Source organism: Neodiprion virginianus, chromosome 5 (assembly GCF_021901495.1).
Source record: "Neodiprion virginianus isolate iyNeoVirg1 chromosome 5, iyNeoVirg1.1, whole genome shotgun sequence".
NCBI lineage: Eukaryota > Metazoa > Arthropoda > Insecta > Hymenoptera > Diprionidae > Neodiprion > Neodiprion virginianus.
Genome location: NC_060881.1, coordinates 22,236,683 through 22,500,781, shown reverse-complemented (window position 1 = coordinate 22,500,781; position 264,099 = coordinate 22,236,683). Strand labels below are relative to the sequence as shown.

Genomic DNA, 264,099 nt, shown 5'->3' with positions numbered 1-264,099 from the left:
ACGCTTTGCCAATGCGCCCGGTAATATACAACACACTCACTAATTGAGTATTTGAATGAAATTTTTTTATTTCATATTCTTGTAGATTGGAAAAAAATATTTTGGACATATTTTTTATTTTTTCGATTGAATCAAAATTGCCATTAAAATATAACAGATTGAAAACTATAACATTGTGACGTCACCCATGTTAAGATATATCTATATTAAAATCAGTGAAATTCAATCAGCTATAACATGAAAAATTATCATTTTTAACGAAAAACAAAAAATACGTCCTCCTTATTTTGGCTTGCACTGCATTATGCACCCCTAAAAATGGAAAAAAAAATTTCATTCAAATACTTAATTATACATATGCACGCATACGAACATACGTACATACATACGCACATAATACAAAATATACCTATACCATATACCTATGATATTGCTTGACAATGCACGCAGCCCGTGCGCGCGTATGTCATTAATAATTCGTATAAATGTATACTGGTTCTTTTAGATATGATGACTGCATTTACAAATACGGGGATGGTACACTTTCTTTTTTTCGCGGGTTTCTTTTCAACTTTGCAAGCTGTTAATACGTATAATGATACTGTGTGTAGGTATATACGTTGCACGGATGCGTGAATTAGAAAGACGAAATAAGCAAGTACGCGTCACACGTTGTACGTATAACGTATACATACCTGTGCGTACATAATTGGCCAATATTGAATAATTCGAATTGCGATAAGCTGAAATTTCAGTCTCGCACGTATGCGATGTACCGTGTTATTGTGTCGTTTGAAATTTGCTCATTTATCACAGATGTATGGGGAAGTTTCAGCACGCGATCGGTTAGGTCAGAGCTTCATTTTTCATATCGCGGTATCGTAGTTGAGCTTCCATGACATATTTTAGCTTCTTATCGCGAAACAGCGAGAAGATGCTGATTACTAATAAAAGCAGAGTTTTCCTGAACTAGCTGGTAGTAGAATCGCTTGCTTGATTAATTTTATATAATATGCCCATAAAATCTGGTACGGGTATGTATACAAACATACAAACTCTAAAAAATGCAGATTATATTAAAAAACGAACGCGTACCGCACCAAGCTATAATATTATATCTATAGTATGAATATGAATATAAACTATAGAGAGAAAATGATGAAAGATAAGAAAAGAAAATATACGAGAGAACAAAATTATTATACCGAAAACTAACGACATTATTATAAATATACATATATAATACATATACTAACGAGAGCCTACTAGTAAGCTTTATACTACACATATATATAATATATTTATTTGTATAATAACATATACTATATATATAATATAATTACAATTATTCATTATAATATAAAATACACATAGATTGTAGCTAGAGGGCGATTTAAGAATACAATATTATAATTATTATTTATACAATTTTAAGCATATGGAAAGAAAGGGGAGAAGAACAAAGTGACCCAATCTTCCGTCACCCCGAGAGTTGTAAATGAATGGCCTGTCTGTAAATTCGTAATATACCTACTCCAATATTATTTATACCGCATACTTGGAATCTGGAGACCTCACACTGTTAGGTAAATAAGATGTCGACTGCAGGTGTACCTGAATTCAAATACAATTCGACACCTCCGCATATATTGTGGAATATGCACTGCATGTATGAACACATTGGAAATTAAAAACGCAACATTAATTGCACAGTTACGCACGTAAGGTTTTCGATCGCGTATAGTTATCACAAACTAATTGATCGTACAAATGATGTTGCGCTCGACTTCTAGGCAAAGATCCCGGTCTATAAATCAATAATTATGTATATTATAGGTATACGCTATTAATTACAAACAACAAAAAGAAAAATAGCAACATAAAATTAATATAACGAACGCAGTAAAGTGAAATAATATGGCTAATACTAATACTGACGACATCAACAAGTATGCTTGATATTAATATAACTATTATTTTTCGCATTATTATTGCAACTACTTCTATTTCTATTATTATCATTACTATTATTACTATTATTATTTCTCTTGTTTTGAGTATCATTATCATCAACATTATAGTTGTCATTATTATCATTAATATCATTGTTATTATTATTATTATTATTATGATCACTATCATTATTACTGTTATTATTGTTATCATTGTTATTGTTATTATTATTGCCAGTATCAAATCGGTAGAAGAAATTGTCATATAATTATATAATCCTATAAAAAGTTTCTTGCTGCCTTAAATACAACTACAAATATGATATTATACTTATAATAGAAGAATATTCGGTATAGTAGTGAATTCGGCCCTGTATAATGTACTTATAGGCATATAGTTATTATTATAGTACATAATGCAACATTCCGACCTAACACAACGTATGTACGATTATATTAGGTATATAGCATAGTAAAGAAGAAAAGATGAAGAATGTTAGAAAGAAATCACCCCTAAGCAGGGGCATAAACGAAAAGAAATCATTGTTACTTTGAAACTTTCTTTTTTATTACACCACATCTCTCTCTCTCTCTCTCGCGCGCTCTCTCTCACACACACATACACACTCTATGCAGATATACAGGCTGCGGCAAATTTAGAGTCCAATGCAAATCGTGCTTGTACAGATGCACGTATACGCAGCTTTTGGCAGATGCTTTTTACATTTGCTTTTTTTTTATAATATCGGACGCCTCTCGGTAAATTCAAATGCAGTTGTTTATTTTAAGGCGTCTAAAAGTACCGACATACCACAATATCACAGCTTACAGGTATGTCGTACGTCTAGACGGAAAGCGGCAAAGGGTTCGAACCTGGTGGATTATCCAAGTGGGGAGTATTATCGATTGTTAATTTTTTGCATCTTCATGCAACTCCCTTTCTACCCTCGATTTCGATTCGAATTATTATCACTTAGTCATTGCCATAACTTGCAGTGATTGTATTCCAATTGATTTTTTTAGATGAGGGTTATAATTTCTCTCACCATTGTTTGTAATACTCGGAAAATGAAATATCCAGCATATAAGACTATGATACAATTTCATCTGACAATTCAATTTTCAGATAATATAACTAATTGTAAGAAGTAAGATTACCGATTATTTGCTTGATAAGTTGGCTGTCGCAAAATTGCGCGTTTATATATGTATACATACACACAAATTTAATATAAGAAAATGATAATCAACATACGTACATAGTGTGTATAGCACCTATCATATCTACGTATGCAGGTGTTCCATTATAGAGCTATGAAAAACTGATTGTATATTTGAATATAGTAGATGTGACTTGTAAGATGATGGATCTGCATATAATGTACACCCATTACTATTATCGTTATTATTTATACGTCATTGCATTGCATAGCTGACACCTACTGCACAATACATTGAAGGATAGAAAATGAATGTAAAATATGAGCAACGATTCGTGGATTGCATCCACATCAGTGCAATCTCGGTTTGAGTCTCGTGACGAGATCAAAAATTCCAACATACATTGTACACGCATGACATTATACATACATACCTATAGACATTCGCTCGAGAAACAGTAGCCCACAGGCCTAATGAGTATACCTATACATATAATATACACATATGCATACTTATAACCGACGTGTGTATATAATGCATACCTTGTTACTTACAAAAGCGGAAAAAAGTGCGTACACAATGCCACGTTCCCGTAACTGTCCGGTACATGTATACATATGTATGAGCTCATACATACATAGATGTATGCACGCGTGTGTGGATATATGTATATAATACACGTATTGTACATGTTATACAATAAATAAAGTAATTTATTGCTTGTACATACAATTAGCCGGGTATAATGTTCAGAATCAGCTCTTTCAATTGGAATTACGCGTACCGTACGATCCTTTTTCATTCGAATTATCTGTAGCTTCATTATGTGTTACCTGGGGTTCGGTGTATGAGAATTTTACGTCGGATGGAAGGTGCGCCTAAACGGACATAAATCCCATGATACGCCTAACGCGCTTTTGAAAGGCAATTCAACACACGTGGTATCTTGTCAAATAACCTGAGAGTCCTTAGCGAAGGTGCCAACTCTACATACCTGTACCGGGTTGTTCCTTTGAAGAGCCACGTATTGAACCTCAATTATAGGCAAATCATGGTACAAGTACACTCTGAACTGAGCAGCTTCATTGGTCTTTTGCTCGCACGCGGCTGATATCGCCAGACTTATAGAGATATAATAGACTCCGCGGTGTGTGCACCGAGGTGAAGCCGTAATTAAAAAGAGAGAGTACAGCTGGAGCCAACCTCTCTGTTACACGATCGAAAAAGTGGGGAGCAGACTCGAAGCGGGGAAAGCAATAAGATAAGTGGTGAGGTATACTTGTATGAGTCTATGTGTTTCCCCCGCCAAGACACCGATTAAAGCGAGAGGTCCGGCTCCAGCTGTTGCTCTCTCTTTGTTATTGTGACTTCAGCTCGGTGGGCTTGGTGCAAAGCCCGCGCAGTCTATCTCCATAAGTCGATGGTTTGGACACCAGCCAATTGGACTTCGAAAATAATCAGGAGCTGTACTGGATACGAGATTTATTGGACGTAGCCCGATTGGACATCGAGAACTATTGGACACAGCTCGATTGAAAATCAACTCTTTGAACATTGAAATTTGAACTCAATGCGTAGCGTGTAGTCGTTCGATAGATATTGAGGTCACAGGTCGTGTTCTTACAAGGTGTCGAGAAGAAAAAGAAGTAGAAGAAACGGAAGATTTTTCATTTTATATCAACTTTGGCTGTTAATCAAATGGACGTGTTCTCTCGGTTACGTGAGTTTCGTTAGAAAATATTCAATCGTTCCAGAAATATTACATCCTGATTTCAGGCCTAAGTTGGGCCAGGTAAATAATGCTCCTCTAGCGCCGAGTATGTGTATACGTGCGGGTACTTCTCAGCGATTTGCTGCAGCGAATCATGGTGCTGTAGCAGACTGCTTATTTTATTGTTAAGTTTATGAAAATCTAAAAAATGGTTACCATTGAAATGAACAGGATCGGGTAGTATGTATGAAGTCTTTCCACGATGTATAGCATCCCCTTAATTGTTTAAACTCAAACATGGATGGGAATTTGTCCAAATAATTGGAGCGTGGTATTCATGCGATAAAATATTCCCCAATCATATTCTTGTCGAATTGAATGTAGAATGTGTTGTATAAAATGTTTGGGTCTTTGAGCCGTTATGTCTACCCCTCTGAAATTCCCTTTCCTTAGACTTCACGTGACCCGCAGACTCGCACAAAGCTATAATAATTTAGCGACAGCATGTTATAACCGGCATTTTCTTGTTGCCTAACAATCTGCCACTTGTGGGCATATATATACTAATTAATTCGTGCTTTGGACGCGTTGGAGAATTCTGTCAATCGCAACTGCGTATAAATTTGTCGTGAAGTTAAATTTGAAGCAAAAATTCGAATGCTACGATCATTGTCGGGATTGATGTTTATACTATAACAGTTAGATGCTTTACGAAAGAAACCGACTCTCTATGTTGTTGAAACCACCGTAATTTAATCTTTCAATATTCAAAGAGACTGTGATTTTCAAGTTGAGGCGCAATGCAAGAATCAGTGCCGCAAAATATTCTTCTGCATAATAAACTTCTGTGCGAAGAGTTTAATTTCGTACACGTGGAAAAAAGTAATCTGTTGGATTTGCGTGTACGACGGTAGTTATATGGACAGCATACTTTCTTGCAGTATAAGTTACAGCGAATTTGGTATATACTTTATATACATGCCTCGTGCGGGAGCGCTCAATTGCTTGTAGGCATAATATCTTTTTCCGAAATTCAATGGATTTGCTTCATCCTCGCGCCGTTCAAGTTGTCATAGTAATTACTGTTCATTTAGGCACGTGACACGGTTTCCCATTCGCTTCCGCCTTGTTTTATTGATTCGAGCGAGTTCGGTCAAAAGCCTTCCGCGACGTAATCTTATTGCAATATGGTCCTAGATTGCCCTTTGTTACAATACATATTCTCAGCATGTGCGTAAAAGTTTTTCTCTTAACAGGAATATTCATGCATGATATCTATAATATGCAATCTATTTTTTCAATGTTTGATTTAATTTTTGCAATCGTTTGCCTCATATCATTCTCCTCCTGCGACGAAAACAAATATGCTACTTGTATATATACTTAAATATATAACTTACGGAAATGCTGGCTTCACAAATCTTACACGTGAATCTGCAGTCGAATGTATGGCATGGAAATTTCTATAATGCGCGTAACAGACGCGAATAATGCGGATCATACTTCAAATTTAATCAAACTGAATTCGTCAAACAACCAGGGTACATCGGAGTCGGTTACAAATTACGCAAAGCGCGCGGAGTCTCACTGCAAGAAGCCGACCAAAATTCGACAAAATGGACTTTGACACATGATTCGGAATTCTGCCGGCCTAAAAGAACAATTCGTCAATCGACGGGTATTACGATTTCCAGAGAAAAACGAAAAAAAAGAAAATGTTGGGATTTTAGAACATGCCTCACGAAATCTTAGTCCAATGATCGAACAGCGACGCAGCCCTCTCAAGGAATTTTTTGACCCTGAAACCAAATTTCTGGAAGACCTTGATGAGACCTTAATTTTCTGCTAAAGGCTCGTCTCCGTACTACGGCATTGGCATTGGTACGTTAATCACAGGTAGGTATACTTCGTAAATTATGGAAAGTAAATGTCGTAGAAAGTGTTGAAATATAAAAAAGCATGTATTGCATTATACTACAGTATTGGTACAAATATTTACACACATATACTGTATGTATAAATATTTACATAAGACAATTATATATAATACATAAAGCACAATGCAGTATAAAAACTTAGATCTGATGAACGTAGTTGTATGCTAATAATTTAACTAATACCAAGGGTATTGCACAGGGTGTTTACTTACTTTTTTTCTAATCAATATCGCAAATGCTTGATATAAGGAGTGTTTGGAATGACGGGCGATGCAATACTCCAAAACATCATTCTTATGCTAATCGCTAAGATATAAAAAAATCATTGTTTTACGCGGAGTTATTTATTGAGTGCTGAATGCCAATGCTACAATGAGAGTGCCGCTTATGCGGGCACTAGGTAAAATAGCTGTGTCTGTCGCACTCGTGTTCAGCAACGAACAAAGACTCTGTAGGCTTACCTATCTACATACATTGTATAAAAAATATCATTACCCATAATCAAATGGCAATAATTCATATACAGGATTGTTTTGCTCAGACAACGCACTCAAGGAAAGATTTGCGCGGATGTCTATAATGCTAGAATCATTGCTAAAGTAAATTTTCTGACGCAGAACGTGTTCATCTACAACTTGATTAGGTTTGAAAGATAAAGTTTGCAGCAGCCGCTGTCTAACGGAATGCACAGCCACTTTGTATTATCGTTCCTTCGTTTAAGTTTTGAAGGCTCCCGCTTGAGCAGCTTTGCGTATAAAAGTTTTCAAGGTAGTTTCGTCGAGATTGGAGAAATTCTGAGTTTGTATCACAGCCGTCATGTGGTTAAGGGCGAACTTGAAGCAAAATTCTTCTAGTTCCTGTAAGAGACACATTCCTAATATTCTGTTATCGTAGTTTTTTAATACTAAAATCGAGCGAACGAAACTTTTGAACACACCTGCGCGTTGTACTCGATTGCTGTACTGTAAAGGAACGCCGCGTTTTCGACGGTAATACCTCGCTTGATCATCTGAACGCAGCGTCTTTTCAGCTGAGTCTCGCAGTACGCGTTTGCCAAGTCCAGAAGTTCTACGGAACGTATCAGCAATCACAGTTCAAAATATGGATCAACTTCAACGATTTTGCTATGAATATAATGGTAATGAAAGAAATTTGGCGAACCTAATGCGTTCTCAGCAGGTAGATCGACCTCGTCAGTGTACAAGTACCTCAGAAAAGATTTATAGACTGCATGTGAGAATTGATCCAGCTGAACAATGCTGAAAAGTACATTAACGAAAACTTAGTTAAGTGACGATAATTAGATGTCGAAAGTAACAGTAAATAGAAGACTAGAAAATGCCCTGCATACTTTTGACTGTCCTCAGCCCAGTGTTCCTGGAACATGGATCTGAAGTGTTGACATCGGATCTTCAGTACCGATTTGTGAACGTGAATTGCCTTTCCTTGAACTTGTATCACTAGATCACTCGTCGTCTATTAACGCGGAAATTTGTTATCATACATTGCGGAACTGCGCTAACAAATGACAATACTGACAAACAACGTACCGCGTCGTCAAAGGCTTGCCTTAGGCAGTCGAGTATCCCGGTTTCTTCCTCGGCATGGAGAAGAAGCGGCCGGTGCATGACACTTGGGTTGGCATAAAAGGCGAGGGCGTCGTGAGGATGAAGCAGCCGCGTTGGCGTCGGCCAGGTAACACTCTGGCCCCGACACTGCCCCCACATGTAGACGCATCCTCCTTGGCCAACTGCAACGCTTATGTGGTTGTAATGAACGGCTGCTATGTCTGATACTCTCCCCATCTCTACCATGGTCACCTTGAGATGGCAAAAAATGAGAAAATTATTTATCAGTCACAATGGGTGATATCGAGTTGAGTTTGTGCCTGCCTATTCATCTGCCTATTAACTTCACCTTGACGGGACTAGAGGCATTCGCCTTATTGCCGAGTCCTAATTGACCATAACTGTTACCGCCCCAGACGTACAGAGTTCCTTCGTCGCTCAGAGCAAGGGTGTGGGCGTAACCGCATGCGACTTTTTCTAGAATGATTAAATTCACAGTTTCAAATACCCCTGCAGAGAAAGCCCCCATCTAGAAATTTACCGATAACCACCGTGGCGAGGGCGGTGACTTTGATCGGATTCAACTGGTTTACGTAATTTCCTATTCCGAGTTGGCCGACCCCGTTGTAACCCCACCCGTACACCTCACCACCATCAGTCACGGCTATGCTTGACGTTTGGCCACAGACAATGGACACAACCTTCTTTCCGGTCAGACCCGAGTTGACCTTGCGTGGGGCTCCCTGGTGTGAACTTATTCCGCTACCAACTTGCCCGCAGTTGTTCTGACCCCAGGCATACACCTGCGACATGTTAATTCTGGCATCAATCAGTTTATCGTTACACGGTTTCTTACAATTTTTGCATCTACCATTCACTTTAGATATTCCCTCTTCCCTTATTACACTAATATATTATACCTCTCCTTCATTGGTCAGGGCCAAGGAGTGGTGGCTGCCGCAAGCAACGTCTACTACGATTTTTCCTCCAGGGTGCAGACTCACGATCGTTGGGGTAAGGCCTTGGTTGGAAGTTCCATTTCCCAATTCAAAGTAACCGTTGTGCCCCCAGGAATAAATCTGTTACAAACGTACCATCATGTAAGACAGATTTTATTCTGGTGCCAATTACCGTAAGATATTGGCCAGTGAACGGGTGTGTCTAATACGATTTTACCTCCCCAGCATTGGTGAGAGCCAACACGTGCGGACCGCTTCCGTAAGCGAAGGTCTTTACCCCTTTCTCACAAAGAGCTTCGACCTTCCTTGGATGCAGTGTGCTGTGGGAGTCGCCAGTACCCAGGCAGCCGGTCGTATTGCTACCAAGGGCGTATACCATGTCATCCCTCGTGACGATCAACGCCTCGTTCCCCAGATTACCTAAATAGGGATGTGAGTAAATTAAAATTGTCATAAGCTTGCCTCGTTTCGAAAATTCCCGCGTTTAACAGATGGCGCAATATATCGCAAGAGTGCAGCCTGGCAGTAGGCAACAAGCGTCACGATGAAGTTCTTTGTCTACTGTGATTCGTCACGGAAAAGTACGATGGTAGAAATGTTGCGAGAACGAATACAGCTGTACTATACTGTACTGTCGTTGTTTAAAGGTAAATCTCGCGTTCGAACCGTTCGAAGAGCGACTATTAGACGGTTACCATTTCATCAAAAGATGAGAAAATAAAAGCTATAGTAGCAATTGTTCTGGCTGTGTGGGTGCACGCATATCTGCCGCAGACGCGTATACAAAACGTACGAGATTTCACCCTTCAATTTTATACCTTACCGCGGGTTTCTTACTGTTTCTTACCGTATACGACAATCAGGTGTATCTTGGTTACGAATTCCGGTTCCAGTAAACTAAATATTGGCCAATTCTTTAGATCCAATCGTGACATCTTTGAAGATAGGCGACGGCCTACCTATCTAGCTTATTGGTATGAAACAGATAAACCCTCGACGACAACTCGCGGCTGACGTGTCAGACGATTGTTCTTTTAGATCGCATAGCTGTTTTGAGGTTACGGCGCAAACGTCACAGAGATGCTTGGGACTAAACTTTCACTCGTCACCCGTCGCCGGAAGAGTCCTGTGAATTTATTACAAAGTTTGAGGTATGATAAGAAGACCCTGGTTCTCATTCGGCACGAAAGAAAACTGCGGCTATTCGACATCCGCTCCGTTCGATCGTCTCGAGAAACGTCAAACGATCATGCGTGCGTACAGTACGTGCGTTTGTTCCATAGGGACTACGGTCGTTTATTGACGCGCAGCGACAAACAATAGGCAAGATCGGTCGCTAAAAATGTCCTTACGTACGTAGCAGTTGTACTAGCAGTGTACGTGCAAAGGCATGCAGAGTTCACCGCGCCCGCGAGGTCTTCGTCGGGCTGTTCTATTTGTCGCACTATCGGTTGGCCCATTGGTTCAAGGTGTCGAAGTCAGTTGCTTGTGCTTATATGTAACCCCGCCGAATCGCAGATTGCGACGGTGCGGGGAGTTTTGGTACAGAAAGATCTTATCCGTACCGAACAATTAAGCTGTTAAGTGAGTCGGTAAGTGTAGGGTACTGTCGCCATAGTTCATGACAACACCAATGGTTCGCTATCTTAAGCAATGTTCACTTTACGGTTGAGCACTAAGAGAAGCGGTAGCGCTGCGAGTGGCCTAGCCGGGAACTAGCGTCCATCTTCTTCCGGCGTCCATTTTCCGCGCGTTGTCCTGTTCTTGTCGGTACGTCGCGAGTATTTCAACAATTTCTGGAGAGACGTAAGTTACCCAAAAAAGCACCTATCACCTGACAGCTCGCACCCTCGGCGTCACGTCTGGACGAGACGCGGGTTCGAACAACTTTTATTTTAGTGAATTTCACGCCGAGCGTGAACGACGATCCTCGCGCATCCCATGGCGTCTCTTCCCTGGATTGCGTGACACCGGGAACGCGGGACTGATTCGCGCCTTAACTCTCGTCGGCGTCACTTCTTGCTGATTTACTCCCGTTATTAGCATTTTTTGTTGTTTGACAGAATCCCAAGCTTAATGGACGGCTCACCAACCGGCAGAGGAGGATTTCGCGGTCGTGGAGGACCCGGCGGACCGCCGATGAGGGGACGCGGCGGCTTTGGCGACAGAGGACGGTAAGATTCATTCACTATCTTAATTACTCCGTCAACCTCTATACATTTCTCCCTTTGCTCTATTTCATTTTATGCCATGTGCAAGCTTTATTATGGATTTTTCTGTCCAATATCAAACAGAGGTGGACCTCCTAGAGGTGGCATGATGCGAGGTGGCCGAGGGGGAGGTCCTGGCGGACCGGGAGGAATGCGAGGAGGACCCCCTGGAATGAGAGGCAGAGGCGGGCCACCTGGTCGAGGTGGACGTGGCGGACACTTTCCCCCAGGGTAAGATCATGATCATGGTTGTTCTTTTTAACAAGGTTTTTAAACTTGGAAACCTAATGATAATCAAGATCTTGAAAATCCAGAGTTTGCCATGCAGTATTGATATTCTTCTCAATGGTCGATTAATTGTAGCATTATTTTAATAATTGTTTCCTGAGCATTGATCTGCGTTGGAGCATATCTCTTTATTTTATTTTATTTCACCAAAAACTGGTTTAGACCCAAGTCATAATTGCAAACTTACGTCGTATTAAAAGATACAAATTTTAAACAGTTATAAAACAGATTTAAATACGCAATTCCAATTATAATTGATTATATGTATTGGTATATTGACATTTATCAATAATATGAAAAGTAATCAACTAATTTAACAGTCTTGGTTTAATTAATATTTAAATATTTACTTTTACAATTGATTTTCAATAATGTACTATCAGTTGTAAATTATCAATTTTTTATAGATTTTATTTTGTTATAAGACCCGTTCTTTAACTAGAAGACTGCTTTAATTTTACTTAAATTCAATGTTGTGGAAACTATTATTTTTTTTGTTTCTAAATCTTCTTGATGGTATGTAAAACTCGAATTGTCATAAGATCTTCACAGAATCAATCATGTTATTAAACGCCCTGTACAAATATAATGGCTTACTATAATTTCTTGCTAATTCTAGAGTATTCTGTGTTTTGTTGCATGTAGAGAATAGTCGGGTTTAAACAAATCCATTGACTCATTTATTTTATAAGACAAGTGTTGGACTTGATTTATCTTAAATACATTTTGTAATATAGGCGGGATGACCATATTTGACTTCCAAATACCAAAATGGATTTTACGTAACCAATATATACAATCATCTACGTTTCTGAATTTTTTAATTTATGACACTTGAGTCCCAAAAGATCTCAATTCTTCCTTACAGTACTTCTGACGTTTGTGACATTTTTTCAATTCAAGATTACTGAAATGTAATCGTTGGATCTTTAATTTCCTCTACTTTCTCAGTTTATTTATTTTTTTTTTTAGAAAATAAATAAGCATTTCATGACATTCTAGTTCACTTAATGAGTATGCTACTGTTTTACATTTCTTTGGATTGAAGGTCATTTCATTGTTTAGTCACCATTTCGCGATGACTCCAATATTTTCATGTAACTTGTTAACTTCATCAATATGTTTAATTCTTTTAAACTAATATATCGTCAACAAATAATAATGCATTAGAGTACCTAATGAGTTTGTTGACATTGTTGATGTATAATACGAACAATAAGACAGCTAGATTTGAACCTTTCTGAATCCCGGAAAGCATCAATATATTTTCTGACTGAAAATGGTTGATCTTGACAATCTGTTTTTTTATCAACTAAATATATTCCAAACTATTCTAATAAGTTCCAAATTATTCCATAATAGTTGCGTAGTTTCCAGATTAATCTTTCATGATCAATTGTGTTGGCAGCTTTTGAAATTTGACTTAAACTTTTTAACATATTCTTTGCATGCCAATGCACTAGTTACAACTGTATAAAAATACAACAAGTTCGTGATAACTGATCTTTTTACTATTGTTCCGTGTTCTCCTAATGAACTTGTTGAAATAAATTGATTCATTCATGTAAACAGCTTTATTAAACAGTTCGGGAAAAGTGTTACTTATTAATGTTAGTCTACAATTCATATCATATACATCATTACTTTTGTGCAAAGGCTTTATGCAACTTGTCTTCCAACTATTGGCATAAATTCCACTTGATGTCGACTCATTCAATATCCTTACATTATATTTTCTGCAGAGGTCCACCAGATGTGGGAATGGTAGCGGGTCCAGGAGGTGGCCCTCCTCCACCAGGCATGGCAGGTCCTCCAAGAGGAGGTCGAGGCGGCGGTGGAGTTGGCGGCTTCCGAGGTGGGAGAGGCAGAGGCGACTTTGGTAGAGGTGACATGCGCGGTGGTGGTGGAGGCTTCAGAGGACGTGGAGGCGGTATGGACCGAGGAGGTGGTAGGGGGGGTGGCCGTGGGTGAGTTTCTTGTCTATCGACAATGAATTTCAAGTCGACACTATGAATTAGCTTGCCAATATAAACTCCTCTTGTTTCACAGTGGTGGCGGTCCCCCAAGAGGTGGTCCGGGCGGCAGAGGTGGGTTTGGAGATCGAGGTGGTAGAGGAGGCATTGGCGGCAGAGGAGGTGCTATCAAGCGGGGTGGTGGTCCAATGGGAGCTGGTGGTCCGGCAAAGAGGCCCAGGTTCGATCAGGCACCCTCGCAGAATTCAAACGGTTATTCTGCCCCACCAAATAAGTGAGTAACCTTTGTTGCTGAGCTGAAACGCTGTGGTAACTTGTTGTTCGCTGGTTCAAACTTTGATGGGTTTTATTCTTCTCTTTTCCCATTTGCCTGGAACAAAACAGCCAGGGTTATGGCGGTGGTGGACCACCCGGCAATGGCTACTCTCAGCAGCAGCTACCGCCGCAACAACAACAGCAACAACCACAGCCAGGAGGTGGAGGATATGGTGGATACTCGGCACAGCAGGGACCCTATGCGCAGCCTTATTCTGGCTATGAGAGCTATCAGCAGGCACCTGATTACGCCCAACCTACCGTAAGTCTTTGCATGTTTCAATCGTCACGTTCCCTGCCATTGCGTTATTTCCGAAGGAGGGAGGGTTGCCAAAACTTGTACGATAACGCACAGTTATAGAATGTTCCGTGTTTCTACGAGTGCTGGAAGCAAAGTCTCTTTAGTTTAAAAAAAAATGACAAAATAACATGAGACTTAAGTGCATGTACATGCGTACGTTGATTTGTCTTTTCTGAAGGGATACGCAGCACCAGCGCCAACAGACGGAAGGTATGGCGGAGCACCCAACGTGCCACCTACAGCTGCCTACAACTCGGCCGACCCCTATAGCTATGGAAAAGCATCTGCACCGGGTAAGTAGAGCAATATGTGAGAGCAAAAAAGCCTTAACTGTATTACTTAATAATTTTTTCAACTGATCACATTTGACAATTTGCAATGGTGGCTCGATTCCTACCGTCCATGTCCCGACTTTCCTCCTATTTCTATCGTATTTGGTAATATTTATAACACGTACTGTGCGCGCATGGTCATATAAGAGTTGCCATATATTCGGCCGAAACATTTTTGGTATTGATTATTGTAAAAAATAATTTGGTACGTGAGAATGACAGAAATTAATAAAAAATAATAAATGGAGTGTATCACGCCCGGATACCACCGGATGTTGTTTTTCTGGCTCTCGGGCGTGTTTTAAATATCCTGGCTAAACTGGTTTCTTCTCACCCGCACAAGCCTCGATGATGGAAAATAATAAAGTCTCGTGACTGACAACGTCCGAGGGTTTGTCGCAGCAAAATCTTACCCATACATCGCCAAGACAAAGTTTTCTGTATTTGGTAGTTTCTCAGGATTCGAATAGAATATAACAAACTGTCGGATTGAGGGAAGTACAACAATTAAACATTGAATGAAATATAATACCAGGTGACCCGTACGCAGCCGGTTACCAGCAGGGGGCTGCAGCGGGTGCGGCAGCTGGGGGTGGCGGTTACGCCCCTGCCAACCCCTATGATGACCGATCCTCTAACGCCACCACCGCAACAACCGGGGGTGGCTACTCTACGCAGTCCTACGGTTAGTTATTTCGTATTCCCTACGGTTATTGACCTGATCTTCCCGTTTCCACCCGATAGCAATTCGCAATAGCTTCAAGATACGCCAGTCTTCACTCGCTGAGTGTGTCGTTCACTTTGTGAAACCGTCGCTTACATTAGGGGATTATTCGTATTTATTTGTGTTTTACGGTGTATCTCAATCTTGTAGATGTGTGCAATTCATTTTCGAGCCGAAACTTGTCAAGTGTTAAAATTTATTTGGCCAACCAATTGTCTTGCTTGGAATGCGTTGTAGCTCAACTACAACGGCATTGAACATATTCGCGATTGTAAACGTGTTTTCTTAGACGTAGCCCTTTGGTTGCGCAAATATATTTTGAACCCAGGGCTGGGTAAAATCCTCTAACGGATTTGAAATATATAAGTGAAATTAGTTTTTATCGTTATGTGTGAAATGTAAAATGTTTGATGGGTGCAAAAAACAATTCGACATTCAACGATGTTGTAAAATTCTCAATACTGAACAGCAAAGCAACAGAGGATTGGCATATGGCATTTTAAATCCACGTTCAGTGTAACATAGTATAACCATTTTAAAAGTTACCCAGCCCTGTTTTGAACCTTTGCAAGAGACGGATGGACGGACAGACTGACACGGAGGTAAACGCCGATGATTTGTACACTACAACATACTGAAGGTGAACGTTTCTTTCTGCTTACAGACTATCCGAGTCAAGATGGCGGGTATGGGAAACAGGACTATGGTAAGTAACGCTTGCAATTTAAAATATCACCCTAGATAGTAAGATTGACCATCATGATCATGTTTGTGTGTCAAACCGACACAGCGAGACTCGCGCGCGCACTCGCCAACGCGTTATCACCATTGCAAGTCGTACTCTACTCATATATAATACTATGAAATACAGTGAGTAAATGAAAAATAACATTGTGTGGCAAGGTGGCTCGATTTGTCAAACATAACTGCTCCTCGAAAATCATAAATAATTCAACACGGGGAAGCAGCCGTTAATCTTTGCAATGTCAGGCAGTTAATCTTCATTGATCACAGTACCTTTACACCGAATATTTATTATAACTGTAGTAGTCGATACAATGCAGCGTTGTACCAATACAAAGCCCAGAGATTGAAAGCGAGACGAAGAGAATATTTGCTTGTGGGGAGACAATTGTCGTTAAGTGATGACACAATTAAAACATGTAGTCGTGTACATGCTCGTCTATATCCCATACAGACTAATGTACTATATTATTATAATATCGCTACCTGTGAATAAGGTATAAAATTAACACGTTCGTGTGTAAGTTGAATTAAAAAATAATATTTAATAGAGAAATTTCAATGAAATTACCAAAGTGATTGAACGGAGGAGGTATGGTTGTTTGCAGGTGGCAGTGCTGGTTACCAAAACGCCCAGTCTCAGCGACGCTATTAATTATTACCAATTCAACTATTTAAAGTGTAAATGTTAGATATGAGTTTTTTTTTCCAAATTATCTGAACCGTCTGTTGTTCAAGCGTGCGACAAATTCTTGTTTTTTGTTTTTTTATCTGTTCTATTTTAACATAAAAAACAGAACGAAGGAATTGTCAATCATGATAGGTTTTATACAATCGAAACGTTTTTGCATTCCGACGCATCAGGACTATTGTGGGATTTGGCAAATGAGCAGTTCTTCTCCCCCCTGTCTCCTCGATATTTTATGCATGCAATGTGTATGATTATTTACTTGTGAGACATACCCTATGAAATCATATAGTATACGCATAGGTGGAACACAGGTGTATGTCGCACTCTTGAAAAACGACAGTGTTACTGGTGCAAGAAATAATTTTGTGCTAGGAATTCTCAACCAGGATTCACAGTAACCAGAAAAATAATACACAGAAAAAAAAACTAATGCAAAACCGACGATAAACTTTTACCATTGACTGGCGGAGAGAAATTGAAATAGAGAAAGGGTGACAGCGAGAAAATAGGAATAGATAATAGAACAGCACATAGAAATAACTGATACACAGAGACGGAGATATGTTCTCATTTTGTCGTCTATTCTGCTCATCATTTTAGGCTTAAGTAAGTTGTGTGGTAATTCTGACATGTGTTGTTGTAAACTATGCATTACATATATACTTTAATAGAATTACCTAAATTCCAAAATATTGAAGGAAGATTTAATTAGGCCGATTCAAGGAAAAAGCAAATGAATAAATTAACTGCGTTTGCGAGAAAATTATATAATTAAGGATCCGCGATGATGCAATGGGAGTTTTCCAGTGAAATCCCTGGCATCTTACATAGTAATTATTATCATAGTGAAAACATTAACAATCACACCAAGAAGAAGCAAAGAATACAAAAGGCAAAGAAAGACGATAAAGAAACAAAATCGCAAAATATCAACTGTATATTAATATCCGAACTCGACACATTATTATGTAAATTCAGTCGTTCAAATGTACCTTACATGATAATTTATTAATTAAAGAAAAGTATAATAATGATAATTGTGATAACTGACTACGTTATCGGTGAAATACATGCGTTTGTCAAGACATGTTTCTCTTTTCTTTTAGTTTGACTCGGTTTCTTAATCTTTTTCTTTTTATATGTATGTATACATTATACATATATACTGCTATATATTTAGTATGGCATTTCTTGGCGAGTAATCAAGAGGGATTTAAATAAGTATTTAAACTACTTGATGAGGGAGGGATAATTCCATATGCATAACGATTTAATATGACAGTTATATATACATATATTTTTTAAAAAATGTCATCAAAATAATGGTTATTCGGTTACACGATAACCATTAAAAAATAATCTTGTACAGAATGAAATGTCGTACATCATTGTTTTCTTCATTTTTATAATACGCATTTTTTACCTGAATTCTTTTTCATTAATGTATATATATACATATATGTATCAGTGTAGACACAATTATTATATATATTGATTACAATATATTACATTATATATATTGTAATCAACATAGCGAACGTCAACGTCAAAATATGAAGAAAACAAAAATTTAGTAATATCCTAAAAAAAAAAAAAGAACAAAAATGATGAAGGAAAATAACATACCATATTCTTTTATATTTATTGTTACCTTACCTGATTTTCTATACGTATACAATTTTTGCTGTTCGCAAAAATGATAACGCGAGGAGAGAGATTGAACAAAAAATAAAGGATACAAAAATAAATAACCAGCAACTGCCTTAGGATACCAGCACACAACCAATTAATGGGGGACTGCAAATTCCAATACTCTACATGTAGTCCTAATCAGCCATTGGCGACAAATAGGTAGAGCAAACAAACCAAACAAAAAACAAGAGACTAAGAAAGGCAAAAAAAGAAAAGAAAAAAAAAAGAAATGAAAATACACACCACAGAGATGAGAGATGACAAATCTCACAAGACGTAGGTATCTAAATGCAAGTATCACACCACTTCGAGTAGGAGAGAAGGGTGCGCAGGTAAAAACAAAACTTTTCTATACTCTAAATAAAAAAAATGTTTCACAATTTCTTTCAATTCGATTTCACCAGAATATTTCAAACTGAAGCTTCTCATTTTTATTCTTTAGTTGCCTTATTTTCCTTCTATTGAATTAAAAAAAGCATTCATATTATTATTTTTTTTTTAATACAAAATAGAATAAGAAAACTGATCTGGAGACGTAAATAGTAACGATCTTATCGCATACTTTTTTTAAATTCTTTTTGGGAATTAGGGTAGAAAACGGGGTGTCCTGCACTTGATCTTATTAATCAACTGGCGAAATTCGAAAACGTTAGGGGATGTGTCTATAGGCGGAGAAAATGTCAGGCAATTCTAGAAATCGCTGAACTGCAAAATTGCAAAATATACGACAAGGTTACGCTCTGCCGAAACTACAACGAAGCTTAATTCATGAATTTCAAGGCTCGAATTGCGATATAATCTAAAAAAAAAAATAATTAAGAAACCAACCATTATTTAATTCAACAAATTTGCATTGTTGCATTGTCTTACCTCGCCATTTTCAAATTATTTCACTGCGAAGGATAAGAAGACGATGCTTTTTTATTTTGAGGTCAGAAAGTGTGGAAGAATCAAGGTCTAACAAAAAAAATTTAAGCGGACACCCTGGCTAGAATTTTTTCTCACAATATGAACATGTTCAATCACATCGCGATTCTTTTTTTTCCAATCTTTTTATCATTTTATCATCTATGTGTATACCGTAGTACGAAAATTTCAAAATCTATCTTCAAATTGAAAAGAAAAAAATGTTTATATATACATATATATATATATATATATATATATATATATATATATATATATATATATATATTATATATATGATGACAAAAATTAAGTTTATTTCACAGGTGTGCATACAATAATCAACCACCTGAGAAACTGAAAGAGTGAAGGAAAGTTAAAATAATGAGGTCAAAAAAACCAAATACAGATTAATCCATTAAGAGGTCTGACACTGTGCCTTCATTGTCAGCAAAAGAAATCTGTGTATTACGTTGGTATAGTTAACGTTGTTTACTATCATTGGGACTTTTATTACAAGCAATAAACTGTGTACAAATTTTAAAGAAAGTTAGATTGCCAAAATGACCACCCGACTTTGAAGTCACTGGGTAATCGGTATGATTTTTTCGGCGAATTTGAAATCTGCAATTCTCATTGCAGGCTACACAGTAGGTCCCCTATTTCCCTAATCTACCCTATTTTTTCCCCTTTATGCACTCTAAAACTGAAGGTTTCCCCTAAATGTATCCTTAACTACAGTCAATTATCCCCTGAAACCCCCATATTTTTGCAAGCCAGTCGCTTTTTTTTCCCTCAAATAAACTAAAATAAACTGAAAATATCAATTTGATGCTTGAGAACAATGTTTATACTTCGAATTTAACATGGGGAGGAAAAAAAAGAACTTATGTTTCACAAAACCATAATTTTTATGGTTTGATTGAGTATCGTTATCTACTGGATACGTGTGCTAATCCCAAATTATTTTGTTCCCACATTTAGTTAGAAATATAAAAATTATTCTCAAGCATCAAATTGATGTTTTCAGTTGATTTTAGTTTGTGAAAAACTTCAAAAATATCTATGTAATTTACATTCAAAATTGTAATCATCCCCCCGGCACGTGTTAACATTATACTAAAATTTTTATATACATAGAAAATTTTTTTTTTTTCTATAACATGAAGATATTTTCGTCGTGCAATCGAAAATAAATTCAAAACGACCAAAATAACGGACACTCTAGCGTGTATCTAATTTTTCTCTATTTGGTCAGTACTATGAAAAAATATCGGCACCGTAATACCCCCTTATTTTCATAAAGTTTTTCCTTATTTCCTCTAAAATTACCTGTCTTGAACACTGTGAAGCCTGTTATCGTGGCCAATCATTGGAATAATCAGAACACATGACATATTATTTTTTTTCCTTCAAACGGAACTAAACAGTATAGTAAATACGGCCACGAGAATACCTTGAAAAGGCAGGATATTAGCTACACATATCAGTCTGTATATATCTTGACAGAAGAATATGAAAGCCGTAGAAAATGACCGAAAAATATTTTCACCACTTTTCGTGGCCATTCTGAATTATATTTTTCAACTTCCAATAAGCTGTTTCTCCTGTTGTTGTTGTTGTTCAGGGAAAATTATAACCCGGCAAACGAATTAATGCCTCGTAGAGATGCCCAAATAATTGCGTCGATTAGTATCTGTTCGACGCCAAAAATATAATACTTTTTACTATTCATTTATATCACGCAGACATGAATTTTAACAATTATTTGATTACTTTCGTATTTGGTTGGATGAAAAAGAAGGCAATACAAATGATGCTCGAGCTGCAACATCGGGAGCACTTACGGCGCACGATATTAAAATATGATGAGGGATTGAGGGCCGATTTGTTTTATTTGTAGAATTTCTCTACGCAGGCAAAAAAATAAATAAAGAAAGAAATCCTCAAACTAACGTGCAAAAATCGAAACAAGGCGAAAGTAAAGAAGTGTAATAATTGAGCACGACCAAGTGCGATTGAAAAGCAAAAGCAGAAAAGGGCCGAGGCTTATTTGCGAGACACACGTTGTATGTACTGGCATAAATTTCTGGCTGCGATCGATATACTTATAAGTCAAATGCCTCGAGTTTCTACCTTACCTCTTACCTCACTCACAATCAGCCAAAGCTCAGGTGAGTAAAAACAACCAAATAATATACCTATACATTTATTCACTTATCGTTCATTTAGTCGTTCGTTCGTATAATTACCTTTATTGCGTATAGTCGAAAAAAGGCCAATGGCGTCCATGTGTTTTCTTTGAACGCTAGCCTGTTACTATTACGACGTTTTTTTTTTTTTTTAAATTTTCTTTCTGTGGTTCTCTAATCGTATACACATCCTGTAATTTCACTGAAAGCCACGAGTCCGTACCTCGTGATTGATCAAAAGCACACGCGATGGTCTATGTCATTGTGTCGATTCGTCGTAGAAAAAGAATATATATAAAATGAATAAATGAAAAATATGCATAACCGCCATTTATGCTTATTGTGTATGCACGTTGTGCGTATACCAAGGGAAAAAGTAAAATTGAAAGTGAAAAAATATAGGCATAGGATACGATAATAAATATAGACGCAAAACTGTACAGGGAGTACAAGTATAGCCTAATCGATTGAATATGACGTGAAGAAAAAATATATTCTCGGAATCGCATGGCAGGTGTATAAACATACTTTATTTATTTTATCTTTGTCATTTTTTTTTCTTCGTTCCAAAAAAACCGCTTGTATCTTATACCTATCACACAGTGGACTAACTTATAGTAGCTTATTATGTACCTAAAAAAAGCTGCAGGAAAACTGCAGCGGGCAAGTATGTGTGTGAAGCAATGTACAGCGGATTCTCAATAACTTTTGAATTTTTAATGCTTTACTAGCCCCAGGAGTGGTAGTTTTTCAAATCCGAGCTTTTCCGTAAGCAAATTTCGGGGCATTGAGCTACGTAGCTCTAAGGGTCAGAAGTCGTGCAGGAAAAACTGCTCTACATGATATCACAAAAAGAAAACAAGACAAAGAAAAATAAAATCACAAACGGGGTGGCCAAACAAAGACGCGCGGTTTATTAGATATCCGCATTGATTATGTCGACACCTTAATATAGGCCAACGACCGCAGTACAAAATACCGTTTTTGTACCTTCCACACACGCTATGCCGTGACGTATCTCGTGTTGCCCCACCAAATTTCACGACCTTAACGCCTTTTCTTTATTTCTTTTTCTCTCTTTATCTCCCTCAATATAGGGTGGAACCAAAGAAGAGGATAACGATCACTAATCGGGTTCTTCCTCTGGTCGTAGACGAAGTCGAGCCACTCGTCGAGGGTGGTGAGGATCCCTGACAAACCGGCGAACGCCATACTTGACACAGGGTGACCGGGGCCTGACGCTAACCGGCCCAAAATTACCGGAAGCACCGCTCGTCGTTCCGTGAGTTTTTCCTCAGTCAGAAATGGTTTTATTTAACCAGGGTATGTCTGGGGTAGCTGTCAGACCAATTTGGGGAGCAAGGAATTGTCAGGAAATTAAGGGTTTTCTATGGTCTTTCGTAAGGATAAAGAGAAAGAAAACCAGTTCAAAGATCTGAGTACCCTCTCCGGTGTTTATGCCGGTTTAACACGTACGTCTGATTATTAGACCTTTTTTCATCGCAGTTCGGAGGAGTGCGGAATCGGTTTACATAGGCGAGGCTACTCGAAGCTCCTCGAAATGTACGTACCTTTTATCTATATATGTATACCATACCATAGTTTGTAAAGTATATTTACATACACCGGATACCGAACTAGCGCTTAACAATATTCCTTATGCAATGAATTTGCATCCCAGTGTAGCCTTGTATTACACATACATCCCCCGCCCCTCCCTCTCTCCGCCGTAACGCGATCTGGAGCGTCACGGATATATTATGTAATCTGTATTGTGACCGTAGGATACTCACCAACACAGGGTATCCAATATCGCCGTTGCTATTCATTTTTACCATTCGAACGGCGAATGCAGAATGAAAAGACTATGCGGCGATCTAATTTTATCTGAACAAGGAAGAGAACGGCTAAAAAGTGTCCAACTAAGGCAGAAAAGAACACAAGGAGAGTCACGACCCCCCCCACCGGGTGCTTCTCTTTTGTAAAGATCGTAGTCAGTGGATCCCCCCAACGGATTCTTTTGAGTTCGGTTTTCGCCGCAGTGCCGGTTGGAAGTTGCGCGCGCCTCTTCAGAGGGGACTTCCCCCAACCGCAAGCAACCAGATTTGTTTTGTCGATATAAACGTACCCGCCCGTGCGGGGATACTCACTCGCCTCTGCGTGTATTCGCCATTCATTTATGTCGTATTGCGGAAGGGGTCTGCCATCATCGTTCGAAATCGCGCCAGCACTCTAACCGAACCCCTCAGAGATCGAGGATCGCGCATCTCAGGCCCCAAAGACAGTACCGAGTCGGCCACATCTCCCTCCTTCTCTTTTTCTCACAATAAAAGTAGGTAGATTATTTGAGCCTAGTGTAACTGATCTAGCTCTCTCTCTGACTTCACCGCGTCCTTTCACGAGTATGTTTCTGTATTGCATACGGTTGATTCTTATTCGCCAGAAAGCCATGGTCTTAGACAAGAAAACCTGGGACTCTTCGGATGCCCTGCTCGCCAAGTTTGACGCCAATCACGACGGCCTCATAGACTATGACGAGTTCAGGAGCATGTGCGTCGAGCTATTCGGGCCCGACGAGGTTGAGCGACACGAGTACAGGGTCAGGGACATATTCGACATCCTTGACCTCGACGAAGACGGATACCTCAATCGCGAGGAATGGGAAAGGTACGTCGATCTCGCCGATTTAATGCGCTCTCAATTTATTTCAGATACGGCAAGCCAAGAAGAAAATTACGTTTTTCAGTCAAGGAAAGTGCCTCTCCTCGGCGAGTCATTGTCGGACGTCAATATTCAGTAGTCTATTTACAAATATTCGGAATCAGTCTGTATAGTATGCCAGGAATTCTCGACTAAAGAAACATAGCGTGCGAATTTTTATGTACACAAAGCTGCCCAGTATATTTTTAGATCAAGGAAATGAATTTCGGTTAAATTATCGTCACTCTGAAAAAGGCCGAGCAGAATCGATGTAAATCGTATACCGCGCAACAAGTACGAGGCAGCATTACCGACTAAGCAACATTTGTTGCGTAAGCCGGTTGCGACCGTTAAAATTCACCCTCAATGATCATTGAAAATAAAAATTTTTTATTCTCTGTCTTCCGCATTGATTCGTTTGAATATGTTGTCGATTTGTTTTATCATCGTGCACGTTGGTGCCCACTCACACAAAGGGATGATTTGTAGGTGTTACAACGAATGGACGTTGGTCGTGGTGAATCCTGTGAATGTTTTAATCGTGGTCGACGTGCAAAACGATTTCATCGATGGTTCGCTCGCGCTCCGACACTGCGGTAAGGGGCAAGACGGCATTGAAGTAATCGAGCCGATAAATCGATTGCTGGCTGAGGTAAAGTGGCACAAAGTTGTCTACTCCCTTGATTGGCACCCTGATACGCACATTGGGTTCTATGAAAACCTTGGCCTTCGCGAGCTCCACTCAGATTCTAAGGTAAAAATTGCACCTTAAAATTTACGCGAGATTTTCAAGTCATTACACGGCAGCTACCCAATCTTTGCATTGTCTCGTTGCAGATCTCCAAAGAGGAGGCCAAGCTCTTTGACACAGTCGTATTCCGCGATCCATACTTGGAACAGCGATTGTGGCCGAAGCATTGCGTAATTGACTCCTGGGGGGCCCAGCTGCACAAGGATCTGGTGATAGCGCCAGGATCAGGCAAGGTAGGAACGATCTAGGTGTTCAGTTACCTGGAATCCTTCGGAATTTCGTGAATACTTATGACATGTCATTGATATTCAAGAAACAACGAATAATCTGCAAGCGCGTATGCCGCAGAACATGTCGCATGTTGTACACTATACGCACGAAGCTTTCATTTGAGCTTATAAATGCAGACTGCACTTTAATTATATACGTAAAATGATCCACCCTCAGGTGCGAAAGGGCCAGCATCCGGACATGGAGGCATACTCAGTGTTCTCAGATAACAACTGTGCGGACTCGCGAGAGCTGCTGAACATCCTGGAGGAGGTCGGAGCGACGGACCTATACGTGTGTGGCCTCGCTTACGACGTCTGCGTGAAAGCGACTTGCCTCGACGGTCTTCGACTCGGTTACCGGCTGGCCGTCGTCGAGGACTGCTGCCGTGGCGTCAACCCCGTCGACGTCGAGGACACACGGCGCCTTATCGAGGATGGTGGCGGCCTGCTGACCGATTCGCAAGCTGTGCCGCGGTTCGTCACCGGAGATACCCGCAGTCTCGTGATGGCTCTGCAGCTTGCCAAGTCAATGGCAAAGAAACATGGCGCCGTGGTCTCTCGTGCAGAATAATTGCATCGGATGTAGCGTGGCGTCGCTCGTTGTCAACCCACCTCACCATTGCAGAGTTTGCCCTTCCCCCTCCCCGTGCTTGCTACTCACGTCTTACTTACCTGTAGCGTCACTCCGTAGTCTTCTCTGGTTTTTAAACAAATTTGAACTGCGTACCGCTTTGGATGAATTATCTCCTCACGTGAGTTCATTCATGTGCGTTAGGCAAGTATTTTTCTCTAGTCTCTCTATCGCCGCAACAAACATACGCCGCGACTGCAGTTATAGGGTTGCACAAAGTACGACTGCACGTGAATAACTGTGGCGTTTGATGAAATTTAATTTAATTTTTATTCCTCATCTTCGCAAATAATGCATAGGTATTACAACTTACTTACTTACTATTATGTAACGGTACACAAGTCTTTAATCAATCATAGCATTCGTACATATGTATGTATCTATTTATATATGTACAATAGAGCGTATCTCCGTGTGTTATATCACTATGCTACGGGCAAGGCAAAGTATGTACTATATAACGATAATAAATGCTAAAATAATAAATATAAATATCAACTTGCGGTAGTGACTGTACCCCAGGCTTGGGTCGGTTTTCAAGCGTCGTAAAAAAAGAAGTGAGTAAATCAAAACTTTAATCTACATTCTGACGGCGCATCGTCAATTCGCGCGCTGTCCTCTCGAGTTTGTTTGCGGACTCATCATCCGTAGAAAACTCGCAGACGTAGCTGTGCCTCGCCCCGCAATCATCGCCTTTGTACGAATATATCCTTGAGGTCGGGTTGTACTCGAGCTTAAGACACCTCCCGTCGCCGGTGACGTTTTGCTTAGTATCCTGGTGGACAGGTCGTGCGCTTCCAGCCCATATCCACAGGAGACCAGGATTTAATCCCCCTGTCCAGAAGCTCTTGCCCCGGACCTTTTTGACCGACTGCAGGTGGGCTATCAGGTCCTGGTTCTCCTCAACAGACTCCAACTCCGCTAGGTTGCCACCGAAACTTCTACACATGCTCGCCGACGACTTCCAGTCGAACTCGCGAACGCTGAAGTGGTAGCAGTTCTTGCCCACCCGCGTGTAGTTATTCGGGCACGGATCTGATAAAGGAGCATCGTGTCAAGTCGGCTTTTAATGACCGCGATAACGCGAACGATGCGTCAAACTTTCGTTGAGATAAGCCCGATTCGTATTCAAGGAAAAGTATTGGGCCATAGCTGAGGCAGCGGTGAGCAGAGGACAGTTATTTGAAATGAATTGACGGAATTTTACCTTTAGCCTGATTGTTTCCAGAAACCACATAATAGAGCAGCTCCTCTGCTCTTCTTAAGCGTTTTTCCATGTAATCCACCCTGTAGACGAGTTTTTCTATCGCTCCTATGGGAAATGATAATGAAATCTACGAACTGTCTAGATTATTAATTTTAGGAAAAAACAGCTGTTACGTCTGTGAATGTGGTTTGCTTCTGATATGATATTCATATAAGAACTGTGGGAGAGTCAGCGAGTAGGAACAATAGAGAGAGGTGGTACGCCGGACGTAACACAGCAATTGATGCTGTGCTGACTATTTAATTTGAGGCTGTAGTTTATGCTTCGTTTATACTTAATCTTACTTTTTAACTGATATAGGTTGCTGGTTATGAATTTCAGGGGCCAGATATGAAATACATATACTGTATGTAAACACAAAAATAATGCTATTATCTGCAGTATTTCAATGAAACCTACCCAGAAGGTACAGGTCCGTTTCGGAAACATCCCGCTTGTTCGGCGAGTTGCCAGATGGTGAGACAGTCAGGGCATTGTCGCCGATCTTCATGACCCTTGACATACGAGATGAAGCCCCATCACTAAGAACCCAGTCTTCCAGAATTTCGCTCCAGGGCCCTGGGGAGTCGGCTCTCCAAGGTGACGACATTGACACGTTTGAGGGTAGGTATATCGCTGTGTGAAGAACAAGTATTGGTGTTGTAAGTATTATTGTAAGTAAGTATATAAGTAAGTAAGTATTGGTGTGTCTATTGCGCTATAAAATCACTTCATCATCATCTTAAGCAGTAGCGATATCAATTCGTCACTTCTGAGGCATACGTACCACTCACACACGGCAATGTAATCCACACCGTCAGTAGAGGGGTCAGAACCCCAATCCACACCCCTAGCATCCTGTCGCGTTGATATTGGGATCCAAACGAAACTGTAAAAATTTGGATATTAAGCATAAGAAAAAAAATACAGACGATTATTCAAAATTCATACTGCTTATTGCGTTCGTTCCATATATGCGTACACGTATATACGTGCGTATACTTTGAAACTTTCTCCCGGAAATTCCAACACTCTGATACAGCCACAGTATACGACCTGCAACTCATGTCGTTGCGGACCTTATCTGAGATCGGTTCTTCGGAATTCAACGATTAACGTGGCAGGAACCTGAGCCTCAGTTTACAGGACGAATGCTCCAAGCAGATGAATATGCAAAAAGATTGTGAATAACGGACGCGAGATTACCTGTATACAATGTATTTTGTCGAGGTGCACTTGCTGAGAGATTCCTCTGATCTACACTTGATCCTTGAATTGTTTTCGCTCCCTGACTGTGACTACGGTTCCGGAGCGTCTGCAATCTGCCTCACCTGTGATGACGATCGGCCCGCTTTCTCCCCACCTGAATGTCTTTGCCGAGTGTTGTTCGGGGAACCGTCGATGCCTACGCTATACGCTGCTTTCTTTCCTTGGGTAGTATAAAATCTTTGCGGTGTTAAGAACGGACTTAAAACGTTGCACAACCATATCTCAACGTCATACGCGGATATGTACCGCAAATTTGTGCTGTTTTCGTACACGATTTGTGCAAGGCTGATGACCGGCTGACCCAATAACCCATTGACCCAGTTACACCTTGACTGGTTCTACGCGACACCGTATCGTAGACGTCTTACATTGTACCCAGGATATGGAAAATTGTTGACTCATTTTCACTTCGTTGAGTACATGTAGGTACAATTTATTCAGTATATAGTAATCATAAATATACAATATAAAGTCTTTAGTTTCATTATAATAATTCCGTATATGTGTCTTCGTCGAGGTGAGAGACTGCAATTAAGCTGTCGCATGGTGTTCAAAAGTACACGGTCAGATTAAGTTGCTCACTACCGTTGATACCGTTTCCAGGTTTTCTGACATCCGGCACAACGTCGACACTGTCTACAGCCTGAAAAAACACGGCCAAGAATCACCCGCACGCAAATCTCGTCGACTCCACGAATCCGTTCGTACGAATATCAATCTGCATTCGTAGACTCACCTTGTCGGCGTCGTTGATCCTATGCTTATTGTTGTTATTATTGTGACCGTCGTTGTCGGCCTCGTCAACGTCGTCGTCGTCCCAGGACAGTTTCTTCACCCTCCGGGACATGGAACCCGCGGGCCAGGCGGACACTGGAGCCTGCAGCGAATCCGGAGGATCGGCAGAGTAGTTCGAGGAGTCGTTGACCGAGCTCGCGTTGCCGCGGTGAAGACCGCTGCCTGCAAGGTTGTTTATGTTGTGCACGAGACTACCGAGGTTCGGAATGTGGCTGATGGCTGCCAGGTTTGGGGCCACAGGGGGCAAGACCATCGGAGCTACCTTGTGCCTTGCGCAGACCTGGGGCATCTGTCGCGCCGAGGTGACACCTGTAAAAATCGAGTTGGAAAATTGCACAAATGAAGGAATGCCGCGCTCAATGTCAGTGCGGACGTACTTTTAATTGTTGCTGTGTAGTTGCTGTCATTGTCGTCGCCGAAGACCGGGTTGTCCACGTCGTTTGTCCCTTTAGCAACACCGCGGCCTTCCGACGCGTCCCGTAACGCACTGGCAGCTAGCACCCGGGGCGTCGGACTCAGCGCCGAGGGAATTGGCGATTTGTCCCGATACCCCGAACCCGACGAGCTGACCGAATTGCTACTCTTCGGTCGTTTGCTAAAGAGAATAATGCTTAACTGGTATAGACTTTATCAGCCTCGTTATCCTGGTTCCTACTATATTGAAAAAAAAGGAACACGATGCGTGTGTGGAGGTATATATGTATACGTACTGCTTGTATATGTATAGTATGAGGACGAGTATTACGACGCCCAGAAGCCCCAAGACCGCGCCAAAAACAGCGACGAGAAGGACGCTACTTCCGAGCCAGGCAGGTGCGGCCCTTGCGGCAATTGGCAGGGAACCGGTGTTCGGAAGATGAACGATTACTGGCACCATGCTGGACCTGAATACGAGTTGATATTGAATAACCTACTGAACACTTCAGGTAATACGCCCATTCGGCAATCCTGTGATTGATAAATATCGGAAAATAACTCACCTCGGTGGCCGACCTGAGTCCGAGGCAATGGCGACCAGTCGAGCCGTTGTCCCATTGAAAGGGCCTGACGACCTCAGTATCAGTTCTCCGTTGTCCCGAATCTCGAAAGATCTGTAAAATGCATGAATTTATACGAATGCATCAAAATGTGTATGAATTAGTGTTAGCCCAATCTGTAATTGTATTTGAATTCCTATTAAGTGTAAACCGGTAAGGATTATATGTATAGTTGTACAAATTTTCGCATAGATGTTTTGACTTGCAGATATATTTAGTGGCAGCACAACTCAGTCTAGCCAGTGATATGGATTAGCATTACATAGGATAAGCTGTGGTCATCATCAAGCAAATTCCCATACCTATTCATTTCATTCGACCCCAATGGTAGTTTAGAAATCTCGCCGGCCGCGGACATGTCCCATATTACAAAGTCACAGGTAGGAAGCGAAGGTTTAATTTTCAGCAGTGCAGCTTTGTCTTTCACGTTGTGCAAAAATGGTCAAGATTTGTCATGGGAGACAAGTACATTTTTGTTGACGCTTAGACCTAGCATTTAAAAAAATATAACTCATACCTCGCGTCTGGCCCTCTCAGCGAAAGCGAGACCCTGTCCCCTCTGTCCCCGTCTGCTGCCTCAAGCCTTCCTGTAAGCAAGAATTAGTTCTCTATGCAGATATCGCTCCGCATAAAAATTCGGCGTACGGGAAATTTGTTTTGTACCGACCTATAATAGAACCTTGACGGAGACTCCTCGCATGAAGCTCGTACCTTGGATGACGGAACCTTGGCTCCCATTCGTTGACGTCCTCGACTGAGACGTTCACTCTCGCTGTATCGTTCTGAACAGTAGCAATTTGGAAAATTGATTATGGAGCTAAAGTTAAAATGAAGAGACAGAAATGGAAACCCAACGCCTTACGTGGTGCCCGTCCGTCACGTGAACCCGGAAGCTGTGCTGTATCCGACGCTCGTAGTCTAGGGTACCCTTCAGGATGAGCTCACCGGATCTTGTGATGGCGAACCTCTCGAGATCCTCGCCCGCCCCGACCAGCCAGAACCTCAAGTTCTACAGTTAGGTAAAGAATTACGGACATGCTACTTGTTTCACAACTTACATCTATGATCACATAACGACAAATCTTACCGGGTCTATTTTGTTAACGCCCGCTGTGAGGAGAATGCTTCCTGGCGGTGTGTTTTCCGGGATACAAGCCTGGTAGTCCTTCAGTACGAATCTCACCGGAAGTCGTCCACCTGTGCGATCATTTATTTATTGCACCGTTTGTATAAACGTGCCCGAACCACAGTTAGGTCATAGAATTTGAAAGTTGAGAAATATGTCCTGAAAAATGACTTCAAATTTGTTTATAAATGTCCAAAAATTTAATTTACTGCCTCCAAGATAAAAATGATTGTCTAATTTTTTCTTTCTTTTTGTTCTCCAATAGGTAACGTGTGAAGAGATCCGTTTACCGGCTGTGGGTCCGGCGCCGAGTCCTCCCTCCCGGGCGACGACGACAGTTGCCAGAGCGTATCGATCCGGATTGTCAACCTGGGTCGCCTGCGATTGCCATGAATGGAACAACATAGACATTATAAGGTGTGCGTGCGTTGGGTAATTTTCCCCGAACTCGATGATATACACAAGACATCGATAATCTATAATTTGCAAACTTGACAGAACATCGACTCGCCTTTATCACCAGCGTCGTGGGTGCGACGACCTCGTGGTCCCTCAGGCTTCTGGTGAGCACCACGTCCCCCGTCCCCGGGTTCAGTGAGAGGAACGAAACGGCTCCCCCTTGAAGCGTGTAGCGAACAGGCGAATTGATCCCGGTATCCTGGTCCACGGCCCGTATCGCCGCTGGTTCCACTCCCAACGTCGTCCCCTGCATCGCGCGAGGAGGTATACATTATTCTCTGATTCTTTTCTACTATATTTCTCATATAGAAAACGGTGAACTTATATACTACGAGTATTGTTCGGTTCTTGAATCCACTAATTCCAGGTGGTTTAGAATATTTCTACTTACGCTTTTTTCTCCGATTGGTACAGTGATCTTGTATTGGTCGTTTAGGAAGGCTGGATTTTGGTCATCGGCATCGATCACGTTCACCCGAAGGGCCGTATCCGTCGACTGCGGGGGGTTGCCTTGGTCCTATAGGAAGAAACACTCATAAGGATGTACCTTAGCATGTACTGATCCTGAGAGAGAGAAACATCATCTCGTGCAAACCTGGGCTCGAATTCCAACGGAAAAGTTGCTCAGTGTCTCGTAGTCCAGTGGCTTGCGCAATACCAGAGTGCCTTCCAGAGCGTTTACAAACACGAAGTAGTCCTATGCGGATAGACAGTTATATACGGTAGGTAAATAATCGAGCAATGACGAGTGTGTCGCGTAATAAATGACTGATCTCGACTACACTTCGACTAATATTATTGATTCTACTACTAAGGTCATGCACGTGCTCGGGGTACCTGCAGACGGAGTCTCTCACCGTCCACGAACACAGCTGGCTGTACATAACACTAAAAGTAACGAAATTTGTCGTCGATGCAATGTTCATCATCTGCGCTACCCAGGTAACACAAAACTGAAGTTTGTCTATCAGACGTCTTATGAGAGTCTTATAACGTGACTTTGACGCCTAAAGGAGGTCTTATATCCAAATTACGTCTTTGTGACGTTGGACGTCTTTTGGAGGCCGAAATTCGCGTCATAAGATTTCCATAAAACGTCTGATAGACAAATTTTAGTTTTTTATCAGCTATAGGTAACTGCAGCTTCGTTATAGTCATCAATTCGGTGAATCAAATCACCCATCATAATCATCTTCACTGATTACAAGTTTTACGAAGGGAATTCACAAATAATATATCGATAATTATCTCCATATTTTTGTCTGAATATCTAACTTACCGCGTGCGGTCCTGGCAGTACGGTATACTCGACCGTCGAGTATGGGCCTGGTTGATCCCCGTCGATCGCTCGAACACCTTGAAGCACTCTTGTGCCGACGACCGTCACCTTCAACAATGCGAAGAAGTGGCCGCTTCATTATCGTGATCTAACGGTTTTTACAACAGTAGGTCAAGAGTTGCCCATGCGAGAATTTGGGTGTATGTACAATCGCTGAGAATAAGTCTTGTGAATACGCATCAATTAACTCGCAGATCCTCCTTACCTCGGAAATGTTAAGGACGTAAGGCGCATTGACGAATTGTGGAGCATTGTCGTTCGCGTCCGTCACTCGTATATTTACCGGTATCACGAAACCCTGCGACATTGGACAAAATTGATGTTACACAATATATTCTTTATTAAAACTATTCTCGTTCTGCGAGATGAAAGTTAAACTTCAAATAATACAAACCGGATCGAGAGTTCGTCTCCTTTCACAAATAACGTTGACATAAACACTGGCCGGTCCCTGGACACCCTCCTTATCCAATGGCCTGGTGAGGGTGAGATTCTTTGACCCGGGATAAATTGCTACTGGGCTATCCTTCTCCTGCAACCGCAGCTCAATATCTCCCTTGGATCCCAGATCCCCAGGAATCACAGGATCCCCAATCACGCCGATCGCACCGACGACTCCGCCGACCTCCAGCTCTTCTCCGACGAAAAGGTGGGCCGCTGTTGCCCCGTTCTCGAGAAAACATCTTGTGTCGCGTATCACTGATCAACCATTAAAAAATATTTTTATACATCTAAGGATTAAGTCCTACGCTTTTAGATAATAATTTTTGCACATTGGTTCCGTTGGTTTCTTGATAGGGTTTTTGTATCGGGATCCGTCATTTTTTAATAAATTCAGTTTCGGCTTGCCCCTTGCGAATGGCATTCAACGTTGCTGTAATGAATATTGCGTTGCTTACACTTAGGCGTCTATTAACTACACTCAGATTGCCTTCTCTCAGGCGCTTAAGATTTAGTCTCAATGAAGTTGCATGATCATAGGCGGCTATCGTTTTTCGTTATAATACAAACTGCGACATTTTTACTTTAGTCTTGTTTCGTTCGTGTAGGTTTTCGATGGCAATTTTATTTTATTTGATTTCTGATTTCAATCCCATGTGTTTTCAGTTAGTTTTATTGGCTCATGTGAAAATAAAAATTAGAGAAATAAAAGAAATTTATTAATGATAAAAGCCCAAATAGAACAAACAAGAAAGTTGAACAATTTCCAGATAAACGATCGGGCTCGCTTCAATATTTTTCTAATTGTTTCAATCGTTGCGAAGATTTGCTGAAAGGTTTTTTTTGCGTTTACTGCTAGATAAATCAGCTGTAACCGTTGCGTCAAAGTTGAATATGCCTTCAGTTGATCCCTTATTTACACATTTCCTTCTTCCGTAACTCCGTCACGTTTTCCTCGCGTTTTGTCGACTACAGTACAAAACGTTCGATAGAAAAAAAACAGTCTTAAAAATTATTTGGGTTCACGAAACTATCTGACTGAATGATACACCAAAAATCTATATCCGTACGTTATTCGATCCCTTAAGTTAATACAAAAGTGAATAAAATATTGTCAACAAGAGATTAATAATTCTATAACGATACTCACAAAAAGTCTATTTTTATTACGACGGAACACACAGTGAAATTGAAAGAACTTTGGGAACGAAGGTGCGCCAAGTTAAGAGTAAAACATACGCGCAGGCTGCGTATTAGTAAGAATACACATATTGCGTGAAACGTATGATGAAGGCGTTGGATGATACGCGTGCGCTCATACCGCGTTTAAGAAGTAGGGTACAAGTTACAACAAGAGTAATACTTCGTACAATGGTATACTTGTGCGTGTCAAGAATGATATTTTACTTGGTGCGAGGCACACACGCACGCGCATTCGGCCATCTGCCCACACGATGTGCTATGTACTTGTATATCATAACAGCAAACACCTATACGTTTGAGCGCCTGTGTGTGCCTGATTGTGGATATTCTATATACATTCGCGGTTCCTTGGAGCGAACTTCCGGCTAAGGCAGGGCTAGCTGCCTGGCTGGGCCGTCTGCCAGCCGCATTCATACCTCGAGCTGATCGCTTCGCATTCGCCTGCTGGGGAGACGCATGTATACGACTACAGGTATAGAAATATCCCTCTATGGGTGTCTTATATACGCGGATTCTACGTAACTCGCAATGGCGCTAATTATTACCAGATTTATTGTACACATGCGAGCATTATTTCCTTATCGATATTTTTTCCGTTATTTTTTTACTCGTTTCGCTATTCCCATAATAGTTTAATCAGTCGCTAGTGTAAGAACGGACCGTCTGACCGTTACTAATTGCCAATTCTGGGAGGCGGAATTTCGACTAGGCTCTCTAGGTATCAACAAACTATAACTGGTTTTCATTAATATTTGCAAATATGAGAAAAGTTGCCGTCGAAATAAATGATCCCTCGTTCGAGAATTATCCAAATTATTAAATCAACTGAATTACTTGTTGATATTTGAATATTTTCGATAGCTAGTGAGGAAATTTGTGAAAAAGATTCGTTGCGAATCGTGGGAATCGGTGATTGTTCAAGATGTGCAAATAAACGATCCTGATTCGCGATGACGAATCCAACGTGTGTTACAACGATAGGTTGGGCTTGTAGGAAGGCGATTAGTAAGCACGTAAATGTATGAGGACTTACGTTGGGCAGCAGCAGGTTGATGCAGGATGAGGCGGTAGTAGATCAGCGAGATTATAATCTTTATCAGTATATCTACCTCCATATCGTATCAAAGTCTCCATCCACGAACACGAACATTTCTTCATTCATCTGTATGCGTGAGAACAGTCAAAAAAGAAGTATAGCATTAGATATATCAACAAGTCGAATAAAATTGCAAATCGTTGTATTATCACGAGCCCAATTTGTACCGCACCCTTCACTCTACGTGCACCATGAACACTAGGGTGGTCCTTATTTGGGGTGTTAACGAATTTCGACAAGTGCGCCCCCTAGACACGTTTGAAATAAATAAAAAAAAATGTGTGCAAAACCCCAGCGCTGTAGTCCCATGAGAACACGTGCCTGTAAGCTCGTTTTGTTTCCCATTTGGATAACATGGCATTTTTAGACCAATTCAGTCACTATTTTTTCCAGTCATCCCTAAGTATGTTAAAAATTATTTATCCACATAAATCTATTGTTAATAGGCATGACTACGCGCACATTCTTTTTATATTATATTATATTATACACAATCGAAACTGAATGACCATAGTTTGAATGCAACTCTAATCAACTCATATCAAATTTATAATGAAATACGATACATGTGAGGTTTTGTAAAAGAATGTGCGCGTAGTCATGCCTATTAACAATAGATTTATGTGGATAAATAATTTTTAACATACTTAGGGATGACTAGAAAAAATAGTGACTGAATTGGTCTAAAAATGCCATGTTATCTAAATGGGAAACAAAACGAGCTTACAGGCACGTGTTCTCATAGGACTACAGCGCTGGGGTTTTGCACACATTTTTTTTTATTTATTTCAAACGTGTCTAGGGGGCGCACTTGTCGGAATTCGTCAACACCCCAAATAAGGACCACCCTAATGAACACCTCGGATGATCCTACACATCCATCATCTATATGTAACATATCTGCAGAAATAAAATGTGCCGCTGCAGAAGGGAAAATAGAGCCGGTGTACTATTGTACACGCGTGGCTAGAAAGCATGCGGAGAGAAACTTTGTGCAGCGATACGTGGGCTTATATTCTATGAGCCTGTATATGGATGTTAAATATGTGGGTGATGATTGTATTCGCGATTGTCTCTCCGAATCTAGTTGCTGCTGCCGAGCGTTTCCTGATCGCGGCTACGATTTAATTTCCACTCTTAATTGTGACTGGTTTCGTAATTTCTCTTCCCCCTTACATGTTTCTTTTTCTCCACATCAGCCGGATCCACGGTTTAATTTTCGGTTTGAGTTCCTGCTGCGTATTTCCTACTATGACTAATGCTGGAACCGGAAGTTGCGACAGTGATTTCCCCACGACCAATACCGGAAAACTGACATATCGGTGCAGGTACCCGATATTCATCATACCGAACGTTTCTTTCGCCTCCTCAATCCTTATACTTCGTAAACGCATGTAATGACGGTGGTCGACGCACCGTGACGACGGCGAATCCTCGATACACGCTCCGAGGATTCTACCCACCGAGAACGGCACCGCGTGTCCTACATGACCAAGAGTCAAGGCAATTATCTCACATTCCGGTATTCCATGCTACGGGCAGCTTCGGTATTGTTGAAAATTGAAATGGTCAAGTACTTTATCCTCCGTTTCTTCGCCTTTAGATTGACAAATTGCGGTGATGAAACTTTCTGGGAATGTAGCGATATAACAAAGCCGAAAAACTGCTGCCTTTACGTACGGTGATCACTTTACACACGCTTATACTTTGGGTATACTCACCACGGTAAAAATTGTCATCTGGAATATCCATGAATTGCTGGTCAAATTATTCGTAAGATCCAATTTTCACTGCGAGTCCAGACTTCGTGAGTTGGGGTGCCGCGTCATTGCAAAATCGTTCGAGGAAGAACCACCATACCCATAGTTGGGCTACACCCTTGACACACGAAACTATAATACATAAAATAAAAAAACGAAAAAAACCTAGCTTTAGGTCGAGGAAGACTCGTGAATTTTACGCACAAAGAGGTGAAAAAATCACAGGGTCTTGCACGGCGGCGGCGTGTGTATTCTGTACAAAACAAGAGCCCGGAGAATAGTAAGCGGGCATCGAGGGGTACGGACAAGGTATACAGCCGAGAGGGCAGGAAGTGGGGCTACACGATCGCCGGGGACCGACGATGACGACAGGTGTTCCTGAAACGGGGGAACTCGCTACGTATAAACTGTAACGTCTAACCCTGCACCCGTATCCATCCACAAATTTACCGGCATAAGCAGCTACGACGACGCGTACATTTCTTTGTTCGTAACTGCAGCAGGTTAACTCGATTCGGGACTACGGTGTGATAGGTGTAATTTTTTTTTTTTTTTTCTTTCTTACTTTTTTAAGTTACTCCACGATACTCGTGAAGAACGATTGATTAAAATCGATCATTTAATTCGATCACAATGGCTTGCGTGCTGTTGTTACAGTATTTACCTTCACGGAGTCCGGATGCGCATCGGATCGCGGATCTTTTCTCACGGGTACCGGTAAAAAAGTTGTAGCGAAACGAATAGGAATCTTTTTTCACGGTTTAATGATCCAGAATGATCGTCATCGTCGCCTCGGTCAAACGATCATTTATCCTCCTCCACTTCGTAGCTGCGCGATGCTCATATCGCGTTAAGTTTTAGACGAAACGGGATTAACCCGGTTCCCATGACCCCGACTCCTTTTCCAGTTTAGTGTTAAATTCACCTGTTCGCATCTACCTTCGTCAGAGCTATACCTGACCGTTTATGTTTAATTCACACCGGTGACGATTAAAAATAGTTGCATCAAAACTGGGACAACGCTGCAGTTGTTCAACGGTCTAGTTCCTAATTGATTAAACGTGTGTATATGATACTTTCATCCCGACTTCAGATAAATTATCGTCACTCTCTTTCCGCAGGAAACACCTTCCGCGGTATACGCTTATAGGTTGGTATTATTTTGGAACAAGTGTGTAAGAGTTTGATCCCGGAAAAGAAAGTGAACGAGCGGTGTGCACCAGAGTATTTCAGCTGTAACCTCTTACATACGTATATCGTTTGAGAATTTCACCTCTTCGCAAAAGTGGCTTTCTTTCGTTTTCCTTTACTTCTTATCTTCTATTCGTATTAAAGTAAGCTTTGTTCCGTACGTGCGATCCTTCCAATTATCATTATTTACCGAGTCATTGTCTCGACTCCTGAATACCTTAGATTTGTGAGAAGTGTGTTGTTGGGGTGTATAACATATTATAGAGTCGAGCAAAAGAAAACTATGCGCGAATTCACCCTCTGCCTACATGCGAGTGCAAAGATAGCGTGACGACGAACGTTTCTAGGGCGAGAGGATGGATGAACCCATTCGGTGTTTGCGCACAGATATATCTATACCTAAATATATATACCGTTTGTACAATCATCGCGTCGATCGAATAACGAATGATGAAATAATTATTAGACGCGACACGTGAGACGACGCGTAAAGTAAAGTATGAGATAAATACGGGTGAGGCGTTTTTAAAAATTGCTTCAAGCCGTGAATTTTGGAAATTCTATATTCTCTTTATTATTTCAAGTTGAAATTTAATTCAGGATGTACCTCAATTGCCTATTTCGTCTCTCTCAAGTTTCTCAACTTGATGCGCATGGGTTACATGCCTGTAACGTTACCTAGGATATATGCATACGTAGATTTACGTAGACACCTGGCACCTAGATTCATTTCTGCTTACAAATCGAATGTATAGTAAACTATAAAATTATACATAACAAAGCCATGTCATAGGCGTAGGATCGATTTGCCGAAGTTCTGTTGTTTACAGAATTTTCATTACGTACAGCATTTACCAAAATAAACCATACATATATATTTACATCATTTAACACAGTGATTGCTAATTTACAACTAGAACATGGTTTAGTACAATGAAATTTACATTTAAAGAAACATCGTTACCGTTTATATGCGTGCATGCATAGGTATACTACATATATTATATTCACGACGATACGTATCTGCCTTTTGTCGCTGCGTCTACGCAATTATAATATCTATAAAACCGGGCTGCCGTTCCATTGAATCTGTGCGTCTTGCCACCTGCGGAGAAGATCGAAATTAAGATATACCTACGTCTTAATAAGATAAGATATCTGCATGAAAGATATAAATTTAAGACGTAGATATAGCATCTCATTATACAAACTTGGTGTGAATCAGCTTCTCCAAGGGAGTCGAGGCGACGTCGACCAGTTGATCGTCCCTGGCAGCGTTGTCCGCTGACGAGTCTTCGCTGGCTCTCGTGTCGACCGTCAGGGTGGCGTGGCTTCCACCGCATGTGTAATATTGAATCTCGAACCTAGAACGGGGATAGATCCGGGATTAACGCGTTGGTCTCACGACTTTCCCCCTTGCGCTGCAGATCGTATCTCACCTCCGCTCGGCGTGGTAATTTCTGAGAAGTTCACGGTTCATGTTGAAAAGTACGCCGTAGTGGCCCTGGCAAAGGGTCAGCCAGATCGGCAGGCTCGGAGTCTTGAGTCGGGAACCGGGCTGCCTGTCGGCGTCTGCACCGTCACCCTCGTGCACCAGGATACCGACCTCGCTCCTCGCCAGGACGCCCCATCTCGGCACGGCCTTGACAGAGGACGAAGGTGTGTGAGACACGCTGCGACGAACCTGGTTTTACGTAATCTGTCAATATCAAAGGGCTCCTCCTCACGTAGGTGTTCTCGTCACCGACGTAAAGCACCCCGTTGTGGAGGTGCGGCGAACACCTTCCGGTTAACAGCAGCGTCGCGACGCTCATCGGTCCCTCTTCCGGCGACCCGCCCAGCATCGAGGTTCTTTGGTCTTCGAAGTCGGTCCGCACTCTACGAGAATTTCGTCATTCAGAGGGTCGGTCGCTTTCCTTTCGTTAGATTTCTTTATATTACACGTATCTCCTTAGGGTCTTGTCATAGTCTCATTATAGTATATATTAATTTTGCATAACGCGCACTCTAGACGATACGTGTAATTTGTGTACAGGAACACGCATGCGACTACGTGTATACGTATCCTCACTTGGCAAGTCCTCGAGACAGCACGGCGCTGTAGAGGAGAATTATCGCTCCGGGTCCACCTTCGTCGTGAAACTAAATCGACACCAAAATATAATACGGGTACTCCTCTCAAGTGTTTCGCAAAGGAAATTACGAACGACTTACCAGGTAAAGGTACCTCTTGACAAATATCTGGAGGTCTTCAAGAGAATGGAATTCGTAGAGATGTAGCTGTACCGATTTTCACCATATATTATTAACAGAAAATAAGATTCGTTAGTCGCCATTACTCGAGATCACCGTGCTGTAGGTTTTTTTTTTTTCTTATTCTTTTGTATTCGAATCCGAAAATTCGAGAAGATAAAAAAATCCGACTACTGTACGCGTAAACACCATACCGTTTCGGTAATCCCGTCCTGAAAGTATTGCACGCTATGCTGAACGTAGGGCGTCTCCTGTGGCAGAACAACAACGGCCTTGGGCACAAACACGCCGGAGGACGCGCCGCCTGTAGAAGCGAGATTGACAGCAGTCGCGGCGTTGCTGGGCTTGGCGTCGCCGCCTCCACACCTCCATATAACTTCAGCGATCGACAAGCTCAGGACTTCGACTTGCCGCTCGTGGTTCGGCTTCAGTAGACTGCAACAGAAGCCAAATTTCTATACTATTATATCGGATTCATTCCCGGGCAATCATTAAATACTGTTGTTATACTGCGCTCACGCTTCCGGGGATGCTGGTCTCGCGAAACTGGTGACGATCTTGTTAGTCCTGAAGAGAAAGTGCTTCAGCATCACTGCCTGTACCGCTGTGACCAAACTCCGAGTCGAGTTCCTCGCCGCCCTCAAACCGAAGGCAAGACTTTGCCCCCCTGGCCTCAGGGTCAAACCTGTCCTAGTCCATTCGCTCCTTGGCGGACTGGCGCAGGAGCCGAAAACCAACTGCCGTAATGCCTGCATTGCAGAAAATCCCGAGAATAATCTGCTATACGTTAGTTGGGTGGGTGTTCGGTGTTACGTTGTACATCATACCCACCGTACACGTCTCCTCGCTTATCGGGGTTCCTCCGATCACCGGCACCTTAGCCAGGGTCTTGGTGCTTCTCGGATACAACACCCGCTCTGAAAATGAGGAAAAGAAGGCTCGTGAAGCAGCTAGTGAAACCGAGTAATTAAAAACTGGCGATAAAACCCAGACCTGCTAGCTGTAGCTCGTCGGGCTCGGACATCAGCTCGGCGCACCTCGCGGTGCGGGTGAATAGCAGCATGTTTCCAATACTAGCAAACGAGGTGAGTGTGTACCTGCAGGATATTCGTAGGTGCAGGCCGCATGCCTGAATAATCGTGAAAAAAATCCGAGCGCGTATTTGCTTCACTCCGTAAGAATCGTTCCGGCCGGATTAGAGATACCGCCGCGATTGTAATCGGAGTGGAGGATGGTCGTGGTTTTATACCAACCGAACATCATCGCGAGACGTCAAAAATTCCGCGGTATCCGATGCGCCTGCACACCGATGTCTTGGCTCCGTTTCCCTCCCCCTACTCCTGCTCATATATCTGCAGACAAAGTTGGTTTCTCGCAATGTCAATTCGCCAGGGTTTTCCGACATGACCCACTAACATCTTCCCGAACCATCGTTATGCGATACACTGTTGTAACCAATTATATAGCCATAGGCACGTGCAACGGGAGTTTCTTCAACGTGCAAAACATTCCCTCTCGCGTTCGAATTTCAACAAAACTTTCGCGCGCTGCGATAGCTTCATACCTAAAATATCCTAATCGGTTGACCGATCCACTGTTGCATGTGGGATTAAAGTCGATCCTCGCGAGTCCCGTGGCGTGTTAGCCGACGGTCATAAATCAGAATCTGATCGAACGATGCGGTAATGCATGTAGAACTGTTCGTTGGAACTTACCGCCTGCGCTCGATGAGATTGTTCGAAAATTCGACGGTAAACGATCTTATCGCGAAGACCCATCGCCGGGTACAAGCTATTTTTGGATCATATCGCAGCACACCTTATACGTTCGTGCAAATAGCATTGCCTATAGCTCGCCAAGGCCTTTTAAACACTTTTTTATACGACACAAGCGATCTCTGCTGAATTTCACGTAAGCTGAAACACGGCGATTTATCTACTCAGAATTACCGCGCAGCTCGTACTGCAGAGGCAACCAATTTATACCTAACAACCAGAAATTAGTGACAAGATAGCAAAATGGTTTATAACATATTCTCACGCTCGAATTATTTTCCATTCTTTATTACAGGAATAATCGGTTATTCCCTAGGGAGACGACACAGTCGCTTGTCGCGCAGCCAAGCGTCATAAACACCAGACGGCATTGTTTATCACCTCCCACCGACGGCACGTGCTGTTTAAATTATCATACGTACACCTGCTCAATTGCAAATTATATTTTGTTGCAAGAAAGGGCCGTATTCACGGTATAGCATTCGCGATTTGCACCTACCTCTGTCTCTGAGGTAAGTTGGCTTCTCCGTGTTGACGTCTCGATGCTGCATAAGACGCACCGGTGCGATTCTTTCGGGGATTCCCCGGCTTTCGATACGCTGTACTCGTTGACTCGTCGTCTGTCGATCTCCACTCATGCCTGTTCGACAGGACATGTAACTATAAAAATTGCCCAGGTATTGTGTAGGTATGTTCGGGTCTAATGGCTATAATTGTTCGATACATTGTCTATAGAGAGAAGGTGACTACGAAGTTACACTTGTGTACGTGATATTCGATTTAATGAGTGAAATCGGCAAAAAGAAGACTAATTCCTAAAGTTGTTGAAATAAACTCCCCGCAATTTAAAGTGTCTTCCTCTTCCTTGTACAACCGACCCCATTCCGTCAGGTATAACATACACCGACATACACACGATTTAATCCCGAAAAGTTGTGAAATTACAAATAGATAAAGTTATATGCATGAGTCAAACTATCACGCGAATCACTGAATATACGTATGTGTATGTATATAATGCTACATCCTACCGGATACGGGTTATTATTGTAAGTAGACGTGTATCGGTGAACGTAGTACGTGTAATAAATGGTCGGTGTGACTTTTGATTAAGAATTGAACCTGCTGCGGTGACTGCAGAGTCAGTGGAATTTTCACCTCAGCGTTTTTCTCTCCGTCCCGCAAGACAATAACGAAGTTTCAGGGGCTCCGTTACTCGGGACGTGCAGGTCGTCCGCACCGACGAGCAGGGCGCAGAATTGTTGACTGACAGGCAGCCGCTACGCTGGTTGTGCTCCTCGGATGGGGGTAGTGTAAGGCGGTAATTGTTACCACCTACCCTAAACACTCCGAAATTTTCAACCCGCCTCTCCTCGCACACCTCGACACCCTGTTGTCAGTGTGTGGATGTGTGAATAGGTGGGAACGAAGAAGCGTCGACCCTTCGTTCCATCAGTCGATTCCAATAAGTTTTCAGGCTCACAATCAATCCGCGTTGCAACTCTGATCGATAGGTATATCTAGCCTTATTCCACCGAACCGTATATCGCGAAAGATATTTATGAGAATGGCGATGTTGAGTGAACACGTTGATGAGAATTTGTTTCGCGTTTCGCATATTTTCTGCGAACGTTATTATTAAACTCCTTAACCGCCGCTTTCGAAATTCTCTTTGGATTTCACGGCACGCTCGCCCGGCTGAACTGCCCCTGAAACTTTTGATATACCTTACACCTATCCTACAGTCATATACTCTCATTGGCCGAGGAAGAAAGTTGTTCCAAGTTTGCGAGAGAACGTGCCGGGGGTTTCGCGCCGCTGGAGATCTATTTCGTGGTATTTCGCGGCACGCTATCGGGTTCATGCCTGTACTCTGTATACAACCGTGTTCGTTAATACGTCCCGGTAATAGAGAGGGAACTAGTGCCAGGTGCGAAATACAATAGTCGGGAATGGTCTCTGTGTGCACTACACGACATGTTGATGTATGTACATACGTGCGTATGTACACCGGCAAAAACTAACGTAAGCTAGTGTAAATAGATGCGTGTGATACTATGATGCATCGAACACACGGACCCGCCAGTCCACCTTAACCCGCTAAAGAAATGATCGATTACGTTGAGCGATCGTTAATTACGTGCCACGAAGTCGCCCCGAGATTGATTACCCCCACAAATAACTTTTACAGTTTTTCGGCATACGACCAAGATATATAAGGAGAAGGGGAGATATAAACTGGACAGGTTCCGTCGTATATAGCTACGGATATACAATCGATTCTTTGCGTATGAGGAGTATTATGTACATTTATTCGTTAAAAATATCTAGCATTGTAAACAACCATTAACAAATCCAGAGAACTGGCCTTATGGGTATTATAAAAAATTAAAAATTAGTTAAAAAAGGAAGATTCAAAGATTCCAATCGTATCAAGTATCATTAAACTTTCCGCCCTGTACGGCAACAGAAGCTAGGCTGATTCCTCCTCCTTCATCCTAACGAGAAGTTTATTCTTGGCAACATTCTCGCCAGCAGTGCAAAGGACCTCCTCGACAAGTCCGTCGCAGGCGGCCTTGATCGCGTGCTGAGGCGAAAAAAAATAATGCGTGTTATAAAGTTTCAAGAGCTCTCGAATAGAAAGAAAAGCAAATCGTGGCATACTCACCTCCATTTTCATGGCAACGATCACCAGGAGAGGATCGCCCTTTTTAACAATATCACCTCGCTGAACGAGAATCTTGTCGACGACACCGGGCATTGGGCTCATCGCAGAACCAACCGCTCGATGCTGACCGCTGATCGACGATACAGCGGTGACGAACTTCGGCGGCGGTATCGTCAGCTGCCACTTGCGCTCCTTTGAAACAAAATTCACGTGTTCATTTTCATCTTTTGCCAATGGGGCTTCACTGTAGATGTAGGGAACAATACTGAAAATTAAATATAGAATATTACGTACATTCGTAAATAAATAAAGCTCTCCATTGTTGTTAACGATCCTAGCGCGGGTTATTACGCCGTCGATTTCCGATAATAATTCGAGAACATTGTTCCTTCTTATCAACGAACCGCTCACGTTTCTCCAGGGGCCCGTGTCATTCGTTCTCATGTTAAAGACACCTGGTCGAAGGTACCTTGCGTTAACCACAAATTCCTTATCTTTGAAGAGAAATTGAAATTTACGCTCAAGCGCGTGGTTCAGTCTGAGGCCGACGTTTGTTGCGAACGGGGTAAAGATAGCGTCGTTCAAGGAGGACAAACTCTCTTCTAGGATCATGGCTAATGCTCCTTGGGTCAGTATCTCGTTGGTGATTTCGATTTTCGGAAAAAGAGTTGCGTGGTTCTCCTCTATAAAGCCGGTGTGAACATCACCGCTGGCGAATTTCGGATGGCTAGCGAGGTCCATGATGAATTGCACGTTTGTTTCCACGCCGACGATCTACAATAAACATCGCAATGTATTTTTAAACGTTTTTCCCCCGCTTAGGCGCGGACAAACATTACTCACATTGTATTCCGCGAGTTTCGCTCCGAGTTTCCCGATCGCCTCGCTCCTGTCCTTCCCCCAAACGACCAGTTTCGCTATCATCGGATCGTAGTGCACGGAAACCTGATCACCCTGCCGCACCCCCGTCTCGACTCGGACGTCAGCCGACATCTCCGGGGTCGTTAGATGTAACAGGGGACCGGCACCAGGTAGAAACCCGTTATTCGGATCCTGTAACGCAGGATTCACTAGTCATTCGCGAGGTATTGCGAAATACAACGATGAAAACCAACCTCGGCGTATATTCTCGCCTCGAAAGCGTGTCCCGCCAGCTTTATCTCTTCCTGAGTAAGCGGCAACTTCTCTCCGGCAGCCACTGTGAGCTGCCACTCGACGAGGTCAGTGCCGGTAATTGCTTCGGTAACGGGATGCTCAACCTGGAGCCGCGTGTTCATCTCCATGAAATGAAAACTGTGAGTGTAACGATCGAGAATAAATTCCACTGTCCCGGCTCCCACGTATTTAACGGCCTTTGCCGCCCGGACGGCGGCTGCACCTAGCTCAGACCGCAACTCGGGCGAAATTCCCGGCTGTAAGTTTTGAAAAATTGCAGAAAATAACGTTGATTATCAGGATCACGTGGTAATGTATAAATATACATTATACATGTAGCATTAACAAACCGCGGGGGCCTCCTCAATGATTTTTTGATGTCTCCTTTGAACCGAACAGTCTCTTTCGAACAGGTGGACAGCGTTTCCGTGCTGATCAGCGAATACCTGAACTTCGACGTGCCGGGGTTCGGAAACATATTTCTCTAACAACACGGCCGAGTCGCCGAACGATTTTGCCGATTCGGTTCGAGCCGCCTCCAATGCCGTGAAAAAATCCCCTTCTTCAAAAGCTATGCGCATTCCTTTGCCTCCACCTCCTCGCACCGCCTTAATCATCAGTGGAAAACCGACAAGTCTTGCCTCTGCCATCAACCTGTCGTTGGATTGATCCTCTCCGTGATAACCTGCGTAGAGAGAACATTTTTTTTTTTCTTATGACGAAAATAGGACCGCCGCAGGTAGCGGAGTTACGGACCTGGAACTACAGGTACGCCGGCCGCGGCCATAATGGCCTTGGAGGTGTTCTTTATCCCCATGTCCCTGATCGCGCTCGCCGGGGGCCCGATGAAGGTGATCCCCTCGCTCTGACAGAGCTCGGCGAATTCAGTATTCTCCGATAAAAATCCATAGCCGGGGTGTATCGCCTGGGACTTGGACTTCTTGGCAGCCTCAATTATACTATCCTGCTTCAGGTAACTTTCGGTCGAAGCCGCGGGTCCAATGTTGTAGGCCTCGTCAGCCAAACGGACGTGCATGGCCTCCTGGTCCGCGTCGCTGTATACCGCCACCGTTTTTACCCCAAGTTTACGAGCGGTTCTTGCAATTCGGCAAGCGATTTCGCCGCGATTTGCGATGAGGATCTGCGCGCGGGAAATAAAATCGCTCAGAATTAGCTGCGTTTTATAATTTCATCAGAGATTTGCTAAAATTTGATGTCTAAATTATGCATTGTACATATTATACGTATAGATATTGTGTGCATATACCTTCCCAAGCCTTTTTCCATTGTGTACGGTCGATAATGAAAATTCCCGATCGATCCACGAGGTTATATGCCAGGGCCTGTAAATATAGCACGATCAAGACACATGCATGTGTAGACGAATATATTTGACCTTATCTTATCGACAAACGGGTACTCCTTACGTTTTATGAACAGGCCAGACCGACCGCAGCAACAGGGTGTACATGACTTGGTGATAGCTGTAAATTCTCGTATTAAAAAATGCGTTTTTCCTTGGTCAATTTTCGGTGTAAGGTGGACGCAATTTTTACCAACCACTCGATCAAGACGATTTCTTATCAAACCATTTCTTTTTTGCTGACACGTACAAACGGTCTCGTAATAGCGTCGTCATGAATATTGAGATAAGATAATGAGTTGCGTCAACAAAGCCATGTATTCCGTAAGCTGTTTTTAACTTATGCAGCCACATCGTTCAGGGATGTATAGAGTGACTGTGAATCGTTTCAAGAGTTAATTCTTATCATCAAATTCTTCTGCTTAATGAAAGCTTACTTTTAATTATTTTAGTTTGTTGTGATATACCAAAGAAAATCCTGAAGCTTTTTCTCTTGAGCAACATTTACAGCTTGGTGATAAGACAAGCTCATAACCTGTTTGGTTCGTAGTCACAGACTTGTATGTCCGACTCCTCAGAACTATCAATCTCATAGATTTCATCCTTTTTGCTCTGAAAATCTAGTTCGAGAACTTCATCGTCATCCCCTGAGCACACATCAATCTCGGATTCGTCGTCCCGTTCGGCCACATTTGCTCTCTTCACTTTCACATAATGCTCTGTCTGACTACTGCTATACCTAACAAAACTATTTGACTCTAACGTTACATATGTATTCTCCCTAACATGAGAAAGTCCGATTCCTTCTTGATTGAGTATTGGCACAGGTAACGCGGGTAATGATATTTCCAGCGGATGTTCGGTTCCGGTAGGAGCTCGACTGTCTCTAGAGCTTAGAAAAAGTCTGAGAGACGTTAACAGCTGTGTTCGAAAGGCCATGAACGCTTCCAGCTTGTCATTGCATTCTGTGCACAATCTTCTGGGGAGTCCGTCAGTATGTGAAACCTGTGATCGATCGTCAGCCCATTTTAGAATCAAAAATTGAAGGCCAACCATACAGTTATTGGAAAAAGTTTCATGCAGACTTTTGGTGCTAGCACGTCGATTTTCTGACCCCAAAAAGTTAACCATAGGTACTGATTAGTTCTTCATATTTTTCACATGTTTCTATTAAAGCACTCTGGTGAATCGTTGCCTCAGTGTTATAGCAATTACTCACAGCCATCCCAGTGATTAGCTCGATGCCAGTCCTGATGTTGTTTCCCCTGAGACTTGACGATGCCTCTTCAGCGAATACATCGAATCCCGCGTTCTCAACAGCTAATTGTTTGGCACAGCCTCGGCACAATGGAGGTGACTGTTTGAAAAACATTCAAGTAAACGGATTAGCGATGCCGAAATTGGGACAAGCGTCCTAACATATGCTGTAAATTAAGCGTCAGTTTTTCGCCGCTCGATTGTATTCTTACCATTTCTAACCCCTAAGACTCAGATGAAGTTATCAGAGAATTCCAGAGCAATAAAAATCTCCGCCTCCGAGTACATGAACATTTATCAACTATCGTGACTGTGAAAGGTTTCGTGACGAGGCGACCGCAGTTCAGGCCAGTTCAGTGACATTGTCATTTGTATTTCCGAATTGTAAGTCTTAACCTCGCTTTTCTATTTTCCTTTCATTTTCTTTCCGCTTTGTGCTAAAATTGCAGAAATTGTTAAGGAAATTGAGGATTTGTGGCGGCATCAGTCGTTCCCTCGTCGTTTTATGTTTACTCATCGAGCTTATACGGTAAGGGCAATATGGGGCCTGAGTCTGATTTATATATCACGTACAACCGTGTATTTCACTCATGAGAAGATTTTCCGTCAAGTGAAAAACAAGTCAAAATCAGGGTCCAGTAACTCTACCTCTGTCGCCCTGCGCCCGTGATTGGTTGAGAAAGCACGCTAAGCCAATCACGGCGCAGAGCGAGAGAGACAGTATACCGGTATTTCCTTTACACGGTCACGCATGCGAAAATGGGGATGCTACCTCCATGTACAGATGGGTTTACCCAGAGTATCCGGTAGTCGCCTGTTGGAGAATGTTTTTTTAAGTTGATGTCCCAGATTACATGAACACCGTGTTGTTGTACGTGAATACAAACGCCGAGTCAGGCGTAGTTTATGGTGATTGTTGTCACAGGTGGGATGTATCGGACAAACGTAAGTTCGCGTGTCATCCGACCGGCCTCAACCTTGTTTATTCTCTGTAGAATTTAACCTAACTTAACCTAACGTAATCCTAATTTTCACATTGTTTGGATTTCGTTTCAGAATGGGCAGCCTCGTAGAGGCGATGTTGATAACGCATACCGCGATAGATCGGCCGGTTTCAAACAAGCTGGACCCACTCACACACCAATGACCGTTGCCGAACAGTTCAAGGAATCTTGGCTGACCGCCATTATTGGGTCAGTTCTATTCGCAGCTGGGATGTGCCTGCTATTTTGGAACGAGGTATTGCACTAGACTTTGACGGGCACATTGTTCGACGGCTGTACCAAACACCTTTGCAATTATGAAATCCCCATTGGCCTAGCTTGTTATAGGAACAGTCTGCTTTCAGAGAACATGCAATTCCCTGTTTACTCCTTGCTGCTTGTCCTTAGGGCCGTGCAGTTAGAACAGCACATTCGCTGAATGAGGCGCTGCGTAACATTGTGCCGCTGTCCAGTGTGAACCATGTGCTACCTGAGCATCAGCACAGACTTGTTCATTTTTCGGGACCACTGAGAGTGCTTGAACCGCTCACTGAACCTGATTATGGAATCGTTATGGCCAGCGTAAAGCTGAAGAGAAGGGTACAGATGTATCAATGGATCGAAATTGAAGAGGAACGTAGGTGAGGTAAATCTTGAATTGTACTTCATCTGTTTCGTTTCATACTGTTTTCTCACGGTTTGAAATTTTTACTTTACTACAATCTACAACTTCTCTCACCCAGTTAGAAATAAACTGATTCATTTCCATTGTGTCTGATTTCACCCTGTGCAGTTTTGGAGGTGTTACCGAAGATGAAAAGCACTACTATTATACGACAGAATGGAAGGACAAGCTTGTGGATTCAGATTCATTCGATATCAGAACTGGTCACCATAATCCCAAAATCATGCCTGTGCGGAGTCAGATACAAATTGCCAATGAGGTTAAGATTGGAGCCTTGACTCTTGGTGAAGAGTTAAAAAAGAAATTCAATCACTTTGTTGAGATTACTAGCGATGAGAGGCCGGAGCGTAGAGACATCAAATTGCACTCTGGCCTCTACTATCACAGTAATGACTTATGGAATCCTCAGGTTTGAAATCACTGCTTTCCGTTACTACAGCTCTTGCATTATTTCTACTTCTACTAATCCTTTCTAATTATCATCAATCAGGTCGGAGATATCAGAATACAATTTTCGTACGCTGGCAAGGGCGATGACATCTATTCAATTATCGGCATGCAGGTAGATGGAACTATCGTTCCCTATACGACCTCGCATGGCGAAGAAATCTTAATCCAAAGAAAGGACGTGATATCCGTGGATCAGATGTTTCACCTAGAACATGTGCACAACTATTGGCGCACCTGGGCTATAAGGTTGGACTGGCAAATTTGTTTGAAAATGATAAACGCTCTGGTACGATAATTACGACTTACTGAGTCATGATTTCATCACTTGCAGAGGTCTGGGTTGGCTAGTGCTGTTTCTCGCTGCTACATGTTTGGCAAACATAATACGCACGCTCGTCTTGAATTCTACATTTTTATGCGGCGTGATTGCTATTGAATCTGTAAACATATCTGTCTCCATGTCCATCAGTTTATTGGTCATTGGTTTTGCCTGGGTATGGTACAGACCCATTGTCGGCTTGTGTCTGGCGCTGGCTTCCGTCGTACCATTTCTCTATTCGACCATCTTCTCCGAAAATCGGGGTCAACAACGAGACAACTATCGAAGACTATGACTGCAAACGCACGCTGTCTATGTGTCAAAAACATTCCATCATTCGCTGTCTACCCTCTATGCGTTTAAAGATCTGCATGCTACACATGCATGCATGATACACCTGCGCAAATGTTTATGGTATTGAGTCTAGTCACATCATTCAACATTTTTATTTTCCAGGTAATAATTATTCCTTCTCGGAGTTGTTTATAATTTCTTTTGTTCATTACAAACTTGACTTATTTAGTAGGAAGTAAAAAATTTCAATTCTGAGTATGTGAGCTGTAAATACAATCTCGCCAATCTACATAACTTTTAATAAAGACATTTTGATTGAAAACTTAACATGTAGATTTAACAAATCGATACATTAGATCAATGGCTCAATTTGTGACATATTTTTTGATGACTAATATCCCCCTATTTTCCTTTGAATCCCATTTTTTCAGGCCGACCACATGCCATTTACAATAAACAGAGCCAATCTTGTGGAAGTTGGCGCGCCAGAAAAATTCAACAGTGCATGCATTCTGCAGTACCGGCATGGTCAACTGACACATCGATACGGGCATAGTTTGGGATAGAGGTAGAAATCTTGTTGCCGGCCGAGTCGGATTTGCGCGCGTGAAACACTGTAGATGGCAGGGCAATCTAGAAAAAGATTGGGTACAGTAATTCGCGCAAGGAACACTGGGTAGGGTAAAAGTAGTGCGGCAGTTATGGCCGCCGATTGGAGGTGGTAGGCGGCACTGCGGCAGCGAAGAGAGGACGAATCAGTAACAATAAACCCAAGGTACGTGCATCGTTGCTGGCGCTCGCTATAAGGTCCAGGGCTGCCCAGACAGCGCATGTATAGAGCCCTGGATAAAAAAGATGCGTCCGCGGTAGAGTCGGTGGTGATTCGCAAGTGAGTCGAAGTGTCATGCTCGCCCTTAGACGGGAGCGGCTATAGAAAGCGCAATCATTGCCGAACGACGCGCAGCTGAGGAAAGAAAATGAACGGCCCCGATCAGATTCAGGGGTTAAGTTGTCCGCCCGATTCGCGATACAGAGACGTCAGTGAGTGTATGTGAAGTGAGCAGTGCGTGTGACGATCTGACAGTTTCTCGACTTTCGCGACCTGTCGTGGAGTCAACGTAGTTGGCTGTGTTTTCGGATTTTTCCTAATCGCAGACGCGAAGAGTATCCGTTTCGGTGCCGCCGGCCTGGTAAAGCGTCGCGACGACGACATCGCACGCGCCAAATATGCCAGGGCTCATTGCGGTCGGCGAGTTCGTCGAGGAGACCAAGGAGGACTACAACTCCCCGACCACCTCCACCTTCGTCTCGCGTATGCCTCAGTGCAGGCAGACCATCACATCGCTGGAGGAAGTAAGTTCTCATCGTTTTTATCTGTTCTTCTAATTTTATTGTCGTCGTGATGTATGCCTTTATTCTCATACACACACCGAAATGCGCACATGATTATACCGATCTTAATTCGTCCTCTGCCGCTTCCTCTTGACATCCGTTACCAGTCCACTCGTTGGACGATCATTAATCATTCGTCGCTTTGCTTCGCTTGCTCGCGCAGTACATACATTAGCAAATATCTATCACGTAGGTACGGTCATCATTATTTCACACCGATGCATTTACCCGCCCCCACTGTCACTGCTGTATTCACGTACATATCCGTCATAGGTTATTCTCAACCCACGATATCGATATCCGTGCCCATAACATGTGCATGAGACAGTTGAGAATTAAGGCCGTACTTGCATGCATGTGTGTGCAGGGTAAGTAAAATGCACGGTTGTACGTAGCGGCAGGGGGGAGAGGAAGGGTAGATACGGCACGACCGCCAGATACACATCTAGCTATACGATGCAACGATATTCTACCTCTGAGACTTTTCTCAATTGTCTTTGATGTCTATCAAATAATGAAATAACAACACATGTAAACGGCGGAGTATGTTTGCAATATTTTTGGTTGCTGTTAAAGCAGGTATCGCGAGGCATGGTTGTACGGTGTGCGGAACCCAGCGACGTGTGATGATAACAACTAATCGCACGTGTGCTGATTTTAAAGCAGACACCGCGGTAATAGCCTTCTGCTATTTATTGTCAGTATTAAGAAGGGTGCTATGATGTCATCTTTGTTAGCAGAAATGCCGGGGCGGCTCCCTTCGATGTTAGATTCTCCGTCCTTGCGTTGAACGGTTAGCTCTTCTCCCTCTTTTCTATATGACTATCCCCCCCCCCCCCCCCCCCCCCCCCCCAAGCAGCGGCAGCAGCCCTTCGGGTCGAACGAGTTCTTCTGTCTCGCTGGGTATTCATACGTACGTATAGGCAGGCATAAGTAATTGGCGAAGAACGTGCCGAGGGCTAAACCTCCGGTGGAACCCCTCATCCATTTTCCCGTGCCTTTCTAACCACGAAAGAGATGATGTATCGTAGATTTTTTCCCTTTACTTTACATTTTTTTTTTTTTAACGTAAAAACCGCGCAAGTTTTCGCATGTTACAAAGGATTTCAAGCAGATTGCGTGTCTAAATGTTGCTCCAATTTCAGTGTTGCAAGATTAGAATCTCGAGAGAGCCTCATCTTACTTACTTAGTTAAATCAAAGTAACCGTTGCTCGTCAGAGCGGTGATTAGTAATCGCTCGTTAGCCGTCGATGCCGACGCACCTGCATCGCCTACGTGCCCGCTAGCCATGTACCTAAAACCACGAAATAGTTAATACAGAACAATATGTAGGCATTCTTAACTGGGTCATGCAGACGTGGCGGCTATGAGGTATATATATTTTAACCGTTTGCATTTTTCCTTTCGTATACCAAACCTTTCTTCGCTATAATACATGAAACTGGTTAGCAAAATTTGATACGTTAACCCTCTGAGTCACACATTATTATGCCAGGTCAATTTTTGTAACAAGATAGTAATCTACGATTTTCGGTGTCGCTGATCGCATCCGCCATACTAAATTTTCAAAATCTGATTTCAAATTTGTAATCAGCGACCCCAAAAACTTATAATTTATGTAAAACATGTTTTACGGAAATGAATTGTACCTTCAATTTTCATTATAGTGCTATAATTAAGTACTCTCGAATATTGAAAACCCGTTAGTATACTATCAGAAACTGCTTAAATTTTTCATTACTTAGCGATAATGTTTACAAATTTTTCCGTGTATTTGTTTATAATTAGATTACGGATATACGCGGCGTGCCGCGGCTGCGGTGAATAAAGCGGTAGAACGGATGTAAACCGCTGTGTCTGCTTCCCGCTGACAATCAGCTGTTACGTGCCCCCTTCCTCTCACCCTCCACTTACTTACTATCTGTACACACGTCGCTTGCACCCAACTCACACCCGACGGGACTTGTTTGACCTGCAGATGTTGATGCATAGCGACGAAGGTGATATAAGAACTATGATAACAGTGTCATGTATATGTATATACATATATATAAATATCTATATATATATATATATATATATATATATATACCGCGGGCGTAACTGCGGAATGTAAAAGTTACGCAAGGTCGCGGTCGGGAGGAATCGATAAGTTACACGCCTACCTGCGTGTCCGTTCTTCCGCTCGGTCGATCATTCGATAGAGTAATTTTGCCTATATTTACTAATAGTATATACCATTTAGACAATAGTGGAGCGCACACTTAAGCCTTCCCTCGTCAATTAGAATATAATATGAATTATTTCACTTGGTCATTCATTACCCACCCCTAATATACGAGTCGTTGCTGCACCCGGTCGTTTTCGCAATATGCAGTATGTTCGGTAGCTGCTGCAGTGTCTTGCGGCGTATTGTTGAAAAAAATTTTTTCTTGCAAACTTTTGTCAACGGTATAACAATATGTGGTATGCAAACATCAGGACAATCTTTGGTATTAAAGGATATATTAATAATTATAATAGTAATCTATTGAGAGCTCGATGATAACGATACATTTCGAAATTTTCTGTTTGAGCCTGTAATTTACGTATCAATGACATGCATACCTATACATGTACGTATATATACATGTTGTATTACATTCATCACAGGGTTATTTGCCTAGTTAGTAATTGCGTCAGCATATAATAATATAAGCTTCACGCCGCTTTCGCAGTCGAAAACCGCGATGGCTTAAACAGCCAAGGATTATTTAAACAATTATAACTGGTCGAATGGATTTGATTTTTCTCCCTATAAATCGAATATTGAATCGATATAATTAATTGATATTTGATGATGGCCTTACATTGAAAAATAAAATTACTTTAAACAATGTTTTAAGAAAAATGTGAATTAAATCATACGTAGCTTAGTTTACTCAGACGAATTAATTCGTTCTAAGGAATTTTTTCCGCTTAAAATATGTTGTTCTTAAGATTTAGCGAGCTTAATCCAATGAACATAAATATTACAATTTTAATGCAAGAGAATTTCAAATAATAATAACAACAATAATAATAATAGTATGTTAATGCTGAAGGTAAAGCTAAATTCTGTTTTATTTTTATTTTTATTTTTTTGCAATCTCAACGGTGATCATACTTTTCTCTAGATATATAATTAAAAAAAGTTGAAACAAGGATGTTAATGTTATGCGTTCACGCGGAATTCTGTCCCGCGTACCGGTGACCTTGAACCAACCCTGCATGTCCGCGATATGAGCTCACCGCCCATACCGAGGAAGTCTTCGCTTTCTTCCGACTTCCGGAATGCTAGGCCGACGATACGCGTTGGACGCGAATCTTTGTCTAAGGTTTTGATTAAGCTTCAACTAAAGCAATCTTTTTCATATCCATTACAGACATTGGACTTTGACAGAGATGGTCTGACGAAGCTGAAAAAGGCCATAAAGGCTATACACAATTCGGGAAATGGTAAGGATGCACAGATATGTAATAATATCGTAGCCACGAGATCGATTCTTTTCTTTTATTTTCTTGATTATATTTTTATGCGTGCAACAGTTATTTTTCATAGAACGTGTTGTGTATTTTCTACTTGCGGAGTTATGGGCCGTAAACAACGTTAGCTCTAACTAACAATTACCTGTAATCAGTTGATGTGAATATGTGATTGATGGTGGGTATAAAGCCTGCAGTTCACTGCCTGTGACTTACACCCGTGCAACGAAATTAAAATACCATAGCACCACCCGCACTGATTGTGCACACATGCGGGGGCTGCAGAGTTCCGGCTTCCAGGCTTCCGGTTGTTGAGCGGAAATTCGTTGACACGTGCGCGGTGCGCCAGCCGTCACACGTAGTCTTCGTACTCAGCGGTATGACTAGGTAATTGGTTGGCAAGAAGTTACAGAAGATTCACAATCAGTTTAAATAGTACATTATGTAACATGAAAATAATCGGCTTTTACTCCTGTGTTTACATATAGGACTTTATTCCCGTATTTTCCGTTTACATGTAAGTGTGATCTATCAGTCTGAAAACTATAATATTACTGAATGTTTATAGTAATACAGAGAGATGCAGTTTGAAATGGAAAAGAAGGAGAGAAAACCAGGAAGACTGAAAAATTATTAATGAGGTCATATTTTCTGCAAATGTGGGATAAAAGTACTACTTTTTCCCTGAGGTGAGGGAAAAAAGTAAAGAGGGAATAATATGTTACTTTCGTCCCGCTTTTCAGGTCAACAAAGTGAACATTATGGTCGAGTCGAAAATAATAGTATATTGTGTACCCAGGGCGTAAAGCGGGCTTTTTTAAATCTAGTGTGGAGATTTCAGTACGACTCGAAGGTGAGCATAAGCGGGCAAAAAAAAATGACAACGCCCGCTGCTCGGCGTAGCGGTCGTCATTAATTTAATTTTTTTTTTTTTTTTTTGCCTTCCGGTTTGAAAATGGTCACTTTAGTCCCGCTCAATGGGTCAATAGAACGCGAAAATTGTGCATGCGTTTCAAAAACAACATTTTCACCGAGTCTACCTCATAACTGCCTTAAGAGCTGCCTTTATGCAGGAAGGAAATGGAGAATCGTTGGGATATAGGCACTCCGATGCGGGGGATGCGGGAAATAGATTCAGGGCATGTACCGTGCCTCCTAGCATATGTATATGTTATGTATCCAGCTATGCATGTATATGTGTATGTGCGCCGAACTCGACAGACAGATCGATTTTCCCGGCGCCTGCAACACCGCCGCGGTACCGCTGCAACGATGGCAGGCAGGGAAAACTCTCCGTTGCTGCAGGCCGCAATGCCCTCTAAGATTCCTTATTTTCGAGCTCCGCAGCTTTAACCAGGGTGGCCACTTGTCATGAAATTTGGAAATTATGAAATAGTCAGGGAAATGTCAGGTGTTTTTGCGGGAAGTCAAGCAATCATTTGTTATATTTTTTTTTTCATACGCATACGTCCCACCATTTTTTTAAGCTTTTGATCAATTAAATCGAATACAAATTTTTTCACCAGCGGCGGAAGATTCTCTTCAAACTTTAAATATTCCTAAATACTACCTTACAAACGATTGTGGGCATCGGCTAGATGAGTCCGTGTGACCCATGTGACAGTTCGTACCTTCATACAAAAAAAAAATTTATATGGAAAATACGTATATTTTTACCAATTTGCTATAACGAATTTATTCGAATTGGTCAGGGAAAATTATAAAATTACTGTTTGGAAAAGCTCGATAAGTCATCGAATTTCGTAATAGAGATTTAGTAGCTATCCTGTTTAACCCTCCTCCTGAATTTCGTATAGGGTAATTTGGAGTGAGATAGTCCAATACAGTAAAGTACGTAAGAAACTGTACTGTCGGCCATCTCCTACCTATGGCCATCTCATCCAGAATTACTCTATATGAACAAATGACTGATCAAATGTTATCATTGTTATTATCAAGCTAAGCGATAGTTTACATCGACATTTTTTAAGCACATGTGCAGATATTGCTCTTGCTCTCGTTTATAACACGAACTGTGAACAATTCTTAATTTTGATATAACTAGTCAGAACCAGTGCTGCTACACGGCTGTATTTCAATATTCGGCAAACCTATAACAATACATCGTATAATTGCACGCGCTCGCTTCCCATTTTTTTTTTCAGCTCACGTAGACAACGAGGTGTACCTCGGTCGGGCACTGGAGAAACTTGGGGACGCGGCATTGAAGGAACAGGAACCGGATATCGGCGCTGCCTTTCTTAAGTTCGCTGTAGTCACCAAGGAACTCAGCGCGCTGATGAAGACCTTGGTACATATGTACAGATTACTGAAAAAAAATTGAAAAAACATTAAACAAATATATATATTTGCGGAAATGCAATCTTGCCAAATTTCTCCAAGTTCAAGTTTAGAAGTCATGACGGAAACATTATCTTGATTTTCATATCTCCGTAGATGCAGAATATAAACAATATCGTGATGTTCCCACTGGACTCGGTACTGAAGGGTGACCTCCGAGGTGTCAAGGGGGACTTGAAACGCCCATTTGAGAAAGCGTGGAAAGACTACGAGACGAAATATGCCAAGATTGAGAAAGAAAAGAAGCAGCATGCCAAAGAGGCCGGACTTATACGGACTGAAGTGACGCCGGCGGAAATCGCCGATGAAATGGAGAAGGAACGACGAATGTTTCAGCTCCAGATGTGCGAGGTTCGAACCTTTTACTCCGGTCGTCTTATTGTTAGACCTATTGTTAGTATATAGGAACACTTCGATTGATCATTCGTTGACGAACGTCGATATAACTTTCAACACGGTATCTTACAAATGTCCTTTGGCGCTTTCAGTACCTCATCAAAGTCAACGAGATAAAAACTAAGAAAGGGATCGAGCTGCTTCAGCACTTAGTAGAGTATTATCACGCTCAAACGAAGTAAGTAAAAGAAGACAGTCGCGGCATTTGCACACCACCGTTGTTACGATTTATTCGTGATACTTTACATTTACTTGCAGTTACTTTCAAGATGGCCTGAAGACAATAGAACATTTCGGTTCTTACGTAGCGGATCTCAGCGTTAAATTACAGAAGATCAGACAGACTCAAGATGAGGAACGGAAGCGATTAACCGAGCTCAGAAGTTTACTGCGAAATTCCGGCTGTGACAAAGAAGTAAGAAAGCTAACGATGCACGTACCTTTTATTGCCTATCATGAAATTTACTAATCCAATGACTTGTATTTGTATTGCAGATGAACGTGAACGCGAGTGTAGGCTATTCGCTGCACCAGCTCCAGGGTGACAAGCAGCACGGCGTTACGCGGTCAGGTCATTTGCTGAAAAAAAGCGAGGGAAAGATGCGTCGAGTATGGCAGAAACGTCGGTGTGCCGTGCAAGCAGAGGGTTTCCTCGACATATGTCACGCAGATGAAAACAAACCGCCAACTAGAGTCAACTTGCTAACGTGCCAAATAAAACTTGTTCCCGACGACAAGCGGGGATTTGATCTGATAAGCTGTGAGCTATTCTTCGTATTCCTTATATTATAGGCCACGGAACGTATCTAACATTGCGTCAACTCTGTGCAGACAACCGGACGTATCATTTCCAAGCTGAGGATGAGGCAGATCAGCGGGCCTGGATGTCGGTGTTGGTGAACTGCAAAGAACGAGCCCTGCTCAGAGCTTTTGACGCTAGCGGCAAAGCTGAGGCGGGCCAAGGAAACCCTAGCTTGGTTGAACTTCAACAGGCCGTTATTAGATGTGTCACTCGACTACCAGGGAACGACCATTGTTGCGATTGTTCCTCTCAGAACGGTAGTTAGAAGTGATCATTTCCTCCTCGATCATTGTCCAATGTCATAGCTTTGCCCAATTATATTGACATCGTATTCGTTACAGATGCTACGTGGTTGTCAACAAATTTCGGGATAATCGTCTGCATCGAATGTAGCGGTATTCACAGGGATCTCGGTGTTCATATATCGCGGATACAATCGTTGACTCTCGACAACATCGGGACGGCGCAGCTGTTGCTTGCACGTCACATGACGAACCAGTCGTTCAACGAAGTAATGGAAGCTACACTGCATCACAATCTGAAACCGACTCCAACCTCGACAATGTAAGTATTGCAGGTGACGTACTCTTCCCTAAATCCATGGATCTTGATACCATCTTTCTGCGTCCTATTGTAGGGAGGAGAGGTACGAATTCATACGCGCCAAGTATGTCGAGAAGAGATACGTTATGAGCACATGCGCCGACGAACGTGATCTTCTGTCGGACTTGGAACATGCCGTGAACAACAGGGACCTACAACAGTTACTCCAAGTATTTGCTGAAAATGTGGATCTATCGGCACCGCTCCCTACTTCGGTGCGTTGATTTGATTCATGCAGATATGACATATCAGGATTAGTAGGCATATATTTCTGCATTGCTATTGTATATTAATCTGTTTTTCGTTTCATCTGGATCCAGGATATCGGCGAGACGGCACTCCACCTGGCGATACTACGTGAAATGGGAAACAGCCTGCACCTAGTCGATTTTCTTGTTCAAAATATGCACGCTGGCAGCATCGACAGAACTACAACTGAGGGTGAATCGGCACTCCACTTATCCGCAAGACACGACAGAGCTGAGGCGATGAAGCTCCTTCTCAGGGCTGGAGCTGATCCGATGCTGAGGAACAAGCAAGAAAAGACACCGCTTGATATTGCACAGGAGATGGGGCATCACACGTGTAAAGAACTGGTAATGCATACCTTGTACTTTTACGAGAATTCAACGTTCGGAATATTACAATACAACATGATTCTAGATCGCGAAAAATCTGTCGAATGTGCGACAATGAAGTTGAAATAACGACCTTTTATTTCTATGTTTTAGCTTAGCCATGCTCTTCAGAGGCAAAAAACGTTGTTTGATAATGTGAACATCGACTGGAACTTGTCGCATGACGAGGGCTCAACCGATTTTTCTGACGACGATACGATCATCGAAGACAGAGTACGTTGAAACGCAGAGTATGACAACGCAATTCAAAACACAAAATTGAATTGATATTACTTTGAATCTAACACGTGGCTGATACTTTGCCATAGAACGGATGTTCGACACCAGAGAAAAAATCGCGTAGCAGGCCACCGTCTTACGCCGGGGGTGGAAGTGGCGGACCAGGAGACTCGCCCCAGACCTTGCGAAGTCGAAGCAGTACATGCGGAAGTCTTCAGGGTGGTTCCTCGCCGAGTTCGTCGAATAGACAACAAATGCCACCGCCACCACCACCGCAGAGTCGGAAACCCCTCGTAACTGGTGAGTCGCTCATATCCCTGATCAGACATCCGCCGTCCCACGCTATGTTTTTTTTTTTTTTGCTTTACGCACGTTAGTCGTCACATGAACGATTTCATATTTGAGTCGCCGCTGAACACGCGTGTAAATGTTTGTTTCCAAATTTCCATGATTCAGTTACGTCTTCTGCGATCGCATCTTCGGACATCGGGATTGTAGCGGCAGGCAACGTTCACGGGTCATTGAAGAAACGCGTCGCGCCTCCTCCGCCCGCGGCGTTGATTGGGACAGCCAGCTCGAATCTCTTACCTTCCCACTACGGCACCCTACCGTCTTCCGGAACTTCGACTTCCTCTCACAGTCGGACAACCAGTGAGCCGATTCTGGCCGGTCACACGCTCCATACTCTGCCGAGCTCGTTGAATGCCCTGAACACCCAACACCACCTGCATCACAAGCGGTCCCCCAGTGGCGACTCATCCTCCTCTACGGCACACGGTGCTTACATTTTTCTCGGTTATAGGCAATGCACCCTTACTCTCAAATTCATTTACTCACCCGTGCGAAAGTGTCTCGTTCACCGGGATTTTTTAAGATTTCGTCGCGTCCTCCTGATTTCTCAATTCGGGAGATTCGGTTGTCATTAGGCATTTAAGTATTTGACTTTTGATAAGACCCGTTATCGTACATTTTATGTCATCAAATCTCTACTTATACGCTAAATATTATTTTGTCGAGTTGTCGGTAATCTTTCCGTCCCGTTTATCGATGTGTGTATGTATGTCCTCAGGTGTAGAGAAGGTATCTACACTCCAGAGGCCGCGAAACCCACCACCGCCAGCACCAGGGCCAAATGCTCAGCATACGACGAGACTGAGCAATGGACGGAGCAGTGAGTCCCTCACATCCTTGTGTTCCGAACATGCGTTGGGTAACCCCGTGCCACCACCGAGAAAGGTATTTACCCGTATATTCGCTCGTATACGCTTGTATTGTATATTCATCAGAGTTGTGACTAATGCATTACTGTATTCGTGACACATTACACTGCGTAATGTGAAATGGATGAGTGCTTTTGTGCACATTACTTTTGTAATTTGTAATGGTTTTGAGTGATCCATTACAAATAAAAAAGTACTGTGTAATGGGTGCATCATACATTACAAATAAAAAAGTAATGTGTACTGGATGCATGATCCATTACAAATCAATAAAGGAATATGTAATGAATGAGTGCTCTATTACAAATTTAAAAAAGTAATGTGCAACTGATAAGTGATCCATTACAAATTACAAATGAAAAAAAAAAGTAATTTGTGATCTAGGATATTCAATAAATTTTTTTTTCTTTAAATTTGTTTTTCTATATTAACTTTTTCACCGCCTTACAATCTGTCAAGAGTTAAACTTTGGGAAATGCTGAAATACGTGTTTTATTTGTAGTGTAGAGTGAAGAAGTTGGTTTTCAAGTAATAGCTATCTCACATAGATAACTTTGTCAGCGCAATAAAACAATGAGAATGCAGTATGCCAGTTTGTTATTTTAGCCTTTTTCTTCTACGTGACGTATTGATCTCTAAACAGAAAAAAACGAATTTGCCCAGAAGAAACTTTTAGTGAGCGAAATAAAATAATGATGGAGCAATTATTCTATTTGTAATGGAGCACTCATCCATTACACATTACTTTTTTTATTTGTAATGGCGAACTTGACCAATACACGTTGTTCAAAGTAATGGGTAATGCATTACATTTACATAACTATTTTCACAACTCTGATATTCGTATGTCGACGCTTGGTGACTAAGGCATACGGGTATTGCGCTTATACATATTCATCCCGCTCGTTAATTGGCCGTGTGAAATTTTGCACTATCGAAGCATCATCACTCTGACTCGACTCTTGAGCCGATTCTGAAAAAAAACTCTACAAAATATATAGGAGACTTAATTGTGCTGTTGATGCAATCCAATTTTATGTTGTGTTTGTATATACGATCAGTGCATCAGATAAAAATCAATCATACTATTATTCACTTACCTATAAAATTGTGTAGACATAAATATGAATGATCAATTGAAGCCAGCAATTTTCGCACTCTAGATACATACCATACGCCTTGTTGATTTTGTTGTTGTTTTTGCTGCTGTTGTTGTTATTGATGTTGTCTCCGTGGTCGTTATCACTGTCGGTTGTAATGCTGTTGTTCATGTTGTTGACGGTTATTGATTGTACAGCGAAGGGAGCAGCGATCTGGAATAGAGAGGGGTACCGAGGAGTCTTCTTCTTCTTCTTCTTCATCTTTGCTCTCGAATATCACGATCAATCTCAATCCGGTAACATTAACAATAATCACATGCTATATATGAAATTTTATATGAGATTGCTTTGAGGTTTGAATGTACGCCGTGTGCTTGAATTATATTAATTCGTAACTATGATAACAAGAACAATAACAATGATCGCCTTATCTACGAGCTTTTTTTCCTCTCATAACTTGACTCGAAAAGGAATGACACTGGTAGTTTGACAATTCTTTGTTACTTGGCATGCCCCAGACATTACCAAGCCTGTCTTCAGTAGTTAAATTAGTCTTGTTCTGAAGTGTTTCGCGTGCTTCATGTTCAGCGTAACATAAAAGTGCGCTGCATCAACTCATACGCCATATCATCGGCCACTCATTATCGCTTTAGAATCTGATGCTTTTCACACTGGCAATAATATTCCTTCATAAACGCGGGCGGCGGCCTTACATCATTGCGCATGATTTGTCGATGGGGAATGGGAAATGTGTACAAAAAAAAAAATCACGAATGCCAATAATGCGGGTACATTAACGCTTCCTATTGGGACAGCCGTATCTGTTTTATTCCCTGCAGCCAACGTCGCCTGGGGGAGGATCCGGAACCGGTGGTTCGGTTTCCACTGGCGGGCTTCGGCGGTGTCGCGCCCTCTACGACTGCGAAGCGGACAACGAAGACGAGCTCTCATTTCGCGAGGGCGAAGTAATCGTTGTGACCAACGAGCACACCGACGACGACAACTGGATGGAGGGTGCTCTCGAACGGCAACCGGACAGACGAGGCATGTTCCCTATAAGCTTTGTCCACATGCTGCAGGAATAACATTCGGCGAGCCTCGGTTCCTTGGCTTCGATCGTCTCGGGTGATGACGTCACCTGTCACGAATCTGACATGGTTCGATTACACGGACGTAGCACTTGTTCCGGAAAAACTCGCTCATCATCGATGAGCCTCACGCGACATGGTGTAAGAAAATCCGAAGATGGCCAGACCATCCCCCGCAGGTCGAACATTCATTAGATACGAAACTTTCTTTCTCTCTCCACCCGTTTTGGCCACCGTGTTAGGGGTGCTTTAACGCATTTTATGCTCCAGAGAACCATCCAGAGATTGAGAGAAGGAAATGAGGGATAGGGGGACACAGAGAAAACTGTATCGTAAATTTCAAATGAAGAAGATGAGGGAAAGGGAGGAACGTTACTTAAGTATTAATCGTGTTCCTACTCGTGAACAATTAATTATAACGACAAACACTACCATGCATGACACTAAAAAAAAAAGTATTCTGTACATATGCAATATACATATATCGGTCACAAATCGTCACAATGTGAATATTATAATCGAGTTTATTTTTATGCCATACTAACTTTAATCAGTAACGTAAACGTCACACGATATTCAACCTGCGGCACGCGCATCATGGGTACGTCGACTCGTATTATTTGAAGAAATTGAATGTACGAAAATTAATTGAAGAGATTCAATTTATCTTTATGTACCTTCAGTAAGATGTTTAAATTCTCACAAATTTGTGCGTAGAATGAAAATATATTATAGTAGAAGTAGGTGTGTGACAGTGATGCGAGGAACGTACAGAAGAACGAATTACAACAATATATAGTAAGATTATTCGAAATTAGCAAGTTTACATTTCGATATCTCGAGACCAAAGAACAACTTATTAAATTAAATTAATGATCAAGAAAACCGAGCCAATGCGAAGCGATGTATCGTGTGTATTTGTATAATATTGTATCGTTTCGTGGTTACTTCTTCCGTCGACGCTCCTGATATTTTTACATTTCTCACGTCGCAACGGGTTTTCCTCTTTATTACTGTTATTTTTATTATTAATTACCGCAACGTGACGGGTATTCAGAATTAGATCGAAACGTAAACACTGGCCGTTCGGTCCGTATACACACAGCGGTACATCCATAGATCAGTATTGCAAGTCTTGTATAAATATATTTTAGTAATTGTAAGTATATAATAGATATGTACGATTCTACGTTCATTTGTTGTTACTTGAATGCTTGAGATTTAATGAGAATCGATTTTCGAGTCTGAACAATGAACATGAATCTCAAACATCCGAGTGCGAAAAACGGTGCACACTTCCTGTAAAGACCTGTGTTGTTACAAGTACTCATACATACTCTCGATGTGTGTGTAAATATAAATCGATGTTTTTATCAATCTATGGACACACACACACACACACACACACGATATGTATGTGCATAATGTATACATATAATATCTATTCGAAGTAATGAAGTAACGATATATACATAATATATATATCACGGAAGTATATTAGGATCATGAATGTTGTATTCTTTGTATTTTAATCACAACCGTATGTACAATATATCAGAAATTTGGATATATACATACATACATTACTGTATACATGTGCAGTACATAAATTTAGGTACTAACTTTAAGTAAATTATTAATTAGACAGATAGGGAATACGTAGTATGTATTGCGTTACTCAACCGAAAACACACTGATAGTAATACATGATTGTGTGAGAATAACAATCGGAGATTTTGTATAAAAGTCAAATGGCCCTCTAAAGCCTCATAAGTCATAGATAGCATAGCCACAGATATGCACGATACGCAATTTAGCGAACCGAGTGAATTCACCCGTGCAAATAGATTGCGTGCCAAGATTTTACGAATTGTCGTGCGACTTGCTCGGTCTCAAAATTTCGAATCGTTTTCAACTATCGGTGTTTGTAACGCTAAATCTAACTTAATAAGGAAAACTTGCGCATTTCTACAACTTAAATTCTTACGAAAGATCGTATCATTGCGGATTGAATTGTCGGTCGATTTGTGCAAACCTTTTTTCAGAAAAGACTTAAAAAAAAATAAACCCACGAACAAAAACCATTTGAAAAGTTGATATTATAATACAATAATGTAAAGCGTTATTCGTGTAAATAATATACATATGAATACATATAATAAATGCCGTTCGGACATCCAGTAGTATCCACGTGTATACATATATTTATACATACATACAGACATAATAGTATCATGATTAATTGCCAAAATGAGTCATGTTACAACTTATATGTCACTGTATGTCTAGAGCGTAGAAATATCTTACGCTACCGTCTTGCCGAATTATCTTTACAGCTTACAGAAAACTGCATTCGAGATACAAGACCAACGGCAATTTCAGTGTAAACCTTTTATTCTAGTTGTTAATTTTATAAAATTTCCTTGACAATGAAATTTTTAGTTCCTTCATGGAGTAGAATTTTCTAAGATGATTAAGAATCTCGAGCAGATCGACTTGGAACAGTCAAATCTTCGCCAATCTAGATCTGATGCATCATCACCCGGTGAAGCACCAATTATAATGTACAATACTATATGTATACTTATATTATTATTTACATACATGTTATAGCTGTTTATGTACACGGCTCAACAGAATCCGCGCAAGTAGGAAGATGCGATGATCAGTCCATCTCAGAGGATGGGAATTCAGCGGTCTGGTCTAGCTGGCGGAGGGTGACCATGGATAGGATGCTGCAAATGGTTTTCTGGTGTCTAGCGGGACTCAGGGAAGGGTTACTCGTCGTCTGATGCTTATTTTTCTCATCTTCTTCAGACTGGGGGAGTGTGGCTGTCGCTAGCGTACAATTTAGCAGTCCTTCTTGATCGGAAAGAATAAAACTCACTGTCATAAGTTTGCCAATCGTTCGAAACTACGCCGTAGTAATTACAAAAGAGAAGAAAAGGTTGGTAAAACGGTACTTTGTCTTACTATATACACACAGTTTATGTATAAGACACAATAATACCATGCTGTAGCTGTGAAATTAAGTGCACAATCCACGAGCAAATCGTGTTTAACCCACCTATTGTTTCTCCCCTCGTGCCTGGGAGTCCTGTCAAAAATATATCTACGTTATCGAATATCGACAGTGAGGGGTGCAAGGCTACCTACCATTTCCCCTGTACTTGTTGAGCTGCTGGTAGACCTGCTTCATACGCTCGATATTTATCCGCGAACTCTTCCCGTGGTCGACCATCGGCAGTGGATAGTCCTTCCCAATTATGCATTTGGCCGTCTGTTGAATGCCCTGCGGCGCGTTCCACGGCTCGTGTATGTACTTTGCTGGAAAGGTCTTCAAGGCTGGCACGTAGCGCCTGAAGAAGCGAAGAGCCAGGTTGATTATATGCTCGATCGCTTGCGGGTCGACGCTGTTCTCACCTTATGTAGTCGCCGTTGGGGTCGGCTTTACGGCCAAACCGGACAGGACAGTAGCAGTGGAAGAATTGCTGGAAAAACGAACTACAGGAGAGCCACATCCACATACCGGCGTTTACGGACCAGTCGGCATCCAGGAGAAGTTCGTCGAATACCTGGTGCAGGATCATGGGTTTGTTATAAAAAAAATCCATGTAACATTGAGATAAGACGACTATTGCCAATCGGCTGAATCTTAACAAATCTTATACGATATATGTATACCTTCATCCCCTCCTCCCAGGATAACCAGAGATCCCCCCTGGTCAGGAAACACGCGACTGCATGCCTCGTCAGATGATGAATCCAGCCTTCCTCTCGGAGCTGAGTCATAATTGCATCGATCCAGGGAAACCCTGTTTGACCCTGCCGTGGAGATTTATCTGTGTAGCCACTATACAGGCGACCAAATTTTGTCGTATAGCAAACTCACGTTCGCCCACTTGGCGAGCGCCTCGGCATTCTTGTCCCACGGTATCTGAACGCAAATCGGGTTACCCTGCATCCTGTCGAAGCTCGGATTCCGCGTGGCGGCGCAGTAAAAAAATTCCCGCCACAACAGCTGCCCGTGAAGCGACAACGGCGGCACGGCTTTTTTAATCTGCGAAATTGATCACCACCTCTCGTTATGTACCTTTTTAATCATCCACATTTGTGTTTACCTCAGAAACAGACACGCAAAACCTTTTTGTACAAGTCCGTGAGCTGGTAGAAAAAGAGTCTCGTGCTGAGACAGCCGAAACGGAGATAAGGAGAAAGGCCTGTCTGACTCGCGAGAAGCGATTGCGGGGTCATTTTGGGACGGCCGAAGCTTGCCACCCAATATCTACGTGCGAGGTGATACTCAAGCCTCACCAGGGCTTCAGTCTCGCCGCCGATCCAAACAGGAGGCAGCAAATTCTCGGTCTCGAAGCCTGAAAGAATCTGCGATGCAGGCGATCCCTTCTCATATTCCCATCGCAGAGGGCAGCGGTTATTTATCGGTAAACATTAGGGTGGTTCTTATTTTCGTCAGATCAGAATTTCTTTGTGCTTACCTACCAAAAGTAATCAAGATACATAGAAAAAAAATTGGCCGCAACCCAGAATTTGTCCGATTACTCTAACACGTCTCGCCAAACAGTCGAATTTTTACATGGAAAACGCATTTGAAATTTTTTAAAGAACTGTTGATTACTTTAAAACAGTGCATCATAAAAAAAATTTCTGTGCCTATTGTTCAAGAAATTTGTTGCTCTATAAAAGAGATGCTTTGAAAAATTTTCGTAAATCTAATATTTTTCACGTTATTAGCGAAAAAAAGACAGTTCTTCGCTGATAACGTGATAAATATTAGATGTACGACAATTTTTCCGAAATATCTTTTTTGTAGAGTATTCATACAAAATGGTCGCAGGAAATTTTTCCATAATACATAGTGTTAAAGTAAACAACAGTTGCTCTCGAAAAAAACTTCAAATGCACGCATTTGTCCATATAATAATTCCGCAACTTGGCGGGGCGTATTAGAGTTCTCGGACGAATTCGGCGTTGCGGCCAATTTTTTTTTTTTTTTTAATGTGATCAGTTTTGGGGGGTGAGCGCAAAAAAATTCCGACATAACCAAAATAAGAACTACCCTGATACACATACCTAGCTCCTCTAGAGTGGGCACACCGTACACGTCGTTGTGATTCACCATGATAGGCGTGTAAGCTCCAGTCGTGAATTCGGAAGTTACCAAAGCCTCGGGCGGTGGCGGTGGGTCCATTGCGGCTGCGACGTTCAAGAACTGGTGATAAGTCAGAGGCGCCTTTCCTCCGTTCTTCTCGATGATACTATAATGAGAAATTATTGAAAACACTGGACGCGCATAGAATTACTCGCGATTTGTCTAATGCCATGATACAATTATTCACCTGTCCAGTTTGTAGAGCGTGTGGGACACCCTCTGCACCACCGATATGCCCATTTCCTCGCAGAGCGTCGTTATGTTCTGGTTGAGAACCCGTCCGAACGGCTCGGGATCCTCTTCGAAGGTGAGATCCGTGGTGCCCCACTCTTTAAAGAGTTTTGGTAACACGTCGGCTGGTTGTCCGCGAATAACGAAAAGCCGCGAGTTTAGCTTCCACAAAGACCGGTCGAGGTCCTCCAGACACTGCAGCAGGAACCTGCGGCAGTCGCAACGTGTAAACCGAGATTCTTTAGCAAAGGTGTGCTCAATGCATCTCTCCAATACGGATAATATCATACCGCCACTTGTTAATGCCGACGTTGGTGCTGCCGGCGAACCACGGGTCGAGAACGAACACACACCGGAAGGTCGTGGCGCCTGTAAGTCCCTCCCTAAGGGCCGGATTGTCATGGAGTCTGAGCCCCTTCCGGAACCAGTGGACGATGTGCTTCTTGCCGTCCCTCCGGAACGGTTTCAGACCCCCGTGCTGAGCCTTCTCACCGTCGGTCATCTTCTCCACTAGGTCTCGGTGCGCGTAAGCCTTTGCGGTACTTCCTGTGTAACTGAGTACACTTATATATCTAGCCATAATTCGGGCGGACGCTTACAACGTTACGTGGAATTCCACGATTGTGCTTATTTTTTCCTTCGGTTGAACTGCACCTATGCAGGTTTATATATCTTTTGCGCAATACTGTAGCACATGGGTGCAAGGTGGACGGTAATTATTTATTTTCGATTCAATAAAACCTGCGATAGCATAATTATCAGTTATTTGAAGTTATTCTCAGATATGTGTGATAAATCCAGCGCGCAGAACAATATACCTATAATTGTATAATGGAATCTAATTAATTAATTGTAATGCCTTTATACATACCGAGACATCAGAATAAGTCTATGGTTCAGAGTCGTTACGTTGCGCATTCACGTAATGTCCCGGTATGTATAAAGACATTACAATTAATTAAGTAGATTCCATTACACAATTAAAGGTATATTGTTCTGCGCACTGGATTTATCGCTGATAACTGATAAATATGCTATCGCAGGTTCTATTAAGACGAAAATAAATAAATATATAAATATTTGTTATTTGGTAAATATATCCTTAGATCTCTATTATATACATAACAAATATCTAGAAATGAATACGACGCGCTAAAATTATAGCTCGATCGTCATGTTGACAGTAGCGCGATACAGATTAATTGTAAGGTTGAGAAAACGTGACCCTTCGGCGAAGGGGACCATGTATATTGAGCTGCTGATTCTACGTTACGTGTCTCCCTTATAATTTTGTACTGACCCTTCTCTGGGAGTATAATTATAGGTACAACACTTTTAGACGACAGGTAAATACGTCTTTCCATGGCTTCTTCAGTTATTAGCTATGGATTTTTGCAGTGAATTCATTCCGATCAATGTAAAGGTACAGTTTTTATCGTAGTTATAAATACTTTTGTAAGCGCCTTCTAATTTTGGAGTTGCTTGGTGCATTATTATCATAACATTTCCAGATTTGTGTGTAAAATTCACCAAAATCTGAAGTGATTTGATTATCAGTTTGAACGTACTGCAGTAACTCAAATATATTTCTTTGAAATATTAGTCAATTAAAAGTATGCTGATCAGTGAATGACGTTAATATTTTAAGTTTTATACAGTGTCGTAGAATCTGATGTTGCCGGACTTGGTACGGAATTCTTCCTAGATATACATCGCATCGAGCTTTCTCTGACAGAGCGCTTACAATTAGTTACTAGGTACGGTGTACCGCATACCTCGATATTGTCAAATTCTCAAATCTTTACACCCACCTACATGCGTTAAGAAGGCTGTGCCCTTAGTACGTATGCTTATAATATAGTCGTCGTTTCAGGGCATGGATCACGTGTTTTTAAATCAAAATAACATTTTTGCATTTTCTTTTTTATCACAATTCAATCACAAGTATTAGCTAGAAAGAGTTGGCCAAAAATTGTCCAATACCCAACTAATATGTACTTTGGTTGGAAAAAAAATTGATTGTAATTTTCTGAACCGTGGCGAATTTTTCCAGGTCGTAAATGTATCTCACACTCAGTTTTCAGAGACAGAAAATTTACAAAAAAATAGCTAAATAATTTTTTACTCACGACAAACGATTAATCCGTTACAATAGATCGTAAAATGATCCTGCGAGTAAGGTCACGATATTGTAGATGAGAAAAAGCAACGTCTCGCTTTTCAGTATTTTAGTTTCCTAGTTAACTGCGGCTCGTGAATTTTTTTTTTCTTTCTTTCATCAATCAGCTTCTGCACAGGAAAAAAATATATGTCGCAAATCGTCGGTCGACGTTACAGCTGGGATACCAGCAAATTACACGAACACTAAGAGTATGGAGATGTGTTGACGGGGTACTGACGCATTTCTCGGTCGCCGTGACTGAGCCAACTGAGCTTACCTGCAGAGCGACGTTGTTCACCTCCTGGGTTACGGGGGACGGCGGGCGCCGCGAACCACGCCGCATGCAACGTGACCGCAGAAATTATGCTGGGTGATTCGTTGACCGGGTCACGTGGTGGGAGCTCGGCACGTTGCTTTCGCCGTGGTCGGTCGACGCCGTCCTTTCGTTCCAACACATGTAATATTAAAGAACTGAGATCTACGGCAATTTATTGCAACACAATATAAAGCAGGCTCCGCACGGGCAAACAATGCTACTCAATTGTTGTATGCAATGCTATTTTTTTTTCCACAAGAATAATAACATCAGCGGAATTAACATCAGTCCAGATTGCATTATATGCGTTTTCCAAATTTGTTTGCTCGACCTACTGCAGTTAGATATTTTACCTGTATACGATTGCAAGCGTATATATACAGCGAGCTAAAATCTGCGCCAATCCTTGAAGAAAGTTGCAAAATAGACATACCGCGATATAGGTATACATTGTGCGACATGTTCCAAACTTGTACCATTTAGCAATTTGATCATGCAATTGTATGAAATAGGCTATACATTAGAGTGTTGACGAATTTTTTCCGTTTCACCCACCAAATCAACTTCAAAGAATTCAAATATAATTGCCTAATTTTTTCACATTCTTACCTCAACTCTAACACGTGCCACCAAGATGGTGGATTTCCTCATTTAAAATACACGTGTTTCGGACACATCTCAGCTGATATTTTATTGTGAAAGTAATAATGTTCAAATAAAATCCGTAACTGGAAGGTTTTAGCGGGCATTAGTGCTACTAACTGAGAAAAAATTCACGTCATCATCAAGCAATCTAGACGAAGTGCACACCCTCGAAATCTCATTTTTCTTTTTATTTAAAGGAAGTGCAATTTGTCTAGATTACCTGGTATGATGATGTGAATTTTTCCTCAGATAGTAGCACTAATGCCACTAAAACCTCACAGATACGGATTTCTTTGAACATGATTACTTTTACAATAAAATATATGCTAAAAATGTGTCCGAAACACGTGTATTTTAAATGGGGAAATCCACCCTCTTGGTGGCACGTGTTGGAATTGAGGTAAATATCTGAAAAAATTAGGTAATTGCTTTTGAATTATTTGAAGGTAACTTGGGGGGCGAGACCGAAAAAAATCGTAAACGCAGTAAATAAGCAACACTCTAGGGTTTCGTCTTTCTGCAGAAAACTGTACATTCCATAAAAAGTAACTTTATTATAAGTGAATTGATGAAATAAAAAGTTATGCGATATGTACCGACATTGTAAAATTGCATACATAGGTAATATAGAAAACCTGACCTTATACTTGAAACAGATCGAGAGATATAACAGTCCGCAAAGTATTCATGAGTATCTGGGCAAATTAAATCCACCTGTGTATAAGCAATTGACACTGCTTTCGTCATAAACCCTACAAAATGCAGGTCATAAGAAGTAGCAAAACAATGCCTACACACTGTAGGCGGATTCCCTCGCGTTAATACTGGGCTTCAGTGGACATGGACAAGAAGACCCTATGCAAGAGATACATGCATGTGTAAATACGAAGTAATTCAAGTCGGATCGAATAGCACGTCGAGTGATAAAAGAATAAAGACCAGGAGGATCAGAGGGTATAGCTTTCATAATTTCCTCCGTCAAAAATAATCAGGATCCGCTCGGAACGGCGGAACGAGGACCGCGGTAGCCGCCATCCCAGTTTTAAGCGTTCCTTCTGCTATCCCGAGCAGTTGAAAAAGTTGAGAGAAAAACTCGCGATGGAAAAATGGCGACGTATTTGAAACCAACGTCAAAATTGTTTGACCTTCCTTCGCGCGCGTCCGCGGAATTGAATCTTGCCGACTTGATGTGCCCCGTGTGCAGGGGAATCCTGATCGAGCCTGTGACCCTTCCTTGTGCCCACAGCCTCTGCCTGAGGTGCCTCAACGGTACGATACAGCACAACAGCCTAAGCTGTCCCCTCTGCAGAGTCAGAGTAGGTTCCTGGCTAAGGACGGCTACCAAGTCGGACACTCTCGTCAACGGCGAACTATGGACGCTGATCAAGACCAGGTTCTCCAAGGAAATACAAGCTAAACACGACGGCGTTGACACTGACCTCGATTCCGGTAGGTCCTGACTCCACAAACAAACATAACCTCTAAATGATATCTCGTTCAAAAATAAGTTGAGTCTTAATTTTCTCACCCTCGGCTAGTCTGCTTGCTCCACAGCTTCGCTCTTGGATCTCATGCATCTCTCCAGCTGTCCTATCTCGCTTCGAATTGTAATGCAAATAAGCAATCTTGTATCGCAACTGACAATAACGCCAACTCCCCCTCCCACTTCCATTTTGTAAACAAACCAGTTTAAAATGTCCATTATTTTTCCTTCATTAGGATTTGGAAGGACAAACAAAATTTTGAGCGCAGCTGGTGAGATTCGGCGGGAATACGAGGCGCAACTCGAACTTGCAGAAGAGGAAAGAAGGCGGCTACGAGAGGCGGAGCGAATTGCGAGCGAGGCGTTGATTCACAAGATACAGGCAGAGGAGCGGCAACATATCACACGGTTGGTCAAGGATCGCGCAGTCGCAAAAGATTTAGCGAAGAGACATACTGGAGACAAAGTCAAGGTGAGGGAGAAACATGCCGACGAGCGAGAAGCCGGATGCGACAGAGAGATGCAAATCTCCAAGTCGACTGCGACTGAGTTGACCAAGTTGACAGAGCGAGTAGAGTGGAATTCGAATATTGCTCTGATCTCTAAACTGCGCGCGGAAAGGTATGCTTCCGATGCAAAAGCAGGCATGTCCAATTCCCATAAATGCCCTACAGACAAGTTCCAGTCCCCAAAATGCGACCAGCTCACGAGCCCTACAAGTAAGTCAACCAAACACCAAGTCGCGACCAAGATCAGGTCACTGCCAGCCCAGAGCTATGCGTCCAAGCCCAGCTGCTCGACTTCGAAGATCTATGGCACTCAGAGCAAGGAGGAGCTCCATGTGCCCAGCGACGTCTTAAACAGGAAACCGAAAAGTCTCGGTGTTGAGGTTTGCTTGGCGACTGGCGGGGATGACCAGCGCATTGGAAGTGCAGAGAGTAGCTGCAGCCATGACAGCATAAACATAGAGATACACCATTTCAAACCCATTAAAGCAATGCCGAGGACACCACTAGGAGTAACGCCAGGTAATTTTTAATGCTGGATGTTAAATTATCATCACATGTTATTGAAAAAGAACTGGATAGTAAACAATGCAAGGCTTACAGTTGGAAATCGTTTTCAGATGGTTGCCCAATTGACCCAAAGCTGATCAGAGTTGTCGCCACATTGCAACAAGTACAAAACGCCATTCCCAAACCTCCAGTAGCAATGGAGTTGAAACGATTGTCGACATGGTCCTACAGCGCGTTCAAAGGTAATGTTTTATTCTGTGTCTACCCACATCATTTATACTGTGACACATTCCACCCGAACTATACAATAAATTTGATTTTTCAGGAAAAACGAAGAAAATGTTGAAACTAGAGCATCGTCCAACCACTAGCAATGTTGTGAAAGATGAACCGGAAAGCAGACCATCAACATCACACTGTCCGAACCAACCACAGCCAAATCCGAGCAAATTAGCAAAATCTCAGGTGTCAGAGACAGTCCGCAGGCTGGATTTGTCCACAGAAATTCCATACGATGGTAATAAAAACTATGCAAAAAACATAAACAGGATAATAAACGGTACTAAGGTGAGCAAGAAGTTGATCCTCGATGAGGACGTGGCACTTTCAATGGCACATCAAAAGTACGACAGCCCAGCAAAGTTCAAGCGGAGGAAACGTTGCTCGTCCAGCAATGACCGGGAGGAAACGAATACGGACCAAAAAACGAACAACTCCGGAGACGAGGCGTCAAGTTCAAATTCCTCCAGTAACAATTCTTGGTCTCTCCCGTTGGATGGCCCCAACGAAGCCGTCGAAAATATTGCCGAGAGGATAAAAAAACGGAAGATGTCCCGCGGTGTTAAGAGTAAACTGCAGAAAACGGAAGCGCCTGAGAAGCAGCGTTGCACGGCTACTGAAAAAAAGAGTGCGACCATACGAAAACCGCTCACAGAAACGACTAAGTCAGCTACGAAGCAAACGACCAACCCGAGACTTGGTGCCCAGCAGAAGAAAGGCAGGTGTACCAGATCCGAGGACGAGGACACCGATTTGCAGGTTGATTCGGAGTCTGTGGTTGAGACGGGTGCGATCTACGGTAGCAGAAAGTCTACAAGAACCTTGACCAGAAGCGGCGGGGAGTTGAAAGGCGAAAAAACTACGACGACGAAATCCCACCAAGAGTCTGAAATGCAATGTTCAGACCTAGAAGAAGAAGTGGAGGAGGAGGAGGATGAAGATGAAGAAGTACAAGAGCAGCGGCGGATAGAGAGGCTGCTCCTGCAGGAGAAAAAGGATTTTGAGCTCGCCCAGAGGCTGCAGGCAAAGTTCGACGAGATGGAGAGGATCTCCGGGCGTACTCGAGGTTCTCGGCGCAGTCGGTTCAACTCGAGGAACATCGAGCAGGTCCTCGCAGTTGACGGCGTCGGCATCAGAGACCGATTCAGCAAGCAGCTGCGCATCCAAGGGAAGGAGACTTCCATGCTGGAAAACGAAAAGCGCCGTGTGACTCGAAGACGGTGTGTCTAATGACGAAGATCACCGCGAGTGACGTTCATTGGCAACTTGAAAAGCGCATTGATTGGCAGGGGAGACGAGAGACCGCGGTACACATACTTCGTCTAATTCCTTGCCATACATACGCACATAGATGTATCGCCGGTGTACCGACAGCGGCGTGAATTGATTTTTATTGTGTTAAATAGATTATTACCGTACGCATGTTAGTTGACTATACAAGGTAAAAGATTGAAAATTTTATTGAAGGAAATCGTTCGGCTCACTGGTGGTGTCGCAAAAAAGAAAAAATGGATGTGCGTCATCCGGACAATAGTCGAACGGTAACTAATGAACCTGAACATTATAAGTTGCGGTGAATATTGCCATTCGGCAAGGAAGGTTATACTGTCTTAAGATTCCTGAAAAAAGCAGATGAATACATTTATGATGGCGTATATGTTGGGTTTTCGGATGAACTCCGAAATCTAACAATAAATTTCAACAAAAGTGCAACTTGTACATAAGAGTCCCCTCGACCCTGATGCAATCGCAGCTTGCATACATATTATATGAACACGACACATATGTCTCATTTTCTCTCTAAACACTATATTATTATAGACTTATAGCGTGATAGTTATATTATGCGTAGTGAATGTAATATAAACTGAACGTTGAATAACAAGTAGCACGATGGAGGTGTTGGGATTTTGAAGAGGAAACCGAAAGCCAATGAGAATTCAACGTTACTTTCATTTCAGGCTCAAACCGGTATCTGCGGATTTATCGTGATATACCACCCTTGGGACACCATAAATTCGCACGGTAGTTGTGTTTTACCCTTTTTCCCTAACGCAACGCCTATATAGGAGAAATATGATATATTTTTTAGTAAGAACAGTGTGTAATAATGAGGAGATTTAAGTTGTACATGGAATGGACTTAGAATCGGTCAATTTCTGCGATTATGCGTGTACGTATAATATACGATGTAGGATCATATTGTAATCATGTGGAAGTGGTGAGGTAACGGTTACTACCGTAAACAAACATTTTTTTAAATGAAAAAGGAAAAAAACAATAAATATACGGAATAGCTTCCAGGCAGCATTTTAGGTATGCAAATATAGCAGATAATTATATAGATAATCATCAGCCAATTGTCATCCTGTAAGGATGTGCAAAATAGAATTAATCGATGCAGCCCGTTATCTTCGTCGCTTTCTGCTGTATCGTCGAGGACACGCAAGCTGTATATCATGCAAAAGGTGATTCGTAGCCACGCGTTGTATCCGTCGCAGATTCATCCCCTGTGCAACGTACCATACTTTCGTACTACATACCTATGTGAAACAAAAAACGCAGGTAAATCTAACACGAGATGCTTTATTTTCCATCCTAATAAATTTAACTGCGGTTGACTTTAAAAAAATCATATCCTCTTTCTTTTCAAATTAATATTATTTCCGAGTATTACAAAGGTATATATATATATATACGCACACACACACATATATGTGTGTACGTGTGTCTATAGAGTGGCTCACCGGAAAAAAAAATGATATTCAATATGCATTCCTCATAAAACTGTTATTTATGATGAAAAAAATCTGCTGCAAATTTGAGCTCGATCGGATAACATTTAGAGGTCCTGCTTTCGAGGTTTCGTTTTTACATTGAAATAATACGTAAAAAAAATGCTTACCCGAATTCATTGTCGATTTCGTGTGAAAATATAGACGAAAATGAAAAATATCACGAGACCTTTTTCGTTATAGGTAACAGGATATTTTAGAAACAGAAAATGATAAAAACCTTTATTTATTCTGAATTCAATACAATTATTTTTGATTTTTCACTTTTGTCAGTTTTAAGTTACAGTAATTCTCGAAATATGCAAAATTGAATAACATATCTAGAGACTTTTTTTGTACTAAATATTATTGACTACAAATGTCTCTTGATATTTTTCATATTTGTCTATATTTTCACCCGAAATGGACGGTGAATTAAATTAAGCATTTTTTTCATGTTTTACTTAATACGCTGTAAAAATGAAAACTCGAAAGCTGGACATCGAAATCTTATCCGATCGAAGTCAAATTTTCAGGAGATTTTTTTTCCATCATAAACAACAGTTTTATGACGAATCCGCACTGAAAAAAATCTTTCTTTTATGAACCGCTTTAATATATATATACACACACACACATAATATCGATTCTATCTGTCTATGTAAATATTTTCATCGTCTCTTATAAATATTATCGTGCAAAGACATGTACATGTGTAATGTGCATTAATAAAGTTTATTTTTGTTTTAATGATACATGTGTAACGGGCAGATGCGCTCCAAGCTACTACAAACGTGGGCATTACACGATACGATAGATTCGACACTAGGCTGAAGTATTCGAGTCCTCACACGCTGTCTCCTTCGCGTCAAGACAGCAAATCGGTTCCGGGCTCTTTAGCCCGGTGAACTTCCACTCGTCTTTGCTGCCGCAGGATCTCGCGAAGACGGCAGGTGTCAGGCTGCTCACAAGAGCGCCAAACTTCTCGCAAATCATTGCCGGTGCCTTGTCCTTTGCACCTTGAGCCTGCGTTGCAAATACAATTTATTTCATCAAAACGGTATTTGTCATTTTACTCTTATTCATTTTCCATGGGAACTCAAGCGAAACGAACATTTTTCTAAGTTCCGACGTTATTTGTTTCACTCAAGTATAATGTTTACCAGAGCCACGCAGAGTTGGGAACAGATCTCAGCCCCCTCCTCGTCACAGCTCACGTTGTACTGCAGCGATTGCTCGATTATTGGCGTTTGACTGTTCATCGGAAAGACTGCACAGTTGCATCCACTTTGGGCCGCTTGCGCTTGGCTAAAAATAACATTTGACAAGTTTTCGAAAATTATACGTACATTTAGATACGTGTATGTATCTTGTAAAAAGTACATGGACACGGACTTACACAGCTGATACAACGATGTGAAATATAGTTACGACGAAGATGAGATACTTGGCCATTTTTTGTAACGTTGTAAGGACCTTAGGTTGATAACCAGCCGGTAATATGCGGCCCAAGCGGTCTGATGCAGTCTGGAATAGCGCGATGCCATGATTACCTTATATATCAGCGGTAGCTACCCGGATTAAATTCTGTATTACTGTTTATTTAATGTAACTTGATTCGAGAAAGTGATTCCAGTACATGATATAGCTCAAGTATCACAATGGTTGTTTGATTGTTTGGATTGAAAAACGAACTGTGAAGAGGTGATTCCAGTGCGTGGAATTATCTCGGTATCTTATATTATGTGTGTTACCGGTTTCTGACTGCGGGTGCAGCCTCGTATGCACAACGTTTGAACGAGTAATACGATCAGTTCAGTATTTGAATTCTCAATATCAATTCAGCACATTCAAAACTCTGCAGTCAATTCTTATTCTTCTGTTTATGCATTTTAAATCCCCAGCTGGCAAACTTGCGCCTTGCAAAAATCATTCCCTGATAAGAAAGATTAGAGTTGGTTGCGTGGTGCCCAGAATATTTTCCTGAGCGGTTCGCTTGGAAAATAAAGAAAAATTTGAGTCACAGTCTGTTGGTAGACAAAAACTTACCCAGAAATTGCTAGCAGGTCTTGAGGCTCCTTCAGCTCGATTTAGATCAGTGCCATGTCAACTACAACCCAGGTAGCGTTCTGTCACAAATTCACGTAATAGCCATCACCTGGACGCATGCATGACTCTGCCGGCAGACCACTATGTTTGTCTGTTTCCGCAGTTGTAGGAAGACTTGCATATGTGAGCTTTCGAAAGAAGCTTGCTGCAGATTTGCGACAAATGACATGTTACGCTCTACCGCATAAAAAAAAAAGTATCTCCGATCACTGAGCCACTTCACCATAAACGTTCTGATTAACATGCAATCAGCATTTTCCCACCATTTTTCTACAGCTGTTCACTATAGCGCTGTTTTCACATACATAAACGTGCATCAATCAAGCTTATGTACGAATCTCATTATAGTTTGTGCATTCGTGAGAAAGTAACAAGGAAGAACCGTTGAATCGCCACCTGTATGTAAGAAGTCGAAATATATTTTCTTCTTCCCGGTGGCTATTCCCCAATCGAGGATGTGCCAAAAAGTCGAAGTATATCCGTGAGCAGACTCGTCTGTCGTTCAGGCTTGCATGATCGGATGCTACAGGAAATACTACGTCGGAACCGCTATAACTGCTTGCAGAAGGCGTTTGTTCGGTTTTACATTTCCTGTGCTGAAATTGTGGTGAACGTCAAAGAATTGTTTTTGTCAATTTTGGAGTTGAATTTAACCGTCCAACACTGCTGCTCAGCTGACAGGACCCAGGTAACATTTCCCGTAGCATCAGAACGTGCATGACTGTAATCGGCAGTGCTGTACGACAGAATTGGGCATAATGGTTGCATGCTGCTGCAGGGTCGGTTAAACCGATCAAACGACAGGTATGCGTGGGTCCACTCGTTGATACACTTCGACTTTTCACATACAGACTTAAAAATTTCGATCAGCTCGATCATCCCCGTGAGGAGACGCGAAACCGCGTCCACCGCCAACCGCCTCCAACGATCACCGCGTTCACCGCCAACTACCTCCAACAACCACCGCCAACCACCCCCGAACATCTCCTACCACCTCCTACCACCTCCGTCCTCCTCATACACCTCGTCCTTGTCCTCCTTCTCGTGCTCCTTGGTCACCCCCAACCACTTCTGACCACCTCCGCCAACCACCTCCAATTGTCATCTCATGTGCCGTAGTCATATCAAACTAGGAAATGGTGCAAAGAACTTAACGGAGTCGTGAATTTTTTTCAATAGGTACAGGTAGGCGCCGCCAGTAACATGTTATAATGTTGGTGAATTGATTTAGTCGGAAGGTTTCAAAAATGTCCATCAACTGGCCGACATTCGTGTTTTTGTTTTTTGTCGATTATCTCGCTTCGCGTTGGTCGTCCAAAAAAAAGTTCCACGAGGCTAAAGATAGCAGCTAGAATTAGCAGCCAATTCTTTTTTTGGTACATCGATAGTAAAATGATGTGCGAATTAAAAATAATTCTAGTTTTTACATTTCAGACAAGAAATACACACTTTATCTTTCCTGCCGATTCCAGACTGAAGCGACTAGGCCCTTCGATGGTCAGCCGTTGCCTAAAGATATATTTTTCAGTTAACGGGTCAGCTAATAACGCTGCGGTTCTGCGACAGTTGGATGATAAAAATTTTTGCTCGTACCTTTCAAATGTGTTAAAATTCACTCGAAGTTTTAAGAAGCTTCGTTCTTTCTCTCCTTATCAAAAAACAAAAAATCGCCGACAATCACCTTTTTAGGTCTTTAAATCAGGACGCTGCGTTAAATACTATCCAACGTAGATACTTCACTTGCGAATAGCTAAAACAGCGTTTCGATTCTATGCCTACGAAAATTAAAGATTGAGAGAGAACCTGAAAAGTTGTTGGAATAATTATGAATATTGATGTTATTAAATACATCGAGCGCGTGTCGAGTAGAATCCCATTTCGAAATGAATAATTCTTCTGTTTTCATATTATAGACGTATTATTGTAGATAATCTAGTTTGTCGCCTGGAAAATTATAAAATTTATCGTATGCATCACGTATTAATCGTAAATGGATCATATATATTAATTAATATCGTACATGGACCGCATATACATACCTATATACTTTTTGGTCTCTGCATCATTATTACATCTGATCTATTATTATTTATGATCTATGTATACATTCTTCTCTCAGGTACCTATACTTTAATTAAATCACTGTTTTGCTACGAATTTTGGAAGAAATTTATTTTCGGTATTAATTTCTTGTATCGCCGACAAGTCGGTAACGCTGTAAGTCGGTAAGTACACACAGGCTAAGTATTGGCTTGGGCTTACCATTGCGAAGACTGTGTTACTTAGAAGGTTAATGCAGCCAGCATTACAAGTGCATGCCTAATATTAATATGAATTTAGCCGACAAACCATCAATGTAATATAATATAATTAATGAAATCATTCGCAGTTCGTCTGTAGATGATTGTAGTGCACTTATAATTGTTTGATAGTGAACCTATGTTTTTAAAAAAATAATAAAAAATTCTACACGTATCTAGCCGACAGTCATACATAAATTTGAATATTTTCAATAAATTCCATCACATATCGATAGAGAATTTTTCGTAGCGTAATAATTTATTGTTGGAATTGTTTGATAATCAACACCTTGTTCTGATTTATTAAAATTACAAAATTGCATTAAAGTTCGAGTTATGACGTCAACATTGGGCGACAGCCACCTTCTGCGTTTTTCATACATAATGGGGTGTGTGTTTTCCGTTATGCCCTCGCCGTACGTAGGCCGAAAGATTAGAATAAGTTTGGCTATATGATGGAAACACCATCATTGACCAATCAGAGTATTTTTGCTGCTGTAGCATCCTGCTGTTTGCTGCTCGTGAAAAAGCAGCTTTATAATCGGTCTCCCTTATTGTCGGCTAGTTCCGCGTTGTACTGTCGTTTTGACTGTGTTGCGCTAGTAGTCACTTTGCCTGGGTGTTCAACATAACCGTGCAAACGATATAAACAAACGGAATTTAAAATACGTTCGATTTTCAAATATGGATTAACAGTATGGTTATTTTAGTTCCCATTTCAGGAAAATCGACTGTGACCACCTTAATAGGTTAAAAACTTAAAAAAAAAAAACAAGACCGAAAACTACCAGCGCCACAACGGTGAAGGCACCTACTAGTGGGCAATAGGAGGGCGCGATATTGCCGGGAGTTGCCAGTCCTCCAATATACGTCGGTAGTTCTTACCGATATACGTCGGTTGGTTCTCACTATTCACGGGTTGTTTTGTTCATCATTTTATCGGCCTGTCTAGGCTGTGCGCATTCAGTGGTGTCGCGAGTCAATTGAACATGGCCGAAAACAATGGCAATAGTTACTGACTCGAATTTGTTGTATCCCTTGCACACTTGTCAGTACCGAAGCGGAAGCCTCTAATAAAACCTGAAAGCTAACTCGTTTGTCCGACTGCAAAGAGAGTAATCGTCGCTCCTGTGGGACATCCCCATCTCGGGCCTCCGCCCCCTCGATCCTTGTTATTGAGTTCTTCACCTCAAATACGCAGGTATGCACATACACCAGATACACTCACGCAAGCATTGCGGCGAGGTTCTCGATTTTCGAATCAATTAAAAAAAGCTGCCGGTTCACAGGGGTGGTCAATTCGCAACCGTCTTTGGCTCTCCTTCCTTTCCGTCAACCTTAAACTTTTTGCGTACCCTAACCGATATCTGTTGTACGCGTTTCTTTCGTCTTCGTCAGAATCATCCAGAATCCACTTTCCTTTGTGGCTCTGTATCAATTTTTTCTGGTTGCTGTTCACCTGGCTCAAGTTCCTACCCTCGCTGCATTGATAATCTAACCCCCCAGCTTCACTAATGCCAACAAAGTCTCCTGCTTTGCTTCCTGTGTTATACTCGGTTTGTTGTATTTCGCTTAACCATAATCCGACGAGATAGAGTGTAAATTATCAGAGTTTACTGTTTTTATTTCAGCGGATTCTTTCCGTACATTATGCACAGCGACTACCCATCGACAGGCACTATCCCCATGATGCGAAATTGAATAAAAAAAGGTCGTAACTGCTTGATCGAGCCAAGGTGAGAGATGTGGCTCTGATAAGCAAGGTCAAAATAGGTGCTGCGAGGAATGTGTATATGTTGTTAATTTCAATGAGTCCTGGACATTGCTCCAGATCCTTATGCTCGTTGTCCAACATTTCAGGTGGCTGATATTATGGCAACTGCTATTCAAAAGAATGGCATGAAACACCTGACGAACGGAGCACTAAATCACGTCGACAATGTCAGCAGTCTGGAAAGGGCAGGAATGCACCCGGACAGCAAGGATGTTATGCTCGCCGAGGAACAGGAACAGCCTGAGATACAGGGGGACATGGAAGTTCGCGAGACTGAGGCTGCTGAAATGGAGGCCCCCGAGATAGACATTGTGATAAACAACGTAGTGTGCAGTTTCAGCGTCAGATGCCACCTTAATCTGCGCAAGATCGCGCTTGAAGGATCAAACGTCGAGTACCGGAGAGAAAATGGGGTAGCTGCTCTTCTCGAAAATAATTTTACTATGATTATTCTTATTGATAGATCAAGACATTCTAAAAACTTTTGACCAACTTGTTACACAGATGATAACCATGAAACTGCGCCGGCCTTATACGACTGCATCAATATGGTCATCAGGCAAAGTGACATGCACAGGAGCAACAAGCGAGGACCAAGCAAAGATCGCAGCCCGACGTTTTGCCCGCTCCCTGCAGAAGCTTGACTTCAAAGTCCGCTTCAACAACTTCCGGGTAGTCAACGTGCTGGGGACTTGCTGTATGCCATTCGCCATAAAGATCACATCATTCTCTGTCCGGCACAAGGATATTGCGGAGTAAGTTTGACGATATTTGAGGCTCACAATCAGAAGCTTGTACAATCCCCGATTTTCTGTATATATAGTCCTAACATTTGCATACCTTCTTCAATCTTTCCGCAACAGTTACGAGCCGGAGATTCATCCTGGAGTTACATACAAACTGAAGGAGCCAAAGGCCACTCTCAAGATATTCTCAACGGGAAGCGTTACTGTGACTGGTTTGTACTTAAGTATAAACAATAGTAACAGTAAAATTGGTTGCGTTCAATTTAGGGATATCTCAACATATAGTATGTTCAAAAAAAGCTTGGACTATTGATAAAATTAGTTACGTGATGGGTAACTCTGCCTTTATCATTCTGAAAAACTTTTTACTTGCATCTCAGCAATCACCTTATTGCAGCTCCAAGCGTAGCGGCAGTACAGGCAGCGATCGAACACATCTTTCCACTAGTCTACGAGTTTCGCAAGGAACGAACCCCGGAGGACCAGCTCGCCCTGCAAATCAAGAAGCGGGGCCTGGCGGGAAACAAGCGGACCGGCAATTGCACCGGTGCCTTTCCGCCGGAGATAGTGCCGGTGCCGGATGATGACGCGATGGGCTCAGATGACGAAGGCGACGCCAGCGACGCAAGCTGGAACTGATCTGCCTTTGTCGCCTGAGAGTGCTAGCTCACGTTTCTCAGAGACAACACAAATACGATGTGCTATTTTAATGTGTGTCGGACAATCGCGCCAGAGCGGAGCAGTAGCCGTGGCAAAGTGGCAAGACCGTGGTGTGCATAATTTATGTTGTTTTGAGCCAATGCGTGACTGACGAAAAAGAGAAAGAGAGTGGTTGGTTTGGAAGGGAAAGAAAAGTAGAGAAATAGAGACAGAGAGGAGAGAAGAGAGTTGGGAATGCGCGTACGATATCGCGATGCTTGACTCATGGCTCCTGCAATTCTTAAGGGTAAAGGAGTGCAAGGTAAAAGCTCAGATGACTAGTCGAGTGTGTTGTATTCGAATTAAGTTCTTTCAATCAATTTACTCGATAATCATACGATCCAAGGGGCTGCATTGGTGCTTGCTGACTTAGCTGGCCATAAATGAAACTGTGGTGTTTCGTCTTACGACGCCCAGTCAATGCAAATGTCAAGAAAATTTGTGACGCTCCCCCGTGCGTATTATTATAGTTTTTATTTTTATTTTTTTTTTGTTTCCTGTAATAATCTACCGTGCCAAAGATGGATGTTCAAAATTGGAGGCAAAGTTATTGTTTTTGTGTAGAACATTACTTGTACAGCTGAAGATTTTGTTCATTATAAGAATAAGTTTTCTCATTATCCATACGTCCTCGCTTTTTTTCGTAATTACAAACAGTGATCAGTCGATTGCAATTGTTTAGCAAAAAGTATGGAAGCCTATAGTTTCTTTTGTAAAATTGTAATTCCAACTGGCACTCGCTACCTTTGCTTGTAACGATACATCGTTGCACCGGCTCACGGGCATAGAAAAACTACCAAAATTTAAATCTGGTGTCAGGTCCGCGTGGCCCGGCTCGATTCATACGCAGTTATCACTCAAATACAACTTGCAAACGTGCAAAAATTAATATAATATCGAGCCTTCGATAAGTATTACAAACTTCTTCAACGACCCATGATATTAGAAAGATTCGGTAGAAAGGTAGTAAGCGAAAAAGTCAGGAAGCGAGGGAGGATTCAGTGAGTCTTTCGCCAATTCCTGGCGAACCATACAGCGACGCAAATAGGTATTTTTGCATGTTTGCCTACACGAAACCCAACGATCTTCCAGATCCCGATATACGGTCAAAAATTTCAGGAGAAATGATTATTCAACTATCAAACAATTAAGGAAAATGCTATAATCCTTTATTGATTATGTGTGTAACAGAATCTCAACGTCGAGGTTTAGAAAAAAAAAGCGGAAACGGAAACACAATGCGACCTTATTACATTAATTCGAACGATTTAGCCCAGAGAAAATTCATTCTGAGTAAACCATTGTCTACATTTCATGAATACACAATTGTACCCTAATATTCGGTCTTTGGCCGTTAGTAAGGGTTAACCAGCCTCATAGGCGTCAACAGAGATTTCTCTAATGATATTTACGCAGTTAATAAATACACATAAATACTCGTGCGAAACTGTTTATTATTGTCGAGTCTGTCCCGCGAACTAGATCTTTTTCTCCTCTCTAATTCGTTATGAAATAATTTTTTTCAAATGAATCAATAGAGAGAGAATAGCGTTCGCAGTGAATATTCTTCCCTTTTAACGAATATTATATCCATCCGTGTATGTTCCGCAATATCGCCACCACTTCTCTTCCCTGTTAATTCGTGTACTTTTTAAAACTATATTTGTTTCATCTCTTTCGTTGAAATCGGCAGAAATTCAGGCCAGGATGACCTCCACCAATTCACTTTCATCCCGACCTGAAACACTAACCGTAAAACGCGAGAAAATTGTCAGAGTAGGGGGGAAGAAACGGTGCCGTAATCCAGGGCAATATCTCATATCCGACTATTTAAAAGGTATAAATATTAGTAGTTATACTGGGTGCGCCGAATTTCAAATGTACCCCGCGACGCGTATCACGATATTATAATGCTATAAGAAACATTTAAATGGGGTATCGCGTTATCATCCCCCCTCCGCCCATGTGTCATTGTAGCTAGTTGTAATTACTTGAATGAATATCATCCTCGCACACGCATATATATATATATATATATACATACACACATAGGTATATATGTATTTATACACACATATATATATATGTATTTGCGTGCGCGAGTGTATCATTATATGTATGTATGTATATGTACACAGTGAACGTCGAAAATAAAGCAATTTTGTTATATGTGCGAGCCTTAGCGGTGCATTAATTAGATTCCTGTGTATAAAATATGTACTATGTATAAAAAGTAGCATCGTAATAAAATCATTGACAATTGATCCGGGGAGGAACAAAAACACAATTATATCTGAAAATTGAATATTATTATCGATATACTGAAAATGGTATAGCATAAAGAGTAGATCTTAAATATAAATGTATAATGTAAAGAGAAGAGAAATGGCACCTGATGATTCTCTGAGCGTAACGTTATACATACATGCATACGATTATTGTACCTAGCAACTTATTATGTAGGTATGTGACGATTTTTAAGCGAGTTTTGAAATTAACCGAGCCGCCGTACGTAAAACTGCATTATCAGAAGCGTGGATTGAATAGTAATAATCGATGATTCGGTGAGATCTCTCTAATAAAAATAATATTAATAATAATTAAAACGACATAAATAATAGTTAAAAGGTAAAATAAAAGATGTACACAAGACTGTTGAGTGAGATGTAATGATAAATTAATAAAATGTAAACGGAGATAAAAAAAATTTTTTTGCGTAAAGACGAAAGACAAAAGTGAAAAAAAAATGAAGTATGCTATAATTAATTGATTACTCTTTATAGTCATTATCGTCATCGTCGTCGACATCGGCATCGTCATCGCGCGTTTAATTAGTGATATGGTATCAATAATGTTAAAAATACGTCTATCAAATACCCTATTTGCGTACAAAATTGAACAATAAAGACGCATAAGTATATATCTGTGTATTTATAATGTACCTATCATGTATACGGATGCATACGACTGTGACGGGACGCCTGGCTGGCGTACCGACACCTAGAGTTCGGCGCGTGCCCCCAAATATTATGCTTGGTGGTGACAAGCCCAAACCTCACTACCCACTCGATAACCCCACCACACACCGGTAATCCAACCAAATCGCATGATTTACCGTACCCCTTCCTCAGGGGACGCGACCAATCTCTATCCCCGAAAACGGCGAAACTAGACAGTAAGAGCATAAAAGACGAGCGCAAACGTGGATCTAGCTATCTATCATCTATTGAGCCACACGCCCAGGTAGATCTACGAACGATTCAACGCGAGGACCCATCCGTGGTTACATTCACGGAGCATCCCACGTATACGAGGAGCCGGATATCGACGGACCCACGATCAGGAGACGTGGAGTTGTCCTTCCAGGAATCCTCACACACCACTTCCCATCAAAGGAGGGCATTCAACGTATTAACATTTTTACTTGTTTTCAATAAAAAGTCCTTAGGTACTAGGGAGCCGTGTCTGAGTGAAGAACAGCATTGCGTCTGACCTCATAGCTCAGATACGGTGATCGTCTCACAATCCTCTGACCCATAGGTAGGGCACTTGAACTTGTAGAGAGTCTCGGTCATTGCGACTGAATGTCTTAATACAGGTGAAGGTATGTTTGCGTAGAATTCCCTTTCATTTGACTACCACGCCAACAATATTCAGTCTTGCCATACGCAAACTGAACTACTATCCAAGTCCTTCTGACTACTATGCTATCACACAAATAATATTCCGTCTTAGTACTAACTAAACGAATAATTATTAATATCGAAACCAACTGTCAGCGACGACTCCGCATTGTCGAACACCGTCCCTCTGACGACCAGGCTATCACGTAAACAATGTTCAGTCTAACCATAGGTAAACCGAACTATTATCTAAGTCCTTCCGACTACCTTGCTATCACGAAATAATATTCTGTCTTAGTTCTAACTAAACGAATCATTATCAATATCAAAACCGACTTGTCAACGACGATCCAGCATTGTCAAATACCGTCCTTCTGACCACCATGCTATCAAGCATATAATATTCAGTCTTGCCGTAGGCAAACCTAATTATTATTAAAGTAAATCAGGAAGAGCTATCCCTTCATAAGTTACCACAAATTTCTCAAAAATCACAAGAAAAATAAATTCAAAACTTCACATCCTGTCTCTTGTCCCGCCTCACGGGAACAAAACATTCACTCATCATTTCAATACTTCCTTTTCGGAAACAAATATCTCGCATCACGAGACATCTTCTCATAGCGATCGATCTGTGCGTGCTTCACACACACAAATCAAGTTTGACCCTCAACCGTTTACACGGCCTATGATGATGGGTTTATTCCACTCGCGCCTTTGCACATGAGGGTGAGGAAACAATTTCTGAGGCTATCTCGAAAACCATGTTGAAGCGGTCAAACTGTTCAAGCTTTTCCAGGAGTTGATCACACAATCGACAAGTAATCATTCTCCACCTTCCTTCCGAGTCCAGAGACCGAATCCTGCAGCTCTATCCAAGAGACAGGAAATTCTCAACATTAACACTTTGCCGTCCGCACGATTCGTAAATATTTATTCGCCTGGCGCCGGCAGCGCTTATTCGGATCACTTGACTTGTCGCCGGCCGTTCTTGACATTATCGGGAGATTATAAATTGTTAAGTTTTACTAATCTCGTCGTTAGTTCTCATTTTCAATGTCTTCCCAATCGGCCAAGTCGTCCGGAACGTCAGACAAATCGTCCGCGCATTCGTCGTAAATATTTGCATCGTCTCTTTCGTCTGCCATTATAAAAGGGCATAAGAACTCATACAAATAAAAAGTTTGATCACTTGTGTAACTTATTGTTACCGAAATAAAACACCAGCAGAAAGCTAAAGACACTAAAGTGTTGTCACCGACCTCGAGCGATACTGTGCGCACGACACCACTGTGGTGTCGCCGGCCGTTGGCCACCAAGATTATTAATATTATCGGTGCTATAATTGTATTATTATTATGAGTGATTCTATTCATTTAATTAATATTCAGTACGTAATAGAATTTTATTTACACGGATACACCATATCCACACGATGTTCGTGCTGACAACTGCATGTTTGTGTCGGATGAACCTAAGCGAATGAAATATCATACAGCTTATATTCTAATATTTAGTTTAGTACGCACGAGTCGAACGTATAGTTGAGTATATATACGGTTTCTGATTTGGTATGGAATATGCGACCCTGAGTCATAACGGGTAATTTTGTTTTCCTGTGTGACGACTTTGCTGGTGCTAATTCAGCATAATTTTCGTGATCCTATTCGAACGCATACCAACGAAAATAATTGTCAATTGACGAAGTAGAATCGTTTTACGAAAGAAGACCCATAAGCTTTTCCTCATGTAGAGCGATAAGCAACATCAACATGCCTCCGAGAGCGATTCCCGAAAGCTGGATAAGAATTCCTTGTGCCTTCGCGTCGGTTTTCACAAACGACATCATTTCTGGTACCTGAAATTGAATCGCAACATTATTACCATGTAAGACCAGAATTCCCTCCTAAACGTAATACGATGAGTCGATACGTACCAAATTGGCCAAAGCGATGTACATGAAGCTGCCAGCGGTCACAGCGTATATCCAATGGCTGGCGTTCCCAATTTCGCCGAGGCACACACCGACCGCGGCGCCGACGAAGCTGAGTGCTGAAGAGAGAAGGTTATACATCAGAGCCCGTCTCACGCTCATTCCGGTGTTTATCAGGACCGCGAAGTCACCTGTAAGAATTCGAAGAACGATAAGCATGTGAACTCTGCATGTGCCCTTGCGATACGCGATTTTCTGGAAGCGTTACCGAGTTCGTGGGGCAGTTCATGGCAAAAGACAGCGATTGTTGTCGCCAGCCCAGCGACCGGGTCGCTGGCGAAGGAGGCACCGATTGCGAGGCCGTCTGCCATGTTATGGAGGCCGTCGCCGACGAGAATGAGGAGGACCAGAGAGGACGATTTTCCCTCTGGGAGACCGTGGGAGTGGCCGTGCTGCGTCAGCATCGAGCCAGCCTCCTCCACACTTTTATTCGCAGCCGACGAGGCTCCTAGCTCAAAGGAGACGTCGTGTTCGTTGCCGGGAGCCTCCTTCTTCCGAAGCTGGAAACGTATCAGTATTATAGATAGGTATAACAGTTACTGAGTTCGATCAGGAAACCCAATGCCAATCAACTCACCTTAGGAGACCTAACGAGGAAGAGAGTGGCTTCCAGTGCATAAAAAAGTACAACGGCTAAGAAAGTTGCGCTACATCTGAGCGCAGCGGTCTCGTGATCCATATCCTCTGAAAGCAGAGCCTAGAAATTATTAATTGTCTACGTTACTCGTAGGTCAGCTGACTTCACAACGATTACACTCACATGCGGCAGAAGATGCAGCAGGGCGTCCCCGCTGAGCGTGCCGACAGCCAGGGCAACCAGGAAGTGAAGGAACGACGGACGCCGAGTCAGTTTCACCATGGTAACGGCCAAAAGTCCCACGGAGCTGATCACCCCAGTGGCCAAAGTCGCGTGAATCCAGGCTGCCAATTATCGAGATTAGAGAGAATCGAGGCGTTAATCACCACGTCGATTGACTACACTTTACTTCTTGACTGCAAGACCTCAAGAGACTTCGTGAAGTCAATTGACTTCATGTGACTTCACTAACTTTAAATAACTTGAAGTAACTTCAAGTGACTCGAGGTGACTCTATGTGGCTTCACATGACTTCAAGCGAGTTAATTGACTTCGAGTGAGGTCAAGTGACTTTGAGCAACGTGTACACCGGACTTCAAGAATGGTTAATCCCACAGAGAGAATATTGGTGTATCGAGAGCGCTACTTGGGAAGAATTAATCGAGAACTCACCCTCGGTCTGCGACACCCTTTTACTAAATCCTACTTTGATGCTCAACGTCGAATTGACTCTGACATCGCAAGCCCTGCGATCGAGCTGGTAAACGATCGCCGGACAGAGGTGCAAAAAGCGCGGCGGTTTAATCGCAACGGAATGATTTGGTCTCAGACCAAAAGTTTGGAGCAGGGCTTGAGGCGAGAGACACAGGCTGTCCTCATACTGCTCGACTTGTTCTCCGGATATTTCTGAAATCCGGAAAAGAAGAAAATCTAAAAATGTACGTTATTAGGAATCAACACCTTGTTATAGAAATGAGAATGTCGGTGACGTAGTCTCATGGAGCACTTGAGGCTATTTTGATGACATTTTATATTATCTGTAATAAGCTACACTTAAGTTGCCAACGTTATCGCTGAAAGCACAGCTGTGCAGATTATCTCCCCCGACTTAAGTCATCTATGGCCTTATAGGTAGGTAATCGTTTGATTATACTTCAGTGTAAAAACGTGAAGGTCTCGCCGAAGGTCTTAGATTGCACAGATATCGTGTTATGTATTCATAACAACCTTCAGCTAAATTCCTCTTTGCGAACTTTGTCGTGGATTGTCCGAAGTTTCTTTCGGATGTCGAGAAATCGTCAGCCTTGGCGAAGACTTCGTCGGCTTTGACAAAGTGTCCGTTATCCTGGTAACTTGCATCATCGTCCGCGTAAAACTCGGAAAACTCTTGGGCGCCGTGGCGATGGTCGTGGAGTTGGAGGGCATCGTGCATTTCTTGGAAAGAGCCGTTTATGCGGTGCGCCGAGACGTTGTGGTTCTTTTCAAATGACAACCGCCCGAGTCCAAGGTTCTCCAGCAGATGTTCAAAGCCCTGCAAGAATAATTGTACGCCGATGATCATGAAAAAAAGGAAAAGAAGAATCCTGGATTTATTCGAACTGGTGCCGAAAGTCAAAAAGTGATCGCGCGAATTAAGGCCCTACCTCAAAAGTGATGATGCCCTTGTCTCCGTATTTGTCAAAAATTTGCTGAAGGAAGAATCGGTGATCACGGTGTGCCTGATTGGGGATAATCTTGTCTCCGGAGCCGCACGTGTAGCAGACCGCGAAACTCATAACAACGAACCAACAACCACAAAATTCGTACCGTTTCGCCATCGTAATTATCTATGTGTGTGAATAATTGTCAAAGAACCTCTCGTGGCGACGTCCGATTTATATCTTTTTCACTTCAGTGGTGCAAATTATACAAAACGTCGGATCGGCACTACTTGATTGAATGGTATAAAAACCCTTCCCGTTCAAGCTTATATTAAGCCGCATCGTGGTATGCGCACACAGGTATACGGATGCGTAATGACCAGTTTTTGCTATGCGTATGTATCATCGTATCTACAATGAACGTATGTACATGCAGTACTCGGCGACGGAGTAGGGGATCAGTTGGACGTTAAACACTGCCATATGACACATATCGTACTTGGCCGTTATCAAAAAACTGTCAACGTATTCCAAGTGTGCTGCCACACTTACACCATGTTCCCGACGGGCTTCCAACCAAGCGGTGGACGCGGCTTCTGTGTTCTTCTGCTTGCCACCCTGTTCTTCGTGAACGATGATTATCCTCATATCTTTACTCTGAGGTTTTGTCTGGGCTCTTTTTGAAAGTTTAGACCAAAATCATGACGTGCTTTGCACACTGCAGCCTGCACTGTCTTCGCAATGATTAGCTCGAATTAAGCACTTCCGGTAGCGACGACGAGACACGGAGCGGTCCAACCGCCACGCTCGTCATCGACAATCGTGGACCAGACGTCGTTCTGTTTTGATCGAATCCTGTCTGGAAACTTTTCCGCGTCTGCTTAATCAAAGGATTTTATTATTCTATCTAAGCCAAAGACCATATGCGATTCCAGCCTGCGAAGAAGTTGCTGGACAAACAATATTATAATCTCGTTATTGATGTAGCTGTTATTGTTACTGTTTACAATATCAGACAGCGTTATATGAGGATTATTACAGTGGAGTAATACTTAACAAGCATTCAACTATGTGGCTACAAATAGAATTTGTGAATAGGGAGAAAGACGAGTTCGTCGGAACAGCTTCACGAGTGACAAGATATCAACCATTCGACTATTTACGTCGTATGATTATATGTCATGGAATGGAAAATAGGTACGCGTTCGAGGATAAGTTTGATAAGTCAGTACTTCTTGGACTTTACAATCAGGTAAAAATACAGAGGCCCTTAGAATCACTTATCGTTGAGTTATTATTGACACAGCAGCGATGGTGTATTTACTCCGTAAGATAAAGATAATCTGATCGCACTTTGATGAACGAAAACCTAGCGAGCCAGTTGGTTCAAGAATGCAGTAAATAATATTGAATGGAAAGTCATAGAATTGATCCATCTCATAGTTGAATTTAGCAATATTTCCAAACTCCTTCATGAAAAACTATTCAGCCGTTATACAATTTTAACAGCACAAGAAAATGTGCATAATTACAATATAGTTAAACAAAAGTATATTCGTGTCAATGAGAACAATGGTTTTATAAAGCTGAGATTTATTTCAGTGAATAATAACTATAAAATAATCTCTTATATAATAATTATATTTATAATTTTCCATCGGTATCATGGTTTCTTAATAACTCATTTTTTTCTTTCTCTGTCTCTTATTATTTACGATGTACTCGCACGTAAACGATCGGTTCCAACTTTCATTATACATCGTGTATAGAAGATATTTGTCCAAATCTAACAAGGAATCGGCATTGTTGCCTGAGCAGTACAATATTTCGAAGACTCAACTAGTTGTCTAAAATCTGCATGGGCAAACACGATCGATCCCAAACACCTGCAATACGTTATATTGCAATTGGTCACTCAATGTGTTCCTTAACATTTATGTACATTCCTTCAATATGTACAGAAGAATCTTAATAATGGTAGAATTTTTTTTTATTATTAATAATATTAAAAACGACACAGGAGCAAAAGAAACACAGAAGATTTTCTAGTATTACTCCATACCTTCGATCGTTTGGGGAGAAAAAAGAACCTCTATCGGAATCAATTGACTACGCCTGCGGTCAGTGGTGAAATTTTTCGAGTATACACTCATTAATTCTAACGGTGTAATAATAGCTACGATTTATGGTAGATAATAATAATAATAACAATAATAATAGTGTAGTAAATAAGTTTAAATAAATAGCAACGAGAACGAGATGTAGTTAGTCACACTTAATTCTCACAGTCGATTTTCTATTTTCTCTATATTTTATTTCCTTTTCATCGTTTTTCATTTTCTTGCATCAAGCTTTTCATCAAGACCTACTATAGTATGCATGTATATGCGATTGCCGATTAAATGAATTGAAACAAATCTGTATGCTCGTATCGCACGTATGTCACATTGTTGTATTTAGTAGACGCTTATCGTTTCCAAAGTCTTTCACCTCCGTGGCGCAATCGATAGAGCAATTGCCGACATTCAAGCTGTGCGTCTCTTTTACTCTACAAATCAGTTTGAATAAAAACTCATTGCTCATATCATTCAAAGTTAAGGAGAGCCGCTCGCCGCGCGCATATTCAATTTTAGTCTGATTATACCCCGAGGTCTATTAGACGGGTTGGACACGATTAAGAGATGCTGCGCGTGGTGAAATGTAAAATTTATAATTAATCTACACAAATGTATGTACTCGCAATGCGTACCGCTGTATTTTATAGCGATTGTCTTCCAAGTTAATCGTGAATTTAAATTGGGAAGTTGGTGGGATTTTTTTTCTGTATCATCAAAAGAACGATCGGACGATCACTGGCAATTGCATGAAAATTGTGCACGCATCTTCCGAATGCACGTATCGTTAACTACGCAATTAGTCATGATTAGGGAAATAGTGATTTTCTTTTTTTCTTTATTTTCTTCCAGGATAACGTATAAAATTAGTTATAAAAAAGCTACGCTTTGGGATCGCTATTCTAAAGCATCTTTCAATTCTTATTAGGTATTTTTCTCAAATTAGGTTGAAACGAAGTATGCTGAAACCCCGTAACACATCACTCACCCTTTGCCTTCGTATAATATGTGTAAACATACATCAATTCGCTCGTGGTGCCAAAATCAACACGACCTCCGACGAAATTCACTCCCAAGATCTCATCTGTCTTGAGAAAGAGGAGAAAAGGAGAGTGAGAAAGACAGAAAGAAATCTATAAGGAGCGTCGGATCCAGGGTTAAAATGTATCTACATACGGCACGACATATTTAGTAAAGTAAAAGTCAGACAAGTGCTCCAAAGTCAACATGCGCTAGCTGTTTCATTTAAATAGCATCAGCGTCTTAAGCCGGTCTAGCTTTTTCTCACCAGTGCAATATTACCGACATTATCTCATTAAATAACATTTATTGTACCTAAATTTAATAATATAAAATACCTAAATCACAATCTCGTGCCGCCACCTTATGCTTGCCGCGACGGTGGCCTCCAGTCTAACGGGCTCTCCTCGATCGTCAACGCTCGTTTATTTTCCCCTTGCACCGTCGCAAGACGACCGTCGTCACCGATGCGAACGAGTGTCATTTTCGACGTGATTGCGATAGTAGTTTTTCTACAAGACCGCGTTTCGACATCGCACAATCGATTAAGAGGGGGTACAAATTTGTAAAAACGCAAAGAGACAGAATAATGTTCAGTGTGAGATGAGAGTAACAAGAACAAATCAACGGGGAAATTCGTATGGCAGCAAAATATTCGTCATCCAATGATGTGTGTAACAACAAACGACCGATGCGTTTGCCTCAGGGTTGCGCAAATTCCTCATAACCCGGGGCAAACGCATTTCGGTATCCAGATAAAGTAAAATCTATCTACCTAAAGTTTGCCGTTTACTGCATAGAGCGCTTACGAACTAGGACTTCCATTCGTTGAACGGAGTCTTCGGGCGGTGCGAAACATGGAGGAGGAAGAAGAGGACAGGGAGTGGGGCTAGTTGACTGGCTGGCCGCTGAGTGCTTCATGGAGAGCCTGCTGCTGATCCGTCGTCAGGGCGCTTATGCAGGCCTGGAACATTGTCTCGTTGTTCTGAAAAAAATACGATGCGTCAATACAGGGTTCATTACCTGTCTACTGCCTGACAAATATTACGATAACAAAGAAATATCAACGAATATTTGCGCACCTGGATCTGTCTAACGATACTGAGAATCCTGGCCATTACGGGATTTTCGGCCGGCACCGCATCCTTAAAAAGCGCCTCAGCGAAGAAGCTGATTAGTCGAGGTAAATTTGAATTGTTCGGTCCGAGAACCACGGGGTGATTGCTTTCTATAAGGTCGCAGAGGTAGCCGTATACATGCGGCGCCTCGTCCTCATCTTCCACGACCGGCAACCACGACAACCTGGTAGTGACACAAAAAAAACGGACGACGTGACGCATCGCGAAACCCGGGACATCTGTTTATAAAACTTACCAATGAGGTAGCATATCGTCGACGTTGATCGCCTTGCTGTTATACTTCAGTATTTTCGTAACCGCCGAAATCGCGTTTTCCGTGGGATTGACGTTCTCCGGCGACCTGGACTCCGGGTCGTTGATAACCTCCATCAGCCTCGGCAAGGCCTCGGCACAGGCTTGAGCGAAAGCCTCACCACCGTACTGTCCGAGCACACCGCAACCGTAGGCGGCTGCCTGCCTCACCTCCGCGGACTTGTCGGAGACATATTGTATCATCGGCCGCAGAAAGTACTCTTGATACTTGGCACAGTCCGATCCGCCGAACTCTATCACGTCGTCGAAAACGCACAAGGCCCACTGATGATCCGGCCATGAACGTTCAGGCGCCAGAAGGTTCACAAAGTGACCACAAATTTGATCGAAGTATGGGAAAAACGAGGACTTGTGCGTTGTGAAGAGAGCGTGTAGTATGTCAGCGATTTTACTCAGTGTGTATATGTCTTCATTGTCCTCATCGGCCAGCTGCTCTTCTACCATCTATGAAATATAAACAAATTTCTCTTCACATATTTATTACTGCAGTACCTTGAATGGATGTGAATTCTTGAAAAAACTTATACCATAATTAATATGCAAAAAATAAGCAACGAAATCGAGACCTCGTAAACGTACCTCGTCGTAATCTTCATCTTTGCGTTTTTCCAGCCTCGCAACGGCCCTGTCAAAGTGCTCGTTCAATAATTTGTCAAGAATCCTGAGGAGTTCGGCCATTTGTTGCGTACCCAAACACCCGGCGCCCAGAGTCTCAATACACTTAGCTAAGGAGAATAACAACTCTAACAGAACCTCAGATTCTGGCTCCGTATCTATGGCCTTTAGCAACTCGGGGCAAATGTACGCCCACATACCTTCCAGGTATTGAGGTCCTGAAACAAGATGCGAAGTGAGTTGAAACAAACCTCAGCGATGAACGAATCGAGATTGACCGAGGTAACACACCTTTAATTTTGGCGCAGTCCAACAAGCACGGCAAGCTTTCCGCTGCCGCGGTTCTGACGCCGTCATGAAAGTAGAACTTGAGCATAGGGACCATTAGTCTGACGACTTCTTCGGCGTAATCGGCGAAACCATCTTTCAATTCGCGGGCGTAACAAACAAGCATTTCACAGGCCGAGGCCTTATCCTCTAGACCCGCGGTCTTTATGCCGAAATTCTGCTGCTCCCCAAGGGAAACGAATTGCCAGTCCAAGTCTCCCTCAACGCCCTCCATGTCTTCGTTGTCCAGGAGGGCTACCTCTGGCTTCATCGCAGCTGTACGGAGGACCGGACCCATCACCAGTGGCAAGTATTGTTCGAACTGTTTGCCTGGTGCAAGGAAGACACAAGTTCAGAAACTTCACCAGTAACACGATTTACGGTTTGAGAAAAATTTTGAGGCTTATAAACGAGCCATGATAAACTTACCAAGAATTTTACAAATCCGAGCCCATGCGGAAATGAGGTAACTAGTCTGAGGATCATCGTCTGGAAGTTCACCCTCTGAATGTGTCTTCAGCAGCATGTCCATTACTTCGCTAGCGTCGGTGATAAACTGGATGGTGAAAGTTTGAGATTTTTAAGCGAGGTCCAAGCAATGCAGTTTCCATTATCGAAATAAATTAAACCAATTGCTACCTTCTCTGGTCCAACCGCCAGGCCGATCAAGCTGACGCACTCAATGGTCTTTCCCCTGAGCATTTTATGCTCTTGTTGATTTGCATTCTGGATAATGTACTTCAGGCACGGCATGAGCCGGTCGTAGTAAGCCACAAACTGTTCCTCGCACGTGTCGGCAACCGAAGCGATCGTGGTCACAACCTACCAGGAAAAATCGTATCTCGGATCAGGGACAATCAACTAAACGTTGAACTAAGGTGTACAAAGCAGAAAGAAAACAAGGATTGCACTGTATCGTTTGATCGTGGCGGCAGAATTCTAAGGCATGAAAACGAACCGCTTACAGCAACCAAAAGAATTGATATCCTCTTCATAAGTGACCGATCAAATCTGAAGCGAACTCATCGGTGGATTGTAAAGAGGTACTTTTTCGGCCTCGCTCTCTGCTAACAGTCGACGAGATTAAGAAAATTGTGAAGAATCTCTTCCTTACCTGTTCTAAAACAAGCTTTGTGCCTTTTTCGACCAGTTCTTGGAACTTTGCCGTGAGTATAGATTCGAGCTTTGCCATGATAACATCAAGATAAGGAGTCATGATGTTCTTCGGACAGTCTTCACTGAAGTTGACTAGCGCCGCGCCGGCATGCGCTTGCACTCGAGGATTCTCATTATCATCTAGCACCATTAGCAAGCCAGGTATTATTTTGTCGTGAAACTTTTTTTCAACAATTGGTGCGAAATCAGTTGACATTTGCCCCACAGCGTTGCAAGCAGCGTAACGGACGCGCGGATGCTAAGAATAATGCGGAGAAGATAATTAATAGCACATTTACCCGATAGAAGAGATCGCAATTCCAAGTATTCCTGGTTATTACTTACAGGATCCTGGAGATATTGTATGACCCCATCCATGATCTGCGGCAGTATGGCCTCCATCTGCTTATGACAGCCTTCACCGACTGCCGATATGGCCATCAGAGCTGCATGTCTGAAAGACGGTATTAAGCGATTTGCAAATAAGAAATTTGTCATAGCTTGAATACTTAAAAATGACGAGTACAAGTTATTCGATTGAAATACAAGTTATTTTGTTTGTTTCGAAGTGCTGGCTATGACGGAAAGAATCATGGTCTGCGTATCGAAACTTCCCAAGAGGAGCTTCACATCCGTGTCGTCAAAACGACGAACTTGGATAAGATAACGTTCTCCTAGGTTTATCTGTCATGGGTGTAACGCTGCTATACACATTAATCGAACATAGCTGCTGACTCCACATGATGTGTGCATCGATTGCAAAGATAAAAAGATTGACAAAATCTCACCTATATTTCCAGTCTGTGTTACTAAGCATCGTTGGAATGTTCTGTACAATTTGCGGCAGCATCGTCTTGCCGCCAAGGCCACATGCCAGCCTGTCTAAAGCGCTCTCAGCAACGACGTTATTGCTGTCGTTGTCTTCTTCGATAATCTCATCAGAAAAGCTCCACTCCTCATCTTCCTCAAGGTCAGTCATCATCTTGAGAACGAGCGGCACCAGAGCGGCGATGTACTTTCCTCCAACTTTGCGCACCATGGCTGGCGCGGTTTCGGCCAGTGTAACCAAGACTTCAAGCGCTAGCTGGCGCCAGGAGTCTCCCATCTCTTCGTTGGAGAATATTTTCATGCACATCTCCATAATGTTTTCCAGCTGGGGTCGCAGGAACTTTGGTGTCGACTCTGCCAGGTCGATAAGAACCTTTATCAAAAATTCATCATCTTGCTTCTCGACTGACTGCGCCATGACCTGGACCACTGCTGGCAGCAGCTCTGAGAAATGTTTCTGGATGTTTGTCTCCTTCTCGTGAAGCATGATGAAGGCGCCGATCGCCCGGACTGCTTGAAATCTCACCTATATTTCCCCGTAGAGTATAAGCGATGTTAAAAAAGTTTGCTTCGGAATACATATACATGTACGAAAATAGAATGCAAGTAAGAAAAGCATTTGTAAATAATCAGTATTTGTATATGGATCATTTATTTGCTCCGTATCTGTCTGTAATTTAACACTCAACAAGTTACAGTCATCAGAAAGCAGATATAATTTTGGGAGAAATTGTGAACAGTGGATACAATTTTACATCCGCTAACGTATCTTCCTCCCGATATATATGCATTATATACATGCGACTCACTTCGTAATTCGTTGCATCCAGCACAGACTGCTGTAACATCTGCTTTATTAGATCCAAGTAATGTGCTTGCTGGTTTCCGAAAACACCAGGTACAGACCTAAGTAAAAAAAATAGTACATTCAAGTTATAGTCAGTTGTTTTAGTGCCAGAATACGTCTCAACTTAGAACAAAACAAATCTTACGTGAACATGCGGAGAGCGCTCTCTTTGAGGGCAGGGACTGGCCCATTGGCACACTGGAATAGGAACTGAAGAAATTCTGGCCACTGATTGTTTCCGTCATCATCGATAAGATTTCGTGCAACTTCGGCAGCAACTTCGCATACCTTACGTCTGATTGTATCAGCTTGTTCCGTTTGAACAGAGAGTAAGATTCTCTCCTTCAGCTGAATTTGAGCTTCTGGTGGAATCTGAACAAGAAATTTTTTGAGACTGTTGTAGCAGCGACATGATGTGTGGTCCAAAGTGATTTGAAATATTCGTGTGGTGGTGTATGTTTCGAAACTATGACTACGCAATGAGAAACACGCAGCCAACTCTCAGAAACGCCTTACGAGGGCCTCGTTATCCCAGCTGTCAAAACGACAGATGGGAGAAAGACTGGACTAGCAAGTTCATCTGCCATGGGTGTAACGCTGTCAAACTCATTAATGGAAAATGACTGCTGACTCCACATGGCAAGCTAAAACGAGGATGCAAACGCAACACTTATGCCCATGGATATTTTTATCAAACTTATTCTAGGCAAATGTCAAATGGTCAATGCAGAAAAAATTAGGCAACTAGTTTCTAGTCAACAAGACAAAGTTGGTCAGAGGCTTTGCTTTGCTGAATAGTTTGGATGATTGAAACCAAGTGATATTTCACTTACTTTGGGATAAAAATCCATGAACTCTGAAGAAAACAATCTTCGAAGTAGGACTGCAGCCATTGCGCGCATTTCCTCGGCAAGTGTAGCATTGCAGATCGAGCCGAGCAAGAATGTCACCTTATTCTCCACTGGCAGGCTGTTGTACGCTTCCTAAAAAAACAAGGAGTTATAGGGGTTACTTATAAACTGATCTGCGCTAAACAAATCATGTCTTGTCTTTAAACTATGCATCACGTCAAGTTGAAAATCAAAGATTGAAATGACTTCTATCTCTCACATATCGTTGTGCATACATATGGTTCCTGACAGACACATACCCATGCACCTTCTGCGGTTCCTGTACGCACATACGAATAGGGAGTAAGAGTTTTTTATCAAGCCATCACGCAACATATAGCATATATCAATAGGCAGTATCACCAAGATCGTGTGAGTCTGTCATGGGCGAGGGACACGGTCCGATCATGTGGACAGAAGGCGAATTCGGGAATTGCGATGAGTAGTGAGGTGGATGCGCGAGGCGCGCGAGTATCTCGCGACATGTACGTATGTATAGACTCAGGGTGCGTGACTGTGCCAAATCGCGCGAAGCGCGTGGCTCGGGCAATGAATTGCGCGTCGGTGATCTTGAATGCCGATGATGCGCTTATTGGGAAATTGGAATCGGGGCTTAAGGGATACGGCGGCATGGAGGACGGCATGCGGCGTGGCCATGGCCGTGAGTAGGAGCGGTTTGGCGGGCCGCGCGGCACGCACCACCATTTTGACCTTTAAGCGAAAACCGGGCCACCTGTCAGGCCTCGAAGGGTCATTAAATATAAGTAGACGCGGCGAGGGTGTTGCGAGACGTGCCCGAGGCGGCGGCGTTGGGACCAAAAAAGAGCGACGGGGACTTGCGAGACGACCGCATGTTAGCTTTTCTTTCGTGACAAACACGTTGCCGACGGGCTTGCAGCTGCGTTGTATCGCTTGTATTTCAAAAGCAACGACGTGTCCCGGTCGAACTGGGACGTCGGCTTCGCAAAGGGGAAATAATGGACGCCATTACGTACCTCGGCTTGCGTCCGGACATCGTTGTCGGTGCTTAGGAGTGTGTTTAAAAGCTGTTGGAACTGCTCGAGGTCTGCCGCCATTGTCACCGCCGAACGAATGAATCGCTGCGCAAGCACCTCCGAGCCGATCGTCATGCGGCGACACCGACTTGCCGCTAATACCACGTCGGAAAATTCCCCAGCTCATCGCGGAGAACTAACCGAGAACGCGATCTGTAACGCCACCTACCCGATCACCCTGGTATGGCCAGAATTCCTCCAGATGACACTTCGGGGATTCTAGTTGGATGGGCTATGAAGTTCAAAATTTAGGGTCTCTTGAAATTCACTGGGGGCCGTTTCCATACTCAGGGCAAAGACGATCGGATTGTGTTGGACGTTGAGTGAAGAATATAAAAACAGTTGCTATTATGGGCTTTGGTGTGACAAATGAAAATCGTCATGCGCTTGCGCTCCCTGAGATGTTCCGTTGACTGAAGAATATACAGTTGCCGTAATGGTATTTGGTGTTTAAGCCCAAGCCAGTACTTAGCCTGTGTGTACTTACCAACTTGTTGGCGATACAAGGAATTAATAATGAGAATAAATTTCTTCCAAAATTCGTAGCAAAACAGTGATTCAATTAAAGTATAGGTACTCGAGAGAAGAATGTATACATAGATCATAAATCATAATAGATCAGATGTAATAATGATGCAGAGACCGAAAAGTATGCTACAAGTATGTGCGGTCCATGTAAGATATTGATATGTATTACGATTAATACGTGATGCATACTATAAATTTTATAATTTTCCAGCAGACAAACTTTATTATCTACAATAATACGGCTATAATATGAAAATAGAGGAGTTATTAATTTCGAAATGGGTTTCTATACGACACACGCTCGATATATTCCATAACATCAATATTCATAATTATTCCAAAAACTTTTCATTTGCTCTCTCGATCTTGAATTTTCGTAGACGTAGAATAAAAACGCTGATTTAGCTAGTCGCGAGTGAAGTATCTACGTTGGGTAGAGAAGCAGAATTGTTTCAAAAAGTGTTCGTATGGAAAAAAATCGGAGTAACTGTAATACATCACGGATGCGCTAATTTTGATCGAGATGAAATGGATGCTCCGTATATGAGACAGTATTTAACGCAGTATCCTGATTTCAAGACCTAAAGAGGTGATTGTCGGCGATTTTTTTTTTTTTGACAGGGAGAGAAAGAACGATGTTTCTTTAAACTTCGAGTGTATTTTAACACACATGTGAAGGGTACGAGCAAAAATTTTTATCATCCAACTATCATAGAACGACAGCGTTATTAGCAGACCCGTTAACTGAAGAATATATGTCTTTAGTCAACGGCTGACCATCGAATGACCTAGCCGCTTGAATCGACAGGAAAGATAACGTGCGTATTTCTTGTCTGTAATGTGTAAACTAAAATCATGATAAATCTCGTCATATCATGCATCATACATCATACATCATACATGGTATTAAAGTTCAAAACCATAGTTTGGATGATCGGATTTTCAGAAAGTGACGTCTCCTAAAATTTTTTTTCTCTTGACGTCATCGATCTACAGTAATCAGCTAGTCGAATTCCTCAGTCTGGAAACAACCGCGCAGTAGAGCGGACGGATGAGAGTCGCGCTTCGCAAATTTCGAGTACCGGGTTCTCAACCTCTCGGATCCCGCGCTTCGGGTCCGCTTCCTCGTGCGCCTCGAGTTCCAGGACAAGTGCTCCGTAGTTTCTACGCTCCAGGTCCGCTACCTGGTGGAACGCGACTTTCAGGACAAGCGCTCCGTGGTTCCTGCGCTCCAGGTTCGCTACCTGGTGAAACTCGACTTCCAGGACAAGGTGGAGGAGAAGGATTTCTACACAGTGAGTATATTTTTATAATATTTAAAGGCAATTGTAATTATATTGTATCTAACATTATCTTAACTTCTCATGTATACAATAAATTATTTCAATTGATTTTTCGTGCAAGCCCAAATTCAGAAGCTATCAATGCGTTTGCCAAATTTCTAATTTTTCATAATTTTCCTACGATCTTCTTGGTGAAATCTGTCAAAGAAAAAATTATATTAATCCTTCAGCAGTATTCTTCATGTGTTCTAATACTGAAAATATTTTTTAGTATTCGAGATGGTATTATATAGCTATAAATGCGCTAATGAAATTTATTATATTGGATGAATTGATTGATTATACTAATCCTTACACAATATTTTCGATATGTTCTTATACTTAAAATATTTATGACTATTGAAGGTACAACCCAAGGTGGTTATCGGTGGTCGTTGGAGGTGGTCGGAGGAGGACGAGGAAGACTAGGAGAAGAAGGTGGCTGAGGATTTGTGCTCGGTGAGTAAAACACTTTTATAACATTTGATGGCAATTGTAATTATATTTCATCTAAAATATTTCAAACTTGTCATGTTTACATTAAATTATTTAAATTCATTTTCCGCGCAAGCACAAATTCGGTAGATATAAATGCGCTAATAAAATTTATTATATATTTGATTAGTTAATTAATTACATCATTCCTTACACAATATTTTTAATGTGTTCCTATACTGAGAATATTTATTACTATTCCAGGTATAACCCGAGGTGGTTGGCGGTGGTTGGCGGTGGTCGAGCTGGACGAGGTGGAGGACGAGGATTCGTGCTCGGTGAGTTTAACATTTTTACAATATTTGACGAAGTAGAATCAGCATCAGGAGTAGGATCAGGGGAAGATGTAGAAATAGGAGTAGAAGTAGGAGTAATGGTAGGAATAGGACTCGGAGTAGGAATATGAGTAGAAGTAGGAATAGTAGGAGTTGGAGTGGGATTAGGAGTAGGAGTAGTCGGAGTAGGAATAGGAGTAGTCGTCGTAGTAGGAGTAGGAGTAGGAGTAGGGGCAGAAGTAGGTAGGGCGGGGTGGGTCGTGTGCGGGGAGGGGAGGGGTGGGAAGGGGATATTATCATATCAAGTTATCAGTAATAAGCAATTGCGGGTAAAATATTAGCTTACTTTTGTGAGTATTTATGAATATAGCCTCTATGAATATTCATTGTTGGTGTATAAGGTCTGGAAACGTACCTACTTTCTGTAAGAGATGTTGAAGATTTTCAACATAATTATGTTTCAGTTCTGTGCCCCACCTAGTGATCCACTAGTACATATCCTCCGACGTGACATCGCTGTGCTACGTATAAAGAAGAAAAGATTTATTAAGATGCAAATCGCTCCTCTCTTCTTGTCATTGTACTTTCAGCCATTGTTGTGCTGTGTGTTTAAAATTTAGGACAGTATATAATATAGAATAACAGGTACAGCTACGAATATAGCACTACAATAAATCTTATAGAAATGAGCTCTCGTTGAGATTTCTCTGTATTTATAACTCGACGCGAGAAGGCAAAAATCAATGTAATGCCATCTGTAAGGTAATTGGACTCGTATTTGCACTACGAGAACTCGTTGGGCATTTTGCGGTGAAGTTTGAAAAATTGTTGTACAAGACATTAAATAACTATAAAAATGGATAAAAAATATTATCCCCAATTGTGAATGTAGCTAATACAGCTTTAACCGTATATTGATTATGTTAATGATCTATTGTTACAAGATCGGAATTAGATAAGCTCTCTAAATACTTTTGTCTAGTCTATTAATTTATATCATGTATATGTAAATGTATATTTCTTCAGTTTATACAATCACTGCACTAGGATTACCCTTGCCACGTTTTATGGTGCGCTTGTGTAATTTGTATATTATTAACCTTACGTTTTACTCTATTTGCGACAAGTTGTGAGTGTTTCTAATTTCTTGGCAATTATTTATGTACATGTATGTGTATATATGTATATGTATACATATGCATGTGTATATACATATATAGACATGTTTAAAACTAGATTTTTACAATAAACACAGAGGTTTTAGTATATTCACATACGGATTTCTGTGTATAGGTATACTTGAACTAAAATATCCTTATCTCTAATACGGAATTCTTCGTAATTCGCATTTGTTCTTGTAACCCAATGTCCTACATACGATAGCAAAAATCGAGATTCAACTTAACTGAGTCTCAAAGCCCTGTTGACATAAAAGCAGCTATTTGATAGAAATTATAGTTTATAGTTTACACAGCCTATTGCATGATATTTCATCATAAATACGTATGTTTCAATGTATTTAGGAATAATTTATCAAATGTACAGAGGTCATGTGCAAATAATAAATGAATTCTACCGCAGTTTGATGTATTCATTAGAGCTTTAACAATAAATTTAAGCTTTGTTACTTCTTTTATTTTATTATGGATAATCAAAAACATTTCCGACTATTCGTGCTGTGGAAGCATGGGGATTAAACCAAATGTAGCAAAAGACTAGAAACAGTGTATGTGGAGTACGGGTATTTTTCTAATAATGCAAACACGTGCCGCTAGCTTAGTTTTGACATATCTAGAATACCACGCCTTGCGAATTAGCTTTCCAGACAGAGATGAATGATGAATTTTAAGGACTGTATTATCGTTGTTGAATACTCTATGCCTCGTGGGAAACGAAAATCTGTAACGATAAAATTGGTGCACCGGATCATCGTCGACTTTAACTTTTGAAATGTCCTACCGTTTTCGAACACCTCCTACCTCCCCCTGCCACCTCCGACCATCAATGGCCACTTTCGACCACCCCCTATCACCTTCTGCCAGCGCCGACCACCTCCTACCATTTCCGAACACCTCCAACCATCCTATTTACCTATATTACTAGATTAGCTATGATATGAAAGGAGAAGAATTATTCATTCCGAAATGGGATTCTATTCGACACGCGCTCGATGTATCCCATAACACTAATATTCAAAATTATTCCAACAACTTTTCATTTGCTCTCTCGATCTTGAATTTTCATAGGCATAGAATCGAAACGCTGTTTTAGCTGGTCGCAAGTGAAGTATCTGCGTTGGGTGAAGTAGCAGAATTGTTTTTCGAAAAGTATTCGGATGGAAAAAAATTCAGAGTAACTGTAATACATCACGGATGCGCTAATTTTGAACGAGACGAAATGGATGCTCCGTATATGAGACAGTATTTAACGCTGCGTAGTGATTTAAAGACCTAACAAGGTGATAGGGAGAGAAAGAACGAAGCTTCTTAACACTTCGAGTGTATTTTAACACACATTTGAAAGATACGAGCAAAATTTTTCATCATCCAACTGTCGCAGAACGGCAGCGTTATTAGCTGACCCGTTCACTGAAGAATATATCTTCAGTCAACGGCTGACCATCGAAGGGCCTGGCCGCTTGAGTCTGGAATCGGCAGGAGAGATAAAGTGCGTATTTCTTGTCTGAAATGTGAAAACTAAAATAATTATACATCATATCATATCATCGTACATCACACATCATACATCATCATACAGAGTATTAAAGGTCGAAACCAAAGTTCCGATGTCGGATGTTCAGAAAGTGACGTCACCAACTTAGAATCAGCTAGCCGAATTCCTCAGTCTGGAAACAACCGCGCAGTAGAGCGGACGGATGAGAGTCGCGCTCCGCAAATTTCGAGTACCGGGTTCTCAACCTCTCGGATCCCGCGATTCGGGTCCGCTACGCGGTGAAACTCGACTTCCAGGACAAGCGCTCCGTGGTTCCTGGTTCATGTTTACTGTAAATTATTTCAATTCGTTTTTCGCGCAAGCCGAAATTCAGTAGCTGTCAGTCCGCTAATAAAATTTCTCGACTTCCAGGATAAGCGCTCCGTGGATCCTGGTTCATGTTTACAATAAATTATTTCAATTCGTTTTTCGCGCAAACCCATATTCAGTGGCTGTCAGTCCGCTAATAAAATTTCTCGACTTCCAGGACAAGCGCTCCGTGGTTCCTGGTTCATGTTTACAATAAATTATTCCAATTCGTTTTTCGCGCAAGCCGAAATTCAGTAGCTGTCAGTCCGCTAATAAAATTTCTCGACTTCCAGGATAAGCGCTCCGTGGTTCCTGGTTCATGTTGACAATAAATTATTTCAATTCGTTTTTCGCGCAAGCCGAAATTCAGTAGCTGTCAGTCCGCTAATAAAATTTCTCGACTTCCAGGATAAGCGCTCCGTGGTTCCTGGTTCATGTTTACAATAAATTATTTCAATTCGTTTTTCGCGCAAACCCATATTCAGTGGCTGTCAGTCCGCTAATAAAATTTCTCGACTTCCAGGACAAGCGCTCCGTGGTTCCTGGTTCATGTTTACAATAAATTATTCCAATTCGTTTTTCGCGCAAGCCGAAATTCAGTAGCTGTCAGTCCGCTAATAAAATTTCTCGACTTCCAGGATAAGCGCTCCGTGGTTCCTGGTTCATGTTTACAATAAATTATTTCAATTCGTTTTTCGCGCAAACCCATATTCAGTGGCTGTCAGTCCGCTAATAAAATTTCTCGACTTCCAGGACAAGCGCTCCGTGGTTCCTGGTTCATGTTTACAATAAATTATTTCAATTCGTTTTTCGCGCAAACCCATATTCAGTGGCTGTCAGTCCGCTAATAAAATTTCTCGACTTCCAGGACAAGCGCTCCGTGGTTCCTGGTTCATGTTTACAATAAATTATTTCAATTCGTTTTTCGCGCAAGCCGAAATTCAGTAGCTGTCAGTCCGCTAATAAAATTTCTCGACTTCCAGGATAAGCGCTCCGTGGTTCCTGGTTCATGTTTACAATAAATTATTTCAATTCGTTTTTCGCGCAAACCCATATTCAGTGGCTGTCAGTCCGCTAATAAAATTTCTCGACTTCCAGGACAAGCGCTCCGTGGTTCCTGGTTCATGTTTACAATAAATTATTTCAATTCGTTTTTCGCGCAAGCCGAAATTCAGTAGCTGTCAGTCCGCTAATAAAATTTCTCGACTTCCAGGATAAGCGCTCCGTGGTTCCTGGTTCATGTTTACAATAAATTATTTCAATTCGTTTTTCGCGCAAGCCGAAATTCAGTAGCTGTCAGTACGCTAATAAAATTTCTATAACTTTATAATCTTCTCATAATCTTTTTGGTAAAATACGTCGATGAAAAAATTGTATTAAACCTTACACATTATCTTTGATTTGTTCTCATGCTGAAAATATTTATTAGTATTCGAGGTATAACTCGAGGTGGTTGGCGGTGGTTGAAGGTGTTCGGAGTTGGACGAGGAGGAGGACGAGGAAGACAAGGAGATGAAGGTGGACGAGGATTTGTGCTCGGTGAGTAAAACACTTTTATAATATTTGATGGCAATTGTAATTATATTTGATCTAAAATATTTCAAACTAGTCATGTTTACATTAAATTATTTCAATTCATTTTTCGCGCAAGCACACATTCAGTAGCTATGAATAAGCTTATACAATTTATTCTACAATCAATTAATTGATTAATTATAGTAATCCTTACACAATATATTTGATGTGTTCTCATACTAAAAATATTTATTACTATTCCAGGTATAACCCGAGGTGGTTGGCGGTGGTTGGAGGTGGACGAGGTGGACCAGGAGGAGGACGAGGACCAGGAGGAGGACGAGGTGGACGTGGAGGAGGCGGGGTGGGTCGTGGGAGAGGAGGGGCGGGGGAGGGGGCGGGAAGGGGCAGTGGTGGGCGGGGAAGGGGGTGCGGCTGGAAGGGAAGGGACGGGGAAGGGGAGGTGGAAGGGCAGGGGGCGGGGGGGAGGGGGGGAGGGGGGTAGGGGGCGGGAGGGTGGGAGGGAGGGAGGGAAGGGTGGGCGGGGGGGTGGAGGACGGATGTCAGTGCGAACCCGTTGGAGTTAATAGAGCAGAACCGCCCCCCCACACGCCCACCATCCCTTCCCTCCCTCCCTCCCTCCCTCCCGCCCGCCCGTCCCTCCCTCCCTGCCTCCCTTCCCGGCCGCCCACCGCCGCCCCTCCCCCTTCACCCTTCGCCCTCGCCCTCCCCCTCCCCTTCCCCGTCCCTTCCCTTCCCACCTCACCCCCTCCCCCACCCACCTCTGCCCCTTCCCTCCCCCTCCCCCGCCCCTCCTCACCCACGACCCACCCCGCCTCCTCCTCGTCTACCTCGTCCTCCTCCTGGTCCTCGTCCTCCTGCTGGTCCACCTCGTCCACCTCCGACCACCTCCAACCACCGCCAATCACCTCGGGTTATACCTGGAATAGTAATAAATATTTTCAGTATAGGAACACATCAAAAATATTGTATAAGGATTGTTATAATTAAATAATTGTTTAATAATATAATGAATTGTATAAGCTTATTCATAGCTACTGAATGTGTGCTTGCGCGAAAAATGAATTGAAATAATTTAATGTAAACATGACTAGTTTGAAATATTTTAGATCAAATATAATTACAATTGCCATCAAATATTATAAAAGTGTTTTACTCACCGAGCACAAATCCTCGTCCACCTTCATCTCCTTGTCTTCCTCGTCCTCCTCCTCGTCCAACTCCGAACACCTTCAACCACCGCCAACCACCTCGAGTTATACCTCGAATACTAATAAATATTTTCAGCATGAGAACAAATCAAAGATAATGTGTAAGGTTTAATACAATTTTTTCATCGACGTATTTTACCAAAAAGATTATGAGAAGATTATAAAGTTATAGAAATTTTATTAGCGTACTGACAGCTACTGAATTTCGGCTTGCGCGAAAAACGAATTGAAATAATTTATTGTAAACATGAACCAGGAACCACGGAGCGCTTATCCTGGAAGTCGAGAAATTTTATTAGCGGACTGACAGCTACTGAATTTCGGCTTGCGCGAAAAACGAATTGAAATAATTTATTGTAAACATGAACCAGGAACCACGGAGCGCTTGTCCTGGAAGTCGAGAAATTTTATTAGCGGACTGACAGCCACTGAATATGGGTTTGCGCGAAAAACGAATTGAAATAATTTATTGTAAACATGAACCAGGAACCACGGAGCGCTTATCCTGGAAGTCGAGAAATTTTATTAGCGGACTGACAGCTACTGAATTTCGGCTTGCGCGAAAAACGAATTGAAATAATTTATTGTAAACATGAACCAGGAACCACGGAGCGCTTGTCCTGGAAGTCGAGAAATTTTATTAGCGGACTGACAGCCACTGAATATGGGTTTGCGCGAAAAACGAATTGAAATAATTTATTGTAAACATGAACCAGGAACCACGGAGCGCTTGTCCTGGAAGTCGAGAAATTTTATTAGCGGACTGACAGCCACTGAATATGGGTTTGCGCGAAAAACGAATTGAAATAATTTATTGTAAACATGAACCAGGAACCACGGAGCGCTTATCCTGGAAGTCGAGAAATTTTATTAGCGGACTGACAGCTACTGAATTTCGGCTTGCGCGAAAAACGAATTGGAATAATTTATTGTAAACATGAACCAGGAACCACGGAGCGCTTGTCCTGGAAGTCGAGAAATTTTATTAGCGGACTGACAGCCACTGAATATGGGTTTGCGCGAAAAACGAATTGAAATAATTTATTGTAAACATGAACCAGGAACCACGGAGCGCTTATCCTGGAAGTCGAGAAATTTTATTAGCGGGCTGACAGCTACTGAATTTCGGCTTGCGCGAAAAACGAATTGAAATAATTTATTGTCAACATGAACCAGGAACCACGGAGCGCTTATCCTGGAAGTCGAGAAATTTTATTAGCGGACTGACAGCTACTGAATTTCGGCTTGCGCGAAAAACGAATTGGAATAATTTATTGTAAACATGAACCAGGAACCACGGAGCGCTTGTCCTGGAAGTCGAGAAATTTTATTAGCGGACTGACAGCCACTGAATATGGGTTTGCGCGAAAAACGAATTGAAATAATTTATTGTAAACATGAACCAGGATCCACGGAGCGCTTATCCTGGAAGTCGAGAAATTTTATTAGCGGACTGACAGCTACTGAATTTCGGCTTGCGCGAAAAACGAATTGAAATAATTTACAGTAAACATGAACCAGGAACCACGGAGCGCTTGTCCTGGAAGTCGAGTTTCACCGCGTAGCGGACCCGAATCGCGGGATCCGAGAGGTTGAGAACCCGGTACTCGAAATTTGCGGAGCGCGACTCTCATCCGTCCGCTCTACTGCGCGGTTGTTTCCAGACTGAGGAATTCGGCTAGCTGATTCTAAGTTGGTGACGTCACTTTCTGAACATCCGACATCGGAACTTTGGTTTCGACCTTTAATACTCTGTATGATGATGTATGATGTGTGATGTACGATGATATGATATGATGTATAATTATTTTAGTTTTCACATTTCAGACAAGAAATACGCACTTTATCTCTCCTGCCGATTCCAGACTCAAGCGGCCAGGCCCTTCGATGGTCAGCCGTTGACTGAAGATATATTCTTCAGTGAACGGGTCAGCTAATAACGCTGCCGTTCTGCGACAGTTGGATGATGAAAAATTTTGCTCGTATCTTTCAAATGTGTGTTAAAATACACTCGAAGTGTTAAGAAGCTTCGTTCTTTCTCTCCCTATCACCTTGTTAGGTCTTTAAATCACTACGCAGCGTTAAATACTGTCTCATATACGGAGCATCCATTTCGTCTCGTTCAAAATTAGCGCATCCGTGATGTATTACAGTTACTCTGAATTTTTTTCCATCCGAATACTTTTCGAAAAACAATTCTGCTACTTCACCCAACGCAGATACTTCACTTGCGACCAGCTAAAACAGCGTTTCGATTCTATGCCTATGAAAATTCAAGATCGAGAGAGCAAATGAAAAGTTGTTGGAATAATTTTGAATATTAGTGTTATGGGATACATCGAGCGCGTGTCGAATAGAATCCCATTTCGGAATGAATAATTCTTCTCCTTTCATATCATAGCTAATCTAGTAATATAGGTAAATAGGATGGTTGGAGGTGTTCGGAAATGGTAGGAGGTGGTCGGCGCTGGCAGAAGGTGATAGGGGGTGGTCGAAAGTGGCCATTGATGGTCGGAGGTGGCAGGGGGAGGTAGGAGGTGTTCGAAAACGGTAGGACATTTCAAAAGTTAAAGTCGACGATGATCCGGTGCACCAATTTTATCGTTACAGATTTTCGTTTCCCACGAGGCATAGAGTATTCAACAACGATAATACAGTCCTTAAAATTCATCATTCATCTCTGTCTGGAAAGCTAATTCGCAAGGCGTGGTATTCTAGATATGTCAAAACTAAGCTAGCGGCACGTGTTTGCATTATTAGAAAAATACCCGTACTCCACATACACTGTTTCTAGTCTTTTGCTACATTTGGTTTAATCCCCATGCTTCCACAGCACGAATAGTCGGAAATGTTTTTGATTATCCATAATAAAATAAAAGAAGTAACAAAGCTTAAATTTATTGTTAAAGCTCTAATGAATACATCAAACTGCGGTAGAATTCATTTATTATTTGCACATGACCTCTGTACATTTGATAAATTATTCCTAAATACATTGAAACATACGTATTTATGATGAAATATCATGCAATAGGCTGTGTAAACTATAAACTATAATTTCTATCAAATAGCTGCTTTTATGTCAACAGGGCTTTGAGACTCAGTTAAGTTGAATCTCGATTTTTGCTATCGTATGTAGGACATTGGGTTACAAGAACAAATGCGAATTACGAAGAATTCCGTATTAGAGATAAGGATATTTTAGTTCAAGTATACCTATACACAGAAATCCGTATGTGAATATACTAAAACCTCTGTGTTTATTGTAAAAATCTAGTTTTAAACATGTCTATATATGTATATACACATGCATATGTATACATATACATATATACACATACATGTACATAAATAATTGCCAAGAAATTAGAAACACTCACAACTTGTCGCAAATAGAGTAAAACGTAAGGTTAATAATATACAAATTACACAAGCGCACCATAAAACGTGGCAAGGGTAATCCTAGTGCAGTGATTGTATAAACTGAAGAAATATACATTTACATATACATGATATAAATTAATAGACTAGACAAAAGTATTTAGAGAGCTTATCTAATTCCGATCTTGTAACAATAGATCATTAACATAATCAATATACGGTTAAAGCTGTATTAGCTACATTCACAATTGGGGATAATATTTTTTATCCATTTTTATAGTTATTTAATGTCTTGTACAACAATTTTTCAAACTTCACCGCAAAATGCCCAACGAGTTCTCGTAGTGCAAATACGAGTCCAATTACCTTACAGATGGCATTACATTGATTTTTGCCTTCTCGCGTCGAGTTATAAATACAGAGAAATCTCAACGAGAGCTCATTTCTATAAGATTTATTGTAGTGCTATATTCGTAGCTGTACCTGTTATTCTATATTATATACTGTCCTAAATTTTAAACACACAGCACAACAATGGCTGAAAGTACAATGACAAGAAGAGAGGAGCGATTTGCATCTTAATAAATCTTTTCTTCTTTATACGTAGCACAGCGATGTCACGTCGGAGGATATGTACTAGTGGATCACTAGGTGGGGCACAGAACTGAAACATAATTATGTTGAAAATCTTCAACATCTCTTACAGAAAGTAGGTACGTTTCCAGACCTTATACACCAACAATGAATATTCATAGAGGCTATATTCATAAATACTCACAAAAGTAAGCTAATATTTTACCCGCAATTGCTTATTACTGATAACTTGATATGATAATATCCCCTTCCCACCCCTCCCCTCCCCGCACACGACCCACCCCGCCCTACCTACTTCTGCCCCTACTCCTACTCCTACTCCTACTACGACGACTACTCCTATTCCTACTCCGACTACTCCTACTCCTAATCCCACTCCAACTCCTACTATTCCTACTTCTACTCATATTCCTACTCCGAGTCCTATTCCTACCATTACTCCTACTTCTACTCCTATTTCTACATCTTCCCCTGATCCTACTCCTGATGCTGATTCTACTTCGTCAAATATTGTAAAAATGTTAAACTCACCGAGCACGAATCCTCGTCCTCCACCTCGTCCAGCTCGACCACCGCCAACCACCGCCAACCACCTCGGGTTATACCTGGAATAGTAATAAATATTCTCAGTATAGGAACACATTAAAAATATTGTGTAAGGAATGATGTAATTAATTAACTAATCAAATATATAATAAATTTTATTAGCGCATTTATATCTACCGAATTTGTGCTTGCGCGGAAAATGAATTTAAATAATTTAATGTAAACATGACAAGTTTGAAATATTTTAGATGAAATATAATTACAATTGCCATCAAATGTTATAAAAGTGTTTTACTCACCGAGCACAAATCCTCAGCCACCTTCTTCTCCTAGTCTTCCTCGTCCTCCTCCGACCACCTCCAACGACCACCGATAACCACCTTGGGTTGTACCTTCAATAGTCATAAATATTTTAAGTATAAGAACATATCGAAAATATTGTGTAAGGATTAGTATAATCAATCAATTCATCCAATATAATAAATTTCATTAGCGCATTTATAGCTATATAATACCATCTCGAATACTAAAAAATATTTTCAGTATTAGAACACATGAAGAATACTGCTGAAGGATTAATATAATTTTTTCTTTGACAGATTTCACCAAGAAGATCGTAGGAAAATTATGAAAAATTAGAAATTTGGCAAACGCATTGATAGCTTCTGAATTTGGGCTTGCACGAAAAATCAATTGAAATAATTTATTGTATACATGAGAAGTTAAGATAATGTTAGATACAATATAATTACAATTGCCTTTAAATATTATAAAAATATACTCACTGTGTAGAAATCCTTCTCCTCCACCTTGTCCTGGAAGTCGAGTTTCACCAGGTAGCGGACCTGGAGCGCCGAAACTACGGAGCGCTCGTCCTAACAGTCGAGTTTAACCAGGTAGTGGACCTTGAGCTTAGAAACTACGGAGCGCTTGTCCTAGAAGTCGAGTTTCACCAGGTGACGGACCTAGAGCGCTGAAACTACGGAGCGCTTGTCTTAGAAGTCGAGTTTCGCCAGGTACTGGACCTGGAGCGCCGAAACTACGGAGCGCTTGTCCCCAAAGTTGCGTTCCACCAGGTAGCGGACCTGGAGCGTAGAAACTACGGAGCGCTAGTCCTGGAACTCGAGGTGCACCAGGAAGCGGACTCGGAGCGCAGGACCCAGAAGGTAAAGAACCCGGTACCCGAAATCTGCGGAGCGCGATTTTCATACGTCCGCTCTACTGCGTGGTTGTTTCCAGACTGAGGAATTCGACTAGCTGATCACTGTAGATCGATGACGTCAAGTGAAGAAAAATTTTGGGAGACGTCACTTTCTGAAAATCCGATCATCCAAACTATGGTTTTGAACTTTAATACCATGTATGATATATGATGTATGATGCATGATATGACGAGATGTATCATGATTTTAGTTCACACATTACACACAAGAAATATGCACGTTATCTTTCCTGCCGATTCAAGCGGCTAGGTCCTTCGATGGTCAGCCCTTGACTAAAGACATATATTCTTCATTTAACGGGTCTGCTAATAACGCTGCCGTTCTGCGACAGTTGGATGATACAAATTTGCTTGTACCTTTCAAATGTGTGTTAAAATACACTTGAAGTTTTGAGAAGCTTCATTCTTTTTCTCCTTACCAAAAAAAAAATCGCCCACGCAAACGCACGACGATTTTCGGTTGTCACACCAAAGCCCCTCAGGGCACAGCGTTAGGGTAACTGTCGTTATTTATTCATCAGTCAACGTAGGAGGTGTTTGGCGGTGGTTGAAGGTGATCGGCGGAGGTCGAGGAAGACGATAACGACGTGGCGGTCGATGGCCGGCGACGAGTAGGAGGACGGTGTCGAGGTGGACGAGGTGGACGAAAGTGGTCAGAGGTGGTTGGACGTGTTCGGGAATGGTAGGAGGTGGTAAGCGCTAGTCGAAGGTGGTAGGGGGCGCTAGAAGGTAGTCGGAGATCGCTGTCGGCCGCAGGGGATAGTAGGAGGTGTTCGGAATGGCAGGAGGAGGTAGGAGGTAGTAGGAGCTGGTTGGTGGTTGCAGGAGGTGGCAGGGGCGGTAGGTGCTAGTAGGAGGTGGCAGGGGGTGGTAGGAGGTGTTTGAAGGTGGCAGGCGGGGTTAGGCGGAGGTTGAAGAGGGCAGGAAGTGTTTGGCGGTAACTGGAGGTGATCGGCGGTCGACGAGGAAGACGTGGGTCGGGGGGTTGGGCGAGTACGAGCAGGCGGCGGGGGGCGGGGGGATCACGAAGGTGGGTGGAGGTGGTTGACGGCGGTTGGAGGTGCTCGGTGGTAGTTGGAGTGGTTGACGGTGGATGCGGCGGTCGTCGGAGGCGGTTGGCGGTGGACGCGGTTACGCGTCTCCTCACGGGGATCATCGAGCTGATGAACATTTCTAAGTCGCAGTCAACAGTCTTACGTACTCACTTTGTGCCGACTCAATCTCAAGCTTCCATACCGACACTACTTTAGTTGCTAGGAATGTCGGCGAGAGCCCGTTAGATAGAGTCGATAGAGCAAAACCCTTCTACGCTCCCAGGCCCACCCGGACTCACTTGGCCGCCAAAAACTGGTCACAAAAATTTACCTAGAGGTAACAGTCTTTATATTCTTCAACGTAGTGGAATACAATCGATTTAAATTTTAGGATCCAAACCACTCAGGCAGTCCATTAGGGTGTTGAACGTAACTTGATCTGTAGGATTTCATTTTGATATTTTATTACGCATAAGTTTTTCCAAAATGCAAGGTTGATACAGAAACGGTAAGGCGGACAATACAGGCGCGAATCAGAATTTTATTTTCAATTCTCCACGTGCAAGGCAATGCTCGGAGCCAAACAGATGAACGACATGTACAATAGTTTACTTGTTTTTTTTTCCACTTCGAATCAAACCATAGTGGTGAATGCTCGTATGACAACAAATATGTCGTATTGAAAAATCTTTAGTCGTCCTCGTCCTCTTTGGTGGCCTTGAGGCTTCCAAAAACTTTCGATGGAATGGCTTGTTTCTCTACCGGTACATCTAGAAAAACGAGACACCATCAAACTAGGGATATTCGTGTAAGAGGAGTTTCGTTCCTAGTGAACAAGAAGATGTAATACTATACCCTCTTCAATTTCTTTCTCCTCATCTTCACTGTCGTCGTCCATGTCAATGTCTATTTCATCTGGATTGTTCACTTGACGTTCGGACCTTCCAGCTCCTTCAGTTACTCCTCGTACAAATTTGATATTATCTTTGAATCCGGGTTGCACAGCAGCGTCTGGAAGGAGGAACGATAATTAGACATGAGTCATTTTACAAATTTTTCTTTAGGTTCGTACACTTAACCAGAAACTGACCTGTACTGGTTGAGGGTATCTTGTTGTCCAAAAGTCGCATAGCGTCACCGGTGCCAGCACTGTCATCGATAGAGAGATTTGTCGCACTGTTAAGCATCTGTGCTGACATCATGTTTACTTGGGTGTTGTACATTGCTTGCACGCTTCTCTTGATTCGCAGCATTTCCCGCATCGTGTCCTCATTGCCGTGGCGGACTTCAAACTCTTTCCAAACTTGCCAGAAATTAGACGTTACCTAAGGAACAAGAACCACTGCGTTACTTATTTGCTGCTCGTACAGAGCATTGAGAAAGATAACTAAAATAAAGTTAAGCAATTCGCTAACCCGGGGATCGCATATTTGACTGCAGTGAGCGTAAATCGCCCTCGCTCGATCGACTTCACCGAGCTTAGTTTCCATCTCTGCAAACCGGAGACACATCTCCCGCGTATTTTCTTCATTCAGAACTTCGATCGCCTTCTCATAGATCTGCCGCGTCTTCGGCACTCCGTATATATCAGCGGCTTTCTTTATGTATATGTTGAACATCTAAAAGGAATGAAAAATTGAAACAACTACGCCCAACAAACTTTTACCTATTCTTTCAAACACCGTTACCCACCTCAAATCTTTCTTCTGGTAAAACAGCGCTAGTCGCTCGCTCGTATACGGACATCGCGTGCCTTGCTAAGCCATGTTCCTCTTCCAGTTTCGCGTACAGCAAATAAAGGGCTTGATAAACAAAAAGAATTTAAATGTCGTTTAAAATCAAGACGGACAGGCTTTAGGTAAAATTTGGTATACCTATTCAATTTTAGAGCAAACTTACCCTTCGCATACTTTGGTGGGCAATGTTCCAAGCATTGTTCAAACAGATCGCGAGTTCTTTCCAATTTCGTTCCCTCGTATCTTTTCAGGAATTTTGTGAGGTACGTGTTCCATATGTCATATACATTTGGCCACTTAAACAGAGCAATACCCTTTTCGTAGGCCTGAAAGAAAAAAGCGTAAACGTCGAATATTCCGCGATATGTAGATACAAGGTGTATTGCTATATGCTGAGAGAAAAAGAAATATCCACCCTGAAGGCTTCCTCGAAATAGTTATTCTCCTCCAAAAATAGACCATAGTTTATGATGATCTGCGGCGTCGCAATTTTGAGATCTATGATCTTGTCATACACAGCCTTGCATGTCTGAAAGACGAAAATTCATCTGTAATCAGCAACTCAATGTTGACCAGTTTTATTGACAATCAATGGATATATTACATGGTGTACCTTGAATGTACCAAAGCTCTCCTCGAGATCAGCGTACATGGACCAGACTTTAAGTGACTTGTACAATCTCATTTGAACGGTCTCAGTCTCGTCGTGATACGCAACTTTGCGTGAGGGCATGGTGGTTGCCTTGTGCATAAGCTTCAAGGCCTCTTTGCAATTGCTAATTACAAGAAAATGGAACACCATAATTACAGTAAATTCCTAAAATGGAATTGCAACTATTTGTAATGATCAATACTTACTCGTGCCGGATCTCCATTTCGGCCCACTCGCACCAAACGGAAGCAAGATCATCAACCTTCGTGTATGCGACGTGCGTCGCTTTATCGAAAACAACTCTGGCATCTGCGATCTGTCCATTCTCTTCATAGAATTTGGCAAACGCAACCCACAATGTGTGCAACTTGCCAACTGCCTGTTGCGGCAACACCGTTTGAACAGCCTCTGTATACGTGTTGATTATCTGAGAAATTTCATCTGTTAGTGAGTTGATCAACCAAGCAGAGATGTTGACGTTTCTTCGACTTTGGTTACCTCATGAGGTTGCCCCTCATAGAGCATGACTCGTTTGTGCCATTCTTGAACGTTGTGCGGATTTTGCCTAAGCAACACACTGTTCAGCAGCAACAGTCTTCTCTCCATGAGGTGTTCAAATCTTGCTAATCGAAGTTCGAGTTCAATGTCATCTATAAAATCATAGAAATTGTAGACAATAGATAATCTCACTTGTGTCAATGAGCCAAGTATTTAAGACTCACCTTCTTCGGTTGGATTGGGATTTTTGGCAGCATCCTCCATCCTCTTGCTGAGGCTGAGTTCCTCAAACTGGGCATACGCATCAAACACTTGGGTAAAGTCCCTGACAGTGGAAACTGTCTGGATTGCTTCTTCGTAGATATCTCTGGCCTATGGAGAAAACAACCTTTTGGTCCAAGTACAAAGATCTCGTTCACTGTTTTGCGAATTGTAGAAGATACTTACGCGCTCAAAAAGGCCACTACGAACGTAATAATCAGCCAATGAATTCCACAGTGGACCCAACTGATCAGTATATCGCCTCAATCCACCTCTGATTATTGCATCAACGTTCAAGGATTTTATTTTGGTAGGATTCTTTGATATAAGGTCGCAGAGCTCGTTCCACAGCTGGTGGTTCGATTTACCATGCTTTGACACAAAGTCGTCCTGGTTTACGATTTGGGCTAATTTGAGCGCAGCTTCGTCCAGTCTTCCCGTCGATATCAAATACTCTATGTATTCCTCTGCATCTTCTGGAGCTAACTGCAACCATGTGACTTAATCCGTGTAGTCTTTGAGTACCATTTCATGTTAGTATGAAAATAAATCGATCGGGGAGTACTCACCTTCAGATATCTCCTGAAGACGCGTACAGCTGTTTCATATACATTGTGTTTCTTGAGGAAGCCAATGTAAAGTGGCCAGACACGATGATGCTGCGTGATGGGAAGAGCCCGAAGCGAGCGATCGAATACCTGACGGGTCCTCGTGATGTAACACTGATCGGTCATCAGGGTGCAATAGTCCATCCAGATTCGAGGCATTTTGTGCATGAATACAAGTGCTCGTTCAAAAGCATTGTTTACATCCTCGTAGAGCGGGTCTGTCACGCAGCGTCCCTTCAGCTGTTTTACCCTCTGACGCAAGTAGTTATACCACAGCTTGTAGCTATAAAATATTTTCATTTAGTTATCGTTCAAAGTATAGAGCAACTCTTTGCTCACCTTCCCGGCAGCTCTTTCAAGGCTCGTTCATAGACAATATTGAGGTTAACGCTCTTCGTGTTCTTCAAGTGATCAATGTAGCGTTGCCAGTGCTTAACAGAGTAAGGATTCCGCAGGATTTCCTCCTCGTAAGGCAGATCCTCCTCATTCTGCGAGAGATAACGAAGGTTGTTGATTTGTTTTTTGAGGTTAGGTTTAGTTACCGAAAATATTTAAAGGTTATACTCACGAAGATGTAACTATTCCCATCAGAATCCTCTCGCTGCATCATCTCTGCTCAAGTAATGACTAGACCCGGCTTTTATTCTCTTCAAATTAATAACAATGCGACATAACTGTAACACGTATAGCGTTGTATAGCACGACCTAACTTAGCAAGTAATACCGCGTCAAACAACCCGAAACTACCAAAATGATACAGACGCAGACGGAGCAGACGGGGAATCGTTGAGTTGTTTCCGAATCTATTGTGACCGTAAAGACACCAGAGGACGGCAGTCCCGTCGTCGAATGTCAACCGTAGGAATTAGGATTGAACAGTTTCACCTTCCAAATGATATCTCGCTTGCAATGAAAGCAGCGAAAACCAAGTTTCCGTGCTGTTTGTAAAATAATTCCAGTAGTAGAGGTAAACAAACACACTTTGAATACTTTCTCTTCCGTTTTATCATGGAATTACCAGCTACATCGTCTCTGCAATTAGATGCGGATTATACACGTACACTTCTACATGCACCCGACTATCGATTCCTCTCAGCTCCTCTTAAATTCATTTTTGTATATTATTTTAAGACTTTAATTCATCCATCACCAATAATTCACGCATTACTCAGTAAAAATGGCAATTAAACAAGTACAGACAGCAATTATGGAGTCAAAATCCGTCACCTTTGGTATTTTGATCGCTTAATTATTATACTCTTGCTGTGATATGCGTGTATACTTTACATGAACCATGCCTACTGTGAGGATGACTCATACAGTATAAACAAGGGTGCGTATTTCAAATTTATAGAATATGGATAAATGCTGCTTTCCTCTTCTGCAAGCCTCTTTATCGTATATCGAAGAAAACTGATGCATTCTGGCATTATGACACCAGTTTGCAAGAACGAATAGGTATAATAGAACAGCGAAGAGATGTTAAAAGCTCGTCAAAACCTTGAACGCGCGTCTATAACGCACTTATTTATAAACGCAGCTCTGCGTAACGCGCGCGCTGTATGATATTGTCTAGCGCGGGACGGCAATAATTATATGTATATCCGCGTGTAAGAACTTGCACAATTATTTAAACCACGATCTCGCCACCGCTGCCGCCGACATACGTTTATTCTGGTGGAGCATCCTTCCGCTGCTGCTGTTCATCTCGTTTTTTCTCGTCGCCGACTATCGAGACAAGGCTTCTAATCTGCTGATCGCGAACACGAAGATCAACCACGCTCAGGTAAGGTGCAACAATCGAGGTACGTCGGTTAGTTGCGTTCGAATTTGCACCTGCGTAACGCGAGGTCTCGCGCCGATTTGGGCACAGAATGATAATCATCAGCTTGTAAGCCGGAATAATCATGCCTCGCAACGGTGCTCTGTAATTTTTAATGTAATTGCTCGAACACAATTTGTTCAGTTACATAACTTGACCGGCCTCGGGATTTTTCAATGAATTAAGAACACGCGTGCGATCGTCGAACGTATAAATTCATGCGAAAGCGAATCATCTAACAGCCGGAATTGGACGGATGCCAGTAGATCGTATAATTCAAAAATAAAATTCTCCTAGCTGTGCGAGTTATCAGCTCTACTCTTATACCGCTCGTGGTTCAGAAACCCACGACTACTGACCCAGCTGTTGGTTTTTTAGGCGCCGAACCAGGAATCACACGTTAGCAAAAAATCGAGAAGGATGACTGTTACACTGTGGGTCGTCGGCGGTCCCGGATGCGGGAAGGGCACCCAGTGCGAGAAAATCGTTGCAAAGTACGGCTTCCTTCATCTCAGCAGCGGTGATCTTCTTCGGGACGAAGTCGCCAGTGGCAGTCCAAGGGGCGCCCAACTCCAAGAGCTCATGTCCCAAGGCCTCTTCGTACCATCCGTAAGTTGCGGGACATTTGGCCCGAATTCCTAAAGAGTTCTCTTTCGTCTTCTCGTCTGTCTTCGGACAACATCAAATCAAATTAGCGCGTTCTAGTTGCAATATGAAACGTTGCATATGAAGTCAAAAATATGTCTTTAAAAAAATGGTATTCAATGGTTTATTTTGTTAATCACCAATTATACAGGACGTCGTCCTCGGACTGATCAAAGAGAAGATAAACAAGGGAAAGGAGGACAAGGTCCCGGGGTTCCTGATCGACGGATACCCACGGGAACTTAGCCAAGGGCTTGAATTTGAGAAAGAAGTAAGAATTTTGCTTTCCATAATATTTTCCAGTTGACCAAACGCATCCGCGACGCATATACTCAATCCTCTAATTATTCCATCGTAGATCGGGCCGGTGGACCTAGTGCTCTTCTTCGACGTGGCGAACGAGACTTTGACAAAGAGGTTACTGGGTCGTGCGGCCTCGTCGGGAAGAGTCGACGATAATGAGGAGACAATCAAGAAACGCATAGCAGTATTCAACGAGAAGAACGGGCCGATCGTCGAGCATTACAAGGACAAGGTTGTCAAGGTACGTATGTACATATGTACAATGCATGTGATCATTGGAGTTTCATAGCTGCAATAAATTCTTACACCGATATTTAACTCTAATGATTTATCGTTACATTTTCTGCTAGATAAATGCCGAGGGCGCGGTCGAGGACATCTTCGCCGAAGCGAGCAAAGCCATCGATGCCGTGAACAAGGTTTAGAATCCGCAAAAGTTCCCTAATTTTCCCCTTCATCATCTCATAGACATAATATAGGATTTTATAGCAAATTATTTATTCACGTATCTTTCGTAATATCACGAAACTAGTTCACGCACAATTACACCCCAATGACGAATAAAGATATTGATTAGTTGAAAATTTCAATTGTTGTTCATTAAAATCCAAAAAAATCAATATTAATCATAGACGTCGGTTGCCCAATTTTCAAGGACAGTGGGCAGCGTCACTAAAGTTTGACATCCCGACCCGATGATAATGAACGCGAGTCTGTCATTATCAGGTGACATTGTCTACCGTCCAATGTCCACAGCCAGGATGTGCAGCCATTTAATTACGCATCCACATGACAATGACGAGTAAATTGAACACTGCATTGTCTGCGACCGTAGTTGCGTATCCGCAACCGCCAATGTCGTGAAAAATCAGCGTCAACTGTAAATATATCAAGGGTCGAGTATAACGAAACGATTCAGGCAAGTTTAGTTGCTACAATTTGAGTCAGACATGATGCTCTGGATGGTCCTGGTGCTCGTCGTCGCGAGCCGGGTGAGCTGGACTCCGGCGAATGCTCAGTGCTCGCAGATTTCATTTCGCAAAGACCCGGTTTACGCCTTAACGAAACGATGTACCCGGTCGACCGCAACACCGATATCGAGAAGTAATTTAGAGGACCTGAAAAGCTGCAAAGAATTTGCCGTTTCTAAAAAGGCTTTGGCGTTCAACTTTCGTCCGAAGAAATATGCCTCAAACATCACGATCAGCGGTCAGCTAATATAATAATTCTGCCTGAATTAAATTACACCGCGGCTGTTTAATTCGTACATCATTTATAATCATCAGATAATTGCATCGCTTTGGAATGCCCGATGGAACTGCATCCTCAATCGACCAGTTTTGTCAAGGATTCGAGATTCGAATACTATAGCGCGTACGGCGGCAACGTGGGTGAGAATAACATTGCAGATGAATAAAGGGCTTCATCAAGGCATTCTACGCCAATTCAATCAACGCTTACCTTGGTCAAAATTTCTACTGCTACAGATTTTTACAGAAATTGTAACATTTCGTATTATTTCGTACAAAACTGTAAGTATGCGTAGTTTATCGGAAAGAATTTTTAATTTTCTTTAAAAATTGTAGTAGCTTGTGGATTCTTTACTGAAAAAATACACATTTTCAGAAATTCTACAAGTTTTTATGAAAAACTGCATATTTACAATTTTGTACGAAAACAATTTGTTGTGCGAAATTGTCCAAAATGTCCCAATTTCCCTAAAAAATCGTAGAAAATCGTAGAAATCATTTTCACCAGGGTGACCCTTACCTAATTATCTAATAATATTCTCCAGATGAAATGAATTCTTAGCATTTCTTGCAATTTTGTACATTTCGAATAATTTTATTGAAACAAATTTTGGAAAAAAAAAAATAAGTTTGAAAAATAACATGTAGTCAATATATTAAGGACTTCATGTAGTCAAAACTAGCAGATAAAAAGTCTATAAGGAATTGTTGGGTATTTCCTTTATACGAAGAAATGCAATAAAAAATCAAATCGGTTAGGAAGCAGAGATTGCAGGTTGATTTGGCATGGAACGCCACATTTGCGCTTATGAAAACATGCTGCAGGGTTAAGTCCACCAATTTTCAAATACCCAATTCAGATTCGTCGTTATATATAATAACTTGAAAGAAATATCTACTCAAGCATCTCACAGGAAACTAAAGCGAAATCAAAATTAAGATCTTTACAAGTACCAGTAAAAATTGGTGTACTCACAACTATTGCTAGTTCCACCTGACAAATAAATTAAAATGAAAGACCAGAATAGTGCGATTCCGTGCCCCTCAACTGCCTCTATGTTGCAAACTGGGAATAGCATATGGACATGGAATAAAAGCAAGCTGCCTACCAACATTAGGAGTGTTCAGGCTCGCAGACACCCCATCAAACTACAGCACAGCTCGCGAGAAGTGCGCAGCTTGGGGTGGAAAATTGGCGCATGTGGTCAGTGCTGTTCGCACAGATCTCCTAGCTACGTTGATGACCGGGAACATCAGCAGAGCGTTTGTAGGACTCAGCAGTCAAGGCAAAGAGCGGCTCTGGAAGAACGAGTTTGGTATAATAATATTGCAATGATCGATATACTCGACTGGATATAACGTTGAAGAAATAAATAAAAAAAAAGTGTCGCTCAGTCTTGAAAAGAAATCTCTGCAGATGAGCTTCTGGACTGCTTCGATTTTCGGGGATGGGCACAGCGGGAGCCACACTCGAGACGAGGATGTGTTGCTCTGGGCAAGGACCGAGCGTGGAGAGTAGTATCGTGCTATGCCTCTTTGCCATCCCTCTGCGAAATACTGCCCTCAGCTTCACCGCAGAAATTGTCACCATCTATAGCCTGCGGCAGTCTCTCAGGTACAGGGAGTATGAGAAAGCAAGTCGGTCAGTCTGTAAGGAATGATACAGCCCACAAGTAATTATACTATATTAATTGGGTTTATTCAACAATGATATAATGTCATAAGTTAATTTTATATATTTATATTTTAAAGTTCAATAAATCGTAGTGCTTCTATGCTCACCTAAATCGATATTACTTTTCGCTATGTTTTACAATCTATCGATTTTTTTTTTTTTAGTTTCTTTAATTACAACAATTTCCAAGAGAAATTCGTTTCAATTCATATACTAATTACAATTTTTTTAAATTTAATATCTCTACTCTTTAATGCGGCTTGTTCCTTCAATATCTTTGTTGAACCAATAACAGATACTTTATTTCGACCATTTTTATTATATGCTTAGGTATAATGGATCTTCATGCGGAGTATTTCTGATCCGAGAAAAGATTTTCTTCTTCTAAATTCTCTATAGGTATAAGAAAAATAGGTAGATACATCTGATTAAGGACTTATGTATATATTTATATATGTGTATATATTATACACACACACACATATATATATATATATAGTATAATATATGATACATCTTCAAAATTCAAAATACTTTACAAATTTTCATATACATATAAATACATAGTGTATTTTCCCTCAGGATTCTGCGATCTTCAATGACTGTATCGTTTATTTTATTTTTTTGTTTTTCTATATACGCTCTGCACTCTCTTTTCACACAAACTTTCACATACACATAATACATATGGTTGAAACGCGCACTCTGAATTGTAACTATGTATATCTACAGAGCGTATGTTAAATATTATATTCTGCAAAGTCTGAATAAAAAATAAAAAATAGATCACATTGAACGAAACGAAAATGAAATTTTGTTGATTCTAAAGGATGTTCCGCCGTTCTTAATCAAATCTTAAATATTTAAACAAAAAGCAAGGCAGACGAGACGAACTAAAGACGCGAAAAACATGCAAATGAACTGCTACAAAAGGAGCCAATTATCTCTATATTATACATACACACGTTTTCCTAAAACAGAAAAATATTGGGGATCGCACAGTCTCACAGAAACTGCATGTACATATACGTACATATGTATACATATATACAAATATAAATACATATATAGTGTTAGCGATTTAGGTAGTGTACCGCTCCAAAGCGATCTGATTAAATACATATATTCGTTAATTTGCCGACACCCGATTGATTCGTTATTTATCCTTTCCAAACGACATCGTGGACATCAGATGATAATAAATAACAATAGCATCGAGAGACATGTAAAAACTCTTCAATGATCGATATACCTATTTATGTATAAATATTGTAACTAAGGTACCCTTTCTCACCCTGTATACTTGAACAAGGGAATAACCCTGCAAGATATAGGCATGTAATGGATGTTTGCCTATAAAAACGGTTATGTTTCAGGCTTTAAAGAGAACACATATTTGTGAATATACAGAATCGGCCCACGTTTTTGGATTTACTTCATTTTGTATCAGCGAACTCTTATTTTAAAGTTACCTTTGTAACAATATTTATATATATATATGATTTAGGTATAACATAGATTCGGGTGGTATAATAGCGAGACTGCAAACAAGAAAATGGATAAACTGTCTCGCTCTTTCGTTCTTATTTTCTCTCTTTTACTCTATTTCTACCGTGGTGTGTGCATGTGTGTAAAATAAATAATGACGTAAATGTAGACCAAGAGTGATCTATATGAACTGGAATATTCATTCAAAATTAATAACTACCAGAGGACAGATCGGCAAGGAATATAATAAGTTTTTGATTTTCCGATACCTTGATGTGCAACATCTGCGTGCAACATTTGCACCCGCTATGCAAGCCCTATCTGAAATCACCGGAACCGTCGAGTTGCAGTGTTGAGCACCACTAATTACATTTTATAATTAATGACATAGAAATTGCTGATTACAATTAGCGCATTTTTTGTGAGATCGGAGAAGATTTTAAGCTCGAATTTTTCATTTGCTTCATATTTTTAAAACTCATATTCTGTATACCGAAAGGTAGATTCGCTGTTTTTCGAAATTCTTAGTCCGTTTTATCTTTCCATTTTGAGTTACATTCATTTGGAAAGTTGAAAAAAGATATTTAAACAAAATTCATAACTGTAAAACAAATTGAGATAAAAATTTTGAAAAAATCATGAAAATTCTTTCGATAGATAGAATGTAATTCGAAATAAATGAAGCGAATTGAAAATTTGACCATAAGCTTTTATCCGATATCAAAAATCATATCCAAATTGTAAATCGTAAATGAAAAGAAAAAATAATTCTTCGTGCAATTGAAATTGGCAATTGCTTTTTAAATGTAATCAAAGTAAAAATGTAATTCGCAATTAAAATGACATAGCAGGATAAGCAGGGGTGTATTGGTTTACCACACATTTATGAAATATCAACAGAGTACGTTATTACTATTATAATTCTAATGTTCTGCAAATTTCAATTTTGATAAAAAAAATTTGGCGTTTTTTTTCTGTAACTTTCAGAAAAAAATTATTTGGAAGGTGAAATTTCCAGAACATAACGGTTACAATCGAAGGGTATTGTAAAAATATGGAACCAATCCAAGCTAAGGCAGTACACCCATGCTTATCCTACCAGGGTCTTCAATTATTTTAAAAAAGCTGCCGTCGAACAACTGTTCAGGTCACGGTACGGCGTTAAACGTAAATGGGAGACAAGTTCAATGTCAGTCGTGAGATCACGTTGTTGCGTATCGTTGCTCGCGTTGTACGGGAGCTCTGTATTATTTGAAGAACCAGGATCCGGCAGTCTTGGCAAACGACCATTGCTACACCTCGCAGCTGCTCGGCGACCCGTAAATCACCAGCTCCATAACGCGCCGACGATGCAGACGTCCGGGCCGGGCTACTGTTCGCGCTGCTGCAGTAAAATCTCCGACTGGAAAACAAAGAGTTTCTATCGGTTCTGCGAAGTCGAAAAGATCCCCTACCATTCAGTTGAGTACAGGTAAATTAAAAAAATTGCTCTCGTCACGACGTTCGGTATAATTTTATATCGTAGTGAATGCTCGTGGAACTTTTAACCGTTCATTTTCACTCTCCTCGCAATCCCACCGCCAGCTGTACCCCCAGAACGACATCAACCCCAATCCCTCTCCTACCTTTTGTCCATTTTTTGGAAAGATGCGGCAGGGCTGCTGTTGCTCGGCGGCAGGCTGTTGCAGGCCGTCCCGTCATCCTCGCGATGCGAAATATTAACAGAGGATGGAGTTGGGGTCGGTGTCGGGGTGTTTCTCAATGCCGGGTCACGCCGTTTCGTGGCCGGAGATGCTGGTGCGGATCCAACGCCGCCCGCCGGCCTGGGCCAGAGATTTCGAACCGCGCCATGGCTCGGCGATGAGTATTCCTTTCCATCCACTTCGGAGGCCGGTGACAACATCAAACTCGGTGACAAGAGAACGACCGGCACGTGGGCGAAATGTTCCGTTGGTATTCGCATCTACACTCGAAAAATTCATGGGTAGTAGTCTTTTTTTCTATTGTTTTCTAGTATACGATCATACAGACGGAGATAGTAATTTATGTGATTTTCACAAAAGCGAACCTTGATGTAACACTTTCCGCAAACGGTCCGTTCACAAAGCCGACAGCGCTGGCCCCACGGACCAAGGATGCCGAACCTGGTTTTCAAGCATAAGAAACAAACCCGCCTCTTCTCCACGTCTTCTTTGACCCGCCCCTCAACCGGAAGCGATTCGAGTTCCGCCTTGGTCAGAACGCTGCGTATGTGAACAATCTCTTCGAGAGTAAGCGAGAGACGTTCGTCAAGGAACATATTGCCGAGCGACGAGTTTCCTCCCCCCTTGCTTGACGACTTCTGGTGATAAAATTAAGATAGTTTCAAGTTTTTATCAGGCCTCAGAATGGTTGATCAAAGTATTTCTTTTTATTCGAGATAATTTCAAATCTCAGAGTTAGCAATTATTTAGTCTGACCAGCATCGATACCTCTTGTCCCAGTTCGTCCTGCGAGCTGCTTACACTGGAGGGCAACTCCGGCTCGATAAAACGATCTCGGTCTTTCGATCTCGGCGCACGGGGAAGAGTCGTATCCCTGAGATTCCGAGACTCATACAGCCGACTCTGTGGTCTCGAGTGTGGAAGCGATAGCGTCCCTAGTCCAGTGCTGGTCACGCTAGTCACTGTGTGCCGGCGATTAGAGATCCTCCTTGTCGGGCACTGGGTCGCTAGGTCGTAAGCTGCATGAGGAATAAGTGTAAACGTGATGAAATCGAAACCCTGCCATATGTTGAATTAACAAGTGTAAAAGAAATTAAAAGGAATTACACTCAGATACCTTGTCTAATTGGAAGTTGAACGAATTATAAGGAAAGATAGGTATTTTGGTGTATTTAGGAAAAATTATACATAATACGAGAAAATGTGAAATTAAATAAAAGTATATCGATAAGTGCAGACATACAACGAGGGTGTAAGAAAAAAATAAAAAAACAATTGCACGGTAAAATGCAATGCAACAATCTACAAAACGCCACACTACGTGTGACTCATGAGGCCATGCAAAAAAAAAACTTTTAACAATATGTAACTAAACTCAGTACACATAATTGTATGCGTAAATAGATAATATATATCTTTTTCAATTTACAAAAATTATTTACACTCTAGTTGCGTGTCGCAGAAACGATGATACTCGTTTCTTGTAAGTCTGAGCCCACCTGTCCGTCGCCACGGATTCGCCGACTCACCGGCCCTCTGTCGCTCCCCTTCAACCTCAGCTTCGTCGTTGTCGTCCTCGATCTCATTCCCATCGCCCCAGCAGTCATCGTCGTCGTCATCCTCACCGTCGAGCTGTTTGCCAAGTTTATTTTTATTCGTACTGCTTTGTTTCTCTAGTTTTCTCATGGGTAAATGTTTATGGAAAATCGGTGCATTCAATTCACCGCACCATGCAGCAGTGGAATAATTACGTTACCTTGACGTCGTCGGGTATGATCAAACGGCGCGGTGGATGGTGAGGCGGCCGAGATAGATCGTTCGATGCACGCCTAGAACTTTTCGGTGTTGTATCGAGTCCGGCGTTCGTTGTCTCGACATCATCTTTGGTTCCAGTACCTGAAGTGAAACGATAAAATCGATTACCAATAATAACTTCACCTTTTACAGAGTACCATACATGCAGGTATATGAACCAGCGTCCGCCTAAATTCACGCTCAAGTCCGTATCGAGTGCGTGGGCTTGGCAGGAAGTTAGGCAGAGGCTGGTGTACGGTACATGCCCCACAGCTAATTAAAAGCGTTCTAAATGGCGAAAAGATGGTGGATGAAGCGTAATAGTACCTATAAAAACACAGACGACGTACGATGAGGTATGAACGGATGATTACCTGGTACCTTAAAGCGCCTCCTACAACGCGACTTACAATTCCTATTCGCGTGAGGTTTGCGGTCCCAGCCAGCCGCGCCTTGTTGCTGATCGCCCTTATCGCCGGTTGCATTCGGTTTTAAATTTCGAGAAAACGAATCGCGCCTTGAGTTGGACGTGTCCTGACCCTCGTGAACGCGCCACTGCGCCGCGACGTCCTGAGCCGGCTCCTGTTCCTGCTCGGATTGAACGGGCGGAACCTCGCCGAGGACGATGCGACGCGACTCGCCGCCCACCGCGAGGAGCATTGTGCAGCAAGGAAAACCCTAGTCACTATCTTTGTTAAGACTTGATCCTGGATTCGAATTCTTGCGTATAAGTCTGATCCTGCATTCCAAGGATCATCACTGTGCATCAGACGCAGAGAACGGGAGTCGAAATCACGACGATGATTTCTTCCTCGAGGAATTAAGACGCTTCGAGTTCATCGCGACGTTGCAGAGACGTTGGTCCGAATCAGAACCCCGTAAAACGTGATTTACTCGATCCCGCATACATAGGTATATACGCGGTCAGGTGGATTATTGATCGCGTCGCACAGCTGGGTGTATATAAGTCGCTCTCGTCATCGCGCCGTCCATCTTCTCCGACGACGTCGACGAGATACCATATACCAATGATTACTCGAATAAAGAGACTATAGTTCTTTTATATTCATCCGAGATATCGCACTTCTTTCAACAACTTCACAGGATTTTTATCGACGCGTAATTTTGAAAAACAATTCATCGAATAAATGAAATCACTTTTAAACTGAATCAAACCTGCGGGCATAGAGGTGGTCAAAGATATGTACAAGGTTGGGACCTTGGGAATTCAATTACAAGTAAAACGGGGATATCACCAGATGGAACGCGTGCAGACTTTGCGCGGATTCATTGATTTTTAAAAACCCGGAGCCACATCCTTTGCAGCTTCACCTCTTGTCGGTGCTCGTCTTGAGAGAAATGTTTATAGGAATTGCTGCACGTTAGCGGGCGCAATGATACCGCGGACCTACGAATCTTTATCAACGCTGCACCATCGATGTGCTTGGACTATTCTGCACGGTAAGGTCACGGTATCAGCTCGAGCCGAGGGTGTAGATGACTCAACTGACGTTCACCCCAGACTAAACTCGCCCGGACGAAACTTTAAGCCCTTCGAAAATGCGCATGCTCATTGTTATTAGATACGTATATAGCATATCTGTAATGCGCTCTGCCGTCGATGACGCATCGCTCGACTTCCGTTAGGGTAGTCGTAGGTATAAGTATATACATGATAAATACAAAGAACGTTACATGCAAATACCCTTGTACTATCCCAATCAGTACGATGTGAATTTCCGATATATTCTCTAAGAGCTAAATGCAGTTGCATCTTGGACTGCACCTACCGGTATTTTTATCGACTCATCACCTCTACAATATATTTCACATCATTGAGACAAGTCGCTGTTTATGGAATTCTACTTGAAAAGAACAAATTTAACTGAACCAATTCTCTTTACAGCATATGCTGACAAACAAATTTCATAAAACGCACAGGACAATGGACTGGGATTCACATGAATTTTTCAACAGTATTATACCTCCGTGTATCAATCAACTGCATTCCACCTCCCCCCTGCCCGTGAGTAAAAATTATCTACGGAAGGAAATCTAGCGCGTGGGAAAAACAAACATCTATACGTATATCTTCTCACGGTTTATACGATAAAAGTTCCAGCTGAAGGGTTGCGACTTGTACTCCTTACTAAATACCATGGAAAAATCAATGATTCGTGTTGCTTTACCTATTATATTCTTCAACGCGTCATCGCGCTCCGTCGTCTCCATCTTCAATTGCATGTCAGATATACGTTGCGGTAGCGATGTCGTTTTTCACTTACAAAATGTTGGGTATAAAAATTAGCGAAACCGCGCGATCTCGTTACCAAACAACCCAGTTATCGGATATTGCACAACATTCGATTAAATTTGAAACTCATATACGGAATGGCTATTACAAGCAGGTGATGACGCAACTGGAGTTACGCGCGATTCGAATCCCGTTCGACTGCCATATTGAACATGATCCAAAGTTTTCGGCAGAGAAAGTCGATTCCCGTACGTACATACGGATTACAATTATAACACAGACTCCAACTATCAATATGTGCGCGGGTTGTCTTGTTCGCACACGTACGATGTACACGGGATAAAGTTTCAATCGACACGAGTGGACTAACCGCGTATTCCGGCGAGTAATGTCACAATTTTAACAGGTATATACGTATATACGAATCTGAGACCGAAAGCTCCGGGATATCGAACGGTGCAAAGTGTCCCCGACGACTGCGGCGACTGGCATGCGGGACGGATGGACCGCGCAAGAGGCCCTCCTCTGCTCACCTCTCCTTTCCTTTCACATCCCTTTCCCTCATCGATGTGCAGACTACGTGCATACATGGACAGGCGGAGTTGTACACACTCGTACAATTTACCGCTAATCTCTGCCACTACAATTATTACCTAACCGCTGTGTACTATAAAGGACAGCCGAAACCGAATCCGAATTTGTATTTCTTACCTGAAAGTACGAAATCCCGCGTTGGCGTCCTCTGTTCCGTTGCGTCGTCTCTCCCGAGCCTTTTCGGGCTGCAGGACGGCCGAAGTGGTTTAGGGGGTCGTTTTATACTCTCCATCAGCAGTTCATGCGGCGTCGATTGTCGCTTTAACGGCGGCAGCTTCCGCTCGGACGCCTGTGGAAATTATTCTTGTAATTATTTTATTTTTTTTATTTTTCTTTTCCACAGTATCTATGAAATCTGTCCGTATCTCTCTCAGTCCTGTCAAGTGTCCAGCTGATATAAAATACCCTGCACTAGATCTCCTCCTACGATTGTATAAACTTTAATCTTGCGGTCTTTTTATATCTTATCTCCACGCGTTGATAATGATATGCGAGCGTATGATAGCTCCGTTTGCGTGAAGTACGCGGAAGCCGCCAGGCAAAATATATACCTCTAATACTTATCACGTGCGGCAAGTAAAATAGATAAACACGTATTAGATGAAGTGGTGTCAGACGGAATTATAGATGCTGACACGCATACCTATACGATACAGTTCATTTCGTCAATTAGATGCCAGTGACTACATATTACATCATGTTTACCTATATTGATTACATAGACACACAGATTGTTACTTATATACCTGTAGGGTTGCAAACAAAGACATTCAAAGTTGCAATATAAACTTTTCAGCAAAAGTGATCAAGTACTACATTTTTTTCCATGATCGTACCTTTTTAAGGGGTGGTCTACTCCTAATGAAGTCGAGAATGACGGCGTGGGCGTCCTTCCTGAGGTGAGCAGGCGACGGTGATGGTGTTGTCCGCAGTCGATACCGGCGTGCCCTGATATCGTCCATCAAAATCTCGTAAGGTGTCAATTCGAACTCTATACCTCGACCGGTGACGCGAGTACGCTTTCCACCGGGATGTCCACCTCCGGTTCCTCCCTCACCTCCTGGGCCGATCGACCCTTCGACTTTCTTCAACTTCACGCCACGCCGCAGCTCTCCAATAACTTGGACCCAGAATCTGGCCTACGGCAATCAGCAGTTGTTCAAAGGATTAGATATGCATATTAAATGTGCAGTGCCGAGGGGTTCATCATCCTTGAGATCTGATATCCAATTCTATTAGATTTGTAAATACTCTGCGGTTATTCAAGATCATATAAATCTGGTTCACAAGAAAGGAAAAAAACGAAGGCAATAAATTAACCCATCGGCACATACCACATTGAATTCTATCACAGCCTCTGTACATCGGAAGATATGTATGCGTGCATGTGTATCTCGGAATACGTATTGAACGTGCCGCATGCAAGTAGATAAATGCTTTCTCAAAAGTCTAACACATCGTGTTTGGATACTGCATAGGTATGTATTGTACATGTATACAGTGTTGCTTCATATGAAATGCACGCACTGTCAGAACGTTTTCTCGAAACCACGTGAAAATCGCTACGTATATATACTGCATGGTGAAAAATGGTGAATTCATGAAACGAGCCATAGACAAGCTTTGTATTACCAGGGTTTAGCTTGTATGAATTCGTATCATATAGGGTTAGAACATTAACATTTACACGCATATGCACTACATCAAGATTAGATTAGGTAAGGGTAGGTATTTCATGGCTATCTTATACCTACGTACTTGCAGCGCCCGCCATATCCTGACGTTAGTCTATAATTATAGAGGAAGGGTATAGTCATTATTTTGTAATGCCAAAATATGCATACGCGCAACGACAGATACGAGATTTTAGGGGATACAATTTGAAAAAGTATGCAAGAAGCGATAATTTACCAGTATGCGTATTATACCAAACGTCGTTGGGCTGTCTTTACAATTCACCCCGCGTAATTGTCTAAAGAAAAAAAAGATCATCTGCATCAAGGACGGGCACTCACCCAGTCGTTGAAGTCGAGGGTGTCGAGATTCCGCTCCGTTGTATCACCGGTTACGGTCGACGTAGAATTATTGCCCTGTTTGTCGGCGGCGACCTTTTCCAGAAAATGAGACAACTCCAGAGCCTCTGCGACTAGAGCGCGGACGACCGCCTTGTAGTGAGTATCCGCCTGTTCCGACGTCCCCTGAAGATGCCTCGTGCATAGCTGCGAACAGAGCAATCGATGTAGTCAAAATTCGGTTCCATAAGTACGCGAGTATCCGTGATATCCGAACCTTTTTACTATAATCATGATTATGCGATTCAAGCGGGTATAATCGAGAATTTATGTAGTTACTTTCTTTTCACGAGAGGTTAAATCGAATGTATCCGCCATCTATAAAACGGGACCATGCGGTGACCTCCATTTTTTCGAAGCCTGAAACATTGTAGCTCCCATTCAATGAGCTCCAGTGAGTATAATACATCATGGTTCAATTGAGTTCAAGTAACACAGATACATTGATTCGATATCACGATATACGTTCGTAAAATGGGCAAAAAGATGTCTTTTCATTCTCAATGCCGCATCGTGAAATACCGGCATCGACAGCTGCGGTGCGGCGAGTTGAAAAACGGACCTGTATCACAGTGTTGATGGAGCATGGTGCAGGGGCGCGTGGTGTACAAACCCTCCGGATGTAGCCAGCGGGATGAACCCCGTGAGCATCGGGAGTCTGATGAATCGGGTCGTCCTCGCTCTCCCCAGAATCCCGTTCGATACCCTCGTCGTCGGTTTCCTGGAGCCGGTCCTCCGCCTCGGATTCATCCTCTGAAACGATCGTACGTATTGAAAGCTTGAAGCGGAATATATTTATGACTTTAAAGCTGCGCCAAATTGATATAATCCAAACAACGGATGGATAGGGCGATGGCGCCGGAACCGGATTCATTGGCGAGATACTAACTACTTCCGGCGGCACTCCATGTTACATGCAGGATTTTTTCACCGTGAAAAATTATTTGCCGCCTGAGGCCTCTCGGTGCCTACGAACCGCGACGCACGATAGACGGCACAATGTGCCTGCAGACCCTTCCTTGATTATAAATGTACACGATCAAAATCGCTGTACGTATAAAAACATTCACATAACTGATAGAATTTCTACGGACAGAATATTGTTATTGAAGAACACAATTCATATTCTGTAATGGTCTAATCCAGTTAATCCTTTGAGTCATAGTGGTAAGTAATCTTACCACCTATTTTATGTCGATTTTTTTTTCCAGTGGTGCTGATTACAAATCTGAAATAATATTTTCAAAATTCAGTATGGCGAATCCAATCAGCGACTCCGAAAACCCCTGCATACAGTTTTTTGGCCGCATTAGATCAAATTTATAATTTTGGTCCATCATATTGAATCCGCCATCTTGAATTTTCAAAATCTAATCTCAGATTCGTAATCGGTGACCGCAAAAACCATACAATACTATCTTGTAATGAGAGTTGACTCAGCACAACAATGCGTGACTCAAGGGTTAATTGTACAATACATTGACCGTTTCTAAATGATAATTAACGAAGAACAATATATGTATAGAATAGAATGACTCAATCAACAAAGAACAACATTCAATTCAATATTCCGAATAGCCTATAACGGACAACTGTAGTTGTAATAACAGAATTCTCAGGAATGTCAAACATAAGGCTAAACTTTTTTCCGCAGTGCATACGGCATATTAAGTTCTGCAATATCGTTATGCGTGTGAATTTTTATTTTCCCTCTTCCAATCCTCGTCTCGTGAAAATCTCATACAAGTGGCAGCGTTAAGCAAAGATATTTGAAAAATGAAAGTTTTCGCACACTGCAGAGCGTCTTCGTATTTCAATAACAACATTCTACTGCACATTCCTCATGCGAATCCCATAGAACAATTTCCCCGAAGGAGAGTTCCAGTGGTACGACAATTGTGCCAATTATAAGCTCATACCCATACACAAGTCACAAAGTGTAATTAAGGGGAAGCTATATAATTAGCCGATGCAGTAATAATGACGGTACTATGTCGCCCGCGAGTCTATCCTCGCGTTCAGCCTCTCTGCAGAATTAACTCTGCGACTCCGCTGCAAAGAAGTTCGCATAGCAGGATACTCAACAAGACCCGGGCCTGATAATTCTCACGCCCGTGGTTTGAGTTGCCAGGCTACGTTATTATGCTTTTCTAAAGCTAATACCTTATACCCACCCACCCGACGACTCGAGACAGGAGAAGACCCGGTATTCTTTTCCCACGAGTGAGCTGCTCAACACGTGGTTCGCAAGTCCTGCGCCCTCGGGTCGTAAATATTGACCCTGCCTCGAGTTTCCTACTAGTAATGGGGTAAAAATTTCAAGAATACCGTAGGAAGCTCAAGCTTTGGAAGAAACTACCAGATTCTCAAGAGTCCGCTAATTTGCAAAAAGGCAGAAAAGGACTTTCTACGGAAAATTCTCATCCCCCTAGGCTCACGTGTTTACTTTTGTTTTCCCCAAAGGTGGGAAGCTAGAGTACATGTGGCAATATGAGGAAAAATTGTCGGCACCGCATGCTCACCGGGTTGTGTCATCAGCGTTATTAGGGCTTCGAGATCTGGAGCTACGCGTCGTTCCTCCTCCTCGTCCAGACCAAAGTCTAGAGCGGCGAAAACTATCATACCCAGCGAGAACACCAACTAGAAAATAAAAAAAAAAGACATATAATATGAGAAATATCATTCATCATCGGCATATTATTAAATAACTTATTCCGGTATATAGTCATGTTTCATTTCTCTCTTTTTATACACTTTCAACAAGTACGATCATTCCGGTTTTCATGTTTTTTTTTCCTGCCTCTCGTGCGCGTGGGTGCAGGACTACAGGTATCCATATCCCGAACGAGGACCAAACAGGTGCGAGAATGAGACGAACGAGGGCCGAGAGGGGCGAGAGGAGCAAGAAGGGGGGCAGTTTTTGGGATTACAGGGTCAACCGGCGCGTGGAATATCGCCTACCGAACATTTATCAACGCTCTCGCGCCGGTGCTGCGTTATTTTTTAGCCGAAGAAGGTTCCGTTATTTATGCCGTTTGAAACGCGCCGCTCTGCAATCCCGAGATCAAGATTAAAGCTGTCCTGTACTTTGGTACATAAAACGAAATATATACAATGGGTTCTGTGAACAGGTGCAAGGACGTCCGAATCCTGTCGTAGAAGCGTAGTTAAAAAATATTTTTCCCATTGCAAGAAACATTACAAATTTTGTGATTGAGCAGATCAATGTGAAAAGAATTACCTGCACTGTGAATTGTATGTAATTATACATGACGAAAAATTATATAGTTCATCCGGCAGCTATTATCGGACTTTGATAAATATGTTACGGTAGATGGGAGTTAGTGAGAAGATCTTTGCACCCATAATAATAATTCTCCACCTCGTAGCTTGGTGAGTTTTAGGGCCGTGAGAACGCGGATAACGCTCGTGGGAGGAATATGGAAGGCAAACGAAGTCAAGAGGAAGAGAGAAGCAAAATATCTTTGCAGCGTGCAATTCAAAAAGGGGCAAAGTGTGCCACGAGCTGGAGATTCCGCAGAGCGAGTAGTACAATTTATGTACATACGTATATACGTAGGTTTGACACATGCAGAGAGATCAGCCACACCGACGGCATCGTCATCGTCGTCGTCGTAATCAACCAGGTCGGAGAATGACCAGCGTACAGCTATGTAAGAGCGAATGGGGGTCAGCGTGCCAAGAAGCAGCAGATCAGCGGGTTCGAGTATAACAACAAAAACAAGAGAAACAAAAAGAGGGGGAGTTGAGAAGAAGAAGAAGAAGAAGCGGAAGAAGAAGAAGGAGGAGAAGACGAAGAAGCGAACGCTCGGAGGCTTGAAACGGTGAATTGCTGGTCCTGTATAGCGGCAAGTCCTTACAATACGAATGCGAGCACTCAGGCTGCGTGGTGTCGGAGAAGATAGAGGATTATCGCTAGGCAGGTGAGTGATCAGCTTACCTTGTGTTCCGATGTGAACGCTTCCCTCGAATCTGTAACATAACGAAGAAAAATACAATCAATATAAATATTCGAGTGTTTACAACATTTTATGCGTATGACGAATAAAAAATTTCCCATGCACATTTCGTTGCACAGAATTATATTGTTTCACGGCTGAAGATCATTTTTCTCTGCAGTTTATTCGCAACGAACATGACCGTTTTATACTGTAAAGTATTAACAGGACGTGGAGACGATGTGTTTTGTCGATAGCGAAATTGAGTGGCAAGCTAATCTCCCAAAGCTGACGTAAATACTCGACATCGTAATATGGCTACGGTTGATGACTAAGCCGTTGTTTATTTTCATACGGTAGTCGTTGACGACTAGCCTCCAGCTCACTAAGTCATGAAAATGCATTGTTATCAATATCAATAGACACAGAAAGATATTTCATTGAAGTATACGACGTGTCAACCGTACAACGTCCAAGTTTCGGGTTAATTGGCTATAAGAATATTACGACGACCAATTTACAGGTATGAGAGTTCGTCATCGTTATAGACAGAGATATAATGAAGCCTGGACAGGGATGAGTTCAGTCCTTGCGATATGCTATGTTATTAACTTCTTATCGCGAAATTTTCTTTCTCTAATCGACCTTGCAAGGTTCCTCCTTATCACGAGTTTATCATCCAACGCCCATTGCTCTCGGGTTGGCTCTGCAGTCCTACGCGCGCGCCGCGCGATATAATCGGGTACATGTAACAAACACATACTTAAAGATACCTGTAGACACAATCTTTCTGTTACACAATGGTACTATACTACAGCAGATACAATGCACAAACGCTACGGCATGGCGGAAAAATTTTATAAGCACGCTGTTGACCACACGAGGTTGCTATGATTTCGTCTCCCAGTAATTGGGTCATTTCTTCTTCTTCTTTATTATAATTCTATTTGTCTATTCTCTCGTTGTATTTCTCGACTGCATCACTTGCCAGCGACAAAAAAAATCTACAAACTCCTACTCAACTCCTCAACTGGAAGGCCTACGATACGCCGAGAAGAGGTCATTTACGATCCTCTATACATCCTGTTACCGAAAACTGTCTCCTTGAATTATTGCTAAGGTATACAGGCCTGCCACATGGAGAAAATTTCCGGTGAGAGTAGGAGAGAAATTTTGTGAAATTTCATATGAATGCTCGTTTAAATGGTCATAAGTGAATAATCACTAGTCGATAGAAGCAATTGCAGTTAATGAAAATCTAGTGAACCTTACTTTTGTACCAATTATTAACATACTATGTACAATAAATCGTATGTACGGGCATACGTACAATGCTCATGCTCATAGGTATATGTATGTATGTAGAGCTTAGAGCATGTACAATAATATACAGTAATGTTCATTAATGCCTTGGGCTTCCGGCTAACTTGTTTTCGGTCCGATAAAAATGCAAGCTCGATTCTATACGAATCATGTGACAATGACTGGCGATGCAGCCGACGTTGAGTCGAGAGATTGAGAGTCATTGTCACATAATTCGTTTAGAATCGAGCCCGCCGTTTGTTTTTCGGACCGAAAACAAGCTAGCCGGAAGCCCAAGGCATTAATGAATGCCATGAACTATTTACTGTACATACGGTATATAAGTTATTTGTAAAAAATTATTGAAACCGATATTTGCCAAATTTCAAGGAACCTTTTCCAGACACGCCGTAAACTATCACCATAGCACTCTGGCGTATAAGGTTAGCCGGTAGGTACAAGAGTTGTGACACGATCCGGTGTGGGCGCCCGTATTGATCGATGAAGCGCGACCTTGCCTGCAGAAAATCCGTTCCCGCTCACCCGATTTAGCAGTGCCTCGCCTCGCTGCAGATTCGCTTCCTTCGATGTTCTCTGTATCTACTGATATGTATATAATGCTATATTGTATACTATGCGCGGCGTGGGCGAAGTGCGTTAACCGGATGTGCGACCTGACCCAACCCAGAGGAGGATCTCACCTACTATCCGACCGGAATCAAAACAACACCTCTTCTACCCGGCGCGCCGGGCAGGCGAGCGAGCAGGTGTCCCGGATAATTCTATTCGCGATTCCTGCACGATACAGGCGTACGGATTTCTTTCCATTACAGATGATACTACCAAAATACCGCATGTACCGTGTACTCTCTCAATAGAACTGCAACGGTACAAGAGGGTAAGAGCTTTTCCAGGAATCGAAGGTCCACCACCTTCGTGGTGTCGACTTCGCGCGAGCGTCGCGTCATGTCACGAAAAAGTCGAAAATTCTCTCATTAGGGCCAGCAGCCGGTCATGCACGCGCCGATACATTTAATTGTATACATCGGTTAGAACATCATTTAATTTTATTTTAACCTGGAAAAATACTTGTGTGTCAATATTTTACTAACATATCCCTTTTTTTTTATACATAATTATTCGTGTAAACGATTTACACGAAAGATCGTGTATTTAAATGGGAATGAGTTTGTTTATGTGGTAAAATAAATGACACAGCCATTGCATTTGCGGCTTCGCCCTATTGAGAGTTGTGCTTCAAAGATTAACTTGGGATGGGGAGCGTGGGACAGCAACCGAGTACGAAAGCGAGGAAAAGCGGCCCTATTGAGAGACACTGTCTTCTGGCAGACGGATACGTTAGAAAACTTGCAGAAATGAATTAAAAATTTTCAACTACACCAACTTTCGTTACATCCTTGATCAATTCCAAACACGCATCGCTGCACGCTGCGAAGGCAAATCAACAGTCGACACTTACCTGTATCGGCAGTATTCGGTGGGTTGCGCATGGTTGACTGATGCACGTCGCCGTCCCTGTGGAGGAGGACGTGGGAGAGTTCGGTGACGTGGTAGAGACGGTCGTCGTTCCGAGGTGAGGGATGAGGGTGGGAAAAAATCGCGTTCTTGAAGCACCTGGCGCACTGATAGCAGAGAGCCCAGGCCTGCTCCTCGCTGATCGGACCATTAAACGACAGAAGGATGTCGCGGAGGCTGAGACAATTGTCGGCGTTAAGCCTACACCGAGGCCTAGGTGGCTGATGAAGCTTCTTGCCGCTTCGGACGATCGTCGGACAGCAGCTGGCTGTGACCGGGGTGTTTTCGCAGGACCTGGTAGCTCGGTGGTCGCGCTCGTTTCGGGAGACGATGCGGGCGAGGGCTGACTCCTCCTCGTCGCCGCCCGCTGCGGCGGTCATCGCGACTTCCGCGAGGCGTTCACTGTTTCTCCAGTTTGCATTCTTGCCGCTGTTACCGCCCGAGTTAGAAATGGGGGACTCTGCGATCATGCCTAATTCGCCGGTTGTTGCGGTCCGGCCCGACAAGCCGATGCTTCTGCTGCCGCTGACGCTCTCGATGCTACCATTGATTTCCTCCCCCGCGCAACGACCACGCTCATTCACGTGAACCCGTTCCGCACTACGATTATTGTTGCTGTAATTGTTCTTATCTCCGGAGGCCGAATGGCTACGGCCCAACGCTTTGAACGATAATTGTTCGCTTTGATCGAACTCCGATTCAAACTCACCGCGAGCGCCGAACGTTGGACGATCACCGTCGTTCACTCCCCTCCTTGCGTTATCGTCAACGTTGTTGTTATCATCATTGTCATTCTCGTTCTCATCATTATTGTTCTGCTCGTTGTTGTTATCGTCACTGAAACTAGCACCAGCACTTCGCACCGCACACCACCGTACTCCTCGTTTAGCACTGTTATCGTTATCAGCGGCGATATTCCGCGCAGCCCGACAACTGCTGACGGGACCGACGTGCGCTGACGAAGTTTCGCTATTATCTCCAGTCGCCGTTTCTACAAACGCCTCTTTGCTTTTTTCGTCGTCGTTGTACTCCGCTATGGCCGTTACATCAAGTGCCATCACACGTCAGCTAACACAGTACGACGCGATCCGATGCCCGCGCGCAACTGACTATTGACGACGCCACCCCCCGCTTGCAGCGTAAATTTTAGAGACGATTGAGCCGCCATCTGGTAGTGGAGTAAGAAAAAATTTACAGTGCCTGTGGATAGGAACGCTGTGAAAAAGTCGATGTTGCCCACCGATATATTCAGTCAGTGATGTTGCCTGTGGCCAGGAGGGCCAGGAGCACGGTCTTGCGGGTATTAAGTAGATTCCATAAGATTTAAACGTGTTGGCCGAGAAAAAGCATATTACCCAGCTTCTCTCAAAACTGAGAATTAAGTTTGAAAAAGCTAAGAACTTTGTAGAGAAATCACATTGTTCTACTTTTCTCTACTGAGAAAGTTTTAATAAACTTCAAACTGAGTGAGCTTTGGTTGTACTTTTCAACCTTTTTTTTACTATATTCCTGTTTGAATATTATCTGCGTAGTAATAAAAGAAAAAAACTATTCGGTGACTAATCCTGTTACAAATTTAGTAATTTTTATAATTTCAATTATTCTAGCAGGATTTATTTCCGTAGTGTGTGGTTACATACATACGTCATATAATTCATATAATAATAATTCAGTCAAGTATGCGTGTTGATTGGTTTAGAGGATTGGATTGTAAATAATAATAATAATAATAGAATAACCCAACACTACATACCGAAATTACCAAGTTCAACAAGTCTAGGCTAGAGTTGGAAATATCGTGTCTGGTAATAACCCTGAAAAACTTCCTCACCTTATATTACCTATGTAAGAGGAAATGCATATGCCTGTATGTTTATTATAGTAAATTTTACGGCTGTGCGGGTAGCAGAATTCTTTTGGACGGGTCGGGAAAAATTTGTTCCGGGTTGAGTTCTCGGAAATCTCGGGATCCACGAAAACATCAGTAACGTCAAAATTTTCGAAATTCTCGGATCTTCCGACGAAAGGTGATATACTTTTTACTGAAAATATTGATGTCATTTAGATATAATATTTACCATTACTATTCAGTATTTGTCCAGCAAAACATTAGGTAAGTTAGGTTAGCTACGATTCGGGTTTCTCAAAAATTTTTCGTTTTCCAAAGATTTCGGAAAAAACCCAATCCGATACAAACCCGTTCCGAACCCGAATTATTTTCTCTGAGATTTCGGAAATCCGCACAACCCTAGTAAATATTATATTGATATATACATTTGTGTGATTGTAAAATGATAGCATTATTCTGGATCAAAATTATCATTCAACAGAGTAACTGGTCAATTAATATTTTGTACAAATTATAACTGTACAATGTATATCATTAACTTCATATAAATTAAGAAATTATACTGATTCTTTATACCGTGCACACATACGTTTAACGTAATAATCTCCTTAAAATGAATCATCGAGCCGGTCTCTTCTATAACAAAAATCATTTCGAATATAAGTGCCGAAAAAGAAGACATTTCAATCAAACAATCCATCCGTTCCTTATTTCCTAATCGACCACATAGGGTCTAGCTGACTCAGAGGATCCACGGGTTTAACTTCCTCGGATTTTTCACGGGTTTCGATAGATGTTGTCGACGACAAACTGTCAGACAAAGAGCCTTTGGAGCCACCTGAAACAGTAGAGTGAAAAAGGTTTAATAGGTGCGTACTGTGTAACTGAAAAAAGAATAATACCTGTAACAAAATCTTGCGAGGTGCGCAGCATGCCCGCTGCCAGGTTGTGAAGAAAGTCATCCGAAGGATGCCGCTGCTGTATCTTGCTTCTTCCCTTCCTTGATTTGTTTCCATCGAAGCACTCGAACGTTGACCGTGATGAGGACAAAATTCCGCCTGTGGGCAATTACAGATCAGGCGTCATGTTACCACGAAAAAAAAAAGTTTTCCTAGTGCAAAATAACACTAGAGAGCAGAGCACTTACGTTTCATGAGGGTGTCTTGAGCGTGGTACAAAATCGTACGATAAGCGAACAACAGAGAGTCCTGATCGACAAGGGACTTCCGAAATCTGACTAGGGTTGAAAACACAAGACCTGCATCGACAAGTCCGCGTCCAGCTCGCACGTTACACACAGAAGCTACGGCCAGCAAGAATAACCCACTTAGTGTACCGCCGTCGACGCAGTGTACCACGATCGGCCTACGAGATCGTCTCAAGGCCTGTTCCGAAAGCGTATCATTCGAAAAAGTAAGTAAAGGCCCAGGACTGCTTGGATAACCGCTGAAAAAGGGTAGATTTTGTTCTTTAGCGAATGCTTAACGCGGATACTAATGTGGCATCAATTATTATTGGCCATTGAAAAATACTAACTTAACTGGCCACATAGTGAACTGCATGTGCACCACAATCCGCGACGTTTTCTTCTCTGTGTCTTTCAAGGATATTATTCTTTGGACATAAGTCGTGTGGTCTATGCTGCTCTCCAATGACAATATGAAATTCCCAACGATCAAGTCTTCTCCCTTTGCCATTGGCCAGTAAATTTCGTTATTCAACTGCATGTAATAGAAGATCATTATTGTACATAAAATCTCACTCGGGTATAAAGACTAGAAAACATTATTAAATCAAGCCTGTATCGATTAATTGTGAACCTGCAAATTCGAGGCCAGGCAAGCGACAACTTCGCACTCTTGTTCCCAGATCATTGTCCAGAAGTTCATCACTGTGTCGGCGGTTGGAGCTTGCGCAATGATGAAAGCAACTGGTATGCACGGCGTTATGTCTTTGACGTGGGACGCGTTTATGTAAAAATCCTTAACGTCGAGTTGGACCCTCGATGAATCGTAAGGAACAGACCCCAGGGACCTGTTTTCTGCAGTGTGAGCAAGCGCAATAAGCGTGGACTGTTTTTGTTCCTCTCGTTCCTAAAAAACGATCACCGTTCTGAATATTACTCACATCAGCATAGAAAAATCGAAAATTGGCAATTTGAGAATGAAATAACCAGAGGAAATAGGGCTGCACACGCACCTGAAAGTCCCGAACTTCTTTCCATTTAATGTCCAGTGTCGTTGCACCGCTCAGCGTCTTCGTTAGCAAGCTATCCATAAACTTCTCATACTTTTCAACATCATAAGCAAACTTTTGCAATGCCTGTGGATCTCCGAGCGGGTCCTTTTTTGGTTGAACATCGTTGTACCAGGTGTCCCAAACGATCTGTAGATTTTCCATCTTTTCTTCGCTTTTCGTTTCAATCTCCAGTTCCGGTTTGGTAGGCACTTCATCACTGGCCTTCGGCAAAGGTTTCAACACCTTCTCACCATCGGTGCTGTTGCTTTTACCGTCTGGTTTACTCACGGGGTTCACTTCAGGAACCAGAGGGGCATGATTTATGCTAAATTCGAGGTCTGCCAACAAATCTATGTTGGACTTCGGCTTGTCCGAATGTATCTCCATTGTCTTCTCCTCCACCGACCGACTCGTTGTCGTGTTCGTCGCGTTATTCGTTGCTTGCATGTACGTCTGCGTACGTCCGTTCTGGTTTGTTGTGTCAGATCTACTACTTTCTGTGACAAAAAACATTACGATACTGAATAGCAAACCAGAAAAAAAAAATCAAAGGCACGGCCACGCTGTTTCTTTGTAATTTATGATTGATCCTTTGAGTTACACATTATTGTGCTGAGACAACTTTTATAACAATATGGTTTCTTAGGGTCTTTGGAAACTCTGATTACGAATGTGAAGTCAGATTTTGAAAATTCAGGATTCAAGAAGATCAAGATGGCAGATCCAATATGGCGGAAAATTTTTTTTAATTTTATCTGGGGTTTTTGGGGTTGCCGACTGTGAATCTGGAGTCAAATCGTCGGAATTCAAATTAACAATTCAATCAGCGACCCAAGAAACCCCTGACAGTTTTTTGTCTAGATTTAATCAAATTTGAAATTTTCGACTGGCATATTGGATTTGCCATCTTGAATTTTCAAAATCTGACTTCAAATTATGATTCAGTAACCTTAAACACATACAATTTTCATAGAATATTTATATGCTTATAGGGGTCATTTCTCGCAATTGAATTATTCCTTCAATTTTCACGATTTTTTACAATTATTTGTCCATAACAACACATTGCAATAATTACTCTTGGGTTTTGGAGACATGTTAGGATACTGTCGGAAATAGCAATAACCCACATTGAAGTATGTTGAAAAGTAAAATATTTTCAAAATACTCTAAATATTTAAAAAATTAATGGTGAATAGGTGGTAACAATAGTTACCAATATAACTCATAGGTCAACCCCCCCCCCTGGTAAATGTCAGTCTTTTCCATTTAACAAAACACACTACATTCATGAGATTATAAAGTTAGATCTATGAATTATGTACAGGGCATAACTACCTCTCAGAATATAATAATATATACAAAAAAGAACAATTACAATTGTAGAGGAATCTGAGCGTGCAGTAATAAAATATGACGTCAGCTCACCTTGTCCTTGATGGCTGTACGGTGGTGTGTAGTAGGCCTGATCGTAGTTCGGTGTTTGGTAGGATTGCTGATTGTACTGAGATGATGGTGTGTGATTGGTGCCATTATTATTGCTGGCGATGGTGTACTGCGTGTTGGCATCTTGAGGCGCATAATTGCTGGACGCCTGATTCTGCTGAAATATCGAGCCGCTGCTGGTTTCAACAATACTGCTTACCTCAGGCTGTGCAATCTGCGAATTTTGGTAGCCGGAGCTATACTGATAGCCTCCGGTCATTGGGTCATAAGTGTAGCCAGGATGACCTTTGTACGAATCTGTTTGCAGAGGTGCATTGTAAGTGTTCTCGTACCTCTGTGAGTAGCCCTGGTACTGCATCTGACCAGGAAACTGACTGCCCTGGAGAGACGAGTAAGGATAATTTTGAGGATAACAACTCTGTGCAGTGGAGTACGATTTGGCATGGCTCTGTATCATCTCGGAATGGTTACTGTAGCTGTCTGCTACATAGCTTTGTGGTATCGTCGAATTCTGTGTAGTTTGCGTTTGATATCCCGTTGCACCGTAAGCATTCTGATAGCCTTCATAGCTTGGCTGGCTATTGGAATAACTCTGAGTGACGTGTGTGTTTTGCCCCTGTACTATGTTACTCGGTTGAACCTGGGCTCCAGACTGTCCATGATGTGATTGCAGCTGTGATTGAATCTGCTGATGCTGGGATGACGTGGAGTTTGAATAGCCCTGTTGATTCTGGTGCACACCTGGCGGATATGGATTTGTGTATGTGCTGCTAGAGTATTGGGACTGCGAATACTGCGTTGGAATACCGATCGACGACTGCGCACTCTCGTGGCTCAGTGGGGGGAGATTGTGAGATTGAGAAGAGATCGGTTGAGATTGAGATTGAGAAACTGGTTGCTGCAGGCTTGGCATCACAGCTTGATATTGAGATGTCACTTGTTGATTAGTTGCATAGGACTGGTGACTGTGAGGTGGAATCTGAGCAGCTGGTGTCTGCGGCACTTGTAAATTCTGTTGAGACATTTGCTGCAAGCTGTGCTGCAGCTGGGTGTTCTGCGTTTCATACTGGAGTAACTGACCAGCAATCTGTTGGCTCTGGCTGAGCTGCGGCTGTGTCTTCGAGACCTGATTCGGATTTTGCTGATCCTCCCTAAGAGGCAGTCCGGCTTGTACCATATTCTGGTGATTATCACCGAGCGTTAATGTGCCTGGAGGATTTCCTTTAGCGGCATCAGTATTCTCAGCAATCGAGTGTGCAGGCTGACCACTCTGCGGCGGAGTCACTGAATTCTGTGGCAGGTAGCCCTGCTCGGAGTACGAGTATCCTGGATAACAGGTATAAGCGGCTGGATTGTAGTGCAACTGCTGCATGGCAGCAGATGGATATTGATTCTGATCATTTTGCGGATAGCGCGATTGTTCGTAGTTACTATACTGTCCGTTGAAGCTGGTGACCTCCGTCGTGTCGGTCGCGCCGTTAGCCTGGCGGTAGGTACTGGATGTGTTAGTAGTACCAGACTTTGGTAAGCTGGAGTTCAACCCGCCGACGGCGTATTCAGTGTAATGACCATAGCCATGGGCCAAGTCGCTGGATCCCCGCTGCGTAGTGTAGTAGTCAGTATAAGCCATAGGGTATTGATATCCCCTTGTAGGATCAGCAGAGTCCGAGACGCCGGCCGATGTCGCGTCGCTTCCTTCCTGTCCTACAGGCGCTGGCCGAACAGCCGGAAGCGGCTGCGGCGAGCCCGACTGAATTGTATGCTGCGGACCGTAATACGGATTCTGATAGGTCGGCGCTGTTACTGCCGCTGCCGTGGGGATCGTGCCCTTCTGCCTGGAGGCGAGATAGTCCTTCAGCTTGAGGCCCCCACTGGTCGGCGCCGGTTCTTCTGAAGCGGCAAACTCGACCACTTTTGTGCTGGTCTTGTTATTACGCGCGAGTATCTGCTCACGCTCCTCCTCCTGTACTTTGCACGTGCTCTTGACCCGTTGCAGCAGCTTCGAGACGTTCGTCTCGAGTTTTCGATAAAATTCCAGCCCCTTGGACGACTTGGCCAGCAAATCTTCGTATGCGTCATAGGACGAGATCAACGAGTTTACCATCGCGTCACGTCGCTTCAGAACCTCCTCAACGGCCTTGCGGGAGTCCGCGCTTCGTGCATAGACATCCGTCAGGGCTGTTAGGATGTTGTCTTGGGCAGCGAGGTTTTGCTCTATCAGGCCGATCTGTCGATCAAATTTTGTGTATTGAATCTGACCCAAAATGATTCTAAATGGGTTTGTTAACTGACGGACGGCTGCACTTACCAGTCTATTGTGCTTGCTTATCTGCTCCGCGAACAAACGATCCAGCGATCCTGGCTCTGTGCTGGCGGTGACCAAAAGTCGAGTCAAGTCGTCTTGAGCTATCGAGTCTCTGAGTTGCGTGTGCAGTTCACTCCGTTGGCGTCGCATTTCATCCACTTTACCCAGTATTCGTTTCAGTTCTCTGGCAATTGAGTCACTCTCCTTTTTTACTGCTTCATTTCCTGTATGAAAAGAAAAAAATTTTTTGTAAGCCGTGGACACAACTCACTTGAAGTACAAGTAACTATTTGCTGAAATTACATTTCCCAATGGTAAACTCGTGAAGGCCTTACCGCTAGATTGAGTCTTCGGGGAAGGAACGTGAGCCATCAGATCAGCCAGCGGTTGGGCGAGAATTCGCAGATTATTGACATGTAAAGTCATCGCCCGGTGCAGTGCTTGGTTGCTTTCTGAAGCCTTTGCATGAGCCTCTTGATACTTGTTGGCCTCACGGGTCAAATCCGTTGCTACTATGGATGGGGGTCTCTTTCCAAGCACCACCTGATACTCTGTTTCTCTGCAATGGTAAGAGTACAGTAAAATTAACCTAAGTTTTTAGAAAAGCGAAATAGTTTGACCAGTGTTACATCATTAAGTCGATAGAAATAATTGTATCAATCAACTGTTACATACCGAGTTTTTTCATGAGTTAACAGCTCGTCTATGTCCTTCAGCATGGCTTCGACATCATGGTAAGTATCAGCGAGTTTCCCCATCGCATCAACCAAATCCTGAATGGCAGCTGGTTTTGCATTTAAGGCAGCGCAACGTTCAGCCAATTCCTCGGGCAACGCCAAAGTGTTGGAGTCTTTGTTGTCAGGGTCCCAAAGGCTCAAGTTTTCTAGTCGTAGGGATGCTAGATATGTGACTAGCTGCTGATCTCGTTCTTCTATCTTAGCTCCAACTAATCGCAACACCTTTGCTTTCTCCTCCGAGTACAATGAGCTTGCCTCGTGCACCTTCATTGGTACTAATCTGGGAATCAAAACAATTGCTGGAGTTTATTGAAGTGAACTAGATTGTTGTCAATCTGAAAATATTGTAAAGCATACCTGGCAAATATGTCTGGACCAGAGACCTCAGAGTCGCTAACACTGAAGGGAATTCCTCTGACAAGAGAGGCACCCTTTATCGAAGGCAGGGCATCCCTTTCCGGCACCTCCTCGTGGTAAATAAATTCGTTCTCGTTCTTTGCTGCTTTTCGCTTACCCTCAATGACATCGTTGGTGAATGTCAGTGCATCCTCCACAGCCTCTTTGTCCTCATTGGTCGTCATTATGCCTCCTCCCTTTGTGCTTGTGTAGAGAACACGAGCCTCGTTTAGTGTTGTCAGTGCCGCATTATAGAATGCCACCCTCTCTCCCATCTTCTGCTGCTCCTCTGCTGACTGGCCTTGATACAGTTGAGATACTGCCAGATAGTAGAGTTTTTTAAAACGGACATACCGCTTCCAGCTCTAAGATGTAATAAAGCTTTATTAATATTATTGCTGTTCAGGACAACAACTTGACTTAAACTTCAGCGCAACAAAATTTACGATTTAATTTCAAGAAGTATCAGTTGGAACACAAAGCTCCAATTACTTGTACCTTGTATATTTTGCTGCCGACCGTATCGGCAACAGAGCCGTCGTCATTTCCTCCTTGCTCGAGAGTGTTCAAGGCCAAGTTGTAGTAGTCAACTATTTGAGTGGCTACCTTGGCTGTGAAATTGGAAAGAACAAGCACATATTAATCGGTACGGGTGATTGCAAATTGTCAGGTGAAACGAGTGAAATAAGACAGAAGTGTCATACCAACAATAGTTGCTTTACGATTGTCTAGCATGCTTTTTTCTAATATACACTCCTGGGCTTGACCAAGGCACAGCTGATGCATAAAGGTCATGAGATCGGGGGCCAAGTCGACACCAGGTGGCTGAGGATAAGTGTTCTTCAAGTGGTCGAAGGCCCAAGCAGCGCATTGAAAATGGGCACAGGCCATTTTCATGCCCTCTGCGGTAGTCCGTTCGGTCTGGGCCCCAAGCTGAGTGTGCACCGCCCCAACATTATACAAAATGGATATTATCTCAAATCTGATGTTGGCCAGCGAGTAGACCATGTTGGCGTATGTGTCTTTCCTAAAGTTTTCAAATTGTTTTGGTCAGTTAAAAGATTATTGAAGTATGGCTGTGCCTGGAATTGCATTCTAGGAGTGCTTTTACCATGTGAAAGTGACAGCAGCTGCCCCGTCGTGGCCCATGGGAAAGCGACTTTGTAGGAAGTGCACCTGGCAGTAGTACTTCTTGAGCAAGTTGCAACCGGTAACATCAATCGGAGGCCGCACAGCAGTCGCCCTAAGGGATTCGAGTTGATGGATCTCATTGTTGTAAGACTCTGGATCCTCGTTGTAAAAATCACGTATGTACTGGGGGAACAAAGAAAGCAGTAATCGATGTTAGACGAAGTTTACATACGCCTAAATCGTGTAATGAGCATATTATTCTTTGACCTATGGATTGGGAAATAAACATACAAAAAGTAAGCGATAAACGCTGAAAAATGAGGGTAACGACAGTCGAATTAAAATTGAACGCAGGAGCGACGGTTATGCGATGCATTTACGACGTATCGTATAAAACATAAGTACCTGCTTCAGTTTCGGTCCAAATGAACTCGGTTCGGGACTGACTTTCAGTTCGAAGGATATCATCGGCAGCCTAGGAACCGCCTCCATTTTGGCGAGTCCTTAACTCGTACCGTGGCCTCGACGGAACACTACCGTTTACTCACGCGATATCGAAGTTGTCAACTGTCAAATTATGCGTGTTTTCTCTTTCGTGGCAGCCTTATCAGTGTGAAATATACGCATAACGACAGGTGGAGATCTGTCAGAAATACAACGGTAACGGGCGAAACTAACACCCTCAGCGCTTGTGGCGAAATCGTGAAGCACCCTGCAGATGGTAGACACAATAGCGATTCCAAAATTACAGAGATGGCGCTTCACGGTTGTAAAAATGAATGAAAAAAATGACCAAGAAGAACGGCCTAACCGCTCGTGCTAATGTTTCAATCGTGGTTTCAATCATCAAGAATCTCTGTACAAAAAGCTTTACCTGTTGAAAAACTATTCCATACTACTGCAATTCTGAATATATAAATAATTTGCTATTACGTTTCACATCATTTGCATCTGGAAAATCGCTTATCGCATGTGACATTCGTGAAATCAGCATTTCAACAAACCGGGATATTTGTCATTTTCGTGAAGCTCGTCACGTGGCTTCCCATGATGCACCGGGGCGCGTGTATCGTATCGTGACGTGTCGTCGTTCGGTCAGATTCTCCGAGTTTACGTGGAAGAGTGTGTTAGCGGCGTCCGTTCCCGTCACTCGTTGTTAGCTATCTGTCCGCGGTACAGTTCGTCTGTAATCGTCGTTAAAGAATCCATCTGCGCTCATCCACTGGGTTTTGCTAAGAAGAACCTTTGACTTTACATCAACTTCGTTACAGTCAAAATCAAACAAAATGGTAAGTCCATTTTACCATCATAAGATCTAACTTTAACCTCGTTCTCATCGTATGATGCTCCTTAGCTCGCGGTAACGGTACATATTGCTAGAAATTTATTCAATCGAACGCAGTTTTCCTTCCTGTCTTTACCATATATGGCACAGAATTTACCCAATGATGGTGTACTTTCAATTCTCATGAATCTACACACATATGGTCCATCTTTCAGTTTTCACATATTCACCAATTTCATAGTTCGCTTAAGGCTAAGAAGTGGTTCTGATTACCCAAATAGCAGTGAAAAGGTGAAAACTACGGCATGTAACAGGTTTCCTACCGTGCAGTTTGAACATACCTCTGTATACTCAAAATTGTACCTGTTCACAGCCTGCAGCTCCAAGTTCCACATCTGTTGGGGCAGGAGGACGATCCCCTAGCAAAGTAGTTGCTCCAAGAGCCAGTGGTGGAGGCACAGTTAGACAGCGAAAAACAGCTCCGGCTACCTCAGCCAGAAATCGCAACACCGGCACGAGCTCTGGTGGCATGTGGAGGTTTTACACCGATGATTCTCCTGGCATTAAAGTGTAAGCTCTGCAGACTTGAATTTGATTCAATCAGGGTTGTTATAGACTTGGGAAAAATTGGGAAATTAGAGGATCTAGTTGATATTTCTTCAAATGGTAACTAGTAATGTGATGACTTCATTCCTGGATATTAGTCTATGGTAAATTCTATTAACGCTATGATTTTCAGAGCATTCTACCTACATATCACAGCAATACGAATGACAAAGGATTTTGTCTCATAGTATTGTACAAAGACTTCTCAAAAGATACAAATACCATCATATTTTAGTGTGAAAAATACAAAAAAATGAAGAAATTTCGACATTGATTCAACTGTCACCTTGATCTGAATGATTGCATAGTCATGTACCTGTGCTAATTATTCGTTATTTTATTTTCTCGTTTACAGTGGACCTGTACCAGTCTTAGTGATGTCTCTTCTGTTCATCGCATCTGTTTTTATGCTCCATATTTGGGGAAAATACACTCGCTCCTAATTATCCTAAATAACGACGTGCAAATTAAAAATTAAACTGAGATAAGACATGAACTATGCCCTGCGTGATTTGTGCATAATGAGTAATCGTTACCTATATCATAATGTACGGAGCAAGGAAGAACACTTTTTCAAAAAAAAATTCAAATTCAATCACACACGTACAGAATCTAAACAAAAAGAACTGTGCCGTCCAATGGACAACGTCAAATGTACGAATGCATTATAAACTTCCATTATCAAACGTCACTAAAGCGATATATTTATTACACAAGTAGCGCACAACGGCGATCCCTTGTCATTGGCTTGCTGTGTGAAATGAAAATTAAAAAAAATTATTGTATTAGGCTCTCAAACACATTTACGATATTATAGAGAGAGAAGTTATATACTGTCTCAAATGTCATTCCAATGATTTTACACGAAAATTTCAGCTTCCCAATTCAACATACCATGTAAAATATTATGCAAATAATGAAATATGCGTCTAAATTATGAGTATGAAGATCGCCTCATGTATGGAAACTTAAGAATAATTCAACAAACTAATCGTTCGTAACTGGCGAGAATTTCTCGTTTCACTTGTACCGATTGATAATGATGATTAATTTATTTTATACGTAAAATGAAAACGGTGGTAATAAATATCAAATATATTGTTGCAGACTCGGAATATTCTTAATTCACATTCCGAACTTCAGTCACTACTTTTATCCCAAATCAATGCTCATGTATTCATTACTTTCATTCTTTTTCATTAGAAAACTAAATCGCAGCACAGGAACTGAAATATTAGAAGCTCTCTAAACCCGTGTAAAATCGTTTATATGTACACTATTTACAGTATTATCATACAAAAATATATAATATATGTGTGTGTATATATATATATACTATTACGTGTAATGTGTATGTTATGTATAACGCTCTTATGTACAGTATTTATCGTACATAGCCATATAATAACTACCATGATTTTCATACGCTAAGTTCGACCAGTTCTTTTTTTTCTTTAAATTCATCTAAAAAAATGGTATATCAATGATTTTGCACCTTCTGATCGTCGAGTATTTCGGTCAATAAACGCCCCGGTATTTTGGTTCTGCCGCAGGCGTAATTCAATTCGATTTTGTCAAGACGCTAATTAAGAAATAAAAGAATCCTAGAACAAGATTCAGAGTGTCTCGAAACGACAAGAGAAAAGAAAAGATAATAGCACAGAACTATCTTGCGCCGCGGCATCTGAACGCTACTGTGTTGTGTACAACTTCGTTAAAAAATAACGATACAAACAATGATCAGTTCATCTTCATATCCGACGGTTCAGATTCTTTGTGTATGGTGATTATCATCTTCTCCTCACTCGACGATTGACTGTCAGATGATCCTTCCTGTGTCGATGTTGCTGCCTCCTAAATAATATAATTCATTGCATTAAAACACTGAATCACTTATGTTTTAGGAAATATTCTTTGGCATTTGTGAACTTTGGCTTTTATGACTACACCCTGTCTTATCAATTGTTAAAAAACGCGGCCAAGTTGAACATCAACGTACCTGAGAAGCTGGAAGATCACTGTGAATTGCTATTATACTAACAGGCCAAGATTTTTCCTGGGGTGCCTCCGCTTCTAGATCTCTCTCAGGATCATCGACGTCAGCATCCTAAAACAACAATGAGCAATACGGTTATTGTCATATAATGTTTTCTGATAAAATAGTTGTCGACGATAGCATAAAAAAAACTGACGACTGACCCCACTGCGAAGTTTCGTGTGAGTCTTAATGTGTTTAGTGAGATGATCGGAGCGCATGAATTTCTTTGTACACTCTGGGCATTGAAACCGCTTCTCTCCCGTGTGTGTCCTCCGATGTCGTTGCAGTTCGTCCGATCTTGTGAACTTTTTACCGCAAAATACCCAACTACAGACAAACGGCCGTTCTCCAGTGTGCCACCTCAGGTGCGCTCGAAGATGACTTGTTTTTCCGTAAACCTTGTTGCAGCCTGGAATATGGCATACATGCTGCCTCTTCCGTGTCATATCCCTGTTTCTGTAACAATGATAATTTATTGACAACAAAGCTTTACAACGAGTGAATAAAAAAAGTCTCCTGATATGCATATTGATTGCCCACCTGTCGCCATCGCCACAATTTGGACAGGTACAGGCAACTCGGCGACGATGCTGTTTGTTTGGATCAGTCTCAGGTGCCGACGCAGTGGTGCTTGCCTGATATTGCTGCACTGGTGGGGCAGGAGTGCTGGGTGTAGGCGCGGACTGAATCGTTTGCACGATCTGCCACTTGGATGGTTCGTTTCCCTCAATATGAACAGTTGGTGCAGCGGTAACAATTTGCGTTCCGGTTGGATTTGAAGGTAACGATTGCATGGAGGCCTGTTGCAGGGCACTGGCTGGGATGACCTGGACATTTCCCAATCCAGGAATATTTTGTACGGGAAATGACTGCAGAAATCCATTTGATGCATTCATCCCAGCTGCTGGCTGGAGCTGCATTATGTTACTACCGACACCCCTCATCATTCCACCTTGCGAAGTAAGGTTTGTCAAGGCAGAGGCTGGTATCAGTGTTAATTGTTGTCCTTGGGCGCCTGTAGAGTTGTCAATTTTTTATACATGTAAAATTTAATTCACAAGTAATTAACGCCGAGTGGAAACGACAGAAAAAAAAAAAGCGACCAAACTGCAAACAATACCTGTGAGGGTGATAGGTTGCATTGCAGACTGAGTAGTTTGCGGTGCTTGAATATGAATGACTTGACTGTTGGCTAAATGGCTCGGATCGATACTCGATACTTTGAGGTCTCCTTCGACACTTTCTGGTTGCCTAGTCAGTGTTGACAATGTCTGAACGTCAATCTTCTGCCCATCCTTCGTTGTCAACATGTTGCCGTTCATGGTTCTCCCAAGAGATCCTATTCCAACCACCTGCAGCACATAATCATAAATAATATCTAGACAAGCTTCTTTTAGCTGCAATTTGTCTCTTTTAAACAGATGGATTTATCCAACCAGTTTTACCTGAACATTGCTTGGTGTGCTGACTGAAGTGCTCCATGTAGAAACAGTTGGGGCTGGTGTTGAAACTTGTTGCACACGTTGCACTTGATGTTGCTGTGGTTGCTGTTGCTGTTGCTGTTGCTGCTGCTGTTGTTGTTGTTGTTGTTGTTGTTGTTGCTGCTGCTGCTGTTGTTGGTGTTGCTGCTGCTGCTGAATAACTTGCTGTACAACCTGCTGTACTTGTTGCTGCTGCACATGCTGAGCTTGTGCGACTTGTTGTTGCTGAACCGTCTGGACAACCTGCTGCTGCGTTTGCTGCTGAGCAACTTGCTGCACAACTTGCTGCTGCGCCACCTGCTGAGCTACTTGTTGAGCAACTTGCTGACCCTGTATGCAATAGTTACCTCATTGTCTAACAATTTCATAGGGGTTTTTGGCGGTATAATCAAAGTAATATAAACTTTGAATTTTATTGCTGGCAGATCTTACCTGTAAACCTTGCAGCTGTGACAAATTTGCAATTTGTACTTGTTGTATTTGTCCATTGGGAGTAATAATTTGGGCCATTTGTGGGATTTGCTGTAAGATGATCGGATTGTATTTCAGTAAAGAATTATGTCCCACCGATAATGGTGCATTTTAACTCGATGACTAATTAATGCAATAAGGATGCTTTGGATATATAAAACGGCAACAAACCTGAGTAATTTGCGGTATCATTTGAGTAGTGGGCATGTTGAATACATTGGACAGAGCTTGTACCGGAAAATGTACAGTCTGATAGACAGTTTGTCCATTGCTAACGGTGACTGGAACCTGAACAGGTACGGTTTGCTGGACTTGTTGCATTGGAAACTGTAGAGGTCGGACCTGCACACTCTGCCCTGAAACATCCAGGCTAGCCTTGGAATCTGTCCGTTTGCCATTGTGGACGAGAAAGGCGACAGTTAGTCAGTGAAAGCAAAGCAATGAAGCAAGTTTCACCAAAGTTCAGCCAGCTAGATGTTAGAAGCAGCGATCGACGCAGCTGAGTTTACAAGTATTAGTAACAGCTCTCCAAGATGTGCAATTGAAAATGTAGTCAGACATGCAGGGCAAAACTGTGACAAGAAGCGAGAGTCAGCATAGGTAGGATGAGAAATATACCTGTTGGCAACTGGACAGTTTGTCCACCGATGTTTTGTAGGATGGAAGTGGGGAAAACATTGGGTGTTCTGATCAGGCTGACGGGATGCGGAGTTATCAGAGTCTGCCCGCCGGCTAGCTGCACCTGCTGCCCACCTGTCGTCGCAAATTGCATTGTCGGCTGAGACTGGTGGTGAGTAGTCGCGGCCGACATTGCTGACGATGGAATGAACAGGGCCTCTTGGCCGTCAATGTTCACCGTTTGCATCTGTGGAATCATGTTGTAACTCAACTGTTGCTGTTGCTGTTGCTGCTGTTGGTGTGGCTGCGACTGATGCTGCAACGTTCCTTGAGTCTGGCCACCGACGAGTTGAGTATTCTAGAATATATTTCAGATACTTTATAACGTTCATAAGCCCGTTCATAATAAATATAATATCTTGTTGAGAAACTAATACTTATGCAATTATACAAACACACTTGTAAGAACTGCTGCGGCAGAGCTTGTACAGAGATGGTTTGCGCCCTTTGTTGATTTTGGTCTTGTTGAGCATGTTGCAAAGGCACAAAGTTTTGCAATTGTTGCAAGGTAATGACTTGTGGTTGTGGTTGTTGTTGTTGTTGTTGCGCATCATGCTGCTGCTGTTGTTGTTGTTGCTGTGCAACTTGCTGCTGTTGGAGCTGCTGTAAAACATTTGCGTTTAGAAATCGGATCTGGGGCTGTGCATTTTGCTGCTGCTGCTGCTCCTGCTGCTGCTGCTGCTGCTGCTGCTGCTGCTGCTGCTGCTGTTGTTGTTGTTGTTGTTGTTGTTGTTGTTGTTGCTGTTGTTGTTGTTGTTGTTGCTGCTGCTGCTGCTGTTCCACAGCTTCTTGTTGTTGCAACGGGTCGTGTTCCTCGTCGACCTCCTCCTGATAAAAATACGATTCTGTTAGCAGCGTAAAAAATTAACGCCCGACGTGTATACAATTTGTACCAAATGCATTAATATTCAGTAACTGACAACGGGTTTTGTGAAACGGCAAGGACGCATGGTTAGCTCACATTCGCGGTTTACCTACCGTCGTATCTGAGATGACATCCCTGTTCGGGTCCACTAGGGAAAATTGGCCCATGGCCCGCGATAATAAAGTTACAATCGTTTCGAGCGCGATTGTAGTTGTAGCTGATTAAAAAATCCCGACAATACGAGGACCGCGATCAACGGTCGACCCGAGCCGAAGACCGAATGCCGTTGACAGAGGTGCAACACGGTCGGTGCTAGGAAGACTCGCGGGCAGCTGAAACGCAACGCTTGGCACGCTGGACGCCGCCGTCGTCCAGCGCCGCGAGAGAGAAGGCATGAGAAAGAAAGAAGGAAAGAAAGGAAGAGAGAGAGAGAGAGAGAGAGAGAGAGGCGTCCCTCCGCCTCTTTTGCGACCCTCCCTCGAGCCCAGAGAAGTAACACCGCTCACTGAGGCCCCACGCCCGAACTTAAGCGGTACTTGTAACGCGAATCGAGGTTCGAAACTTTATCACGTTTACAATTAGATGGGACCTGAAATGTTCTCCGCAAGACAAAAAAATGTTTCATAATCCACAGTCGAACAAACGAGGTCTTAGCAGTCGTAAGACGGGGCTCTGTAAGAACCCGACGAAATCACCGCGCGGTACGTAACTGTGGTGATCGTCCCCCTCCCCGTCCCGGGGCGGCGAATGACGCGGAGAGGCGACGCTGGCAAAGACGGCGGGTACAAAAAGGAACGGCGGACGGGCGCGAGGCCGGATAAACGCCTCTCATCCGCGTAACCGACTCTCACGCACACACCTACTCGCGGTATCAGGAAGGCCTCGCGCGGCCAGCCTCCACCCACTTTTCCCCGCGGACTCCACCTAGATCGCGGACCGACACGTGCTCTTTCGTATCCCCGCGCGCTCCTGTTTATACCAATAATAATACACAAACGATACGAGAAAGCTACTCGCTGCCTGCTGTTTCTGGCTTACCTTTGGCTGAATCTTGACTGTGGCCATATTACGCGGCGGAGGGGGATGAAGGAGCGAGGACGAACGAGACAACGCTTTTCGAGGACGAGACGACTCGCTGCACGGCGCTCGTACCAACTCAAGCAAAGAACCGTTGCATCGTTTCGAGCGTACGGCGTGCTCCTCGTTAAAGCTGCACTGTACTCCTCCGAACACAGAGCACAACACTTGCGATGTATTCCTCCGCCGATCGATATGTTAATAACAAATAGAAGAACGCTGCGAACAGTTTTACATTCGTCCAACAAAAGTATTGGTGCACACGACCTTTACTTGTCTTCTCGACGCATCATTTACATTCACAGGATCATCTCATAGCACGAGCGGGAAACCACTTACAGTCATTCGGGCGTCGCGACGAGTCAACCGAACAAAGAAGCAAGGTCTCTCGCGCGACTGTCTCGCTTGAAAACGGGAAAATCCACGGCTACCTGGATCACGATAATCGAAGCGACTTAAAACCCAAACAAGATTCAACGCTATCGGTGACAACGCGCAATTGTATCATGTATTTTCATCGGTGGGTAGCCGTGGAAAAGTTACCCCATACGCATAACAGTAACAAAACACTCTCGACACTTTCACGGCTCCGTTATACCGCGAATGCGGGACCCTCCTTTTGGGCGATAATAGTACAGAGTTACACCTATTTGTATTTACGGAGCCACGAGGAGTTGTTGTCCCGTGTTTGTATCGGTGACAAAAACGTGTTCGTGCTCGTACTCGTCTAGATTCGCGTCGTGTATGGAACTATTTGCTTCACGAGTGGGGCGGTACGGCGCGGCCCGCGGAGGCATCGCCAAGTGTGTTCTGCGAACGTGGCGCGGCTCTGGCGGCGAAACTTGACGTCCTGATTGGCGGCTCTAAGGGCGGCCCTCATGGGCGGCCCCTACCAACCGCTCCCTAGGCAACCCAGCACGCACTCCTTGCGCCGCGGTCATCCCCTCAATTCGGCTTCGCGAATGGTGGCTAACCTCCGCGCATCTGTTTCATCGGACGCCGGGTATGCGGGCGGAAACCCTGCTCCAAGGGGCAGGATACCTCTTCTATCCTTTGCCGTCTACGGCATTACGCGCGTTTTTCTCCCTCTGTGCCGTTAATGTCTTCGAGAGCACTAAAATTTCTCCGATAGATCGCGCCGGAAATGGTACGCCGCACGTTATCAATGTGGAGCAACAAGTGGTAGAAGTCAGGGGGCTTGGTCCACGATATTTCAGGTATCTTGTACTGTTCTTTTTTAGGTTGATAATTTGATATTTCCACCGGTTTCGAGCCAGCTGACTGGTCCGATAGAGCCTTAGAGCATAGAGGCATATCATAGAGGTTTGACAGGCTAACTGAGGTAGAGAAAATCTAAAATATTCGAAAAAGTTGTGAATATGTACTGACATAGGTATGTATATACACACAGGTATAGGTATATCATACATGCTTGATCGAACTCTAGTGTAGCGAATCTTCCTAGATATATTAGTTTCTCTTACATTTTTTGTCACGTAAGTAGCAACTGCTGGCAACTTCGTTGATGGTTATTTGTTTATAACAAAGTGTCGGTAACTGCTTATCTACAATGAAATATTGTTAACGCTTCCGGTAATCACTTTTTTTTTTTATTAAATTTTAATACTGTACCAACCGCGGTCCGCTTACGTCGTCAAGAAATGTGAGAATTCTCCCTAAAATTAAGGAGAATTGGAAGCTTCCGGGAAATATACATATATATATATATATATATATATATATATATATATATATATATATATAAGAGGTTTTTTAGCATGAATTTTAAAAATTGTTAGATTCACGTTCCGCTCGCCAACCTTACGGTGTTTACTGACTTTTTTTGTTATTTTTCTGTACGACAATTACGGAGAGCTAAAGGCGACAACTTGAGAGAATATGAGATTCTATCGAATGTCAGAATTGCTGATAAGTTAGGGTATTGCAGATGTTGGGGCAGCTCATTCTAAAATGTGGATTTTATTTCTACATGCCAATTATATAAGTAATATTGTACCACTTGATTCAAGGTCTTTTTGCCAGTTAAAAATAGTAAGAAATTTAGGAGGATTTTCATTGCGGGTTAGAAGAATCTAGGAGGATTTCAAAGTTACCCCAGGAGACTTGTGCGACAGCCATTTAGCATCACTGTTGGTGATTTAAAATCATTTCAAATATACAAAACTGCGGTTTTCAATAGAGTAGATTTAGTATTGCAATTATAGATTACGTACTGATTAAACAGGCCAAATCACCATAACCGGTGTATGCGATACTAGTATGTACAGTTCTATAAATAGTAGTACATACTTGCTTATATACTTTTGTACAGATAGTGATCGGTTTATAATAAATTATGCAAAGTTGATTGTTTGGTTAGATGTATCGTTAGATCGGGTTTAGGGATTTGGGGTTACTCAGTGATAAAGAAAATTACAAGTTTTGAAATAAATTAAATATTTTTATAGCTTTGATCTCTGATAAGCAAATTTTTACAGTTTATCAACTCATCTTATTCCCTTTTTTCATTCCTCAAATAATATTCAGCTCACTAGGAGAGGTGAAGTACGTACTACAAGGCAAAGTCCCGAATAATGGATGTGCTTGAGTATTGTATACAACCTATAGGGATGTGAAGGGGTAGGAAAGCATAAAATGGTAGAGATCGTAGGATGTACTTATAATAGGTACAATAAATAACAATTAGAAAAAGATCTCGACACAGTCTTGCCAAGGTTCCCCTTCTATAAGCCACCACCAGATCGCTCAACGCTTATTTTTTTCTTAAGTATGTCTTTCTCGTGCTGAGCTTCTTCCATTTCTGCCATCCTTGCGAATCGAGAGTAAGCTACGTGACCAGACTTGATTGCCGACATCATCTGTGTGAAACATGATTATCCAGTTATTCACAATATTGTTACATGCAATGCACCATGTAAATCAATATACTATCATGGGATACTCATGCACAAAGTAATGCAAACACCTAGTTGCTAGTCACTAGATATTAGTGGGTGGGAATTAAATTGGTTGAAAGTGCAACTTTGCAGGCATACATTAATAGAGATAAATTGTATTAGGTATAATGCGATTGAAAATGGGGGCTGTTAAAAAAAAATTGGGGTACAAATTCTTAATGAGTCGGATATTGCCGAGCGAAAGAATTAAACAGTTGTAATCATGACAAAGAGCAGCGGCGAAGGCGTCAAGTCAATTAAATTCGTAGCAATTCATACATTGACTTATACAGGATGAAAAACGAAAAAGCAAACAAAACAGAGCTGTGTAAAATCGACGCGATATGCTCATACACGCGAATTTTTCATGAGTGAAAGACAGACCTGTAGATATTCATCCAGTTCGACTTGACCGTTCATGTTAGTGTCGATTTCACGTAAGATTTCATGAAGTTCCTCACCAGGTACTTCCTTGTCGCCAAACAGCTGCAAAGAAATATTTGGCTCGTTAATGGCGAAAATCTATTTGATTACCTGCAGATAGTCCTGGAGTTCCATTTGCCCATTGTACGTCATATCGATTTCATTAAGCAGAGTATGAAGCTCTTCTGCCGACAGCATTATACCAAGACCCTGGATTTTAAGATGAAATCAACTTTAGGCTTTCAGGCGTACGTCGTAAACCAGGAGATGACCATCGCTTTTCAATTTTTGTGTAGACAGAATCTCAAGAATGATCAACCCCTAGTTTATAAATGAAGGAACAGGAATACAGCACGACATTTTGTGTAGCGCTATTCCACTCAGTGACATTTCCCCTACCTTCAACCCGCGCCGAATGTCGTTAATGGAGACATATCCTTTACGGTCCTTGTCAATGATCTGGAACCGTTTGATATACAGCTGAATCTCGTCCTTGGTAAGATTGATGGGAATCTTGTCTCGGGATGCACGATTCACCATCTGACCCATCTCGTTGGCGAGAAACTCGCTGGCCTCGCGATGCTGCCGTTGTTTCTCCTCTGCCGACCAGTTCAGCTCCTCTGCCATAATGTCAATGATGCCCGGCAGAGCTTCTTGCGCAGCCTGCACGTTCAAGAAGGCGAGCCTGAGTCTTCGCGCAATCATGTCAATTGCCGTCCTCGCGTACTCGCGCACTCCATATCGAATCTGTGATATAAAGGACATTGTGATGTAAATATACGCGTATGCGTACGAAGGTATGCATCACTTGCACAAACCTCAGCGTCGATATATGGGAACTCTGGATGTACTTTCTTGCCGATAATTGGCCACCGCTTTCCAGTTAGAGCCGCCATCTTTGCTACTGCAAACGCTCGGTCACCGTAGCTCTGCGCTAAATGCTGGGCTACTTCACATTCCAAACCAAAATCCTGCACAAGTCTGATGTACATCGTCGGTGTAAAGCCATGGGCACCCTCCAACTGCATGCCATCAGTCTGGCAACCACTTGCAGGTTTCAAATTGCACGCTGAGAAATGTTACAATACTGATAAGTAATGCTTACAATGCACAATTGACGAAACCATTCTTAATATCTGGCTATTGATGAACAAAATGATATGAGATAAGCCAATAAACCTTTAACAGCCGCGTCAACTGCTTCCATAGCCATGGCGCGATATGTAGTCCACTTTCCACCGGCAATGGTTACGAGATTCGTAGAACTGACATGGACAATGTGATTTCTTGCGAGGGATTGAGTGTTGGGCTTGTTCGGGTCTGAAACAAGGGGCCGGATACCGCTCCATGCGGAGAGCACGTCACCTCGTCGCACTTCAACGTCCGGATTTAAATAATTTTTCACTTCCTGAAGGATGAACATGATTTCATCCTCTGTGGGTCGCGGGTTGTGGGTGACTTCGCAGGGCAGGTCAGTCGTGCCAGCGATTGTCTGTTTCTGCCATGGCAGGAAGAAGATGACGCGACCATCGCTGGTGGCTGGATCCAGGAGACCCATCTGATCGGGACTGCAGTGAATCAGAAATTATAAATTGTAATCTAATTGAACTGTCCAAAACTGATGTTAATAAGTTTCATTGAAAGATTTGCACTGTCAATTTAGATATGTGATTATACCTGTAATAGCCCGGAAGAACAATGTGAACTCCCGATGAAGGACAGCAGATCTCTTTCACAGTCTGATCATCCATTTTTCGTATGTGATCTGTAAATGGGCCGGTTGCATTTATTATCGCTTTAGCCTTGACGTCCCATTCTTCACCCGTCAACTCATCTTTAAGACGTGCGCCGACTAGAACTCTTTTCCCATCCTGCATAAACGATCAATTTAAATATGTAATACACATGTGATGTCACACGAAGTGAGTCACTTGTGACGAATGTATCTTTGTCTACTAACAATGTCAAGTCCTTTGAGTAGATTTACAACGCTGACGTGGTTAGCAACTGTAGCTCCATGCCTCGCCGCAGTCAATGCAATTGCCAGGTTCATTCTAGCATCATCTTGCTGACCTGTTGAGGTAAAGCATTTCGCATTATCAACGTTATTCGAAAAACTTTAATGACACTGACAATGCAAAACTGCAACAAACCATCGTAGTAGACGATAGCTCCTGTCAACTTGTCCCCCTTCAACATGGGGAATAACTCCAGGGCATTGGACTTGCTCAGATAATACGAGGACTTGACAGTTTTGCTACCCGCCACGACGTCATACATCTTAATACCGAACCAGTAGTAAGGTATCTGCCACCACCTGCGCCATGAATCACAGATATGTTCATCTTTATGCATAATTGACATTTATAATGCGTAAAGTGAAATGAAAGGTATACGTGTAGACAGGCAGCATGATAGGTAGAGGGTGGGCAAGATGAGGGGCGCTGTGGAGCATGGAAGCACGTTCGTGTAGAGCCTCCTTGACCATCCTATACTGTTCAAAGTCCAGTTGCATGATGGCCTTCTGCAGATAGCGAACGCCTCCATGTATCAATTTGGTGCTCCTGGATGACGTGCCAGAGGCAAAGTCATCCCCCTCAATGAGAGCAGTTTTCAAACCTGTGCATTCATCAATTATAAACAATAAGGCATTGTTTATTCGACGCAGGTCTCCTTCAACCACGACGCATGCACATTCTCACCTCGGGTTGCAGCGTCTAAGGCACATCCTGCTCCAGTCGCACCTCCTCCGATTATGAGAACGTCGTAATTCTCTGACTTTAGAGACTTGATCTGAGACTCTCTTGTCGGTAAGGGTCGTTTCGGAGGCCTCGACACCTGTTGCTCAGCGAACACCTGTAAAAGAAATTTCATTTAAAAAATGCTCTATATCACAGACTAACTGCTAGGATCTAATACTTGCTTAGTAGCATTATAATACCATGTCTATAGGTGTGAGCTTATAAATAGCAATGCAAACTGCAATTACATCATACCGGCAAACACTGGTATTTAATTCTTATAGGGTCTGTGCAGTTAGTGTTATGCATAGGTATCTATGGGGCATTCCACGTCAACTCAGTCAACGGTTGACCATGACATTTTTTAATTTTACCAAGGATTTTTCTTAAGTTAGTACGACGCCTGAAAAGCTTCAAAAATATTTTCAAATTTTTTCCATCACTCGTCTTTACCCTATGATTTTTTGAACTCATCATCAACAACCAAATTGATTTTTATGAAACAAGAAAAAAATATTTGGTTCCCGAAATGAAACAATTTCACCGCAAGATTCAGAGTGGGACCGCGTTTCTTTCTATTTCTTTTATCATTAATTATATATTTTGTTTTTTTAATTTTTCTATTTTCATACCTGTCAAAAATTTAATATAAAATTGTGAGAAAAAAAATTATAAATGTATTTTAGAACCAGAGAAGCAATAAAAAAAATCAGTAATATAGTACATATTTAACAGGTGTGAAAATAGAAAAAACCATTAAAAAAATAGAAAAAATGATTTAAAAGATAGATAAAAATCGAGTCCCACTGTGAATCTTGCACGAAACTGTTTCATTTTGGAAACCGAATGTTTTTTTTCTTATTTCATAAAAATAAATTTGGGTATTTTTGAGGTGTGTTTAAAAAATTATAGGGTAAAGACGAGTGATAGAAAAAAATTGAAGTTTTTTCCCCAACTTCTCAGGGATCTTACTAACGTAGGAAAAATCTGTGGTGAAATTAAAAAATGTCATGGTCAACCGTTTACTGAATTGTCGTGGAATGCCTCCTATATATCTACTTCACATTACACCTGCACTTATTACATACAGAGGCCAGGTAGCAGAAACCCAGAGCGTTGCTAAATGATCCCAGTAGTTCCAATGAAATAGACTATAGAAATTATAGCGTTTGGCGAAAAACTATCCACAAGACTTATCGTAACAAGTTGATCAATAATATATATTCATTGCAGCATATTTCAATACGCATTGTGCATTTCAGTAAGTAAGACAGTCCACTGTGTGAGATTTCGTGACATCGTCCAACAATAAATCCAACACAGGTGATTAGGTGATTATAGCTCAGGGTCTAAACGATTTGCTAATAGCGAATCGCACGTAACGGCCGTCAAGGGTTTCACGGCATAAAATTTAAACGCTTTGCCGTGGGCGATAATCATTGAAATTGGAAAGGACGCGTAAATATGCAAAGCAATTTTGGGATAGAATTAAAATGTGCCGAAGCTGATAAATCACGAGCTTTGTACATATATAACTAACCGTGTTCGAGTCCGTGAGGAAATAATGAGAGGTGATAACACCGGCACCGACGGCACTCGCTCCGGCTGCGAGGATGAGTTTCCGCGTAGCCATTAGGTAGGATGACTCGTAACGTCGATGTTCGCTATTCAACTAATCCGCCCGTCACCTGAAACAAAAAAATCGTTTAGATCCTCGAAGTCACGTCAACTGAGCCGTCTCCTGGACGCGGATCATCTCAGTGATCCGAGAGTGCGTTATCATTGGCCGCAGAAGTTGGCTTGGCCGAGCACGTGGGATTTCGCAACTCACGCGCGCCGACACAAGCATGGCGGGTATGGCATCCAAGGTTTAACCCTTTGAGTCACACATTATTGCTCGGAGTCAACTTTCGTAACGAGATAGGATTCTATGGTTTCTGGGGTCGCTGATTGCGAATCTGAAATCAGATTTTGAAAACCCACAACGGGGGACCCAATATGGTGGATGAAAATTAAAAATTTAATAAAATCGTGTCAAAACACTCTATGCAGGGGTTTTCGGGGTCGCTGATTCGATTCGCCATACTGCATTTTAAAAATCTAATTTCAGATTCGTAATCAGCGACCCCAAAAACTTATAATGTATGTAGAACATATATATATATATACGTATATATATATATGAATATAGGGGTAACATTCTCGATAATTAATTATTTTTGCAATCAATTTGTTTGTAAAAATAATATCGCTTAACATTATATCGCAGTAATTATTCTCGACTATTAAAAAACTATAAATATACTATAAGAAATAGCAAAAAACCGCAAATATGTTTTCAAAGTTTTCTAAGTATACAAAAAATGGATGTAAAATATATGGTAGGAGTACTTACCACTATGACTCAAAGGGTTAATAGGAAACTGCGCGACGTGCACGTGCCTGCCTCTTATACGTATGCATGATAGGCATATATGTATGATACGCATCGTGGGTGTACACACATTTAGCGCACAGTTTAGCGCTAAAAATGCTTTCCCTGGCGCGTACGTGTACGTGCGACATGTAAAGGCATGCTTACCATGCGTACAGTTCGTTTTTAATTTCATGCTGGTTTGAACGGGTTTAGCCTTGGGGATTAGGAGCGTGTGAGTTCGTGCATCTGTGTTTGAGATACGCTGGATCCGACACTCACTTACGAAGATTATCAGTTACGAAATTGTATTACGTACGCACGTGAATACGTCGGGAGATTTTTTTATTTTGTCTGTATCCAACGCACTAGACGTCTTATCGTCTTATCGCATGACTCAAGATCAGCCAGTCTAGCGTTTTATTGAGGAAGAAGGATCAATAAGTTTAATCCACTTGCGTGAAGGAGACTTACGTGAGTTTGGATCAGGTGTCGAGTGACTGTTTGCACAGCTATACGACACGATCGCCCAATAATCTATTTCTTTGCATTTACTAATTGTATAGTTTATATTCTTGGGCACAGTTTCGACGACGAAAATGAAACCCAATTTATGTTTCTCATATCCACGATACTGCCTTCTAGTTATGATAAATTTCCGTAACTTTCCGAAAAACAGTCCACCAAGAAAATATCAACTCCCTGCGGATATCCGCATTGTTGATTACAAACTTGCATAATAATTATCAACGTGATATGTTTTCTTTGTGATGAGCTCATTTGGTATGAATCTTATTCCGAAAAACAATCCAGCGAACAAAGAGATTTTACTGCCTCGTTAACGAGACAATTTAACTTCTTCGTAATCTTGAATTAACAATACGTAATTCATCTCGAAGAGGGCGGAAGAATCGAAAAAAAATACTCGCAATTAGTACGTAACACGATGGCTAATATTCTTCAATTGTACCCCCCTGCAAGCTGTGTATTTATTTTGCGCGGTACTATTTATACGAAAATAGTGCACGGGGCGAGCTTGCGATTGTGCCAACAGTTTAAATGTCATATCGGATGATTAAACGCGGCGGACACAATGTGACTATAGGTACGCATGCAACACGAATACCATTGCCACATACCGCCGGCCCTGTGAATTGTGCAAAAAAATGTAACTCAACATAATGTGACGAATCGCTAAACTGCTACGAGAGTAAGAATAATCGATGGGGGACCTGATTCGAGGGATCCGCAGTTCGTCGGTGCGTTGCCCAATTCGCCGCAAATAACAACAGCGAACGTGTGTGTGCAGGTCGTGCAATTTGCGAAACACCCGACACTCCGACAAAACTGCTCATTCCGAAGCTCAGGCCGAACATATAGCATTATACGTACATGATGAATGCGTCGGCTCAGGGACAGTTGTATGGCGTTTCGTGTACCACACCCCGGAAGAACTGGCAATCCTAGGCCATTAACGAACTTATTTATATCCCTGGCGAGGAGGAAGTATTTCAGAACGAACGTCTCTTCTCACCTCCGTGTTCCCGGGGGCTGTGGAAACGACGCCGTGATACAATACACCGGGAAGAATATGCGGGTACGAATCACTGCTTGTGTCGAAATGGGAAATCGTGGTATAATACCGCGTTATGATGCTACATAGGAATCAATTGCCGCTGGACGAATGGATGAGGGTCGCTGTATCGAAGAAACCGCGTGCGCTACCTTTTTCCTAGTGGGGATTCCGCGGTTTTCTATCTTACGCAGCGGCACGATTACGTATTCCCGGAACGTACAGGACGCGAATGCATGCCTGCACGTGACTTCTTTTGACCTTGTCAGAGGAATTGGCAATGAATTTTCATAAATCGAATGGTGGCTGTGTAGTGGAGAGGGATGCAATGGTACTCACGAATGTGCAGGGGTGCGAAATCATCCAGCCCTCGTTGTTCACCGCTCTTCAAAGAAGTCGAAACACGGACTGGTAGCGGCACATTATTTTTCGCACACAGATGAAACGAACGCCTCGTCCACGTCCGGTGAATTTCTACATGTACTGACAAGCCCGCGACGGAGGTTCAATCCCTGGAAGTCCTGGCGCCACCAATACCGGCGGCAAACTAACGACGCGCCGATCGCTGCCGACGCCGCGCACGATCTGTCACAATTCCCCCTGCGCGCAGAATCCGGTCTCGCTTGAGAGGAATTTTTAATTGTACATGTAATGATCAGCATTTGTACCGCGATGAACCTGAAAACTTGATTCTGACTGTACCATTTTTTGAAGCACAGGTTCGATTTTTTGTGACAGAAACGTAATACGAAAGCATTCATATTTCTTGTATTTTTTCTGTTCTGTCGTCATACGTGAATCTGATAAAATGTATGAATTTCTTGTGCCAAATCAGGGTTCATCCATTATAATGTTTATAGGTAAAATTGACTGTATTTAAATCCATTTATTGATACAACGTTTTTTTCATTATCATATACAATAGTTTGAAGATACATACTCAGACACACCTTACTTATACAACCAGTCAAAAAAAAAATTTTCGCATATATTATATACGCACATTCACACTCAATTTCTACAGTCGCGTTCGTAACAAATTAGGTATAGGCAGTCGCTGTGTTACCCACGACAATATACCTGTGTATATTATTTTATAGTTTTTGCAAGAGCCAAATTCTACAAGGAATTATTCAGAGAGGAAGTGGACATGAAACGGGACAAGGGTAGGGCGGAAGTATAACTCGTAAAATGTACGCAAGTATAATTCGTTAATGCATCTGGAATAATTTAAATTCTTTATAATAATTAAATCTATATTGTTTACCGTTGGCGAGTTTTTTCTTTCTCAAATTAGTTACAGATTTTATACGATCAATTCATTTTATTTCGACTCAGAGTTCTTAATATCAGAGTCGATAGATTCTGGAAAAAATAAAAATAAATAAATGAAGTATATCTTAATGTTTTGATTTCATTATTATAGATCTTATGTTACACTCTACAAACGTCCGTTACCGTTAACCACTCATCACTGTCACATGTGACAAAACAAAAGAAAATAGCAAAACCGAATCAAAACAAATAAAACGAAGAGTACGGAGAAAGTATTCATGCAGACTTTGAACACAAATCGATTTTAAAAGACTTGGAATGTGCAGAGGAAATTTGTATTGCACAAAGCAGTTGTGTTCGATTAGTTGATACGAGACTAGTTGACAGTCATGTGACAACGATGAGCAATTATAGAACTTCTTTGGGGCATAACAATTCCCCAGAAATACCCAGTTTGGTTCATGAAGTACACGTCGTGCGTTCTCTACGCAGTTACCCTTGCCGACGGCCGTATGTGTACATAGTATATATATTTGAAACAACTCGGTATCGAATGTAAAAAATTTCGTTTATTCTTTTTAAATCTCTATGATAAGGGGGAAGGATAATATAATAACAACGATTGCCAAGGAAATATCCGAATAATTAAATACGCGCAGGCTTGATACTAATACGAGATTGTAAATACCGTGCCTAATATGTTGGGGTGGCCACTTACGCAATTGTACAAACTTGGGGATGCTTGGGGCAGTGTTCAAGCCACGTAAGTGTAGACTTTCCTGTAACAAATAGTGAATGTAGGGATGAACCGAAGTTTTGTTTGAGTCATGTGGGAAATATAAGAACGGTAAAAATAAAAAGAACTGTGTTATTCACCTGTCTTCCGTGCGGGCCAGATAATCACGTTCTATCAGCCCTTCGATGCGTTTCTTGATGATGACAGGTGAGGGCAGGAATCGTACTCGAAGCTGCTCCGTGACTTCCGTCACGAGAATGTTGTGCTAATTAGATTGAAACAAAGTATGAGATAACGAATACGATCGAGATTCATACATTTTATGAAGCGATCGACAGACGAATACGTACTGTCATGCGTTTGCGTGCCTTCATAATTCGCACGATCGCCGCTTCTATTTCGTGCTTTCGATCTTCGTCAACCTTGTTCCTCGTCTCTCTTCTCTCAGGCTCGGACTCTCCTTTCGCCGCAACCGTCTGGATTTTTACTCTAGAAGTTGGACAGACCCGATATGAGGCAGAAACGATCAAAGATATAATTTCAATCTCAAAACTTACCGATGAAGCTTACTGGTGAAACTATCATTGACACTGAAGCAGTGTGTTGGCTCAATCTCTTTGGTTTTGGGATGCTTGAGGAGAACTCGCTGAGTCGCCTTCCCCATTGCCAGAGATTGTAATGCTCGGACTAAATCTCGCTCAGGGATGTCAGTTTCATTCTGAATTTCCTGCGATATTAATAAACGCTGGCATCAGTAGAGATCATTTATCTTTTTACCAACTAAAATCATGGGAATGTAACAAACCTCGTAAGTGAGTCGATCTCTGTTGTTGAAGAGCATGAGTACGCACATCTGGTACGTCGATACTTGGATAATATGTTTGCGCGGATTTCCACAGCTGCTTCCCCGCTGACTTAAAAGACTGCCACTTCCGTTGCCCAATGTGGTAGATGACGAGGGAGCGTCCACGCTTCCGCCATTACTGTCTTCCTTCCGAGGCCCATGGAAAACCGCATTAAGGTCAGCCGAACCTGTGCACACGGTCAACAATGAACCATTAATTTGCCAATTCAGCTTGAACTCGATTCAACAAAGATGACTAGTAATTACCCAATTGTGGTTGTAACGTCAGTTGACGACCGCTATGCTTGGCCAAGTAGAAACATCGAAAAGCATCAAAAGCTTCTCTTGGCGCCGAGGGCACACTGCAATTCGGTGTTGCTGACTGTGTTGGCCAAAATCCTGTTGTCAGAACCCTCACGCTCAGATCAACGCCGTGTAGACTTGTCTGTGGAATTTGATAAACAATTATCCAAAAATAATTATGCCTGAGCAGTTCCACGTCAGTTTGATCATTTCAGATTTGATGTGAGAATGAAGGATTTTTTTCAACACGTTTGTAACTTACGCCAGACGTCAATACGTGTTCCTTGAACTCTTCCATTATAGTATTGCTGACAGTCATATCCTTGAACATTCCTTCCAGCTTTGATGTAAACTGGCAACCGCATTCAGTCTAAAAAATTGCACAGTTATGAGTTATTATATAGGTACGTATATACAGTGTCAGAGTCTGCGGTAACTGTTTTGAATCGAGATTTTGACCTGCCCTGAAGTCCTGCAGTAGTTGACGAAAGGTTTCTACATTCTTACGTCTTTTATAAGTAAAGTGCTAGCTTTATTAAACCATGCAGAACTCCAAGGCATGTGTCTTTGCCACTCCCTCTGCCAAATTGTCTATCACACCAATTGCAATATAGTGTTTAATCGGCTAAGAAAATCAGAGCTTCGTAAAGCATGCCCGAGACACGCGCCGTGTCTGAATTTGATCCAATACTTTGACGAATAATACTCGCATACGAGCCTGAACCGAAGGATGATTAAATTGTTGGAAGGTTTGACGGTTGGTTGCTCAGCTCGAAGCATGGTTTTCAGCATGGTTTACAAAGCGGACACTTACTTGATCCTACAATGGGATCGGGACACAGGGTGGACGGACATACTCTAGTCTAGTTTCTCTTTGTGCACTAGCCCTTCGACCTTTGAAGGAAGAACGACTCCTGGGAATCTTTGGGTGGCTCAGCGTTCAGCTTTTTCATTGCGATCAAGATGTCCACGTCCACGTTGAACGCGCCCTGTGTCTGCCAGAACTATGCCATTTAAAATTTTCACACTATCCAATGGGACAATTTACTCTAGCCTCAGTTTGCCAAAGTATGCCGAATGAAACTAGGTGTCAGCGCATCTACGAGCGCGTTTGTAAGATGCAATTATGGATCATGTACCTTTAGCTTTGAGATCATATTCTTTTCACTGTCATCGGAGACGGACTTATTCAGAAGCAACCGCTTGGCTAAATGCTGTTTATAGTATCGCTCAAAGACATCCTTCTCTTGCAGGAACCTGAAGAGAACCATTGTCTTGTCAAGTACGCCTTCGATCTCCTGCTCTGTCATCTGTAGAAAGTAACATTTCAGTTAAAACCTGCACGAAAGGATCTTCATGCCGAGCCGCATTTAACTTACCCCCTTTACACCTTTTTTTAATTTGTCATCGATAAAGAGAGAAAGATACTCAGGGCTCTTTGAATTTAGATTGAGAAAGTGTTCAAAATCCGACGCGATCATTTGCTTGAACAGTTTATCATTGTTAAATGAGTGGTGCAGGAAATGGTCGAAACGATCTTTCAAGTCCAGCAGATTTTGCACAAAGTGTATTGCGTTTGTGGTTGGCTCATGCTCTTCTTGGACCAAGGCGCGTCCTTGCTCTCTGAGGAATTGCGACACACAATCTGATACAGTGCGCAATCCGTCTGTTACTCTCGCGAATAATTTGTACATGCAACCAAGGTCTTCAGTTTTCTGGTTCTTCAACATATGCACCACACCACTGTTCTCCATCTGCAACAGCATTCATTTGAATTATTTCAAAGTTTACAAGACTTTAGAGCAATTCTGTAACACGTAACAAAGATTTGATATACATGAAGTTTACTGCTAAATTTTGTCCTCACCTCAACGATGGTTCTCATGTGTATTTTAATCAACTCTTCTTCCACCACTTTGACTATCCTTGGCTCTGTGGATTCGTCCAGATAGTGCTTCGCCCGTTCTGACTCTTCAAGAATTCTAGCTTCAACTTTCTTTATGTAGACTGAGGCGCTGTTCTCGCCAAGGAACTTTTGCGACTCCATCTGTTGAATATTCGTTAAACACGATTGATTGAAAATTAACAGGACAATTGATATGGTTTTGTGAAAATAAAAGTAAAACTTGCCCTGTAAAATTCAGCGCTCTGTTGTAAGAAAGGCCTCTCGAAATCCTCTTCGTAAACTTGGCGACAGTTTATACCGAGCAGCATTAGCATTTGACATGCATTCTTTATCGCGATTCGATCAACGACCTCCCCCCTTCTCTCTCTCGCTACCATGCCCAGGAGCGTTTCGCGTAGATGATCCCTTACGCAGCCATACCTGACTACCTGAAATGAATAACGATTCGTCAAAAAGGATTTGTACAGATGTAGCGAAAGCAATGGTTTCAATCGATGTGTTACCTGATCCCTGAATATGATTAGGCCCAAGTTGTAGACGTTGTCGACATCATGCTGTTGCACATAAACCCTATCCATGTACATTAGTATATCCCTGATCATAACCATAGAGGTCTGATGATCGTTCCAAGCCTGATTCAGTGTCTGGAGAAAATTGTTGTGAAGGGAGCGTAGCACGTCTTCCCGAACTTTCGACTCCAGGTGCTGCGTAACAACTTCTTTCAACCCGGTGTACAAACGCTCGCCATGCTTGTGAAGGACCATGGTGTATGCATTTCGGTACAGCTCCTCAAAACTCAGGCCGGAGTTGTTTTTCTTTTGTATTTCTTGTATGGCGTTCTTCAACAGTGCCCAAATGCTCTCCACATATTTCTCGTCCATGGTCATCTAAAAACAGAGCATCTAGGTGTGAGAATAAAAAATCAACACTGATTTGGCAAACTAATAGGCAGTGTCCCTCACAAGGGTGTCGACGATCACAAGGGAGCTCGGATTCCCTGATCGAAACAGCCCTGAGATAGTAGCTATTTCACTGAGTGCTCCACACATAATTTGTGAAGTTGGTTTTTCTAACTGACCACGTTCCATGGTTGGATTTTTATCCAATCCTTCTCTGTGTGGTGACCGCTCAATCACTTTCTTTAACCTATTGTTTTATGTGTCGATCGGCATAGTCGCCATATCAAGAACGCTCAAAATTAACCTTGACTTCTCAATATAGCATCAGCAAAGACGTGATTACTGCTGTCACTAACTTGGAGTTTCTACATCCAGGCCTAGTCCTTTGAACAGGCAATCTATCAGCCTATTGATAGTTTCAGTGATTTGTAAGACTTTAGACTTGAAAATTTGGCGAAAGTAGCGTTTGTCGGGGTGAGAAATTTCGTTTTTGGATTTGTAGGGAAAAAAAAGTGAAAGGCATACTCCTTTCCATTGTCTTTACGACTGCTAAGGCAACTGTCTTGAATTTGGGGGGGGGGGGGGGGGGGGGGGTGAGAATGGGAAAAAAAACACATTAGGTTCGTTCACCAAACCAGTGCACCTTTCGTAGGCTGCTGTGGTTTGGCTATCTTGATACAATATACAAAGGGGCCGAAAGTGAAAGCTGATCAAATATATTATATTGTTATATGGTTTTAGTCGATGTGAGCTAGGTTAAAGGGGTCGGGAAAGAGGAGGTGGGGAGGATGACGGGTGGACATATTTCCATTTAAATGACAGTGCGTGAAATCCGACGGACCCGAGCGTCGAGCCTCGAGGATCGTGACAATATGAAAACTGCCCGAGTCGAAAGGCGAGGCGAGGCGAGGCGAGGAGCAGCGAGTTTTTCCTCCTTTGAATCAAATGGGCATGCATATTCGTCGATGAGGGAAATAAGATACGTGAGAAATCTTCTTACCGGAAACGCGCGTATCCGCATTTTTTCTCTCTTGTGGGTCGCACCGCTCTTCATCATTTTCAGTAGTAAAAAATCTCCTCAAGGGTCTTCGTTCAGCTTGACACTTCGGTATTATTACTACCAACACTATAAAATCGAGTCAGCGAAAATCTCGATCTCCGTACGCACATTTACAAAGCTTTAACGGTGTCATTCACGCATCGAGGCCAGGGGCGGGCGCAGGGGCGACGTGTATTTCGCAATGGTGGGTTCGAGGAATAATATCGACGCTCGCTCGACGGTGAGAAACAACGGGGAACGAGCGACCAGTCAATGTCGGTTATTTGCAGGAAAACAAGGCATCTGAAATTACCCGTTATCGCGGGACTGTGTGGTGGGTAGTGGTAGATATAAAATGGAGTCGCGCCACCAAAACACAGAATTTATTTTATAGGGTTATTTAAACGCGTCTGCCTCACGTCGTCGGTCTTTAACAAGCACGTCTCTTCCTCGTTAGTTCTCTTTGTGCTTTTCTTTCCTTTTTACCTCCGCCTTAATTAATCTCACTTCAATGGAATGACGCACATATTCCCACAGATCGAGGCATACCGAATTTTAACCGTGTATCAGACGATCTATTTTCCTAATTATTCCGCGACGATGACGACGGGCTGCCGGAGGAGGAGGAGAAGGCGATGAAGCGAGCACGGAGCGCGAATAACTAATCGAGCGTTGTGGGCTGCGTTCGATTCACGCGGTACTATAAATACACATTTTTATCACGATGTAATGGAACGTAACATAAAACTGTAACAAAATACGCGATTACCACGCATAATTGTATACACAAAATATCGCACTTGTCGAATAATCCTATTCCGTTGAATAATTAGGCTGCATTTCATTACCGACTACCGGAACTACATCTCTCCAACCCCCATGGTAAAGAAGTTCCCGTACAGCTGACTAGGAGCCCTTTGTTCCGATAGTTAGATGGCAAAGAGGTTTTTTTGAACGTAACCTAACCTAAAACTATAATAAAATACGCGTTTACCACGCTAGATGCATACCACGGTATATCGCACTCGATGAATTATCCAATTCCATTAAACGATAAAGCTGCATTTCGTCACTGACTGCCGATACTACAGCTCTATAGCATCCATGGTGAGGAAATTCCAATACAGCTGTCTAGAAGCCTTCTGTTCGGATAGTTAGATGGCTAGGAGGGTTTTTGATACTGCAATACCTCTCGCTCTCGGTGACGCAATTTCTTAGGAATTATCATGATGCACTACACTGGTCTCGTAATACAATGACTTTGTCCCTTCAAAACTATTCGTCCAAAGCCGATAGTTCGGAAGTAAATGCTTCATAATTTTTTTCAGTGCTTAAACGAACGCTGTATTTTCGGCGCATTTACGGCTCACTCATCGATCACCAATTTGTTGAAATCAATCTTTCATTACAATGAACTAGCAAGTAACCGATTACCGATAATTTAAATATAGCTGGAAAAGAACTGCGTTTTATGCCAACATTCAAGTTGTGGAGTTACGTAAAGTATACGCAATTCAAGTATCCAACTTGATCTTTGACCATGGCTACTCAGGAAGTCTTGAAGTTATATAATTTGAATACAGTGTAGCTGTAGAGCGAGGTTTCATATCAGTCCACAGCTATCTCGAACGAATACGAGACTATAGATAATCCAACAATATTCGCACATGCAGGTTTTTACAGTTCCTGTAAATGAGGCAATCAAATGGTAAAATCATTGTAAAACATATTTATAAAACCTTTTGTTTATACATTGAAAACCAGACGAAAATCATTCATTTGACTTATAGGTTTACAAAAATATTTCACAGGCTAAAGGTTCCTGTAATAACAATGGCATTTTCATACTTAAGAATACTTGAGTGTTGTGCTATTAACGCATGTATTGTCTAAAAAAAAAAAAAAAAAACAACTATTTTCCTCATCCAATAAACACCCCTCGAAGGTTTAAACTGAAAAAATTGGCAATACATTCTGGAATAAATGAAGCAGCAGCCCTTTCCTGGCCTCAAAGCTTCGACCTCCGGATATCGGGAAACATGTATGTTTGCAGTCACGCCTTGGCCAGCTCCTTCTTTAAATTGTCAGCGAGCTTGTCCATAAACTCGAACGTCTCAAGATAGTCTGACCTTTTGACATTGTTCATGCCCTTGATGCAGATTGCCAAATCTTTGGTCATACTTCCAGCCTCGATCGTATCAATGCAGACTTTCTCCAGAGTCTCTGCGAATTTCTTCAACTGGTTGTTGTTGTCCAGCTTAGCACGGTGTAGTAGGCCCCTTGTCCAAGCAAAGATTGAGGCAATCGGATTGGTCGATGTCTCTTTACCCAGTTGATATTGGCGGTAATGCCGAGTGACTGTTCCATGCGCAGCCTCAGCCTCCACCGTCTTGCCATCAGGGCAGAGAAGCACAGAGGTCATCAGGCCTAGAGAGCCATAACCTTGAGCAACGGAATCTGACTGAACGTCTCCGTCGTAGTTCTTGCAGGCCCAGACAAAGCCACCCTCGGATTTCATAGCGTAGGCAACCATGTCGTCAATGAGCCGATGCTCGTACCAGATATTCTTTGCTTCGAACTTGGAACGGTACTCAGCCTCGTAAATCTCCTGGAAAATGTCCTTAAATCTGCCATCATATTTTTTCAGGATGGTGTTTTTGGTCGAAAGATAGAGCGGGTAGGTCCGAGCCAAAGCATACTGGAAAGAGCTGTGGGCAAAGTCACGGATGCTCTCGTCGGTGTTGAACTGGGCCTGAGCGATGCCAGCCCCCTTGAACTGGTAGACAGTGTGCTGGATTTTGTCGCCTGACTCACCTGTCCAGGTAATTTCCAGTTTACCGGCACCTGGTACCACAAAGTCTGTGGCCTTGTACTGGTCAGCATGGGCGTGACGGCCGATAATAATGGGTTGATTCCAACCAGTCACCAGCCGCGGAATATTCTTGCAGATTATAGCTTCCCTGAAGACAGTGCCGCCCAGTATATTCCTGATAGTGCCGTTGGGGCTCTTCCACATCTGTTTCAACTTGAACTCCTTGACTCGATTTTCGTCCGGAGTTATCGTCGCACACTTTATGCCCACGTTATATTTCTTTACAGCCTCCGCGCAGTCCACCGTCACCTGGTCATTAGTTGCGTCCCGGTTCTCCATACCCAGATCATAAACGTGCAACTCAATATCCAGGAACGGGAGTATCAATTTGTTCTTGATAGAGTCCCAGATGATACGAGTCATCTCATCTCCAAGAATGTCAACGACGGGTCCAGCCTGTTGGAAAAATGCTGTTTCTTTAAGTATTTTCATAAGAAACTGCTGAACATCTTATTTACAACAATTTCATTGTACAATCTAACCATGAACGGAAATTCCGAGAAATAATCAAACTATCAATCAATTGATTATTACGGCTTATATCGCGTGAGATAATGATCGCTGTGATATCCACATTGTAGTAGGAATCTTATCATTCGAAACTTATCAGCTTTCACTCGACCTCGAGCTTGTTTTCTATTTAAGTGAAACAATCGACATTCCACGGCAAACGATCGGTCGACTAAATGTGGGGGGGAGGAGAGGGGATCGACCTCTGCACAGTGCACCATAATGTGCACTATCATCCAAGGTGGTTTGGAACGGGGTTCTAATCATGCAATAAATACGGAATACTTCGGAACACGAACGCTGCGAACAATAAAGTTCCCCGAAAGGTGAATCGCAAGTGTCTCATGATTTGAAGTGCCTACTCTCAGTCGCGGCATTAGTATAGAAACTGGTTAAAACGGATACGCGACGATCGCGACCGGCCGAATGAGGCTCGAATGTTTTTTAAACTGCAGGAAGATGAATCGGCTAACAGGGCGACGCCTCGGGGGAGTGTGATGGATCAGGGTGAGATATGTACATTCATAGATACCTTGATCTTAGCCATAGCGATTGACGTGGAGCTGAAGTTTTTCGATGTCTGTGTCGTCCACGTAAGGTTTCGTCTGCGCGATGCGTCGAATGAGGAGTTTCGGTCGAGCAGAGCGACGGACGACGTACTGCAGCGAAGTAATCGAGCCGCACTGTCCACGGCGGCACTCGGTCCTAACAGGCGAGTCAAGGAACGGAACATGGCGCCTGTTATTGTTATTATTACCGGATTATACGACTAGGGGATAGGATGAGTACGTGTACGGAACGGGTTGCGTACCGCGTATCGAACGATCCTAGAGTTGCACCGTCACTGGTCCCGTCGACCGGGTTCCCGAGATGTGTTATCTCTCGCGGAAAGTTGTGTACCCCAGGGACCTTTGGACGCGCTCCCCGGGTCCGAAGAGTACAATAAACCAACGGTTTATTGTCATTGACGGGTCAATTGATGCCACCCCTACATAAAATTGATAGCGAATTCTAGACGTTAACAGTATTGCTGACACGCGCCATTCTTTTAACGGGAGTCGGTTACGCAATCGATTGCCGCCTAGAGCGGCCAGCCGTCGAGTCAATCGGCCGAAGCCTGAGAGGCAATGTAACAGCGGCGGCATCCGCCATAAAATATCGGACTAATAACAGCTGCCCTCTAGACTATCTACATAATTACGGTTCGCAATATTTTTTCATTTTGCCCCGAAATATCCGAAATATGTACTGCACATGCATTAAAGGTAGTGTGTGGTGTTATTTAAAAGGCGGGCTGAATTAGCAATTTCTATGAGGGTCATGCGTGATAATAACGTCTTGTTAATGCCTCAGAATAAATGAGATATTTATTTTCGAAGTCAAAACAAGGATGAAACTACGACATTTGCTACACTGATATGTAATGATATTTATGTCTCATTTGTAAACCACTGACCTCTACTTGTATGCTAGAGATCAGTGATGTAAACTCAGTGGTTTACTACAGAAAATTATACCGCGACTTCACAGAGTTCGGCCATTTTCAGCACTCATTAGCTAGAGGAGCTAGAGAGTAAATTTGAGACCAAACAATAGGAGAGTGGATTACAGCGCCACGGTGAACAAACGATAAATGATATCTCCAGATTTCCAAGTTTTGTCAGTTGGCTACATTGAAGTCTGAGCAGGCAGAAAACAAGAGCAGAAAAATACATCGCGCTGCATCGCGCTGGCTACCGCGTTGTATTTTAGACTATCGCCACACGTCAAACCACAGGTTTTGTGTGTTGACAGGTGACACTTCCTCGCAAGGACAATTTTGATACCCGGCTCCCCAGTGCTTACGTTAAATTTTACCATTCTGCAATATACAAACATCCGCTAGATTATTTGAAGATGTTGTCGATGGAGAGAATACCTGAGCAAATCGGTTATTTGGTATTAAAAGAGGACGGGGCGGTACTCACGGTATGACAACGCGATACAAGTCGAGAGCTTCATCGTTGTTTACTTTTGTTTTTTTTTCAATGCTGTCATTTCAGTCGGGTGGAGAGCTGGAAAACGACGAGAGAATTGCAAACATTATCATGAGCCTGATCACTCTGACCGACACGATCGATCCCAAGGCGTTTGCGTCCGATGAAACATTCAACAAAATATCCATAACCTACGAAGATCACTGCTACGTCATATGCCTGTCAAACAAGAAGGTTCACATTGTTAAGAAGAAGATAACCGCGTTGACCTCATCTCAAGAACAGCAGCAGCAGCACCTGCCAGTGATTGCCTGATGAGTCAAATATTGCTTATCGAAGTAATTACAAGGAACATATGTTAAGTTGAAATATAAAAATGAGACATGTAATAAAGCAAAGATCGCAAATGTGAACGGTAGCAAGTTTCCTAGCTTTTTTGCTAGTGGTTCTGTTCATTGCACCTAATCGACTAATTATAGATGTAGTTGGACACCGAGGGTGATTCTTCGGTTTTTAGGCAGTCTGCGCCATCTATGAGCTTAGCGAAACGTCTATGACTGAACAAAGATGCTGAAATCTGCGCGAATATTTTTTAATTGTCACGAATATGCATATGTACGCATGCATAAATGTGTGTAGTTATAATCGGTAATAATACGCGTGGGAAATATAACCCGTTAAACAATGATCGGTAGTATTGTTTTGATGTAAACAAATGGCCACCATCAAGGTAACCGAACAAAAGGTGATTTTATGTGGCGAATACGGGGTCGGGAAAAGTTCGATATTTAGGCGATTCGCGAACAATACCTTCGTCTCAAACAATGATAGAAAATCGACCTTGGGACTTGACAATATCAACAAACAGTACACCATTGACGAAAAAACGATTCGCGTAAGTAGCACATTTGCCTGTTATGTTCAGTTATTTTCACGCGTGCAAGTGCAGCTTTAAATTTGTTGTGTCGGACAAGTATACTCATTTGCACCTGTCAATTTTGGCTAATTTTCTACAACGTTGAGGGTGGTCCTGACTTTTCAGCTGCAGTTATGGGACACAGGAGGAATGGAGAGGGTTGCCTCTATAACATCCAGCTACTACAAATTTGCAGAGGCGGCAATATTGGTCTTTTCGCTTGACAATCCGACCTCCTTTCACCTCCTCTCACAGCACCTTCTTGACATTGTAACTTACGCGGAAAACGCTAAGATATTCCTTTGCGGGAACAAGAGCGACTTGGAAAGCGTTGATCCTCAGGTCACAGATGTGGAAATGGAACAATTCTGGTGAGAGAAATAATCTAATCACATCGTAATTATATGTTAAGAATTAAAGCAATAAGTTCATTGACAGTCGTAACTTTTGTTTCCCAGTGAACAGTGTCACAATTTGATATCGGCGACGTACAAAACATCGTGTAAAACGGGGCATGGGGTTGATGAAATGTTTGAAGATATTGCACGCCATTTGGTCGAGGCAAACAGATCGCGTATGGAACTGCACGATATGGACAAGGACCACTTCAAAATCACAAGTTCCGACGAAATCGACGAGCCATCCTGCTTGTGCTAATTTTGATTCAGCTTTTAATGCCCAGAACACGTTTCTCTAGTCAACTCAAGAGGAAACGGATTTCAATTTAAAAATGCATGATTTATGTCATGACAAACGCTGGCTGAGCATATATTAATATTATAATAATTTATTGACGGAGGATGAATGATGTGTGGCGATTTGATAAATTTTCAAAATAAAAATTTATTCATTTATCATAAACTCTTATACTACTATGCAGCGAATGCAATGCTGAAATCTGGAAACTTGAAATCTCACTAAGCTAGTCATAATTTACTATGTATCACTTAACAAATAATCCGTGTACAAAGCCCTTTTTGAGTAGGAACTGTTCAGTGCTGCGTCCATTTGATTGACTTGATATCGATACCCTCTTGTACCATTTCCCACAGTGGACTGGCAGGAGGAAGAGAAAACAGAATTATATCAATTTTACAAGCAAACAAAACTTTTGCTAGAGTTTCAATTTTGACATCGAGCGCATAAAACACATACCTCATCTCTCTGAGTCGAATAACGTGGCGTATGATGTTATGCGCTGTGTAATCGACTTCTTCACGAGTTGTGAAACGACCAATTCCAAACCTGAAATGCACAGTAATTTGCCATTGTCAGCATTTATATGTCAGATATCCTAGTTTGCAAAAATTGTACATTCACGCCTACCTTATACTGGAATGTGCCAGGTCTTCGGCAGCTCCAATGGCACGTAAGACGTAGCTTGGCTCTAGACTGGCGCTCGTGCAAGCTGAGCCGCTGCTCAACGCCACATCTTTCAAAGCCATCAGCAATGACTCTCCCTCGACAAAAGCAAAAGAGAGATTCACACAGCCAGGATACCAGGCAACTTCATCACCATTACGCACCACATTCGTTAAACTGCACATTATTTTTTGTATCAAATGCTGGGAAAGATCTTCTATATACTTGTGGTCATACTGTAAACGTGGAGAAGAACACAAGTGTTAATCCAGATCATTTTCAGTTAAAATTGAAGATAATACTTAACACCAGATACTATCAAACTGACGTAAAAATGTGATTTCTTTTGAAATCAGAGACTGATGAAATTCCTGGAAATTTTCTGAAATTTCCTTGTAAAATAATAATCTCATGAGATTTTCAGGTTTTCCCAATTTTCTGTAATGTTGGACACTTTACAGTGAAGCATATGGAAAGTTGAGAAAGTGTTGTACTAACCGCCATTTCCTTTTGTGCGAGCTCGCAAGCAGCCCCCAGCCCAACCACCAGAGGTGCTGGCACCGTTCCACTTCTCATGCCTCTTTCCTGACCCCCGCCACTTTGAAGGGCTTCGACACGAACCCTTGGCCTACGCCTGACGTAGAGTGCTCCTATGCCTGAAACATTAGTTGAGATGCATGGATATTTTGAAAAATTTCTCGACCTCTTTATGCACTACCTTTTGGCCCGTACAACTTATGACCACTGATCGACATGAGATCTATGTTCATCGCGTTCACGTCGATCGGAATTTTTCCTACAGCTTGCGCAGCATCTGTGTGAAAGAAAACTTTCTTCCTTCTGCAATATCAACAAATATGATAATCTGTTCACTGCTCAATACTTAACGCTTTTATCTTTGTCTTGTTCTGAAACTTGAAATATATTTTACAGTATAACAACCTGCATAGAGCTCCAATCTCTGCAATTGGCTGTTGGACACCAATCTCGTTGTTCACAGTCATTATCGAAACAAGTGATGTGTCAGGCCTCAGAGCAGCTTCAAGTTGGTCAATGTCGATTAATCCATTGGGTTTGACAGGCAGGTATGTGACATCGAATCCTTCAGCTTGCAAAGCTCTGCAGGAGTCCAAAACGCACTTGTGTTCCTATGTAAAAAGAACAAGTTGAGAGACCTCAATACTTCTCATCAAATGCCCGTGGCTTCATACTTCATTATGCTTTACAAATATTTCCATTCTGGTCTCCAATTAATTTTATTTCAAGCATGCAATATATTTGAAACGGAATGTAATCACAAAATTAGAAACAAACTACGTAAGCCAACATCAATGATTAGTTCACAGTGAAAACATTATCAAATGGAGCATCAACTTCAACTAGTTTACATCGTATCCAATTATCCTTTTCAACTCACAGTTTGTGTCGTTACAACATGCTTTTTCTTTTCCTTGTAAAATCTAGCCACACCCTTGACAGATATATTATTGCACTCCGTGGCCCCAGACGTGAATATAATTTCCTTTGGATCAGCTCCTATCAGATCAGCAACTTGCTGCAAGAGAAATTGAAAGAGGATAGAATATGAAGCACTTAGAGAAAACGAGATCCTTACTAACTTTCCGACCACGCTCAACAGCTGCCTCTGTTTCCCATCCATACATGTGAGTCCTGGAATGCGGATTGCCGTAGTATGTTGTCATGTACGGCATCATCTGGTCCAGCACACGTGGGTCCTGAAATGAGCATCGACGTATCAGTTGACACCCAGATGTACTAATACTGATTAAAACAAGTTAGCGAAGTTTAGCAATTGAAATTTTTCCAAACAAACCGTTATTAAAACAAAATACGTTTATACAATCACAAGTGTGAGATTAAGAATAATTTTAGTTCCGTTCGAGAGGTGGATAATTACCAATGGTGTAGTGGCCTGGGCATCCAGATACAAGGGCCGACCCTCCGCTGGACCCTTTTTGTACTCATCACTGATGGGAGCTGGAAAAAAACGATTTTTAACAAGTAGTTAGGCGCAATTGCATAATTTGTAGTAAAATCTTTCGTTTACTAGTTCAGCGTACATTCGAATTCTTTGACAGCCGCGTAGTGTCGCTTGGGCGACGAAATCACTTCGTTGACGTGGTGATCACGCGCAAGAGGCACGAGTCGTTTCCACAAACGAAACATTCTTCCGTTTAATCGGCCTTCTTCAGTCGTGCGACATTTACTCAATCAGTTGGCCGGTCGCGCGCTCAAAAAAAGAAGGAATTTGGGTTAGGAATCTCGATGCGAAGGCAGAGGAAACTGTGCGGATCTAATCAAGATCTTGAATCTCGAGAGTCGAGAGCTAGGCGTACGCAGGATCACCGATCAATTGGTGCCGCGACGAAAAGAGATTAGTTGGAATCAAGTGAAGTGAAGTGCGGTTAACCTAAAAGAGCGTCAGTAACCCTGATAGAACAGCTCCTGCTCGTAACTGCGGTTCTGTTTGCCTCTCACCAATCGGAAACTCGTCGCCTCGGCCTCGATCAGCCGTCAATGGGGCGAAAAATTCCCTGCAGGATGTTTGTTAAGATTGTCATTTGCTAATTGCACTTTACACGTACGAATTTGTGATAAAAATTTGATGCGACGCAGAGACGTTTAGAGTTAACAGGTACAGTGCGTTGTTTGGATAGATTCAACTATGCGCGCATGAGCTGTGCCAAAGTGACCAATATGCATCCAATATGTGAAATCATCTTTCAGTATTCTTCTTTTCCTCTGATGGTTACCATTTTTGAGTAGTCATTGTTAAGAGTGCCCTGGTCGATTTTGATGTTGACTTATATATTTGCAAATATCGAAGTCCACGTATCTCAAACGCAAAAACGAGCTCAACATCCCGATTCTATACGCGATTCTGTACAAAAACACTTTTATACATTTGCATTTAACGCAGAAATAAAGAATTGGCATAGATTCTACGAAATCACTATAGTAAATAAAATTTGTAGAATTCATACCCTTTAAAATGACCGTTGACATAAAACGTTCATAAAAAATTTTTTAATCTGATCAACGCTGATTAGGGTCACCGTTTTTAAAACGTCAATAGTCTCCAGTCAACGACAGTCTTCAATGAGTCAACGAAATGACACAGCCTTTACAAATCAGTTAAAATAATTTGCCAAGTAAAACTCTTGTTCGAAACATTCATTTACCTTCGTCTCATTTACGTGTTATGTTACTCTTCTGGATTTGTTTTGAAAATGCCGCGTCAATTTCTCATCTGTACTGCTCTGTGACAGCCGTGGTAGCAGACTGAACTAAAAGTACGCGTGCTTTTTGTTTGTGTCAACAGTACCGACCCTGTGCCGACGCCCGCAAGAGTGTAATCCTGATTTTCCCGAATTTTCCTCGCACTGTATTATCACAAATCTTAACGATTTCTACAACAATGCTATTCGTAACTGTGTAAAATCACCCTTAGGTCGTACTGTATTGCGATTCTTGCCCAAAGTTGAACTTAAAATTAGGTTTGCTTATATTGTTGCCGATACATAACCTAAAATTCGACTCATCCTCTCACAAATTTTAGCGATTTTAGCTCCATGGTTCGTGGATCACTTCTCGTGTTCTCTTAGATTTCAGCCTCATGATGATGGATGCCGCGATTGAAACAGAGGAGGTGATAGAAAAACCACCGGTTAGCGTGCCAGTCGTCAGAGTTCCCGTCAAGCACACCAACCTCGGCATCAGAAGTCACGCAATGTAAGCTAATTATCGGTCGACCCGTAACTCATCACTTCCGTGCCAAATATCAGATATCACATGTTCCATTCTGCAGGGACATGAGCACAATGGTTGAACTGACGTCGTTCAGTTCCCTTGGGAAAATTCAGCCGTTTCTTGTCACTCTTTCCACAACTGCAGCGCTCATCGTCGACCTGCATTGCCATCTCAAGGACAAGGAGGTGTGTGGTTATCTTGGGGGGCATTGGGACATTAATGCTCACAGTGAGGTTCAGTTCCTAATACATATTTGTAGACAACATTGAAAATAGCGGGTTTTTATTAAGGATCTTGATGCCCATAGATTTGACAATAAACTACGCGTTTCCATGCCGATGTAATGGGAAAGACAAAACTGCAGCTGCAGCAACTGAGGCTGAAATTGCACGAGCCATGGAATGGAAGCATCTCACTTTGGTAGGATGGTATCATTCCCATCCTAGGACGCACGCGTCGCCGTCGCTCCGCGATGTCGATTCTCAACTAGACTATCAGATAAAGATGAAAGGACTGAGTGACAATAGTTACACACCATGTGTCGGGCTTATCTGCTGTGAGTTTCGTTGTTTGCGTTTTGGTCATCCCAACAGTCTTAAATTTTTGGCTCACTTTTCGCAGCTCCGTATAACACAGATAATAACTGCTACGAGTCAAACTTCAACTTCTTTTGGTCGCTCCCTCCACCGGAAAATCGGCCTCACGAGTACCCGAGACCAATGCTGCTCAGCTACACCCTGTCCCAGGAACAATTCCTTTCTCAGGAAGCTATTGATGAAATTGTAAGATGTTCAGCACTGAATTTCAATGCCGTAGTTCGCGACTGTGCAGCAGTTCAGGTATCTACTATAATGGCTGGTTTTTAATTTTTCAGAAAAAATGTGTCGAGTATTACAAAAATGACGGCTGTGTCGACTTCAAAGGAATCTTTAACGGTTCTGTGACGTATTTGGAAAAATTGAAGGCAAGTATGCGACGCGTGCAAAAATTTTGTGTATTGAGAATTATGAAAAGTAAATCAGTGCTAGATAACATTTTTGTATCATTCTTTTTCGTAGAGCTCATTGGAGTCAAAACTACCGAGGAACCAGTCAAACGGATCGTACTGGGACGCCATCAGAGAAATCGTTGCACCTGGAATGGAGGATCCGCCAACGACAACGCAAGCATCGAGCATAGCGGGAAATTCGGATATATTTTCGAATGTCAAGTTCCCGTTGGTGCCTGACCCCATGGGCCGTTCTGGCATCAATCCTAACAATCTTTTCCTCACTCCCGTAAACTTTAAACTAGACTCTAGCGTCTCCATACTGAAGCCGTTCAACGTGCCGTCGACTTCGAAGGACAAAAACGACACCCTTGAAGCCACCAAAGGGCAGAAATTCGACTTACCGATGCCGGATATGAATCTCAATGCGAAACACAAGTTGCCGGCTGAATTCACATCCGGTGAACTGACCGTTTCCGTAAAGAATTCCAAACCAGACTACGATTTCTCAACCGCGGACTTTTCCAAGGTTAGCAATCTCCTGTCGAGCGATTCCAGCTCCCACGGTGCCGGCAAGAACAGGATTCCTGAATTCCCACTCGCCGATATATCGCAGCTGAGCAAATTCTCGGACCTTTCGAAGCTGGCCAACTTTTCGACCAGCGATTTGGCCAAACTGTCGGGTTTCTCAATAAACGACATTGCCAAGACGTCCCCAGCCTACGCCTGCAACCTAGCCAACCTGTTCAACCCCCTCGGTGGTAAGGCCCAGGACGTGACAGTGATCGACGTTAACAAGACTACCGAATTTCCCATATCCGAATTCATCTCTTCCGACATCTCGTTTAAGCCCTCTGACGTCGTCAAGGGTCTTGTCGCAATGTCGACCGTCGATACAAAACTCACTGTCAGTGAATTGCCCGTCGGTGAACAGAAGAAGAACCCCGACTCCGGGGACTCGTCGAAGTCAACCAGAAACGATTACTCTATGGACGAAGTTTCCATCGCGAATGTAAAGTCCGATTTTGGTACTATGCTGGACATGACGGTGCACGGCATGAAGCAGCAATCTGGCGGCAATGACTGCCCAGACTCTTTGAATTTGAGCATAGATCATCAGTCGGGAAAGTGATGGAAGGGTGAGGGGAGGGAGCGAGGATCGTAGATCGATCACGTCGAGGCTCGTTTCACGTTGTAAATCGGTATTGCTACTTACTTTAACGAATACGGTATAAGATATAGGTCTTACAGGTTTCACCATGACTAATTGAACTGAAACTCAAATCGTAAGCTGTAGTAATTTATTGGACCCTGCATACACAACAAAGCGATGTAATCTCTCAAATTTCCCCATTATTCTGGGTGGGAATATTATCGTATGTACTCCCACGGTCACTGCATCTGTAGCTCCTGGGAGGGGCAACTGAAGATACATGGCAATTTAGGTGAGAAATTCTGTGCAAAATTAAACGTGTAACTTCGTTGCCTATCTCGGGGACGACAGGTACCGTGACCGTGATTGTACCTAGGTAAACATAACACGATTGTTGCGGATGGGATGCTTCCGGCGATTTTAACGGACGTAGTTATTCTGAAACATTACTTTTTAGAACCATGACTTTATTACCGTGAATAAAAACCATTTTTATATCTAAAACTATCTTTTCGATGGGTGTCATCTTTGCTTTTGATATTATAGATTTTTTGTTTTGTGTACCCGTATTCCCTGCCGCCTTGTGATTCTCTACCCGCATCGCACTCCGTCATGTCTGTTGCCTAATCTTAGGCACTTTTGCAAAGATCCTTGAAGGGATGAAAATGATCTACACTAGATCATATAATTTTGCAATTTGGATTTGGAATATTACTGAAAAGCGCTTTAATGTTTATACCTGATATATAATATAGTCTCGTTAATCAAAGAGACTATACATGTTCCAGACATTCTAGATATGATTGCAGTATTGCAGGTAACTTAGAATAATATGTTACCAATAGTTAACCCTTAAGCTCGGACAGAGCGAGCGTCGCACGTTGGGTGACTATAGTCACCGCTTGAGCCGAAAGGGTTAATTAGCTGGTGAAAATTGCAATTTTCAGGATCACCTTGCGAGTGGCAAATATACGTGAATTGAAATTGCAGAAACTCCCGCGGGATCGCTATTGCATCCCCCTTTCTGAAGATCCGTTACGAAAAGGCTGCAGCCATATGGTAGGAATGCGGTGCTCTCGCGGATCTATATATCGCAATCGGAGAGTGTAGGTATAATATCTACGTATTATATATACATATACATACACATGTGATACAAACTTTCCGAAGTATGTGACATTTGCTTTGCGACAGGGCCACGGCATCCCCGCTCCCTTCTCTTCCCTTCTCTCACTATCCATAAGTCGGTCTGCTCTTTCTGATATAACAGATCTTTCGAATGACGTCGCGTCCAATCGGATACCGAGCTCACCTTCGTGAAAGTATACGGTGGCCCTGCCGCCCGGGATCTATGGCCAGTCTCTGGCCAGTGGCCCCCAGCACACAAACCTTTAATCCTCGCGCGTTCTTCGTCCGTGATTTGCCTTCATACTGCTTTCACCGCGGTAATGCGATACGTATATGCGGAGAAAATACAATTCCATGCAATTTTAATTACCACCCCATCATCGTGCCCCTTCCCATTGTTCATGTATAGCTGATGAACCTGAGGAAGGGTGACAAAGTGTTATCAGTGCAAAACAAGAAGCTACCCAGTCATATCCGGTATATCGGAATGTCCGACGTTCGAGTTTAACCACTCTGCTGGATCACTTGCAGATAACATCGCGGAGCGAAAGGTGCGTGCGAAAAATCATTTTCGTATTCCTCGATACGACTTAAGTCGAAAATCGTCTAAAGACTTCCGATGTAGAGAACTTCGCGACTCTGCAGATGAGGTTAATTAATGATAACATTTTTTTTAACCAAACGATGTCTTAGCAAGGAATTTTGAGCCGAAAAATATCGAATCTAAAAAGCCCAAAATGATATGTATAATGTTTCATAATTTATGTTTTCGAGAACACGTTATAGATCCGCAGATTTGCGGAGAATGTTAATACGTAGCTCACGTTACCTTGGGCTCACCGGATAGCGGTAGTTTTTAACGCTGACAGACGAATTGACTGTACAAATTTAAAATCTAAAGACATTTTGAGGCCTCGAAGTCTCAGCGGAAATAGTTTAGTTAAAATTAGGCTATTGGGCAACGAATTTTGATCGACTTTTCACTTCGTCGCATGTTGTCTGGGTTGTTTACCTAATCAAGACAGCTGGAAATTCCACTCGACGGTTGTCTTCCCGCGTACGTCTAGGTATGGAATCATGCTCTGGTCTACTTTCTAACACACCAGGTGACTTCTTAAGGCAGCGAGCCGATCAAACAGCGGATGTAGCGTGCAGTGTTTGTTTGCCGTAGCTTATTATTATTTCTGCGCATAGGTATTAATACTTATTTATAACACACATTTGGTCAAACAGGAGCGGTTCGGTTCCGTTGTGACGCAGCTGCGAAATCCGTGTGATTCAGAAAATCACGATGAGGTTTATTAAGTGCGTGTAAAGAATTTCCAGTGATTTCATCCGCTGCAATGGACCGGAAACGACTGTCAGAAACTTACGCCAGTCGGCAGGTTACTACATCTCCCGATACCTATTTCTCGAAATCAGATGTACCGACCAATGATCATTGCGGGCATGTGTACATATCCGTCACTCTTCTGCGCCCCCGATTCAGTGCTCTTTCTCTATTTTACGATCTGCACCAGATAAATTCCGTACAGGTTGAAATGATATTTATGATATACTTATCGAATGTGTATTGAATTATTATTCGTATTTATAGCGGGCTGTGTAAGAAATGATCGATTGAAATCAAACTGTCCACCTTTCCTGATTCATAACCAGCTTGGACGCGCATAACTGTACAATTCCTATTCACCGGGGGACCAGGCGCGTGGGCGATGTATGTATGTAAGTACGTACGTGTCATACTGCGAGTGTGCCGGAGGTGAACGTGAAACGTGGGATTGTTTATTATTCACCTTGCAACTTTTCGTCGTTTTATTATTCAAGCACATATAACGCATGCTTTTTAAATCCTCACTCGTACAATACGGGCATTTCTGTACAATTTTTGAAAAATATACTGTAACATGCGAGGACATATGATTATAACTATAATTCGTGCTATCCGCCGCGCTCTGATTGCGTAATAATAAACCGTTTGCAGCTACCAACGTCATTCGATCACCTTCTTCACGCAATCGCCGACGATTTACTAGAAAGTCGGACAAGACGTGCCAGGCTCAACCGGTGGGGAATAATTGATGACTATCCCGGCTTTTTCGATGCCGAAGAATTCCCAATGATTCAGTTACCGAAACCGATCTTCTGACTCCTGTTCTACTCCAACTAATTGTACGCGATCTAATTCACTAGTAAAGGGTCCAGGCGAAGCTGGCTGCCTACCAGTAGGCGGATGGCGGTTAATTTAGGGGTGAGAAGTGGCGTCGGTCGATCGGTTGTTGAATGATGGCATTATTCGATGCTAGTCTCTTATTCGCTGGTATACCTACAATTCATTCAAAAAAACCTTAGTAGATCGGTGGGCTTGAGAACTGCACGCATTCTCGAATGTATAGTATAACAAATAGCTACAGATACATGAGTGTGATAACTAATTCTCAGCCGTTTAGCAGCCGCAGAATCGATCCAGTGATCGAGTTTTGAGATGGTGAAAGTCAGTCTTTGTTATACCTACTGCAGAGCGAGTAGCCGTCGGGCGACCGCAAGCTCGAGCTAGGGTATAATACGTGTAGCCATCTACCCATTTCGCACGTATAGTCGTTGCGAGAAAAACGTGGCGGTTAAACAACGAGAGGGTCACTCGAAATTGTACTGATCCTATCAAAATTGAATTGAATTGTAATGTGAAATGACCGGATTGCAGGGCGTTACGGTCGGCTCGTCCATTGCCAGCGCCTGAAGCAGAAAAAAAAAACTGTCAACATGGCTAGTTTTATCAAACGACGCACACTTTGAAATTTCAATGTACTTAATTGTTTTTCTACACAATCAGCTTGTACCTACTCATTTAATTGACTGACGATGCCCGACTGTCATAGCCTCCCATCATGACGTATCATATAGCTTTTATTTCCATGTTTCGGGTTACCGATTTCTTTTTATATACCTCTTTTGGCCTCCACTGCCTGGAGGTTCTTATAGCGTCCGGGTTATTTTCAAGTATATACAGCTCGTATAGGGAAAACCTGTAGCAGTAAAATACGAGGCGACAAAGGTGTTAAGCTGTATATAGATCCCACGTCAAACTTTCTGTTACCCCATCATACAAATTAGTCAAAAATATCATATCCTAAACATTCCGAGCGCTATTAATTCTTAGACAGTGAGAGGTAGTGGGGGGTATTTGAGGGAAAGTTTCTTCCGTTCTGCACATTATATACAGCACGGCTGATAATAGTTGGCGTTCTACTTATTTCTAGTGCTCGGTATAACACCGAGACGCTGTGGTTATACGTATTATACCTTCCCTTCGCCCGTTCGATGTGCGTGGACGTGATCGCCGATGGTATTATACATGATACTGCACTGTATACCTATATACGATGTACGAAAGTAGGAGTGTGGCCCAAGGCTGTAAGTTATAGATCGCTGAAATGCGGCAACGTAACTTTTCATATTATTCTTACATCGTCCTGTGCAATCGGTGCAGATAATATTGTTTCACTCTTTACTATACACGCATTTCATATAGGTATGTTACATAGGCACCTCCTTGCAACATTTTGCGCTGATATCTGCAACGTTGCGGAATACCTATCTTACTATTATTGCGGTCGCGCAGGTTTGGTCAGTTGAATTATTTTTCTCCGTAATTTCACTAATTCTACACGAACTCAAGCATTTCTCAAGTTTACCAAGCAAACCGCCGATCCATTACGAACCCGGGCTGTGTATGCTGGCTGACTCACAGTTTCACCCGCGGTGAAATTATTCTTAAAGCCTTATTATTACATGCCATTCATACTTGCCTCTCAGCGAACGCGGTTAAAGAATTCGCAGCGCTGAGTCAATCTCCCGGATGCTCACATTAATAATGGTGCGAAAATTCTTCACGTATGACTTTTAATTGATTGTTGTATGGTTGTAGTATAATTTTTCGTCTCGTTGTAATCATCAAGGGCATGAAAATCTCTCGATCAAGTCTAAAGTAGACCGTGTTTAACAGGCAATAGGTCGTAAGCGTCGTTGAACGGCAGGAGATTTTAATGACGCGAACGGTTGCATAAGCGATGTCGCATGTGTAGCATATATCTTATTCCGATTGAGACGGCATAACCGATTGAGGTCTATTGCCGTATTTTAAATACTCGATATTAAAGCGAAATAAATGCTTGGTAAAATGCAGGATATACGTTAATTATCATTACAGGTATTGACAAATCGTCAAATAACGAAGCGAAGCCCACAGCGATGGACTTCCGTGAAAACATTCGTACATATAGATATAGCGCATGTTCTATGTATGTACAGTATTGCAAGACGTAAAGGAGACAGGCGTCAAAGCGCGGAGGACAAAGGCGTCAGGGCAAGGACTTCGTATCGTGCACATCGTGGGTGTAAAAAAAAAAAAAAAAGAAAGCAACAGCAAACAACCAAGAAGATGACGGTGTATATATGTATAAATTTTTACACCGGTAAACCAGCTAGAACCTGTTTGTGCGGTTCGCGCGGTTTTCGTCCCGGTATTATGTCTATAGTGATACTCAGCGAAAGTGCACTGCAGCAGCTTGCAGGAGGAAGGAATACGTATAACTGCACAGATTTCTTGGTTACAGCCGGTCGCGCTTTATCGGCTATTCGGTTATAAATAGACACTGCGGAGGCAGAGCCGTCGCGTTGAATTCATGCAGGCTGAGGGTGTCGCCGCATGCAGAGGAGCACCGAGAAATCCTCCTCCTGTGGATGTTCAAGGTCGGGCTGTCGCGTCAGTCACGAACTCCGCCGCAAGCAACGCTGATCCAGGTTCCCTGGCTCCAAAATGTCATTCCTCAGCGAAAAATTGACTCACGCAGCCCAGGGTCCAGGGCGGGTCTGGCAACCGGCAAGGCTACGCCCGACGTCCTTGCCGCTCGCGTTATCCGGCTGCGTGTCGCTCCTTTCACTTTCCACGTGGCGGACCCGAACTCACTGCTATCGACTTCGTGAAAGAGACGGCCTTTTGGCTCGATCACGCCGCCGACCGAGACGGCGAGATTCCTCCAAGAATATTTATACGTCAACTAGAAACAAGTTCTGGGCACGCGAAATGCCCGGATCTTTGTCCTGCCCTTCGACGATGCGATATACATGCTGCAGCTGTATAGTGGACAATGTTATTCAACTGAGACTTTTTTTTACCGGTCTTTGTCTCCCAGTGCCGGCGATCTCGCGCGCGTTTTAAACAGAAGTCAGAAATCACTTTGTGGATCGGATCAGTCGCGGGGTGCACACGCAAGAATCTTAATAAATTGCTTAGGGTTAGCAATATTTTGCTCGTCATTTGCGATAATATATCCGGATGTCTTGACGGCGACATGCAAATGACAGGTATTGAACTTTTGTCTCCGGTTTGAAATGCGCTTGGCACAAAAAGTCGAAAGATCGCTGATCTGAATTATGATGATGATTGTCTTTCTCTAGCTTTTCAGTGAAACTGCTTCACCATGATGAAGAACCAGAATGGCGGTGTTCCGGAGGCGGGAAATGTCGGCCCGGACGAATTTTCAGATGACGAGAGCAGCCCGTTGACTGGACAGGAATACGCTGGAAGGTGATGATTGACTTGTAGATTGATCAGTAATGCAGTCTAGGGACTGATAAATAAGCGCAGGAAATTATGGAAGGCGCAAAGCGTCATAACTTGTCGATGTACCTGTATACTAATTTTTGTACCCGCTTCAGCCAAAGAACGGCAGTGCCGGAGACGAAAGGATGGGATGTGTTTCGGAATCCTCCGATAAAAATAGACTCTGGTTCGATGGCGAACCAGAAGTGCCTGGATGTAACGCTGCAAATCACTAAGGTCCTGGCGTACCTAATTGTCTTCGTCATCGTGCTCGGAAGCGGCGTCATCGCCAAGGGAACAATCCTCCTCATGACTTCCCAGCTCAGGGCTAACAGGACTATTTTTTACTGCAATCGGATGCTCGGTAAGTCAGTCAGATCGCTTATTTTATCCCCTGTTTGCTTATTGAAATATTATCCGAAAATTTTGTGAGCCATTTTTCCGACAAATTTTATAAGCTTATGCTTGGTATTTATTTCGAAGTATAAAACAAATTGACAAAGACCTTGTGCGTTTTCTTCAGGCAGGGACAAAACGTTCGTAGTTACGTTGCCGGAGGAAGAGAGAATAGCCTGGGTATGGTGCATAATAATCGCTTTCGCGGTACCTGAGATCGGCACGCTACTAAGGAGCATAAGAATCTGCTTCTTCAAGTCGTGGAAGAAGCCAACAGTCGGTCAGTTCATGCTCGTCTTCGTTATGGAAACGTTCCACGTCGTCGGTCTCGCGCTGATGTTCATGAGCGTTTTACCCGACCTCGACGTCGTCCAGGGTGCCATGCTGACTAACTGCGTTTGCTTCGTTCCCGGGCTCCTTGGTATATTTGAATTCAGAATATCATCTCTTTTATAAAATATTACAAACTGCCGAAAATTCTTACTACGTGACATCATCGCAGGGCTGCTTTCTCGGAACAAAAAACGTGACGAATCCAGGCGATTCGTCCTCGTTCTCGTCGACCTCGCTGCCCTTGCCGCTCAGGCGACAGCATTCGTTGTCTGGCCGCTTATTGATAGCTCGAAGCCTGGCTTGTGGCTAATCCCAGTCGCCTTGATCCTCGTATCCTGCGGTTGGTGGGAAAACTACGTCTCTGTTCAGAGTCATTTAGGTAAGAGTGGATGTGATAAGCAGCACCCAACAATCGGAAAAGAATAGAAACGGATTGAGAATTTCAGTACGATCTATTCCAATTTCTTGATCCAAACGGATGTTTCGTATTCTTCGAAAAGAATTAATTCGGATAGAAAGAATTGAATCCGATTGATAATTGCCATCCCTTATTCTAAATAAATAATTGAAACGAACAAGCTATTAGAGGTGGCATTCTCGCGAATATGACGGGATAGGAAAGAACAGATAAAATCGAATGGAAACGAATAAACAGATTAAAACGAACAGTGTCTCATTGGAATAACTCATGCTTAATTCGGAAACTTGAAGAAATGGGATTCATAATTCTGCTAATCGTTCCGTTTCTATTCTTTTCCGATTGTTGGGGACCCAGCTCACAGCTATAGTGCCAATATCCAGTAAACGCTGTATAATTTTCGCACAGGTATAATAAAAACTCTGGGAAGAGTCAAGGAGGAGATGAGACTGACGAGGTACTTCACTTACATATTCGTCTCTGTGTGGAAGATTATCGCTTTCTTCGTAAGCTCGGTCGTAATACTGCACAATAAAGGCTACACCGTGGGCCACCTGTTCACGATGTTCGGCAGCGCGTTCGGCGACCACAAAATAACCGTGACCGAGGTTTCGACGACCGCAGCCGGCGCAACACCCGATCTTTTGGAAATCCTGCCGAACGGAGAGACGGAGACGATAACCGCGGACTTCAGCACGCCTATATATGTCCTGCTGATCCAAGTATTCGGGTCGTACTTCGCCTACGTTTTCGGTAAGTCGTCGCCGTGGAATTAGGCACGATAAACTCTTGCCGATAACGCTGTCGATTTTCCAGGCAAGTTCGCCTGCAAGATCCTGATCCAGGGATTCAGCTACGCGTTTCCAGTGAATCTCACGATTCCCGTGACAATCTCGCTGCTCATCGCTGCCTGCGGCCTCAGGAACGGGGATCCCTGCTTCTTCCACGATACGATTCCCGACTATCTGTTCTACGAATCTCCGCCGCTGTCTTTCCTCGGCGACTTCATCTCCAAGCAGTACGCTTGGGTTTGGCTGCTTGGGCTCCTTTCCCAGACCTGGTTCACGCTTCACATATGGACGCCGAAGTGCGAGCGTCTTGCTTCGACAGAGAAGCTCTTCGTGGCGCCGATGTACAACGCGCTGCTGATCGACCAGTCGATGGGATTGAACAGGAAGCGAGATGATCAGCCCGAAGTCACTGTGGAGGTCAGCAGTAATTTATTAATCATTCCTAGTCGTATTCAAGTCGCTGTCTCGCTTAATAATGTACGATTATTCGATAATTGCGTGCAGGACTTGGCTGAGATTGAAAAGGAGAAGGGCGATGGGGACTACGAAACGATATACGAACAGACCGATGGGTCCGCGACTCCGCCGTCGACCGTAAAGAACAGCGATCTTGTTACGAGGATCTTCGCTTGCGCGACAATGTGGCACGAGAATAAAGAGGAGATGATTGAGTTCTTGAAGAGCATCCTCAGACTCGATGAGGACCAGTGTGCGCGCAGGGTCGCCCAAAAGTATCTGAAAGTCGTTGACCCCGACTACTACGAGTTCGAGAGTAAGTACAAGACTTAATATAAATTACTTTATACAACTCACACATCCGTCGCAGGTGATTAGATATGCTCGACTAACAGTTTTTCCATTGATTTAATACTGACTCATACCTCTTCAGCCCACATATTCTTCGACGACGCCTTCGAAATATCAGATCACGATGACAACGAGTCTCAGGTGAACCGTTTCGTCAAACTTCTCGTCGACACGCTGGACGAGGCGGCTTCCGACATTCATCAGACTCGTATGCACGTCAGAGCGCCGAAAAAATTCCCAACTCCTTACGGTGGTCGTCTCGTGTGGACACTGCCTGGAAAGACCAAGATGATTGCTCACCTCAAGGACAAGAGCAAGATCCGTCACAGAAAACGTTGGAGCCAGGTAACAGTTGTCCTCATTACGGTAGGAACAGTTTTCCAACTCTCTGTCTCCGCTTCGTTATATATTCAATTTCATTACGGTGGTGTTTCATTATTGCAGGTGATGTACATGTACTATCTCCTCGGTCACCGACTAATGGAGCTGCCGATTAGCGTGGACCGGAAGGAAGTAATAGCCGAAAACACGTTCCTCCTCACCCTGGATGGTGATATCGACTTCCAGCCGGCCGCCGTCAAGCTTCTAATCGATTTGATGAAGAAAAACAAGAATCTCGGCGCTGCTTGCGGGCGTATTCATCCCGTTGGTTCCGGTAAGCTTGGATTGTGAAGAATTAGCTGTCGTCGTCTTACACGATCTCTAAATGCGAGCAATTCTCAACCTCGTTTACAGGCCCCATGGTGTGGTACCAGATGTTTGAGTACGCTATTGGACATTGGCTTCAAAAGGCGACGGAGCACATGATCGGCTGCGTACTTTGTAGCCCAGGGTGTTTCTCGCTTTTCAGAGGCAAGGCGCTCATGGATGACAACGTCATGAAAAAATACACCACCAGGTCGGACGAAGCCAGGCACTATGTCCAATATGATCAGGGAGAGGATCGGTGGCTTTGCACTCTGTTGCTGCAGCGAGGCTACAGAGTCAGTGAACATCTACCCTAATAGTTTATCGAGCTCTGCCACCAGAATGTAGAATTAAAGCGACGGATACTTGCAGGTCGAGTACTCGGCTGCCAGCGACGCCTACACTCACGCCCCTGAGGGTTTTAACGAGTTCTACAATCAACGACGTCGGTGGGTGCCTTCAACAATGGCGAACATCATGGATTTGCTGATGGACTACAAGCGAACGATCAAAGTAAACGACAACATATCTCTGCCGTACATATCTTACCAGATCCTCCTGATGGGTGAGTCTTAGTTATATTAACTTTGCCTCATACTTTACGCTTTGTTTCATTCGAACATCTGAACGCTGACGTTCCGTTCTATTAACAGGAGGTACGATCCTCGGACCCGGTACCATATTCCTTATGTTGGTGGGAGCCTTCGTCGCTGCCTTTCAGATCGACAACTGGACCAGTTTTTACTACAATATCATTCCAATTTTGCTCTTCATGGTCATCTGTTTCACTTGTAAATCTAACGTACAAGTGAGTAATTCTCGAAAGGTTTTTACGGTTCACCAACGAACGCGAATTTCTGTAAACTACGTCCGTTGGCCTTTTCAGCTTCTCTGTGCCCAGATGCTATCGACGGGTTACGCGATGATCATGATGGCCGTAATAGTTGGTACCGCTCTCCAGCTGGGCGAGGACGGAGTCGGCTCACCCTCCGCGATATTCTTGATAGCAATGTCAAGCTCGTTCTTTATAGCCGCCTGCCTTCATCCTCAAGAGTTCTGGTGCATCGTACCGGGGATAATATACCTCCTGTCGATACCCTCGATGTACCTGCTTCTGATCCTCTACTCTATCATCAACCTGAATGTCGTTTCTTGGGGAACGAGAGAAGTCCAGGTTAAGAAGACAAAAAAGGTTTGTGCCGCTCGCTATCTGCATCGCGGAAATGTGTTTTCTAAAGGATTGAACTTACGCGGTGAAATTCGTTTTTCATTAATCAGGAGATGGATCAAGAGAAAAAGGAAGCTGAAGAAGCGAAAAGCAAGGCGAAGCAGAAGTCGCTACTCGGTTTCCTCCAGAACGGCGGCGGCAGCAACAACGACGATCAAGGATCGATAGAAATCTCATTGGCTGGGTTATTCAGGTGCATGCTGTGCACCCACGGCCAACCCTCGGACGAGAAGCAGCAGCTGGTCGCCATCGCAGAGTCCTTGGAACAGCTGGGGAAACGCTTGGAAACTATAGAGAAGTAATTAAAGTTCGTTCATCATCTCACCGATCAAAGGTTGCAGCCTTAGATGTAGAACTAAACCAGCCGATCCTCGATCCGTCAGGGCCGTCGATCCTCAGGGTCACGTTTCGGGCAGAAGACGTGCGTCCTCCGTCGGATCGCGGTTCGTCGATCCAATGAACCCGATCGAAGAGAACCCGGTTGACGAGGGCGAGAGGGACAGTGACACGGAGACAACGGTCAGCCAGAACACGGAGGGGAATCGCGAGCGCACTTTTCTTGCGAGTCCTTACTGGCTCGAGGACGAGGGACTGAAGAAAGGCGAGGTCGATTTTCTCTCGCCCCAGGAGGAGCAGTTCTGGAAAGACCTGCTCGAGAAATATCTCTTTCCAATCGACGAAGACAAAGCGGAGAAGGTATAAGAGACGACGTAAACAGGTTTTGCAATTCCTCGCTGGCGTCGGGGAATGTTTTTCAATATCTGATGCTGCTTGAACACCAGCTCCCATTATATTATTCATTCATAAGCTTTCGTTTTACCAAATATCAAGGTCTTGCCGTGTATAAATTATAATGATTTCTTTGATGATTGTGACACGTCAGGCACGCATAGCTAGCGACTTAAAGGACCTCCGCGACCAGAGTGTCTTCGCGTTCTTTATGATGAACGCCCTTTTCGTGCTGATCGTATTCTTGATGCAACTGAACAAAGACGAGCTCCACATTAAATGGCCCTTTGGCATCAAGACCAATATTTCCTACGACGAGAGCTCTCAGGAGGTAAAGATCGCTCTGCGGGACCCAAAGACTCGCGTTCGTGACGCTGCACCAATGTTTAATTGTACAAAATCGAATTTTTATCCGTGACCGACGATTGAACGGTAAAGCTGATGCGAACAAAGTTGGGCCCTCGCAGAGTTTTTATTCATTACTATCTTAACGACTTGTCTTTTTTATATCCACAGGCAAGGATCGCCGCAGACTTGATTGAACTACGGAACAAAAGCGTGTTCGCATTTTTCATGTTCAATGCGCTCTTCATTCTGATCGTATTTTTACTACAATTGAACAAAGACCAGCTGCACATTGTATGGCCTCTAGGGGTCAAGACAAACATCACCTACATAGTGGAAACCTCAGAGGTACCGGTACTCCGGGTGCCTCTCAGCCCGGGACTAACTTCCGGTGTATTCCGGTGTAACTCCGTTCTCGGGTCGTCTTAACGATTATATTCATTCTGGTTACATTGGTGTTTGTTTGTTTCTTCAATTTTTTTTTTATTGGTAAATACAGCACCTACACAGGTTTATCCGAGAACGAGTTACACAAGCATGGCTGCTATGTGGTGTTGATTGCACTTGCTGATGCATATTACATACATGTGTGTGTCCTACATCCATACTTATCGTCAACCCCACCAATTATCGGCAGGTTATTTACAACTCGGGATTTCGAATTTTCGATAATTTGCATCACTTACGCGAAAAACAATTCGGCAGAATCATTTTGGACAGTAGAGGTCTAAATTTTGCCAGTCCACCAGATCTAAAATTGATGTGAATTGTAGACGAATCAAAATCTTGATCCCCGAATCTTCTGGAATGAAAATTGGTGGAGTTATCGTTATACATAGGTATATATTAATCAAGTCTGCCTGTCAATAACATCACGATATACCTTTATTTTTCTCTGAGTACAGTTCACTTGGTTAATAATTAATCAACGAACACTTCCTCACTTAATTAATTCTCGTTATTATCACAGCACAAAACGGACGTTATTTAAAAATTTACACCGATTACCGAATAAAAAACCTTTTCAGGATTATTATGTACCCATAACATCGGCGTGCGCACTGTGATCTAAAAACTAATCCTGCACCTGGGGTCCCGACAACAAGGATCTGTTGTGGCTAACTCAATCCACGTTTTTTGCATGTACGATACTGCATAATATGCCTATATTTTACAGGATATATTGCGATAACACCGTTTTCTGACTTACACACAAAGAAATGAACTCGGAAATTTTGGTTTCACATCTCCGGCTCTATTCTGAAAATAATAACAGGCTTCAATCCCACGTTTCTCATAGCCACCGTATCTGATCGAAAACCAGAATTTCTGCGTGTATTCCATTTCTGCAAAATAAATTTCTCAGTGTACCTACATGCACCTTTGGCTCTGGGTTTTATGTACAGACGTCTTCGTCATCGAATTACCAAGAACTGATGCGAACTGTTTACCACTTTATAGGTACACATCACCAAGGAGTACCTACAGCTCGAGCCGATCGGTCTCGTCTTCGTCTTCTTTTTTGCCTTGATTCTGGTCATCCAGTTCACTGCCATGCTGTTCCATCGCTTCGGGACCTTCGCGCATATTCTCGCTAGCACGACACTGGACTTGTTATACTGTTCCAAAAAGGTAAGTCGCGAAGAAGTGGTTGAGAGTGGAGATGAGCGAGTACTTATTACCACAATTTACGAACAGACAAAGGACCTCTCCGAGGAAGCGTTACTGAGCAAACACGCGGTCGAAATAGTTCGGGATCTCCAAAGGTTGGACGGCATGGAGGGTGACTATGACGAGAGTACCGGCAGTGGACCGGGGAGGAGAAAAACGATTCGTAATCTGGAGAAGAGTCGGCGAAAGACGCAGGCGATAAATACTCTGGACGTCGCATTCAGGCAGCGGTTCTTTAGCATGGCTGAGGGCGCCGGTGGGTTCAATTTTGCGTTCGCTAAATGCGGCGTCGTTCGAAATATTCGTTAATGTGGAAAATTGCACGATTCGTTTCACAGGATTGCCACGGAACATGTCGACGAGGAGGTCGACCAAAGCGTTCAAGGCGTTCGAGGGGCGTCGGAACAGCATTATGGCTGAGAGAAAGAAGTCCCAAATGCAGACGCTTGGCGCTAATAACATTTACGGGGCGGCCGGAAATCCGCTCGGAATTCAGCCGAGGCCCGCAAGGAGCAGTCAAATTTCCGTCAAGGAAGTGTTCGAGACGCATCCGGGCGTCATCAACCACGCCTACGAGTCTGAGGAAAGTCCAAGGAACAGTCTGAGAATGCAGCCGAGGATCACTTGGAGGGATCCCAACTCAAAGGTGTAGAGATCATATGGGAAAAACGATTTTAGGGAAAAAAATACTTGTAGTGCAATATTATTATAATTTTCTTGTTTTTCTAACGCTGCGTGTATGCAAATTATTTGATAGAGAAGTGGCTGACCATGAAATGAAAATAATACGCTTAACAATCTTACCGTATTTATATGAAGTGAGATGTTGTACACGGTACAAACGTTTTCAAATGGCTCGATACTACATGTTTGGGAGAATTTTTCTTCAATCACACCTTGCCGACCGAATTATGGTCAATTATACGTCTCATGCGCACATGCAGGTACGACTACCATGAACGAATGTAGACTAATTAATTACGACAATACTGCAGGCCATTGCAGCCTATTGAGATACCGAATATCGTTAGCTTCTTCATTATACAAGTCCTGCGTAACTATGAGTGTATATCTTATGTCGATGAGAGGGAATAGGTGTATTTTTGTATGTGATATTTTAGAGATTTGATATATCAGTTATCCGATAGTCAATATAGTATATTATACGATTTCATAGACGTTTAGGCGAAGTGATGAACAATATTCGCCTGAGTTTGGCGACCCTGTTGGGAATAAATCGTCACAGTGCTTGAAAACCTGCATATTCTCATAGAATTATTAAACTCATCTTAGTAAATAAGCATAGAAGATATACTTATGTATACGTACTATTATAACAACGATATTGTTATGATGAGCATTATTGTTACTATTGTTATTAATTATTATTACTATTATCATTATTATTATCGATATTTGCCATTTCATTATGTACATTTATGATATGTAATAAATAAGTCTAGTAAAGTAGAAAAAAAGTTAAAATTACATCGATTAGTTTGAAAATACGCCTCAAGCAAATTACTTTCGAGATTCCATGATGAATATTTTAATAATTAAGGATACTCGTGTGGCTTAAAATTCTGTAAATAAGCTGGATCGATGGAAACTTCAAGTACAGAAGCGAGTTACGTCATAACTAAGTAAAAATATATAAATTAGTCATAATTATTAGATTCCTTCAAATTGATTTGATGAACTGCAGAACTCTCGATAAGGTTGGATGCATAGCTAGTAGATAACGAAGCCCAATTTTATGTTTACGTAATCGGTTAAACTTGGTTGAACAATCTATAGCACCTACAAACAAACTGGATGCTGCGTAGAAATAATCTTAAAATAACCATGATCTTGGTCTAAAACATTTTTCTACATGTTGAAGTTGTCAATATCTACAACAGGTAGTAAAATTTCCAAAAAACTCTGGAGCAAAAACCTTGTGCCAAGTATATTAAAGTAGAAGCTAACAAGAAAAATTTACTTTGCCGCTGAAAAACTGCCAAAATGATGATGCACCTTCAAATATGTACCAGCAACAATACCCTTACCTAAAAAAAGAATTGAAATAAAAATCCTTACTGCCAAGTACATAACTTCTCCGAAAAGTCAATCAATAAAAAATGTAGAATTGAGGATGAAATGAAAAGTTCGGAGTTGTACTCGTGGTCTTGTTGCTGGTACTTATTTGAACGTGTGTTGTCATTTTGGTGGGTCGATACTGCAAATTAAATTTTTGTCGGTGATTTCCACTTTAATGTACTTGGCACAAGGCTCATTTACTGTAGGTTCTTTTTAGGGTTAATACGATATACGTATAAATAAAAACTCCGTTCCATTATTAAGTAGTCGATAATGTAGGTGGGATTTTTATTGCCGATGGTTTCGCATTTGCCGATTCACTCTACTGGCAAGTGCTGTATAATCTTTATGTCAAACGCGCGGAGGCTGATTCTAACAATACGAGCTTCATTTCCACTCTGCGGAGAGAAACATTCTTACCGCGCTAACGCTTTGACGGTGACGAAAGGGTTGTCAACCTATAAATAGAGTCGGACCGCTCCGAGAAATATGCCGCTCCTCCTCCACCACCTCCGACTGACTTCCTTCCGTCACTATAGGAAAAAATTATCTAAAATGGCGCTGTCGTGTTCGCACTGAAGTGCTCAGAGTGCCGAGAGTGCTGATCGCTGATCACTGGTGCTGATCAGGCCAGGCCAGTCAGGTTGATCGATAGAACCGAGGCGAGTTCGAGGGGCGAGCGAAGGCCTGAAATGGCAATATCTCGCGATCGCTCGGCGGTATCGTGCTTCAATTCTACTACGAAAGAAGATATCATTGTCGGAATATAGTAGATGAGCCATTGGACGGGCGAGAAAAATTCTATACATCGCGTTCGCTGTTCGTCGTAATCGATGTGGTTATTTGTCATTCGAAGCAGGCCCTGAGCTCTTTCGTATGACAGTATTTGGTATTATTATCGGGGGTCGGTAAGCAGGTATGCAACTGTACGTAACTCACACTTTTCCTAATACATAGATACCTATTATGTGCGGCAATAATCGGGGAATGATCGCGAGTATAATATTCAGATTGTAACGATCCTCTTATACATCCTCGAGGTATTTATAAAATGTAACATAACAATTTCGCCTGTTTCTTCTATTTATCTCCTAGTAATGAAAAATGATTTGACGTTTTCCTCCTCATCAGGCGAGGTCATTTTTGAAAACAATTGATTATACTGTTGTATCATCTCAGATATGATTTTCAGAGGGACATCCAGAGATCGGTGAACAATGTCCAAGATTGATAATCCAAAGCTGGTCGTGGCGCTGTTCACGTTCAAGGGAAAGAACAACGACGAGGTTGGTAATATTCTTAGACCTTGAATGGAAAGCAAGGCCAACGTTCTGTTGGACTAACCGCTGTTTACCACAGTTGTGCTTCAGGAAGGGAGATGTCATCACCATTACTCAGATGGACGACGGCGGATGGTGGGAGGGCACGCTCAGTGACAAGACTGGATGGTTTCCCTCCAACTACGTCAAGGAGCAGAAAAATTCAGGTACATTTCTCCAAAAATTACATAAAGTCAGGCTTATGGTTAAGCAGGGAACAGTCACTTCTTTAAATCAAATACAATGGTTATAACTTACAGACAGCAGCCATTCATCAGTAAAATCCTCACCTGAAAAAACTACTCAAGAGTTGGCCATCCAGCAGAGAGCTAACCGAAGCGTGGTCTTGAAGGACATTATCGATTCAGAAAGAGCGAACGTCGCGGAGCTTCAGGGACTAGTTAACAACTTTCTAAAACCCTTAGACACAACCGGCATGTAAGTACAATTGCAAAGGATTGAATTTGATAGGATGAACATACGTCTGTCTATGCATCATATACAGACTGACGAGGGAAGAGTACAAACAGCTGGTTGGGAACATACTCGACGTCCTGGAAATCCATCAACACCTTCTCACCAGTTTGGAGGCTGCCTGTGCTCAGGGTTCGGATGCTAGAGCAGGAAACCTCTTCTTGGCTTTGGCGCCGAGGCTCAAGTCCATTCACATTGCCTACTGCGCTTCCCATCCTCGAGCCGTTTGCATATTGGACAGATTCAGGTCAGCCGTTTTGGGATTTTTCACCCTGAAGTCGAGCACATTCTGCTTTTACATACTTTCAATTTTTCTTTCAATTCTCTCCATTTCTAGAGATGAGCTGAACGAGTTTATGGAACACTGCGGAGCCGTTACTCCTGGTATCCTTGTGCTAACGACTGGGTTAAGTAAGCCTTTTCGTAGATTGGAAAAATATTCGGCCATGCTGCAAGAGTTGGAGAGGCATATGGAAAAGAATCACCCTGACAGAGGAGACACTCAGCGTAGCGTATGCGTCTATAGGGAAATAGCGGTGAGAGCTCAAGTCGTTGACTCATTTATATCGAAAAGGAAAAATAAAGGAAAAGCGGAGAGTTACCCGAAGGCTCGTGTAATTGATCAACGCATTCTCACTGATCATATTTTTACGCTTAGGAAAGGTGCAGCGCAATAAGAAAACAGAAGGAATTAGCTTTGACGGTCTTGGCGGGGGGAATAAAAGGCTGGGAGGGAGAAGACCTCCACACTCTAGGTGACATAATTTACGTCGGTCCTGTAACCCTTGCTACCGGAGTCGATCGCAGGGATCGATACTTTGTGCTTTTTTCCACAACGCTGCTTGTCTTGAGCACGAGCCAGAGAATGAGCTCCTTTGTTTACGAGGTAAAGTTTGCGTCCCTTAAAGACTATATATCTTGATTTGTTCTAGCTAACCTACAATTATTGACCATTTCCTTTTTCAGGGCAAGCTTCCGTTGACTGGAATTGCAGTGACGAAAATCGATGACACGGAGGATATGAAGAACGGTTTTGAAATATCGGGTGAGTTGTTATCTCGGTGTTACCGGCAAAAAGATTTTGCGTCATCTCTATCCTGACTCGGCTACTTGAATCAATTCCAGGACCAATGATCGAAAGTATACTCGCAGTCTGCCCTAGTCGAGAAGAGCGCCAGCAATGGATCGAATATCTGACCCAAGAGCAGCGTGTGAATACAGCAAAATCACCGTCGACGATGCAGCACGTGAGTTATTCGTCCCTTCCATTCGTTCGCCTATCGAAATATTTTGCGAAGCTTGTGCGGAGGAGGATCATCTACCCGGATCTGTTGAAAAAATTGCTTTACTTTCAATACATATTCAAACCTGATTTAAGCGATGTTAAAATGCGAAAGTGCACTGTTACTTACACGATATACCCATCGCGATATGACAGCTGCTCGCAATCCGACGATGGATCGACAGATGAGAATTCCTCAAACACCAGACACAAGTCACGCCACAAATCAAGCTTAAAACTCGATGTGACGTACAAATTGTGGGAAAACGACGAGTCCAGTATTAGCTGCACGGAGAGCTCTTCCTCGTTCATCTGCCATGACTTGAATTTGTCCGTCCCAGATCAGTTGAGGCTTGAGACGAGCAGGAGTATGCCAAATGCAATTATGAACCATGCGGCTTCGGAAGTCGACTCAGAATCTGTTCGCTCAGCGATCGAAGCACCCAATGCCAGGAGCAACCCACCTCTCTGTTCGAACCTGGCAGTTTCCACCTGCGACTGCTGGAATTCAACCATGAGGAATTGGAAGAGGACAGAGTTGTTCCAGCGAGATGTGGAGCAAGTTGCCTCTTCCTGCTTGGGGAGGGGAATCGAGAGCCCGGCGATTGTCTGCGGCAAGGAAACCGAGAGCCAGCTTCCACAGTTTCACAACACGACCCCGCGCTCCTCGGATTCTGGAATGGCAGACAGCTACCATCTCAATTCTTCCGATCTCAACTCGTCCTACAAGTCGTACCGACATAGCAGGGAAAAAGGCGAGATTGATGCGACACGGATGTCTCACAGCGAGAGCGAGAATGATGAAAACAAGTTCGAGCACCAGTGCATCTGCTCGTCGCCGTTCGGCTCGACTCCAAGGGAGAGCCTTCGTGATGCGGCCTCGTCATCTGAAAAAATAAACGATGACGCAGCTACTGAACCTGAGCTCAAATTAACTTTCGATAATCTTTCCGTGGCTTGGCCAATCGTCGACGTTGATCCCATCGTCGGACATGACAAAAGTTCAACCGTCACCTCCGAGCTTGTTATCAGGGGTGCGAATCCGAAACATTTGAGCGAACCGATTCCCCGCAGACATGAGAATGTCGGAAAGAAATCCCGGAGGGGTGCCCATGTTCAGAGGCGGCATAATAATAATGGCGAGGAACAACAACCGCCAGAACAAATTTATACCTCCGGATTGTACGCACATTGGTGGCTCAAAAAAAAAATCCCAATGTCCGGAAACGCAGAACAAGGCAAGCTTCCATAGCATGGCTGTTTTTACACCATTATATCACATATAACATTATTGGCCAGTTTCACTACTAATTTATTGTTTCACAGGTGTATATTATTACATATCGCTTATTTCACAGCCATGTTGTGTGAAGTATGCTTTTGCTTTGTATTGTTTAATAACTAACACACGGTATTTAACGATTTCATCACATTAGACTCAATTTCGTAGACCAAATCCTGATTCTCACTTCGAGCCGTGGGGAGCAATGCTTACCAAATCCGATCGAATCACCCCATGTCGATAATGATACATAGAATACGGCATCGCGTGTATTGCTTATACTAAACCTAGTCTATCAGCAGTTTTTCATCCATGCAGTAACTTGATTTTCGAATATCTTTGTCCAATGGTCGATGAAAAATGCAACAGACCATGCCAGGTTCACATTTGAGACCTGATATAACGGCCTAAGCCACAGATTATTTGTTGCAGTCTGTGGTGTTTGCTTGACAATTCGATTTTCGTGAAACAGGTGAGTCCACTTCTGAATGGAAAACAACCACGGATGGGGGTGGAGGGCTGTCTTCCTCCAGGAATTAGATCGCCCTGGTCAATCGCCTCGCTGCGACCAGCCCCCCCTCTGTACTCCTGCAAAAGTTTTGGCAAGACGGACCTATTGGACGCCGGCGGTTCAATGCGAATCGGTAGTAAGTCCCAACTAATGTTTACAAATATACTGTAACTGGAGACGTAAGCATAGAGCAAACTCAATTAGTTCTCCTCGTCTTCTTCCACAGATGAGCGGATGTTCGAGGAGGATGCCATCATATTGAGAGTTATAGAAGGCTACTGTGCGACTGTTAATACTCGACTCACGGTGCACTCTGGTAAGTATTTCAAGCCTAACGCCTAATAATAAACTGTTACTTCCACTCGATGAAATGTAGATCATATTGATTTTTATTTTTTTAATAAATAAAACAAAAGAAGGAATAAAACTAGTGCGGCTTTCATTAAGGGTGGTATATGCATGCGCACTACTGGTGAAGTCTATTCGTTGGATGGTGAAGATTGGTATTATGGGAATGAATACATCTGAATACCACAACCCTTAATTACAGGTCAATATTTCAAGTCATTGCTATTTTTTTGGCCAATGTTTGGTGCATATTCTATGCAAATTTGTGCAATGGAATCGTCACACTCAGGGGGTCAAATATTTATCGTCATTTCAACTTGCATGGTAGTTATTTTCATTGTTCGTAATCAGCACACATCACGCTACGTTACCCACCCTTGATGCAACCTCTTTCCGTTCTCAATATCGAACAAGTAGTATTTGGTAGAATCTGCAAGTTTCAAACACACCTGGTTTACCCAACTCTTTGATAATCGATCGCAAGCGGTGGTTCTCTCCTATCTATACGTTCGCATGATGGGACACGCCGGTATCCCCGCAGGTGTGGCAGGCTGTTAATAATGGTCATAATATAAATTTCAGCCATGCTAGAATGCGAAGCAGTCCATAAAGCTTGCGATAAAATGTCGATAATGCATAATAGAGTTGGAAATTGGGATGGAAGTGAAAACAGGTATGTAATCCTGCGATTTGTTTGTTTCTTGCTATTAATAAAGACAAAAAAAAACAACTCCAACAACAACAACAACAACAACAAAGGCTCATTGTCGTCATACTGTGTGGATAAGTCATCAAACGCCCTGAATAGAACGTATCGTTTTGACTAGGATTCTTATAATTAATCTTAATCCAAATCTGTATTCGGGAACCATCTCTTTCGATCGACGCTTGTGTGTTAAAAACTCGTTAATCGATTATGCTCACCCTAGTTGGCATGTCTAATAGGAGGTCGTTTTATCCGCTCATTAATTTTCATTACCAAAGCTTTCTAATTGTCAGTCAAAAATTGTGATATTCTGTCGACAATAGAACAACCCGCCATCGTTTGAGCATATTTTCTATTGTTTTCATTTTCAGGAGTCTATCGGAGACGGTTAATACTCTGAAGGAACAGATAATCGACTTGCAGTCGCAAATGGTGCTTCTAACGAGACAGCTGGATGATGAAAGGAAGTCACGCCTCTCCTTAGCTGCTACGGTTAAACGCAGTATTGCTGTTATGGATGCTTCTGTGTCCTGAAACGTAATTTTACTCAAACTTTTTTTCTGAGGGGTTGGAGTTCGAAAAATTCGAAAATCGTGTGTATTGTAAGATCGGATTTTTGTAATTTTGTGAGAATAGCGTCCATGTTCTTGAAGTGCATAATACCAAATTGGAGTAATCGTTTACAGAATACTTGTGACAATCTTCAATCTCGTCAAATCGGGAAAAGAGGTATAGAGGGTAATGGTTGCAGAAAGGTAAAAGAGATCAGAGAGATGTGGGATTAATTGGTAGTAGAAACGTATCAGTAAATCCAGCATTTGCAAATACCGCGATCATAATTCCCCATCAATCGATTGACTAAACAATTAACAGAAATCCTCGATTGATCTATGAACAATCTTATTTCCACTAAAGCAATATTAGATAGTGAGTACTATGCGTGAGTTACTGAAGACTTGTCACCTCAGTTGACAGAGTTCTATCCTTGTGTGCAAAGTTCTACCTGCAAATGAAGCATATCATTATCAGGTCGACGAGTTGTCCCGCGGATCAGTTAGCATCTGGGTACCAGCTTCTCTTCATTGTTTGTTTCTTCCGGACAGAACAATATCCATGTGTACTTACGATTGGATCAGTGCATGGAATATGCTGCCTGTAGATATAACTGCATTTTTTCAGCGTACATTGTCGAGTATGTTATGTTATTGTTATTTTACACATAGAATTAGCAGAGGTATACACGTACCGTTATAATATGTTAGAGCCCCTCGTTCAGGTTGTCCCCTAGTGAGAAATTCTAACTTCAGATTGATGTACAAATAACTAACTCTTATATCCTACAAGATAAAAATAGACGGAAGGAGAGTAAGTAATGAGGAAGCGAACAAAAATTATTTTGTAATAATAAAATATAGTGTAAATAAAATAGCTCTTAAAACGATTGATTATAAAGAAATGTTTGGTTGCATGTGTTGTGCTTGTATCATTAATATGTAATGTAGACATCGCAGGGGTAGAAATTCATCAGATACACTTATATGAAGAATGCATACATTATTTATTAGAACAATGGAAAAAACGTAGGTTAGTGTTTTTAAATATTCCCCGAGTCGATACACAAGATTTATGGATTTGAGGCAGACTGTGATAAGGGCTGTAAGGAAATACTGGACAGCATTTGAGGCTGCGAAGATCTGGCAACTGTTCGGCCGTGCAGGTGTTTGTTCTTTATTCGTTCAAGCTCGTTGACTCTGCTTCGTGCATGTTCCAGCCTGTGCCATGCCATTTGTAAAACCTTCTGACTGGCATATCCCGACCCTTCATGTGGTTGACCTGCAATTTTACAATACATGAGAGTAGCAGTGGTTGAGTATGTTCCATTTGATTGGTTATACTATTGTATTTTAGAATCTCAATCTTACCTGTCGACACCTGAGTCAAGTAGTGTATTTGTTCACTCAGTTTTGATTCCACATGTCCCAGAGTCTTGAGGAATTGGTGGGTTTGACTTTCAGCCTGTTTCAGGCTCGACTTCTCCTTACTCAACTCGACGAATGCTTGACCTGGGGTAACGAATAGACTTTACAAATTTGGACAAAACGAAGCAATATTAATGAAATGCACAATTGTGCTTAACAAAGGGATAATCGGTTCATAGCGCGAATTGACGTGTGGATGAAATTACAATGACAGACTGGAGGTTATGTTCGGCGTTGTAAATATTGCCGATCGACTTGCCTGCACTTTGTAAACATATAATTATGTCCTTTTCAATTGATTCCAATATTTGGATTCTCTCCATTGGCGGTGTCATCGTGACAAACGAATTGCGGTCAATTTCTATACTGATTATTATTTCACGCAATAAGTATTCGTGCAGATTCGAGATTTCTGGCAACAAAGTACGATCTTAGATCATATACTACTGGAGGTAGCTACCAATGCCGACAACCTCGCAAAAACTGTGTCCTAGTGATGAGAGAGCGAGATATATATCCCGACCGTTGACTGAAGAATATAAAGTCAGTTGCCCTAATGGGCTTTGGTGTGACAACCGAAAATCGTCGTGCGCCTGCGTGCCCCCGAAATGTTCTAACAGTAGAGTTGAGAACTTATTGCAGAACATCAGTGAGTTACCGATTTCGACATGATGCTGGCTGCATTCACCTTCCGAGTAACACAGCTGCACAATGATAAGCCCTAGCCAGTATTTGGCCTGTGTGTACTTACCGACTTGTCGGCGATACAAGAAATTATTATTGAGAATAAATTTCTTCCGAAATTCGTAGCAAAACGGTGATTTAATTGAAGTATAGGTACCCGAGAGATGAATGTATACATAGATTATAAATAATAATAGATCAGATATAATAGTGATGCAGAGACCAAAAAGTATATAGATATGTATATGCGGTCCATGTACGATATTGATATATATGATCCATTCACGATTAATACGTGATGCATACTACAAATTTTATAATTTTCCAGGCGACAAACTAGATTTTCTACATTAATACGGCTATAATATGAAAATAGAAGAATTATTCATTTTGAAATGGGATTCTATTCGACACGCGCTCGATGTATTCCATAACAATAATATTCATAATTATTCCAACAACTTTTCATTTGCTCTTTCGATCTTGAATTTTCGTTGACATAGAATCGAAACACTGATTTAGCTAGTCGCAAGTGAGGTATCTACGTTGGTTAGAGAAGCAGAATTGTTTTTCAAAAAGTGTTCGTATGGAAAAAAATTCAGAGTAACTGTAATACATCACGGTTGCGCTAATTTTGATCGAGATCAAATAGATACTCCGTATATGAGACAGTATTTAATGCAGTATCCTGATTTAAAGACCTAAAAAGGTGATTGTCGGCGATTTTTTTTTTTTTGATAGGGAGAGATATAACGAAGCTTTTTGAAACTTCGAGTGTATTTTAACACACATTTGACAGGTACAACCAAAAATTTTTATCAATCAACTGTCGCAGAACGGCAGCGTTATTAGTTGACCCGTTAACTGAAGAATATATCTTTAGTCAACGGCTGACCATCGAAGGGCCCAGCCGCTCTAGTCTGGAATCGGCAGGAAAGATAATAAAGTGCGTATTTCTTGTCTGAAATGTAAAAACTAAAATCATTATATATCATATCATATCATACATCATACATCATACATATAGTATTAAAGTTCGAAACCAAAGTTTGGATGTCGGATGTTCAGAAAGTGATGTCACCCAAAATTTTTTTTCTCTTGACGTCATCGATCTATATACACGAAAATCAGCTAGTCGAATTCCTCAGTCTGGAAACAACCGCGCAGTAGAGCGGACGTATGAAAATCGCGCTCCGCAGATTTCGAGTACCGGGTTCTCTAACTCCTGGATCCTGCACTCCGAGTCCGCTTCCTGGTGCAACTCGAGTTCCAGGACAAGCGCTCCGTAGTTTCTCCGCTGCAGGTCCGCCACCTGGTGAAACTCGACTTCCAGGACAAACGCTCCGTAGTTACTGCGCTCCAGGTCCGCTAGCTGGTGAAACTCGACTTCCAGAACAAGCGCTCCGTAGTTTCTGCGCTCCAGGTCCGCTACCTGGTGAAACTTGACTTCCAGGATAAGCACTCCGTAGTTTCTGCGCTCAAGGTCCACTAGCTGGTGAAACTCGACTTCCAGAACAAGCGCTCCGTAGTTCTGGCTATCCAGGTCCTTGACCTGGTGACTTTTGACCTTCCGGACTAATTTTCAAGTTTACAAATTCGGTTATTGGAAGTGTCATGTTTTGTACTATCAAACCAATATGCATGCTTCAGATAACATTTTGAATCCGAAAAAAAACCGAACGACCAGGATCAACAAATTGCAATTGGTGAGTGGTTGGCATTGTATACGTAGGAATACATGACAATAACGTCGATCAATTACAGCTAAAATTGCTGTGCGTCGTGTTTAAAATCTGAGAGCACTTAGCTGATTGTACTATGGTATTTTTTGACGAAATTTATTGTCATAAAATCACAATTCGTTATACTTACATGCATGTGTAAACGTGATTTGTAGCACTATATAGAAAAATTCTTACTGGCAGATTCGATTTGCGTCACATGCGCAAAGACAGTGTTCAGTCTGTATACGGTGAAGCAAATACCAGAATTTTTTGGGGAGTCATCGTGCCCTAGTCTCTCCTACAACTATGGCATCTGGTAAAACATTGACAACGAGTAAGCGAGTGCACGAGCACAAAAACCAGTTACACTAGGCATCCGACCCCGAGCGAGTTTTAGCGAGCGAGTGTTTTAAAACTATAAGTTATTATTAATTTGCGTACCATTCTATTATCGATGTACCAAAATAACCCAAAAAAAACCGTAATATCATATTAATCGTCGAGCTCAAATTTAAAAAGTAACGATATTTACTAAGAAAATTCTGAACGAAAATGAATGTGATTTAACGTTTTTTCTGAGTTTTTTAGTTCATTGATGACAAAAATATATGTCAATTCAAAATAATTTTAGATTTTCCATTTCAGCTAAAAATTACGCACTCCATCTTTCATGCCAATTCGAGATTCCAGCGGCGAGGCGCTTCAATGGTCAGCTAATAACTTCGCCATTTTCCGAAAATTGATGATTAGTAAGTTTTTCTTGTACTGACCAAATCTGAGTTAAAATACACTCGAAATTTGAAAACGCTTCGTTAGTTATCTCCCATTAAAAAAAAAATAACCGACAATCAACGTTTCGCTTAAAAATTAAAGTATGATTGATTTAAAAAAAAAAAAATATGTGTACTTTTCCCGATCTTTTATATGGTAGCATTTCAAGAACCCGGTTCCCACTTTGAACCGACATGAAAGATATTTTTTCTCCATTATCTGATTTTATTGTTGACCTTTTTTCGGTGTTACTTAAATATTTAGCTATATAATTATTGATTGCTTTCAGTTTTTAACCATTTGTATACGATAATAGTACAAAATAAATCATTATAATCAAATATTTTCATGGAAATCAACAAAACGTTATGTTACTATTTGTGCCCAGTGAGTATAACATTCTTATGATATACATTATTTCGATACATTTTTCGCATTAGCCCAAATTCAGTAGCTGTCAATGCGCTATTAAAATTTCTATAATTTTTTATAATCTTCTCATAATCTTGGTAAAATGTGTCAATGAAAAAATTATATTCATCCTTACACAATATTTTTGATTTGTTCTAATACTGAGAATATTTATTAGTATTCGAGGTATAACCCGAGGTGGTTAGCGGTGGTCGTTGGAGGTGGTTGGCGGTGGTTGGAGTTGGTTGAAGGTGGACGAGGAGGAGGACGAGGATTTGTGCTCGGTGAGTTTAACATTTTTGTAATATTCAATGGCAATTGTAATTGTATTATACCTGAAATTTTTTAAACTTGTCATGTTTACAATAAATTATTTCGATTCATTTTTCGCAAGCTTAAATTCAGTAGCTATCAATGCGCTAATAAAATTTCTATATGATTTTTTATAATTTTCTCATAATCTTGTTGGTAAAATGTGTGAATGAAAAAATGATATTAATCCTTACACAATATTTTTGATGTGTTATAATACTGAAAATATTTATTGGGATTCGAGGTATAACCCGTGGTGGTTAGTGGTGGTCGTTGGAGGTGGTTGGCGATGATTGAAGATGGTTGGAGAAGGAGTAGAAGGCGGTGGAAGAGGTCGATAACGACGAGGCGGAGGACTAGGTAAACGAAAACGACGGACGTGGTCGAAGGGAGTAGGAGGTGGTAGGGGGTGGTAGGCAGGAGTAGGAGTTGTAGGAGTAGTAGGAGTAGGAGTAGGAGTTGTAGGAGTTGGAGTAGGAGTGTAGTAACAGTAGTAGGGGCAGGTGTAGAAGTGGGGTGGTACAGTGGCCTACCCTACCCTACCCTACCCTATCCTACTCCTGATCCTACTCCTATTCCTACTCTCACTCTTGAACCTACTCCTGATCCTACTCCTACTCCTGATCCCACTCCTATTCCTACTCCTAATTCTGAATATTAATGTTATGTAATATATAGACTGCGTGTCGAATTGAATCCCATATCAAAACGAACAATTTTTTTATTGTCACAGTATGGCCGATTATAGTAGATAATCTAGTATGTTTCCTATAAAATTATAAAATTTATAGTTTGCATCACGTATTAACCATAAATAAATCATATATATCAATGTCGTACATGAACCGCATAAACGTTTATACTTTTGGTCTCTGCATCATTATTACATCTGATCTATTTTTATTCAAGATCTATGTACACATTCTTCTCTCGGGTACCTGTACTCTGATTAAATCACTGTTTTGCTACGAATTTTGAATGATATTTATTCTCATGATTAATTTCTTGTATCGCCAACATGTCAGTAAGTACCCTCAGGCCAAGTACAGGCATGGGCTCACCATTGCGAAAACTGTGTTACTCAGAAGGTGAATGCAGCCGGCATCATGTCGGAATCGGAAACTCTCTGATGTTCTGCAATCGATTTTCAACTCTACCATTGGAACATCTCACGTAGCAAATTTTCGGTTGTCACATCAAAGCCCATGAGGGCAACTATCTTTATGTTCTTCATCCAATGGTAAGACTAACCCCTTTGTATTTTTGGCGAAAATTTTCGCGATTTTGAAAAGCGCTGGAATAAATTCTTTCATGCACTACTCCGACGTAATTTTGCGAGAGAAATCGATTGGGCCCAGTCCCAATATGCTGCGATCAACGCATCAAAAGTTACAGCCAAAAAACGAGAACCTGTGATTTCGACATTTTTCAGCAGGTGCTTTTTCGCTCGCCATTTCTCTCCTGTTGATCCTACGCTCTTTTTGCTGCGTTTTCTGAGTTCCTGAGGGTCCAATCGGTCAGGTAAGGGTCATTCAAATCGAATTTGAGACCAAAAATTTTCGGCTCCAAAAATGAAGAAAAAGTAAGGCTAACCCTAACTCCACGTTGCGAAATCCAGATGAACTTGTGCTGCCCCTTCCGCATTCTGAGGCTTTTCGTCACTCCCTGACAGTCAAAGGCGCTCCACACTGGAACTCCCTACCTACCGAACTCAGGGCCGTCTCGACGCTTACGGTTTTTAAACGCGATCAATATCAGTATCTCTTCCGGACGGAAGAGACACGCTCCTGATGGCGACGCGTCATCTAGTCTTCTCCACCTCGTGTTTCCCACACTTCTATAATGCTGCTTTCTTAGCTTTATTCTGCTTTCTTGTTTATGCTTTGCTTTTTCGCTTTTTTCTGACATTGTCTCCGCCGTCTTTCTCTGTTCTATTCTCCGTTCTAATTTTTATCCCTAGATCTTAAATAGTAATATAGAACTAGGCTAAGGTTTAGTAATTAAGGCTCTGTTTATTTTTAATTTTGTAAGAATGTTTTCCAATATTGTTATGGAAAAGATGAAAATAAACCATTAAACCATTAAACCCCTTTGTATTTTTGGCGATAATTTTTGCGATTTTGAAAAGCGCTAGAATAAATTCTTTCATGCACTATTCCGACGTAATTTTGCGAGAGAAATCGATTGGGCCCAGTCCCAATAAGCTGCGATCAACGCATCAAAAGTTACAGCCAAAAAACGAGAACCTGTGATTTCGACATTTTTCAGCAGGTGCTTTTTCGCTCGCCATTTCTCTCCTGTTGATCCTACGCTCTTTTCGCTGCGTTTTCTGAGTTCCTGAGGGTCCAATCAGTCAGGTATGGGTCGTTCAAATCGAATTTGAGACCAAAAATTTTCAGCTCTAAAAATGAAGAAAAAGTAAGGCTAACCCCTTTGTATTTTTGGCGAAAATTTTCGCGATTTTGAAAAGCGCTGAAATAAATTCTTTCATGCACTATTCCGACGTAATTTTGCGAGAGAAATCGATTGGGCCCAGTCCCAATAAGCTGCGATCAACGCATCAAAAGTTACAGCCAAAAAACGAGAACCTGTGATTTCGACATTTTTCAGCAGGTGCTTTTTCGCTCGCCATTTCTCACCTGTTGATCCTACGCTCTTTTCGCTGCGTTTTCTGAGTTCCTGACGGTCCAATCTGTCAGGTCAGGGTCGTTCAAATCAAATTTGAGACCAAAAATTTTCGGCTCCAAAAATGAAGAAAAAGTAAGGCTAACCCCTTTGTATTTTTGGCGAAAATTTTCGCGATTTTGAAAAGCGCTGAAATAAATTCTTTCATGCACTATTCCGACGTAATTTTGCGAGAGAAATCGATTGGGCCCAGTCCCAATAAGCTGCGATCAACGCATCAAAAGTTACAGCCAAAAAACGAGAACCTGTGTTTTCGACATTTTTTCAGCAGGTGCTTTTTCGCTCGCCATTTCTCACCTGTTGATCCTACGCTCTTTTCGCTGCGTTTTCTGAGTTCCTGACGGTTCAATCTGTCAGGTCAGGGTCGTTCAAATCAAATTTGAGACCAAAAATTTTCGGCTCCAAAAATGAAGAAAAAGTAAGGCTAACCCCTTTGTATTTTTGGCGAAAATTTTCGCGATTTTGAAAAGCGCTGAAATAAATTCTTTCATGCACTATTCCGACGTAATTTTGCGAGAGAAATCGATTGGGCCCAGTCCCAATAAGCTGCGATCAACGCATCAAAAGTTACAGCCAAAAAACGAGAACCTGTGTTTTCGACATTTTTTCAGCAGGTGCTTTTTCGCTCGCCATTTCTCACCTGTTGATCCTACGCTCTTTTCGCTGCGTTTTCTGAGTTCCTGACGGTCCAATCTGTCAGGTCAGGGTCGTTCAAATCAAATTTGAGACCAAAAATTTTCGGCTCCAAAAATGAAGAAAAAGTAAGGCTAACCCCTTTGTATTTTTGGCGAAAATTTTCGCGATTTTGAAAAGCGCTAGAATAAATTCTTTCATGCACTATTCCGACGTAATTTTGCGAGAGAAATCGATTGGGCCCAGTCCCAATAAGCTGCGATCAACGCATCAAAAGTTACAGCCAAAAAACGAGAACCTGTGATTTCGACATTTTTCAGCAGGTGCTTTTTCGCTCGCCATTTCTCTCCTGTTGATCCTACGCTCTTTTCGCTGCGTTTTCTGAGTTCCTGAGGGTCCAATCAGTCAGGTATGGGTCGTTCAAATCGAATTTGAGACCAAAAATTTTCGGCTCCAAAAATGAAGAAAAAGTAAGGCTAACCCTAACTCCACGTTGCGAAATCCAGATGAACTTGTGCTGCCCCTTCCGCATTCTGAGGCTTTTCGTCACTCCCTGACAGTCAAAGGCGCTCCACACTGGAACTCCCTACCTACCGAACTCAGGGCCGTCTCGACGCTTACGGTTTTTAAACGCGATCAATATCAGTATCTCTTCCGGACGGAAGAGACACGCTCCTGATGGCGACGCGTCATCTAGTCTTCTCCACCTCGTGTTTCCCACACTTCTATAATGCTGCTTTCTTAGCTTTATTCTGCTTTCTTGTTTATGCTTTGCTTTTTCGCTTTTTTCTGACATTGTCTCCGCCGTCTTTCTCTGTTCTATTCTCCGTTCTAATTTTTATCCCTAGATCTTAAATAGTAATATAGAACTAGGCTAAGGTTTAGTAATTAAGGCTCTGTTTATTTTTAATTTTGTAAGAATGTTTTCCAATATTGTTATGGAAAAGATGAAAATAAACCATTAAACCATTAAACCCCTTTGTATTTTTGGCGATAATTTTTGCGATTTTGAAAAGCGCTAGAATAAATTCTTTCATGCACTATTCCGACGTAATTTTGCGAGAGAAATCGATTGGGCCCAGTCCCAATAAGCTGCGATCAACGCATCAAAAGTTACAGCCAAAAAACGAGAACCTGTGATTTCGACATTTTTCAGCAGGTGCTTTTTCGCTCGCCATTTCTCTCCTGTTGATCCTACGCTCTTTTCGCTGCGTTTTCTGAGTTCCTGAGGGTCCAATCAGTCAGGTATGGGTCGTTCAAATCAAATTTGAGACCAAAAATTTTCGGCTCCAAAAATGAAGAAAAAGTAAGGCTAACCCCTTTGTATTTTTGGCGAAAATTTTCGCGATTTTGAAAAGCGCTAGAATAAATTCTTTCATGCACTATTCCGACGTAATTTTGCGAGAGAAATCGATTGGGCCCAGTCCCAATAAGCTGCGATCAACGCATCAAAAGTTACAGCCAAAAAACGAGAACCTGTGATTTCGACATTTTTCAGCAGGTGCTTTTTCGCTCGCCATTTCTCTCCTGTTGATCCTACGCTCTTTTCGCTGCGTTTTCTGAGTTCCTGAGGGTCCAATCAGTCAGGTATGGGTCGTTCAAATCGAATTTGAGACCAAAAATTTTCGGCTCCAAAAATGAAGAAAAAGTAAGGCTAACCCTAACTCCACGTTGCGAAATCCAGATGAACTTGTGCTGCCCCTTCCGCATTCTGAGGCTTTTCGTCACTCCCTGACAGTCAAAGGCGCTCCACACTGGAACTCCCTACCTACCGAACTCAGGGCCGTCTCGACGCTTACGGTTTTTAAACGCGATCAATATCAGTATCTCTTCCGGACGGAAGAGACACGCTCCTGATGGCGACGCGTCATCTAGTCTTCTCCACCTCGTGTTTCCCACACTTCTATAATGCTGCTTTCTTAGCTTTATTCTGCTTTCTTGTTTATGCTTTGCTTTTTCGCTTTTTTCTGACATTGTCTCCGCCGTCTTTCTCTGTTCTATTCTCCGTTCTAATTTTTATCCCTAGATCTTAAATAGTAATATAGAACTAGGCTAAGGTTTAGTAATTAAGGCTCTGTTTATTTTTAATTTTGTAAGAATGTTTTCCAATATTGTTATGGAAAAGATGAAAATAAACCATTAAACCATTAAACCCCTTTGTATTTTTGGCGATAATTTTTGCGATTTTGAAAAGCGCTAGAATAAATTCTTTCATGCACTATTCCGACGTAATTTTGCGAGAGAAATCGATTGGGCCCAGTCCCAATAAGCTGCGATCAACGCATCAAAAGTTACAGCCAAAAAACGAGAACCTGTGATTTCGACATTTTTCAGCAGGTGCTTTTTCGCTCGCCATTTCTCTCCTGTTGATCCTACGCTCTTTTCGCTGCGTTTTCTGAGTTCCTGAGGGTCCAATCAGTCAGGTATGGGTCGTTCAAATCAAATTTGAGACCAAAAATTTTCGGCTCCAAAAATGAAGAAAAAGTAAGGCTAACCCCTTTGTATTTTTGGCGAAAATTTTCGCGATTTTGAAAAGCGCTGAAATAAATTCTTTCATGCGCTATTCCGACGTAATTTTGCGAGAGAAATCGATTGGGCCCAGTCCCAATAAGCTGCGATCAACGCATCAAAAGTTACAGCCAAAAAACGAGAACCTGTGATTTCGACATTTTTCAGGAGGTGCTTTTTCGCTCGCCATTTCTCACCTGTTGATCCTACGCTCTTTTCGCTGCGTTTTCTGAGTTCCTGACGGTCCAATCGGTCAGGTAAGGGTCATTCAAATCGAATTTGAGACCAAAAATTTTCGGCTCCAAAAATGAAGAAAAAGTAAGGCTAACCCTAACTCCACGTTGCGAAATCCAGATGAACTTGTGCTGCCCCTTCCGCATTCTGAGGCTTTTCGTCACTCCCTGACAGTCAAAGGCGCTCCACACTGGAACTCCCTACCTACCGAACTCAGGGCCGTCTCGACGCTTACGGTTTTTAAACGCGATCAATATCAGTATCTCTTCCGGACGGAAGAGACACGCTCCTGATGGCGACGCGTCATCTAGTCTTCTCCACCTCGTGTTTCCCACACTTCTATAATGCTGCTTTCTTAGCTTTATTCTGCTTTCTTGTTTATGCTTTGCTTTTTCGCTTTTTTCTGACATTGTCTCCGCCGTCTTTCTCTGTTCTATTCTCCGTTCTAATTTTTATCCCTAGATCTTAAATAGTAATATAGAACTAGGCTAAGGTTTAGTAATTAAGGCTCTGTTTATTTTTAATTTTGTAAGAATGTTTTCCAATATTGTTATGGAAAAGATGAAAATAAACCATTAAACCATTAAACCCCTTTGTATTTTTGGCGATAATTTTTGCGATTTTGAAAAGCGCTAGAATAAATTCTTTCATGCACTATTCCAACGTAATTTTGCGAGAGAAATTGATTGGGCCCAGTCCCAATAAGCTGCGATCAACGCATCAAAAGTTACAGCCAAAAAACGAGAACCTGTGATTTCGACATTTTTCAGCAGGTGCTTTTTCGCTCGCCATTTCTCTCCTGTTGATTCTACGCTCTTTTCGCTGCGTTTTCTGAGTTCCTGACGGTCCAATCAGTCAGGTATGGGTCGTTCAAATCGAATTTGAGACCAAAAATTTTCAGCTCCAAAAATGAAGAAAAAGTAAGGCTAACCCCTTTGTATTTTTGGCGAAAATTTTCGCGATTTTGAAAAGCGCTGAAATAAATTCTTTCAGGCACTATTCCGACGTAATTTTGCGAGAGAAATCGATTGGGTCCAGTCCCAATACGCTGCGAGCAACGGGTCGAAAGTTACAGGCGAAAAAACCAGAGCCCGTGTTTTTCACATTTTTCAGCTGGTGATCTTTTCGTCGTCATTTCTCGGCTGTCGGTCCCACGCTCTTTTCGCCACGTTTTCTGAGTTCCTGGGGGTCCCATTAGTCAGGACAGGGTCACTTAAATCGAATATGAGACCGAAAAATTTTTTGGTCGAAAAATGAAAAAAAAGTAAGTCAGGAAAGGGTTTCACTCCACTTCTACTTCTACTCCTACTACTTCTACTTCTACTCCTACTCTAACTTCTACAACTCCTACTCCCACTTCTACTACTCCTACTACTCCTTCTCCAACACCTACAACTCCAACTCCGACTTCTACTACTCCTACTACTCCTACCCTAACTCCTACAACTCCTACTCCTACTCCTACTCCTGCCTACCACCCCCTACCATCTCCTACTACCTTCGACCACGTCCGTCGTCCTCATTTACCTGGTCCTCCTCCTCGTCGTTGTTCTCGTCCTTATCGTCCTCTTACTCCGCCTTCTCCTTCTCCCACCACCTTCAATCACCGCCAACCACTTACAACAACCACCGATAACCACCTCCGGTTATACCTTGAATAGTCATAAATATTTTCAGTATAAGAAGACATCAAACATATTGTGTAAGGATTAATATAATCAATTAATTAATTATTAATATAATGAATTACATTAGCGCATTTATAGCTACTGAATTTCTGCTTGCGCGAAAAATGAATTGAAATAATTCATTGTAAACATGACACGTTTAAACAATTCTGGAATAAATATAATCGCAATCGCCATTAAATATTAGAAAAATGTTTTACTCACCGTGCAGAAATCCTCGTAATCCTCGTCCACCTTGTTCTCCGAGAGTCACGATTCACCAGGCAGCGGACCTGGAGCGCAGGAACCACGGAGCGCTTGTCCTGGAAGTCGAGTTTCACCAGGTAGCGGACCTGGAGCGCAGAAACTAAGGAGCGTTTGTCCTGGAAGTCGAGTTCAACCAGGTAGTGGACCTTGAGCTTAGAAACTACGGAGCGCTTGTCCTAGAAGTCGAGTTTCACCAGGTGACGGACCTAGAGCGCTGAAACTACGGAGCGCTTGTCTTAGAAGTCGAGTTTCGCCAGGTACTGGACCTGGAGCGCCGAAACTACGGAGCGCTTGTCCTAGAGGTCGAGTTTCACCAGGTAGCGGACCTGGAGCGCCGAAACTACGGAGCACTTGTCCCCAAAGTTGCGTTCCACCAGGTAGCGGACCTGGAGCGTAGAAACTACAGAGCGCTAGTCCTGGGACTCGAGGTGCACCAGGAAGCGGACTCGGAGCGCAGGACCCAGAAGGTAAAGAACCCGGTACCCGAAATCTGCGGAGCGCGATTTTCATACGTTCGCTCTACTGCGTGGTTGTTTCCAGACTGAGGAATTCGGGTAGTTGATTACTGTAGATCGATGACTTCAAGAGAAAAAAAATTTTGGGTAACGTCACTTTCTGAAAATCCGATCATCCAAACTATGGTTCTGAACGATAATACTGTGTATGATGTATGATGTATGATGCATGATATGACAAGATGTATCATTATCTCGAAATCGGTAATTCTCTGATGTTCTGCAATAAGTTTCCAACTCTGACGTTGAAACATCTCAGGGGGGGCAAGCACACGACGATTTTCGGTTGTCACACCGAAGACGATAATGGCAACTGCCTTTATATTCTTCAGTCAACGGTTTGTACATGCCCAAGCTGAAGACCACCGCTGCGATGTGAACTTCCTGCAAACGCCGCAACGAGCCGCCAACATCAGCAATGAAGAGTTTGCGCGTCTTCGTTGAGGGAAAGTTTAAATCCCATAATTTACGAATCGCGTACATTAGCGGCCAGGATTCATCACACCTGAAAAAAATTAATATTTTCAACAATTATGGATAGAGAAAGAAATCTGATGTACTAATGTACGTCACAATGATACAGAATTTCAAAGCAGCCCATTTATACATGAATTTTTCATCTTTCCAGACCACGATAAGCAGAACGTCAGAATTGCTGTTTATAGAAGTTTGATTTCGATCAATACCCTGCACGCAATAGTTCTTCCTTATTTACGTAGGTTACTTAGGTAACGATTTCGTTTGAAATTTGTGGCTAGAAGTGGAAGCCGTCAAACTAGTCATCGAAGGTATATAGGCAGTGTAAAATGCAGTCTACCAAAAGCTGTCACGAATTCGTTACGCCGTGTCAACGGAAAACTTACGAATATCATCGAGCTAGAGTAAGTTTGAGGATTTCAAATCTCTATCAACTTCATATGATGGGTGAATTTCGTATTTTTTGTTTTTCGCATTAAGAGATATTTTCTAAACCTCTTCGAGTACTTTATTTACTTTTTTTAATCCGTCGCATTATTGCAGGTAAAAAGTGCGACATCTGTGGTTGACGTCGTTCCGCCGAAAGTAAGACCTCACATTAAGTTTGATGCCAAGAAGAGGCAGCTGGAGGCTGAAAGACAAGCGAGAATAGTCAGGGATAATTTCATCCTGCTCAAGAAGCTCCAGTCAATAATGCACGGTAATAACAAAAGTAAAATACACATGAAATAAATGAACAAATGCCTGACAGCCCTGAAGCTAGAAGTATCTCTGCACTATATGCGAAACAATCAACGCTTTGAAAAATATCAGAAATGTCGTCGGAAGCCTCTAACTATTCGCAGTCGGTCGAAGAACCCGAGGATCATCCGACGTTCGGAGGTGAAAGCGGGCACTGGGTTAGTTCCCGAGAGGATGGCGAAGAGGAGTGTTGTCTGACCTTCGACGAGGCTGCGAGGGGTCTCTGCATGCTGGGGAAGAACGACTCCGGGCTCAAGTATTCGTACTTGATGCTTAACGTCTCGGAGAAGGGGCTGACCGATATCAGCATCATTCCGACCTTCAGGAACGTCATTTTTGTCAACGTTTCCGGCAATCGGCTGACGCGCGCCGCGCTTCAGGTCTTCAGTTCGATGACCTACCTCCTGATGATCCAGGCTGACCGAAACAGGATCACGTTGCCCGACTTGGAGCCGATGGTCTACCTGCAGGTGCTCACCCTGAACGACAACGAGATATCAGAGACTAGTGGGATCGGGCACCGGCTGCTGGAATGCCTGGAGCTGAACCGCAATAGGATAAGGAGATTGTCCCTGAGCCCATACGTCCTTGAGAATCTCAGGGTGCTCGAGCTCCGCGGAAACCTGCTGACCACCACCAACGGGATTTTCTTCCCCAGTTTGGTCGCGCTCTACGTCGCGGAAAACAGAATCGAGCAGTTCGAGGGCCTCGTGACGCTCGTCAATTTGAAGACGCTCCACGCTCGCGGTAACCGGATATCCGTGCTCGACGGCTTCGCGACCTCCTGCGTCAAGTTGAGCTACGTTAATTTGAGGGAGAACAGAATAGTGAGGCTTGCGGAGTTCGGCAAACTCCGATGCTTGCAGAGTCTGAAGACGATTGTTGTATCCCAGAATCCGGTGGTGAATGCGCTACCTGATGATGAAGATGAGGACGACGCGGCCGGATACAGGGTTAAATTGATCGCAATGATTCCAAATCTGTTGAGGATCGATAAAGGAGTTGTGAGTGACGATGAACGCAAGGATGCCGAAGCTTTGCGCCGACGTATCGTCCAGGATGGATCTGGTTTCTCCGAAATTGACGAGGACTCGACTTCAGCGAAAATTAGTAATGGAGGAAGTGTAATGGATGCTTAATGCAACATATGTTGAACTTGTGCAATGTACGTATAAATATGCATGACTTTGATGAAGTTTACTCAATTGTGACACCGATATAGATATGTATTTAATGAATTCGTTGAAATGTACGCAAAATGTTCAGTCTGAGTGTTGTTTTTAAAAAAAGAACTCCACTATGTCATATCTCAGCGAATTGGGACTAATTGTAATTGATCGATTTTCTCTTCGAAAAATACAAAAATGTAATAGATATTTATTAATTTTAAGTTTTTTTTAAGTAACAGCCATCAATTAGCCAAAATTCTAAAGAAGGATTGGGATTTGGTTGGGTCAAAAACCTTGGTTCGCCTCAGAATCATATTTAAGGATTCTTTTTCCTCCTAATTGGAAACTCAAGGACGCGCAGATAAATATCTAAAACATCGTATATTCTACAATTAAGAGAATATAATCATAGAGAATATAGTCATAGAGAATACATAGAAATCTTTGGATTTTCAGCTCTACCTTTTGATCCACTGTTCACAGTGAGTTTTGGTTACGCGCAATCGATTCCTCTCGCACGATTACGTCGATATAGTGCATCAAGGAATTAATTTAGATATTCTTCAAAGTCGGCCAAATAGTGACTGAAAAAATCGAAAGAGGTTAGCCTTGCATTCTTGCAATTTTCAGAGCTCGGAAACTTTTCGTCCCAGGATCGATTTGCAGGACCCTTTTCCCACTAATTGGACCCTCAGGAATGCGGAAAAAAACATTAAAAAAGACCGCAGCGTGACCATCTAAACCGTGGTGGTCTTGAATATTTGCTATTTCGGAGAACCCGTTCATCGATCAGTGTAGAGAAACCCATCAAACCTAACCATACGATTTTTTCGATTCAGGATATTATGTCATGTATTATAATTTGGTGGGGTATAATTACGTGCAGTATAATTATGTGCTGGTATATAAGAAAATATTTGACCCGTTGTTTTGTGAGTGGGGTTTGTTTTCGAGAGCACGTCAATGCATTGTACGGTTGTTCAGAGAGGTTTTCCCTTGTGATCGCTGCACATTTTGCTCAAGTATTTTGCAATCCTTTCCCTTTTTCATCTTCTTATTCACATTCTATATTCTTTAGACAACGCATTCTCACTCCAATCTGTGAAGCATAAGACCAGTGTAAGACAATTCAAATCGAATTCTATGTCCGACTTACCTCACCGTACGGCAGATAGCAGCACTATCCGTGTCCACTGGATCCGTAATCCGCGGTTAAGGCTGGAACCTACACGCATATGTATATACATATAAAGCATTATGCATCAGTGATATCCATATACAACAAGTGCATCCCTAAGCAGCTCCTGGCTCCCTAGCTCAGTAGTGTTCGACGATTCGTTGTACCTAGTTGTGTGAACTGCTGGAGTTCCTTTCATCCGCGATAGTCAGAAAGGGTTGACTGAGATGCTGAGAAAACACGCTATTCTCGTAGCCGCAGTCTTACGTGAGTACCATGAGAAAAAATCTTCACTCCCTTTGTTCTACAGAAAAGAAATTTGATGCATAACGAGAATTTTTTGTAAATTTTCCCAGTACTGATCGGCGATACCGACGCCGCGTTTCCGTTTCGCAGCGGTGGGCGGAGTTCGGGCAGCGTCAGGCAGTACCGCAGCAAAGGAAATTACTACGGCGATTTGGGGTCCGCTGGTGGCGACGCCACTGCTCGTTCTGCGGAGCACGGAAAACGCGATATCGACCTGGCCAAGGGCAGCAAGGGCCTTTCGGCCTGGGGCATCATAGCCATTGTGCTGGGCGTGATCCTTGTCGGCACCGGCGGCTATTACGCCTTCGTCTTCTATCCCTACATCTGCAAGAGGGAACGCAGCTACGATATGATAGAGTTGACCAACGTTCTCTGACTATGCGTCCCTTAGTTTTACAATCTTACTTCAATTGCGTGCCTTCCATTTTTATTCTAAGGACAATCCTGCAATGGGTTTTTCAAAATGCACCGACAATTGCTTCTTTTTTTATTCTCTTTGTACATAATCGGAAGTATTGTAGCTAATTTTTTTGTGAGATACCGTCGGCTTTGTTCCGAAAATTTAGGTACAATTTGAGAATCATTCAAGACTGAACAAGGATCAGTTACTTCCAATATCACGCGCGTAGTATCTTTTTCTATCTGTTGCTGAATATTAAGGCCATATTTTTGTACTTATATGTATACATGCTGTACACTCACCCCAATAATGAGCACATATATATGATTAGTTCATTAGTTTTATTTTATCTTTGCTCAAAGTAGGCCTGAAAGAATTGGAAAATAAACATTAGCAAAGAAAGTAAAAATAAAAATGTGATAATTATAAGAACTTAGCAAGTAATGAGTAGCATGCTCTCTTGGAAAGGAGATAAGATCGTCATTGGTGTTTTTCTTAAACAAAAAAAAACTCAAGCTTCTTAATTTCAAGTATGGGGTTCACAGAAGAAAATAAACAATGATCTCTCTTCTTTCCATTGTACATGTATATTAGATCATAATATGAACTTTAATCTTATTGCTAAAACCAGCTCAATTCTCGTACTGCCAAAATGCCGACTGAAGCTTTCAAGTAGCTCAGTAATATGCATTTTATATCTCATATACTAGATATACTCTAATGATTGCTTTTTAACGTATAAGGAATATGCATAGAAACTAATATTAGCTTATTTACTCTTTTTTGTACTATATACACCTATACATGTATATTGAATAAATTCATTAATATTTTCATCAATAGTCCGTTTTATCGTTAACCTTTCCTACCTATTACCTTAGAAGATATAAATTTTTTTTAAGAATAAGCATATACCGGATTAAACGTTTCAATGTGAAATTTATTTGTTATACAAAACGAAATAATAATTGTTATACAAACATATTCGAATACAATCAATTATTTCCAACAAATTACATATGTACTCGTATAAGTGTGATATTTATCACTAGTTATCTTATGTATACATACAATTCTAGACTGGGAAAGAGGAATAGTAAATCAAGATAACCGAAAGCAAATTTCGCGGCAGAAATTTACCCTCGGATCTTCACCCCAATGGCACTAAACTTTGCGCATGGAGCGGAAGACTCTGTGTATTAGGAAGGTTCCGAGGAGAATACATGTTTTCTCAACGAGTATGCAAGTAAATTACTTGGTCCCGAGCGCATACAGCGAATAGGCCAATTAATACATAAACTTATTGAAAGAAACCGGTAAAGAAAAGAGAAGGAAACAGAAGAACAAAAAACGAAGATGGAATGACTGCAAGCATGCAATCCATCGTGATTTGGCTAGACGCTTAGGGTCAGTGCAATTATTTTCCCTGTCTTTCATCGTGTGTAGTTGAATCCTACAATATCCATAAAAGAGATGAGTCTTACTTTGATGATGAATGATTCACACTTATTTAAAAATTATTCTAAGATTCAGTGGGTTTCGACACAAGTAGCTGCGCCGTCTCTTTCTTCGAACACGTTTTAAAAATTTTTTTTTTCCAAGGACACGATATATCAATCAACTGACAGCGGATCGTGGGATTCATCGCAGTGAAATTTTTTTTTAGAAATCCGATGTGAAACGACAGTATCGTCGCCACCTGAGTTTCGACGCGAATTTAATTTGTCAAAGTCTCACTGTTGCTTACATAACAACAGCCAAGGCGAAACTCCGTGAATTAGAGCGTTGTCTCTTTCTTCCTATTTTAATAATAAGATAAAAATGACCAGGCAGGATTAAAGCTCGTCTTTGTCGTCCAGGTCGACGTCGCTCAGGTCAATGTCTTCTTCCTGGGGTGGCTCGCCATCTTTTCCGTCCCAGGGCTCGGTCTCGTAGATCGGAGGGAGCTGGGCTCCCTTTAGGGGCGCCGTTCCCCCTCGTCCGTAGCTCAAGTCCCGCAGGAACTCGCTGATACCGTCCTGGGAGAAGCTGCCCCTCAGCAAAGAATACTTCATCTTCTTAACGTTGACCACTGCCATAGCTGGGTAGCCGAAACCTCCGATCTCCAGGGCCTCTTCGATGTTTGGCTGAGCACCGGCTTCCGCCCAAACCCATCTGAAACCCGAATAAAATTCGTATGTAAACAAAGTTTGCACGATTTTTATCCGTTGCGGCCACGATGGTTTCAAAGAAGATTCGCTCTAGGCGCGTATTAAAAAATAATAAGATCAGAAACCCACCCCCACATCTTTTTCTTGTACTTCTCGCCGAGCGCCTTGAGGATCTTCAAGTATCCGTTTCTGCAGTCTGCCTGGCAGTCGAGAATGTGCGGCAACACTGAAACGACGCAGAGCGGTTTGCTCTCACAGGCATCCTTGAGGCTTCTCTCACCGAGTATCTGGACAACCTCAGGGGCCGGAATATTCTCAGCGAGTTTGTCAAGCGCCCAGTTAACGATGTCGCTACCGGTGCGTCCGCCGTCGTAGTCCGCGACTGAGTCTGAATCCTTCTTACCCGGAGCGAAGAACTTGATTGTCGGATAACCTTGGACTCCGTACTCGCTCGCCTGAAATTGACGGAGAGGTTTACACGATAAATACGAGATTCAAATTTATCAGAGATGTTTCAATGAAATACTGATGCCTGGATAAAGTCCCAAATTACCTTAAGCGTATGCACGGTAGCATCAAGTGCCCCAAGCTTTACTTTACCCTTCAGTTCTGTCGCTGCAGACGCCCAGTGTGGCGCCAGATTCTTACAGTGACCACACCACGGGGCGTAGAATTCAACGAGCCACATATCCTCTGAACCTAGTACCAGTTTGTCGAAGTTTGAGTCAGTCAGCTCAATCACATCCTTAACGTCCCCAGACTAAAAGTGACGATTTTGCGTTTATGATAGCAAAAGTTACAACGTGGGAATGAAACTATAATTGCAGCGAGAATTTAATTGTTACCTTTGTTTTTAATACTCAGTATTCAACTCCGGAATGGATTTAAAAAATAAGTAAACATTTGGGAAAAATTGGATTTAATTTAACAAACCTTAGAGCCTGAGCTGCTCTTCTTCCCTCCGAGAGCAGCGTACGACTTTTGTTTAGCAGCGTTTAATCCAGCGTCAACGATTGCCTGGGCAGATCTCGCACCGTCGTAATCGTCAGGTTTGTTTTTATCCGCACCAAAAATCTTTATTGTAGGAAATCCTCTCACTCCGTACTTTCCTGCAAGGGATTTGTGCTCGTCTGCATTAACGCCGCCGACTTTCACGACACCCTGTGCATTGAGAGATATTTTAACAACCAATATTCTGATTGTCTGCCATATGTGATTGAAGGCGACTTTTGGATGTAGGATTATAAACCGAGAGTCATACCTTAAGCGCTGTTGCCGCTTTCCCATATTCGGGTACCAGTTGCTGACAGTGGCCACACCAAGGAGCGTAAAACTCGACGATCCAGACATTGTCGCTCTGCAGTACAAGACGATCAAAGTTGCTGGGTGTAAGGTCGACGACATCCGAACTGGTCGGGTACAGAGCATTTGCCCCAACGATGAGCAGAACTAGACCTGCTATAGACAGCGTAGATACAACAGGAAAAAAAATCACCAGGGAATTAGAAGAATTTGCTCTTTGTTTCCGAGTATGTTTCGAACTCTAGACGGAAGTTCTCTCGGTTAGAATGACAAATGGTCGTCGGGTGAAAATGCAGAAAAAACCAACGAGTGACCGGCTTCGAGGCAATCATGGTTTTTTAGATCCGGTATTCGGTTAAATAGAGCGTTGAGAATTGTTTATATTTACCTATCAAGACCTCCATTGTCTCTTTCGTCGGATGTACTGACAGCTAGAGTATTTGATTAAATAATCACAATGCGTCTGTCAGAAGAACCTTCGTCGAATTCACAGTTCGTCTATTTCAGAGAGTATCGGGAACCCGTATCAACGACAGATCGCATGCCGCCTCCGCGGTTCTCCGTGATTTTTCGTGGACTGCGCTCATTGGTCCACGAGTACCTAGAAAAAACAAAAAAAACAGTGCAATTTACACTAGTGGGCAACGACAATATCAGCATCTGTCGGGAGACTTGCCAACTAATTGTAACCTCAAATGGTTCTAGAAAACTCGGCAAGATGCCTTTAGGCAGCTTTTCTTTTTCGTCAATTTTCTGACACAACACTAAAGTATATAAGCATGTAAAAATTACTCCCAATTGTGCCCCAAATTCGACCCACGCTGCAACAGCATGCAACAATCATGCCTAATTTTGCCGTAAAGTGCTGCGGAACTCGGTCTTACATGATCGGATGCTACAGGAAAATGCTACCTAGTAGACTCAATTATAACTTATATATATATATAATATGATATGTATATAATATAATATATATATGATATGATATAATATGATGGACTGCCGTTTTTACTAACAGTATTTCAAAATTGAAAGCATATGATACGTGTATGATTACCAGGTCAAGACACGCGTGGGCAAAAAATTAGTCAGAATGCGCCAAAAGTTTTGTACGACAATGGATGCTTTCCATTTACAGCACAACATGACACAATATAAACATTTCTGGTCTATTCCTTTGCCCGGATTGGCCGCTTAAAATAGAAATTTGTACACTGTGTCACACTGTCCTCTAAATGGAAAGCACCTGGTGTGGTTCTGATTCCTGACCTGTCACGATGATTAACCTCAAAATATATACGTGCTGCTATTTATTTCGTGAACGTCAAGACACTAAGGGCGCAACTCGTAAATAATTAACGTCAAAAAATTGAGCAAGATTGGTCAAAATTGGTTAATGCGGTAATGTAAGTAAACCCCAGTGGAAAACGCTGTAAGATACTTTTGGGCGAACGCGCATAGAAATTTTTGTCCGGGTTATAGTGAGAAAAACTGGAACACGCGTGTCTTGACCTGGTATAATCTAGGGACCTAGGCCGATACATCCCGAACTACAAGATCTTTCATCACTTTCACGATCCATTTTTCGACGATCCCGCCATATGCGTTCGAATTCGGCAATGCCACGGAGTAGTAGACTCTGTGGGCAATGCACAACTCAGATCTGAGTCCATGTTGCCTAGAGTCTGATATTTTTACCGATCCCAACAACCGAAAAAGAATGGAAATGGAACGATTAGCAGAATTATGAATCCCATTTCTTCAAGTTTCCGAATTAAGCATGAGTTATTCCAATGAGACACTGTTCGTTTTAATCTGTTTATTCGTTTCTATTCGATTTTATCTGCTCTTTCCTATCCCGTCATATTCGCGACAATGCCACCTCTAATAGCTTGTTCGTTTCAATTATTTATTTAGAATAAGGGATGGCAATTATCAATCCGATTCAATTCTTTCTATCCGAATTAATTCTTTTCAAAGAATACGAAACATCCGTTTGGATCAAGAAATCGGAATAGATCGTACTGAAATTCTTAATCCGTTTCTGTTCTTTTCCGATCTAATTGGGTATTTGCATGATTTTTATATTTCTTGACTTTTGATGTTTTTCGATTCTATAAATTTTTTTAGAATTTTTGAAAAAAAAATATTTTGTTTTTGTTTATAAATATTTAAATAATTTAATAAATAAAAGTGGTCCTAAATCACATAAAAGTCACGTGACATAAAACGGAATGTGATTGGTTTGACGTCATTGTGCTGCTACTGGCGCGTTTATTTGAATCCACAAAGAGTAATGTACAATATTTTCTAGCGCTAAAAAAATTTTAAGTAAATTTTTTAAACTTTAAGTTTGATACATTGTATAATTAATGTCAGACTTCGGTGAAAATAATTGAAATAGAAATCAATTTTTGTGTGGTATTTTTTTTTTTGAACTCACACGGATAATTGTGTGGAGGTTATGATCACGTCAATGTATTATACTAAGAATGTTAAGCAAGCATTAGTTTGAGTATTTTTACAAGTTGGTACTATACACCAACAAAAATCGTTTTTTAATGACATATTAAATAATTTAATAACTTTAGTTTATAATAAACAGCACTATCAGACGTTCTTTTCATCAATCACAACACAGAGCAACAGCTGATTACACGCACGGCGTGCTTACAGGAGAACTTGGCGCTAAAAATTTCAAAAAAATTCAGCATTGTGACGTCACATACGCGAGATGGAGCTACTTATTCATTTAAATATTGCCTTTTTTTTATTTATTAAATTATTTAAATACTTATAAACAAAAACAAAATATTTTTTTTTCAAAAATTCTAAAAAAATTTATAGAATCGAAAAACATCAAAAGTTAAGAAATATAAAAATCATGCAAATACCCAATTAATGAATGTTTACAGTCCGTGAAGACTAGTCAATTAGAAATTTTCTTTGTAAAGGGAAAATAACTAAAGTTGGTGTCTAAGGTCCTAATCACTAGTCTTAATCAATTTGATTTTGCATCTTGAAAACTTGAACCGTACGTTGACTGAAAAATATACCATAACGAACCGTATGAGTTCAAGGCTTCGGGTTATCGGGCATCTATGTTATTTACGGAAGAGTTTGTACACGGCTTGAAAGTTATTATTCCTCAGGAGAAATTTAAGTACGCTGACACGTGTAACATCTTCCAATTCAACCTATAAAATAATAATAAAAGAGACAAGGTGGTTGCGCAAAGCGGATGTTACAATCTTCAGTTTGGATCAAGAAACTGGCGGTGGCGGGTGGATTTGCTAGCGCAGCCCTTCGAACTATTCGACGCTCGACCCCTGCCAGTAGCGTGTTTGGCGAGATAAGAAAACTATGTCGACATCGTTCCAGTAAAGAAGAGGATACGCATTCCGCTGCGAAGCGTTCTTTCAAGGCACACGCATTCAGAGAGATCACTGCGAGGAAGCAGAGTTTCATCAGCCCCTGATCAGCGTAACCTTAAAAGTTTCGCCTCTCCCTAACCGTCAACGTGCTTCGAAGTCAGCTGCCAAAATGACCAACAATACGCAGTTCAAACCTGTCACTCACTGTATCTTTGACATGGACGGCCTTCTATTGGGTAAAAAAAACAAAACAGAACAATTACAAACATTCTATTATATTATTAGTGTAACGTAAGCTATAGTTGTTCCAATCATTTCATACCTTATACTGTATTATGCTGTGTGCAATGTTTGCACATCGTTTTTTTAACGCTGTTTCTGTAAACTATTGTACGTTTGACCTCGACAAGGTCGTGGGACCAGGAAGTAATTTATCGCGATGACGCAATCGTCCCTACGATGTCGATAATAATGACTGCCGGTTACAAAGTCTCCATTGCATTTCGGTCACGATTTTTGAACGGTTTAGATGAGAAAAAGATAACTAATATTTTGCTACATGCAGACGCAAAAAATTAAATGGAAATTTATAACCATGGATAAAGTAATTGATTGTTCAAGAAAATTGCTATTGACAGATTAAAAATTATCTAATTCAATGGGTTATAAGTCTAATCAGCTACAAGTCCGAGTACGTTTTGATGAAAATTAATGAAGGGGATGATGTCATAACGTTAGACTTTGAATAAAAAAACGACTATTGATTCGAAATTGTTACGTGTTAATACCTTCCGAGTTTTGCTCTCTTTGACAAGTGATTTAAGACACAGAAATGATGAGCTTGTGTAATTAAAGCGGAGTAACTAATTTGCACACGTGTCGTCACAATCCACGATTTATGATAATTATTTAATCGTGTCACGTGTAAGGATGTAAACCAGTCATGAAGAGATAAGACTGTTCTTCATTGATTAATATTATCTATGGACTGATTTTTTGAAAATTCATATTAGAACTCAACAATCGGTCCTGGAATATATTCTTACATATTCAAAGAAAAAAAATGGAAGATTAAATTTTGCACAGATACGGAAACGCTGTACACCGAAGCGTTTAGTCAAATCGTCGCGCCATACGGCAAGATATACACGTGGGAGCACAAAGCACGTATAATGGGACTGAGGACGACTGAAGTGGCAGCGGCAATAATCAAAATACTAGATTTGCCAATGAAGCCCGAGGAGTTTGAGGCGCAGGCAAAAAAATTGTACATCGAATTATTTTGTCGTTCAAAATTACTGCCCGGTAATTATACCTGTGTTTTATTGAAACAGATGTTTAACAGGAGGAATCTTCTTTCCTTTCCTTTCCTGTCCTTTTCTTTCTTTCCTTTTTTCCGCCCTTGTCTTCGTTCCTCTTCTTTTTGATCTGTGCAGATACCGAGAGGATATACAAAGTTATTTATCAAAATATATGCTCCATGTATGGTCAGCGTTACGAAAGCGATATCCAGTTCCAAGTTCTCGGGAGACCGGAGCGTATAGGCGCCGAAATGATAATAGAGCATTACAAGCTGCCCCTTAGTGCCAACGAATTTCAACACATTTATCACCGTTTGCAGAAGGAATTGTTCACAGACGTTAAATTGATGCCAGGTCAACAAATATGTAGAAAAACAGAAAACAAAAATAACTACCCCAGACAATGTTTCGTTATTGTATTCTGTTTTATGTTCACAAAGTTGTTGTTCTCGCTGTGCCGCTGTAACTAATCGCGAATTCATCGTTTTTCTTTTGCCCTAGTAATTATCAATATAACTGGCATAGAATTAAAGAGATAGTTGCCTGGCAATTTTACGCTTTGACCAGATTTTTTTGCCCCGGCACTTTAATGTCGCTGTTCACTGTCGTTCTCATTGAGGTTTCATCTTGTTCCTGCATTTTACCTTACGAACACTTTTTTAATTTCCTGTACGTCTATCTTTTCTTCATCTCTGTTAACCACAGTGGGCCAGAGAGATTGAGGAACATGTGTTTTGCCATAGTTAATTTTTCATATACATCCATTCAGTATATATAATTCATGAGCTTTCGTCACGCACATACATGAGTCAAGAAATTATGTAAATACACTTTATGTACATACTAATATTTTTATTTCAACCGAAAACAGTTTATATTTAATGTTTTTTGTCTTCTCGAAAAAATCAAAAGAGAAAATGCCACGAACCCACATTTTTACTAACTGGACATGCTTCTGACTGTGACAGAAAAAAAAAAATGGACCAGACTTCAGACATCTTGAAATCAGATGGTACAGAAAAAAAGACGAAAATAACGTAACAGATATTCATACCATGTTTCCAGTAAATAAAAGTTTTGCTATCGCACTGCATCTTGTGTATGAGAATCAAAAGAACGAACCTAGAACAACTTTGTGCTAATCGTACCCACGACAAATATTCCATAGGTGCTGAGAGGTTGCTGCGACATTTAAAAGCTCACAACATTCCAATAGCTCTGGCAACGAGCTCGAGCGCCGAAAGTTACAAGTTGAAAACTGTGAACAGCCTGGAAGTGTTCGATCTGTTCAATCACCAAGTGCTGGGTGGTTCCGACCCTGGCGTCAGGAGGGGAAAACCATGTCCCGACATATTCATCGTTGCTGCTGAAAGATTTCCTGAGCCAGCAGACCCTGCCAAGGTCGGCTGATCAGTGATTTTACAATTCGATCATCCAGCTTTGTAGCACGTTTGGCATTTTCAATCTTCTTTCTTTTTTTCCAGTGTCTTGTCTTTGAAGATGCTCCAAATGGTGTGCAAGCTGCGCTTGCGGCGGGAATGCAGTGCGTTATGGTGCCTGATGAAAACCTACCGAAAAGATTGCAGACTGATGCTACGCTGGTAATAAACAGCTTGGAGGAATTTAAGCCGGAATTATTCGGTCTACCGGCGTTCGCAGACAAAGCCTAGACCATAAAATTAGTCGTAAACGGGGAAATTATTTTCCTCTTCTGTTTTCTTTCTAGAGATGATTTAATGTTCATTGTCGACGGCAGTTAAATGACGATTAGATGATTATGTGACTCTTCAAGCTAGGAGCTTAACTCAGGACCGCACATAGTTAGAAATACGATTAACAATTCCATTAGGATCTCACATGTAGGCAGTTTTCTATCTTTGGTTGCTGTGTTGTGATTTATAGTGTAAGATAACGAAAACAGTTACAATGATAATGATAATCCCATTCAGTATGCTACACTTGGCTTGGTTGTAAAATGTTACTGATTAATATTTAAGCATACGTGTATACACTCCTGTATAATGTAGGTATACCAATTTACTGACAACGTTCGGAGGAAAGAAAATATGAAAGACTCAATATCACTCCCCTTTCGCAATGGTCGTGGATCGAGTGCGCGAAATTGTCTTGTTCAGTTTTGTTCTTGTATCTGCCTTACTTCATCCCTATTTTTGAATATTTCGATTCCCTTCGAACATTCTTGTAAAGTACAAAATAATTCTGAATCTTGCACATATATTAGAATAAATAGACAAACACTAATTTTGTTTATCCAAATAATGGCTCCTTTGAATTTTTCCCCAAAATATTCTGCAGGATATTCTTTAAAGAGAACTTTTAGCAACAAAAGACAAGTGAAAAATATCGTAAATTAAATTTTTAATGTTCAATAAACGTAGATGGTCGCTGCACTGGCGATAAGCTAATCACTTTCTCTAAATAAATTATATATTACAAGTTATCTAATCCATTGTCTCTATAGTTACTTTGTGGCCAATTTTTTAACCTCACTCAGGACATCTTCGGACTTCATGTCTGACAGAGGGACGTTGCGTTCAGTGCCGAATTCTGTGGAAACAAGACTATGATTGAAACAAGAAAAAGTGAGATTGGAATAATGATGTAACAACGCTCACCGTAGCGGGCATAGAGCCTCGGCTCGATCGCTGAGCATTCCCTTATCAGGATCGGAAAATTCGGATTACTTTGTTTTATTTTGACATACTGCTGCTCGATGAAATCCCTGAAATATCAAAATATCTGCTACTCAAAACTGTGGGAGGCATATCATAACCTCAAAATTATCATACCCTCATTGTCTGATAGAATTGAACAAATACTAGATTTGCTATTTTGAGTGAAATTACTCACAAATAAACTCACCTCACGCCCTGACTGGACTTGGAAGTCTGACACAACAAAATCCGCAACTCTTTCAAATGCGAGCCGAACTTGATCGCCGCCATCTTGGTTACCTTTCTGCTATACGACTGCGGGGGTCGTCGAATACCCGACGTTAACTTTCAGTTTAAATGAATTATACAGGCAAATAGCATCACGCTTCAATTTCGGGATGATCTTAAAAAATTTAAGTTCTTGAGATGCGTTGATCCTGTGAACCTATCAATATTCTTGAATTGACATTTCGATACGTTAAGCAGTTCGTTGATCCTAGCGGTGATATTTCGAAGGATGGCGGGCCGCTGACACGCGGAGCAATTTCACCAGTTTCATTCAGCCGGGTATAAATTCTAAGTGACAGGAGGATAAATGGGATCGCGTAGCAGCGGGAGGAGAGGCGTAAATTCGGGATGAGCTCGCCGGATGCCGACTACGAGCTGGAACACCAGGGTCCGGTGCTTGTCTGGTGGTTTGGTCAGAATTTTTCGCAGTCTCGTTACGGGGACAGAACAAATGGTAAAACCGTGAAAAATAGATTCGAGTTTCCAAATTTCCTCTTTCGTTCATTCCCTGCACCAGGTAGCAACGCCTGCACCCTGATAGCGGTGCTCGTCGCCCTCCGGATATCCCAGAGCGACATGAAAATCTCGGGTGGACACGACTGCTGCGCTCAGACGCCGCTCAGTTCCCAGCTGATAAAATGTCTCGCTGATAGTTTCGTTCAGGGCAACAAAATTCATGAACGTCTTCTCAAGTCCGGGGAATTACCCCACGTCAACATGTCCGTACCCGAGGCCATTCAGGCCGCTGGAAAGAGCATGAGGTCGATCATCGAATGGGTTAGAAACACTCTTTTCAATCAATTCAATCTTTTTTTTTATGATTTCTAAACGTCTTTCGGACAATCTGTGGCTTTTTAAACAGATTGTTTCTCTTCCTAACTTTTGATGCGGATCTTACGACCCTTAAACCATTGACATTATTTGAAATTGCAGAAGAGTCTGGTCTATCTCATGGACATGGAAAGTTCGTTGTTCGACCAGTTGAACGAGACTGTTCAAGAATGGTACAGAAATCCGCCGCCCAATCACTCCGACAATCTCTTTGTGATCATAATAGCAGACAACAGATCAGTCCTGCTGACGTTCCAACACTCCGTTGAAAAAGTTACCCTCATCGATTCGCACCAGCATTTGAATCGTGGAGCGGTTGTAGCACAGGTAATGAGGTACCAAGAATGATACGTTCAATTGTTCAAAATCGGCTCTAAGCATGACCGATTCTGCTCGCAGGTCGATCTGCAGAAACTGGGAAGCCTTTGCGCCTGGTATCTGGGCCTGATGAAGCACTGCTACAACGTCAGACCGTCGTGCTACGAGCTCTCCTATCTCTATTTCAGGCGATACGACGGAGGGGAGATGATCCTTTGCTAAAAGTTAAAAGAAAAAAAAATGTATTTGAGGCCTTGCTAGATTCCTGTAGTTAAACTCTTCGTTCGTCGAGATCCTTGCGACAAATTTGACACCTGCAATGTATGTTGAAACAATTTTTTTATACGTGTGCCTATGTTTACAATGTATATTTTGAAGTCAAGAATAAAAGAAGCATCAATTGACCGAGGCAAACTTCAAGTCTAACGACGAAAATACAGTCACTTTGTGACAAAAATTTCAACGTTTGGTCGAAAAATCTTTCTAGTTTTCCCAGTTTTCCCCTCAATTTTCGGATAGTAATATGAATCTAATTAAAATTTCGAAAAAATGTATTCTCGGACTAAAATTAAGAGTTTGAAGAAGCAGGGGGTCGGTGACAAGTAGAAAGCAACAACGGATACCTCTTCCGGGCTCTAAAAAGTCATGAGCCAACTCCCGCCACTGTTTAGCCATGACTTTCCATCGCACTATAGGGAGTGCTATCGCGGTGTCGTTGATGTATTCTGGTACCATCCGGCCTTCGCCCAGAGCCGATATCCTCCCGGTCAAGAGGGTAATCCGATTAGCCTCCCTCGTTTTGTACCTCCTTATCTTTCGAGTAGAAGCATGATTAATTAAGGAAAGAAAACCATACCGCAGGTAGCGAGGCATGCACATTAATTTGCCTGCTCGTCGCCCAGCGTATATCCAAGAACAACATCGTCGTCTGGGACGTAGACGAGTGCCAGGAGATGATCGTCACGATAGCGGAGGCCATCATCGAGGGCAACGAGACGCACTCTTGGATAATGAAACGAGGACTCGTCCCCTATGCGTACCTGAACACGGAAGAAGCATTGCAATACGGAGGAAAATCCTTGAGAATGTTGAAGGAATGGGTAATTTGGAAATTATTCGTGACCAGGTCGTCTTGTAGTGAAACAAAATTCGTCGAGTCAAGGTCAAACAATTTAAATTTATTTACAGTATGTAAAATTGACGTTTCGATCGGGTAGCGCCGACCACCGTCAGGAAATAAGTGACAACCTTTTCGGCTTAGATGTTATTTAAACGGCATGATGGAAGGTATTGGACTACTATAAATAAATAAAAATTTTTTGACCTTCACTCGAGGAATGGGTAATGGGGCGGAGTCGCATTCGTATCCGAAGTTCTACTCCTTACTGTCGTCGCTTTACATTTCTGCAGAAGTTCCGTGTCTACCACGAGGACATTGGTTGCGGATTGTACAGGAACGTTCAGTCACACCTTAGCGAATGGTACCGAGAGCCAAAAGGCGAGAACCTCTTTATGCTGTTGATAACGAGCGGAAGAACGATCCTGTTCATCTTCCAGGAATCGACGTTCAAGGTGGGAGTCGTGCCTTCAACTCCTTTCGTGTCATTTCAAACGTAGGATATTCCAGGTGACACTGTTCGACTCGCACACCCACAACGCGGCTGGACATCCGCCCAGGGGTTTGGTCATCGCACAGGTAGGAAAGAACCGAATACGCTCCGAAAGACGCGGCGGCTTAATTCCTCCGCTGATTATCTTCAGGCAAGCATCGACGACTTCGACAAGTTGTGCGAATGGTACGTCCGCCACGTCTTGATCAGGTGCTACAGGATACAGCCTGATCAATACGAACTGGCGTTCGTCCACCAGATTAGACGCATCAAGAGCAGCTGTGGGCACGCAAAATTTTCGTGCAACTGTCGCGGTCAATGATAGAAAATGTAGGATCAAGACGAGGGTTGGATCAAGACTTTTCGGGAGTGCGAGAAGATTTGTTGTTACTGAAAGAAGAAATACAGACAATAATAAAAAAATTTTTAAAAATAGTACAATTGGTAAAGTGAATAAAATTGAGAAGAAAAAACAGTACCACGATTTTTTTTTTTTTCATATTATACTGAAATTCCACGTTTCTAATCGTACTCAATGCTTTAGCGACGGCACTCAGTTTTCCCCAATGGGCTAGAAACAAGTGGGCACCTTGAGACGATGGTTTTTTTTAACTTTTTTTTTTTTATTCAATCAATGAAATTAAACTAATCAATAGATTAATATTATGACATGGGTTTGTTTTTTTATTATTTACACTATTTACAATTTGTTGATGTTCTTAATATATATATTTTCTTCTTCCCTCTCTCTTCATCTTTTCCTAAATTTCTTTTTTTTCTCCAAGTTCTCAACATGTTGATCTACGAAAATTTGGATTGGCGCGACGCCAGGAATCAATTACGTTCCATGGTTCAAGAATAGTTTGCAAAACTTTCGGCATTGAACGAGTTAAAAATCCTTTCCAGAATATTCTTGTCGATATTTTTGGCTCGAGTGAGAGCAACAATAATGTGACATTCAACATTGTCTGTAACTGGAAATTGATAGCAAGTTTCCATTCTTTAAGCAGTTTGCTATTTTTGAATTTCTTCCGTCTACTCTGCTTGTATTTTTAAGTTGGATCAACGCAAATTCATTACATATGTATTTTACGTTTAGAGATGATTTTGGAATATCACGGAGATGTTCGATCGTGTAGTATAAATCATTCCTGACATTTTAGAACATAAATGGTCCGAGAACGATGGTGATAGTCTAATATTCTAATAAATAAAACTAAAACTGTGACAAAATTTCGTCTAATGTTTCTTTTTTCGACTTGTGGAATAGTGTCATATTAAAAAAGGGGGCTTGCAAAAATGTGTCACGAAAAATCTTAACTATTATAACTTAGAGAATATATCCGAAGTTGAAACAGAATGTGTTGGATTTTTTCGCTCACTAAAATGCGTCTGCGTGGTAAAACAAAAATAGAATTAAATTTTAATCGCGTTCAACAAAAAATGCAGAAAAAATCACTCTTCTTTTTGTGTAACAGGCGCAGGTATTTATATAGTTTGCAGCATTTGCTATCGTCATATCTATGTGAGAAGTTTCGAAATGAAAATATAGATTTTTATATTATTACTATAATATTTGTGTGTGTGTATATATTATCATCGTCATAGTCATAGTCGTAGTCGTAGTCGTAGTCGTCGTCGTAGTCGTAGTCGTAATCATAGTCGTAGTCGTAGTCATAGTCATAGTAATCGTAATCGTAGTCGTCGTAGTCGTAGTAATCGTAATCGTAATCGTCATAGTCATAGTCGTAGTAATCGTAGTAGTCGTAGTAATCGTAATCGTCATAGTCATAGTCATAGTCATAGTCATAGTCATAGTCATCGTGATAGTCACAGTCATAGTCATAGTAATCGTAGTAGTCGTAGTCGTAGTCGTAGTCGTAGTCGTAGTCGTAGTAATCGTAATCGTCATAGTCATCGTCATCGTCATCGTGATAGTCATAGTCATAGTAATCGTAGTAGTCGTAGTTGTAGTCGTAGTCGTAGTAATCGTAATCGTCATCGTCATAGTCATAGTCATTGTAATCATAGTAGTCGTAGTCGTAGTCGTGGTAATCGTAATCGTAATCGTAATAGTCATAGTCATAGTCATCGTCATCATCATCATTACTATTATTATTAACTAAAAACCAAAATTATATCGTTTGCTGGTTAGTTCTTAATTTTTTTTTCCAAGCCCGACAATAGCAGCTTATATGGATAATAATAAGATATTATTTTGTTTGAAAATTAGACTAACAAATCGAATAAGCGTTCTGCGTAATCGTTACCGATTTATCTGCGTAACTTGAGCATGTTGTGGAATCTTGACCAATTTTTGTTCCCCGTTTTCCCATTATTTCTCTTTTGGAATACCTTTTTTTTTCGTTTGTATATTCTATTTTTTTCTCCTTCCTATTTTCTAGGAAGCGTTTATCCTTTGATATCTTCTCCTAATAATGAAAAAAAATTGAGCAGTATCAATTGATTGAGATGCATAGGGCATTTTTTTTTTTTTTTTCAAAGGGGCCTGTTTCCTCATCGCTCATGTTTCCTACATGTTTCCGCGGTATATGTACGTCTCTATATACATAGCTATATATATATTTTTTCGTTTCGAATATTTTCTTTGTAACAAATCATACAGCGCACGCATCAATTTAATAACATTACTCTAAGAAAAAAAGAAGATTTTTCTCAATCAATCCTAGAAGATGTGTTTTGATCATTTCCTAACGCATGAATTATTTTTTGCAACGTTACAATTTTGTATAGTTTGTTTTTTCACTATAGTGAAATCAAGTGTTTCCTCGTTATAACGTTTTATATTTTTTTCTCTCTATTATTACGGAACTGACTTGTAGTTTGTGTGCCTGTGTGTTTGATTATTTACAAAATCAAATGCTGTATTCTTCAAATTTTCCCGTTCTCCTTGTAATTTCGAACTTGGAGGTACAAATTTGCTGATAGTGGCACAATCAACGAAAAAGAAAAAAAAAGTTGGAGAAAAAAACGAAAAGAACGATGATATCAGCCTCAGAGCGTTCTCTCGCCAATCGATTTTAAAAATCATCTATGTGCAATCGACATTGTTATATCGCTGTGAATTATATAGTAATAATATGCACATATATCAATTTCTTTTTATACACAAGAATATTCCCAGCTCATCAATAAGCCAGCCACGCGATATTAGCATCAGTGGCGGCACTGACGGCTCAGCGTAAAATGTTAAAGAGACTGACGAACACGCGGCTGAGCCCATTCTACAAAGTCGTCGATCAGTACGGGCCACGCTCCTTCCTCGTCGTAATTAGTCATGTCGGGGTTGATCATGAGCGCAAAATCTAACAGCAGGTTCCACGTGTCCTTTGGAATCGATCGTTTGTGATGTTCCTGTGACGTGAAAGGGGAAACTGTTTCAGAATCGGTGTAAACAATTCTTTCTAGGGATACGAGTTATCAAATTTACCTGCAGAAACTGGCACCAGAGCTGTAGAAACCTGAACTTCTCGTCGAGCACGATGTTCCAATAGGCGATAGCCATGTCAAGGTCCAATCCCTTCTGTCCGGGGTTCTTGGCGTAGTTGAAAGTGAAGTGATAAAAGTCTTTGAATTTCTGAGCGTCCCTGAGCTCAGATTCCAAGCTGCTGAGTCGAATCTTAAGTTTATCGATACTGTCGACGCTAAAAAAACAACAATACCAACAATTGCCGGGAACTATGGAACAAAAATGCGAGATATAAGTCGCTATTTACCCTAGATCCATCATGCCGTTCATGAACTCGTCTTTGGTGAATTCGCACTGCGTTTCGGCCCTGAACTTCCATGCTATTATCAGGACTAATTTACTTTCAGGACTGAGGCTCAGGTCGTCGAGGAACTTCATTATCCCATCAGCAGTAATTTTTTCAGGTTCGTTGAGGTCTGTGAACGGAGGTTGAGTGACAAATGAAGATCAAACAGAAGGTTGGTGTGCGGCCAGCTCACCTTGATATCTGCTGAATAGAACTTCAAGTTTCTTTTTATCTACAGAAACTTTCGGCTCCTTGTAATAAGCCTCGGGATTCTGAAAGTAATTGTCGCTGGCCAAATCGAGCTTCCAGTCATTCTGAGTCAAGCAGTAAATCGCCGTCTGTTCGCCCGTCTGCGTGAAGGCTATAAATTTCTTAACTTTATCCCTCTGGGAGAACTTCAGCTTGTACTGAAACAAAAACAACGATACATGTGGAGAAAATGTTGGAAGCTTGGTCTGTTTATTCTTTTTAACTTCGGTAGACTTAGCTTTCCCCCCTCCTTAGTTACATCCGCGACAAACCGATATGGACAAAATTCTGTTGAAGGATTGTCAAACAAGAATTTGAGGACTGAGTTAAAGGTCCAAATTGTGCGGATTCCATATGTAGGCTATGAAATACGGCGGTAAAATGCATGCATCATCCTCCCAACGAGTATTGTAGGTTATTTGACAGTGTCAAAGAGCCTGCGGGGTTTGCAATGAGAGCAAGAGCGAGAGAAAGAGCGTAAAATCAGGTGCAACGTGGATTTTTTTCTACAACCCAGTTTTCGATTTCGCAGAGCCAATGACGCGAATGTTAGGCAAGCGGTTGGGAATAACAATAATAAGCATGCTTGTGGTCGAGATTTGGGGTGAAACGGTCGAGATGACGAGTACCGGTAAAAATTTCTCAACTTGATCATACCATTTTGTAAAAATAATGTTTGTTTGGGCCCCCGAAGGCCAAAATATTGTTTTCACCACTCGCACACTACACTTGACATGAATATGCGCATGTCGCTGTTAATAACGCGTGTATTCAGAGAGCTGTCTGCCGCTGCTGGCCGCGCCGCGCACACTTTCACAAATTTACACGTGAGTGTAAGGCTTTCGAGGATTCCTCGCGCCATAGACGCGACCGATGGGAAAAAGGGAGGGGGAAACAGTCCCGTACAAAATTCAAATACACCCTTCGTGACCATTTTTTTCGAGGTCCGTCGGTTTTTCGAAATTCATTTTATCTACTTTTACCGAACTCTGCCTTACCGAGCTAAGATAACTATATTGATAAGCTTCTCCTTTGTTACCAACCGAAATCAGTATTTACCGTCGATTGAGAAATTGAGTATCATCGTGCGCTGAATGACAATAATGCAGTTCTGCAAATTAGAACGCAGCTGCAGCAATGTAGCTTGCGCTGTAATCCTTTATGCAGAATTTATTTCTGATAAATACAGTTTTCTTGATACAAGATTCCTCCAGTGAGGTATCAAGTTTAACAATTTCAGACAAACTAATATTGAAATTAAGGTAAATCCGAATTTTGAATTGAATTTTGGAGAGTTTCGCGGTACGCTTTTTTATTTACGAAATCATGTCGAGAGATACCTGCAAGATATCGTCTTTGAATCTGGTACACCGCGATAATCCTTGCGCGTATGCATAATCTATGACAATAATAAAAGGGGATCTGTTTTTCCGGCGCAACTCGAATATCGTATGCATGCGTGGATGCATATAGGCGTATTCATCCGATCATTCGACTAGCTACAACCTTGCCGGCTTGAGGCTACCTTGGCTCATGAAATGATCAATCAACGAGTGCCAGCACAGCCAGCTGACTACTACGAGATTGAATGAATATCGGGGAGCTGGGGGATGAACGGAGCTTGCGGGCAAATGATCGAAGAAGAGGCAGACAAGGCGAGAGCATGACAGCGCAGCGCTGCGCGGCGACGAGAACACGGCAGCACTCTCTGGGTTTAGGAGGAAGGGAATGAGGAGGAGGAGAAGGGATTCTGTCCTTCGTCCTAGTCCTCGTCCTCGTCCTCGTCCTCGTCCTCGTCCTCCGGCTGATATCGGCTCGGCCCGGCTGCCGTCGACCGTATGACATATAGCCCCGATGATATAGCCAAACAGGGTCAGACCGTTCCGGGACTCCGTAACGCAAGCGTCAGGATCATCCCGACTGAATAATCTGGCATTTTAAGCTAGCGTACCAAGACCATTGACATCGTCGTCGTATCATCGGTTGGCGAGAGAATGTAAATTATCTCTAAATTAAATTATCTATTAATCAGAAATGTCGCGTGTTCTAATCATCGTCATCATGCATCGAGTTCCGTTGCAACTGCCGCAGGTGTGATGATTGATATTTTATTATTACACACACGTGGGGTGGTGGTGTGACAACAGCTGTCGGTCTGATTTCCAATCGAGAAAAGTTTGAACTGCGATGCAGAATAATAATCAATTGGCTTGAGTGAGGCGATTTCAAACAATTTGTAAAAACGGTGTGCAGACTTGTTTTTATGACTGTGTGATGTGAACCTGGGTTTCTAAACAATGCAAGAGGGAACAGCACGTTTCGTTGTTGATTAGAATATATCCCTGTGCCTATATAATCTTATTCCGTATTCTTTGATTCTTAACATTGTCCTGCACCATTCCTAATCAGCACCGACTGACTATAATTGGAATGGAAACGATAATCCGCGTAGAAAGAGAGCCCGCGCGCTTTTAATTAAATTTAATTAAATCGAACGAATATCCCCTTCGTCTTTGACGGTATAAAAAAAAAAGTGATTTTCCCGCGCATCCGCTTTAAAACCGAGAAAGCTTTAAACTCTCAAAGCTGCACCATAGGCAGTGTTATCCCCTTCTCCATCCATCTTCCGCATTCACTATACATATATACGTACACCAGGATCTTTCTTCCGGATTGAAAAGCGTCCGTTCGCGAGCCAAGAGCGGTGAAGGAGAGAAGAGGGAGGAGATAGGGACCCGGTGTAATTAATTAAAACGTTTTAATCATCGCGAAATTAGCTGCTCTGTGTGCAGGATTCCAGCTGCCGAGCTGGACAATAACAACGCTACGTGAGGGTGATTCATATTTTTCACTATCATCGTTTTGGAAATAATTAATTTTCATACATCATCATCGTCATCATCGCCATCGTAATCATCATCTGGACGAGATGGATCAGCGAAGCAACAGCTGGAGTCTCGCAGCGTTCGCGTGCCTTCTCTTGCTGATGATGGGGGCCAGCAGTTCTTCGTCGGCGAACGACTACGACGACACTGGTGTAAACTTTCCTACGGGATTGGCCACTCACTGTCCCGGTATGAAACCCCAGGCTTCCCTCGATCTCGAACAGGTACGATCATTTTCATTTTGATAGTGCGTCTTTATAGTATCATTCCATATGCCATACCGTTTAACTCTTTGAGTCACACATTATTGTGCTGTGTCAACTTTTATAACAAGATAGTATTCTGTTGTTTTTGGGATTGCTGAGGACGAATCTGAAATCAGACTTCAAAAATTCAAGATGGCGGATCGAACATGGTGATCGAAAATAAAAAATGTAATCAAATCCGACCAAAAAACTTTATGTCGTTGTTTTCGGGGTCACTGATCACAAATCTGAGTTTAAATTTGAAAAATTCAAGATGGTGGATCCAATGTGGTAAACGAAAATTTCAAATTTTTTCGAATACGGTCAAAATATTCTACTCAGGGGTTTACGGGGTCGCTGATTGGATTCGCCACACTAAATTTCCAAGACTTGATTTTAGATTCGTAATCAGCAATCCCAAAAATTTATAAATTATGCAATACATATACATGGGTAGCAGGGTAACTTTCTCGGGAATGGATTACTCCTTCAATTTTCACGATTTGTTTCAATCAATTTGATTCCAACAATAATAATTCACATTATATCGCAACAATTACTCTCGATTATTGAGAACCTATTATTATACTGTGGAAATAGCAAAATCACCGAAGAGAAATATGTTTAAAAATGGTTTAAATATACAAAAAATGGATATAAAATGGGCGGTAAGAATGATTACCACTGTGACTCAAAGGGTTGATAAGACTTCCAGGTGGCAATGCGATACCCTCGTGATGTGATAAATGATCAACGGAGATCACAGGACGCGGTTTATGACCGAAATCCACGGCAAGAATGGTTCAGAGATCCGCGCTCGAAACAAAAATCCCAATAATATATTCTGACGATGTTTCCCGCAAGTTTCAGGGATAATTCCAGACACGATTGCAGACACCATGTCTATAGGGAGCATCAAGGTTTAGGACTTCGGTCCCCACCGAAGAAGCCCCATAGCTGTATTAAATTATATATGTATGCGCACACAATGCCTCTGTGCACGGTGGTGTTATTCGTGCATGCTGTTGCACGTAGCCATACTATACAACACAACACGTATGGCTGTGCCCTGGGTGTAGGGACAATTTATTGACGTTAGGCAGGAAAACCCGCGCGTACGGAACGCAAGACGATACCTATATAATGTATGCGTATGTGCTGCAGCAGGGGTAAATATGGCGCGATATGTACAGGTACATTAGTGTGTATCGAAAAATTAAAAAACTCTTGGCTACCCTCAAATGTCAAAGATATCATTGAAATAAAGGTCTCCGTGCAATAATTCGATTTTTTGACAATATATAGGGGGCACGCGGGACGTTTAAAAACGCCATTTTTAGCGTTAAATTCACTTTATCACTGATAAACGGAAACAGATCAATCAAAAAATTCTGCATTTTTTGTATAAGGTGCCCAGATATGTACTCTTTCAAACCCATATTCACCGAACATTAACAAATGGTTGATATATTCGAAAAAAAAAATCTCTGAAAATCATTATTTTCACAATTTTTCAATTAATCGTCATTAAATATTGATTTTTTTTTTCTAAAACGCGTTTGTATTTCTGCCATCTTTTTTTCTTGTAAACGAGTAGTGGCAATGAATATTGCCTACAATGCGAAAATTGCCAAAAAATAAATCTTTATTTTGAAAATTTTCATATTTTATTGATTCACACCAACAAACATATTGATTTTCAGAGATTTTTTTTCGAATATATGAACCATTTGTTAATGTTCGGTGAATATGGGTTTGAAAGCGTACACATCTGGGCACCTTGTATAAAAAATGCAGAATTTTTTGATTGATCTGTTTCCGTTTATCAGTGATAAAGTGAATTTAACGCTAAAAATGGCGTTTTTAAACGTGCCACGCACCCCCTATATATTGTCAAAAAATCGAATCATTGCACGGAGACCTTTATTTCAATGATATCTTTGATTTTTGCGGGTAGTCAAGAGTTTTTTAATTTTTCGATACACCCTGAGGTACATATATTATACGCGGGTAAATCTGACTCACGATGTCAGCTGTAAATCGTAAATTGAGGAAATCAGTTAAAAACTCACCTTAAACGAGAAAGAATAAACTTTTATTCACCGGGCTCTTTAAACATGCAGACGAGCTTCAATCTCATCGCTCTTGTATTCCCGGTATCGTTGATGCGAATGTAAACCGGTGTGAAAGTATACAATCATAAGTCAGGCGGAAAATTTGTATCTGGTGAGTTTGAACCGAGATGACAGATTCATTGTACACCCTGTAAATTCCGCCTACGCAGTAATTTTCCTAATGCATAAACGGTGCACGACGGAACCTATCTCGAGTTTTAGCCTCACGCACGCCCGCGTCGCGTATTATATACGCGTGCATTAATTAATGTACGCTCGGTACTTGATTTATACACATACAAGGGGTGGCCGCATTTATAGTTTTACCTAAAACGAGGGGAGTGTTCACGAATGTATTTTACGCGTATTATATTCCATATCGGAAAACTGTGGATTATATATTATGTACAGCGCAATCCACAAAAAATTCGTCAAATCAGCTGTAAGGCCTTTAATCATTTACTACGTAACTTATTATACATCGTACTTCGGAGAAAAGAAGTCTGGCAGAAGATTCGATGCAAAATATCATGTATTAAATCCGATACAGCGATTTATTAGACTGCACGCCTCGGTGGAGTTGGCATGGAATGCTCCATACATAATTCACGACGTATACCGTGTTTATTGTGCAAAGAGGGGCGGCAGGTGCGTGTCGCAAGTTATACATAACCACGCATTATATCCTCTGGGGTACGCTAGGTATAACGTATAATGTATGTATCTAATGCAAAACTCTGTATCTATATTACAGCCGAATGTCACGCACGCACCGCATGTACATAGACGTCATAACACGCATATTCTAACTCTCCGTACATTGCATACGTACATCAACGTATAAAGCATGTAAATCGCACGAGCTTCGTACACATACCTGGGAAAAGATCATGGGGGAAGACAACGAGATAATGTACATACATATGTACAAGAGTATGTACACGTTATATATATATACATGCGTGTATGTATATCCACACCGTATTCAAAACACGGTCCCTAAGGGTGAAACCCACCCACCAGCCCGTCAATTCGCTCTTCGCCTTTTCGCTACACTTCCCTCCTCCTAATTCCACCCTCTCTTTAATACCCGTGATATACATACGTGTACACGATACACCTTTGGCGTGTAGAGAAAAAGTTACCTCCCGCATTATTTTCGATTCATTATTTTTTGCGCGTTTTTCTTTCGTATCGTTTTGCGTTTCAGTATATGGTACAGAGGAATAAATAAAAATGAAAACAACAATTTGGGAATAACAATTCTCTTATATACGTAGGTATGTACCGTTGGAACGATTTGATAATAATATCGTTTCGTACAGTTATTTATGAATTTCGAAAAGAAAAACGGACAAAATTTCGATTGCTGAGCTTGGGTGAACGGAAAATAATAAAAAAAAAAAAATTAGAGGGAGAGAAAAAAGCGAGGAAACACGTATTTGTACTGCACAGATAACTGGAAAATGGTACGTGGTCGAGTACGTGGAGCACAAGATGAACCCTATGCGACCAACCAGCAGCAGTCGTGGTATAACCGAGAGCTGCCCGGTGGTCAGGCTGCGATTCACAGGAAGTAAGAGTCTCACGATCAGACTCTTGTGGAGCACGCAGGATGGTGATCTGGACTATTCTTTTACCGTAACGGATCCTTCCGGCGCTCCGGGATTATGGAGATCAAGGGATCTGCAGAATGGTCAGTATACCCATGCATCCTTGATAATTGATTTCGATAAACTTGCTACATGGCTCGAAATTACTGCACGTTACTATGATTGTAATTCACTGCTTGACTTATTCTCCTCCTCTTCTTCTCGATATTAATATATCTTAAAATCCGACGCTGCAGGTACTTTGGTGAACAAGAATTACGTCCACTTTGTGGGCATCGTGCAAGTCATGAAAGCCGTTGCGTCCCACATGGTACTGACGTTCTGTACTAGATCGCCGAACAACGAGCTGTACTCGGTCGTCCTGTCACGAAATTATCATTTAACGGAGAATGACAGAGCTGGCGTGCAAAGTTTACTGTCGAGACGTTTGCCGATGATAAGCGTTACCGAAACCTGCGTAAACATCGTCGAAAACGGCAATGATAGCATAAACACGGTAAACTTCACTCGGTCGTGGTGGTCGATCATTCTCCCATTGTTCACCCTCCTCATCGCGGCTTCGACTTACACTACGACAATATGAGATTTTCTGTCGGATGAGTTAGGAAACGATAAGAGGACAAAAAAAATAAATAAAACGAAAATCGTTCAGAAAACATGCATGTACATAATATATTATTATATATATATATATCAAAAGTATTAAACATATATATATGTGTGTATATACATATATATGCTTATGTGTATCAATGATCAAGACGTTTCAATCGAGTTTACATATGAATAATGATATAATAATGCTCAGATTATTATAAATTCTAGATATTATTACATATAACATGATTATTCGCGAGTGCACGATACAATAAAATTTTCTTGACAGTTTTTTTCGTCCGGAATACGTAAGAAAAAAGTAATAAAAAAGTAATAGTAATATAATAATGATAATAATAATAAGGATGAATTATTTTTTAAATCGTCGTATTATAGTTATGGTCGTCTTCTCGTATCCCTCGACAATTTTCTCAAATCTTGATAGTTACAACCACTAAAACTCTTTTTTATTCGTTGTCCAATCGATATCCCGAAAGAAGTATGCAACAAAGATAATAACAATAACAATAATAATTACATTATTATAATCGAAGAATAAAATCCCGAGGAAATTTTTACTCAATTTACATATATATATATATATACGTGTAATTTTAAAGATTGCCCATCGCCGTATATAATATATTTATGTATCTATATGTTGAAGTATACTATATTGTGTATTTATATATTAAAAGTATATTCATTAAAAAAAAAAAGTTTCAAAGTTGTTGTGTCGTGTAATGTACTCAAGTTATTGAATATAATTAGAGATAAAATGAAAACGAAACAAATCAATTACATCGCGCTCCGTTACACCTTGTGTCTTCTATACAACTGGCTAATCCGGCGTTGTTTGATACGTGTTTGAATGCGGAAGTAGAAGCAGAATGATGAGTAGGAAGAAGTAGCTAGAAACGTTGTAGCAGCGCAGGAGGGTTAAATAGTAATTAAGGTTAATTCCGCAATAAACCTCACCCTGAATCATCACTCCTTCTTCACCCGCGCCCTGGCTTTATACCTCCGATTCCATTCCATTTCGTTTCATTTCATTTTATTTCATTTCTATTCTATTCTATACCTGCTATTTTCTCCTCTTTTCTCCGAGATCGTCGCTTGTGCAAAGCGGAGGATTGAGTATGCCTATACATGTATTATAATCCCTCCGCCATCACCTTTCCAACGCATCCCCTTCTTCTTACACATACCCGAAGATCAGCTCCTCTTACTCTTTTAGGGTATATACGTTACCGCGGGTAGGTGTATACGTGCAGGTATATATACGTATGTATATACATGCACATAGGTGCCATAGTAGTAAAATATATGTACACATAATAATGTAATATACAAGTTATGTATATATTGTGTATACGATGTTGCAGCTTGGTGGAAAATCAATAAAGGTATGACGTCATTGGCTCACTTCAGTTATGGTATAAAGTATACAATAAATATACAAGCCGTTAAAGACGCGAAGAAGCGTCACGATAATGTAATCCGCCTGGTCCTCCTCCTCGTGGGTAAGCTTTTCCGCGCGGTTATGCCTTCATGTACCGTGATAAACGGAGATGGAGATACATAAACTCTATGGGCGGAGACAATTATTGTGTCTGTATAGGTACGATGTACACATCGGCGGTAGAACTACGGTGGTGGATAAGTGCAGTAGATTTGTCGAGGGTCTTTAATACGGTCTAAACGGTAATTACAAGAATTTAAATGTCTCTCTCTGTCTCCTGCTCTCTTTTCTCTGGCTATAATGCAGAGAGGAAGACGACTTCGTGCACGCATGCTGTCGTTTTTAGGAACCGACACCGTTACACGCGTAACGCGTAATTCATGTACATACACACCTACCTACCTACCTAATTCTTGTGTATGATGATGCTAAATTTTTAATGCCCGCGACATCCGGCGTTTTGCCGTGAACTCTGAAACTTGAAACTTTGTTGGAAGCGCTCGTAACTTGAATTTTTTACTAACGATGAACGGTGTAGTAGACATCGTGCCTGCAATTTCCAGGGCATTGCAATATTCGTTTCAAAAAATATATTGG

The 264,099-nt window shown here is 42.0% G+C and overlaps 41 protein-coding genes, 3 long non-coding RNA genes and 1 other non-coding gene across 103 annotated transcripts; 22 read left to right on the top strand and 23 right to left on the bottom strand.

Moving 5' to 3' along the window:
* Positions 1-6,766: 6,766 nt before the first annotated feature.
* On the bottom strand, positions 6,767-10,803 carry LOC124304902 (RCC1 and BTB domain-containing protein 1-like). 3 transcript variants are annotated; one of them, XM_046763689.1, is made up of 11 exons: positions 10,645-10,803; positions 10,136-10,414; positions 9,506-9,708; positions 9,250-9,408; positions 8,871-9,132; positions 8,679-8,806; positions 8,312-8,581; positions 8,113-8,237; positions 7,923-8,020; positions 7,699-7,829; positions 6,767-7,618 (listed from the first exon to the last, which is right to left on the bottom strand). In XM_046763689.1, exons 2-11 carry the CDS (start codon positions 10,221-10,223, stop codon positions 7,478-7,480), a joined length of 1,605 nt encoding a protein of 534 aa, XP_046619645.1. In that variant the 5' UTR covers positions 10,224-10,414; positions 10,645-10,803; the 3' UTR covers positions 6,767-7,477. The 3 variants fall into 3 exon arrangements, with proteins under 3 accessions (XP_046619645.1, XP_046619648.1, XP_046619646.1); XM_046763690.1 differs by having other exon boundaries at positions 7,518-7,635; XM_046763692.1 differs by lacking the exon at positions 10,136-10,414 and having other exon boundaries at positions 10,645-10,795.
* A 136-nt stretch (positions 10,804-10,939) lies between these two features.
* On the top strand, positions 10,940-23,219 carry LOC124304908 (glycine-rich protein DOT1-like). Of its 5 annotated transcripts, XR_006908284.1 has the most exons (11): positions 10,940-11,094; positions 11,352-11,462; positions 11,583-11,729; positions 13,529-13,753; positions 13,836-14,033; positions 14,144-14,336; positions 14,554-14,668; positions 15,243-15,392; positions 16,096-16,137; positions 22,754-22,938; positions 23,163-23,219. XR_006908284.1 is itself a non-coding variant. In XM_046763712.1 (10 exons), exons 2-10 carry the CDS (start codon positions 11,365-11,367, stop codon positions 16,828-16,830), a joined length of 1,215 nt encoding a protein of 404 aa, XP_046619668.1. In that variant the 5' UTR covers positions 10,940-11,094; positions 11,352-11,364; the 3' UTR covers positions 16,831-17,951. The 5 variants fall into 5 exon arrangements, 3 of the variants coding, with proteins under 3 accessions (XP_046619668.1, XP_046619670.1, XP_046619669.1); XR_006908285.1 differs by lacking the exon at positions 15,243-15,392; XM_046763712.1 differs by lacking the exons at positions 22,754-22,938; positions 23,163-23,219 and adding an exon at positions 16,784-17,951.
* A 178-nt stretch (positions 23,220-23,397) lies between these two features.
* Positions 23,398-26,502, top strand: LOC124304910 (nicotinamidase-like). Its single transcript, XM_046763715.1, has 5 exons — positions 23,398-23,988; positions 24,100-24,323; positions 24,846-25,110; positions 25,194-25,340; positions 25,555-26,502. Exons 2-5 carry the CDS (start codon positions 24,106-24,108, stop codon positions 25,948-25,950), a joined length of 1,026 nt encoding a protein of 341 aa, XP_046619671.1. The 5' UTR covers positions 23,398-23,988; positions 24,100-24,105; the 3' UTR covers positions 25,951-26,502.
* On the bottom strand, positions 26,177-28,599 carry LOC124304913 (C-type lectin domain family 2 member L-like). Its single transcript, XM_046763721.1, has 5 exons — positions 28,463-28,599; positions 28,044-28,145; positions 27,677-27,892; positions 27,218-27,322; positions 26,177-27,045 (listed from the first exon to the last, which is right to left on the bottom strand). Exons 2-5 carry the CDS (start codon positions 28,111-28,113, stop codon positions 26,585-26,587), a joined length of 852 nt encoding a protein of 283 aa, XP_046619677.1. The 5' UTR covers positions 28,114-28,145; positions 28,463-28,599; the 3' UTR covers positions 26,177-26,584.
* Positions 28,600-28,933: 334 nt separating this feature from the next.
* Positions 28,934-38,049, bottom strand: LOC124304895 (protocadherin Fat 4). The gene is made up of 18 exons (XM_046763671.1): positions 37,743-38,049; positions 35,959-36,087; positions 33,676-33,980; positions 33,487-33,579; positions 33,222-33,329; positions 32,538-32,639; positions 32,334-32,459; positions 31,995-32,189; positions 31,774-31,861; positions 31,445-31,554; positions 31,220-31,366; positions 31,025-31,139; positions 30,875-30,944; positions 30,301-30,411; positions 30,031-30,204; positions 29,698-29,915; positions 29,262-29,629; positions 28,934-29,168 (listed from the first exon to the last, which is right to left on the bottom strand). The coding sequence occupies exons 2-18, from the start codon at positions 36,038-36,040 to the stop codon at positions 29,076-29,078; spliced, it is 2,505 nt and encodes an 834-aa protein (XP_046619627.1). The 5' UTR covers positions 36,041-36,087; positions 37,743-38,049; the 3' UTR covers positions 28,934-29,075.
* Positions 30,194-32,041, top strand: LOC124304922 (uncharacterized). The gene is made up of 4 exons (XR_006908289.1): positions 30,194-30,246; positions 30,566-31,376; positions 31,749-31,900; positions 31,982-32,041. It is a non-coding gene; the product is annotated as an uncharacterized LOC124304922 (long non-coding RNA).
* Positions 32,091-33,177, top strand: LOC124304921 (uncharacterized). The gene is made up of 3 exons (XR_006908288.1): positions 32,091-32,206; positions 32,357-32,668; positions 32,758-33,177. It is a non-coding gene; the product is annotated as an uncharacterized LOC124304921 (long non-coding RNA).
* A 1,494-nt stretch (positions 38,050-39,543) lies between the features above and the next one.
* On the bottom strand, positions 39,544-44,671 carry LOC124304919 (inactive ubiquitin carboxyl-terminal hydrolase MINDY-4B). The gene is made up of 11 exons (XM_046763728.1): positions 44,032-44,671; positions 43,500-43,660; positions 42,057-42,142; positions 41,745-41,974; positions 41,420-41,660; positions 41,187-41,252; positions 41,044-41,114; positions 40,700-40,850; positions 40,412-40,614; positions 40,184-40,336; positions 39,544-40,077 (listed from the first exon to the last, which is right to left on the bottom strand). Exons 2-11 carry the CDS (start codon positions 43,654-43,656, stop codon positions 40,032-40,034), a joined length of 1,404 nt encoding a protein of 467 aa, XP_046619684.1. The 5' UTR covers positions 43,657-43,660; positions 44,032-44,671; the 3' UTR covers positions 39,544-40,031.
* A 609-nt stretch (positions 44,672-45,280) lies between these two features.
* On the bottom strand, positions 45,281-48,789 carry LOC124304897 (methylcrotonoyl-CoA carboxylase subunit alpha, mitochondrial). Of its 2 annotated transcripts, XM_046763674.1 has the most exons (11): positions 48,654-48,789; positions 48,384-48,562; positions 48,251-48,307; positions 48,091-48,166; positions 47,580-47,964; positions 47,174-47,508; positions 46,784-47,080; positions 46,512-46,721; positions 45,963-46,442; positions 45,669-45,860; positions 45,281-45,587 (listed from the first exon to the last, which is right to left on the bottom strand). In XM_046763674.1, exons 3-11 carry the CDS (start codon positions 48,292-48,294, stop codon positions 45,474-45,476), a joined length of 2,133 nt encoding a protein of 710 aa, XP_046619630.1. In that variant the 5' UTR covers positions 48,295-48,307; positions 48,384-48,562; positions 48,654-48,789; the 3' UTR covers positions 45,281-45,473. The 2 variants fall into 2 exon arrangements, with proteins under 2 accessions (XP_046619630.1, XP_046619629.1); XM_046763673.1 differs by having other exon boundaries at positions 48,251-48,562.
* Positions 48,616-52,865, top strand: LOC124304906 (transmembrane protein 43 homolog). 7 transcript variants are annotated; one of them, XM_046763704.1, is made up of 7 exons: positions 49,893-49,972; positions 50,228-50,388; positions 50,500-50,682; positions 50,835-51,067; positions 51,220-51,520; positions 51,602-51,807; positions 51,893-52,505. In XM_046763704.1, the coding sequence occupies exons 2-7, from the start codon at positions 50,350-50,352 to the stop codon at positions 52,173-52,175; spliced, it is 1,245 nt and encodes a 414-aa protein (XP_046619660.1). In that variant the 5' UTR covers positions 49,893-49,972; positions 50,228-50,349; the 3' UTR covers positions 52,176-52,505. The 7 variants fall into 7 exon arrangements, with proteins under 7 accessions (XP_046619665.1, XP_046619663.1, XP_046619658.1 ...); XM_046763709.1 differs by lacking the exons at positions 49,893-49,972; positions 50,228-50,388 and adding an exon at positions 48,616-48,728; XM_046763707.1 differs by lacking the exons at positions 49,893-49,972; positions 50,228-50,388; positions 51,893-52,505 and adding exons at positions 49,414-49,539; positions 52,606-52,865 and having other exon boundaries at positions 51,602-51,847.
* Positions 52,866-52,891: 26 nt separating this feature from the next.
* Positions 52,892-67,582, top strand: LOC124304892 (arfGAP with SH3 domain, ANK repeat and PH domain-containing protein). Of its 9 annotated transcripts, XM_046763663.1 has the most exons (18): positions 53,392-53,527; positions 55,356-55,567; positions 56,972-57,044; positions 59,237-59,382; positions 59,529-59,825; positions 59,921-60,006; positions 60,087-60,243; positions 60,324-60,588; positions 60,660-60,887; positions 60,972-61,194; positions 61,268-61,448; positions 61,554-61,829; positions 61,965-62,084; positions 62,180-62,390; positions 62,547-62,867; positions 63,160-63,326; positions 64,608-64,706; positions 65,226-67,582. In XM_046763663.1, the coding sequence occupies exons 4-18, from the start codon at positions 59,371-59,373 to the stop codon at positions 65,493-65,495; spliced, it is 2,913 nt and encodes a 970-aa protein (XP_046619619.1). In that variant the 5' UTR covers positions 53,392-53,527; positions 55,356-55,567; positions 56,972-57,044; positions 59,237-59,370; the 3' UTR covers positions 65,496-67,582. The 9 variants fall into 9 exon arrangements, with proteins under 9 accessions (XP_046619618.1, XP_046619614.1, XP_046619612.1 ...); XM_046763658.1 differs by lacking the exon at positions 55,356-55,567 and having other exon boundaries at positions 52,893-53,527; positions 65,250-67,582; XM_046763656.1 differs by lacking the exon at positions 55,356-55,567 and having other exon boundaries at positions 52,893-53,527.
* Positions 67,549-73,313, bottom strand: LOC124304899 (cryptochrome-1-like). 9 transcript variants are annotated; one of them, XM_046763680.1, is made up of 12 exons: positions 73,029-73,313; positions 71,494-71,640; positions 71,190-71,426; positions 70,856-71,107; positions 70,590-70,774; positions 69,633-69,871; positions 69,391-69,558; positions 69,183-69,323; positions 68,922-69,073; positions 68,655-68,857; positions 68,566-68,595; positions 67,549-68,360 (listed from the first exon to the last, which is right to left on the bottom strand). In XM_046763680.1, the coding sequence occupies exons 3-12, from the start codon at positions 71,399-71,401 to the stop codon at positions 68,164-68,166; spliced, it is 1,779 nt and encodes a 592-aa protein (XP_046619636.1). In that variant the 5' UTR covers positions 71,402-71,426; positions 71,494-71,640; positions 73,029-73,313; the 3' UTR covers positions 67,549-68,163. The 9 variants fall into 9 exon arrangements, with proteins under 9 accessions (XP_046619636.1, XP_046619635.1, XP_046619638.1 ...); XM_046763679.1 differs by having other exon boundaries at positions 71,494-71,556; XM_046763682.1 differs by having other exon boundaries at positions 67,549-68,357; positions 71,494-71,556.
* Positions 73,314-75,076: 1,763 nt separating this feature from the next.
* On the top strand, positions 75,077-79,106 carry LOC124304896 (uncharacterized). The gene is made up of 4 exons (XM_046763672.1): positions 75,077-75,470; positions 75,741-76,532; positions 76,631-76,762; positions 76,846-79,106. The coding sequence occupies exons 1-4, from the start codon at positions 75,128-75,130 to the stop codon at positions 78,027-78,029; spliced, it is 2,451 nt and encodes an 816-aa protein (XP_046619628.1). The 5' UTR covers positions 75,077-75,127; the 3' UTR covers positions 78,030-79,106.
* Positions 79,107-79,939: 833 nt separating this feature from the next.
* On the bottom strand, positions 79,940-81,641 carry LOC124304915 (uncharacterized). Its single transcript, XM_046763725.1, has 4 exons — positions 81,623-81,641; positions 80,973-81,100; positions 80,737-80,881; positions 79,940-80,599 (listed from the first exon to the last, which is right to left on the bottom strand). Exons 2-4 carry the CDS (start codon positions 81,026-81,028, stop codon positions 80,399-80,401), a joined length of 402 nt encoding a protein of 133 aa, XP_046619681.1. The 5' UTR covers positions 81,029-81,100; positions 81,623-81,641; the 3' UTR covers positions 79,940-80,398.
* Positions 81,642-84,900: 3,259 nt separating this feature from the next.
* On the top strand, positions 84,901-90,121 carry LOC124304911 (TATA box-binding protein-like 1). 3 transcript variants are annotated; one of them, XM_046763719.1, is made up of 6 exons: positions 84,901-85,183; positions 85,614-85,755; positions 85,843-86,169; positions 86,261-86,511; positions 86,620-86,714; positions 86,900-90,121. In XM_046763719.1, exons 3-6 carry the CDS (start codon positions 85,855-85,857, stop codon positions 87,139-87,141), a joined length of 903 nt encoding a protein of 300 aa, XP_046619675.1. In that variant the 5' UTR covers positions 84,901-85,183; positions 85,614-85,755; positions 85,843-85,854; the 3' UTR covers positions 87,142-90,121. The 3 variants fall into 3 exon arrangements, with proteins under 3 accessions (XP_046619675.1, XP_046619673.1, XP_046619672.1); XM_046763717.1 differs by having other exon boundaries at positions 85,614-85,765; XM_046763716.1 differs by having other exon boundaries at positions 84,903-85,183; positions 85,614-85,718.
* Positions 90,122-92,215: 2,094 nt separating this feature from the next.
* LOC124304901 (zinc transporter ZIP10) lies at positions 92,216-95,415 on the bottom strand. The gene is made up of 8 exons (XM_046763688.1): positions 95,038-95,415; positions 94,622-94,925; positions 94,067-94,300; positions 93,578-93,738; positions 93,395-93,514; positions 93,026-93,317; positions 92,761-92,948; positions 92,216-92,682 (listed from the first exon to the last, which is right to left on the bottom strand). Exons 1-8 carry the CDS (start codon positions 95,209-95,211, stop codon positions 92,542-92,544), a joined length of 1,614 nt encoding a protein of 537 aa, XP_046619644.1. The 5' UTR covers positions 95,212-95,415; the 3' UTR covers positions 92,216-92,541.
* Positions 95,416-96,726: 1,311 nt separating this feature from the next.
* Positions 96,727-105,439, bottom strand: LOC124304890 (importin-5). Its single transcript, XM_046763652.1, has 14 exons — positions 105,277-105,439; positions 104,225-104,374; positions 103,537-103,763; positions 103,354-103,450; positions 102,505-103,070; positions 102,062-102,170; positions 101,676-101,975; positions 101,201-101,383; positions 100,991-101,117; positions 100,526-100,891; positions 100,199-100,452; positions 99,543-100,063; positions 99,251-99,470; positions 96,727-99,153 (listed from the first exon to the last, which is right to left on the bottom strand). The coding sequence occupies exons 1-14, from the start codon at positions 105,409-105,411 to the stop codon at positions 99,058-99,060; spliced, it is 3,351 nt and encodes a 1,116-aa protein (XP_046619608.1). The 5' UTR covers positions 105,412-105,439; the 3' UTR covers positions 96,727-99,057.
* Positions 103,194-103,323, bottom strand: LOC124306528 (small Cajal body-specific RNA 8). Its single transcript, XR_006908640.1, has one exon. It is a non-coding gene; the product is annotated as a small Cajal body-specific RNA 8 (non-coding RNA).
* A 15,583-nt stretch (positions 105,440-121,022) lies between the features above and the next one.
* On the bottom strand, positions 121,023-125,160 carry LOC124304894 (pre-mRNA-splicing factor syf1 homolog). The gene is made up of 16 exons (XM_046763670.1): positions 125,019-125,160; positions 124,825-124,930; positions 124,596-124,744; positions 124,218-124,539; positions 123,835-124,134; positions 123,612-123,759; positions 123,388-123,539; positions 123,096-123,316; positions 122,851-123,013; positions 122,653-122,766; positions 122,401-122,563; positions 122,194-122,303; positions 121,917-122,120; positions 121,592-121,826; positions 121,357-121,512; positions 121,023-121,271 (listed from the first exon to the last, which is right to left on the bottom strand). The coding sequence occupies exons 2-16, from the start codon at positions 124,864-124,866 to the stop codon at positions 121,192-121,194; spliced, it is 2,559 nt and encodes an 852-aa protein (XP_046619626.1). The 5' UTR covers positions 124,867-124,930; positions 125,019-125,160; the 3' UTR covers positions 121,023-121,191.
* Positions 125,087-127,610, top strand: LOC124304914 (adenylate kinase isoenzyme 1). 3 transcript variants are annotated; one of them, XM_046763722.1, is made up of 5 exons: positions 125,087-125,223; positions 126,457-126,687; positions 126,875-126,994; positions 127,082-127,267; positions 127,377-127,610. In XM_046763722.1, the coding sequence occupies exons 2-5, from the start codon at positions 126,499-126,501 to the stop codon at positions 127,449-127,451; spliced, it is 570 nt and encodes a 189-aa protein (XP_046619678.1). In that variant the 5' UTR covers positions 125,087-125,223; positions 126,457-126,498; the 3' UTR covers positions 127,452-127,610. The 3 variants fall into 3 exon arrangements, with proteins under 3 accessions (XP_046619678.1, XP_046619680.1, XP_046619679.1); XM_046763724.1 differs by lacking the exon at positions 125,087-125,223 and adding an exon at positions 125,842-126,042; XM_046763723.1 differs by lacking the exon at positions 125,087-125,223 and adding an exon at positions 125,870-126,042 and having other exon boundaries at positions 126,442-126,687.
* Positions 126,465-129,474, bottom strand: LOC124304925 (uncharacterized). The gene is made up of 2 exons (XR_006908291.1): positions 129,386-129,474; positions 126,465-126,747 (listed from the first exon to the last, which is right to left on the bottom strand). It is a non-coding gene; the product is annotated as an uncharacterized LOC124304925 (long non-coding RNA).
* Positions 127,812-129,953, top strand: LOC124304912 (uncharacterized). Its single transcript, XM_046763720.1, has 4 exons — positions 127,812-128,235; positions 128,313-128,417; positions 129,353-129,592; positions 129,694-129,953. Exons 1-4 carry the CDS (start codon positions 127,977-127,979, stop codon positions 129,951-129,953), a joined length of 864 nt encoding a protein of 287 aa, XP_046619676.1. The 5' UTR covers positions 127,812-127,976.
* LOC124304889 (protein spire) lies at positions 129,951-147,765 on the bottom strand. 4 transcript variants are annotated; one of them, XM_046763646.1, is made up of 14 exons: positions 146,598-147,765; positions 143,818-143,849; positions 142,379-142,496; positions 140,419-140,609; positions 139,800-140,003; positions 139,543-139,572; positions 138,621-138,923; positions 137,902-138,073; positions 134,899-135,038; positions 134,585-134,774; positions 133,899-134,161; positions 133,508-133,780; positions 133,065-133,402; positions 129,951-132,841 (listed from the first exon to the last, which is right to left on the bottom strand). In XM_046763646.1, the coding sequence occupies exons 1-14, from the start codon at positions 147,709-147,711 to the stop codon at positions 132,601-132,603; spliced, it is 3,609 nt and encodes a 1,202-aa protein (XP_046619602.1). In that variant the 5' UTR covers positions 147,712-147,765; the 3' UTR covers positions 129,951-132,600. The 4 variants fall into 4 exon arrangements, with proteins under 4 accessions (XP_046619602.1, XP_046619605.1, XP_046619607.1 ...); XM_046763649.1 differs by having other exon boundaries at positions 133,911-134,161; XM_046763651.1 differs by having other exon boundaries at positions 134,642-134,774.
* A 1,220-nt stretch (positions 147,766-148,985) lies between these two features.
* LOC124304885 (tyrosine-protein phosphatase non-receptor type 23) lies at positions 148,986-157,446 on the bottom strand. Of its 2 annotated transcripts, none has more exons than XM_046763626.1 (15): positions 157,161-157,446; positions 156,736-156,938; positions 156,329-156,651; positions 156,123-156,235; positions 155,586-155,989; positions 155,167-155,508; positions 154,827-155,050; positions 154,495-154,715; positions 152,169-154,413; positions 150,702-151,237; positions 150,323-150,595; positions 150,039-150,223; positions 149,650-149,948; positions 149,405-149,560; positions 148,986-149,340 (listed from the first exon to the last, which is right to left on the bottom strand). In XM_046763626.1, exons 1-15 carry the CDS (start codon positions 157,245-157,247, stop codon positions 149,210-149,212), a joined length of 5,742 nt encoding a protein of 1,913 aa, XP_046619582.1. In that variant the 5' UTR covers positions 157,248-157,446; the 3' UTR covers positions 148,986-149,209. The 2 variants fall into 2 exon arrangements, with proteins under 2 accessions (XP_046619582.1, XP_046619583.1); XM_046763627.1 differs by having other exon boundaries at positions 150,039-150,190.
* A 124-nt stretch (positions 157,447-157,570) lies between these two features.
* Positions 157,571-159,754, top strand: LOC124304918 (protein transport protein Sec61 subunit beta). Its single transcript, XM_046763727.1, has 3 exons — positions 157,571-158,044; positions 158,414-158,610; positions 159,002-159,754. Exons 1-3 carry the CDS (start codon positions 158,042-158,044, stop codon positions 159,087-159,089), a joined length of 288 nt encoding a protein of 95 aa, XP_046619683.1. The 5' UTR covers positions 157,571-158,041; the 3' UTR covers positions 159,090-159,754.
* On the bottom strand, positions 159,231-166,015 carry LOC124304893 (transcription factor Sp4-like). Of its 3 annotated transcripts, none has more exons than XM_046763669.1 (11): positions 165,218-166,015; positions 163,714-164,142; positions 163,255-163,612; positions 162,808-163,019; positions 162,598-162,687; positions 162,130-162,495; positions 161,805-162,036; positions 161,225-161,699; positions 160,846-161,140; positions 160,646-160,753; positions 159,231-160,500 (listed from the first exon to the last, which is right to left on the bottom strand). In XM_046763669.1, exons 1-11 carry the CDS (start codon positions 165,242-165,244, stop codon positions 160,387-160,389), a joined length of 2,706 nt encoding a protein of 901 aa, XP_046619625.1. In that variant the 5' UTR covers positions 165,245-166,015; the 3' UTR covers positions 159,231-160,386. The 3 variants fall into 3 exon arrangements, with proteins under 3 accessions (XP_046619625.1, XP_046619622.1, XP_046619623.1); XM_046763666.1 differs by lacking the exon at positions 165,218-166,015 and adding an exon at positions 164,293-164,542; XM_046763667.1 differs by lacking the exon at positions 165,218-166,015 and adding an exon at positions 164,293-164,542 and having other exon boundaries at positions 162,808-162,992.
* Positions 166,016-167,696: 1,681 nt separating this feature from the next.
* LOC124304320 (glycerol-3-phosphate dehydrogenase, mitochondrial) lies at positions 167,697-175,920 on the bottom strand. 3 transcript variants are annotated; one of them, XM_046762355.1, is made up of 12 exons: positions 175,703-175,920; positions 172,918-173,065; positions 171,339-171,492; positions 171,033-171,255; positions 170,790-170,953; positions 170,597-170,709; positions 170,314-170,507; positions 169,816-170,204; positions 169,455-169,705; positions 169,036-169,383; positions 168,748-168,846; positions 167,697-168,135 (listed from the first exon to the last, which is right to left on the bottom strand). In XM_046762355.1, exons 2-12 carry the CDS (start codon positions 173,008-173,010, stop codon positions 168,001-168,003), a joined length of 2,163 nt encoding a protein of 720 aa, XP_046618311.1. In that variant the 5' UTR covers positions 173,011-173,065; positions 175,703-175,920; the 3' UTR covers positions 167,697-168,000. The 3 variants fall into 3 exon arrangements, with proteins under 3 accessions (XP_046618311.1, XP_046618309.1, XP_046618310.1); XM_046762353.1 differs by lacking the exon at positions 168,748-168,846 and adding an exon at positions 168,598-168,699 and having other exon boundaries at positions 175,703-175,918; XM_046762354.1 differs by lacking the exons at positions 168,748-168,846; positions 175,703-175,920 and adding exons at positions 168,598-168,699; positions 175,183-175,404.
* A 314-nt stretch (positions 175,921-176,234) lies between these two features.
* On the bottom strand, positions 176,235-183,020 carry LOC124304319 (cullin-3-A). 3 transcript variants are annotated; one of them, XM_046762351.1, is made up of 14 exons: positions 181,390-181,530; positions 180,931-181,314; positions 180,652-180,855; positions 180,389-180,568; positions 179,901-180,275; positions 179,661-179,831; positions 178,784-178,891; positions 178,486-178,663; positions 178,180-178,406; positions 177,932-178,101; positions 177,725-177,863; positions 177,515-177,639; positions 177,357-177,417; positions 176,235-176,728 (listed from the first exon to the last, which is right to left on the bottom strand). In XM_046762351.1, the coding sequence occupies exons 1-13, from the start codon at positions 181,513-181,515 to the stop codon at positions 177,393-177,395; spliced, it is 2,412 nt and encodes an 803-aa protein (XP_046618307.1). In that variant the 5' UTR covers positions 181,516-181,530; the 3' UTR covers positions 176,235-176,728; positions 177,357-177,392. The 3 variants fall into 3 exon arrangements, with proteins under 3 accessions (XP_046618307.1, XP_046618308.1, XP_046618306.1); XM_046762352.1 differs by lacking the exon at positions 181,390-181,530 and adding an exon at positions 182,327-183,020 and having other exon boundaries at positions 176,235-177,417; XM_046762350.1 differs by having other exon boundaries at positions 176,235-177,417.
* Positions 183,021-184,079: 1,059 nt separating this feature from the next.
* LOC124306482 (isocitrate dehydrogenase [NADP] cytoplasmic) lies at positions 184,080-186,736 on the bottom strand. The gene is made up of 2 exons (XM_046767263.1): positions 186,280-186,736; positions 184,080-185,633 (listed from the first exon to the last, which is right to left on the bottom strand). Exons 1-2 carry the CDS (start codon positions 186,478-186,480, stop codon positions 184,419-184,421), a joined length of 1,416 nt encoding a protein of 471 aa, XP_046623219.1. The 5' UTR covers positions 186,481-186,736; the 3' UTR covers positions 184,080-184,418.
* A 676-nt stretch (positions 186,737-187,412) lies between these two features.
* On the top strand, positions 187,413-188,136 carry LOC124306485 (ragulator complex protein LAMTOR4 homolog). The gene is made up of 2 exons (XM_046767266.1): positions 187,413-187,715; positions 187,790-188,136. Exons 1-2 carry the CDS (start codon positions 187,644-187,646, stop codon positions 188,036-188,038), a joined length of 321 nt encoding a protein of 106 aa, XP_046623222.1. The 5' UTR covers positions 187,413-187,643; the 3' UTR covers positions 188,039-188,136.
* A 122-nt stretch (positions 188,137-188,258) lies between these two features.
* On the top strand, positions 188,259-189,500 carry LOC124306484 (GTP-binding protein YPT6). Its single transcript, XM_046767265.1, has 3 exons — positions 188,259-188,618; positions 188,766-189,010; positions 189,098-189,500. Exons 1-3 carry the CDS (start codon positions 188,439-188,441, stop codon positions 189,294-189,296), a joined length of 624 nt encoding a protein of 207 aa, XP_046623221.1. The 5' UTR covers positions 188,259-188,438; the 3' UTR covers positions 189,297-189,500.
* Positions 189,463-192,218, bottom strand: LOC124306483 (cysteine desulfurase, mitochondrial). The gene is made up of 10 exons (XM_046767264.1): positions 192,083-192,218; positions 191,920-191,999; positions 191,621-191,737; positions 191,419-191,556; positions 190,944-191,149; positions 190,720-190,841; positions 190,500-190,657; positions 189,966-190,237; positions 189,795-189,884; positions 189,463-189,695 (listed from the first exon to the last, which is right to left on the bottom strand). The coding sequence occupies exons 1-10, from the start codon at positions 192,186-192,188 to the stop codon at positions 189,632-189,634; spliced, it is 1,353 nt and encodes a 450-aa protein (XP_046623220.1). The 5' UTR covers positions 192,189-192,218; the 3' UTR covers positions 189,463-189,631.
* A 330-nt stretch (positions 192,219-192,548) lies between these two features.
* Positions 192,549-196,412, top strand: LOC124306481 (uncharacterized). 4 transcript variants are annotated; one of them, XM_046767260.1, is made up of 7 exons: positions 192,549-192,657; positions 193,628-193,754; positions 193,831-194,000; positions 194,080-194,328; positions 194,394-194,554; positions 194,647-194,736; positions 194,831-196,412. In XM_046767260.1, exons 2-7 carry the CDS (start codon positions 193,639-193,641, stop codon positions 195,890-195,892), a joined length of 1,848 nt encoding a protein of 615 aa, XP_046623216.1. In that variant the 5' UTR covers positions 192,549-192,657; positions 193,628-193,638; the 3' UTR covers positions 195,893-196,412. The 4 variants fall into 4 exon arrangements, with proteins under 4 accessions (XP_046623216.1, XP_046623215.1, XP_046623218.1 ...); XM_046767259.1 differs by lacking the exon at positions 192,549-192,657 and adding an exon at positions 193,271-193,519; XM_046767262.1 differs by lacking the exon at positions 192,549-192,657 and adding an exon at positions 193,318-193,407.
* Positions 196,413-197,223: 811 nt separating this feature from the next.
* LOC124304290 (chitin synthase chs-2) lies at positions 197,224-211,706 on the top strand. Of its 2 annotated transcripts, none has more exons than XM_046762284.1 (20): positions 197,224-197,592; positions 202,502-202,631; positions 202,763-203,010; positions 203,170-203,463; positions 203,545-203,754; positions 204,202-204,546; positions 204,610-205,001; positions 205,089-205,356; positions 205,474-205,736; positions 205,836-206,046; positions 206,127-206,374; positions 206,451-206,643; positions 206,732-206,886; positions 206,965-207,270; positions 207,357-207,604; positions 207,690-208,002; positions 208,552-208,728; positions 209,842-210,012; positions 210,079-210,307; positions 210,390-211,706. In XM_046762284.1, exons 2-20 carry the CDS (start codon positions 202,525-202,527, stop codon positions 210,701-210,703), a joined length of 4,692 nt encoding a protein of 1,563 aa, XP_046618240.1. In that variant the 5' UTR covers positions 197,224-197,592; positions 202,502-202,524; the 3' UTR covers positions 210,704-211,706. The 2 variants fall into 2 exon arrangements, with proteins under 2 accessions (XP_046618240.1, XP_046618239.1); XM_046762283.1 differs by lacking the exon at positions 208,552-208,728 and adding an exon at positions 208,190-208,366 and having other exon boundaries at positions 197,226-197,592; positions 210,390-211,702.
* A 965-nt stretch (positions 211,707-212,671) lies between these two features.
* LOC124304291 (rho guanine nucleotide exchange factor 7) lies at positions 212,672-219,520 on the top strand. Of its 9 annotated transcripts, XR_006908143.1 has the most exons (14): positions 212,672-213,046; positions 213,323-213,416; positions 213,490-213,616; positions 213,710-213,887; positions 213,955-214,170; positions 214,261-214,459; positions 214,582-214,809; positions 214,890-214,968; positions 215,049-215,170; positions 216,960-217,134; positions 217,225-217,314; positions 217,929-218,019; positions 218,424-218,654; positions 218,739-219,520. XR_006908143.1 is itself a non-coding variant. In XM_046762289.1 (13 exons), the coding sequence occupies exons 3-13, from the start codon at positions 213,529-213,531 to the stop codon at positions 218,584-218,586; spliced, it is 1,629 nt and encodes a 542-aa protein (XP_046618245.1). In that variant the 5' UTR covers positions 212,672-213,046; positions 213,323-213,416; positions 213,501-213,528; the 3' UTR covers positions 218,587-219,520. The 9 variants fall into 9 exon arrangements, 8 of the variants coding, with proteins under 8 accessions (XP_046618245.1, XP_046618244.1, XP_046618241.1 ...); XM_046762289.1 differs by having other exon boundaries at positions 213,501-213,616; positions 218,424-219,520; XM_046762288.1 differs by having other exon boundaries at positions 216,960-217,131; positions 218,424-219,520.
* Positions 219,521-219,591: 71 nt separating this feature from the next.
* LOC124304292 (mediator of RNA polymerase II transcription subunit 11) lies at positions 219,592-220,578 on the bottom strand. The gene is made up of 3 exons (XM_046762293.1): positions 220,291-220,578; positions 219,975-220,115; positions 219,592-219,885 (listed from the first exon to the last, which is right to left on the bottom strand). The coding sequence occupies exons 1-3, from the start codon at positions 220,364-220,366 to the stop codon at positions 219,677-219,679; spliced, it is 426 nt and encodes a 141-aa protein (XP_046618249.1). The 5' UTR covers positions 220,367-220,578; the 3' UTR covers positions 219,592-219,676.
* Positions 220,579-233,224: 12,646 nt separating this feature from the next.
* On the top strand, positions 233,225-233,651 carry LOC124304508 (uncharacterized protein CFAP97D2-like). Its single transcript, XM_046762825.1, has 2 exons — positions 233,225-233,323; positions 233,463-233,651. The coding sequence occupies exons 1-2, from the start codon at positions 233,249-233,251 to the stop codon at positions 233,649-233,651; spliced, it is 264 nt and encodes an 87-aa protein (XP_046618781.1). The 5' UTR covers positions 233,225-233,248.
* Positions 233,652-233,734: 83 nt separating this feature from the next.
* Positions 233,735-234,865, top strand: LOC124304507 (leucine-rich repeat-containing protein 23-like). The gene has a single exon (XM_046762824.1). It carries the CDS (start codon positions 233,735-233,737, stop codon positions 234,797-234,799), a length of 1,065 nt encoding a protein of 354 aa, XP_046618780.1. The 3' UTR covers positions 234,800-234,865.
* Positions 234,866-236,091: 1,226 nt separating this feature from the next.
* LOC124305407 (uncharacterized) lies at positions 236,092-237,552 on the top strand. Its single transcript, XM_046764799.1, has 2 exons — positions 236,092-236,273; positions 236,363-237,552. The coding sequence occupies exons 1-2, from the start codon at positions 236,234-236,236 to the stop codon at positions 236,686-236,688; spliced, it is 366 nt and encodes a 121-aa protein (XP_046620755.1). The 5' UTR covers positions 236,092-236,233; the 3' UTR covers positions 236,689-237,552.
* A 758-nt stretch (positions 237,553-238,310) lies between these two features.
* On the bottom strand, positions 238,311-240,765 carry LOC124305400 (protein disulfide-isomerase A6 homolog). Of its 2 annotated transcripts, none has more exons than XM_046764788.1 (6): positions 240,553-240,765; positions 240,124-240,320; positions 239,796-240,023; positions 239,416-239,622; positions 238,992-239,317; positions 238,311-238,866 (listed from the first exon to the last, which is right to left on the bottom strand). In XM_046764788.1, the coding sequence occupies exons 1-6, from the start codon at positions 240,566-240,568 to the stop codon at positions 238,548-238,550; spliced, it is 1,293 nt and encodes a 430-aa protein (XP_046620744.1). In that variant the 5' UTR covers positions 240,569-240,765; the 3' UTR covers positions 238,311-238,547. The 2 variants fall into 2 exon arrangements, with proteins under 2 accessions (XP_046620744.1, XP_046620745.1); XM_046764789.1 differs by having other exon boundaries at positions 240,124-240,317.
* Positions 240,766-243,441: 2,676 nt separating this feature from the next.
* LOC124305406 (pseudouridine-5'-phosphatase) lies at positions 243,442-247,300 on the top strand. 3 transcript variants are annotated; one of them, XM_046764797.1, is made up of 4 exons: positions 243,442-243,774; positions 244,975-245,193; positions 246,008-246,240; positions 246,324-247,300. In XM_046764797.1, the coding sequence occupies exons 1-4, from the start codon at positions 243,708-243,710 to the stop codon at positions 246,507-246,509; spliced, it is 705 nt and encodes a 234-aa protein (XP_046620753.1). In that variant the 5' UTR covers positions 243,442-243,707; the 3' UTR covers positions 246,510-247,300. The 3 variants fall into 3 exon arrangements, with proteins under 3 accessions (XP_046620753.1, XP_046620751.1, XP_046620754.1); XM_046764795.1 differs by lacking the exon at positions 244,975-245,193 and adding an exon at positions 244,625-244,843 and having other exon boundaries at positions 243,451-243,774; XM_046764798.1 differs by lacking the exon at positions 243,442-243,774 and adding an exon at positions 244,666-244,805.
* LOC124305408 (NADH dehydrogenase [ubiquinone] 1 alpha subcomplex subunit 2) lies at positions 247,202-247,878 on the bottom strand. The gene is made up of 3 exons (XM_046764800.1): positions 247,723-247,878; positions 247,476-247,582; positions 247,202-247,407 (listed from the first exon to the last, which is right to left on the bottom strand). Exons 1-3 carry the CDS (start codon positions 247,803-247,805, stop codon positions 247,322-247,324), a joined length of 276 nt encoding a protein of 91 aa, XP_046620756.1. The 5' UTR covers positions 247,806-247,878; the 3' UTR covers positions 247,202-247,321.
* A 163-nt stretch (positions 247,879-248,041) lies between these two features.
* On the top strand, positions 248,042-249,414 carry LOC124305600 (uncharacterized). Its single transcript, XM_046765180.1, has 3 exons — positions 248,042-248,579; positions 248,736-248,960; positions 249,033-249,414. The coding sequence occupies exons 1-3, from the start codon at positions 248,151-248,153 to the stop codon at positions 249,171-249,173; spliced, it is 795 nt and encodes a 264-aa protein (XP_046621136.1). The 5' UTR covers positions 248,042-248,150; the 3' UTR covers positions 249,174-249,414.
* A 1,915-nt stretch (positions 249,415-251,329) lies between these two features.
* Positions 251,330-255,463, bottom strand: LOC124305405 (DCN1-like protein). Its single transcript, XM_046764794.1, has 5 exons — positions 255,244-255,463; positions 254,531-254,744; positions 254,299-254,467; positions 254,013-254,226; positions 251,330-253,936 (listed from the first exon to the last, which is right to left on the bottom strand). Exons 1-5 carry the CDS (start codon positions 255,244-255,246, stop codon positions 253,772-253,774), a joined length of 765 nt encoding a protein of 254 aa, XP_046620750.1. The 5' UTR covers positions 255,247-255,463; the 3' UTR covers positions 251,330-253,771.
* Positions 255,464-256,457: 994 nt separating this feature from the next.
* LOC124305404 (uncharacterized) lies at positions 256,458-263,465 on the top strand. Its single transcript, XM_046764793.1, has 3 exons — positions 256,458-257,695; positions 261,286-261,526; positions 261,680-263,465. Exons 1-3 carry the CDS (start codon positions 257,516-257,518, stop codon positions 262,024-262,026), a joined length of 768 nt encoding a protein of 255 aa, XP_046620749.1. The 5' UTR covers positions 256,458-257,515; the 3' UTR covers positions 262,027-263,465.
* Positions 263,466-264,099: the final 634 nt, after the last annotated feature.

Excerpts from the sequence above, each read along its gene's own strand:
- LOC124304901 (XM_046763688.1), bottom strand. The coding sequence starts at position 95,211 with ATGGCGAAACGGTACGAATTTTGTGGTTGTTGGTTCGTTGTTATGAGT. Across the intron at positions 93,318-93,394 it reads TCCTCGTTAGGTCTCCTAAG|CTTCGGAAGAAGGAGGCTCC; the intron begins GTGAGTTGATTG and ends ATACGTTTCCAG. Across the intron at positions 92,949-93,025 it reads TGAACTGCCCCACGAACTCG|GTGACTTCGCGGTCCTGATA; the intron begins GTAACGCTTCCA and ends GAATTCTTACAG.
- LOC124304913 (XM_046763721.1), bottom strand. The coding sequence starts at position 28,113 with ATGCTAGGGGTGTGGATTGGGGTTCTGACCCCTCTACTGACGGTGTGG. Across the intron at positions 27,893-28,043 it reads TACATTGCCGTGTGTGAGTG|CGATATACCTACCCTCAAAC; the intron begins GTACGTATGCCT and ends TTCTTCACACAG. Across the intron at positions 27,323-27,676 it reads AACGGACCTGTACCTTCTGG|GAGCGATAGAAAAACTCGTC; the intron begins GTAGGTTTCATT and ends CATTTCCCATAG.
- LOC124304908 (XM_046763712.1), top strand. The coding sequence starts at position 11,365 with ATGGACGGCTCACCAACCGGCAGAGGAGGATTTCGCGGTCGTGGAGGA. Across the intron at positions 14,669-15,242 it reads TGGAAAAGCATCTGCACCGG|GTGACCCGTACGCAGCCGGT; the intron begins GTAAGTAGAGCA and ends ATATAATACCAG. Across the intron at positions 16,138-16,783 it reads GTATGGGAAACAGGACTATG|GTGGCAGTGCTGGTTACCAA; the intron begins GTAAGTAACGCT and ends GGTTGTTTGCAG.
- LOC124304895 (XM_046763671.1), bottom strand. The coding sequence starts at position 36,040 with ATGGAGGTAGATATACTGATAAAGATTATAATCTCGCTGATCTACTAC. Across the intron at positions 32,190-32,333 it reads TACCAATCGGAGAAAAAAGC|GGGACGACGTTGGGAGTGGA; the intron begins GTAAGTAGAAAT and ends CGCGCGATGCAG. Across the intron at positions 29,916-30,030 it reads ATACTATACATATACAAGCA|CAAACGACCGAAGAGTAGCA; the intron begins GTACGTATACAT and ends TATTCTCTTTAG.
- LOC124304508 (XM_046762825.1), top strand. The coding sequence starts at position 233,249 with ATGCAGTCTACCAAAAGCTGTCACGAATTCGTTACGCCGTGTCAACGG. Across the intron at positions 233,324-233,462 it reads ACGAATATCATCGAGCTAGA|GTAAAAAGTGCGACATCTGT; the intron begins GTAAGTTTGAGG and ends GCATTATTGCAG.
- LOC124304889 (XM_046763646.1), bottom strand. The coding sequence starts at position 147,711 with ATGGCACTTGATGTAACGGCCATAGCGGAGTACAACGACGACGAAAAA. Across the intron at positions 143,850-146,597 it reads ACCGAATACTGCCGATACAG|ATTCGAGGGAAGCGTTCACA; the intron begins GTAAGTGTCGAC and ends GTTATGTTACAG. Across the intron at positions 138,074-138,620 it reads GTAGACCACCCCTTAAAAAG|GCGTCCGAGCGGAAGCTGCC; the intron begins GTACGATCATGG and ends TAATTTCCACAG.
- LOC124304320 (XM_046762353.1), bottom strand. The coding sequence starts at position 173,010 with ATGGCTACGCGGAAACTCATCCTCGCAGCCGGAGCGAGTGCCGTCGGT. Across the intron at positions 170,508-170,596 it reads TACTCAAAGGACTTGACATT|GATGGGAAAAGAGTTCTAGT; the intron begins GTTAGTAGACAA and ends TCGTTTATGCAG. Across the intron at positions 168,700-169,035 it reads ACATTCGGCGCGGGTTGAAG|CTGTTTGGCGACAAGGAAGT; the intron begins GTAGGGGAAATG and ends ATTTCTTTGCAG.
- LOC124304918 (XM_046763727.1), top strand. Across the intron at positions 158,611-159,001 it reads GATTCTCCTGGCATTAAAGT|TGGACCTGTACCAGTCTTAG; the intron begins GTAAGCTCTGCA and ends TCTCGTTTACAG.
- LOC124304885 (XM_046763626.1), bottom strand. The coding sequence starts at position 157,247 with ATGGAGGCGGTTCCTAGGCTGCCGATGATATCCTTCGAACTGAAAGTC. Across the intron at positions 154,414-154,494 it reads TAAGCAAGCACAATAGACTG|ATCGGCCTGATAGAGCAAAA; the intron begins GTAAGTGCAGCC and ends TTTGATCGACAG. Across the intron at positions 150,596-150,701 it reads AAGAAGTTCGGGACTTTCAG|GAACGAGAGGAACAAAAACA; the intron begins GTGCGTGTGCAG and ends ATCGTTTTTTAG.
- LOC124305400 (XM_046764788.1), bottom strand. Across the intron at positions 240,024-240,123 it reads AAGCGGCAACAGCGCTTAAG|GGTGTCGTGAAAGTCGGCGG; the intron begins GTATGACTCTCG and ends CTCAATGCACAG. Across the intron at positions 239,318-239,415 it reads CTACCGTGCATACGCTTAAG|GCGAGCGAGTACGGAGTCCA; the intron begins GTAATTTGGGAC and ends CGTCAATTTCAG.
- LOC124304912 (XM_046763720.1), top strand. The coding sequence starts at position 127,977 with ATGATGCTCTGGATGGTCCTGGTGCTCGTCGTCGCGAGCCGGGTGAGC. Across the intron at positions 128,418-129,352 it reads CGCGTACGGCGGCAACGTGG|CATATGGACATGGAATAAAA; the intron begins GTGAGAATAACA and ends AACTGGGAATAG. Across the intron at positions 129,593-129,693 it reads GCTCTGGAAGAACGAGTTTG|ATGAGCTTCTGGACTGCTTC; the intron begins GTATAATAATAT and ends AAATCTCTGCAG.
- LOC124304910 (XM_046763715.1), top strand. The coding sequence starts at position 24,106 with ATGGTCTTAGACAAGAAAACCTGGGACTCTTCGGATGCCCTGCTCGCC. Across the intron at positions 25,111-25,193 it reads AGCTCCACTCAGATTCTAAG|ATCTCCAAAGAGGAGGCCAA; the intron begins GTAAAAATTGCA and ends GTCTCGTTGCAG. Across the intron at positions 25,341-25,554 it reads TAGCGCCAGGATCAGGCAAG|GTGCGAAAGGGCCAGCATCC; the intron begins GTAGGAACGATC and ends ATCCACCCTCAG.
- LOC124304896 (XM_046763672.1), top strand. The coding sequence starts at position 75,128 with ATGGCGACGTATTTGAAACCAACGTCAAAATTGTTTGACCTTCCTTCG. Across the intron at positions 75,471-75,740 it reads TGACACTGACCTCGATTCCG|GATTTGGAAGGACAAACAAA; the intron begins GTAGGTCCTGAC and ends TTCCTTCATTAG. Across the intron at positions 76,763-76,845 it reads GTCCTACAGCGCGTTCAAAG|GAAAAACGAAGAAAATGTTG; the intron begins GTAATGTTTTAT and ends TTGATTTTTCAG.
- LOC124304899 (XM_046763680.1), bottom strand. The coding sequence starts at position 71,401 with ATGACCGACGGTGAGAAGGCTCAGCACGGGGGTCTGAAACCGTTCCGG. Across the intron at positions 69,872-70,589 it reads GCCCACTCTAGAGGAGCTAG|GCTTCGAGACCGAGAATTTG; the intron begins GTATGTGTATCA and ends AGATTCTTTCAG. Across the intron at positions 69,559-69,632 it reads TGTACAAAAAGGTTTTGCGT|ATTAAAAAAGCCGTGCCGCC; the intron begins GTCTGTTTCTGA and ends TCAATTTCGCAG.
- LOC124304892 (XM_046763656.1), top strand. The coding sequence starts at position 53,402 with ATGCCAGGGCTCATTGCGGTCGGCGAGTTCGTCGAGGAGACCAAGGAG. Across the intron at positions 60,244-60,323 it reads ATTCCGGCTGTGACAAAGAA|ATGAACGTGAACGCGAGTGT; the intron begins GTAAGAAAGCTA and ends TTTGTATTGCAG. Across the intron at positions 61,449-61,553 it reads CGGCACCGCTCCCTACTTCG|GATATCGGCGAGACGGCACT; the intron begins GTGCGTTGATTT and ends ATCTGGATCCAG.
- LOC124304890 (XM_046763652.1), bottom strand. The coding sequence starts at position 105,411 with ATGACGATCGGCTCGGAGGTGCTTGCGCAGCGATTCATTCGTTCGGCG. Across the intron at positions 103,451-103,536 it reads AGCGCTCTCCGCATGTTCAC|GTCTGTACCTGGTGTTTTCG; the intron begins GTAAGATTTGTT and ends TTTTTTACTTAG. Across the intron at positions 101,118-101,200 it reads TGGCGGTTGGACCAGAGAAG|TTTATCACCGACGCTAGCGA; the intron begins GTAGCAATTGGT and ends TTCACCATCCAG.
- LOC124304292 (XM_046762293.1), bottom strand. The coding sequence starts at position 220,366 with ATGACACCGCCAATGGAGAGAATCCAAATATTGGAATCAATTGAAAAG. Across the intron at positions 220,116-220,290 it reads TATATGTTTACAAAGTGCAG|GTCAAGCATTCGTCGAGTTG; the intron begins GCAAGTCGATCG and ends TCGTTACCCCAG. Across the intron at positions 219,886-219,974 it reads CTTGACTCAGGTGTCGACAG|GTCAACCACATGAAGGGTCG; the intron begins GTAAGATTGAGA and ends GTAAAATTGCAG.
- LOC124306485 (XM_046767266.1), top strand. The coding sequence starts at position 187,644 with ATGTTGTCGATGGAGAGAATACCTGAGCAAATCGGTTATTTGGTATTA. Across the intron at positions 187,716-187,789 it reads AGGACGGGGCGGTACTCACG|TCGGGTGGAGAGCTGGAAAA; the intron begins GTATGACAACGC and ends CTGTCATTTCAG.
- LOC124304919 (XM_046763728.1), bottom strand. The coding sequence starts at position 43,656 with ATGTCCTGTCGAACAGGCATGAGTGGAGATCGACAGACGACGAGTCAA. Across the intron at positions 42,143-43,499 it reads AACTTACCTCAGAGACAGAG|AGCGGGTGTTGTATCCGAGA; the intron begins GTAGGTGCAAAT and ends CCTCATTTTCAG. Across the intron at positions 40,337-40,411 it reads AATTACCACGCCGAGCGGAG|GTTCGAGATTCAATATTACA; the intron begins GTGAGATACGAT and ends TCCCCGTTCTAG.
- LOC124306484 (XM_046767265.1), top strand. The coding sequence starts at position 188,439 with ATGGCCACCATCAAGGTAACCGAACAAAAGGTGATTTTATGTGGCGAA. Across the intron at positions 188,619-188,765 it reads TTGACGAAAAAACGATTCGC|CTGCAGTTATGGGACACAGG; the intron begins GTAAGTAGCACA and ends CTGACTTTTCAG. Across the intron at positions 189,011-189,097 it reads GTGGAAATGGAACAATTCTG|TGAACAGTGTCACAATTTGA; the intron begins GTGAGAGAAATA and ends TTTGTTTCCCAG.
- LOC124305404 (XM_046764793.1), top strand. The coding sequence starts at position 257,516 with ATGGATCAGCGAAGCAACAGCTGGAGTCTCGCAGCGTTCGCGTGCCTT. Across the intron at positions 257,696-261,285 it reads CTTCCCTCGATCTCGAACAG|ATAACTGGAAAATGGTACGT; the intron begins GTACGATCATTT and ends TGTACTGCACAG. Across the intron at positions 261,527-261,679 it reads ATCAAGGGATCTGCAGAATG|GTACTTTGGTGAACAAGAAT; the intron begins GTCAGTATACCC and ends CCGACGCTGCAG.
- LOC124304319 (XM_046762350.1), bottom strand. The coding sequence starts at position 181,515 with ATGGAACGTGGTCAGTTAGAAAAACCAACTTCACAAATTATGTGTGGA. Across the intron at positions 180,856-180,930 it reads TAATCATATTCAGGGATCAG|GTAGTCAGGTATGGCTGCGT; the intron begins GTAACACATCGA and ends TATTCATTTCAG. Across the intron at positions 180,276-180,388 it reads ACATGAGAACCATCGTTGAG|ATGGAGAACAGTGGTGTGGT; the intron begins GTGAGGACAAAA and ends ATGCTGTTGCAG.
- LOC124304915 (XM_046763725.1), bottom strand. The coding sequence starts at position 81,028 with ATGGCCAAGTATCTCATCTTCGTCGTAACTATATTTCACATCGTTGTA. Across the intron at positions 80,882-80,972 it reads CACATCGTTGTATCAGCTGT|CCAAGCGCAAGCGGCCCAAA; the intron begins GTAAGTCCGTGT and ends TGTTATTTTTAG. Across the intron at positions 80,600-80,736 it reads CCCAACTCTGCGTGGCTCTG|GCTCAAGGTGCAAAGGACAA; the intron begins GTAAACATTATA and ends TTTGCAACGCAG.
- LOC124304291 (XM_046762285.1), top strand. The coding sequence starts at position 213,348 with ATGTCCAAGATTGATAATCCAAAGCTGGTCGTGGCGCTGTTCACGTTC. Across the intron at positions 213,417-213,489 it reads AGGGAAAGAACAACGACGAG|TTGTGCTTCAGGAAGGGAGA; the intron begins GTTGGTAATATT and ends TGTTTACCACAG. Across the intron at positions 215,171-216,959 it reads CACCGTCGACGATGCAGCAC|GTGAGTCCACTTCTGAATGG; the intron begins GTGAGTTATTCG and ends TTCGTGAAACAG.
- LOC124304507 (XM_046762824.1), top strand. The coding sequence starts at position 233,735 with ATGTCGTCGGAAGCCTCTAACTATTCGCAGTCGGTCGAAGAACCCGAG.
- LOC124304906 (XM_046763702.1), top strand. The coding sequence starts at position 49,465 with ATGCCTCTTCAGCGAATACATCGAATCCCGCGTTCTCAACAGCTAATT. Across the intron at positions 50,683-50,834 it reads GCCTGCTATTTTGGAACGAG|GGCCGTGCAGTTAGAACAGC; the intron begins GTATTGCACTAG and ends GCTTGTCCTTAG. Across the intron at positions 51,808-51,892 it reads TGGCGCACCTGGGCTATAAG|AGGTCTGGGTTGGCTAGTGC; the intron begins GTTGGACTGGCA and ends CATCACTTGCAG.
- LOC124306481 (XM_046767260.1), top strand. The coding sequence starts at position 193,639 with ATGATGATGGATGCCGCGATTGAAACAGAGGAGGTGATAGAAAAACCA. Across the intron at positions 194,001-194,079 it reads TTGGGACATTAATGCTCACA|ATTTGACAATAAACTACGCG; the intron begins GTGAGGTTCAGT and ends TGATGCCCATAG. Across the intron at positions 194,555-194,646 it reads AGGAAGCTATTGATGAAATT|AAAAAATGTGTCGAGTATTA; the intron begins GTAAGATGTTCA and ends TTAATTTTTCAG.
- LOC124304911 (XM_046763719.1), top strand. The coding sequence starts at position 85,855 with ATGGCAACTGCTATTCAAAAGAATGGCATGAAACACCTGACGAACGGA. Across the intron at positions 86,512-86,619 it reads CGGCACAAGGATATTGCGGA|TTACGAGCCGGAGATTCATC; the intron begins GTAAGTTTGACG and ends TTTCCGCAACAG. Across the intron at positions 86,715-86,899 it reads GGGAAGCGTTACTGTGACTG|CTCCAAGCGTAGCGGCAGTA; the intron begins GTTTGTACTTAA and ends ACCTTATTGCAG.
- LOC124304902 (XM_046763689.1), bottom strand. The coding sequence starts at position 10,223 with ATGTCACGATTGGATCTAAAGAATTGGCCAATATTTAGTTTACTGGAA. Across the intron at positions 8,807-8,870 it reads CCTCGCCACGGTGGTTATCG|AAAAAGTCGCATGCGGTTAC; the intron begins GTAAATTTCTAG and ends TAATCATTCTAG. Across the intron at positions 7,619-7,698 it reads CAATCGAGTACAACGCGCAG|GAACTAGAAGAATTTTGCTT; the intron begins GTGTGTTCAAAA and ends TGTCTCTTACAG.
- LOC124305407 (XM_046764799.1), top strand. The coding sequence starts at position 236,234 with ATGCTGAGAAAACACGCTATTCTCGTAGCCGCAGTCTTAC. Across the intron at positions 236,274-236,362 it reads TCTCGTAGCCGCAGTCTTAC|TACTGATCGGCGATACCGAC; the intron begins GTGAGTACCATG and ends AAATTTTCCCAG.
- LOC124305406 (XM_046764797.1), top strand. The coding sequence starts at position 243,708 with ATGACCAACAATACGCAGTTCAAACCTGTCACTCACTGTATCTTTGAC. Across the intron at positions 243,775-244,974 it reads CATGGACGGCCTTCTATTGG|ATACCGAGAGGATATACAAA; the intron begins GTAAAAAAAACA and ends TGATCTGTGCAG. Across the intron at positions 246,241-246,323 it reads AGCCAGCAGACCCTGCCAAG|TGTCTTGTCTTTGAAGATGC; the intron begins GTCGGCTGATCA and ends CTTTTTTTCCAG.
- LOC124304290 (XM_046762284.1), top strand. The coding sequence starts at position 202,525 with ATGATGAAGAACCAGAATGGCGGTGTTCCGGAGGCGGGAAATGTCGGC. Across the intron at positions 202,632-202,762 it reads GGACAGGAATACGCTGGAAG|CCAAAGAACGGCAGTGCCGG; the intron begins GTGATGATTGAC and ends TACCCGCTTCAG. Across the intron at positions 205,737-205,835 it reads ACAGAAAACGTTGGAGCCAG|GTGATGTACATGTACTATCT; the intron begins GTAACAGTTGTC and ends TCATTATTGCAG.
- LOC124305408 (XM_046764800.1), bottom strand. The coding sequence starts at position 247,805 with ATGGCGGCGATCAAGTTCGGCTCGCATTTGAAAGAGTTGCGGATTTTG. Across the intron at positions 247,583-247,722 it reads AAGTCCAGTCAGGGCGTGAG|GGATTTCATCGAGCAGCAGT; the intron begins GTGAGTTTATTT and ends TTGATATTTCAG. Across the intron at positions 247,408-247,475 it reads GAGGCTCTATGCCCGCTACG|AATTCGGCACTGAACGCAAC; the intron begins GTGAGCGTTGTT and ends TTGTTTCCACAG.
- LOC124305405 (XM_046764794.1), bottom strand. Across the intron at positions 254,468-254,530 it reads TCTATTCAGCAGATATCAAG|ACCTCAACGAACCTGAAAAA; the intron begins GTGAGCTGGCCG and ends CTCCGTTCACAG. Across the intron at positions 254,227-254,298 it reads AACGGCATGATGGATCTAGG|CGTCGACAGTATCGATAAAC; the intron begins GTAAATAGCGAC and ends TTGTTTTTTTAG.
- LOC124305600 (XM_046765180.1), top strand. The coding sequence starts at position 248,151 with ATGAGCTCGCCGGATGCCGACTACGAGCTGGAACACCAGGGTCCGGTG. Across the intron at positions 248,580-248,735 it reads TGAGGTCGATCATCGAATGG|AAGAGTCTGGTCTATCTCAT; the intron begins GTTAGAAACACT and ends TTGAAATTGCAG. Across the intron at positions 248,961-249,032 it reads GTGGAGCGGTTGTAGCACAG|GTCGATCTGCAGAAACTGGG; the intron begins GTAATGAGGTAC and ends TTCTGCTCGCAG.
- LOC124304894 (XM_046763670.1), bottom strand. The coding sequence starts at position 124,866 with ATGATGCAGCGAGAGGATTCTGATGGGAATAGTTACATCTTC. Across the intron at positions 124,540-124,595 it reads TTGAAAGAGCTGCCGGGAAG|CTACAAGCTGTGGTATAACT; the intron begins GTGAGCAAAGAG and ends AATATTTTATAG. Across the intron at positions 123,760-123,834 it reads GTAGTGGCCTTTTTGAGCGC|GCCAGAGATATCTACGAAGA; the intron begins GTAAGTATCTTC and ends TTTTCTCCATAG.
- LOC124304914 (XM_046763722.1), top strand. The coding sequence starts at position 126,499 with ATGACTGTTACACTGTGGGTCGTCGGCGGTCCCGGATGCGGGAAGGGC. Across the intron at positions 126,688-126,874 it reads AAGGCCTCTTCGTACCATCC|GACGTCGTCCTCGGACTGAT; the intron begins GTAAGTTGCGGG and ends CCAATTATACAG. Across the intron at positions 127,268-127,376 it reads ACAAGGACAAGGTTGTCAAG|ATAAATGCCGAGGGCGCGGT; the intron begins GTACGTATGTAC and ends ATTTTCTGCTAG.
- LOC124304897 (XM_046763673.1), bottom strand. The coding sequence starts at position 48,294 with ATGTACACCCTGTTGCTGCGGTCGGTCTGGCCTGTTCATAAAAC. Across the intron at positions 47,509-47,579 it reads CGGCGTACCTGTAGTTCCAG|GTTATCACGGAGAGGATCAA; the intron begins GTCCGTAACTCC and ends CTCTCTACGCAG. Across the intron at positions 45,861-45,962 it reads AGCTTTATTTATTTACGAAT|GAGCGCAAGTGGCAGCTGAC; the intron begins GTACGTAATATT and ends TTTGTTTCAAAG.
- LOC124306483 (XM_046767264.1), bottom strand. The coding sequence starts at position 192,188 with ATGTTTCGTTTGTGGAAACGACTCGTGCCTCTTGCGCGTGATCACCAC. Across the intron at positions 192,000-192,082 it reads GGCTGTCAAAGAATTCGAAT|CTCCCATCAGTGATGAGTAC; the intron begins GTACGCTGAACT and ends GTTTTTTTCCAG. Across the intron at positions 190,842-190,943 it reads GAGATTGGAGCTCTATGCAG|AAGGAAGAAAGTTTTCTTTC; the intron begins GTTGTTATACTG and ends TTGATATTGCAG.
- LOC124304893 (XM_046763666.1), bottom strand. The coding sequence starts at position 164,346 with ATGGGCCAATTTTCCCTAGTGGACCCGAACAGGGATGTCATCTCAGAT. Across the intron at positions 162,688-162,807 it reads TGATACCGCAAATTACTCAG|CAAATCCCACAAATGGCCCA; the intron begins GTTTGTTGCCGT and ends ATCATCTTACAG. Across the intron at positions 160,754-160,845 it reads ACACGAAACTTCGCAGTGGG|GATGCTGACGTCGATGATCC; the intron begins GTCAGTCGTCAG and ends TTGTTGTTTTAG.
- LOC124306482 (XM_046767263.1), bottom strand. The coding sequence starts at position 186,480 with ATGTTCCGTTCCTTGACTCGCCTGTTAGGACCGAGTGCCGCCGTGGAC. Across the intron at positions 185,634-186,279 it reads TCGCTATGGCTAAGATCAAG|GCTGGACCCGTCGTTGACAT; the intron begins GTATCTATGAAT and ends TTTTTCCAACAG.